The following is a 236319-nucleotide window of genomic DNA, read 5'->3' as shown; positions in this document are numbered from 1 at the left end:
ATTGATAATTAAAAGTCACCACGGCCAAAAATAAGTGAAGAGTTGTTGTAAGCATCACTTTGGCCAATTGGCAGCAGGTTTTTTTGACATTTACCAACAGAAAATTTCAATCAGTCCCTGCTGCTTGGAGTGCAACAGCAGGCTTTGAACTGCCATGGGGCATAATTTGGCAGTTGTGTCACTTCCATATAATTCTAAGCACCTGTTAATATTTTCGCTCCACTGACTTCATGTGAAGGTGGATACATTCTTCTGAGTGTTGAGTATTTGGCTGTCACTGTGGACTAGCACATTGCTTCCTGTGCATTGGCCTCATTAATGGAGCAACAGATCAAGCGGTATTTGGAGAAATGGCAGGGAACCAATAGTTATTAGCATTTGTCCTTTCCGTAAGATTTCACTGTGAAATGCTTTGATTGCTATTTTCTTCACACAGTTTAGTGAGCTCAGCACTCAGCAAAATAACCTCAAAATTCCGAGCAAATGAGAATGAATCCATTAGTCTGCATTTGCCATTTGTATGATACAGTATATGGTTTATGATTTTTTACTCTTAGATATACTGTATATTTTAGTGTATTTCAATTATTTTGATTTGTTTAAGGGCAGCACAAAGGTGCAGTGGCTAGCTCTGTACCCTCACAGCAAGAAGGTCCATCCAGTGCATGCTGGGATAGGCTCCAGCAGCTCCCACGACCCTGACCAGGAATAAGCAGGTATAGATAATGGATGGATGGATGGATGATGTGATGGATGGTGTCACGCGCCGGCTGGGGGAAGGGCATCGTGACTCACAGACTGCTTCGTGTGCTCCCATCTTGGCCCGAACTGTGAGAGCAGACACCTTAAGCGCCTGGGTGATTCAGTTGCATCATGGTGATGTGCCTCTGCCACGGCAGAGCAATCCCCTCCTGACGAATGCACCTATACCCGTGTATGATTATTGGCATTTAAGGCTGGCTACTAAGAGTCTTCAGATGCAACTGTGATGGTAAGTCTGTGCATTTGATTTTACATTACATGCCATCGGCTGCCTCCTGCATGAAGGTGAATAAAGAATGCTTATAACCACAGAAAGGTACTCAGTGAGAGTCCATTAAAGAACTTTTGTCACTCCATGGAATATCTGTAGCATGAACATGTTTATAGGCTAACCAGCACAACTTAAAACTTTTTAATGAGTCAGTTACACCTAAGGTGTAGATGCTTTCCCAGTGTGTTTCAGTCCTCATGCATACATGGGTGTACTGTGGACCTTTTGGCCAGCAGGAGCATAGTAAGGCAAATCACAACCTGCAGCTAAAAGAGAAAATGTTCAGCAGCTACGAGGCCCGGTTGTATGATTCATCTGAAGACATTTAAAAACCAGGCATAAGCTGCAAATCAGAAAAGAGAGAATTGTTCCAGTCAAGTACCTTAATACCTTAATCTCTCTGTTTGACATGCTTGAAGAATGAATCAAATTAACATACAGGCTCACAAGTCATGCATGTCCATTTCTGACATGTAAGGTGACATAAAGGTATGTAATGCATTAATTAAACCAAATAAAAGGTAACATGAGGAGATTTGTACATTCTATAAGAATGTTTATTACTTGGGTAGTTGTTTTTTAGATTTTGTATTATGCTCAATGAACCATCGTTTCAAAATTCAGACAGCTTACACCAGGCAACAAAGTTCAAACATATTTTTGTGTTTTAACTAAAAACTACCAGCTTCCAACCATAAGGACGATACAGAATATAGCTGGTGGTCATTGCTTCAGGGGAGTGCACTTCTTGTGCCAGGTTTTGAATGCTACAAGGTCATGGGTATTTATGTGGAGCACTTACTGATAAAGTTTTTAACCCCTTCCTAAAACTGTTGCCTTGTTAGCCAAGTACAAGGTGAACCTTCACAGACATGTGAGCGCTGAAATCATGTGCAGGGATGGTGTCACGTCAGAGCGCTGCGCGTCATTGGCTGAGACTGCGAGGGCTAGCTGTCGCAAAGCTGGTGGAGCAGCCTGCCAACTGAAATTACAATCTCCCTCGTGCTTTTTAAAAGAAGCTTATTCTTTTCATTGTTACAAAAGTCTTGTTCAAAAGAAGCATACCCAGGGGTGTTATTTTTCATACATGAAATATGCTTTTTTTCAGTCAAAGCTTTTGTGTTGAATTGTAACTCCTGTCAACCTTTTGAAATCAATTCTGACATTGCTTTTAAAGGTTCAAATGAAGCGAAAAATGAAAACACTCTGTATCCTGGGCCATGTGGGGGGTTATTTATTTAGTTACAATCATCCATGTTAGCATTATAACTGAATACAAAAAGGACTGTTGCATCCCCTTCCCTCCAACAGAAGCTTGTATTGATTGAAAGCGATAGGATCACCGATATTTTTATTCCCTTTCAGCCTGACAAAGGCTATAACTGAAACTTTTGCAATCTTTCTCATTGTATTTGTTATCATATTTTCCTCTGCACCTCACATTTCTCCCTTTGTTATTTTATCATGTTATTTTTAAGGGTCTATACAGCTGCACTCTAAATAAAGCCACAGATGTGTACGGCTGCAGCGCTCCTTCATCAACATGTGGCAGGCACAGGATTAGCCTGAGAAAAGTAATGGGGATACCAAATTGAGGGGAAGGGGGAAATTGTGAGGGAGTGGGGGTTTTGGGAGACCAACCGCGACTGAACAGGGGGTTCTTTAAGCTATTCATTACATTACAGGCATTTAGCAGACGCTCTTATCCAGAGCGACTTACACAACTTTTTTACATAGCACTTTACATTGTATCCATTTATACAGCTGGATATATACTGAAGCAATGCAGGTTAAGTACCTTGCTCAAGGGTACAACGCCAGTGTCCTTACCCGGGAATCGAACCTGCGACCTTTCGGTTACAAGCGCAGTTCCTTACCCACTGTGCCACACTCCGTCCTATATTCACCAGAGGTAAAATAGCCACAAAGTCTCAAGAGACAAGGACAGCGGAAAAAATAAGGGAAAGGAAAACAATACTCCTTAGGGAGAGTATCCCAAAGAAAAGCTCTACACAACCCACGTACTGGGTAAAAAAAAAAAAAACTAAACCTTAAGGAGTATGAAAATAAAACAAAACTGCCGGAGCAGAAAACGGGGCAACTCAAAGAAAACAGACCTCGAACCGAGGCTGAAAAAGTAACACCCTAAAGAAAGAATTCTGAGCTTAGATTGTGGCGCTAACTTGTTGCCAACAATCTAATAAGCTAAAGACTGTTGTGCTAATTTTATAGCCATAACAATCCAATATCGCAACTCTACCTTTTACCTTTTACCTTTTACCTTTTACCTTTTACCTTTTACCTTTTACCTTTTACCTTTTACCTTTTACCTTTTACCTTTTACCTCGCTTGACAGAATACCGGCTCTCGTGCAACATAAGCAACACTGAAGCAAAGCTTATCAGCTTGCTTGGGGTTTAAATAGAACGCCAACAGGTGCAAATTGTAAAAAGAAAATTTGCACGTGTATAATTCAATCAACTCAATGGCCGTAATAACTGAAGAAAAGGCGCATAAAAAAACCAATGGCCGTAATAACTGAAGAAAAGGCGCAGAAGGAAAAGAAATGGTGGCATCAGCCAAAACCATGACAGAAATGAGTAAAATTAGTTTAAAACACTGGAAATGTCAAAATATATATGCAGCATCTTATTAAATGAGCAAGGCTTAAATGTGACCACGTCTGATCTTATGAAACCCGTGAAGCGTAGCAAAGTGGAGTTAGACAGTTAAGTCCCTGAAATTATATAGTATTTAGCTAGTTCATCAGATTGCTCCTGAAAAACATCTCTCTGGCTTAGATTGTCTCACAGAAGTGAACCACACCTGCTGACACTTCAAATCACCTTTGGAGTGGAAGAGGATTTATTATTACATGCAAGTGGAGAAGTGCCTTAGTCACCGTGATTGTGCTGGGTGGTACAACAGAGAAACTTGTTAAGAAGGCAGTGGCGCAAAAGTAAGGCATGGTGTTAGAGCAATAAAATCTCTTAATATTTGCACATTTCACAGTACCATGTGTTACATTTACCTCATGTGCTAGCCCTGTTTTTTTTAGGCTTTGCTGGAATTTGTTTTGTTGAAATAAAACCTCCGGTGCTTTGGCCACGTTAGGTTCTGTCTTTTGAAAAATATCTACTTGACCCTGGAGAAGAAGCTTGTGATACTAGCGAAAGGGCACTGCTCCCCCAATGCCTCAGAGTAGAGCGACAGCTTGTTCTTGGGATACTTGAACACAGACTTAGCTCAGGCCCACAGTGAACACAGACACAGCTCAGGCCCAAAGTGAACACAGACACAGCTCAGGCCCACAGTGAACACAGACACAGCTCAGGCCCACAGTGAACACAGACACAGCTCAGGCCCACAGTGAACACAGACACAGCTCAGGCCCACAGTGAACCCAGACACAGCTCAGGCCCACAGTGAACACAGACACAGCTCAGGCCCAAAGTGAACACAGACACAGCTCAGGCCCACAGTGAACACAGACACAGCTCAGGCCCACAGTGAACACTGAACAGCTCAGGCCCACAGTGAACACAGACACAGCTCAGGCCCACAGTGAACACTGACACAGCTCAGGCCCAAAGTGAACACAGACACAGCTCAGGCCCAAAGTGAACACAGACACAGCTCAGGCCCAAAGTGAACACTGACACAGCTCAGGCCCACAGTGAACCCAGACACAGCTCAGGCCCAAAGTGAACACAGACACAGCTCAGGCCCACAGTGAACACAGACACAGCTCAGGCCCACAGTGAACACTGACACAGCTCAGGCCCACAGTGAACCCAGACACAGTTCAGGCCCACAGTGAACACAGACACAGCTCAGGCCCAAAGTGAACACTGACACAGCTCAGGCCCACAGTGTACACAGACACAGCTCAGGCCCACAGTGAACACAGACACAGCTCAGGCCCACAGTGAACACAGACACAGCTCAGGCCCACAGTGAACACAGACACAGCCCAGGCCCAAAGTGAACACTGACATAGCTCAGGCCCACAGTGAACCCAGACACAGCTCAGGCCCAAAGTGAACACAGACACAGCTCAGGCCCACAGTGAACACTGACACAGCTCAGGCCCACAGTGAACACAGACACAGCTCAGGCCCACAGTGAACCCAGACACAGCTCAGGCCCACAGTGAACCCAGACACAGCTCAGGCCCACAGTGAACACAGACACAGCTCAGGCCCACAGTGAACACAGACACAGCTCAGGCCCACAGTGAACACAGACACAGCTCAGGCCCACAGTGAACACAGACACAGCTCAGGCCCACAGTGAACACAGACACAGCTCAGGCCCACAGTGAACACAGACACAGCTCAGGCCCAAAGTGAACACTGACACAGCTCAGGCCCACAGTGAACCCAGACACAGCTCAGGCCCAAAGTGAACACAGACACAGCTCAGGCCCACAGTGAACACAGACACAGCTCAGGCCCACAGTGAACACTGACACAGCTCAGGCCCACAGTGAACACTGACACAGCTCAGGCCCACAGTGAACACAGACACAGCTCAGGCCCAAAGTGAACACTGACACAGCTCAGGCCCACAGTGTACACAGACACAGCTCAGGCCCACAGTGAACACTGAAACAGCTCAGGCCCACAGTGAACACAGACACAGCTCAGGCCCACAGTGAACACTGACACAGCTCAGGCCCACAGTGAACACTGACACAGCGAACACTGACACAGCTCAGGCCCACAGTGAACACTGACACAGCACAGGCCCACAGTGAACACAGACACAGCTCAGGTCCACAGTGAACACTGACACAGCTCAGGCCCACAGTGAACACTGACACAGCTCAGGCCCACAGTGAACACAGACACAGCTCAGGCCCACAGTGAACACTGATACAGCTCAGGCCCACAGTGAACACAGACACCGCTCAGGCCCAAAGTGAACACAGATACAGCTCAACCTGAAAGTGAACCCAGACAGAGCTGAGGTCCAAAGTAAAAACAAACACAGCTCAGGCACTCTGCCCCAAAATAAATTGAAAATGGCAAATATTGATCTATGTCTATTTACAATGTTGCTGGAATGAAGTTTGGAGATGGTAAAAAAAACTATGACAAATACAGCTGCTTCTGCAATGGTGTTTTTCACCACGCCTTTATAGAAATATTTATTTATTATTTTAATTGAAAAATATTTTATTCTAGCTGGCTTGTTATTCTAAGGATCAAGCAATCCATCAGTTAGACGACGTATACCCCACAGTAGCTGCAGTTCAAATTCGGTGCATGTGCATCGATAACCCGTAAATCTAGTCTTGGTACTTATATTGGAAAGTTATTTTTGACTGTTGTTTGTGCAGTTCTAACTCACCGTGTAAATTGTTACTGAATGATAAGGATATTGCTGTCTGATTTTAGTAAGGTCATTTCATTTCATATAGCAGTTGACTGTCTGAAACATCTGAGAGACAATAGTAGTTATTGTTGTGCCATTATATTTTCAAAAAGTTAGATTAGTGGATTTGTTTCTCACGGCCAGTTTTGGTTAGGACATTTACAAATAATTATTACCACTAAAGCATCAATAGGCTCTCTTTGTAACGCCAGAACAATTAGTTCTGTTTGCGATGGAACATTATCACACCAATGTGACCTTCTTCAGTTGGATTAAAGTGAATTCCTCTAGGTTATATTCCAAATAACAAACAGAGGTTTGTTCATTGATGTGTGCAATGAGATCAGAGGGTGAGGGTGGGGAGAGACTTGTATGCATGCAGTCAAGCTTTCTCAAAGTATTAAGGCTGTTTATGACACAAAAATGTAAAATTAAAATATGGTTTTAAATTAAGCCAGTTTTTAAAAACACTTAACCCTAACCCTAACCCTAACTGCTCACACATGACAAGCATCAAACGCTGCATTCAATACCAAGCGACAACCCATGGGAAGGACCGAGTGCCGCTAGCTGTTGAAACTTGACGTCATCCATCCAGCAAAACCATTGGTTCAAAAACTACAAGAAGTGGTGATATAAGAAGGTTGTTAGCAATATAAGGCTAAATTGTGAAATACTCGCTTTGTGAAACCGAAAATCCCAGGTTTATCCCAAAATGTTCTTCCATATTTACATCTGCCTGCTTCATACAAATCGGAAATGTGATTGAACGCATTATGAAATGGCAGCTTAAAGCAAGGTCAAAGTTCAAATGATTTGAACTTTCAGGATCGCTACATGGCATTATTTTGAGCTGTGCGCTATGCCAGGCTTAGCATTGCTGCCAAGTCTGGCATCAGTGCTCCCTCCATAGGAATTTAATGGTTTGACGCCATGTTGAGTGTTTTTATACTGCTCATGTGAAGGTGGCTTTACAGAGCTGGAGGCATTCCATCTTCCTGCACCATTGTCAAGCAGATTTCCCTTTTAAAAACTCCTTTATCGCTTGTTTACTGAATCTAATCTTTGCAATTATCAGTTGGTTTCAAATGTTAAAATGGAAAACAAATCCATAAAGTTGTTAACACCTGTAGTCCAATATCTGAGAGAACTCAATGAAACCTCTCTAGCCAGTTCCAGAAAAACATTCCACCCAAAGCTCACTGTCTCCCATACTCTGTTCTCAGTGTTTCGGCTGCTTCCCAACAGTTGATAAGATAAGATATACTTTTATTGAACCCCGTGGGGTAATGTGTTGCTGGCTCAGGGTGGCTTGAGCATAAGGCTCTTTTGTATCTAAGGCTATTGCTGCACCCAATTCCTATTAATATAGTCCCATGTTTCTCTCTGCCAGTAGCATTTATACAACATCACAAAACTAATTACCCCTGTTTCCTCCTTCTAGGATTTTCAGTTTTCTTTTCATCTTTCAACATCACAAAAAAAATCATAAAATCTAAAATTGCTCACAGATTAACAGAGCCCCAAAAACATTGTGAAGACCAATCAGACAAGCCTAAACCAAAAGTGCCAATCACATCCCTTTAGCTCCACCCAAATATGGCCAACACCACAGCCCTGGCTCCCAACAAGACGGACTGTGAGGAGGTGCGTATCCCCAACGAGGTCTTCTTCACCATCGGCATGGTGAGTCTCGGCGAGAACCTTCTGGTAGTGGTGGCTGTGATCCGGAATAGGAATCTGCACTCCCCCATGTACTGTTTCATCTGCAGCCTGGCCCTCTTCAACACCATCTCTAGCCTCTCCAAGACCTGGGAAAACATCATGCTAGTATTCTCCGATGCTGGCCAGCTGAACTCCAAGGGCTTCTCAGAGCGCCAGGTGGACGATGTGATGGACACCCTGCTCTGCATGTCCTTCATGGGCTCCATTTTCAGTTTCCTGGCCATCGCCGTGGACCGCTACATCACCATATTCCACGCCCTGCGCTACCACAACATCATGACCATGAGGCGCGCGGGAATCATGCTGGCCACCATCTGGGGGCTCTGCGGCGGCAGCAGCACGATGATGATCATGTACTGCCGGGCCGCCGCCATCAAGACCTGCTTCATTGTGCTCTTCCTGGCCTGCCTGGTCCTGATCCTCTTCCTCTATGTCCACATGTTCCTTCTGGCGCGGCAACATGCCGGGAAGATCGCCTCACTGCCTGGCAACTCGCCGCGGCAACGGAACAACATGAGGGGCGCCCTGACACTCACCATCCTCTTCGGGGTCTTCATCGCCTGCTGGTCTCCATTTTTTCTCCACCTGCTGATCATCACAGTGTGTCCCCAAAACCCTTACTGTGAGTGCTACCGGTCCCTCTTCCAGGTACACCTCGTCTTAATGATGAGTCACGGGGTCATCGATCCGGCTATTTACGCGTTCCGGAGCGCTGAGCTCCGGAGCACCTTTAAAAAGATGTTCTGCTGCTCTGACTCACGGATGTGCAGTTGTTTTGTCTAAACACAGGCTTTTCAAAACCTCTTCAATTCGATTTCACACTGACCACTCACAATGACCATGACAGAACAAGAAAGTGGGACAGTTTGGCATCCATTTTGTTTTTCTCAGAGCTGAAACACACCATTGCACCAGCGCTGATTGAAAGGCTTTTTTCACTTGGATAAAAGACCCAGATTTTCAATCACATGCTTGGTCACGTGGGACATGAACAACTAATCTCTGCAAACACCAGAAAGTCTCCAATTATTCAACATTCTCAACAAGAGGACTTCAGAACACAGGAGTTTCAGTTGTTTTTCATTTGTATCTATGTATATATTTCAACAAGAATAAAAAACAGGTAATCCTCTGGGTACTCACATGCCCACGTAAATGGCATGTCTTTTTGTAAGAATCGGTCCAGTCTTAAAATAAAGTACATTATCTCCAAAACTACATACAGTACAGACGTGGTGCAAAGATTGAAATGATGAGCACATGTGTACAAACACCCTGTTCCTATGAGAGTCTCACCCTGTAAACACACAGGACATATTTATTCTGAAAAACCATTCAAAATGATTTTGTGTTTTCTTTATTTTGTGGTGATTGCATGTACTTCTGATACTGGACAAAACCAGATTTCTTTTTCCAGTCGTACCGCAGGATATCTATAACTCTTTTTGACTGAGCCCTGTATTTCAGTCACAAGGTGTCCTTTCGGTGTCCTTTTTCTGTGTACAAAATCTATTCATAAAGGTTGCTTATCACACACACTAACAATGAAACCACTTGGTTTTCTCTTGCTGTGCCCTCTGGCCTATTTGTGCTCAACTATCGGGGGAAGGGGAGGGACAGTGACAGGAATTTTTACATACAGGTGGCCATTCTTGAAGCACAATATTTAATAATGTACTACTAAATGACTAATAATAATAATAATAATAATAATTATTATTATTATTATTATTATTATTATTATTATAATGGCGTATCTTTCACCAACTACAACTTGTCTTTTGCCATCACAAACAGGTACACACACCCACACACACGCACACACACACACGCACACACGCACACACGTATGTGAGCAGGCAGTGCTCCACAATAACTCAGTTGGTTGGGTTGACCTCTCACATTAGACCTGTCTAGTGTGGTAAAAACCTGCCAGAAGTTTCATCTCACTGGCATAGCTCACAGGGTCATAGAGGTACGTAAGCCTCCTTACCACAACATGGTGATAGCCCCAAATCACAAACTATTTTCAATAATAGTTATCACAATTGTAGTGATTTATCTTTATCACTGCACACATATTGTTGTAAAGTCTAAACTTTACAACGGCATATGGGTTATAGTGCTGCACTTTGCATCAAAGCAGTAATTTAAGACAATGCTATTGTTAGATGGTAGCATCTAATTTTATGACCCTTGGGCTTTAAGGGTTTGACTCACTTTTGAATTGCACTCAAACAAGGCTTGTTTTAAATAGTCGCATACTTCCAGTGGCCCACATTCAGTACTCTAATTAATTAATGAAAGAAAACATATAATTAATCATTTAATTGTATTATGTATTGTCTTGAAGAGGCAAAACAGCAATTATCTTCTGTGTCATTAGATATCACTAGATGGCAAAACTAGATGGACAAGACAATATGGCAAAAATAAGGGTAAGGAAACAAGAGAAACTTCAAAGGAAAGATTTCAGCACAACTGGTAAAAAAATATCATATGACACTTGTTTGCTTCTCTAAAATAACTTTTCAAGAAGGTACACCAGACCTGGTAAAACTATAAAGCATCTTTGATTTGACATCATTCAATTTCAATACATTTTCACAGACAAAGTAGGCTTTGTGTGTAGACACATATGTGACAGGTGCTGGTGTTTTGGTCCGCAAGTAGGGCAACGTCATTTTTCAGTTTTTTACAGATTACGAAAATGCAGATTATAAGCTTTCAAATGATGTGTCATACATTGAAATCTGAAAATAGTTGAAGAAGATATGCTTATTTGAATGTTGGTACTCCTAAAATCAAGTAGCAGAGAAAATCCCCTTGAAAGATCTTGAACTTTTCACACTTCTCACAGGGAGATAATGGGTGAGAACAATAGCTAGTTAACTCCACCCCAACCACTCCCCCACTAGAGTACCTGTAAATCCTTGCCCATTTAGGGGTTACCCTATTTAAAGCTTTATACCTCCAGATGTGAATACCACAGAGACTAGAAAAATGTCTTAAATGAAGCAATACATTTGTACCATTTATAATATTAGATTACTTTATATTCATAATTTTGTAAGAAATAAAGTGCCACAAATGCAATGGTCAAGGCAAAAAATCTAAAATGAATTTGCTCCTTTTTTAGTTCACAATGAAATATTGGGAGATTGCGGGTTAAAGTATACATGTCTGGGTCAAAAACTTCTTGACCACAAGTTCATAAAATCTAAGGGTGGATATGTAGAACTATTAAAGATCTATGAAGCAAAAACTAAGCAGTGTACCCAGCATCTCCAAATCTACCCACAATGTCTAAATTATTAACACTGGTCTAAAATAGCTAAGGGTCCAGAAACAAATCCAAAATCTCTCCAAAAAGGAATATAATGCTTTTTGTCCATTGTAAAGCATATGAGCCCCTTATGAAGGTTTAAGATGAAACATAGATATAATTTAAACATAATGCAAACATATAGTCACACAATGCTGCACAGTACCTAAATGTGTAATAATTAACTCTTGTATGTAGCCTATTTCTATACTCTATACACTCCTATGTTTTCTTGTATTTTTCAGCCGTCCACCACGTTTTGGCAATGTTTCAACACTCTCCTCATCACTGTTGTATGCGTCACAAAAACCATTACACTACTAACTAACGCTTACATTACAGTGTGAAATATCCACATTACATAATACCATTAACCTATTTAAAGACACTCAATTTCTAAAATAACGTAATAACCGAAATATTTTGAGCAGTAATACTTACATAGCAATGATGAAATCTTATCTATGTTCAGTAGATGGAGACAGAGACAGTAAATCAATGATAGTTATATCCGCTTCTGTTTTGCTCCAGAAAACGATGTCAGATAGGTCTATCAGCAAACATATGGCTTAGCTATGCCCAGAAGTCCTCAATAATAATGGTATTTTCCAAGGAATTACGAAAAATCGTTAGGTGCAACGTCTTTTAATGCTACCATATAGAGCGAATGCCATGGTAAGAAAATGTTCGGTTACGCTAACCTATAAAACGCTATTCCAAAAGCAAAATTAGACATGTTATACATCGTTAGAAAGCTTATACTCTCACCTACTGATTGAGCGTCCGCCATTTTAGCAACCTCACACAGTAAACAAACATAGGCTACTACCACACGGCTTTATTTATGGGCGGTGGCTTGACCGAAACAAAGTGACAATAGCCAACGAAATCAAACATGCTAATTAAACTGCACCCCCATCACGCCTCCAAACCCCGGCTGTAAGAATCACTAAAACAAGCCGACTTTGTTTTATTTGAAAATTGATACACAGCTAAATAGCCTGTTAGATAAAGAGTCAACTTTGAAGACAAAAGTAATAACAGTATGTAGTGTTATTATATTGATCATTATATTTACAATATTATTTACACTATATGATCAAATGCATGTGGACACCCCTTGGTCTGGGGCTATTTTTCATGGTTAGGGTTAGGTGTAGTGTCTAGCATAAAGACTTCTCAGAAAAGTGGAGGTAGTTATAGCAGCAAAGGGTGTACCAACACCATATTAATTCCCATAATTTTAGATTAGATGTTGGATGTCAGGTGTCCACATACTTTTGGCCACATAGTGCATCCTATTGTATAAATATAAAATAAATTATGAGACTTGTTGAAAAATTCTGACCAAAACTTAATTTAAAGTATAAATTTAAAGTTGCATAAATTTAAAGTCATCAGTAATACTGTCTGCACAATGCACTGCACTTCATAGTCAGTTTAATATACATTACATGGCCAAAAGTATGTGGAAACTGACATCCAACATCAAAATTATGGTAATTAATATGGTGCAAGTCGGTGCACCCTTTGCTGCTATAAAAACCTCAGCTCTTCTGGGAAGGCTTTATATTAGATGTTGAAGCATTTCTGCAGGGATTTGATTCCATTCAGCCAGAAGGGCATTAGTGAGGTCAGGCACTGATTGGGCAATTAGGCCTGGCCCGCATTTTTGTCTTACATGCTGTAGTTTTTTTTAAAAAGTTTTTTTATTTCATTAGGGGTTCATTGCATAAAGTAGTTGATAATGAAGGTGAGGAACTATTTTTTTTTTTTAATTATGAAAGCATTTCTTCTATTTATAATTGACTTCAGTGTCCATCTGGTAGGGGTGGTGGTGGAGTTCATGGAGTTCATACTATGCAGTTCAGAGTAAGGATGAGTATGAATTATGTTTTGATTTATAAAAACATTTTGCCTATGTTTAAAAGTTGATTTTCCTTTTCCTTTACCAGAGTTTATAAAATTATTTTATGACTATATAACATATAGGTCATTGTTTGTTAAATATTGCTTTAAAAAGCAAATAACCCGTTGTTAAAACTGGATTATTATTGATGTCACTGTAAAACCATGACTTCAATGCTTAAATATCTGAACAATAGCAGTGGCAGTGATTATAATGATACAAATCTGGGATTTTTGGCATTTAATACTGCCTCCGTGTTAAACTCCCCTCTTTTCCAGTTTACACTCTGCCCACTTCTGTTTTTTGTCCAAATACAAAATACAAATACAAATAATTTTGTTGGTTGAACAAATACAGATACAAATACAAATAGTGGCATATCTCTCCACCTCTACTGGCCTAGTCAAGTTCTTTCACACAAATGTTGACTAAACCATTTCTATATGGACCTCACTGTATGCCCGAGGCATTGTCATGCTGAAACAGGAAAGGGCCTTCCCCAAACTGACCACCAGGGCCTTGCTACAAAGTTGGAAGCACATAATGATATAGAATGTCATTGCATTATGATTTTCCTTACTGGAACTAAGGGGCCTATCCCAAATCATGAAAAACAGCCCCTGACAAAGGGGTGACCAGATACTTTTGGTCATTTAGTTTATTTTCCCCATGCTTCTATTCAGTTAATAGCATTTACAATTTCCCTGTAAATAATGTGATGAGTAAAACAATTAACCCATCCAGTGCTCTGCAGTTATTTTTTGAAAAGTATAGAGAGTTGACTAATGGAGCGAAGGTCTAAGAATTGTATGCGCTATTAGGGTTGCCAGATGCTTGATTTTGGAACGGAATGTCTGGTTTTCAACGTATTATTACAAGTCTGGTTTGTGGTCCCGACTGGATAATATAAATATCCAGTATGAAAACTGATTGTAATTTGACCACAAGTTTGTAATTAATTCAATCGTCCATCTACATTTTTTCCTCCTTCTCCTTATCCCCCCCAGTCTGCCACTGGTTCCCAAGTTCCAATGCCCTAACCCCACCCAGGTCTGCAATATCAGTTCAGATAGCTAAACCCCGACCCAGACAATCTCCAAACGTTCATAGTAACCCTATGCATTATACAAATTGTCTTACTACAAATTATTGTCTTATTAAATAGCAACTGTATTCATATACTAATATATGACCTACATGGTGTTCTCCAGCCTGTCACCTCAAGATTAAAGAATGAAAGATTTAAAAATGCAGTCACATCACAGAAAATCTTTTCTGTATCTGATTTTTAAATGCTTGTGTGATGGCCATCATTTTAATAAGTCAGAAGCAGACCTCATTTATTTTAAAATAAACATACAGTGAGCTCCATAATGTCTGGGACAAAGACATATTTTTTCTTGATTTGGCTCTGTACACAAGTTTAGATTTGGCATCAAACTATTTACATGTGGTTAAAGTGCAGATTTTCATTTAAAAAAAAATACATTTTGGTTTCACCATGTAGAAATTACAGCACTCTTGTTTACAAAGCCCCTCCATTTCAGGGCACCATAATGTTTGGGACAAATGGCTTCCCAGGTGTTTCTGATTAGTCAAGTGTGTTAAATTGCTTCCTTAGTGCAGGTATAAGAGAGCTTTCAGTATCTAGTCTTGATTATTGGCTTTTGACTGTCCTTGGAGTCTGTTATTGGCAAATATGAGCATGAGGACCAGAATTGTGTTAAAGTCAAGGAATCCATCACGAGGCTGAGAAATAAAATAAAAAAGAGTCAGAGACATAGGCTAAACCGTAGGCCAATATCAACCGTTAGGAACATCATTAAGAAGAAAGAAAGTACTGGTGAGCTCCGTAATCACAAAGACCCTGGTGGGCCAAGGATGACCTCTACAGTTCATGACTGAAGAATTCTCACCATAATGAAGAAAAAACCCCCAAGCACCTGTTTCAACCACTAGTTAGGTGCAAAAACAGGATGGCCAGGTTCAGAGCAAAGGTAAGAGCAAAATGTGGAGGCCAAAGGAAACTGCCTGAGATCCAAAAATAATAAACTACTGTAAATTAAGGAATGCAAAATAAACACAAAAAATGTAATTACACTTCTGTTATTGAGACTTTGCTTTCCCTCTCGCTGTCACATAAATGACTCCCCGGTCTCAGACAACTGCAGTGAAAAAAGCACACTTAAATCCAGGGATGGGATCAGGAATTGCACCCCTAGGTACATGCCTACTTAACCAGTAGGGGTGTCCCTCAGATTGCCCTAATTCCCCCCAATCCACCCCCCCAATAAAATAGCACCAAACCAATATACGTACTGCAAATTCTCAACAAACAGGCCTACAGTGCCAAGTGTACACAAGGCAAAGTGTGACTTTGCATGATACATCCAAGTTTATTCATCACAATTTGCTCTTTATTTCCACACACACTGCTCTTTCAAAGGAACGTTTTTATTGCTCACACTTTTTAAACAGTCTCAGTGTACTCCATTTTTCTTCAGCTAGATCTGTAAATAAAGAGATTCATTGTAAGATTCAAAAACTGTAATGTGAAAAGGAAGTGCACCCTCTTTCAATTCTATGGTTTTACACGTTTTCGGACATAACTAACCCTCATCTATTCCTCACCAAGACCAGTATATTTTTATAACAGTATATAAAGCTTAACCACATAAGACAAATAACATAAAATATTTTACTTTGTAAGTATTTAGTCGTACAAAAATAAGCCAACCCTTTAGCAGCAATCATTTTGAGCAATTCTGGCCAACTCCTCATTCATGCACAGTTCTCTTGCTAAAGGTCGCATAACGTCTCAAAGGGATTGAGGTCAGAATTTAGACTTGGCTATTCCAAAACTCTTATTGGTTTATTTTTCAGCCATTCAGCAGTTTTGTTGGTGTGTTTAGGATCATTGTCCTGTTACATGACCCACTTTCAGCCAAGCTTTAGCTGGTAGCCTCACATTTTCGTCTAGAATATTCTGGTATAGAGAGAAATTTACTATCGACTCACTGATTGTGAGGCGTCCAGGTCCTGTGGCTGCAAAACAAATCCTCACCCCTCCACCGCCATGCAGGCTGGCGTGAGGTTCTTGTGGTGATTTGTGGTGCATGTTTTCCTCCAAACATGGCGTTGTGCACTACGGCCAAACAACTCCACATCTGTCTAGAGGACTGTGTTTCAGAGGTCTTGTGGTTCATTCACGTGAAATTTTGTTAACCCATGCTGTGCAGCAATGCCTTTTTTGTTTGTTTTTTTTTTTTGAAGAGAAGGGGTTTTCTCTGAGCTACCCTTCAATGAAATCCATACTCATTTCATAATGATGGAGTCAGGGATTTCTTTACCATGTTGACAGATGCCTGGAAGTCCTTCGATTTAGCATTAGGGTTCCTTGCAGTCATCATACAGTCTGACCTTCGGGTGAATTTGCTTGGGACACCCATCCTGGGTAGATTAGCAACTGTTTTGAATGTTCTCCATTTGTGCATGATCTTTCTCACTGTGAAATGGACTTGATATTGTTTGGAAATGGATTCCCATTGTGCTTTTTTCACATCACTGTATGAATTCAATTAATATAGCCTGATAAATATGATTAAAGCCCAGAATCATTGGAGCTACTGTGGCATTGTGCCTTGAAATTCAATTATGAATTTAAGAGGTAAGTAGTTCACAATTAGTTTAGTTAGAAAGTGGAAATTTGAGCAATATAGTCATTGTTGATGAATATAATCATATAGAACATAAATATCATTTATCAAGAGGGAAAGCAGGAATCAGAAATACAATCTAATACAACACAGCTTTTATTGTCCAGAAAAGGCTGGGAAATTGTCTTCAGCCTCACCTCAGACACAATAAAACATGCAATAACAACATAACCCTCCGGTACAATACACAGAGACAAGAACATAGCACATGCTTACTTCAAACAGTTCACCTAGCCTGTTGAGGAGGTTTGATAGGACAAAAGGCCTCGTATACAGGTTTCTTTTTGCCATGGGAATTCTAAACAGGCATCCACTTGCTTCTGTTGTGGACCAGCTGTGTAAGAGGTCCCAGCCAATTTAATTTAGCTTTTTATGTTACAAACCACACTGTAGTGTTAACCATCGGGGCTGCTTTCAACGAGGCTGATATAAACCCTGTCTAAATCACCCTGGCTCAAACCAAACCCATTCAACTTCCTAATTAATGAACAATGTCTATCTGTATAGTTTGTCATCAGTGTGTGTACCTACATACGCACTACAATCTTAATAGGTTGGAACCTGATCTATATATTATGGTCATTCACCACCTGATGTTTATAAAATCAAACCAGCAAGGGCAATCATCAGCATATTTACATACTTTCCCTGTACTTCCCTGCTCAAAAGTGAAGTCACAGCTGCGAATGCATAGGGCTGGAAATTATATTTTAAGTTCTAAAATTATGCTCAGAAAATTAGGTCTACAGCATTTATGGAGAAATATCTAATGAATCATCATTTTGCATTTTCATTGAATTAATATCTGCTCTAATATTTCTCCAATGTCTGGACAAGAATGACAATCGTGCAAATGGGGCTTTGAAGCACTAACTATTGAATACACTAGTAACCACAAAAAACTATGATGGAAGCACATCCAATCTACACCCTCATTTCACCACTAGCTCCAGACGTATGCGAGGGTTGCAGCGTCAAGACAGATGTGCGTTGTATCATTCAAACCTTTATTTGAATCTACAGTGTACCTGGTCAGGTGAATCTTTCTATGTAAGCAAATAGGCTACATATCTCGCAGTCATTGTTTTTCATTGTTAATTTATAACACCTAGCTGTTACAGTAAGTAAAAATCATACAGTAGTGACACAGAGCTGTTGACAAGTAGCTAAATGAGAGCTTACATACAAACAAACAAACAGTGTGATTCAAAGAGCAGGGATCTCATAGAGATATTCCACCATAGGGTGAGCACCTAATTAAGGTGTCAAAACACAGCCATGAGGGGCTCCTGTACTTAAAACTCCCTCATCAGGAAACACTCCCTTGATACAGACTATATAAATGTTCTTAATCCACTATACTAGGCCCCCATTCACATTCAAGTCCAGCAGCCCCGTGCAGAAGTATGTGAATTTGCATTGTGCTAAATTCTGACCTAAAATCCATTTTAAAAGTTCCCACATAAGATGGGAGTTGTAAGTGGCTGGCAAAACTGTTGACCGTGATAATAGTTGTGTCCTCGGTTCCTCTGTGTGCTTTGTAAACAGTTGGTAAAGTGTCCAGTTTGTTTGCTATTGACGAGTTAAGAGGTCCTCACTGTTCTCTCCTCGCACTTTGCCAGTGTGGAAGTAAGAGCAACAGGGCAAAAGTCATTCAGTGGTTAAGACCATGGCATTGTTGCTACTAGAATCAGGGCATAAAAAACTGAAAAGTTGAGTCAAAACACCTTTCAGTGCATACTTTCCGAACACTACCATGTTAGCTAACAGGCTAACAGGTCAAGATGCTTTATGGTGCTTAATGCATAAGAGGCAGTGACCCGCCTATCCTTCTAATTGTTGTACTGTGCAGCTCCTGAAGACAAATAGTTTTGCTTTCATTTCTAAAACCAACAGAATCCAACCAAAGCACGCCTGAAAATAAAGGTGTATTTATATATATATGTATTTGGATAAAATCATATTTATATATTTTACCAAATCAGCACAACAAACACTATAATTAATTATAGTGGTCAATTTAAAACATTTTCTTACAATATTCCATTACACAAATGTAAATAGAGCTACAATAGATCTTAATATTACAATGGTTTCTTTATCACTTTCTCACAGCCTCTTGTAGAACTCAGCCCCATCCCACCTCAAAAAATAGGACAGAATTATCCTCTGATAAACACATATCACACGATTATTTGAACCTCAGGAAGCAATAACTTTGAAAAATGCAAAGAATTTAGAAGAAAAAATAAGCGCTATAAATGGATGTAAATTGAGACTGCATTTATTTGTTTTAACATTGACCTTCCTGAAACCAATGCACCATACAGAGTTCACTCAGACACCACAAAATACTTCCTTGTTTTCATAGAGGTACATTTTTCTAATGGCAAACAAAGTTTTGTTTCTCATTTGCAGATTAATCTCTGTAAGAAAAATGCAGAAAATGAACAGGAGTAAAAATCATTAATTTCATTTTCATTATATATGTTTTGTGGTGTCCGAACAGCAAAAGATCAATTTCATTCATGTGAATGAAGACCATCGTATGCCAAGAAAAGTTATGAATCAATAAAAAACTAAATGTTTGGTGGATGGATTGTATTATTTGACACTTTATTGGATCATATTCACGTCTCAGTCTGATCTATGTGCTGTACTGTAAAAAAAAGTATTCTTGTTTCTTTTGCTTAAATACTGTCAATAAAGCAAATCTGTTTTCTAGTGCTGCAGTGTTTTTTGGCTGGGGAATTATATGAACTTATTCTTTGCTCTCGAGCATGGATACTCAAATCTGGACTTCAAATCCAAATCCAGCTCTGGTTTTCTTTTCCCCCAGGTAATTGACTGAACCATTAGTGCTAATGACTGACCAGACTGTATTCACACCTGACTCCCGAGTAAAGGGAGGGTGGAAACCCACCAGTTCTTGAACCTTGTGGGCCATGATTCGAGAAACAGGGATCTAGGGTATTCATTGCACTCAGCTACATTCATTTGGTACAATTTTTTTTACCTTACATTAATTATCTATATTACCTCTCACGGTCCTGGCACTGATAGTAATTGAAAGGATAGTTAGGGTTAGGGTTTTTTTAATGTTATTTTTTTCATCTGTAAGCATATGTTTTTGATTGGCCAGGACATTTTTTTTGTGTAGAGTAAACAGTGTGGAGTATTTCAGATATTTATAGAATTTTATGACAACCTGCCAACCTTACAATCCCTAATATAGGGGCATTTGGGTTTTTTGTCTAAAGCCAGAAAATAACCTTCAACTAATTCAAAAGCAGCTTTTATAGAGACTATATTACCAAAGACTGTGCATATGAATAGATTCATTTTATGGTGTTTATTCACCATTGTTTTTTGTGCTCCTCTGGCCAAGCAGTAGCCAATCGCACTGGCTGAGCTCAGTGGGCACATGACCAAAATGAGCTAATCAAAAGTATCTAAAAAATCCTTCATTTCTCATGAAAACTGGGCAAATCTAAAAATACAAAAAAATCAAAAAGTGACATATCCATTTAATGGGCACAATAAAAGGCTTGCGTGGTGTATGTCAGGCAGAAGCACTGGTATTCTTTTCAGAGAGAATTCTTACTGCACATCACTGCCATTTTGACAGCAGAAAGCTTTCACATAAATTTGACTTTCTGTCACACTTCATGTTGCTTGAGCGCTTTAAGTGTCAAGCAGAAACCTCAGATGAAACAAAATTGTTCAGAAACTGTTCATCATCTAAGGCGTGACTTGACTATCTGTTTCTATATCAAAGAGAAAGGCCCTGACTATCAAAAAGTATATTCACATAAAGCAAGTGCAAGTGGGCTGGGAGATGCCACTCTGTGAGTTAGGTGTCACTCATGAGACCCATAGAAATTGGGGCAAAAAGGATGTCAAAGTATTTTGGTTTTGTTGGAAATTTGCAAGTAAACTCCCGTGGTCCTAAGACTTGCTAATACTAGAGTATAGCCCCCATATCTATGGGCACGACTGGGTCAATCACAGGTGTTGGCACAATAATCCTCCATGATGGACACTTGTACAAAATGTACGGGACTTCGTATTGGACATGAAAGTTTTAACATTCTGAATTAGGGGTTTCAGGGTTTTATGTTTTTGAATAAATTATTGTAAATTTATCATGGACACTGGCGTCCATGTACAGATACATTGCTGACCCCAGTTCAAATATGTATTTGAAATGCTCTTTAGATACCTATAAAACATGAAAACACACAAGCAGATCCAAGAATTTTCAAGAAAACACGTTGCCATTCAAAAATTAAAACCGTATGAAAAAATGCATGAATTAATTTTGTTCTGAATACTCTTTTTTATATAGTCAGTAATCCACAGAAATTGTTCTGATGTGTAAAAGGTTGAAACTCTTCAAATAAATATTTGACCAAGGTCAGGTCCTAATACTTGCTGGAGAGTCCACAGACGTTGCGCAGGCTGTAGCAGCAGATGATCTCCTTGAAGGTCTTCCTCATCTCCTGGCTTCGGAAGGCGTAGATGAGCGGGTCGATGACCGAGTTGCACATGATGAGGATGAGGTACATGTTGAAGTGGGACATGAAGCAGACGCAGTAGAGGTTGCGCGGGCAGGTGATCATGAGGATGAGGTGGAGGAAGAAGGGCGCCCAGCAGACCACGAAGATCCCCAGGAGGATGGTGAGGGTGATGGCGCCCTTCATGCTGGTGCGCTGGTGGATGGAGTTGTAGCCGGGCAGGGCGGCGATGCGCTTGACGTGGGAGCGCGCCAGCATGAACATGTGGCTGTAGAGCGAGGCCATGAGCACCAGCATGGCGAAGAACATGGACACCAGGCAGATGACCACCGGCGTGGTGTCCGAGTAGATGATGAAGACGATGCCGCAGCCCGTGCAGAAGGTCCAGATGCCGCCGATGATGAGGCCCGCCCGCCGCACCGTCATGATGTTGTGGTAGCGCAGGGCGTAGAAGATGGTGACGTAGCGGTCCACGGCGATGGCGAGCAGGCTGCACATGGAGGCCACCACCGAGATGCAGATCATGGAGTCGAAGACGTTGTCCATCTGCCGGATGAAGTGCTCTTCCACCACCAGCTGCCGGTTGTTGAGCAGGTAGATGATGATGGTCTCCCAGGCGTTGGAGACGCTCACCAGCATGTCGGCCACCGCCAGGCTGCAGACGAAAAAGTACATGGGCGAGTGCAGGTTCTTGTTCTTGATGATGGCGGAGATGACCAGGATGTTCTCCAGGAGGCTGATGATGCCCAGGATGAGGAAGACCTCGGTGGCGATATGGAGCTGCTCACAGGCCGTGGGCTTGGTCTTGCCCGTGACCTCGGTCAGGTTGCGGAGCGAGAAAGTGGTGTTGCCAAATGCAGCCTCCAGCAGCGGCGGCCCCTCGGACGTGTTCATTTTGGCGGATGGTCGCGGTGGAACTCTTCCTCCTTGGGCTCACCTCAGGGTTTTTATGTGCGGTACATCGTCACACTGTGTGAAAAGAAAAACACTGAGTTTTTATTCTTATTTATTAGTGAGCACTTTGTGAGAATTAGTGAGAAACTTTGTGCCAACATATATTTTCAAACCTGAACAAAATCGACTGTGATGTATTTAATCCACACTAATACAAGATTACCAGGTATTACACAAAATCTCATGATGTTACACCCCATGGCATTAATTTAATGAGCATTCTTATCTAAGCAAAGTAAACTGTGCACAACAGGATTAAAAAGGTAAGAAACAGAAAAGGATAGATAGGTACAACAAATACATTAAAACACCTTGTGTCATTAATGCACTCATCATAAAATTTTGGTGAACAACCCCAAGAAGATCAGCTATTAGCCATTCTTTTTGTATAATATGACCATAAAAATACTATAAATTATTTAAATTTTTTAATGGGGTAACAAAGAAGACCGCAAGACAGCTACTGTATGCAATTAGTGTGTTAAAGTAGTTTTCTGTATATTAAAATTCTTCATTTAAAACAACACAAATTTTGGGGCAACAGCATTTCAATCGGGTGACCAGTTTGAGCAATTGGAATGTGCTGTTACCCTGAACAAGCTAAAAAAAACTGCGATTTATGATATTGGAAGCCATTTTCTTTCCTACAGGCATAACAAACAAGCACTGTTCATCAAAACATGACTAACTGAATAAAGACCCCTTTCTTTCATTCTGGAGTGGGAGGCTTCTAGTTCCCTTCAAGTTCTGCGAATCAGAGAAGCTTCTAATGACCTAAAGGATCCACAGGAAGGGTGGCTTTTGCATTCCTGGAGCTCACACAGAACAGCTTGTCCGCAATCTTCCCAGGCGTGCTCATGTCACACCCTACTGCGTCTCATTTCACTGGCTATCAGTTCTACCCACCATACTTCCAATCAGTGAGACCACACCATGGTTCCCCTCCCATTCCCACTCAATAGTACTCCCTTCTTTTGCATTAATTCTGTTTAAGGTATTTTTATGCTTCTGTGTTTCTCTTCTTTGAGTTTGTTATGCATGCAGTCTGTATGCATTTAGAATTTGTTCTTGGTTAGCATAGTTAACTATTATCACTGGTCTTGGAATGTTGTTAGCCAGGTCTGCTGCTATTGATCACATTAATAAGGTGAATGCACTTATGTTTCTCACCGGATAAGAGAATCTATTGAATTAATGTAATGTAATTTTCAAAGCTTGTTTCAGCACTGTGTGTTAGCCACCAAAGGTGCCAAGCAACCAGTTGAATTTCATGTGACATTAAACTCTGCTTTAAATGCCACTGGCGTAGCCCACAGATGGAAAAAGAAAACTTATTTAGGGAACCTTCAGTTTGAGTTTATTGGAGCAAAGAAATGCTGGACACAAGGACAAGGTAACTGCCTTCTTGCACTGTTGATGACTTTAAAAGGTAGTTTGGCACTTTTCACATAATTATTTTTGATTTAGCCATAATTCTGTTGACCTTAACCAACATTTAATGAGAGCAGGCAGGGAACATGTAACATACTCCAGAGAGCATGACAAGGCAGGATGCACCCTGTCACAGCTCAGACAGGCACCAGAACTTAAGGGAAATCTCGTTTGTTAGCCCAGTACTTTTGCTTCACCTACATTATAATATGAAAGTTATTGTAACCTCAGTCAATTCCTTGTTTTACTGATATCACGTCTCTTTTCAGAATACGAAATAAATCTAAATTAAATAGTATTAAAGATATGCCACACAATGACCTCATTACATTACAGGCATTTAGCAGACGCTCTTATCCAGAGCGACGTACAACAAGTGCAAGTCATTAAATCAAATCAAATCAAATCAAATTTTATTTGTATAGCGTATTTTACAGCAGTTATCACAATACGCTTTACAGACAACCCTGGCCTAAACCCCCACAGGAGCAAGCCTAAGGCAACAGTGGCAAGCAAAAACTCCCTGTGGCAGATGAAACCTGGGAAGGAACCAGGCTCAAGGGGGAAATCCATCCTCCTCTGGTCGGCTCAGGGTGCCGACTGGTGACCAACATGTCAGTCAGTTTTATAAGGTTTGTGATGTGGCTCGGATGATGGGTGGGGCTGGGTGGCGGTGATGGGGAACAGCAGGTGGCTCAGATGATGGGTGGGGCTGGGTGGCGGTGATGGGGAACAGCAGGTGGCTCAGATAATGGGTGGGGCTGGTGGCGGATGGGGAACAGCAGGTGGCTCAGATGATGGGTGGGGCTGGGTGGGTGATGGGAACAGCAGTGGCCAGATGAGGGGCGGTGCGTGAGGACGCAGGTGGCTCAGATGATGGGTGGGGCTGGGTGGCGGTGATGGGGAACAGCAGGTGGCTCAGATGATGGGTGGGGCTGGGTGGCGGTGATGGGGAACAGCAGGTGGCTCAGATGATGGGTGGGGCTGGGTGGGAGGTGATGGGGAACAGCAGGTGGCTCAGTATGGGGGCTGGTGGTGATGGTGGGCTGGGTGCGGTGATGGGAAGCAGTGTCAGATGACGTGGGCTGGGTGGGAGTGAGGAACAGCAGGTGGCTCAGATGATGGGTGGGGCTGGGTGGGGAGGTGATGGGGAACAGCAGGTGGCGACAGATGAGGCGACAAATGAGGACATTGGCTTAACGTCTTCTCCAAAAGACAGGAGCCCTCACTATTGCCTCAAATTTAAAGACTCCAAATTGCCCATCTTACTGCTTGGCATGGTGGAGAAGTCTGTGCACAAAAACATCCTACATCCTTTCTATATTCATTCTACACCCTTTCTATGGTTTGTGTCATCATAGGAGAAACCCAAATTTCCCATAACCTCCACAATCAGACAACAACAAATGACCTAACCTCTACAGAGACACACCGTTCTGACCAAAACTAATGTGCAGAAATGCTATTGGATTATATACCTCTGCAGCAGAGTGCTGAGAGAGGCTAAAGATGAGATAGTGAATGACAGGTAGGAAATCGCATCCGGCGTTCTCCTTCCTCATTTCACACTGATAGCTTATCTCTGGGCTCATATCGTCTATCAGTCATTTCCAGTCACAATACAGCATTTAAATGCTTTGCGAGTTTTCTCCTGATCCCCGAGACCACTCATCTGCCATGTAGCACACGCTTTTTTGTCGCAGGAGAAATTAAAGTTCGAACCTCTATGGCGTAAGGACAGACAGTTCAGCACAGCCCTGTGATTTAGTTCAATTTTGGTGCAATTTGTGAATCACTCTTTCACCCCATTGCCCTTTACGCCTCCTTAGCGCACGGAACGGCGTGTGCTATTAGATGCAATAGAACCACCACCTGCTGCCGTCAATTAACTGTATTTATTATACGGAAAGGAACTTAAAAGGACGTGCTGTCGGTAGCAACTAGCTTGAGAATATTTCATTTATGATAACTTTTCTGGTTAGCTGGGCAGATGTCAATTGCAACCTTGTCTGTTTCATTGTGAACAATCACAAAGCCAATCAAATGTATTCTAGTGTCAAAATGTTAAGCAAAACAAACTGCAGGATATACATCATAATGAGAAAGAATACTGCAGGTGTCAAGTTACATTCTGGCACTGAGGTCAGAAAATGGTACAAAATGTCATGAAAATATTTGCCTTCTCATTTGCAGCAGCGTATTGTTCATGAAATCTGTGCCTGTTTTTGATCACTCTTATATCCATGACAGCCTATGACATCATATCCACCTGTGAAAATCAGACACCTGAACAGGAAGTCATAGGACAATGTGTGGAAAAGTGTGGGAAAACAAATGAGTGTTCATTTAAAATCATAATGAAGAATGAAGTCTTGCAGAATTATTATTTATTTGGATATAATTTCTTATTTTTAAGATGAAGACATGGAGTATGCGTCCTCTGTATCAGTCCTCAAAGCCTTTCTGGTGCATGCAGAGCCAAGCATCTAGACTTGTGACATCATGATTGGTCTTTGGCGCAAATTGCCTTGTCGGGGTTGTAGTACGGTTCATCTACTTGACAGTGGGGATAACAATATGTCCAATTCACCAGACTTCTCAAACAGGCAGTGCTCTCCCCATTGTTTGACAGCGTTTCAAGATCTTGCTTACTTCTTAACGATATTCTGTTTGAATCCAAGCTTTAAATTGCGGGCTGCTGTATCCTGCATCAGGTTCCAAGGGCGTATGCAAATACATGTGTCATCTGGAGCCCACAAAGTCAGCAGTCACTTTTCATGCTGCCATCCGCTAGCTGAGCTGTGGCTAACTGCACCGAAGAAATATATAGCTGCAGGTGCAACAGGTAAATCACAGGAGCATGGTGGACCAGAATGGTCCCTACTGAGTGATGACCTTGAGGAATACCACTCTGACAGAAACTACCCTTCATGTGCAATGCTCATAGCCAAAATATGTGGTTCTCCCCAACACTATCAGCCACTGTTGGCATTGGCATGTCCCAGGTTCAGAGCTGCAGGGGGCACAGAACTACGCTGAGCATAAGTGCATTAACTGGATATGCCACTTGGGAGCCCCTGCTATCTAACTAATGCTATTTAACTAAAGCTTTATTTAGTGTTCATTACATTTCCTGCTACACTAGCAGTGAGTGCATGACACATTCTTCCAAATGGGCTTTTTCTTACCTGGACTGCAACATTTTTCAGAGAGATTAATTAACTTTTAAGAAAGTACAATGTAATTGTCACCGTGAAAGTCATGACAGACACAGATATGCACGAAGGCAAATGCCAGGACATTGCCAAGAAAGAGTATCATTCGACTGTAAAAAAAGAAATGGACTTTGATTACAGAAATTGACTATTTCCTTACTCGATGTGGCCAGAGAATAGAAGGTTGCCTGGAGCATGACTCATCAGTCCAACAAAATGCCATGGATGACGCTCTCATTAACCCTTTGATCTGTGTCTCCGGATCTGTGAATGACTTGGACTCACAGCATTGTCCTTTGTTGTTGTCGTGAATTTCACAGATTGAACCAGCTCAGAACATTCTAGAATGCTGATCTATTTGAGTCCGAAGCTTAACTCGAGGCATATGGTTGTGATTAGTCAATCCTTATACTACATTTAGTGGGTATTTTAACCTTATCTTGGTTGAATAATAAGAATGGCAGTATATTGTAGCGGTGGATGGCTAGTCAGCTAGCCGTCACAGCTTGTTTATAGTTAATGCGTGATAATGTGTGTGTGTGTACGCACGTGTTTATGTACAGTTAGTCCAGGATTGGACTGTTGGTATATTTCAGGAGGATTTGTATACCCAGATTTGCACATGGGCTGAATTTTGGTCATTTAAGGAGTGTGAGGTCAGTGCTCGCATCCAGTTCCTGAAGTCATGGTACTCAGTTCTCTAATCCCATCTTTGTGTTTGAAGCAGCTGTTTCGCTGTTTAACGCGTTGCTTGTTAAAACAAGAGCACAATGGCTTAAAGAGATTATACTCTTGGTCTGTCCTTCGCTGAAATCGTTACAACATTATAAGAGCAATGCAGTTCATTTGTGTGTTCAGTGTCCTGCTATGCTGATAATGATGCACTTCATTTACCATCTACAACGATAAGTGAGGTAAATATTGGGTCGGTCGCTGGAGGTATCAGGAATGCACAATTCTGGTGAACTGATTTCTGCACGTCTTTTCAGTAGAGTATATGAGCATTGCGTCCAACTATAAAAAATAAAAAAACAGGTAATATTAACAAAGAATGACATTTTAAATATTTGTTATATTTTTTTTATTTATGCTCATACTCTGAGAGTGAATGACAGCAAGCATTTCATTATACTTGCTACATATGACAATAAAGATCTTGAATCTTAAATATTGACACACACGCACACACAAACACACACACACATTGCATGTTTTGTTTACATTTGCGGTTTACATTCTAAGAACCATATCTACCTCTAAAACTTGTTGTACACACACACACACACACACACACACCAAGTCTATGAAACAAGTTCAGAAAAATAATAATCACTCACTTTAAAGAAATGATATGATATAGTTTTGACTCAGTAGTATACTGACTGAGAAGGGGCCGCATTATTAGTGATTACTGCAAAGGTCATGGCCTGATCACACTCTCCGAGGTGAACATATTTCCCTTCCTGTTTTGAAAGTGTTTGTTCACTGAAGTGAGGACAAAATCTAATTATAAGGAAGAGAGTGGGACTGCATTTTCCTGAACAACCCTAGTGCACTGTCCTTTAGTATCTACTTCATGCATTTTAGATTAAACTAAAGGAGCTAGCGTATTGTCACATGCACTCAGTCGGTCATGGGTTACACTATTCATACTTTTTAATCCATTAGCTTTCATTAGCTTTACTCCAGTTAGCTGTAATAACTCAGGATATACATGTTCACTGACTGTCAGCCATCAATACATTCTGAATACCAGTAGAAAATGCAGGTATACTATATCCACATGAACATAACAGCCACGAGACTCTTCAGAGTCATAATTATATGCATGTAGATATTTATGAAGTACTCATCTAGCAATCTTAGGGAACAAATACACAAACACATGCATGCACACAAACACACTCATATACACACAAAACCTAAATGCATATACACATCCCCTCATGTTTTTCACACATGCACACACACACACAACCACACACACGACAGGCACGTGTACACACACATACATACTGTAGGCCTATCATGCGCTTCGATGCAACATTAGCTGCCATGATGCATCTCTGTACTACTCTACACAAGAATAAATATGTACTTATGATGCACGGACTAAAGCCTGAGAATTACCATGAAAATCATTTTAGTGGATTGCATGGTCCTGTGTATTGTAAGTTGGAACTTTGTACTTTTACTTTTATATATTGGATTTGTGATGTTTGAAATGTGTGGTATCTATGTAATGTTATAGCCCACATTAAGATGTATAAAGTCATAAATGAGTATGAACTTAATTATTGGATCATTGGATGATTACACACAGGTGTGTTGTGTCAGGCTTCTGCCTAGTGTGAAATAATGGTCTGTTGAACTGATGCCATTACTACGCCCTGATAAAGTCATACTGTCCAAACATGCAGACAACTTCCAAATAAAAAAATGGTTTTTAATCGCATTGAGAGAAGTGTGCTGTTCTTTTTTCATTTTGATCTAGAAGAGGTACTTATTCTGTGGTATGTTTATGGCTTTACTCTTGCTGTGGATGGAGTGTGTATTTTGGTTAGAATAGTTAAGTTGCATTAGATCTTTAGTGATGGTGCACCTCTACCCACTGATCTGGGAATAATGTGAGCCATTATTTGCACTTCACTCATCTTCGTCGTCTTGCTCATAAAAATCATATGCATTTGTTTCTCTGCATTGTAACTTTCTCTGGATACGAGCGTCTAGCCTACTAAATAAAATGTAATGAGATTCTGCTGAAGTGCTGCAGTGCAAATCTAAAGTAAACATTCGGTATTTGGTATAACGCGTTTAAAAAATGTGTAGCATGAAACTTGGCTGACTGCCTAACAAATTTCTTTCCATGGAAAGAAAGGTAATCAAATAACACTTCCTGTAATTGTTTGAGAACGGATGCGCTTTATTCATATCTAAATGTTCAAGCAAATTTCCCACAAAAAAACCTATTATTAGAAAGTTTGCATAATTTTGTCAGGTCTATTGACTACATCAGTCCAAAAGTTAACCCTTTGCGCCCGCATCACAGATCGTGAATTTGGTTCTTCAAACATCGCCTCTTTTCTTTTCAGAACTTTTTGAGTGGACAGCGCCCAACTTCGGCTGGTCACGGTAAACTCTGCTGCGCAGCAAAAGCATTTGGCCAAAGGCTGTTGTGCTAGTCATATGGCAAGCGACGCAGAAGCAAATCCGGTTTTTAGACTTGGTGCCCTGCCTCGCCGCGATAATCCCACTGTTTGACCCTGAATAATCAGCAACACTTCTTTTTATTTCACGACAGTAAACTCCGTGGTCGTGGAAGGGATATCCATGCTGTAGTACTGATTTACTAAAGTATAACACATTTTATATATACATATATAACATGAATTTGGTTATAATTCACGGAGATTAAAAAAACTACAGGACCGTATGATAATAATAAAGAGTGAATTCATTAAATGTAGGCTATTCATCAAAAAGAAGAAAAACCCAGGGTGTTTGAAAAATTGGGCATAATAGCAATGCGGGTCAAGCGAATTAAACCATTTATCAAATAGCCTATATAGACAAAAGTGATTTGTGAACAATGTAGCCACTATATACTTTCCGTTGGCTTCTGTGGGATATTTTTCACTACATTAGGCTAAAACTATTTCATGGACATTCCATAAAAACTGACATACCTCTTGGTCCTCTTTTCTTCCAGTGTGGACGGTTAGTTTAAAAAATCCAGTTACGAATAAGTTTGGATGCAGTCTGTAGGAAATCCCGCGTCTCCCAGGGATTTTTCTAAATAAATGATTTGACACTCTCACTTGCGAAGCCGTGATGTCCGGAGCGGGCGGCAAGCTTCACTCGGCATTTATAGCATTTGAGGAGGATAACTCCACCTCTCTCAATACTCCCGAACCAGCTTCGCATGTAAGGGTGTAGTTTCTCCTCTGCCAGTTTGACGTATTTTATTTTAATCGCCATCAAAAATGGTAATTGCTGCTTCAGAATGCGCAGTGCACGAAAGGGTTTTTGTTTTGAAAATGTAGGAAACGTATATTTAAAAGTGGAATTTTCAGTCAATCTTCAATTGCAATTAGGGCGATAGGGTAGTGTAATGGTTAAGGAACTGGCGTTGTGACTGAAAGGCTGTACATTTGATTCCTAGGTAGGATACTGCTATTGTGCCCTTGAGCAAGGTACTTTACCTGCACTCTGTCAGTATATATCCAGCTATATAAACAGCTACTGTTATTATTACTATTATTATTATTATTATTATTGATTTTATTTATTTATTTATTTGAGGAAGAGTGTCTGCTAAATGCCCATAATGGAATTTAACCTATAATTGTTCTTTCCAATTAAAGTAGCTTACTAAAAATAAATTGTATGAAGGCTATAGAATGCCATGGGGGAAGACTGGGTAGGACCCCCATGTTATCTCTCTTCTTGATCAATAAAGTTATTGTTAACAGATTTATTGAATGTCTCTGCTCTTTTGAATTTCATCTGGCTCACCATATTTATTCCACTGAAACCTTTTTAAGGGAAGGTGATCAAATTTTTGTCACTGGAAAATAGTAATCAGTGTATCTGTATCAATGTGTTGGTGAATAGTTATTCTTTAAAATGTGTATTGTGGATTTTTAGAGAGAGTAATTAATTTAATTTTTGCTGTTCATTGTGGTGTCACTAACCGCTAGCATTTGCTTTGATCGCTAGCTAATCAGGATTAGCCAGCTACTAGGTTGCTTGTTTTAGCTAGGCATCAATTGTAAAGCACTTTGGATAAAAGCGCTATATAAATGCAGTCCATTTACCATCCATTTAGCTAGCCATCCTGATGAAAAAAAGAATACTGCAAGAAAACTGTTGCATGTAAATACATATTTAAAAGAATTTAAACGACTGAGCCAATTTCAATGCGGAATTGTTTTCTCTGCATAGGACCATGCAACTGAATATAGTAGAAAATTGTATTGCAAATTCAATATTAATGTTTTGAACAATTGTATCATTTTTATGTCAATCTTACTGTGATGTAAAATTCTGCATTTGAACATCATTGGGGATTAGGATCAGACACATATTTCACCAATAGAACAGAGCCAACATACAGTATGCAATCCAGTTAAGCATGTCTTGAATTCAGATTCAATAACTTGCTTGTTGAAAATTACATTGAAATCCTGAGAATTGTTCAAGTTCCTCCAACGGGTTTTGGAGGCATTTGCTTGAACTTGAGCTGATAGGACGCTTCTGTACACCTCAGAATTCATTCTTCTGCTTCTGTCAGCAGTTACATCATCACTGAAGACAAGTGAGCCAGTACCTTTGACAGCCATGCATGCCCAAACCATAACACCCTCACCATCATGTTTCACAGATTGGGGGGGGGGGGAGATTTTGCATTTTGGGAAGTTTCTTTGGGCCATCACACTTTGCCCTGATCTCTTATAAAAGACAATCTTGGTCTCATCTGTCCACAAGACCTTTTTCAGAACTCTGCAGGCTGTTTTATGTACTTCTTAGCAAATTGTGACCTTTATATGTGGCTAACTAGTGATTTGTATCTTGCAGTGAGGCCCCAGTAGTTCTGTGGCTAACTAGTGATTTGTATCTAGCAGTGAGGCCCCAGTAGTTCTGTGGCAGACTAGTGATTTGTATCTAGCAGTGAGGCCCCAGTAGTTCTGTGGCAGACTAGTGATTTGTATCTAGCAGTGAGGCCCCAGTAGTTCTGTGGCTAACTAGTGATTTGTATCTTGCAGTGAGGCCCCAGTAGTTCTGTTTGTTGTGAAGTCTTCTGTGACATTAGTCATTCACACATCCATGCCTGCCTCCTGAAGAGTGTTTCTGATCCATTGAATAGGGGTTTGGGATTTTTCTTCCATTATGGTAAGAATTCTTTTGTCATCAACTGTAGAGGTCTTCCTTAGCCTATCAGGGCTTTTGTGATTACTAGTGTGCTCTTTCTTCTTAATAATGTTCCAAACAGTTTATTTTGGTAAGCCTAAGATTTGGCCTATGTCTCTGACTGTTTTTCTATTATTTCCTTGACTCAGATTGAAACTGAACTGGAAGTGACATAGCTTCTTAAAACCTGAATTGAAATGGCAATAATGGGTATACAATGAAGCGGGTTTATTTTCTCTTCTCTCTCTCAAACATGAGCAAGTGTTGCCTCCTTTGCCTCCTCTAACCAGTGGGTACTTCTTATAATCAAGCTCTTACCAAATTTCTTAACATCAGAACAAATCAACCATGCATATTTATGTTATATGTTATAATAAATAACACAACTGGAATGTCCAACCATCACATGAACAAACTCACTCATCCCATTCCGGGTAACCTATAAACAATACATCTCTCCTACAAGTAATAAAAATCCCAAATGTGCAATATGAATAAACTTAAGGAAAGTTATTCAGCAGGTGCGGGCCATGTATAAGTAATGCTGGGAAAGATATCTACCACAAAATCCAATGCAGAATAGGAAGAGGGAAGATAATTGCTCTGTCTGGGGTGAAAAACAATAAATAACACACACTGGCTGAACAATTCAGTCTTTCGGTATTTAATTCACTTGTAGTTATCACAAAACCATCATCTCTGCAAGTAGGTGGGTCTATACTTGTAAATCAATATGCTATTATGGTTGCTTCACTGAAAGTCTGCATTGCCTTTCTCATCTGATTAGTGGAAGGTTTCTTAAGTGACATTACATTCTTCCGCATAGGGTGTTCCTGAGTGGTAGTGCATTTCTATTCTTAGTTTGGACATGCACTTAATCCTTTATATGGTTCAGATGTTCACATCTTATGATTCAGTTATGCATCATTAATGATTTGTTTTTCAAATCCAGGGCAAACTTCATATCTTTTTCTATGACTTTTCTTTTGGAACCAACCGTCATGCTTTTTCTTCCCTGCACTACAATATATAAGCAAATATAAGAAAAATAAAAAGCAAAAGGATGCGTGACATCCTCACCAGGGTGAAGTGACTCACAGTATCCCCGAGTGCGCGTGAGCCCCTCTGTTCTGTGACTTAGAAGCACATGTTGCTGGACCTCACAGAAGCCATGATATATTAGTCACACTACCATCCAGACAGAACAGAACACCACAGCTCCCTTTCTCTCTCTCTCTCTCTCTCTCTCTCCTTGTAAAGAAAGGCCTTTTTTAATTTCATGGAAGAAATACGAAAATACACACTATAGTCTTAACCAAAAAGCATTAAGATTTCAGATTTTTCAAGGAAGATGGATGAAAAATCATCTTTTTTCAGCAGCAATGTTGAAAAAAAGGAATGAAAATATGTTTCGAGACATTCATAAAGAAAAAATATTTTTAAACAGCAAAATATTTCCTATGTCCAAAAAATCCTAAATTTGCACTTTATCAAGTCTGATAGATGAGAAATTATCTCTAGTGAACCACCATGGTTTAAAAAATAGTTTAATTCCATGTACTTTTTCATGCCAGGAAGTCTTCAGGCAGGAAACTGCTGGCTGCTCCAAGGACCAGGTTGAGAGCTCAGGGCGACCGTGTCTTTGTGGTCAGGGCCCAACGGCTCTGGAACAACCTGCCTGAGGAGCTCAAGCTTACTTAATCAGTATCTTCTTTTAAATCGCTTCTTAAAATGTACTTTTATTGAAAGGCTTTCCAGTAAATTATACTTTGTCTAAACTACTCAATTTCCCTTTGTCTAAGATTACATTTTGTCTAAAGATCAGAAACCATTCAGTGTAGCAAATATGCAATAATAGAGGAAATCAGGAAGGGGGCAAATACTCTTTCATAGCACTGTACCTTGTATTCCTCCTTTACTAGAGTATTTACTTCATTTTAGCAGTTACCTGTAGCTGCATAGTCTAAGTGAACTTGATTGATATATCAAATAGATATGGGTCACAGTTCACAGGAGGAATTTGGTCCCAGGAACAGAGACCAACAAGGAGACAGAGATAGATAAGCCTTTACAGAGACTTTAAATCAGCAGTACAAAACAACAAGGTAACACACAGAAGCAAGGTACTGCAAGTATAATCTAGATATGAGAGACTAGCAGCTAGGAACAACATGCAGAAAACACAAAGACCAAGCACTGATCAGAGGGAAAACCAGGAACTTAAATACACAGTGGAACAGGTGAAGACAATCACAGGAAACACGCAGACAAGTGCGGAATGTGAGAAACCAATAAGCCAATTAACAATACAATGCAGACACGAGATATTAAACACAGGGTGAGAACAAGGAAATTAGTTTACTGACAATTACTTTTCTGGGAAAATCATTTGTTTTCTGGCAAAGATTTCATTATAAAAAAGTTCCAGGTTATCAGAAAAAGCAGAATTTTTTTTCACTATGATGTGTGCTGTATGACAAATGACTAATCATGCATTCACTATTTTACACTATTATTTGATTCACTCCTTTGATTCCTTTTGTTTTCAGTGCCAGATATCATATTTCAAACAGAATTTGAAAAAACTTCTGTGAGATTTTTTGATATGACATGCATGTGTGACTTTATAAGGCTTGAATGCGGTCCCATTTTGGCATAATCAGCGCACTTGACTGCTATGTGGTATACAAGTTGTATACAGGTGAGTTGATTTGGACGTGGCCATTATACATCTGTGACCTGAAAACATTTACATTGTAGACTTCGAATGAGAAGTAGAAGGAGTAGAAGGAGTCCAAAACAGATCCGCTTTCATATTTCCTAGTGGTTTTCTCAATGTGACTATCACATTTTTGTTTACCAAACATACTGCTGAGGGGAGGGTCAGCGGAGTTCGATTTTTATTTAATCTCACCGCAGAATGTGATCCCAGTCCCATTTAGTTAGAGTGAGACAAATCTGCGGTACTATGTTGTGTCCTCTTCCGTGTGCAATCCTCCTGGTAACTTTTTATAAACTGTCACAACAATGCTAATTAGAACATCTGAGCCACATCATAAACCCTATATAACAACTGACATGTTGGTCACCAGCCGGCACCCTGAGCCGACCAGAGGAGGATGGGTTTCCCCCATGACCCTGGTTCCTTCCGAGGTTTCTTCCCATCTGCCACAGGGAGTTTCTCCTTGCCACTGTTGCCTTAGGCTTGCTCCTGTGGAGGTTTAAGCCAGGGTTGTCTGTAAAGTGTATTGTGACAACTGTTGTAAAATACGCTATAAAAATAAAATTTGATTGATTGATTGTTTCCTGTGATATTTTATCACCAAACAGGAAATTGTTAGAGTTGAATTGACACTAGACAACATACATATGGTCCTATTCAGGACCAGAGCAGGACCATATGTACTCTACAAGAGTTGATTTAACACTAGACATTTTACTCTGCATCCTTCAATTTATGCAACATTGAGATATTAAATTTAGGCTTCTCTAATAATGCCAGTGATTTGTAGCTAATGCATTTCTCTTGTGTGCAACCCCTTTTGCCTGAAGGTAACACTCGTTTTTAAAGATTCTCTTCACTTCCAAGTTCAAAGATCTAAGATAAAAAAAAGCACTCTTGGATGGTGGCAATGAAAAAATTAAAAATCAAAAGAGGGTGAAAGGAGCATACAATACACATTGTGTCATTTTTGTTTAACTTTTTCTGTTTAATTTTTAAATAGAAATTAATAATGACATATTTTTTAATGAATATTTGTACCCAGCAGGCGGCTGAACATATCCAGTTCCCACCATAATTTTAGAATGTCCGGTGACAATGTAGACACCCTCAGCTCTCCTCTGAAACACCTGCCTGTTCCTTCTCACACCGCAGCCCACATCCCAAGCTTGCACAGATCAGAGTTGGTGGAAGCCGTATGCTGTTTTGGTGCGCAGTCCGCGGGTGGCCAGTCCACCAGTAGGGGTTGCAGGAGAGCGATGAATTTTGGACCCCTAATTGACCAAACCCTTTTGTACATTGGGCATCACAATCGCCAGTTATACATTGCGCAGCTACCAGCCACAGTCGGCATTCATAAAATTTTAATTAGCTACTTACCTTGAAAATGTACATGCAAATGTTGATGGCTGATAAGTTATTTATTTATTTCCTCACATGTCTTGTTGGCATTCTGCTATCTTCAAATCCATGATACATCCTACATGCTGATACCAGCTCTGGAGATCACAGCTTGAAAGTGTTAAGGCTTTGATCTTTGGCAGTGATTATGGTCTGTGTGCCTGTAGCCAGATACTGTTTCTCATTGCAGACTGGATCTCTGATCTCTGTAATAGCCTATTTTCTTCATCTGATAAATTTGCTATTCTGTATCAAGAGGCACAGATTGTCTTGTATAATATATCAGTTCTGAGCCATTTCTTGCAGTGCATAATTAAGCAAAAGCTGCTACGCTATTTTTATTCCATTGAAAACAACCACAAAGATACATCAGGCTGCATACATACTATACATACTAATGAAACACCAAAAATTGAGGATACTACTATTTGCAGCTGTCAGATTCAACATGCTGTATGGTAGGGGAATTTAACAATGGATGTGATGCAGATGGCAACCAGGCCAATCACTTGCAAACTGAATAAACTGTGGCTCAAAATGACAGCTTTAAAAAAAACTGCATTCATCTGTCATACATATGCAGTATTCCCCTGCTACATTTAGATGCCTAGAGGCTAGATGCCTGAACACTGCAGTTAAATTACTCTGAGCCCATATCAGCAGAGGATCTCTGAGATAGTGGCTCACATGAAATTGTCCACAAGCCCTGCAGATATTATTCCAACTTGGCTCCTTAAGGAGGTTCTGGGAACTGCATGCTTTGACAATAACAGTTTTAACCATTGACAGTTCTCTACACAACCAGTTCCTTCGTAGTTTAAATAGTGAAATAGTTCAGGGTCTTCTGAAGAAAGTTAATTTGGATGCCTGTGTCTTACAGTAAATAATTACTGGGCAATCTTAAAGTCACCATTCCCCTTAAACATTTGGGAGAAGGTGGAATCTAAGCAGTTATTCTCCTGAGATTCGACAGAAAATAAGTTTAATTACTTTCATTTTTTGACACAATACAAGTGTCTTGGATGACAAAAACATGTTATTTTATTTGTCCGATCATGAAATGTCCAGGCTTGAAATGTTAATAATTTTATGTCAAATAAAAACCTTTTTTACACATTCAACTTAGGCTTTCATTTGTTGCACAGCACAGAAGCTGCACTACTTAAAGTGACCGCAGACCTTCTTATGAATGTAGATGCTGCCTTAGATGCTGGGCAGGGGTGTCTGGCACTACTGTCAATTGGTTTTCGTTCTTATGAGTAAACCGTTTTTGGTGGCTATAGGTAATTTTATGGCTTACTCTGATCAAATTCATTTTGGGGTCCCTCAAGGGTCAATACAGGGACCTATTCTGCTCTCTGTCAATATACTTCTGCCTGGCTATATTATTCTGAACCATAATATCTCTTTTCTTATTTATGCTGATGATCACAGCTTTACCAAATCATTACTTCCAGTGATAGAAGTAGGTTATGTGTTGACTGTCTCAACGATATTAATGGTCAAAATTTCTTTCAGCTCAATAGAGATAAAGCCAAAAGTGTCACAGTTCCTCCACACCAAAGATCTGTTGGTCCCTCATCCTAGTCTTGCCCATGTTTTCTCTGGTTAGCTGCCTTTCATTGTTATGGAGTCCTAGCCTGTCTCTCTGGTTCTTCTGTTGTGGTTTCCCTGTACGATTTGTTTTCTTACAGTGTTAGTGTTTAGTATTTTGTGTTCCCTCCTGTTTATTTTGATTCTTCTTATTTAAAGTGACCTGTTCCTTTATCCCCCGTCTCATGTGATTCTCTGCACTTAGGTCCACCTTGCTCCATGGACTCACAAAAAGGTCCAAAACGGGTATCTCAGGATATTCTCCTTAATATCAGCTCCCATATTCCTAACATGAAACATGCTGCCAGAAAGAAGCTTCCAGGTGTATTTCTGATCTGAGCCTTAGTTTTGAGATGCACATAAAGAAATTGGTCCAGTCCTGCTATTTTCAATTTTGTTTGTTAACATTTCTAAAATTAGACTTATTTTGGTCCTCAACTGTAGAGGTCTTCCCTGGTCTACTAGGCCCTTCTCAGCTTCATAATGGCTTTCATTGGCACAACTCTGGTCCTCATGCCGATAAATGCCAATAACAGACTCCAAAGGAAATCAAAAGCCTTGAATCAAGACTAGGAACTGAAAGCTCTCTTGTACTTGCAGGGAAGCAACTGAACACACCTGACTAATCAAAAACACCCGTATATATAAGTACTGTTATTTCTACATGGTGAAACCAAAATTTATATTAAAAAATACCCTTTAATAAAAGCTGAGTATCTGCGCTTAAACTACATATGAATTGCTTGATTACAAATCTAAAACTAGAACATACATTTTAGTAAACAGATCCTGTGGTTGCTTCAGTGGTTTAGCTGTTGCCCAATGAAGTTAGAGAGCTCTAGCATTTTAAAACCTTACCAGTCTAACCTTATGACCATTATTGTAATGGTTCATTTAGTTGGCAAGCTTTAGCATGGGTAAGTAGGATAAATTAGGCAAATTATTATTAGTAGCAGTAGTATTATTGTATTATTGATGTGCTGTTAATACATCATTCGTGAGGTATTTCTCATCATACTCTTCTGTAATAAGTACTCCTATACGTCATCTAAGTGTAGCCTAGACTGTACATTCCCAAACATTAGATGGATATATATATATATAGACATATACACTACATGGCCAAAAGTATGTAGACACCTGACATCCAACATCTCATCCAAAATTATGGGCATTAATATAGAGTTGGTCCACCCTTTGCTGCTATAACAACCTCCACTTTTCTGGAAAGGCTTTATACTACATGTTGGAGCATTGATGCCTGGATTTGCTTTGATTCAGCCTGAAGAACATTAGTGACGTTGAGCACTGATTGGACGATTAGGCCTGGCTCACATTTGGCTTTCCAATTGATCCCAAAGCTGCTGGATGGGGTTGAGGTCAGGGTCTCTGTGCAGGCCAGTCAAGTTGTTCCACACTGCTCTTGACAAAACCATCTCTATATGAACCTTGCAGTGTGCCTAGGGGCTCTGTCATGCTGAAGTAGGAAAGGGCTTTCACCAAAATGTTGGCAAAGCAAATAATTGTCTAGAATGTGATTGTATGCTCTAGCATTAAGATTTCCCATCATTGGAACTAAGGGGCTTAGACCAAACCACGAACAACAGCCCTAGACAAAGGGGTGTCCAGATACTTTTGGTCATTTATTGTATGTCTTATATGAATTAGTATATCCTGTTTCTAAAAGCTTAGTGTATATACGTATATGGTGGGATTCGATGGTGCTGTACTGTGGGTTTGTGCTGTACACTTTCTTAGTTCTGGTTCTTATGGAACGACATTCCCTTATATATTTTTCTCTGTACAACATTTTGAACCAGACAGATGTGTCACTCTTGAGAACATGCAATCATAGACTGAACTGTACAAAGTCCTGACAAAATATCTTAGTACAGCTTTCCTTTCTCAAATTGGTTCTTGAATTTAATCTTAGCCAGTTAAATTTAATAATTTTGATCATAACCAAACATAACTGGGCTAAACTCAGATTATAATGGCTCTTGACTGTGAAAGTATTTTTTCAACTGAATAAGCTTCTCTGAAGGCACTGAGTCATTAAAGAGAAATCCAACATTTTTTACTTTCCTTTGAATAAAGTTTTTTGGATTTGCATACTTTTTTCATCTGAGAAAATATAAAACTTCAGATCAACATTCATATGATCTGCCAACATCTGAAACAAGGCTCAATAATTTATCACTGCAATACTTGTGTGAGGGAGTGGGGGTTTTGGGAGACCAACCGCGACTGAACAGGGGGTTCTTTAAGCTATTCACCAGAGGTAAAATAGCCACAAAGGACAGCGGAAAAATAAGGGAAAGGAAAACAATACTCCTTAGGGAGAGTATCCCAAAGAAAAGCTCTACACAACCCACGTACTGGGTAAAAAAAAAACTAAAGCTTAAGGAGTATGAAAATAAAACAAAACTGCCGGAGAAGAAAACGGGGCAACTCAAAGAAAACAGACCTCGAACCGAGGCTGAAAAAGTAACACCCTAAAGAAAGAATACTGAGCTTAGATTGTGGCACTAACTTGTTGCCAACAACTAAAAAAGCTAAAGACTGTTGTGCTAATTTTATAGCCACAACAATCCAATATCGCAACTCAAACCTTTACCTTTACCTTTACCTTTACCTTTACCTTTACCTTTACCTTTACCTTTACCTCGCTTGTCAGAATACCGGCTCTCGTGCAACATAAATGACACTGAAGCAAAGCTTATCAGCTTGCTTGGGGTTTAAATAGAACGCCAACAGGTGCAAATTGTAAAAAGAAATTTGCACGTGTATAATTCAATCAACTCAATGGCCGTAATAACTGAAGAAAAGGCGCATGAAAAAACCAATGGCCGTAATAACTAAAGAAAAGGCGCAGAAGGAAAAGAAATGGTGGCATCAGCCAAAACCATGACAACTTGGTCTTTCAATTAAAATGCATACATGATGGAGTATGTTACCCAAAAAATGCATTTGCACTGGATATTGTGTACCATGTGTATTTCCAACAGTTTTCTGAAACATTCAAAAAATTTGCTGACATTAGAACTGTTCCCAGAGGATGATTACCACATAGGCATGCTAAGCATGTTAGGGACTGAGCAGCCAGTAGGAATGTCTAACACATAGTTCCCGGGATTGATACCACCAGCAGAGTCTCTGTATTAAGGTCTCAGTGAATAGAAGCAAGTGAAATGCAGATCATGTAGTATTGCATTCACTATTTCTCTGCATTCCTAATGGTGGTCATTCCCATACCACATAAAATAGTTAATTATAAAAAAAAGTCATAGGCATGCATGTCTTCAAGTACCGAACCACAGAGTGCAACACATAAGGATGACATACAGGGTTTGCAGAATTGTTTGTGACGTTGCAGCAGCTTGGAATCAATGCTAGTCTCAAGGAAAATAGATAAGGACCCAACAATCTTTGTGTTTGAATTGGTTCTAGGCTTCACTTAATCCAGGTTTGTCTGGCCTTGGGCATTGACAGGAACACTATTCTAAAGATATGGATTAAGTGCCTGGATCGGTTTGAGGCTTGAATGATTAAATGGTCTGAAGACTGTTTAAAAGATCAGCATGGCATGATGGCAGTACCCATCGCCTTAACCATGAGGTCTATAATTAGAATCCATACAAATACCAAATACCAATAAAACAAGTCCTGTTTACATTAGTTCTCCCCTTTCTACCTTTATTGCTTACTTTGCTTGAAGATTTTATATTTGGATTAAATCTCCAAATTGCTGTGGATTCTCATAATGTAAGAAATTGTCATCATAGCTGATGGAAGGCAGATATGCGACTGTTTCCAAGTATTAACTGGATAATCCATCAGTTAAACAGGAGACACACTTTCGCTCAGTCTTTACACTGAGGGCTACACAATTTCATAGCCTTGCCTCGAGTGACTCTTTAAGGGTGACTTAACTGTACTCTAATGAAAGGGCTCAGCAGGGCACAGTTGTTTTCTAAAGGATTAAACTGGTTTATTTTTGTGATCCGCGTGAACTCCACCAGCTGAGACAGACATATTTTAATTTTTCCTGGCCTGATATGAAAGAGCCCAAATCAGGATGAAGTTACTACAAAACTGTAAATATGTCCCTCATTGACTCATACAGAATTTGCCTTTTCAGACCTAAAATTAAATCCATACTTATTATATTTATTTACATGCATTTATTTTTCTAGATCCATAATATTTCCATGAATCCATAAACTCAGCTCAATAAATACATCAATTCACTCACAAATGCATCACTCACATGTTACCTTTTGCAATAACCTAAAAAATCTTGGCTGCAGGAATGCAAGGAATTGCAAATAGCACTAGGGATGAATAGGTGAGCATATTTTGACCATAAATACCCAAGTTCATTATTTCTTGTAAATTGCACGGGATCTTTACCAATCGGTTTGGCAGCTAATCTGAAGGACATTTCCATTGTTTGAGTGCAGAACGTGTTCCCACCCACCAGTTTACAAACACTTCCAGCGGAAATCTGCTTTTCCCAAAATACAAGTACTAAATAAGCCCAACCCCTCTCAACTTCATCTGCTTGCCACCAGAAGGCTCCAGAGGGGTATGGCCGCTGCCGTTGGGTTCATGAAGAGAAGTTAAGTCCATTTTCCGGAAGCCTTATCCAATTAAAATCGTGATTCACTTTTTAAAGTCACCCTGCATTGCATGCAATGCCAGAAAATTGCACTGCCTGCTTCTGAATTCTGGAGCCTCTCTCTTGTAGCAAACCTTAGGGCTAAAGCGTAATGTCTGTGGGAACATTCATGGAACTGACTCAATAACATCATTTAGCATTGCTATGCCAGGTCACAAAAGGAGGTCTCGTGGACGGCCCTAGGGGCTGTACAGCACAATCTGAGGCTCTGTCAGGGGAGTGTTATACAAGTACTTCCACTGACAGAAAAGTTTTTTTTATTATTTTTTTAAATCAAAACGGTTTCTCATGAAATTTTGCAGCTTGCAATTGCAGGGTAACTTCAGGGCCACCAACAGCTGCCTTCCCCTTGCGAGTGAGGCATTCTTGTTGCTTGTGCCGAGAAGGAAAAATTAATACATTTTGGAGCAGAGAGAAAAGAGGGGCAGGATCAAAAGGGCTATTCGTGATGCACAATGCAAATTAATTACGAAGGTTAATAAAACCAAGTTGAAAAAGAAGTCTTCCCAGTCGATGAAAAGTTTGAGGAAAAAGAATAAACTTTATAAGATGGATAAAAGAGAGAGTATGGAGAGTAATACTGCTGTAATATGCGTATTGAAAGGCAAATCGCCCAAGATTCACAAAGTAATCCTAAATCCTTCAATACTGTAGAAGGATAAGTAAAATTAAGGAGGAGTCAGTGAGAATAAAGAAAGAGCATTGCTTCATAAGAATGAGTATATTGCTGATGCCTTAAATAGTTGCTTTGTTGAGAGTCTTACCAGTGAGAAAGTTACTAAAAGGCAGGAAGGCATATTCAGTACTCAGAATGCCTTAGCAGATATTGAGATAGGGGATAAAGAAGTACTATAAAAATCACATAAACTAAAGTCAATGTAGGTAGTGGGCTCTGATGGTTTATACCCAAGGGTACTCAAAGAGTTAGGTGATATCATCTTCAAAACACTGACAGATATTTTTAGACAGTCTATAGAAACTGGAGAAATACCAGATGATTTTAAAGGCAATATAATACCAATAATATAAGAAAGGGGACCACTCTGATCCAGGAACTACAGGCCTGTCCGTTTAACTTGCATCACATGCACAATACTGGAATCTAGAGACAAGAGAGACAACAGACTAGAGACAAGTTATAATTATTTCTTGAAAATAAGAGCATCCTAAGGGATAGCCAGCATTGATTAAGCAAGGGAAGGTCATGCCTGACATCTTCTGGCATTCTTTTAAGAAGCTACCAAGTGTTTTGATTGTAGCGGGGCTACATACATTTACACAGTAGGAATTATAGGAGGTATTTCAAAGTGGGTTCGGAACTGGCTACAGGGCAGAACACAAAGAGTAGTAGTAGGAGGGATCTTATCTGAGGGAAGTGGAGTTCCACAGGGTTCAGTGCTGGGACCACTGCTCTTCCTCATTTATATTAATCACCTCGACAGGGACAGCACATTAGTTAAATCTGCATATGATTGAAATTGGGAGGTTCACCTAACAGTTAGGAATATACTGAGGTAATCAAGGAAGATTTAAACAGAATCCAAAAGTGGGCGGAAACCAGGCAAATAAAAATAAATACAGCTAAATATAAAGTTCTGCATGTGGGAAATTAAAACATAAGACAGGACAACGTTATTGGAGGAACAAAATTGGAAAGTGCTCATTTTGAAAAAGAGAAGTAGTTAATCAAAGCCTTTCAGGTAGCACTAAAAAATCCCAACAGGATCCTGGGAAATATCGCCAAAAGTATTGAGCATAAATCCAAGGAAGTTATACTTATCTTATACAATACATTTGCCAGACCACACTTAGTGTATTGTGCACCGTTCTGGACACCATACTACAAGAAAAATTTAGAGGCTTTGGAAAAGGTTCAAACAAGGGAAACCAAATTGGTTCCTGGTGTGAAATATAAAAGTTATGACAAAAGACTTAAGATGCTTAATCTCTTCAAACTTGGTAAAAGCAAGGGTAGGGGTGCTTTGATTGAAGCATGTTCTTATTATTGTGTTGTGTTATGTTATGTTTTATGATTGCACTCATCTGCTTGATTCCATTTCAGCTATTGGACTGATTTTGAAATACAGATTACTGTCAACAGATACTGTGCTTGTGATAATCCTGTCCTTGAAAAATGCTATGTGCAAGCCAATATCTCCAAGATGCAAACATCTTGCATCCCTGTTTTTTGGAGTGTTTCACACAAAGAAATCACAATTTCACAAATGTATCTCGCAAAGCTCAGGAATCGGCCACTCAGAAATCGTTGCCATTCCCCTGCCTCCCAATGTTTTCGTGGGAATGCGTGTGCTCATGAACTGCCATTTTGTTCATAGAGAATAGGTCCTGATTCGTAAACAATTTTTTTTCCTTTAACCAAAACTACGAAAATTGTCAATAACTACAATCATCCATAAGCAAACACATTTCAAATGAAAAATGAATTACTTATCAGTAATGTAATGAGGTTGATAATAATAATTAAAATAAAGTTTTTTACTAATAAAAAAAGTTGCGGGTGCTGATTCCAGGTTGCCTCAATAATGAATATGGAATAGTACAGCATTTACATACAAGGACATACTTTCAGTTTTTATTTCTCTATCAACCTGAAGTTCATGGAGCTGTGCAATTAAAAATGACACATAAATACAAGGGAAGAAAAAGTGTGCAGGGATCAGTTATTTTTATTCTTATTTTTTCAGTATTCCTTCTTCTGGTGGACTATCACCTTGTTTACCTAATTTGTGCACCACCTTACATCATCCCATCTTTTCTTCACATTATCTACTATTTGTTTTGTTTTGCTTATGTCATTACAAATTGCTCTGTCTCCATGGTTGTATTCCTGTGCTGTAATAACATAATGACAGAAACAGGCCATTCAGCCCAACAATGCTCGCCATTTTCCTGACTAAATTAGTGCTCTGATTACCTACAGACTAGATAGTATCTAACACCATATCAGGCCTAGTCTTGAAAATCCCCAGAGTTTCTGCCTCTACTACGTGACCTGACAGGCTATTCCACACGTTGACTACTCTGCGTGAAAAATTTCTTCCTAATGTCTATACCGAATTTATCTTTTGCTAATTTCTATTTATGTCCCCTCATTCTACTAACAGAACTCAACCTGAAGAATCTCTTGTAGTTCACTTTGTTGATCCCCTTTATGAATTTAAAAGCTTCAATCATGGCTATGCTGTACCTCATTGATCATTACCTATATTTCCTGATTTGTAACTTTAAGTTTTCTTTTTCTCATGGTTCCCTGCTACTTGTACAGTAAGGGTGTCTGTAATTTCTTTGCATAATTTTGACCAGTCTTAGTAAGTCATCTGTTAATGTGGTAGTCTGGGTGTCCACAGTAGAGTGCAAAATGGTGAATGGTTTTTTGCAGCAACAATTTGCCTCATAAATCTGGCCTCAAAGAGTGTGAGAGGTTTGCTTTTGCATTCCTTTACTCACACTGGACTCATCAGAGAGCCAGTCAGTATTTTCCACACTATTGGCCAGGAAAGCGAGTCCAATTGGAGTACAATCAGTGATGTGTAGGTATCTTGCATGTTTTTGGGAGGCCATGGCGCAGCAGCAACGAGAAGAAGCCAGTTGTTTTCTGCCACTGTGGACTCCTGGTTGATTAGTGGCATGACCCATGCTCAGGTTAATCTGTCACACTATGGCTTTAGGATACAGCCAGCTGTATTAATGAGTCCCTTTACCACATGAACCTCTTGGGGGTTAGAAGAAGTTGGAAAAACCTTCCCAATCAGACCAAACATATATGATACAGAAACTCATGTAGAGTTCATCAGTCGATAAGGGGAATAAATTGGCAGACCAAAAAAAAAAAAAAATTGGGAAATTAGGACATTTTCTACACTGGAACAAAGTAGGTTCTGCTGAAGTAAAAAGGATAATGCAGTAGGCTACTTCAGGACTCACTTTGAAGTCTAGAAGCTTAAAATAATCTTAATATCAATGAAAATCTACAAAAGAACATATGTGCACATATATCATATGACAGAAGCAAAAACCATAAAATACAAAAGCCTTTTCAAGTTGGCATAAATAATTATTTAATATATATATTTATTTATATATAGAAAAAGCAATTAACGGTTTTCATGCTCTAATGGAAATACAAACAAAACAAGGTACTCTGATAAAAATATCATTAAAGAAAAATAAATATAAAAGTAAATATAAAAGTACAAAAGTAAAAGTTTATGATAGCATTCATGGTTTTAGAGATTTTATAAATATCCTCATTTTATTAATTTTATGTTTCATTGGAACATAAAAGTACTTTGATTTATTAACATAAGAGTTCTGTTAGTGTCAGATATAACATTACCCAGTTATCCAAACAATAAATCCATCCTCTCATCCCCAAGCTGGACTAAGTAGGCATAGTGAGAACTTTATTGACCCAATTTTGATTCATTTCAGATGTTCCACTGAGCAAAGATGAATGCTGGTCCTAAAATGGGTAGGTGTGCTGTACCAGAATCCACAATGTAAAATAATTAATGACTACATCTCTGAAGGTTTTAAGTTATCAAGAGGTGTCTGACATGGTGTGTTACTGTTTATAACTGTAATAGAGGTATTAGCAGTAAACACAAGAAAAAAATATAGAAATAAAAGGTTAAGACATCTATGGTCTTCAGACAAAGATTTCTCTCATTGCAGATAACGGCACCTTCTAACACCTTCTAGCACTCCTCAGCTAGACGCTTTGGATGCTCTCAGTGCAGATCCATACAGTTTTTCTATTCCATCTGGTCTGAAACCAAATTGTGAAAAAATGCAGGAAAAAAAGGGGTGGAATTTGTTTCCATCTAATTTCTGTTTAATATTTTTGGATGGGCAAATACATGAGAAAATGTATTATGTTACAAAAATGGTGAAAGAAAAAAAGTTGTTTTGCAGGTGACACAGGATTATTAACCCCACAAAAAGTGAGCAACCCATATTACATATGAATGCAAACACAGACGGTATTTCAGATAAATGAGTCTCAAATACTGCTGATCCCTGTTAAACAGAGATAAAACTTTTTCAACTGGCAAATCACTCAGATCCAAAATCCATTTGGACTTCAATTTCCAAGACAACCCTTATGAAAAAGTAGTATTTATATATATAAACTTAAGCATATCACATTTATTTTAGGTATATTTTAATTTCTTGATAAAACTAAATTGACCCATTTTAATTATACTTAAAGTATTAACTACTCCTCAACTTTGTTTTCTAAATAGGCAGGCTTTTTAAAACCCATTTCCTTCTCAAAAGTTAAATGAAAGTACACTTTAAATACACTACCTGGGATTTAGTTAATTAAAAAGTGTGTTTAAAGCATACTTTTATAAACTTCTTTTTTGTAAGGGAAGTCTTTTAAGGGAAGTGTTTTTAAAGGGTGAAATCAGCTCTGTTGATTTTACCCTTCACCCCCTCAAACTTAATTACGAGGATTTAAAAGTGCAATATTTAAATACCGAGTATCATGCCATTCACAAGTTAGCAATGAAAGGGATCAAGGCTATTGACAGACCAATCAGACCAGAGCTGCAAATCTTTAGTACCATCAAGCAACAGCATGTTCTCAGTGCAGTGTTAATTCACTTAACCTGAAGTCTGATTGTCGTACATGAACCCTGAAGGTGTTCATCACAATACGCGCTATCCATTTAGTATCTTCTTTGGTGCATTAACAATTGGGGTTTAGGTAATGTTTCAGGAAAAAGAAAAGGACAAAGTCCTACAGAAACTTTGGTACGTTGATCTCATGATACTTCTCTTAGACAGAGTTGAAATAAAATAAAGGTAATATTATTGGAACAAACGGTTTCTATTCGAAAAATGTCCTTCAGGAATGCAAATTAAATTTCGTATTGCTTTGAAGTCATGAAGCCGGAATACATGATCTGAATGGATTTTGTTTTAAATGACCCTGCCAGAGGAAAAGTCTTATTGAGCTGCATCCCAAATATTTTAAGGTAATGTTTGTGCAGCCACACTTTGCGGTGCTAATGGAGCTATCAAAATAATAGAAAATGTTCAAAAAACAACATTCGCTCCAGTCTAGTTTTGCTAATTGCACACTTGAAAGACATTAACTCAAATTGAACAAAGCATGGACGCTGAGCGGCAGATTGTATGTGTCATCAGGTCTAGCTTTTAATATTAACATATAATGGCGCAAATATATAATTTTCACGCATGTACTCACTAACAGCTGGGATGAGAATTTGAATTGCATTTCCAACAGGGATAGTTTCATCAGAAATAAAAACAGCGGCAACAGAGGCTGCCATGCGTCATTTTGTCATGCTCATAACATCTTTTCATATCTAATTTTCACTCCTTATAGGGTCTTTTCAAATTAGGGCCCAAAGACATTCCTGGTTTCTTTTTTTAAACCTGCAATTCCCTAGCTCCCTCCTCCCAGTGCCACAGCCTCATCTCAGGTATCTTGTCAAACATTCATGCATTTATAACAATAACAGATAGCTCAAGTATCCTGTCTGAGAATCTCATAAATGTAGCCATTAGCTCCCCCACATACCCCTCCATTCTCAGATTTTTTTCAAGAATCACACACACACACACACACACACACAAACAGTGGCGTAGGTTTAGTTTGAACATTGGGGGGGACACATTAAGTGGGGGGTGTGGGGGTCCTCTCCCAGGAAATTTTCAGCGTCAAACACTTCATTTCCTGCATTCTGGTTAATTTTTATGCACCAATTTTGTGCCTTTTCTGTATCAATTTATGGTGGAAATGCTTCTTTCATGTTTTTATTGGGGCGGACAAATACACGTGTTCTGAATATTGAGGGGGACGTATCCCCTGCATCCCCCCAGAAATCTACGCCTATGCACACACACAAACACACACACACACACACACACACAAAACACTTTTGGACAAAATTGTGTTGTTTGTATGAGGCAAACTGAGCAATCACTGGAATGATTTTTTTCTAATGTTATTTGCAGAAAAACCTGCACAACCGCCTATTGTTTTTTTCCTCACTTGATTCCAGCACACTGAGAGTTGAATAGGGATATGGGGGGATTTGTGAGGGTTTCTACAAGAATGATCAACCAGAAAACCATTCTAGCCATAGGGATGATGAAGTAAACCATGCAACTCCTATTCTGCTGAGTACAGTCCAGTTAAGACCCTAAAAATGTTTATCTCAGTGCTTATGAGGTCTCTATGGTCAGATTTGTGATAGTGTATTGTGATGGTCTTCATTATGATGAATATGAAGGACTTATTCTAGTACAGAATCATTAATGAATTCTTTTTTTTTTTTTTTAAGAAAAATGTCTTCAGTCCATTTCAATCCACAAAATGTGTTCACTTCTTAACAATTTTCCTATATTTTAACATGACATATCTTAAATTATCTTCTTTGCCCATATCTATTTTCAGTTCTCACAAATCAAACTTGTAGAGTCATTTCCACATGACCATAAAGTTTAACTGAGGATAAATACCATTGATTATCCTGAGAAAGTGACTCGTGGGCACCTGCCAGAGAATTTAAAATTCTGACAGGCTTTTTTTCTGTGATAAGTGTTGTTCCACAACAGACCCAGCAATAAATAACCCTGAAGGAGATGTGTGTTGCTAGTTCAGGATACATTTCAGCCCAGGCAACCTGTTTGGGATTCAAAGGTGAAATACGCTCACACGGTACATCTCTCCCACTGGTAACTCAGCATTGCCAGACCATTCCCTACCATTGGATGAAGAGTCTGGCTGGATAGGAAGGTCACAGGGTCTGCCCTCCGGCAACTGCTTGATCCCCCATTGAAGGAACTCAGCAAAGACCACACCTTCAGTGTCTCTCGAGCGTCAATTCAGTAGTAAAAACAACGTTTTGAATGACTTCTGATTGAATTTGTCAACACTGATTGGTTTTCAGAAGCAGTGCTATTTGTAACTTTGGAGCCAATAACATGCAGTGGAAAACCCAGGTGCAACAGCAATCTCAATACGGTCAGAGATAAAATAAATCACAAACCAATGATGATTTCAGAGAATAGTGAGGGAGTGTAACCATTAAAAAGGCTTTTACTGAGCTGAGACATGTGGCAATACAGCACGCGCATGGTGAATGTACAGTGCAGTGGAGTGCAGAAGAATTTGGACAGTGACAGCATTTTTGTCGTTTTGGCACTGTAATCCAATACACTGGATTCAAAATAAAACAGTGAATATGCTGTTGAAATGCAGACAGTTATTTAATTTGAGGGTATTTACAGTTAGATCAGGTGATCCGTGTTGGAATTACAGCCCTTATACATAGTTCCCCCATTTCAGGGGAGCAAAAGTGATTGGACAATTGGCTGCTCAGCTGGCTCTTGGCCAGCTGTGTGTCTTCACATAATTAGTTCAGACACAAGAAAGCTAATGAAAGGTCTAGAGTTCCTTCTGTGGAATTCTTTGCATTTGGAGTCAGTTGCTGTTGTCTCTCAACATGAGGACTGATGCCAGTAACGCTGGCCATCAAGAGGCTGAAAAATAATTTTAAAAATCGATCCGAGACAAAGGCAAAAAGACTACTGTAAAGAGAAGACTACTCCAGTATAACCTCAGAGGGTTCAGTGCAAGATGCAAACCACTGGCAAGCCTCAAGAACAGGATGGCCTGGTTAGTTTGTTAAATAAGTACATTTTTAAACTGTAGAGTTAAGGAACAAAGTATTATTGACAGATGAGACCAGTATTAACCTGAAAGTGATGCAAATAGGAAAATGCAGAGAAAGAAAAAAAAAGCAACTCCCTCAACTGTGAGACATGATGGAGGTAGTGTTATGGCCCTGGCATGTATGGCAGACTTTGGAACTGGGTCACTGATGTTGTGACTGCTGACAGCAGTAGCAGGATGAATTTAGAAGTGTACAGAAACATCTACTCAGATCCGATAAAATACTTCATAACTCACTGGCCGACTTCACCTTGCAGCAGGACAATGACCCCAAAAATACTGCTAAAACAGCCAAGGAATTTTTATGAACCAAACATGGAATGTTCTTGACTGGTCAAGTCAATCACCCATCCAGAATCCAATTGAATATGCTTTTCGATTGCTGAAGACAATGAATGCAAAAATCCCCCAAAATTAACAAGAACTGAAGATGGTTGCAATACAGGCCTGGCAGAACATCACCAGGTAAGATACCCACCATTTGGTGTTGTCTCTGGGTCACAGACTTCAGGCAGTCTTTGATTGCAAATGATTTGCAACCAAATACTAAATATGACAACTTTATTTCAGATTATGTTAATCAAATTACTTTTGCTCACCCAAAATGGGGGGACTATGTACAAAAATGGCTGCAATTCCTACAACTGATCACCCCATATGGATGCATACCCACAAATCAAAGCTGACAGTCTGCACTTTAACATCATTGTTTCATTTCAAAACCAATGTTCTGTAGTACAGAGCCAAAACAACAATATTTGTGTCACTGTCCTTATTCTACAATACTTATTCACTGGACTGGACATATTATTTTGCAGGGACAAAACGACTTCTCATTTCAATGCAAACATGTGAGGCGGCCAATAAACACACAGGATCTGGAGCACATGAATAACATGATAGATGTTTTTTTCTGCTTTAAAGCCACCAAATATGTTGTAAGTACACACTGGACCAATGGGCAATATTCTATCACATGTTGTCTGTGGTGTGAGCATAATGGTTATATTATAACCATTATGCTATTATATTAAAAACAGCCGAGAATGCTGAAAATGTTTCAAAATGCCCCCCAAGTGGTTTGACTAGTGTATTCCGCAAGAGTGGGTTTTAAGTCCTCCAAAAGAAAATATACAGTAGGCCTAATGTTAGGAATTCTGAGAGGTTTGATTCAATGTTCGTCATAAACCGGACAGACCCATTCCAATATAATGAATTGCCATAATCTCCGATCATATGAAAGCCATAAAAAAAGAATTGAGCGCCTTTCAAGTGTGTTCGTGCTTGCAGTGCGGCTAATCAAAGCCACTGGCTTGGCTGTGAATTATTAGTCATGCAAACTCCCACTGAGCGGCTCTTCTTTCTGCAGGTAGACTATAATCCACGACGAGTTGTGCGTTAAAGGCTTTTAAGTTAACGCACAGTGCGGAGGCGAAGAACCGCTCGACACGATGCAGAGACCGGTATAATGCATTTCAACAAGGGTTTGTTTGACATTTTGGTCAAACCTGCTTGTTGAACAGGGTTTCATTTTCTTTTTTCAAACCATAAATTGGAACTAGCAGACTGACCGTTCTGCCAATCATTTTAATTGAACACTTTTCCAGTTTCAAATTCTGCTCCTTTTTTGTAGCAATTTTTGTATACCAAAATATGTTTTAGCTATTATCTTCTCGGTCTGTTTAATATAATATTTGCTGAAATAAGAGCCTTTGATAAATGCGTTTTCTACAGGTTGATCATTTACATAACCCTATGCCTGATTCAAGAAATAATGCCACCACTTAGTCTACATTTGGTCTTACATTTCTGGGCATTTAGGACAGGATGACAATGTGTGTAATCCTCTGGAGCCAAATTTAGCCTGGCAAAATCTACGCTGGCAAGACTAATTCGAGACAGACGTCCATTATTGTTCTTACATTTTGGAACTCTTTGTTGGCAGGTCTGGAGATCTTTTTTTTTTTTCCTTCAGGCAGTCTACACAAGTCATTCTTAGTTTAAGTTTCTTCTGGACGTATTAAAGTATAGTAGGCGTACTCTGTGTACGTCTGATGATGTGTTCTACCATTGTACTGAGAGTGTCTGCATAAATAGATTTCTTATGTATGCCATATGTGCTCCCTATGTACAATTTGGCACACAAGTGGTGGGTGTTCCATCGGTTTAATTCATTGTTCACTGTCTAGGTTGATGAAAGGATATGACCTCTCTCAAAGTTTCTGCCGCATGTGTATGATGCATTCCCATGTATCTTTAAGCACAGCAATTGTATGAGGCAATTTGTCATGTAAATTATAGTAGCACCTTCTGGCCAACTGCAGACATCAGAATTTCCTCTCAGTGATGGAGATATATAAGGCCATGCTGTACAATCAGAATAAGTCCAACATCATGTCAGATGGAGGGTGTATATACAATGGCCTTATTGAAAAGAACACATGGCATTGTGTCATATTCTGGTGTATGTACCAGACTTCATCCAAAACAAAACTCACATTTCATTCTGACTCCATTTTGCTATTTATTGTGATTCAACTGATACTTAGTCCTTAGTTATAATTATTAAATGTTTTTTTTGCTTTGTTCCATTTATTTTCAGCCAGTAGCCATACCGCCCTGTCATGCATTTTTGTCAATCTGTTGGAGCTGAGAAAGATTTGGCTTGATGAGTACTTCCATGAGAAATCTGGGGAAACTACATTCCTGATGGAAAAAAAAATGTTAGCGTAGAGCACTGAGCAGAATTTTCATTCTTGATTTTATAATTTCTTAATCGCTTAATTAAAGGTGTTATTTCACAGGAAGTAACAGACAAGAGGGAGAGCTCATGAACCTGCAGGGCTCAGGGCCAGGACTAGAATTTGTGTCATTTTTATGTTTTTAATTGCTTCCAGGCTCCTGGGCTGACAGGGACCAGATTATCACTGTCATCCACAGGGCTTTGCTGGGTGCAGATTTTAAAAACTATCACACTGAAGTATTGCACAAATTGAATTTCCCAACACTGTAATCAGTTCCACTGCCTAAAGGCATTTAGAAACAGACAATATCTGTTTTGTGAGATAAAAGCCTTCGTTGCCTGACACTGTAGCCTACTATCACATGAGAATGTATCAGATGTGTTAAAAAGAAATAAAATGATTTTAAAATACAAAAACAGGCCTACATTTAAAATAGAATCGTATTGTTGTTCGGTTTTATGTTATTTGGGAGACAGGGAATTTATATCTCCCTCAGTTGGTTACCTCAATTTTTATCCATCTAACGCCGCCCATCAAAATAACCTCTGTAATGCGTTCACGTTAATATCCATTAATTTATGAATGGCTTGCCACAGTGGACTTGATGGAACCCTACCGCCATTTAAAAAAAATATTCAATCTGAAGGCGCCATCTGCTGGCACACACACACGCACACACTTAAAAAAAATTTTTTTTAAGCAAACGCGGTATGATGGATTTGGTGAAAAGAGCCTGAAAACATACAAAATTCACAGCAGCCACTACGCCACATTGTCAAAGCAGGCTGCACACTCTCTCTGAAAATGCACACACATAATCGTGAAAATGTATCTATTTTCAAAGGCTTCATAAAAACCATCCATAGACTAATTCAAAATCTATCGAACCTACATCAATACATTCAGAGGCATATGCGCTGTACATTTACAAGGTCAGATTTACACTGTGCAGTCTACATTCAAATATCATATGTATGTAAAAGGTGACTGTGAAATCTCATCTGAGGTTCCCACTCTGCACCAGACGAAGAAATTACAACACGAAGCTATTTTTTTTCCTCAGAGGCATAGTCATGTACTACGCAGCTCCGTGTACAATGATCTTATTACAGTACATTTCATTGTACTTCCTGTTCCCTCCGTTTTCCCGAACATATTAAAAAGAACTACTTCTACGTAAGCACTGGGAAGTGGAGTTGTAAGGTGAGTACTTTGCGTTAACTTTTAAACAGCGTGCTACAATGTGCACTACATTTCCCAGACTACCATCGACGTCCAAATGCCATGTGGTGTGAATTCATTTTAGCCATACAGTTATCTGAATGACAGAAGGGACACGCATGGTGACCCTACAAGTGGAGTTGACATGTTTTATCATCGTAGAAGACCCAACTTTTTACAATTGAATGTATGCTTTTTGGTGTGTTTTGGATATGCTAATGCGATATGGACGACAAATGTGCTACTCAAAATCAGATTAGCTGGATAGATAGCTAAATGGCTAGCTAGGTAATTTGGCAAGTGTTCAGGATCGGGCCTGAACTGTTTCTAAAACTGGAAACAATGTTGTTGTGGAAAGTGTACCTAGCTAGTCTATATATGCTCTGTTTGTCCGAAGTCGCCAGCTAGCTAGCTGTTAGCCACCTCCTTGGCGTTAGCTGGAACTAGTGACCTCGCTAGCTAACTTGTATTCTTTATGGTTTGATTTGACATGAAGAATGGTTGCTTTGTCGTATCATTTGGAGACATAGAGATATTTGTCTCTGGAGGTTAACGTTTGCAAATATATTGTCATTGTAGACTAATACACATTGATTCTGCTGGTCTGTATCGAAAGTTAGCTAGCAAGCTATATAACGTTATTAAAATTAACCTCCATCTCATGTGAATTCAAACCTTTTTTCAGCTTGTACGTCTATGGATTTGAGAAGTTCTTTCAGGTGAGGTAACTTCCTTCGCTTTTTTATTAGTGACGAATCGGTTTTATATTAATGTCGGTGCATTTCTCAAAATACATAAGCGAACCCATCTCGCGCCTTTAGGTGTGCTTAGGACTTTGGAGTTTCTGGCACTACTACACCGTTGAAGGGAGTAGCGCTATATTCAGCATTGTATGTTTAGTTTATTTCTGCCTAGCTTACAGTCATGGCATTCGTCTTCGCACATTTTAAATGCTTTCCATTTTCTTTATTAAATATTAAGATGTGGTTTATGCATTAAAATTTCTCCGGTGAAGGAACCATCTTCTACGATTAAATCGACTGAAGTAGCCTAACTTCTGAAGCCTACCTGATGTCCTTAATGCTGGCGTTGATACCACATACAGGGACTGCTGGTCAAAGTGACAGGGGGAGATGCTTCGTCTCCTGTCCCAGAGAGCCATGTGGCAGATGGGCACCCTGCGCCGTGTGCTCCGGGGGCCTGGTGCACACTGGCTGCCCTTGGGGGTCCGGTGCACTGGGGGGTCAGCTCCCCACCTTCGCTGCGTGAGTACCTCAGTGGCAGTGAGGACTGCCAAACCCGGCAAGTCGAAGGCTGAGGAGGAGCCTCAACCCGCCCCGCTTCAGAACCAGGCCGAAACAGGCTCACAGTACGCAGCGGAATCAGCACAGGCCCATGCAGAACCCCCGGAGGAACCTGCAGAGATCGATCCCCTCCAGGACAAGTCCATTGGCCTTTACCAGAGGTTCAAGAGGACCTTCAAACAGTACGGCAAAGTGATGATCCCAGTGCATCTCCTGACTTCTTCCATATGGTTTGGGGCATTCTACTACAGTGCCATGAAGTGAGTAATATCCTTGCTTTCTCACAGGCTTGCACCTCTTCACACAAAGTTTTGATTTGTACTGAAGATGTGGATGAGAGCATCCTGCAAAATTGCTGCCAGCGCTTGGGTCTATGCTGAAAATGGACCTTTTCACAATTTTTGAATCATTTATTTGTTTGCTAAGTGCCTCGTAATTTAAGAACTTCAGTTGTTTAACTATATTAACTTTGTGTGGATCATTCAAATTTATTCTTGCCTTTGGAGATCTGCAGCATGTGTAGGTTTTTGTTGTTAATTAGCTGTTTACTGATCAAGTAAGGCAGCTGATTACAGTTAACACATCTCACCTGTTTTCTTTGGTATGACTTGGTTACTGAAATGAAGGGGTAGGCAACAAGGGCCTACTCTGCAGCTCTCCAATGGGCAAGAGTGAATACCACTGCTGTAGACACCCATGTCTTTATTGTTGAGTCATTTTAATATGATTTAAGTAATGACCATGTTTGTGTGGTTTTATTACTACTTTCACTGAACCATTTGGTCCACTCTGTGTGGATAGAGAAGTAGCCAATTGGTTTCTTCGCCCTAGAATTTCTGTAAAACTGGTGAGTCAAGGTAATAGTTTCTGCATGGAAACGACTAAACTGTCTAGGCCAGTGGTGTTCGATCTCATCTGAAAAGGGACAGTGTAGGTGCAGTTTTTTGTTTTAGCCCAGCACTAACAACTAATTAACTAATCGTGGTCTTCAATCAAGACCTTGATAAGTAGAATTAGGTGTGTTGGTGCTGGGCTAAAACAAAAACCAGCCCCCAAAACCGGCCTTTTTTTGACAACCCCTGGTGTATGCTACTCGGACAGGTTCTCTGAATATGTACAGCTTTGGTTTGGTTTCAATTGTTCTTCTCAATTGAATTTAGGCATTGAATGATGTCAGTTATGAATGATTTAAAAGAGCAGTTCATCCAAAAATGAAGGTATCTCTGCATCTCAGCATCTGGATAGTTTAGCTGAAATACAGCAAGTTTTCTAGATATTCGCTGCAGCTCACCCTGAAAAACGCACATTGCAGGTCCATCTCCGTGTGACCTCAAAGCTCCAAAAATTTCCTAATGCATCTCATTTAGTAGATGTGCTCCTAAATTGCCATTTCTTCCTCGAGCAACATAGTTTTCCCGGATTTCCCATGGAAGTATTGATCAAGCCTAGTCCTTCTTAGCTTCAGCAGATTGACAAAAATACATGACTGTGGTATGGCTGCTGGCTGAAAATGAAAGGAACCAAACAACAACAACAAATATTTAATTGTTAGAACTAAGGAAAAGTATCAGTTAAATCACAGATTTCCAAATGCAATCCCCATGGTTACTCATGATCATCCACAGTGCTTAATTTCTGAATTGTTTCATCAAGAACTACTTCTACCAAAGTAGCTAACTCTGTAGGCTATATCCAAGCAAATTTTCATGCTGGCGGTGGTGATGTACTGTAATGTGGTGGAATGCAACCATTTGTTGTAGGTTTAATGTAGCAACTTGTTAGCGGCTTACTTGTAGCACATAACAGCTTCGAAATTACGGATGATATATTAATGAGTGTAATTTATGTTGTGGAAATTACACCCATTAATAGCTCAACTGTGAATTTTAAAGCTGTTATATGCTTTAATGAAGTGGATAACAAGTTGCAATAGTGAAACTACAAAAAATCACATTCCACCACTCAAGTTTCATACTAGTTCACCTGCACAAGACTTTGCCCAAATATACAGTAGGCTACACAGTTGGTGTACGTCGGTAGAAGAAGTATTTCGATGAAACTGCAGAAATTAAGCTGTCAATATTTTAATGCCACTGGTCAGTTGTTCCTGCGAGGTGCTCCAATTGTACGTGCCAATCTGTGTGTGTATTTTGTTTAACAGTGTTTCATATTTCTTTTTTCCTTGCAAGGGGTGTGAATGTGGTTCCATTTCTGGAGTTTATCGGTTTGCCCGAAACAGTTGTTGGCTTGCTGAGGGACTCTCAAAGTGGCTATGCGCTGACTGCCTATGCCATGTATAAGGTAAGTGTAATGGCTAAAATGTATCTAATGTTTCTTACAGGACCTATGATATCTCCCACACTCTGGTTTCTTTTAAGTATAACACCTATCTTATTACTACATTAAAACATGCTGACATCATTTGGCAGACCTTCCTCAGACACAGACAGATGAAGGTCTGCCAACCAAAACTTTAGCTTTTTCGATACGGTAATAAGAGTGATTTGCAGTAACTTCATAACTCGGCCGACCAATGGTGTGACTTCATCACTCAGTCACGGACCTTCGTGTTAGTAGGGCTGGCCCCGCTGTTGTGGTCCAGCCAAAAAGAGTTTGGGAGTACGGTAGTTGTCAAGCTATTGTAACTTGTAATGGCCATTTAAATTAGACTCCAGCATCTAACAAAAATCATTTTAAACAGACTGAGGGGGGGATAGGGAGTTAAATGGAAATTACACTATTGTGTTTATAAATAAAAATGATATTGTGCTAATATTACTGATTTAAATAAGTCATTGTTACTTAATGTATTCCATATTAACATAGTGACTGATGTGTGATTTTATGTGTGTGCATGTGTTTGTGAAGATTGCCACCCCAGCCAGGTACACCGTGACACTGGGTGGAACATCGCTCACGGTGAAATACCTCCGTAAGCATGGTTACGTCTCTACTCCGCCCCCGGTCAAGGAGTACCTCCAGGACAAAATGGAGGAGACCAGAGAACGTCTGTCAGAAAAAATGGAAGTAACGAAAGAGAGGTTCTCTGAGAAGATGGAGGAGACCAGAGAGCTCTTCTCGGGCAGAATGGAGGAGACCAAAGGGCGCATTTCAGGGAGGATGGAGGAAACCAAGGACAAGTTTTCAGAGAAACTGCAGGAAACCAAAGACAAAGTGTCTTTCCGAAAAAAAGCAGAGTAAAATTCAGTTGTAGTCGGAAGGGCAGACGCTCCATATCTGTTAATCAGCATTCTCAGTTTCATTGTGTAATATGCATGTGGTTCCTGTTTTAATCCCAGCAAATTTCCTCTTTATATGCTGACAGCCCCGACGATAACCGTGCACAAGTAATTATAAGATGACTGCAGGGGAATGAGCTTACATAGTTCTTAATGCACAAAACGCAGTCCAGGAGGTGGTGTAATAATGTCGAATTTCAGTGTCCTCTCTACCATTTGCACGTCATGGTCCTATTACTTCACCATTGAGAGATTTTGCTGACAGTTTTACGGTGGAAAAAGCTGAAAGGTGACTGGTACACTGTATGAATGCCTGTTTTTTCATGTGCATTTACCCTCAGCTGTAATTGACAACTTAGAAAGAAGCAATTGTCATCTAAAACATTTATCTGTAGATCATAAAAGCTAGTTGACTACCAACTTTAAACTTTATCTCTGCTTAGACCACTGAAGCCTATTGTAAAGTCTGGGTTGACACATTTGTCCACTGTTTAAAACAGATTGGCCTTTCCCCAGATTTTTTCTGGAGTGTTCGTTAGAGTGAATTGTTATTGAAAGTGGATATATTTTATGTAATTTCAGAGCTATGGAATACCCAATTCATTATATAATATAAACAAAGTATTCAATTATGGCTGTGTCTAAATTCAAATAAGTAATTGCACCATACTCCATCTGTCTTAACTGTTTTGTAAAACTCCAAACAATCTTTGAAGGGGAATTCCACACAAAAATTCAAAATAAAAAAGGACGTTATCCTTTAGTTTAAGGATAGATGGCCCAATTTCTTGTGACAAATCCAGCTATGAAGTGCAGAAATTAAGAACATGGTTTTAGCTGTGTGAATCACATGGGGGCGCTCAGTTTGGGAGGAATTTTGCTTTAAATAAATTTAACAGAAACCCTAAATTTAGGGTGCTGATCAAGAGCCTGTGGCAAGTCATTGCGTTGAATCGAAGAAATAAATGTCTCGTTCATTCAGGATTATCTGTTGCTAGTGAGATAGTGATTCTGACCGAAGATGAGCATTACACACCTCACATTGTCTTTAGTGTTCACTGGCAGACAAGATGTCTAAATGTCCCTCCTTCACGGAGTGCAAATAAAAGCATATCTACTCATAAATGTACTGATTTTGGAACAGCGTGCTGTAAGACCTGCAAAATGAAATGTAGCCTAATGCACAGTTTGATGTCAATTAACTGAATTTGAATATTTCATAAAATCCTAAATATTGAGCATTTTATGGTGCACTTGGGCAAGAAGGTATGGATACGCGGGCCCGTAAGGGTTCAATTAACTTCTCGGTTGACACAATGCTGTTATTAATGCCTATTAAAACACGGGTTTCAGTCATTGAGTGTTTCTCACGGTGTCAGCCCTGTCAGACCGAGTGGCCTGTAGCCACAGTCTACCAGTGGCAGTAATTTAAGGAATGTTTAAATACACAGGGTTCCTCAGGAAAATAGGATCATCATTTTTGCCAAAACCCTGAGGAGACTGGGAGGGTTGGTGCACTTTAACCTGCCAGAGTCCCTTGCGGGGTTGGGTGTAGTACGGACATCCCGTGGGAAGAGCTGTGGCTTTTCTGTGTTGCACATCTCATTTGGGAGCACAGCACTAGGAGCTGCGTCTCAGATTTTGTAATCCATCCCGTTTCTTTACAGCAGCTGCGGTGTCGAAAGTGTAAAAACTTTTCATACTACTACAAGTGTTACTGGGATTCTACCCAAGGAATAAAAAGTACAAGAAATGCAGTTTTGTTCTGGTTTTATTCAGCGCAAGCACTGATGGAGTGCCAGAGGAAGTGTTAGCAGTGCTGAGACAAAATGGAGGCCACAGCAGTCCAGGCTGTCATTGTATCGGTCTTCTTCCTCCAGTCTGGAATCTCCTGAATCTGCAATTGTCAGAGCTGTGCCAACCACACCCATGCAAGCAGCACTGCAGCTTAAGTGCATGCCAGTGACTATTATGGTCTGTAGGTTGCACACATACCAGAGGGCTTGGGCTGAACAGGGGAGAGGCAGCCTGCCATTGACAATAGCTGGCAGCTTAGTTTTGAGGAAGTAATACAGTGGTAACACCCTAGCTAATTTAAACCCATCTTGCTCCTGGTAGGACAAGGCAAGGTGTTTCCCACCCCTTGGCCCTCCACCGGTGCCTGTGGTCATAGCAGGCTACTGACAGCCAGATTCAAACCTGCCACTACGAAGTCCAGGCTGTGCTTGCAGTCTGTACCACTTTAAAGCTCCATTGTGTATTTTTTTGCATGTTTAGCTACAGTTCCAGCAATAAAACATAGTCATTTTATTTAGCAGTCCACTTTTCTTTGCTCCAGAAATATATTACCCAGTCGTAGGTCCGTGGTTGTAGGCTCATCGCATTTCTGCAGTGCCTTTCTTCAATTTGGCAGAACGCACACTAGCGTGTACAAAATTACTTGTAGATCAGATACACTAAAATACCAAAATTGTATCTAAAGAATTTCCAATGAATGCATATTATACCCTGCCATTTCTGTCCAGTCTCTTACTGTTCCAGCATTTCCAGTCTTGAGAAAGGGAATCCAGCTGCAGAGTACTCTCTTGCTTTGATGAGGTTCAATTCAGTACTGATTCAACTTGGATCTCGTTCGGCATAGCAGTCCAAAAGAAATGACTCACTCGAGCTGGGAAAAGGCTCAGATGGTAGACCCAGGAACATAAGCTGGGTCCTGCAGCTCAAACCCAGCCTCGTCACAGGCCGACCCACCAGGACTCTGCGGGAGTGGGAGCACACTGACGGGGCACCACCAGGTGCTGGCCGTGCTTTCTCAGGTGGCTACTGCGCTTCTGCCAACTTCACACCAGGTGACCACAAGCTACCGGACGCATCCAATGACAGATACCCCTACCCTCTGATCAGCTCCGGACCTTCAGTTGTACTGTGTGGCCTCTACTCTAAAAAATAGTCCCCAGCTTCTAGGTTGGTACATCAGACTTCGATTGTGGAAGGAAAAATGGCTGAACGAAAGAACGCTTTACGCAGATCACTACATGATGACTTCAAAACAAAAAAAGGCACATCACCACTTATTTCTTTTTAAAGTTTTAATAATTCTGCTGCAGTTTGACCACAGCATAAGTACAAGCATAAAATCTTTGACTACAACAGCACTTAGAGCAACATTTTTTGATTTTTTTTTTTTTTTCTGTAAAAGTATTGCAATAACAGACCTTAGGCCTAAAACCTATTACATCACAATTGCTTAAATAAAAAAGAGGCAAAATACACAAGTTTTAATTTTTTTATGTATATATACATACATGTATACACATACATATGGGCGTACATACCACATGTACAAGTATATATGCATGTATACATGTGTATGCATGTTTGTATGAATTTATTTTGTAAATAAAGCAAAACAAATGTTAAAGTCCATGATGGAAGTAGTCCTGTGATAACTGTCAAGACCAAAGATATAGAACTGGTGTGACATTTTAAGAACGGACATTTAAAAACAGCTACCGTCAGCAGTTGTGTACAAACTTCTGATAATAACTGGAGAGAGGAACGCACTGAAGATATCAGTCTTAGCCCAAGTTAGTTCTTCAAGCAAGTGCAGGTAAAAACAAAGAGTACAGCTTGTGGCTTGAACAAGAATTACAATAGATCTCTCAAAACTACACAATTGCCACTTGCTTAATGCTTTGAAAACAAAAAAGAATGGCATTGCTATGTACATTACCTAGAGATTAGAATGAACATGCGCAACGGTTATTGTACAGTGGAGTCCTTAGTATATAAATAAATGACTGCAATTAAAAAGCTTTTTTCCTATATACCACGTACACTGAATATGTATAAAATATAAAGAAAGAACATATGACGATTTGCTTAACTGCATTATCCTCCCACTTAATTGTTTTGGTTGGTTGGTTGGTTGATGCCTTTTTCACTGCAGTGGAAAGCTTCGCTCTTCACCCTCTTCTACTCTAAAACTTCTTGGGTGTGCTTCTCAATAAAAAAAGAAAAGAAAAAGAAATGGCGCTTGTTCAATGATTAACGATGACTGAAGAACAAAGTGGAATCTCCCTCAATTCATTGATTTTTCTGACGTGGTCACACGTATGGTTTTAATCCATTCATAAAAATGTGGATAAGATAAGGGTTGTTCCAGCTTCCTTTGCAGAAATGAACTCTGAAATGCACGCCACTTATTCTGTGATATAAAGGCCCATCCCAACCCAAGCCTAGGGTTTTACTAAAATAGTTTGGACAACGAAACCCCTGGAAAGCAGACTGATCATACGGTTGCATGTGCGCAAACTGCAAGTTCCACTCTGGTGCCTTTTGAGTGGTTCAGGGCCAAGCATGCTGTCAGTACAGGAGAATGTATCGCCAGTGCCCGTGACCAACGGCTAGCGACGAACCATGCACCCATTGGCTGCGATCAGCTGGACTGCAAGCCTGACCACACTTCATGCAACATGGCCGCCACGGAGTCCACGTCTGAACACAAACACTCCAGTTAACATCCACGACCTTAAGGACCATATGTTCAGGGTTAATGCCCACGGATGTTGGGAGCACGTTGTCCATGCCATTTTGGCATTAACAGTGTGTTCATGGGATTCATCAGAGTCTGAGTGGTAAGGTCCTCAGAAAATGTATACCAGTCCTCTCAGGATGTTAAACTTTTTAAAAAGGTTACCTTCAAAGAGTGCAGCAAGGTGTTTGAACTGGTCTATAAGTTATGATTTACCAGCAGATGGGGGTAGATATAATAATAATAATAATAATAAGAATAATAATAACAACATTGCTCTGGTTAAATGTGTGTAATACTGGTCCAACCAAATAAGAGTCACTTTAACATATAGCAAGCGTTATGGTGCAGATAATCATTTCCTGGAGAAAAAAAAGCAACTAATTATTTTAACTTCCTAAATTCAGAACATTTGTTTCAGCCTAACCGTAACAGATTATTATTTATAGGAAAATAATATAAGTAGTAATTTGTATTCCTTTTATTGTACTCATATTTAAGCGATACTTTGCAAACCTCCTTTTTCCATGTTTACAAAAAAGACAAAGCACATTTGTAGGCATTCACAAATTTGATGCCGCTGTGTTAAAATTTTTTTCTCTTTTTTTATATCATCTATACATTATATTACATTATTAACAATGTCTTTTTTGTGGTTTCTACCCATTGGGTAGGATATGTGCATAATATATTCAAGTTATATACAGCACCTTACAAATAAACATAAAGAGACAGACTACTGAAAAAAGCACCGTTGGAAGTGAGGCACAAGGAAGGTGGGAGCTTTTTGAGTGCAAGTGGGTTCCTATGTCTGCTCATACATGAACATGAGGCACCTTAATTGCTCACATAATAGTAACATGCAAACCTCCTCGTAGAAAACAAAAACCACTTTTTTTTCCTCCTTGTTAGGTAGCTAGCTACGACAGCAGACGGAACAAACAAGCAAAAAAAACGAAATAAAAATAAAAACGAAATAAAAAACAAAACAAAACAAAAAAACACGAGGAAAAAAAAAGCAAAGGGTAAAGCCGCTTCTTACAGTAAAATAATTGTCTATCACACGACAGGTTATATAAGGGGTAAGCAGACGGGGGAGGAACGACGGACGAACGACGGCGACAGCAGCAGCAGTGGCGGTAGCAGCAGCAATAGCAGCAGCGATATATAAACGACAAACAAAACTGCTCTCTGGAAGAGCCAATCAGAATGCGAGAGAGGGAGTACGTCGGTATCAAAGCAACGGAAGGCTTTTATCTCCACGTATGGGATCCAGGTTATTAAAAAAGAAAAAGTCAAAATAAAATAAAAAAACCAAGACCAAAAAAAAAAAGGTTTTCTTCATTGTTTCTAATCACTTGTGAATAAAGTCTAGCATGGGGAAACCTGCTATGTTTCCTATTGTTCCCCACTTGAGCACGTGTGAATGCTCTTTACAGCAATAAAACTGAGATCCCTTCCAAAAAACCCTATTTAGATCCAGGGAATATCACTGTGTAAATCGTTTATCATCATGCACCAGTGCCGCAATACGCTTGGACCTTGCAAGGCAGACTTGACCAATGGTGCTGGATAAGTGCACTAACACTCCTGACCTTTTCCTAGTGACACCTTCCGCAGATAAATACGAGTCATTTCCTGTTCGGTTTTTAAGGGAGTTTCCTTCAAATTAGCCTCATACAATCATTTGTAACCAGATGACACTGCAAGCATTAACTAAAAGCAACACATACAGGCATTGCGAGGTGAAAGGTCTATAGCACAGAGCGAGTGGTTGTTTAATGCCTGGGGAGCCGGGGGGGGAACATCACATTTTCCAGATGTACTGAATCCATGTTGCGGTTGTGTGGACAGGTGAATCTGGAGTAGTGGGCAAAACACGTCATTCAACTCAGGAAGGCAATGCAGGAGACTCTACGTCGCTCTCCTGTGAAACAAGAACCAGGAAATTAAACCTCTCTAATGAAGCAGCATCTACAAAAGTTCATGTATCTGTCCTGGGGTGCGGGGGTGGGGGCACCCCCGGGCCCATGACGCATGCAGGGTGAAGGCATCGGCTGTGCCAGGAAACAGCCAATCAGGGATACAGTTTTACTTTTTGAAGGGACCCAAAAGCTCTGCATTGTAAAACACGCCTTGCTGTACTGGGACAGGTAGTAAACATAGTAAAAACCCTGGGGGGGGGGTGGCTTAATACTGCTGAGTGACAGAGAAAGAGCGGAGGAGAAGGCAACGGCGCGCAAGGGGAAAGGCTAGGTTCAAAGGTCACCGAAGGACTCTCACACAGCCCTTGAGTTCACCACAGTTCAAGGAAACCTGATAACACTGACACCGACAGGAGATCTTCACACACGACTTCGGGGGTGGGGGGGGGGGGGGGGGGGAACGTGTGTGTCAAGAAAGGATTTCAGCTTGTTTTTTTGTTGAGTTTTTTTTTCCTGTTTTTCTTCCTCGTCTTCTTCCCGTCCCGTAGTTCAGAAGCGAGAAGACGTTGGCCGAGTGCGCCGTGCGCGTGGGCGTTACCGGAGGGAGAGAGAAGCCAGGCGCGGAGAACGTGGAAGTGACTGAAGAGGAAAAAAAAAGAAAAAATAACGTCTGCCTCGTGAGAGCCGCAGGACGGAGGGCGGAGAGGGAATCTGATTCGAAGACGCCGAGCGGCGTCGGCCTGGCAACTACTTACGTGCCTCGCGTGTTTTTTTTAAGATGTGGGCAAAAGGTTGGGGAGGCAATTTCATGAAACGGAACAGGAAGTCAAACTATTCTACTCCACTCAAACCTCTGGAAAATAAAAAAATATATTAAAAAAAACACCAATTTATCATCGGATACAATTTGTTGGTTTTGGGGTGACCAATGTTCTAGTATCAAGTTTAAATTATTATTTTTAAACTATCATATTTTAACGACTGTAGGAATTTTGCTGTCACTCTAGGTATCAAAATGTCCATGACTAGAAGGCAATCTGACAAGAGGTTTTACATGTAAAAAAAAAACTAGTAAAAAATAAAAACTGCGAATTTGCATGGACAACCCTCTTGGACTTACTGATTGGCAAATGGGACCATGGAAATGTAAAATGACAGCTCACTCTGAACAGAAAGCTGATTGGACAGTGCCCCCTCCCCCCCCTCCACACACGCATACATATATAGGTCATGTTTAAATTACTATTTTGAATGCCTCTCATCCAGCACACCAACGACAGACTTTTACAATGGTCTCTTTAAGAGAATGTGAACAGAACAAAGACTTTCCTTTAAGTGTCCCTGTAGTGGTTGTTTGAATCGTAAGAATTTAGGCTGGATCTGAGTTTATCCTGCGTTTCCAATGGAAAAGGACATTCCCCTATTGCTCCCACTGAAAAATACCTTTGGAGCCTATGATGAATCCACAGTTGAAAGGACAACACACACAAATAAAAATTACACAGAGCATTTCCCTCTTCTCTTCAAAACAATAAGATAGTGCAACTTTAGATAACTTTTCTTTTGAATGTTAAAGGAGTCAAACCTCCACATGAACTTCTACATGAATCTTGGCACTCAGATTTGGATTTCAATTGGTTTTTAAAATCTTGGTTGTGCACAGATTCCGGTCTTGAAAACAAAAACAAAAAGTCCTCTAACCCATGCTGTCTTTGGGGGAGGTGGGGGGCAGAGGGCGGGAATTTTTTTTTTTTAGAATCTGTGCTAATAATCCTTTATCTCATATGAAGGAAAGAATACAAAAAAAAAAAAAGATAACTACGAAGCCAAAAACACCACGCAGTGCGTACACGCCCCCCCATCCCCCCCCCCTTCACTCGAGTTCCGTCAATATGAATTCAAAAAGAAAGACAGACTGTTTTTTTTAAGCTTTTCCCTCTTTTCTCGTGTTCTTATCGTCGTTGTAGCGAAGGCTGATACTCAGTTGTGCATGGGAGTGTCAACGAAAGAGGCCACGCCCCCTCGCGTGGAGGGAGGATCTGGGGGGCGGAGTCAGCGAGCACAGCCCCTCCCCCTCCCCCCCAATCACACCAGTTCATCCCGGTGGCCCTCCTTGGCAGGAGCCGTTGTGCTTTCGGGGTCGCCCTGGGGGTGGATCGTTCTGCTTCCTGCCCTCTGTGCGGAAGGATTATTGCTGTGCTGGTGAAGAAAGAAGGCGGAGCCCGGGTAGTGGCCCATGACCTCGCTGTAGGCGGGCGGCGGGCCCTCCATGCGCCCGTGGCTGCTGGAGTTGGCGGCGCTGATGCCCGAGTTGCTGCTGGGGGGGCGGGGCCCCCCGCCGCTGTGCATGTCGATCAGGTCGCTGTCGAAGATGGTCCGGTTGGGCGGGGCCCGCACCGACTCGCGGTTCAGCTCCATCTGCTGCTCGGGGTCCCGCAGCTGCAGGGTGCAGGGGCCCTGGTAAGGGGGCGGCTCCTCCCCGTCCGACAGGGAGATGGTGGGGGGCAGGTCGATCTCGTGCTGCATGTAGGGGTAGGTGGGCTGGAAGCGACTGAATCGATCCCTTTGCATAAACGAGGGGGCGGTGAACCTCTCCCTGGACTGCGGGGCGTACATTATCTGCACAGGGACAAACAGCAGAGCAAAAGTCAACACTAAAGACACCTTTGATTCAACATCCACATCTCAATGACCAATTTGTGCAGCAGTTGTCCCTTCATACAAGTAACCTGTGACCTGTGTTGTATTTTCATTATTTTATTTTTTAACATATGAAACAGCCCTGACTTAAATGACCAGGCATCAACTAAGCAAGATATTCATACGCCATTTTCCCAACATATTTTTTACTTTCTCCTTTTCTACAAAATTATGCATTTATTGATTTTTTTTCCCCAAAGAAAAATGCTAATCGCACTTTTTTTTGGCTATAAATGTTCAATATGAAACGAGAAAGAGCTATTGCTTACTTTTACTTTTTTGCAAAATCCCTGAGTACATTTGAGAGAGGAGCCAATGCAACATGTTTACAATGTTGTCGGGGGCATGTTATTCACGACATGGTGGGTGTCCCAACTTTTTATTTTAGGTGTGCATGAGATTCGCAAACTTATGACCATCTTTAAAATCAAACAGTACAAAAATTACACATCCTCCTTCAAAGAAATTCTGCAAAACTGAGTTCACAGAGAAATCACAGAAGCAAATCCCACATACTTTATGCAGTAATTAACTACTTCAAAGCAATGCAACCTTTCCATTGTATGTTCACAATAAACATATATTCACATAGCACAATGGAAAAAGTGTGACACCTCAAGAGTATAATATACAGATTCATAGCACAATGACAATAAAAAATCTAAAATAACAATCTCTTCGCTGGTACCACTGTAGTGCAATAGCCAAAAACAACTGCACCTGCAATTTCACAGCACTTAAGTTTCTTTGACACGGCTGGTCTCGTGAATCACTTCATAACAAGCGAGTTCTTCAACATCAATTATGTTAAACCGGTCCTCAAGAGTAACTGCAAACCTAACGAAAAATGGCAAATCACTCCACTTCCACCAAAGCATAACCGTTACAGGCAGTCCGCGCTCAGGTACTTCAAATATCCTACCGAAATATCGTCTTGTTTTTTTTTTCTAATACGAAATCAAATAAGCTACATGGTAACAATCAATTTAACAGCGTGGAAGCTGTCAAACTCCATTCCGGGTAAACCTGGGCTCCGCTCTCCCAGGCAGGGCCTTTAATCACGGCGAACGCGCAAAGGCGCCGCAAACGGCTGCGCTGCTCCGCGCGCTGTGTCAAAGCTTCCTGCCGCACTGCTCCGGCTGCTCATTTCCACATCCGAATGGCTCAAATTGGTTAAATCGTCAAATGGCCAGACCCTGTCTAGACGCTGTCAGGGAAAGTATTAGTGATTAACGACGCGCCGACAGGCCAGGCTGCTCATGCATAAACCCCCTCCCTATCAGCGCAGCCGAGCCCTCGAGGGCCAGCGCACCCCACGGCAACGCACCTCCTGTGTGTGTTAAGGGCCCCGAGGTGCGGTGGGGTGTGTGTGTGTGTGTTTGCGTGTGTGAGTGTGTGTGTGTGTAAGTGTTTGTGTGTGTGTGTTTGTATGCGTGTGTGTGTGTGTTTGAGTGTGTGTGTGCGTATGTGTGTGTGTGAGTGTGTGTTTGTGTAAGTGTTTGTGTGTGTGTGTTTGAGTGTGTGTGTGTGTGTGTTTGAGTGTGTGCGTGTGTGTGTTTGAGTGTGTGTGTGTGTGTGTTTAGGTGTGTGTGTGTAAGTGTTTGTGTATGTGTGTTTGTGGGGGGGTTATTTGTTTTGGGGGGAGTGCCTGGCTCCCTGCTTACCTCTGAGGTTCCCTGGCGAGAAACATCTGATGGCCAAAGACACCCATCCTGGGAAAGGAAAGAGAGACATGGATAGAAAAAGGGAGAGAGGATGTCAGAGAAAGGAAGCAAAGAAAGAGAAAACAGGTAGGAGTAGGAGTAAAGGAGACAAAGAAAGGGAGAGGGGGTATGGAACGGAGAGAAAGAGAGAGTGGGGGAGACGGGCAGTGTGTGGTAGGAAATGAATTAAGTGATGATGGAGTGAGAAAAGAAGAGAGAGAAAGAGGGGTGAGTGCAGTCCTGCTGAACAAACACTTTAATGAACACTAAAAACCCTTTAAGTCCCCCTGCAGTCTAACCTGTCTGAATACCAGCGGGGAGGAGGGGGTGGCGGGGGGTGGGGCAACCCAAGAGGAACCAGACACTAGCCACCGAAGGAAACCCCCCGAAATAATCTCTATCAAGGCCTGTGTTCATCACACAACACCAGCTGCCCGGACAAATGACATAACCTGCGCAATGAGGCGGTCTGAGCGTCACGCATCGCACGTCGGAGCGGTGCTCGCACGCACGAGCAAACGCGCCGAACGGCCACGCGGAAAGCCCGGGGCTCCGAGCCGCCCTCCGCTAACCGCGTCTCTCCAGACCTGCGCTTCAGACGGCTAACCGCTAATTAGCGCGAGGGCCGCGCGGGAGGGAGCCCGGCCCACGTAAAAAAAACCCGCCAGCTTTCAGAGCGATGCAGAAGCGAACGGGGGGACGGCTGGGAAACGCCGATCGATAGATACGCCGGGCACAGGGGCTTCTGGGTAAGAGGGCGTTCGCAGACTTTTTCAGTCCCGCGTAATGCCACGGATAAATCGGCATTAAAATATTGGCAGCTGGAGCCACGGGCGCCACCACCGCTCGCCCCCAGGAAGGAAGCAACACGGAACTGGAAGCTCGCTACATGGCAACCGAGATTATGAAAAAGGGGGGAAAACGCGCCGGGGAAGGAGGAATAAACACGCATAATTTCCAGCACTTAATTAAGCCCCGATCCCCACCAGAGATGACATTAGCTTCGATTTTACACTTTTTACAAGTAATGAGGCTGAAGAGACCTGTAATCTCTCCCTAATTCTCCAGGCGCGAGACTGCCTGCGCCAACATTGATTGTTCATGAATAAAAATGAACGCCTTTTACACGTTTCTCTCCATTTCTGAGAGCGGTGAATTCCCCCCCCTCCCCCCTCCCCCCCGCCTGAGCGCTCGTGGGATGGGTGGAAACGGGGCTCCGTCTAGACAGAGGTGATATAAACATGCGCGTCTGCACTGGGGGTGTCTGGAGAGAGGCGCAGCGCTCACTGGGGCTGGGTGTGGACACACACACACCATACACACACACAGGCATTTACCCACACACACACCACACACACACAGGCACTTACACACACACACACACACAAACACAGATACTTACCCACACACTGGCACACAGACAGTAACACACCTGGGCAGTATGTATACAGTGCTTTCACACACAGATAAGTCACATACCACCATGTACACATAAACACACACACACACATACGTGTGTATATACACACTCACAAACACACACACACACACACGCACACACACACAGTCGCTCTTTCTCTCGCACAATGAGAGAGACTCTGGCACGCATGATGCTGCGCTCTCTTCCTGTAAGGGGCTTCGTACGAGTACGGCCCGGACGCGATCACGTCAGGCTCACCCCAGAGCGCTTTAAAGCACGGCCCCGGACCCCGGAACCCCGCCCCACACGGCCGGCGGGCGTCGGACTCACCGGCTGCAGCGCCTCCTCCTGTCTCCGACCCTGACTCTGCCGGTTGATGAAGGACCAGGTGGAGAGCTTGTAGTGGTTCAGCAGGCAGATGATCACGACTACCATCACGGTCATCACCACAATTATAATGATAATCTGAACAAACTCCAGTTCAGCTGCAAGGCAAAAAGGAGGAGAAGCACAAATCAGTCACGCACGGCGAATTAGCACAGGCTAACGAGCGTCTCCTTTCCAAACAGGTTTTCGCTTTAGAATCGGCTCGTCGCATTTTGACCACAGGGGGGCAGCAGATTCTTCACTAAAAGGCAGACCTGTCTCCAAGTCTCATCTTCCCAAACCTGCAGATGAACGCTTTCTAAAAATATGTAAGAACTGCAGAGAAAGACCGGGAGTGACTGAAGCGGTTAGCCGCACAGTGACTCTGCAAGTCACGCACGAAGGAGAGGGGGATAACTCCTCAGCAGACAACACTGGCACCCCATTCACTACAGCCAGACAGCAACACTGCGGCTTTGTCTCTACGACGCTCTGTTATAAATCTCACCCCCAAAACCACAGCAGTTACACTGTGGATTGAAGAAGGGGCTCATACAATATTAATATTAATATTACTTTCCTCCTCAAAGCTGGTGTGTGTGTGTGTGTGTGTGTGTGTGGTTGGGGGGGGGGTCTGAGAATGTATCAATAGAACTTATTTGTTCTCCCCCCCTCCTCCCTTCCATTCCGTCATTTCTCACTTTGATAAAAAGGCTTTTGTTTAAAAAGTGCTCGGCGTTGCCATGGGGACGGATGACGAGGACCGGTCCTGGCCCTGGCCCTGGCCCTGGCCTAACCGCCGGGGCTGTGTCCCGCGGGGCCGAGCGGTCGCGTCGCGGTCAAAGGGAGAACTTGTTCCCTCGCCCGCCTGACCGCCCGCCCCCCCCAGGACGGCTTGGCACGTTACCGGAGCGATAACAATGGGCGCGGCGTTACGTTTCGCGCCGCGCGGCACAGAGACGCCTTGTTAGGCCGCCGACGGCAGACGCGGGCACGAAGAGTCCTCGCCGCCTCGTCCCCCCCCCCCCGTCCCCCCCACTCCAGTCTTCAGCACGTACGACACTGTCCGTGCGAACACTAAGTGCCTTCTCCTTCCATTTGTGCTTTTCCTAAAACTGCGAAACACTTTAAAGAGCTGGACAGTGAAGTCCCCCCCCCCCAAACTCAGGACAACAGGGTGCGTCACACAGATGAACCCACGTCGTTCGCTAAAATATTACTAGGGCATATTTTATATTTACAGGGCATTATAATTACAGCACACAAGCATATTCGGGAACTTAATGTACACTAATGGCATTTAAAGAGTTAAAGGCGAACCAAGGGAAAGTGTTCAGTTGGCCGTACATTGCGAACGGCCCTGAGAAGGCGCAAGTTCACGGTGTGGACGCTGCGGCCGACATACGGACAGCGCAAGGCGTGTGTTTAAACCGGGCGGGCGCTTTTTATTTTCGGGGCTGGCGGTGTGGGGGGGGGGGGGTTCGAGTGTTCTCTGTATCAGAGATTACCGCCGCGCCCCTCCTCCGGTCGCGCCCCGTCCCTCTGCGGCAAGAGGCTCAGATCTTAAATCTGCGGCCCGGGCCCTTAACCGCATTAGGAGAGCGGAGAGAGCCGAGCGACGGGCGGGGCTGGGGAGTGCACGTCTGGGGGGGGGGGGGGAGCGGAAAACATTTTTCCCCCCCCATGCGAAAAGCGCTCGGCTCTTTCCGAGCCCGGCGCCACTCTCCTCTGAGGAGAGGAAGTGAGAGAGAGAGAGCGAGCGAGAGAGAGAGAGAGAGAACAGTGGGCCCTGCCCAGCTGACTCTAAGAACAGAGTGTACCCGCGCGGAGAGGCGGGCGCAGTTGGTGTTCAGGCAGCGCGGCTCTGCCCGCGCCTGCTCTGGGCACTGAGCGAAGCCGACTGCAGACGCGGGCGGCGAACAGGAAGTGAGCGGCAACCTTTTCGCTCGAGACGAGGGGGAAACGCTCCTGTGCCCACTGTCGTATTCTGACGTTGCCAGCTGGATTTAGAGTCTGCCGTAGTTACTCATTCCTTAAAGCTGACTTTCAGGGAAAGAGAGAGGGGGGAAACAGAGAAACACGGTCGAAGAGCCCATTCTCTCGCTTAAAATCATCTTACAGAGAAGGAGAGAGAGAGAGAGAACAAGCAAGAGGGAATAGAAGGAAGGAGAGAGACAATTCTTGCTTAATTTTTCAAAACGAGTAACAGACTGGGGATGAAGGACAGAGAAAATAGCGAAGAATCCAGCACCCATTTCTAACTGTCTTTCAGAACGAGAGTGTGAGACGAAAACAGACGAGGGCAGAGAGAGACAGAAAAAAGACAACTGTCTCTGCCTAAAACTGTCTTTCTGTGTGTGTGTGAGTGTGTGCGTGTGCACGCGTGTGTATGTGTGTGTGTCTGTGTGTTATAGAGGGAGAAAGACAGAGAAGAGAGGGACTATCAGAAAGACAAGGGGGTGAGATGGGTGGGAGATACAGGGATCTCTCAGAAGAGAGGAAGACCCTCTGCTCTCCTCGGTTCCTTATCACACCGCAAGCACATGACAAATGATGATATCATAAACGGGCAAACGGCAATGCTCACAAGTGCCTATTATTATGCAAATTCAATGACACGCTGTACGAGGCGGCGCGAGTAACGGGAAGGGGAACGGCTCGGCGTAGGCCCGCTTACGCCCCGTCGGCCTCCATCGTCCCCAAACATTTCCTCTCTCTCCTCAACAGTTGAGTCAATTCAATGCCTGCTAAAATGACACGCTATGGGTAATACTACACCTGGCAACGATGCCCACTACCATTAGCCTCACTGCACGGTCAAATGCGGCTGGTTCACAAGGCCATTTTCTTTATGTTCTTGAACAAATGCTTCTCGAATGATTTTTCACTTAATGTACACCTACTAAAATCATTGGGGTTATCGAAGACCAAAACAGAGATTAAAAACGACAAAATAAAAGCCCCGTGCTAAACTTTATGAACAAGGCCAATGGTAAAATGCAGTCCCTGAGAGACAGTTTGGCAAATCGGCGCTAAACCTTTACGAGCAGCTGTGTCAACCAACCTCTCGAGAACCAAACTACGGCACGGATAAAACAACCGATTTAATAAGCCATTTCAAACAAACGGCTCCAGCTAGCCAGAAAAGGCGTTCATAAAGGAATCACAAAAACGATTCTTTTTTTTAACCAAATAAGGAAGGGAGGCACCCTCTCGCGCTGATGGCGGTTGAGGGGAGAAGTTGTAAGCCGGAGAAGTGAAGCCCTCCTGGATGCTGCCGTCTCTAGTGTGTGTACCAGGACAGTATCGCTACAACCACAAGCTTCCATCTGTCAACGTGACAGATGACAGGTCCAGTGAGCCACTCCCGGTGTCCCCTGTGCAGTGTGCTGCGATACGTAGCGCTGTTGTTTTTTTGTCCGTTTCCCGAATCGCACAGCAAACCCGGCCTACAAAGCACGCATCTGATCCAGTCTGATTCGCACGCTCGACAGCCTTCTGCTGGAGGCCGGACCGCGCACAATGTTCTTTAAAATCGATTACATAACTACACGAACCGCAACGCAATGTGCGGCAGAGCTCGACTCCCGCGCTAACAAGATAAACCCCTAAATCACGACTGCCCTAATTCCAGGGGGGTCAACCACACACCTACACGCTTAACCTACAAGGCAGCACACGAGGCAGCTCGGGTAGTCTGTGCTGGATATCGGGAGGCACGACAAATCTGTCATTCCCGTCAGGGGTCCGGGGGGGAAAAAGACATCGCAGTGTTTCAACTCCAGCTTTCAACAAACCGAAATGGGTGCTACTAGGATTTTTATGTCTAATTTTACGAACACTGCCCAGCAGTCACTAAGGAGAGAACTAAGGAGAAGGCCATTTCCCAGCAGAAGTACTTGTATATATGACCCACCATAAGTGCAAGAGTATTGGATCTCTCCCTCAAGTGTGGGTCTTGCTCAGACCTTCCCCCTACAGACTAAGTGCTTTGATCCTTGTGTCCCCTGGTCCTCCTGGACAGGAAATTAAAAAGCACAAACTAGACGAAAAATAAAAGTCGAGGACCGCAATAACAAACCAAGCGACCAGCCAAATGTGAGCGGCCCAGCGCCACACAGATCAGACGTGTCAATCGGCTTAGCGCTCTGACAGGCCGGTCACGCCAGGATAGGACTGCCGTGACCCAGTCAGACAGACACATTCTGCACAAACAGTAAGAGGGGGAAACCCCCCCCCCCCCCCAAACAAAAATAAACACACACAAACCTTCTTCTCTATTAGACACGGGGGAGTCAGACGCAACCTAGAGAAAAGGACGTGCACATAAAAGCTCTGCACTCAAAAAAACGGTGCTGGGGGGGTTTGGGTGGGGGGGGGTTCAATTCAACTGTAGTTTGACGTGCGCGCAAGTGGCTAGTGGAGGGCTATTTTTGTAAAGCCATTTCCTGTTTCCTGCGGTTCTTGCCAACAAACCGACCGCATCGGCGCCGTGGAAGGGGTGAGCGGCGGCGTAGCCAAGCGGCCGCGCGCGGCACCTTTCTCCGGCGGGGCGTGGCATCACCCCGGTCTCCGGGCGACATGCACGGCACAGCAGAGTTCTGGACAGCCGCACAGAATCTCTGTCCCAGATATCAGCGGACCCCGCCCCCTCCTCCCGTCCTCCTCCCAGACCGGCCTGCTGAGCTCACGCCGGCCCCGCCAGGCAGCGCTGCCGCCGTCGCCATGGCAACGGACGGCTCGGCGGCTCTGCCGGCGAGGGCCCGGAACGGCGGGCCTCCTAAACAGCGACCTGGCAGTGAGGCCACTGACACAGAGAGAGAGAGAGAGGGAGAGAGAGAGAGAGAGACAGACAGAGAGAGGGAGGGAGAGAGAGAGAGACAGACAGAGAGAGGGAGAGAGAGATAGAAAGGGAAAGAGAGTGAGAGACAGACAGAGAGAGGGAGAGAGAGAGAAACAGACAGACAGAGAGAGGAAGGGAGAGAGACAGACAGACAGAGAGTGAGAGAGAGATAGAAAGGGAAAGAGAGAGAGACAGACAGAGAGAGGGAGAGAGAGAAACAGACAGACAGAGAGTGAGAGAGAGATAGAAAGGGAAAGAGAGAGAGAGAGAGACAGACAGAGAGAGTGAGAGAGATAGAAAGGGAAAGAGAGAGAGAGAGACAGACAGAAAGAGGGAGGGAGAGAGACAGACAGACAGAGAGAATGAGAGAGAGATAGAAAGGGAAAGAGAGAGAGAGACAGACAGAGGGAGGGAGAGAGAGAAACAGACAGACAGAGAGTGAGAGAGAGATAGAAAGGGAAAGAGAGAGAGAGAGAGAGAGAGAGAGAGAAAGGGGGAGAGAGAGGGATGGGCCAAGAAAACAACAGAAGTACGACCTCACACACACACAGCCCACAGTCTGGATTATTTTTCCACGCAAGAGAACAGGAAAGATACCACACAGAAACAGGAAACAGGAAACAGGACATTAGTATGACTACGACCCAATGAATTACTGTCAAGGATATCATCTCAAAAGTGTCACAAAATGCTACAAAATAAAGGCAGAGTACACTAGAGTAGAATTACTGCAGTTTCCCAGCGTTCCAAATAAAGATTAGAAATGTGTGTCATATACACAGAATGGTCCGGCTAATCATTTCTCCAGAAAAAGATTTAGAAAAAGAATCATGTCCAGAAAAGGTTCATGCACATATTCCAACCAATACCCATGGCTATCCTAATATTGGGCCATCACATCAATATAGTTGAAAAAATCTGCAGATTTACATATTTAATTTGTCTTTTAATTGTCTTCAAATTATTGCATTTAATTTGTAATAATTTATATCGTACTGTATTATAGACAGCTAGGGCTACCCAAGGCATGATAACATTTTTTGGTAGTAGTCCTAACAAATGTAGGTTTAATTTGTTTAGTTATCAACAATGAGAGGCTTTCCACTGGAATGCCTGAAATTAATGGCAACTTTAAAGAACCAAAAGTATAATTCTCTCATTCTAAACTCACTGCACGCACTTGGCTGGTGTCCTGACTTCAACCCAACCAAACATATCTGGAAAGGATCTTTTGAACTTGCTGTATCAGTGAAAGGGTTGGGATGTTTGTACCCATTAAATAATTAGCAAGACAATAAGGTCGTAAAACATTTGTGGGAAGTCAAGAACTTGCTGCTGGATTCCATAACCCTTTCAATAATAAAAAAAATACTATAACTTGAACTTTCAGCCATAATATAAATGCAAATCATCCTCTATTTCAGGTGCTGTATACCGCACGCCACTACTGGACCACTAGAGTAAAATATTGTGGGCTACAGCACACAGTAAGTAAGCATGAATACAGGTTTGCCAAGCGCAGAGAAAATACTTCCTGAAGCCAGGAAGGGGCTTCCAGACCATCAAGAAGCAACAACAGTTAAATTTACAACGGGCATAAACAACAGAGGCCGCTGAAGTGTAATTAGGAGCCAACTGATCTAATACAAGGACACAGGAGAGTAGCGGGGCCACATCTGTCACCTTAAGTGTCTTGTTGAAGAAGTTAGCACTGTCCTCAAAAAAAAAAAAAAAAAAAAAACACTGGTCCAAGACTCAGGCCCTCATTCGTGTTCAGAGTGGGGAGAGTGGGGACTTCACACACACACACACACACACACACACACACATATATACACACACACACACACACACACACACACATCGATGGGCAGCATGCACCCACACAGCCTTGAAAGCGACGGGATTTTCCGATGGTTATGGTCGCAGCGGCGCGAGCAAAGTACCCTAATCATATTAACAGCCTGGGTTGAGACTGCAGCACTGGCTTATTTTAGAACAAAGCCACTATGGAGATCTGTGTGAGAGACTCGCTTCCCCCCCCGCTATCTGTACCGTTTCACCAAGCCAACGAACAAAGGCACAGGCACAACCTGACAAGCTACGTGGGCAGGAGACTGGGAGCCAAGCAGGTTTCACAGAGAGAATGTGCCAGACGGGGGGAGCTGTGGCTGAGGAGAACAATAAGCTGCCTGATTTTGAAATACTCCTGACAGCCCGGAGTGAGTCACGGAAGTAACAGAGGAGCACCCGTGCTCTCATCCCCACTGTCTGCACACCCCCCTACACACGCACACGCACCTCGCACATACACCCACCAACCCCTCACACACACACACACACACCTCGCACGTACAGCCACCAATCCCTCAGACACACGCTCGAACACACACACACACACACCTCCCACATACACCTACCAACCCCTTACACTCACACCTCCCACATACGCCCACCAACCACGCACACACACCACAAAGCCTCACAGACACCCCCGCACACTCAAATCCTCACTGACACACGCAGGCCAGAAGGCAAATGCCATCATAAAACATGTATTTCCACATTTTGCCTAGCTTCACACAGTACACACCCGGAACAGCATGTACCATACACCACGCAGACTTGAGAGGGGACAAAGTCCAGCTTCCTCATAGCTGAATGATCCCAGATTTTCCCATGCAACTAGACTGTCTCAGTTGCACTAAATGTGAAAGCAATGAAACTGAAGCTCAAATAATTTTCAATTCCAGAAAAATGTTTTATAGACAGTACTGCGCTGCTATTCACTAATCGGATTACGTACTAATTGCAAATTTTCTGCCATTAAAAACTTGGCGCACTATAAATGCCACATGGGGAATTTACATTATCATTCATGCAAACGATTCTGATGCAACAGTAACTTACTTTTCACTCTAACAGACTTTATTATTATGAAATAAACTTTACCTCCGTTTACTAGAGATTTTTAACACAAATACCAAAAGAGAACATAGTTATCATTTATTATAAAATGAAGAATTTCTCTGATTTCTGAAAAAGATACCACGAAAGAACCCATTCACATATTCTCCTAAAATAAATGCAATAGTAAAACTGCTATCCACAATATAATTCATATTTATTTATCCCCTTTGTATCAACGTATAATGTGCAGTCCAGTTAATGATAGAGATTCAAATATGAATGCTAAGTTTTTAACGTTTCAAAAACTGCCCCCTGAAACTATTCTTTGAAACAGAGAAGTCAGTAAACTCACAGATTTAGTTAACAGATTAGTGTGTTCATCACAACAGCCAAAAGTTGCTGGATGGTGCATGTGAGTATTTGTGAGTAGGTATTCTATCAAAACACTTAATTGGATTTGTGAAAGTAATAATAATAATAATAATAATAATAATAATAACTTCATGTAGCACTTAATGACAGCTAGAGAGTAAAATGCGTGACTAACAGACTAAAAGACTAAAAGAGCAATCAAAAACAAAGACAATTCCCCAATACAAGTCAAAGTAAAACTCTCAGATAAAATCTTGGCAATAAAATGCAATAAAACAAGTCACAAATAAAAGATCAGGTAAGAGCAGACCAAAGTAAGTGTGCTTTTAAAAGTGATTTAAAAGATACTAAATTTGCCAGCCTTGGGCAGGTCATTCCACAATCTAGGGAGCCCTGATGGAGAAAGCACCATCACCCTGTTTTCAAGACTAGTCAATTTTAGACTAGTAATTTAATGCCCACGAACATTTTGGAACCATTCTTGTAAAAGTATACCAAAGCTTGTCAGATATTCCTCCCCAGCTCGTTTTGGCCAGATTATACCGATCCAGGTGACCGTACCTGGCCTACTTTGGGCCACATTCAGGTGGAGGTGGCGTAACCTGAACTGAGCGTGCTGGCCCAGGGCCAGCTGAACTGCAGCTGGAGTCACTACGGTCATCTGGCACTTGAGACAGGAGACAGGAGAAATCCAACGAAACAAAGAAAACAAAAACAAAGCGAAAAAAGCTAGACAAAACACCGTCTGGGAAACAAACGCTCCCTTTCATGACCCAGACAAGAAACACCCCATGCAGTCTTCGCTCTGAAGTGCAAGCAAAGTAAAAAATTTAAAAACAAACAACAACAAAAAATAAACCTGCACTTCTCAGGCTAGAAGACATTAAATGCAGAAGAGGAGGGTGGGAGTGGGGAAGAGGAGGGGGGGGTGGATGGGGGAGGGGTGAAAGGACCTGTGTTTAATCATATTTGTAGTGGGACAGGGCAATCCCTTTGTGCTGTGTTTCTCACCTCACCATAGCCCTCCCTGCTGACCTGTTTCTAATCTCAGATAAAGCGCCCGTATTAGAGACCTCTCGATACAGGCTCCAGACATGTCTAGACGCTCTGTGTCATAACACAGACTTTCCTTGAATTATTTAGCCTCCTGGTAAGACTGTGCTGAGGCTCAGACTGCCTGATCCCAGACACCACCTGCTGAAGTCGCAGCTACCTTTCCTCGGAGAAGGGCCTGCCTCCTGCCGCTGCACACAATGCAGCAACACCTCCTGCTGTAGGCCATGGCTGGGGGCTCATTTCGTTTATATATATATATATTTTAAAACGCACTATTTATTGTGTTTTAACAGCTGAGCACTGCATTGAAGCCAGTGGTACCATTGTGCAGCCAGGTAGCACAATTCCCCAACAAAATTAAGAAAATCATTCTTAAAATTAATAATTCATAAATATACATACATACACAACACAAAATAAAAAAAACTGGCTGCATGTTTCAGTATAGATATAAGCTAATATTTCTGAACAAAATGTAAAAACTATTAAGTGCGCACCTTCAATTATTGCGTAACTTTGTTTCATGTCAACCTGTTCTGTTGATGCTTATTCATTTCAGTCATGATTTTTGCTGCCATCCCATGCAGTTGAAATACCCAGGTTTTCCGTATCACGCTGCGGAGGATCCTGGAAGGATGCGGCGCCGCCGATGAGTTCCGGCACGCGCGCCAGCCTGGCGAACAGGCCGTGAGTCAGTGCCAGGACCTCCACTTCTATCGCTGCTTATCATGCAAGCAACCAAGGGTCTCGCATGATTCAACACCTTCTCACCGCAGTTGAGGCCGATGAATCCTTTTTTTTTTTCCCCCATGCCACGGCCCTACGCTGTCGCTACAATAATCAGATCGTTCAGAAGCGCAGGACAAGATCGGCGTCGCAGTCTCCGGTGCCTTTCAAGGGCTGTCGTGAAAATTCAGTCGACGTTTCCATCAAGCCGAGGGTTAATCTTTGTCTACGGCAGATGCTTTTTTTTTTTTTTTTCCCCGAGCGTCATTCTTACAGGTAGCCTTTCTGGAATCAAAGGCGCGGAGCAAAGTGCGCATGGCAAAAGAACGCGGCGCTCCGCCAGGCGGGCACCCTGCTGCGCCGCCGCCGAACGAGCCGGCAAATCTAGGTCTGGGGGGGAAAAAAAAAAAATGAAAAAAAAAACAAGACAGACACGGCAGACGGATTTTTACAAAGCTCTGTAAAGCAACCGTCTGATCTCAAGGCAAAGGCAGAGAGAACAAACGCAGGTTTACCACACAGATTCATTCTTCTAAACACGAAACGGCGCTACCCAAAGAGAAACCTGTTTACGGCTTTCATTAAACGCTCATAATAGGTGAGCTCAAGTATGGAGACAGGCGTCATGCAGAGGAAGTAAATCTTTTATTACATTGTGATTAACACAAGGCTGTTTTTTTTTCTCCATATGCTAACAGCAAATCACACTTTTGTTTTCAGCATGGGTCGACTGCAACTGACTTCCATTTCTGGCAGGTCCTCATTTGTCAAATAAGCTTCCATTGTGATGAACTTGAACTGTGACTCAAGAACTGCTTCGACGGACTTCATGCACAGGTTTATCACACCCCAAGCTCCACAGAGAAAAACCGCATGCTTAACTTTCAGAATAAGCCAGTCAGATTCCTGTGAGCTTTTAGCGTTGAATGCAACAGTGATAAAGGGAAGTCTCAAGGCAGGATTAGAAATAAAAATCACCTTGGTAATGTTCAAATAAAAGCTAGACCCTCCTAAACCCTCCTCAGTGGCCAGACTGCTGAACCTACATTTCTACTGAGCGAAGGAAGGAAGGAAGGAAGGGGTTCTTTTTTAAGACAGTTTAAGATGAAGAAAAAAATTAAATGTGACATTTTCAAACCACAACAGTTAAACCAACATCATGGGGGGGGGGCAGCAGCTGTGGAGGAAAAGGCAGATGTGGGGGGAGAAGGGTGTGGAAGTCACAGCACGCACTTTTCTTTCCCTGATATAAAATCATGAGCCAAGCCACTCTCCGTCCGCCAGCTCCGCTCCCCACTTCAATAAATAAACGGAGTCAGTAGTTGCGGTGGGGGTGCGGGGGGGGAGCTGTGATGAGAGGCTGTGCTTTTCCTGTCTCCACCCTTTACTGTGGAACGCTGCAATCTGGGAGCCAGCTGCACTCCCAGAGGCTCATGGGACTGTTGCAGAAGCGAGACAGGCCGCATCTTGCCTCCTGCGGTTCACAGACGGTAAAGAGGATAATTCTCACAATGACTGGACACAAACAGATATGCTTTCAACAGGACGAGGCTCAAAAGAAAGGCATATGAGGTCATCGGAGGCAGAATTGAGGTGAAAGCAGTGAGTTTGCTGGAACATTACTGCTGTGCTTTCTTTTTTTATTCCCCCACACTACCCCACCCTGATTTGGAATGCCTAATTGCAGCCAACGCCTATCCTGTCACCACAATGTCCTTAGTAAATTTGCAAGAGCAGTGTCCGCCAAAAAGAGCAGCCAGTCACTACTTCTTTTCACCAGATGACCTATGTGTTCACTGTGCAAAGTCAGTGCAGAGGAGAAACCCTACTGACCAGAACCCTCCCTCCCTCAGTGGACGATGACAAATAATATGTCGCCCCATGGGGCTGCTAGGCCACAGTCAAAGTAGGGCATGTCCCTGAATCAAGGGTCCAAGGGCTCTGAAGACACCACCATATAGACCCTTCTGTACTGTTCTAGACAGAAGAACCAAGAGAAACTGGTTAAAAGTGGGCTTAATAAAATGTTTTTTAAAAAGACACCAGGATGTTACGCTGCAATAACTGCCAGTCGTCACCTGCGGCAAGGACAGCCATTATCCAGAAAAACAATACCATAGGCGAAACATCACACGCTTCGTGGATTGAAGAAATACTTTAGTGTGCCAGAAAATACGCAGAGGAGCTGAATTCACAAGCTCAACCCTCGAACAGCTGGGAGAGGCGGAGGTTGACAGTCGAGCGCTAACCGGAGCCGCAACACAGATCCGTATCAATTATTCACAGAGGGTCTATGAACAGTTTATCAAAACTTGATCGGCAACATCGTGTGGTTGCTGGTGCAGATGCAGAAACACCGCCACGTGCGAGCGTCTGGGATTCTCGCTCTCATCAAGCCGTGGATCCGTTCCAAAAAAAAACCGATCATCCAGACGGCAAAAGCCGCCTCGCACACCTGTAGCAGGGCTCTTTGAGTCCCGACACCCTCCAAACGGTGACACGGTGCAGACGCCGGCTTCTTGAATCCGCCACTTAAGTGTTTTGAGTGAATGCCAATGTTCCCCTCCCAGTGCTGAAACTCTCCACAAGCCACCTTTTGAACCAATTCATTACATCTGCGTTAATGCACTCGCGGAGGTAAACGCCCACAGCAGACACAGCGACTTCCACAGCGGCAGAAAAGCATGCTTAGTCACTTGGTAACATTGATTTAATATGGTGACCGCAAGGGGTCAAGTGCTATACTAGTTTGACGCTGCGCTATGATATTAAATAACAAAACTGCCGCGTTTTAAGAAATGGCAGCAAATCTGTACACTGTGATGTGAACATGATATACAAACCATTTTGACGTTGCTGGCTCTTGAAACGTAGCTACGGTAGTTTGATTTGCCCATTGATCGAGTGCACTTGACAATTCACCTCAGCAAGAGGACGCATCACATTTTCCTTCAAAAGGCTCATTTGAATGTTCTGAATCCGATAACAGAGCACTTCCACGTCCTTGCACCAAGTGGTAAACGGTTTGAGGATGTTACCATCTGTGACTAATTATATGCTCCCTCCAGTAAACAGGCCAGTTCAACTGTGCGGTTCGCCTTGTTTTTAAAAACAGGAGATTGTGTTGGGGTAGATAATGAGATACCAATTTATAGGCAGGAAATACACTATGACAAACTTGCCACCTCCATTTGCATCATCCTTCAAGTTACAGCATGCCAGTATAGCACAAGTTTGTGATGCACCTCAATCAATTTGCAGATAAGAAGCGTTGTTACGCAACAGCGTAGCTGAATTTTTTCAAGAGTTCATGCCAACAACGAACATTTTACATACTGACTTTTGTGAATTGTAGCTCAAAGATGATGGCTTGCCTGCACACTTAATGCAGATTTAGGTTAGTTTATTTCAATGAGTTTTACAAATTAGTCCAAGCAAGGCCATTTATGTGGATGCTTAATGAAGGATCCATTTGAAGGCCAAACTCTTTCCTATTGTAATCCTTCTGAGTACAGGCAACATTATATGATAGACAGCTACACACCTGATATTGTATGCCATCCATGCAGTTCTAAATATTTACAATGTGTGAAAAATGGTTTTAAAAAGGGAAAACTGTTCAATGTCTGGCTTTGTTAATTAAGAAAAACGAATCGACAAAGTAAATAATGAACTGTGATATATAATTATAACTGAGATAGAATAAGCACGTGTGCTGTAGAAGATATCAAGATACACTGACAACCAAAACTTTTGGGCATGCCTAACTGACACAATTAGCGAACATAAGAAAATCTTAAGTTCAGACACAACAGTCACAGCATGGACAAAGTCACCTAATTAAAAGGCATTATGCAGTAAACATTATACCAACAACAGACAGTTAAGGCAGTGGTTTTGTCACACGGGTCACAGATCCTTGGAATCGAAATAATAGCCTCTTTAAAATTACAAACAAAAGCAGAAAATGTGAACAGGAAAAAAAGCCCTCATGTTCTCCTTAAGAAGGGATTATTGAGCCCTAATACAGAAGATCACACTAAACAGCTTGGCCAATAGGATTTCTTGCAAATGTTAGAGTCTACCCTGGCATAAGTGTTGCTAGACTGGCACAGAGAAGCAGCAAACTAACAGTATAGCGAGAAGTTCTTGCTAAATTTTAAAAAGCACCATTTCTTGAAGTGCTAGGGTAAGGTTTCGCAACAGCCTGTAATGTTCCTATAGATTACACTGGAAAAGTACATAGCATGAAACATCGTTTTAAGAAAAGAACATTTTAACAACAATTTTTCAAACTGAGTAAAGTACTTCAGTGACGCTACTGACAAACCGGAAATAAAATTTTATAAAATGGTATGAAGTTTATTTCCCCTCGATTGAAATGGTTAATCAAAACCGGCATTTCGGCAACAGGCTTGTCAATTCATAAGAATGTATACCCAACAAATGTGCACAAGCATCCGCACATTTTTTCCTCGCTACGTGCGGTGGCAGCATAGGATACTGGTTAGGGAACTGGGCCAGAAACTCCAAGGTTATTGGTTTGGGCGCAGCTGTTGTACCTTTAAGCAAGGTTCTTCAACTGAGCCGCTTCAGTAAAATATCCAGCTTTATACATTAATCGTATGTATGGATATACAGACGAGTGACAAATTAAAGGGAAAAAACTAAATAAAATGTCTTAAAGGTGTTGGACCGCCACAAGCTGCCAGAACAGTCTCAATGCGCCTTGGCATAGATTCTCAGGAACTCAACTGGAGGGATGGAACACCATTCTTTCAAAAGATATTCCCTCATTTGGTGTTTTCCTCATCCTGGAAGAGACAACGCCCATCAAGACAGAAATGTTTCATCATGAGATAAAGGTATAGGAAAAACTTTGCATTGCCTTGCAGTGACCCTTCCCTCTAAGGGGATAAGTGCACTCAAACCATGCCAGGAAAATGCCCCCCACAGCATAACAGTGTCACCAGACCCCCTCACTGTAAGGGTCAAGCATTCAGGCCTGTAACATTCTCTTGGTTTATGGCACACATGCACTCGCCCACTTGTTGAGAATATGGTGAAGGATGACTCATCTGACCATATCACTTTTTTCCACATCTCTGTAGACCAGTGCCTATAGCTTTTGCACCACTGAACTCTAAAATGTGCATTCGTCTTTGTAATGAGGGGTTTAAAGCACTGCAACCCTACGATTCTCAGTGACCTGAGGAATAGTTTCTCTTCTGTTTTTCCTTACAAATTGCACTAATGCCCGAGCTTCACGGTCATCGAATATGTGCTTTCAACCACAACTTCAGACTCTATTTACTGATGTCTTTCCCATAGATCTAAATGCAGATGTCACTTCAGACACTGTTTCTATTGAAACATTAGCCAGTTGAGCAGTCTTTGTGACTGAAGCACCCGCCATCCATGCCCCAATGAACCCTTTTTCAAAGTCACTTAGATCCTTTCCTTTTACCGTCTTGATTCCAAATCAAGGTCAACTGAACCTGCTCAGCATTTTTTATAGCTACATGCCACAGAGCATGACAGGATGTTAATTGCTTAAATGTATCATGTAGTACACAGGTTTGGAAGCATCTGCCTTTGTTATGTTTCTCCACTCATTTATTCAGGTTTTTCCTTTAGTTTGTCACTCGTCTGTATGCATACATGTATGTATGTGTGTGTGCGTGTATGTAAGTATGTATGTGCGTATGTGTATGTATGTGGTGTGACATATAAAGAATTTTAGCTGTATAGATTGTTCAGGAGAGCGAGACAAAACATGAGGTTTAACACTTGCGTTCTTTGTTCAGGCAGTAAAATGAAAGATCTTGTCATCAAAAAGGAAGAGCGAGGCTGGCCCAAGTCAGATGACTCTCTTTTCTTTCTTTCAGAAGAAAAGTAAAAGGTTTTTAGAAAATATTTCTGTATTTCCAATGCCACATTTTTGCAACATGATTCAGAAATGATATTTGGACTTAATGTGATTCAACTAGTGATTTTAGCAGATGCAGGCCTATTAATTTTCCCTTTTGTTAAGTGTTAGTGTAGATAGCCTTGACAAGAGAGGGCAGCCATATTCTGCAAACCTTAGAACTTTAATTCAATATAAAAGAGAACAAAGAAATCAGAATGTGTCAGAGGCTACCAAATTACCCCCCCCTCCCATTGCCCAAAATGTTCTCCAGGGGATCAAGCCCCCAAATACCTGAGCTAGCTACTTTTTCCATTTAACTGGCTACTCTATGACAAAACTGAGAACTCTGCAATGAGCGAGAAGATGCTTTGTGCTAGTCTCACTTGTGAGGCTCATAACCACATGATATGATGAGCTTCACCAGTTTGACACACTGATGAGAGACAAGTCTGCTATTTCGGTGAATTACTTCCAACGAATCATTATACTGGGCAGGTGGGGCTCCAACTGAAGGTGACAACTCAGCCCAACTCCACAAATTATCAATCGCAAAATGCTAGCTAGAACTGGGTAGAACTTCTGAGATCGCAGTTAGCTCAAGCTCACACATCAAATCACCCTTTTCCAGATTCTACATCTTCCCTTTCCACTATGATCAAGTCCCACAGGACTCTCAGCCGCAGTCAGAACTTGCACTGTGCAGATTTGATCCAGGCTATTGGATCTCCACTGCACTACAGACATTACATTAATTCTCACACGTATCTCAACCAATACACAACCCTGAAGCCCTCTGATATGATTTTATCAACCGGCAGACGATTTGACCCCAACCCCCAGTCCTTTGGATCAGGACTGTGCCTAAATGCATCCTGTATGACCCTCCTCATAGTGTCTGACATATTCACAGGTGCCAGTGAATTGTTCACATCTTTCCACGCTTTACCAATGTCCTGATAAATTTCACATTTTTGCCATCCTTTTGGATTTTACTCACCAACATGCTTTTTCAGAAGAAACAAAACTAACCTCAGAACACTCAAGTTACTCAACCACCCCCACCACCACCACCACCACCAATAGAATACCAGACACTTCAGACATCAGCATTCAGCGTCCTTAATGCTTGGTTACTCCTTGTATAACTGACTGCTGTTTCAACAACAAACATCCTGCTAACACAGCAAGTACACGTTTGTGGAAAAACAACAGCGCTGACGCCCAGAAGGTCACTTTCCCTAAATTTCCATAAAGAGGAGGCGGCGAACGGGACAAGAGACTCCAGACTGCAGCTCTGCTCCCTCAGACAATAGGTTGGGCCTCTCACACTCATTAGGGTCAGCTGGAGAAATGGGGGAACCACGGAGGACTGTCAGACGACCAGATCCTCCCGTCTGGATTGCTAATGAGGGCAAAAGTCTCTGCCCAAAATGCCGACTGCTATCAGCGCCTGTAACCGTGTTAAAATAATTATACCTATACTATGGTTTTATATTTTCTTCTAGTAGAGAACACAATCTTTAAAGATCCATGGAGTCTCTGATCTCCCTAGTTCGCCCTTGGTAATCCCTCCCAATTTCCTGTAATCACCAGATACCCTGAACAAGCCCATGATGGAAATAGGTAGTGGGAATGAAGTCAGCCCTGGAGTCTAAGAGGGGGTATTATAGAGACCATTTGGGAGAAGAGTGGGTAGGTGGAAAAATGGGAACAAATGGAAACCCATACAAAAGAATATCCTGACAGCAATCTGCAACAAACTTTCCTTGCCTTGCGGTCACTAGATTTTCTTGCACAAAGCAATATGGTTACAAAACACATGCAGACATGTATGCATCCTTCATAAATACTCACATAATTATAGGGACACTTATTATCGCTTCAATATTCCCTTACGAGTTTGCTTTTTTGCATTTTTCATAATTCTGTGTTAAAATCTGCTGGCATCCAAATAATTACAGACATTAGTCAAACCTACTCAAATTTCATTCCAAGCGCACACAAGGCAACAGTAGTGGACCAGGGGGCACCATTCATGATGGGACCAGACTGTGAGAGCCATTCATTAGGGAATCCCAACATGCCAAACGGCGTGAGTAAATAGAGCGCAGACAGAGACAACCCCCACCCCTCTACAGACGTCTGAGTGATGGGCCATCCCCGACGTACTGGGACTACTAAATCTGGTCCGCCAGTCCCACAGGCGGTGTGAGGGATGGTGGGGAGGGGGATGTGTGGGGGTGGGGTGGATATAGACACAAAGAGGATCTATGCCCAATGTCAAGGCTGGCTGACTCTTGCTCCCCCGGGCCCTCCGGTGCGTGTCTCAGCTGGGAGTGTCAAGGGTTCGAGGACGTCAACAACTGGAATTGACCTCTCCCCGGCCGCAGTTAGACTCCCAACGAGGGTGTCTGGCCTCAGCACCATCGCCCTCCTATGAACACTCAACTGCAACCGGCTCTGAGGTCTTTGCACGGGAAAAGACAGCTCAGCCCTGAGATAAGGCTCCACCCACACGGATATTCCCTTTGAAACTAATTAGAGAAAAATAAGAAAACAAAATAAAAAAGCACTTTTATTTTTGAAACCTTTGCCTCATTTTTAATGTTTTGTTTCTGACTGAATAAACTGCATAAAAGCACAACAGCGGGAGCAATGAACAGTGCACTGTTCACTGCTGGGAGCCCCAACCCTCTGATTTTGGGGGGATGGGAAAAACTATTTTATCACAAACAATGGATTTACACTTTTATTTTACAGCAATTTTTTCCCCTACTATTTCCTTCATCCCCAGCTGAGCTTCTCAAGTCGCTGCTGTGCCACCCACACCCACACGAGGCCGAAGCGCCTACACTCCTCCTGTGTAAGTACATCGCACAGACGAGCACAGCTACTGCAGAGCCTGGCCCTAACTGCAGATGACTAACCTCTCGCTGATGACAGCTGGTCACCACTGTGCATTAGGAAGGTTGCTGAGAGGAGGCTAATGTGGTGGCTCCCTAAAAAACCTTAGATAACAAAATCCACGCAAAATTCACCTGTATCTCCCTCTCACTGCCGGCCAGCAGTACAGCCCAGATCCCAAACTAAAAGACTAGGGTATAGGGTCCAATCGGCTTCTGAGAGTAGAGCCTTTATAGAGTGAGCCACTAAGGAACCTATATTTTTGCCTGAGAAATTAGCTCAGGCTTGAATCAGTCCTTCCACACATACAGATTTGGCGCTTCAGGCATACCAAAGTGTAACCACAGGAAGTTGAGAACCTAAGACTGGGTAAAGCAAACTTTAATTTCAGGTAGTACTGGAAATGGCGATAGGAATACATGAGAGGCAATGTGACCCTTTGAGTTCAATGGAATACTGCCGTTATTCCACGCCAATTTAATGTGACTCAATTGTACTGAAAAATATTTTTGCATTTTAAAATATAATGGCATGACAAAATACATTATGGGTTGTCTTCAGGCAAACTTTGGGGTACAAGATACATGGATTAAGCACCTCAATGAGGGAGTTATCAGTAAAAATAAAAAATAAAAATAAAAACGTCTTTTCCTTCAGAGTTTTAAGGCAGCTGCAAATGCTATAGGTGAGTATACACTTAACAAATGCCTGCTTTATTAAAAAAAATATTTAAAGAAAAATAAATAAATCTCTCCGGAGTTAACCTAATTGGTAACCTTAACCCTGTAACTGAGCTACAGAAATCTCAAATTATTGTTCATTAGCAACACAAGCAACACTTTCAAGTATCTTCCACCTGTTCTGTGAAGCCTTGTAGGTTGTCTTCGATGATCATAGACAATAGGTCATTACTAAAGAAACAATAACACTCGACTACAGCAAAGGCACATTTTAAGTCTCTAAGTTCTTCCACTGATTATGAAAAATATTTGTTCTTGAAACATTTATAAAATCAAAACCCATTCAGGTAGGCTACTTTACTCTAGCAGCTGAACACTAATCTATATGTTCAGCTAAAACCAAACTCCAAATGAGGAAAAAGGGATAGATATCCACTCATATCTGATCATGATATTGTGAACATGTGCTATTTTGGTTAAAAGACCGCTTCAGTTAATCCACCCACATCTGCCAAACTTAATATTCAGTATCTGGTTACTACCTTGTTTTGCCTGAATTGACCCTGGGCCCCACAGGAAATTAATGGGGATACACACACCTACCCATAATACAGTCTGCCTGTGGTAAGCGTATAGTTCAAAAGACCATTAGCAATGACATCACATGACACCATTTACTGCTTCGACCACACATGAATAAATTGGGCAAATGTTTTGATGACAGAATTAAAGCTTTTTCACAAGTCTTAATATTCGGCATGTTCCTCCAACCCAATCATGGAACGCTGGCCATTTAAAAGATTCAGTGGTCCTTTTTTATAAATGTCCAATTTACTTACTAATTTCCCCTGCTTGCACGCTAATGCAAGGTTTAAAAGCACTGCGATTATTCAAATCACGAGTTACAAAAGGGGGCAATTCTGCTACTAATGAATATTGATAGGGCATAAATGGTTCTACACATGGCCAGGTGGGTGGTTCTTGTTTCGTTTAATGGTTGCAACCTCGATTCACCCGGAGACCAGGCCTATACAGGCCTAAATTTCCCCTCTGAAAGAGGCATGCTGGCCTGTTGTGCAATTTACTACTAATTCTGAGGCTACAATAAGCAAAACCATAGACTTTACCCAAGTGATTCTACAGCAACGTGAAATACAGAATTGTGACAGTAAGGCTTCAGAGAGTTGCACACATGATGCCAGGACTCCCTTTACAGAAGATGGAGGAAAACAAGTCTAATGAATGTTAATGTAAGGATGCAAACATCACATTCCAGAACCCCAACGCTCCACAGCATAACAAAATGACACAATTAAGATGACTACAAGCAACAATAAAAAGTGCAAGAGTAAACTTCAGCCAGTTTAACAGCTGTTGGCTGCACAGTTCTGTATCACTCACGAGTCAATTTACAAATGATGTCTTCACGAGGCTTAGTTTAAAATGAATAAATAAAAAAGCACTGTATTTCACCTAACAGATTAACAATGCTTTACTGAAAGTTACATCAATTTTATGCCACACACTTCTGAATAAATTATAAATGAAGCAACTTTCTGTGCCTAATACTTTTCATAAAAATTGTTTGCCTTTATAACGAGACTCAATTTCCACCAAACTACTCTAAAATAAATAAAAAAACAATTTTACACAACCCAATGTTTTGTAAAGCTCAGCGACAATTGGTTAAGTAGTCCCGTGACCAGAAACAACCACTTACGGAATTAAAAATAAAAATCTAAAACTGAAATAATGCACTGGGAAACACTAAAGTAAAATTTCTTCTTTATTCTTTTTAATTATTAATCCCGGGTTCAGAAAAGAATAATACATGTGTAGAAAAAATGATATATTTATAAAATAAGATGCAGGGCAAGTTTCCTGCTTTAATTAGTTGTTTATGGCAACCTGTTAACGTTACATTTCACGTACACTGCTGTATACTACTCTCTTCATCTCAATCGACTACCCACAATGTTTCTTGCAGCAGAAAAACGAGAAAAAAATCAACACCATTACGCGGGCAGATTCCAAAAGCAAGCGGCCCCGCGCCTACCGGTCTCTCAGTGAGCTAGAACAAAAGTCTATTTTTGTAATTCCAACTCCGATTAGCAAACATTTTGGCCATTTATCATAACTGCTAGTTTCATATGGCCCAAGACCCTGTCAGCCTTTTTACCTCCCACTAGCATATTCTTACAGGCCCTTTGTCCTTCATGTTATGCAGACAGTCCGGCAATCATGTCCAGTCTCAAAGCATGACAGAGTCTGGGAAATGGGGGGGGGGATGTCTGACTTTCTATCGAATATATTCAGAATTCAAAACAACATCAATAATAACGCCGGCAATCACGATAAAAGATGCGAGGCTCAAGAAAGCTATTTTCTTTGCCTTAGAAAAACCGCATGTGAACTCGGCATTATTTAAACGCAGTAGATCGAGGGCAGGAGTTTGACGAATAATTTCCTGGTTCTTTGCCCTACATTGACTATCCAGAATCAGCTACTTTCTGTTAGGGTCATGCGAATCACATTTCATAGACATGGATGATCATATCTGACACCATAGCTAAGCAGAACCACATGCTATGCTTTATTTATAAAAACAAATAGTTAATGGTATAATCTTAAATAACAGTGATTATTTAAGGGACACAAAGAAATCCAAACAATCACTTTACATTAACTGGCATTCTACCTCACATTTATTAGGCTATCACAACTATTCGAGCAGACCAAAACGCAAAATAACAACATCATCCATTAGCACAGGGCTATACGCAAAGTTTTACACTTAAAAATACAATCGACAGCACTGCAGAAAACAAAATATTATGCAGTCTAAATGCACGGCCTTCAAACCAGACCGGTTTTCCAGTATCCCTATTCAGAAAAATGCACGGCTGTATTTAGATGACGCTGGGGGTTCACCGAACACACACTGCTAGCCATCTGCCGCTGACACAATGTAGCGGCTCCCGGTAAAACCATTTCTTTTGTAAAATCGTTCGCGCTATAAAACATTTAAACATTTTACATGTCCTACACATGCATTAGAAGCTACTGTTTCGACCATAACTACTTACATATCTCCATCCCCTGGGGCTGGGATCCGGTGCAGTTGCAAGAGCAAATGACATTGGAGTTGGAGTTGATGGGGCTGTCCAGAACCGTTAGGTTTTGCATGAGGATCGAAAGAACAGTGATACCGAGAGGAGCCACTGTCAGCGGCCCTGAGGACGGGAGGACAACTTTCTAGCAGCCCGCTGTCAGTCTGCCTCTCCGACCCCGCATTATTTCACGCCATTCTCGCCGCAATCGACTTGACTACCTCGCTATGGCAATTTAGCGTCCAACATATTGTCGTCTAGTCTTTCTCCAACCCTTCCTCTCGACTTCATTCAAAAGAATGGTTCGCTGTTACGTGATCATGTGGGCAGGCTTAGCTACACCCCACCCCCTCCCCCCAAAAAGGCAGCAGTTCAGGCCAGACATGGGGGTGTTCGGAGCAGACTCGGAGGAGAGACTGGTGGTGACAATGGCGATGAAATAGGGGGTGTTTTTTGCCGGTGGGGGTGGGGGCGGGTAGAATTACACACACTCATTAGTGCCAGCCACGACCAATCAAGGCAGCCATTGAAGAAGCTAACCTTGAGGTGACCCCGTAGTCTAGCAGCTCTTCAGCACATGTGTCGGACCCCTCCTGCCCAAGCCGTCTACAGTCTATAAATAACCTAGGCAGTTAAAAAAAAATGCACAGGGGCAGGCAAGATAGTTGCCAGGACATCTGCCTCGAAATCCAAAATTCCCTCTTAACACGGAGCAGTATCTGCAATATAACTGATAGTCGTGGCTTTGTCGTGGATTTTTATATTTATCATGCGCTTAAATTAAAATTCAGAGAATTAAAGGATACGAAACAGTAGAGCTTTTTAATCTCGCAGTTTTGTGCACAATATGCACGCACTAATGCATACAGAGCACATGCCATTATATGAGGAATGAACAGCGTAATCGAGCAACCCCCCCCCCCCCCCCAAATAACTGTGCCAGACAATTTAAATCAGTCGCTTCTTCACAAGGGACCCCGGGACCTCTGGGCCAACAATTTAGCACACATGGGAGCAGAACGACGTGACTCCCAGAGCAGACAGTAGACTGATAACACTAGGCGCTGAATACCAAACGCCACCTACCCTCCCCCAGTCTGGATGACTGTCTGCTTTCATAAATAGAGATGCATTCATTAAGAAAGAATTCTTTATCTCCGCATCATAAGCACGAAAAATAAGCGGACAGATGCCAGTGCAAAGCAAAATGTTACTTTATATAGTTAATAGCAACTAACAGAAAAACGCCACTCACTTTATATGTCTTATATCTTAATTACTGTTAACGTTACTCATCTGAAATACATATTATGTAAATTTACCAAAAAGTATATCCCTCCTATAATTTAATGTTTTTATTGCCCGTTTGTCCGTTGCTACACAGTATTTAAGAGCTTAGCTGCAGATGACAAATATTGTGCAAAGCTTCCTGTTTTTGGTTGATTTTAGTAGCTCCACCTGGCGTTCATACTATGGTGGTACACGTACCAGACAAGCCAGCAATTAATCAGTGATGAATGAAGGTATTTATGAAGTTTAAAAACAACAATGGAGCAAACTGATTTTTTGCACCACTGTCCAAGAATCTGCACTAAAGAGCAGCACATAAAAGATACATTACATTCTCGCCTGAGAATGTAATTAACGACTAATACTCAAACACCACTTCAGCATTATCTGTTGAGATAATGGAATTAGTTAATTTCTATCTCTCAATACAAGCTTTCATCAATCAACTGTCACATTAAATTAAGTCACAAAATTTACGACATTTTTGAAGTTGTTTCATTCCCCCCCTTCTTTTACACACACACATATACACCACCTTAATACAGTGGGGAAATATAGCCATGGCTGTCAAGTAACTTTCAGTCAGGTGACCCAGCAACTGCAACAAAGTCTCCACTGAAATAATCAAAACAACATGGCAGGCAGCACAGTGCAAGGGACAAAAATGACACACGGACTTATTTATTGAGACAGATACCACTGGAACAAGACAAGAGCGTATAGTCACAAATTCAGACAAACTGAGGGACAAAGTATTTACCCCTGTATTCTATATAGTGACACTACAGCGTATACTAATAGTCTAAAATAAGAGTACATTGTAGTGTCAGCTAGCGAGTGCTTAGTTAGCATTTACTGTAGCATTAAAAAAACAGAGAAAGGTGCATGTGCAGTGCAGAGATGGCGGCCCATATTTACAGCTAGCAGGCATTTCTCCTCATTCTGAGCTCTGGTGACGAGGCAAATAAATGTCTCGGACCCGCCTTGTGAAACTGCAGTGTTCCCGCAGGCCCGGATATCTGAGCAGGGAGCTTCCTCCTCTTACTGCAAGTCCTAGAGTAATCCTCTCTCTTCCCGCAGGTGCCAGCTGCAGCTCACCCGTCTCCTAACCACCCGCCCCCTCCGCGCTCGCTTCTGCCCCCATAACAGGGAGCAGACACCGCAGAGCGGCACACCTCACGGAGGGGCTGGGACAGAGAGACTGGCGGAAGGACGGGGGGGGAGGGGAGGGGGGTAGCGGCGAGCCACCGCCGCAGCACAGTGTACATAATCACCAGGTATTGGGTTTTTCGCTCCTGCAGGCTTGTTGAGCGTCGTAATGGGCCGTCTGCCCGGGAGGATGAGGTAATGTCTAGGTTTAATGCCAATCTCCTGAACTGGCAAGACATTGTGGGTAAACAGGCTCGGGGGGGAAGAGGAGAAGGGCAGCTCAAGCGCCTGTATAAAACTAATATTAATAACAAAGACAACGGTGTCGCTTCACGACGGTAATGACAGCGACAGCGCAAAACAAGGCGAGCGACAATGAAGCTGTCGATGCTAACCACTGTCACCGGCGCGAGGACGCGGGTATTATTAGCGCCGGGCTAAAAATAAGCAACACAAATTTCATGCGTTTGCCAGCACGTTCCAGCTGATACGTGTGAAAATTACAATCTCGCTCCAGACATGAAGGGAAAAGAGGTTCAGAAGAGACACTGCTCGTGGAGGAAAAGCTTCAGTCGGCGTCTCGTGCAGGCTGTGACACTAGTTCAAGGTTTCTTCGACACAGGGCACAACCGCAGCGGGGTAATTCAGGTGCAAAACTGGGTCAAAACAGTGTCTCAAAACAAAAACTTATCTGCGGCCAGGTGACAAGTGGAGCAGATGCCCTCAGGCCATGTTATCCACCACCAGCACCATTGGCTCACCGCAGCAAGCCAGCATATTTCAGTAAGCCAGCACCTCCTACAGTCAAATCCTGCTGGTAGTCAACAGTAGCCCTATGCACAGGCATTTTACTGTGTCACTCTTTTCAGCAACAGGTGTTCCCTGCACAGTTGATAAGAAAACTGTAACCTGCCTGAAGTCACGGTGTACATTACATTCATCTGAACAGCAAAATTGCAACAAAAAAAAAAACTAACAACAGAATCACAATTAATGCAAGTGTTCATAAAATTAATGTCAGTTAAGCCCACCCACCCTCCATGTGGAATGTCCTGCAAAACCAGTAGTCCTTGCGCATCACCGAATGACAGTGCTAGTACCATCTACAGTCAGAATTACCACAGAGCGATGCACACCTGGCAGAGTTGCCAGGTAAGGAGACCTTCAGTCAGCAGGGGTTTTCCAGGAACATGATTAGGGTAAGGGGTTAAGGCTATGGTAAGAGGGACTCCTGTGGTCCACCAGACAACTGCAGTCTTCCGGTACCGGCTACACACAAAGTGTGCTCCTGATATACCACTGAAACACGCTGAGTAACTCAGCAGATGGGACTGCAGGGTGAAAACTGAAGCAGTGGCTGGCAGAACATGTCTGGGAGGACGTGCATGCTAATCTGCACATCTCCTGACAGGCCTGCTACAGCTCTGCAGGGATTTCAAATTGGCAGGAAAAAATAAAAAACCGAGGACAGAATCTGGCTAAAATTCGAACAGCTAGCATGTAAACAATGAGCACCACGTTCTGAGTCTCTGAGGGGAAAGGTTCTGCACATGCACTCCTCCTAGTAACTAGATATCGAACTAGAGCAATATGTAAACATTATGAAATAAAAGACTTAGCCAAAAACAAATCCCTTATTTACAGATAGCTATATGCCAATGTTTCCCATTGCAATGATCACTGTCATGATGTTGATTATTATTTCGGTCTCGTTTTGTGTCCATTGTAGAAGGCAAAATGGCCATGGCGGTGTGGTTGTCTACCTTCATATCGGTAACCAAATCCGTATGCGGGTTGTTTCAAGTATAAACCATGTAAAGACAGGTATCCGATATGGGTAACTTTTAAAAGGAGATACTAGGCAGTCAAACAATCGGAACTGGGCATCAAGACCTGCGGTGTGAACACAGCCTAAGAAGCAGCAAAGGCACAGTATTCAAAACATATCTGCAGATAACTTTCCATTAAGTTAAGTTCCATTAAGTTCCAACTAACCAATTAATTCCTGCTTTGTTCTTAGTCTAAAAATTCACCAAGCAAACACCTTTTCTGATTTGTAATCGACTGGTTATTTCAATGGACTTACTGTCTGAAGCTGCAATGATGACATGATAAATGGACTGCATTTATATGGCGCTTTTATCCATGATATAATCCTGAATCAGGTTTTATTAACTGCACATACTTCAGTGGTTCTAAACGCACATGGCTATGAAACAGATAAACTCTCGGTACTTGGCAGTCCCCTTGAACGCAATCAGATTTGCTTTCAACTTAGCGCTGCAGAGTTAAATTAAAAAATAGTTGGGCATATTATGAAATATGCAAAAAAGACTCTCAGAACCAAGTATGCCAGCTTCACTTCCTTTATTAAATTACTGTAAGCTGCTTACTTTGCTTAAGATGCTGGTACGCACTGTACCTGTCAGAGTGAAAACCCAAGATGGTGCTTTTTGCCATGTTTTTCTGTCATTATTGAATTCAGTGGTGAAGGGCTTCAGCTGGCTCAGGGCTAACAAGATGGAAAACATCACCTTGACGTGTTTAACAGGATAGGCCGTCAACTTCTTTCAAGATGGGACAATACAACACAAAATTTTAGATTTTGTACTTAATTTGTATCTATCAAAACTTTCTCGTCCCAGGGTTTTACTTTCACCCCGCAATTTGGAATGCCCACTTGTCACTGCACGCCCAGCCCTTCTATTGCTTGGACATCCTCTGTGAAATGGGAGGGTGAAAACAGGAATACATATTGCAAGGTAGTTCATGAAATGCAAGGGGAGGGGCATGAGTTGGTGGGGGAACTGCAATTAAACTATTTTTTTAAATGATTTCTCCCCCTTCTTCCCCCCCAATTTGAAATGCCCAATCTTATAACCCTATTCACCAGCCACGCTCATTTCTGCAACACCTCCTCCGTGGGTGACACTATGGCCAACTGTGCGTGCAGGACCACAGGCCCAGGCACAGTCCGAGTTCCGCGGAGCCTATCCGCACACTGAAACAGCGGCTTGACAGGATGAGCTTCTCAGCAGCCTAAACTACTCATTTTGACCTTCTGTGAATTGTACAGGGCCCTTCCTCCCTCCTGAGGTTAAGAGCAGGTAGGTAAGAGTGGTGAAGCCTAACGCACAGTGAATTTCATGCGGGAAGCGATGCCCTGTCCCGAGGCCCAGGAGGAAGTCCCGCCGTGCTCCGCGGCAGCGGGGGGAAAACAGCAGCCAGCCGCATGCCCGCAGCCTGACGCGCGGTCCGCAGCCAGCCGCATGCCCGCAGTCTGACGTGCGGCCCGCAGACAGGGACGTGGACGTTCCCCTGCCACATTAATTACCGGAGCAGCGGGGTTCGACGCAGCGGCCAGGCCCGGCCATTTGCTGCGCTGGCTGCATGGTATTTAATAAACCTGTCACACGCACCACCAAGGAGCAGAAACGAAGCAACCCCCCATTCGGCTTAAAAAACAGACACCCCTCTGCAGAGGTTGCACACAGTCAGTCTGGCTCTGCAGAGGTTGCACACAGACACAGGCTCTCTCTGCAGAGGTTGCACACAGTCTGTCTCTGCAGAGGTTCCACACAGACACAGTCTGTCTCTGCAGAGGTTCCACACAGACACAGTCTGTCTCTGCAGAGGTTGCACACAGACACAGTCTCTCTCTGCAGAGGTTGTACACATACACAGTCTCTCCCTGCAGAGGTTGCACACAGACACAGTCTCTCTCTGCAAAGGTTGCACACAGACACAGTCTATCTTTGCAGAGGTTCCACACAGACACAGTCTCTCTCTGCAGAGGTTCCACACAAACACAGTCTGTCTCTGCAGAGGTTGCACACAGACACAGTCTCTCTCTGCAGAGGTTGCACACAGACACAGTCTATCTTTGCAGAGGTTCCACACAGACACAGTCTGTCTCTGCAGGGGTTGCACACAGACACAGTCTCTCTCTGCAGAGGTTGTACACAGACACAGTCTCTCCCTGCAGAGGTTGCACACAGACACAGTCTCTCTCTGCAGAGGTTGTACACAGACACAGTCTCTCCCTGCAGAGGTTGCACACAGACACAGTCTCTCCCTGCAGAGGTTGCACACAGACACAGTCTCTCTCTGCAGAGGTTGCACACAGACACAGTCTCTCTTTGCAGAGGTTTCACACAAACACAGTCTCTCTCTGCAGAGGTTACATACAAACACAGTCTCTCCAAAGGTTCCACACAGACACAGACTCTGCAGAGATTCCACATGAACACAGTCTCTCTCTGCAGAGATTCCACACAAACACAGTCTCTCTGCAGAGATTCCACACAGACACAGTCTCTCTCTGCAGAGGTTACACACAGACACAGTCTCTCTCTGCAGAGGTTGCACACAGACACAGCCTGTCTCTGCAGAGACCCTGAAAGTCTCAAAAGCAGAACAAAAGCAGGCGAGCACATCCCCAGGCTAGGGGCTTTGAACAGTGCCAGAGACCCCAAAAACTGCAGTTTACAGGACTGTAACAGACAGTCTGGGAGTTTGGCTCTTTCATACAGAGCAACTGCCAACCAGTGAAGGCTTTTTCACTGCAACGCGATGGCCGCTTGTAAAATGGTCGTTTGTTCAGAGGATCTGCCAAGCAGACTCAACAACCGAATTATAAAGGGTGACGGTGACCTTTACTTGGTTTTTCTGGCAATTTTTACATTTTTTTTTTGCTTTGAATGCAGGCAACATTAATTTCATGATCTTTTCACTTAAATAACTGGTAACACTGCGAGCTAGTTACTTTTATGAAAGGAAAAGGCATCGGTGACATTAACTGTACAGGGGGTTATTTATGACTTATTTTGTTTTAATACAACTGAGGGGATTAAGGGTTCGGGCTTGCAGTACGGCTTGTTCGAAAAATGAAAAGCACGCTTTTACTGTGGCGGCGATCCCGGGGGAGCGTGCGGTCGTGAGAACCGGTAGTTCTCTTTTTATTTGGAAGTTTGTGGCTGCAGCAGCAGCAGACATCCCCTTTGAAACGCCACAGCGACGTCTCCTTCAGCACCTTTCCTTTCCGCCACCTTTAGCCAGTCCGCCATGCAAATCGCGCCGCTTCCCCCCTTTTGTGCCGTGACGGATTAGCCGCATCTGAGATTTACCTCCGTAATCCCCGCAGCCCCCGCCCCCACGGGGAGGGGAGGGAGGGAAGTCAATAGCCACAGTCTGTAACTCAGGCTAATGAATACCGCCCCCACAGGAGCATCCTATCATGTAAGCAGTTCATCACGGCAGAGGAGGAGGCGCACCGCCGCACTGGAAACAGGGTTATTCCCCCCTGAAGAGCTTAGAGGCTGTCAATAGCAGAATTCCTGAGTCACCCTTCCTTTCCCTGGAGCCGAGACCAACTGTGATTCCTCATGATAGCACATTACAGTGGTTCTGCCTGCCTCTTCTCCTTCCCATGCCCGAACCGCATTTCATACAGACTGCAGCACAGACCTCAGACTGCGGCACAGACCTAAACCAGACTGCAGCACAGACCTGAACCAGACTGCAACACAGACCTCAGACAGCAGCGCACAGCTGAACCAGACTGCAGCACAGACCTGAACCAGACTGCAGCACAGACCTCAACCAGAGTGCAGCACACCTGAACCAGACTGCAACACAGACCTCAGACAGCAGCCCAGACCTGAACCAGACTGTTGCACAGACCTGAGCCAGACAGCAGCACAAACCTCAGACAGATTGTAGCACAGAAATCAGACAGACTGCAGTACAGACCTGAACCAGACTGCAACACAGACCTCAGACAGCAGCGCACAGCTGAACCAGACTGCAGCACAGACCTCAGACAACAGCACAGACCTCAACCAGAGTGCAGCACACCTGAACCAGACTGCAACACAGACCTCAGACAGCAGCCCAGACCTGAACCAGACTGCAGCACAGACCTGAACCAGACTGTTGCACAGACCTGAGCCAGACAGCAGCACAAACCTCAGACAGATTGTAGCACAGAAATCAGACAGACCGCAGTACAGACCTGAACCAGACTGCAGCACAGACCTCAGACAGACTGCAGCACAGACCTGAACCAGACTGTTGCACAGACCTGAGCCAGACTGTTGAACAGACCTGAACCAGACTGCAGCACAGACCTGAGCCAGACTGCAGCACAGACCCGAACCAGACTGCAGCACAGACCTCAACCAGACTGCAGCACATCTGATCCAGACTGCAGCACAGACTTCTGACAGACTGCAGCACAGACTTCAACCAGACTGCAGCACAGACTTCAGACAGAATTCAGCACAGACCTGAGCCAGACTGCAGCACAGACCCAAACCAGACCGTAGCACAGACCTGAGCCAGACTGCAGCACAGACCCAAACCAGACCGTAGCACAGACCTGAGCCAGACTGCAGCACAGACCCGTACCTGACTACATTGCAGAGCCACACTGCCACTGTCACTGCAGACCAGCATTTTTGTCATGCCGCTGCCTTGAAACACACAGAGGGGAGCAGCTGCCTCCTTTTCTGCACTGATAACTACAACTCCTAATTTTGCCAAAAGGAGGGGCCTGCGTAACCGCCTTGACCTGCAAATGCGGCAAAAATATTCAGTCTGAATCTGGGTTCAGCCAGAAAGGCAGAGCGGGTATGAATCTTTAAACCTCCCAGTACAAACTGATGCATTTTTAAAAGAAGCAGGGAGGTGAAAATGACATTCAGAAAATGCCTGTATAAAACCCTCTCTTCCACCGTCTACTAGTAACACTCTAATTCCACACAGCTCTCATTTAAAATCCTCTCCAGAGAAGAGCTTAGTTTAAGAAACTGAACACTGTCTGAGTGGGAGTCACAATGACCTACTTTTTTTCTTTTTTTTTTTCCTCCCTCAACCCGCCTCCCCAACCCCAACCCCCCCCCCCCCCCCCCCCCCCACCCCCTGCAAACTTAGCTACCGGCAGAAATGTGGTGCACCATGCAGTGAAGCCACCAAACAGAATCCTTCCTGTCCCACTTATGTGTTTGGGAGGGGTGTTGGCGGTGGTTATGGGGACGATGGGGGATTGTGGGTTGGGGGGGGGGGGTAAAAGTGCTGGAGGAAAGGCAGGTCCATCAGTGTCTTCGCTCCGGCGAATCGATGCTACTCCACGGCTGTCTAGACAGCCCTCACCGAAAGAATCACCTGGTGTGGCGTCTCAGATAAATGTCAAGGACTGCCAATACAACTGACACCTATACTGCAGCGCTCAGCGTTGCTCTTATTTTTCTCTGACAACCCACAATCCAATTAGGATAACTGATTTTTTTAAAAAGAAGAATTGTATATCTTTTTTGCAGCTGGTCACTACCGTTTGTACGGTAATGCTGTTATACTCAATACACTGCGTCCTATTCTTCACCCATGCCCTAGGTCCTGCAGCTCTTGAGAAATGCACCATGCATCAGGAGGAGGAACCAGAGAAATAGCAGCAAGGAAACCTGACAAATCCTCTTACAATGAAGACGAGGGGAAGCTTCTGCAAGGTCTCCAAGCATCCTCCTGCATTTGGAAGCTGAACTATGCATGGCATGCAGCCGATGGAATTACCCAAGGTTCAGTCGACATGCTTTGTTGGTGTCAAACTGAATGCATGCCCAAAACACCCAAATGATCAAGAGCAAGGTCCTCTCTCTCTCTCTATATATATATATATATACACTCACCGGCCACTTCATTAGGTGACAGGAGTGGCACCCGGTGTGGTCTTCTGCTGCTGTAGCCAATCTGCTTCAAGGTTTGAAGTGGTGTGCATTCAGAGATGTTCTTCAGCATACCTCGGTTGTAACGAGTGGTTATTTGAGTTACTGTTGCCTTTCTATCAGCTCAAACCAGTCTGGCCATTCTCCTCTGACCTCTGCCATCAACAAGGCATTTTCACCCAGGGAAATGCCGCTCACTGGATATTTTCTCTTTTTCGGACCATTCTCTGTAAACCCTAGAGATGGTTGTGCGTGAAAATCCCAGTAGATCAGCAGTTTCTGAAATACTCAAACCAGCCTGTCTGGCACCAACAACCATGCCACGTTCAAAGTCACTTAAATCACCTTTCTTCCCCATTCTGATGCTTGGTTTGAACTTCAGCAGATCGTCTTGACCATGTGTACATGCCTAAATGCATTGAGTTGCTGCCACGTGATTGGCTGATTAGATATTTGCATTAACGGATGCTGTTTGCAGTTGAACAGGTGTACCTAATGAAGTGGCCAGTGAGTGTATATATATATATATATATATATATATATGTCTATCTCAATCTCCAGCTCTCTATAGATCTCTCTCTCTCTATGCTTCAGTTGTTCATAAATACTTTTCTGTAGCACATTTGGTTATTACTCTCTCATTGGCAGAACTTCAGAGGCAGCAATAGCTCAGCTGAGACCAAAGTAAATAAACTGATCTAATAGAGCTCTCAGAGAACTGTTGAAAACCTTCCCATGGTGCACTCGATCATGACCTTCAGACTGCAGTGGGCTGTTGTGACATGACGGGTGGACGTGGATACAGCGTTGGCGAATGGTCTTGAGTCTTGTAAACTAACTGGAAGTTCTCAAACTGATCTCGGATCTGTCTGAAAACCTCTTGCCCTTTGACGTCAGTGCAGAGCTCTATTTCGGCATTTTTATGCCATTAATCTGCACTTGTATAACTATTCCTGCTACGTGCACATTTATACACTCACGCAACAGCCTTTACTGCAGTAACACTCTCACGACAGTTACTGCCATCTTACAAGTACAAGTCGTTACGGACATAAAAGTAAAACGCTAAAAAAACTCTCTTGCCAATCAAGGTTTTGAAGTCAGTTGTTACAAAAGCGACTTTTCACCCTGGAGGACAGAACCGACACAGACGCGCAGGCAGCATAAAGCAATGCAATAATTATCACCTTCCAGAATACGGACCTCACTCTGACATTCTTTCTTCTTCGGTTTAAGAACAGGCCATTTGACACCGTGTGTGTCTCTCTCTGTATCTGCGGGTGGCATAAAGACGCTCGTAAAAGCCATTCTTTCCGTCTCGGAACAAGAGGGAGAGTCACAGCGGTTAGAGGCAACGCAGGACAACCGCTGTCCTCGCAGGGCGGAAACGGACGGCCGAGTAACGGAGCGTCGCTTTGCGGCCAACTCCCCGCTCTCACACTCTCCGCTGCGAACGGCAAGTTATTCCAACTAATGCGGCGGCCGGTGGCCACGTCTCGCTTTGAAGGTGAATCCATTCCCCCCCCCCCCCAATTAGATTAGAATTAGCTATGTTTTAGCAGGGGGGGCTAATGGCTTTGAGCGAACGTGCGGCGAATCGGCAGGCGTTCCTGCACACCGTCCCTCCTGGACTGCCGACGTGCGGAGTAATACAGGAACGCAACGCTCCTTTTAACACTTTCCACGGCACAGCGAGGTCGCGCCGCTTTCCTAAAGCTGATAAAGGTGAATATAGCTGGGTTGTAAAGCATGCACACCTGTATTACACCACACATCGACAGTCCAGGAAGGACGCATGCACGCCAGGGTTATCCTGGCTCCAAACGGGGCTTAGGTAGCGACAGCGACTGCGGTCGGTCTGGCTTTACTGCCACTGTCAACTCGACTCGTCGTCTCCCTATATTTAGCTACATTTCGAATGTAAAGTTCTGGTCTTCAAGAGGCCACCACAATACATTGAGAAGTAGGCAAAAAAAGAAAAAAAACATAAAATGAAATGTGAAAAAAAAAAAAATTTAAATATTTATTGAAGGGTTGCATACTGTAAGTGCCAGAATCATGAAAAAAATAAAGTCTATACTGAAATATTTACACATTGTAAGCGGGGTCATTGTACAGGAATAGTGGTATTTGGAATTGCAATGTGTCTTGAAATGCATTTCATTTTTGTCACTCAAAGCTGAGGAATTTTATTTCTTAGTTCAATCTGCACAAACAGGCAAAGAAATCCAGCACAGGTTGTGTGTTACTACTTCTGTGTTAGTTTGAAGAAATATTGTGTCAAAGTTACAACTGATGCATAAAACAGTTTGTGTCACAAAGGGAGACTTTTTAACATAGACTGTTTGGAAACACAAAATGCGCTGTCCTTAATTAGACATAGAGGTGTGTTAAAAATGACACGTGTTTGACCACCATGAGAGTGTTAGTTAATGATAACACAGTAGAATCCACTTGCATAACAAATTATCACAATTTGGGTATTTGCATAGAATGTTCAAATCTCAAACCATTTCCCATTCATTCCATTGTAAAGGGATTGCATATACTGTATGCATAAACCATAAGCACATATCGTATATTTTCATGGAAATATGTCCAATTAAATTGCATAATGATATATAAATGTACGTTAAAAACTGCCAGATTTGGCATAAATAAACCACCAATCGCCTTATAAACACGCAAGGTAGGCGGTTTCTGTTGAAAATCGTGTTGACGGCAGACGCCTGAGGAACACACACAGTGCACTGTAAACTTGAAAGCAGACAAAACCAAAAAACACTGGTGCCATTCTCAACCGAATTGCACCAATAAATGCATGTTTGGATACAATCTGGATTGCGAGCACGCCAACTGTCCCTGGGAGTACCTTTGGGCGATACGTAATTGGCGATAGTGTGTCCTCAGTCAGGGTAGCGAAACCAGACACATAGCTCAACGGTGACTGCTCTGGTGGACAGAGTGCCTTTGTACAGTTCAGCTGGTGAACAGCACAGCGCGAGAAATGGTGACTGCTGTTGTGCCTATCGGAAGACACGTGCATCAGAGGTTGCTAACCCCATAACGTAAAGAGGATGCCGCGGTGGTGGGCTGGGCCTACAATTACGATCGACTGAGCATTCCAAACTGGGAGAAAACCTGGAAAAAAAACTATTATTTTAAGTCTGTACCGGAGATATTAAATAAAACAATTTTGCGACTGAACCGTAAAATTGAATGACAACGCCCAACTCTGCCATCAGAAGCACCGAGTCATTCGCTCCCACCTCTCGTGGGTTGACTGGGGTGGCGCATGACAGATGTAACAAATGGGGTGGCAAACGGGGGGGGGGGGGGGTCGCCGGGATTACTGCCTGGCACGAAACGCGGCGTCGGCGACGCTCCTGCCAGCATCGCGGAGCGGGCGCCTATTTATAGGCCCGAGAGAGCGGCGGTCCCGTCTGCGTGACAGGCAGACGCTTTTAGAATCCCGAGTGTTTACTCCCCGTCCCCGTGCGACGCGTGTGCGTTCGTCATGACGACGTGACGGGAGGCGACGCGGATCGGAGGCGCTTCGCGGCGGCCCCCGTCTCCTGCCGCGCGGCGCGGCGCGAGGAAGCGCCAGACGGTTATAATTATCGCCCGTCCTCCGCGCGAGGAGCGTGGCAGACCCGCGGCGACTGATGACAGAGCGGGTTTGAGGGGGGGGGGGGGGCGCGCGATTCGCCGCGCCGCCTCCTCGGCGCGCCGACCGCTAACGACCGCTAACGACCGCTACGCTAAAAAACGTTGGCGTCCTTCGGCATCCGCCCTCCGGGAAACAATCACCCCCTGCCGCCCCACCCACCCTCAGCCCACAATCACGGCACCCCCCCACACCATTAGGGTCCCCATCACGACCCCGTTCTCTCTCACCGTTAACGACTGTAGGCCGCCTGTCATTAGCAAGCTCCCGGTTTCCTTTATGGAGAGACAGCCGCAGGGTTCGGGAAGCCGCGCGACGCCGTGTATCACAGGCCTCCCTTCATGGGCCACGCGCGGCACATTAAAGATCAGAGCGCTGACGGCGCTCCTGGCCGGCGTAATCTGCAGCGGTGCCCCAGGGCCCGGACCCAGACCCTGACAGCGCCAGTGCCTAACGCCACCACTGCTCCTTGCACGTCTACATTTCGTTATTATCTTATTTTACGATCTATAACTACGGTAGGTTTCACAATGAACTGCCGAATGAAGATTTACTCACTTACTGACTGCTGTGTTTGAAACCGTGGGAACAAAGTCTTGAGGAGTGAGACATAGACGGTGATTGCATCACAACAGGAAGGAGGGTTGCGAGTCACCTCGTTGCTCAATAGCACCACCTCTGGCCCTGGCTGATGCGCGCAATCATCTTTGTGGTAGTTCGGCATTATGAAGTTCTCTGGCACAGAAACAGTGAAGCAACACTCGTGGATTTCAGAGCATGCCCACTGGTTAGACATGCGCGCTTGCATGCGCTCTCATGGAAGTAGACAGTCAACGCTCTTCGCCTACTGTTAAAATTTTCAAAAATGGGTGAGAAAGAAAAAAAATAAAGGGGGAATGAAAAGTAAAAAATTTAAATAACCGAATGAAAGAAAAGAAAACTGTGACAGTTCCGCTCCTCTGAATGCATTTTGAAGGAATTAACTCAGACTCGCTGAATCCACGGCTGCACCGCGGTCCCCCACTTAATTTTCAAGTGTGGAGGCACAAAGCCGAGACTGTTGCGGCCAGAAGAGGGGGCGGTCCCGTGACAGAAGATCTAAGCCGACCCCGAAGGCTGGCAGCGCGGGGGTGGCGATTAAGCACTCTCAACCAGATGGTTGCATGATCAAACCCCGGTCGGCCGCCGCCGCTGCGCCTTTGAGCAGAGCACTCAAACTGCTTCGGCAAATATTCAGCCGCGTAGATGATTAAAATGTAAAACATTAGCTAAGTAAGTGGAGCGCCGGGTAAGGGCATCTGCCAAACAAACACGAGAGGGACCCGAAAAAAAACCTATTAAGAATCCGCCTTCAATATTACCTTTGTTCAAGCTCGCGCCATTCATTTTTAATCCAGAACATTAAAGTGGGGGGATGAAAGACAAAGGGCCAAACTTCAAAGGGACCGCCGTCCCTTGCTCAACACATTTAACTAACAGCGGGCGGGAGGCCTGCGCGTCAGGCCGCTGGCCTGCGGATTTTTCTTCCTCCGAGTGTCGGTACAGGTTTGAACAAACCCCGATTGTGTTTTCAGCGAATGCGGTCTTACACAACTCCATTCATTAGGGGGCCAAGCACCAAGGGTGCGTAGGCCCCCGTATTGTTTTTGCAAGGATTATTGGGGGGCCAAGCACCAAGTGTGTGTAGATCCCTTATTGTTGTTGCTAGGATTATGATTATTCTTATTTTTCTTCTGACTTTTGCTACATTTTCACACCTCTCCTATGTTCAAAAACTCACAAAATTTGGCAAGCATGTCTGGTCTGGCTGCCAATGCATTATGCACGACACGTACGCAATGACATTCTAGGTGGCGCTACAGCACCACCTTCAAAATTGCAACATTAATATACCCACCACGCTTCACTTGAATGCACCAAATTTCTTCCACATTTGTACCTCCTCATCCTGAACAAATTTGCTCATAGAACCCATATAGTCCACCATGTCTAATTTTCTGGCATTTTGCATTTTTTGTACTTCTACTACGTGTGTCCAATTCTCACTAAATTTGGCATCTGTGATCTTCAGTATGTCCTTGTGTTAAGTTTTGAAGGAAATTTACATCCAAAGATGGCCACAGCACTATAACTGGAATTTAAAAAATGGCTGACCAAGGCAAAATTATGTAGCCTATATGGCCCAAATTTAGGTTGACTGCAGCGATATTTCTGGGGAGGATAGATAACCGCATTGTGGACAGGCATGCCAGGTAACAGTGTGCAATATGGCCTAATTTGCATAGGCTCCATAAGGTCAAATTTTACAAGAACCCTCATTTTAGGTCCCAGGGTCCTAAAATGATTCAGTATTTAGCTCATATAAAATTACAAATAAATTTAAACAGTTCTTAAAAGATATTAATTCATGGCTTCCCTGAACAAATCATTCTCACGCTTACTTTTCAGCCAATAAATGAATGGCATGCATGCCTCAGATGCCCAATTACAATCAGTTACAAGTCACTCGCTTCACTCGCTTTAGTTCATCAGTTACCAATGGCTGAAATAAGCACCTCGAGCATGGAAGCTTCACTAAAGCATGGCGAGTACACAATCGCCAAAAAAAAACAAAATGGAAGTCCGACATTTGGAAATTTTCTATCGTCGATGGTGCTGAAAAAGAATTTTCATTTGTTAGCTGCGATAAAAGTACAAAAGTGCTAACAGAGTGGCCATAAATTAGCCATAGCCTATGGCGAGTCAGACGTCACATAGGCTATGCACTATTATGAAGGCTCAAGCTAAACTGTGTTTCAAACAACTACACCCGTTGCCGCTGCCCAATACTATTTAAAAACAAGACCAGGTTGAAACCTAGTATATGGCTGGACCTAGCACACGTGATCCGGCCGACCAATGGTGTAACTTCATCACTCAGTCACTCAGACAGTCACAGACATTCGCGTTTGTAGGGCTGGGCCCGCTGTTGTGGTCCAGCCAAAAAAAAACTGAGTCAGCCTCTTCAAAAAAAAAAAAAATAAATAAATAAATAAATAAATTCAAGTTGAAGAGCAGGCTAGTATGAATACGTTTAAATCATAGACAGCTGATAGCAGTAAAGATTTGCTGCTCATTTTTCTTCAGACATCCTCGGTTAACTTTGACAATTTAAAAACGTGTAGAGCTCCTGCTTTTGTTTGTAGCCTACATCAGACAGCCGGTCTTGTTTAGCCGACACCAGATTCAACATAATGCATGATGTCGAATAATGGTATTTTCAATTTGAAAATATGTCGTATTAGGCTACTGTGGTATGTAGAATAGAACCATGTTATCGGAATGGCAGCAAATTGATTTTGCGGGATGCGGGCGGGGATCTTTCAGGCTGCAGGCGCAGGCGGGAGTAAAATTTAATGTTGCGGTTGCGGACATGAGAAACAGTCCTGCGCAAAACTCTACTTCAAACAGACAGCCTGCCCTTTACCTCTGTCACTCATGCAGCTCTCCTATCCCAAATTCACACTCTGAGGGTAGCTGAAAGCAGAACATAAAAAAGCCCCCACCTCACGCATGCACAACTGCAGTGTGCAGTTACTGAGCCTTGACATAAAGCTATGTTATGTTTGACAAGTACGATGGCCACGAAAATAGTTTCTTCCTTATTTACCGAATAACTGGGCTTTTGAAGGAATTAATGAATCACTGCATTTATATAGCACTTTGTGCTTTACATTGATGAGTGGGAACTCCCCTCACCCACCACTTTTGGATGTACAAATGTCCCTGACCCCTGGACTATATCAGACGAACAATATTGACATTTCTGTATTCATTTCATTTCATGAAACACCTCATCGTAAAGAGGACCATCTTTTCAAAAGACACTAAATGATTTCCCAGCAGCTACCTGTAAGATGGTTAGCTTGGAAACAATTTAATTTCCACGGTAAACAGGCATCATATGCTGTAACTGCACAAATTACCGCAAAAACTGTAAGATGACATGCTTTCACTTTCTACGCACGGTCAACTTTCATATACACACAAGAGACATGCATAAGGGCAATCTGATAAAAAATCCTTTCCATCAGAACAGCTTTGTTGGGCAGCAGTTCATATTATGGCCCAGATTATGAATGCGTCAAAGCTTTATTGAATAAATTATTCATAGCATCACTATCACAACTTCACTTCTGTATCTTAAACCAGGGATGGGAATTACTCTCAATAGTCGCCATCATGTAAGATGAAGTAAATGCAGGCTAGTTACAGTACATGCACAAAGACAGAAATCAAGTGCATGCAGCACTAGTGACTGTCACTGCGTGCGTACTAAGTGGTGCGCGTAGCGCAACCAACTTTGGTTGAACCCAGGGAAGTCATAAACCCTGTCTGTATTTTTACTTAAGGAGTAGGGTGCTTTACTCGCATTTCACATTACACGAGCACTTGTGGGTGAGACAGGACAGGCAGAAAGGCAAGGACGGGCAGCAGCAGGCATTGCGCACACACTGTGGGAAGTTATTCAGTAAAAAAAGAAAAGAAAACAGACAGAAAGGATGAGGGAGAGGCGGTCTAAGTACCGCACACAAGGTGCCTCGAAGCACAAAAAAGGAAAAGCAGGGGAAAAAAAAGGCCGTCAGGCGTCTATCCCCTTCGGCAAAAAAGCCGAGATTTCGGCAGCATGCGCGCGCGGGAGCCCTCACCCCGGTCCCCTTAAGGCGGCCTGCGCCGCGGCGTGATGGGTAAACGTGTCCGCGACAGGAAGCCGATGCGCGGTGACAAGCCGCCGCGCGCACGGTGACGTGTCGCTCGGGACGCGCAGCTGGGACGCCGCGCGTGGGAGAGACGGAGTAAACTAGCCCGACGGCGTTCCACTCAGAGGGAGAGGAAGGACGAACGATGAAGTTTCGTTAAACTGATAACGTCCCCGACGACTCCGGGCAGAGGTGCGCGGCTTCCTGGTGCTAATTTGTGGATCTTCCTGCCTGCGTCCTGTAGTTCTGTTTGTTTCACCACGCAGGGATTATACCTCACAAACAAGGTGAATTTCAATCAATAAAAAACCATGAAGGTGCAATTCTCTAATCAACAAAAGCTTTATAATCCCTTGTACGCTATTTCTGAATTCATTTTCCAGCGTACGTATGAAAATAAGCATAAAAGCAAACATGGACAGAAAAACACTTCTACAGAATGTTCCTGCGAGTGCATTTTCCCATAATTTTTACCGTCGCGCGGCTGAACGAAGCCTTTGAGCTAGCCGCACGACTCGCATGACGTCAGCCTGGAGAACAGGGTCATTAAAACATTAAAAGCCGCTAAGCCGTCGCCTGCACTCGGCAAACTTGTTTAAGAGGGAGAAAAAGGGGCGCTGATGAAAATTCATTATGCAAATTCCGGGCTTGAACAAATTAGCATCGGCGCACGGCGGCGCGATCAAAGGGCGCCCGCCGTTTCCACGGTCACCTCCCGGCCCCCCGACCTCCGACCTCGGGGGAGAGCCTTCGGGAGCCACAGGTGAGCGCGGAGGTGCTTTTCCGCCGCCGCCGCCGGCCGCCCGGGACATCACAGAGCGCGATTGTCGAAGGGGGGGGGGGGGGGGGGGGGACGGAAATGAAAGAGCGAGGGAGCCCGGCGCAAAATGGAGATGCGCTGCACAAAAACGGGCTCCAGCTGCCGTCAGCTTTAATTGCCGCGCTCCGGTTTTTTATTTTTTCTCTCCCTCCTTCGCCAGGACGGGACGCCGGGCTCTGACCCGAGCTCTGATGGAAAGCTATTAAACGCGCTTCAAAGAGCCGGCCGGGCCTCAGAACCGCGGCTCGAGAGGGGGAGCGGAGAGACGGAGAGAGAGAGAGAGAGAGAGAGAGAGAGAGCAAAAAAAGAGAGTAAGGAAAAAAAAAACTCATCATGTTTATTCAGTCTCTCTCAGATTGTCTACTTAAAATAATCCCTTAAACACATGGAAATGAGAGGGCCCTGGAAGTGGTATGGAGCCGGACAGCGGGGCAGTCGGATCTGCATATCAATGGTGGACCCTGTTCTCCAGCAGGGGCAGCACCGCTCTCATCACCGGGCCCCCCCCCCCCTGAGCCCTCGTTCCCTGTCCCGGGACGGGTAAAACCGCAGCCTCCGGAGGGGGGGGGGGTCGCGTCACCTAAAGACGCCGCGGGATCGCGGCCAGCAGAGCCAGGCGACTTAACCCGCCGCGGCCGCCATTCAGCCGGCCCATCCGGCGAGCTCATTTTCTGCTTAATCGACCTCGGAGTCACGCTGGAAAACATTCCTACCAGCTGCAGCCGGGGCCCACATCTGATCTCCCGGATTCGAGGCTAATTACCTCTTGGTGACCAAACACCAGTTCCAGTCCAAAGCAAACTGGTTAATCCGTCCTTAGAAAGTTACCGGGGTTTGCGCTGTGATGAGATTAAGTAATGGGAAGATGGACTCCCAGAGGAAAAAAAAATATACACATTTACATTTAAACCCATCCAGTTATCCATTAAGGAGAGTGGGGCAAGTCTGAAAAAAAGGCCTTTACACACTGGAAGAGATTCCATAAAACTGAAAAATAGAAGTCTTTTTATTTTTTTAAGGCATCAGTCGTAAACAAGACGAGAGATTTTCGAAACTACCTCCGATTATGAAAATCAGTCATTATAATATTCAAAAAGTTAAATAACATCATTTTTGCAGGACAATAAAAAAAAGCAACAAGTTGGCAAATGCAGTTCACACTAAGGCCTTCTCATCAAATGAATGCTATTTCCTGACTCATAACAAGTTGTTTACACTGCAATAAAAATATTCTGACTGACTACAACTTCAACAGCGAAACAACACATTGTACGTCAACGAAAACACTGTGCACCGAGTTTGACATTGCCCTAATGTCTAAAAACTCTCAAAAGAGGGCTATACATTTTTTTTTTCCCCGTCTGAAAAATGTTTCAGGTGATCAAAATAGCCTTAAACCGAAATCAGTTACTGTTTCAAACCTCATAAGAGCAGGTGGACCGAAGCTGTTTGCAGCTGTAGCTACAGCTGCGAATGAACCGGAGGATTGCAGTCAATTACTTTCCATATCAATAGAACAGAGAGGGCAAGGCAGAAATGTGGGGGGTGGAGAGGGGGGGGGGGTGGGGGTGGGGGTGGGTGGAGGGAGGGGTGCTTTCAGATTCAGGGGCCGGGGGGGGGGAACAAAGTGAAAGCCTCTCTCTCTCGGGCCGTCTGTTTAGTTAGCCGCCCGGGAGGGACAGCGAATGGCTGGCCTCCGATGACACCGGGGGGCTTTGCGGCCGCATTGTGGCCGTTCACCTGCTCTCCACTCGTCTCCTTATTTGCCTGGGTGATGTCGGGTCAGCGTACAGCGTGTCCCTGCTGTCCCCGCGCACGGGAGAGGCGGGCGCACGCTCTCCCGCCGGAGCAGAGGCAGAAAGCCTCAACCCCGCTCACACTGAACACGGCGAAACTCATTCACTGCCTGCGAGGGCTGGCGAGGGCGACCTTAACACGGCCTGCTCGACGCAGCTACGCAAAACCCAACACGCCCTATTACACACAACGATTAAAAACTCAACGCGCCGACAGACATAACGATGAAAAACCCAACCCGTTATGCTCGACAGTGCAAGAAAAACTCTTACAAGAAGCCCCACCTGCTGGATACGGCAATGCGAAACAACCCGAAATGCTAGAAATGAAGCCAGAAAGCAGCGTGTGCGATCCGCCAGGGCTATCGTACCCACCTACAAAAACTCTCAGCCCCCTCAGCGGGGCCCTCCACACTGAAAGCACCGGTGAAGGAGATTTTGGAACACATCATAGGGGATTACAGAAACTAAAGATTAACAACTGGTTTTGAGGGTCATCCTTAAATGAAGTGGGGAATTAAAAGGTTTTTCACATGTGTGTCTGTGAAATCACATCAGACTTGAACTTAAAATATTTCCACGTTTATGTAAAATAATCAGTCCGCGTCAGGTTTAGGGGGGAAAGAAAAAAATAAGTTTCTAAACACCGAGGAAGTTGTCAATTTCTGTCCACCCCGACACGCTGCCCCCCCCCCCCTTTGAAAAGACGACCCCTCCTCTGAAGTGCGCTACAGCGCGTCTATGTCTATGTCTATGTCCACTGTATTGATTACCGTTTGACCTGGGGGGGGTGGTCGGGGGGGGGACGTGGCCGGGGACCCGAGGTCCCCGCTACTTAAGTCGGCCGCTTCATTGTTTGTCCTGGGAGACGGCCGCTCCGCTCCGCCATGCAGCGTCTAGACAGTATTCATGATCCATCTGTCTGGCTCAGGCGCAGCCGGGAAGATGGCAAACTCGATTAGGATTGAAATATTTCTCCGCCTCTTGCCTCTCCCTCCACCTCCCCGCACGCCTCTCTGCCTCTCTCTCTCTCTCTCTCTCTCTCTCCCTCGCACGCCCGCTCTCTCTCTCCCTCTCTCTGCCTCGCACGCCCGCTCGCTCTCTCTCTCTCTCTCCCTCTCCCCCTCTCTCTCCCTCGCACGCTCTCTCTCTCTCCCTCTCTCTCTCCCTCTCCCTCTCCCTCCCGCTCTCTCTCTCTCTCCGCGCGCGGGTGAATCAGTATTCTGGCGGGGCGAGCGGTAATCATCGCGCAGGTTTTCCGCCTCGTAATGGCAGCGGCAGACACTTTCATTAACATTCGCTCGAGACGGCTGAATATTTCGAGTGGCGGCGCCGGACGTGCTCCCATTGGACGCGCGCGGCGGTTCCGCGGGAGAGCGGGAGGGCAGAGACCGCGAGCGATCCGAAACCGCCGATGAGGTCAAGGGCAGGGGGGGCTGATGGCGGGGAGGCTGGGGGTGGTTTTGGGAAGGGGGGGCTAACACTGAGGTGTTGCTGTAAAGTTTCTTCTTTTTTTTTCCTCCCCAGAGTTCTAAAACGAAAACCTAAAAACCTGAAACAAAAGGCAGCGAACATCAAAGCTCTCTGGCGGTTGGCCACCCTGCCTGATTGCAGCCCTTCACCAGCCCCGCTGATTGTATTACGGCCGGAAAAACACTTCCTTCTCTCCCTCTCCCCCCTCTCCCCCTCTCCGTACCCTCATTTACATTTCAGAGCACTACTTCATTGCCATTTGAAAACGCCTGGTTCAAGGGCCATGGACAAGCTCACAGTACACTCTCCTGTACACACTGTGCCATGGACAAGCTCACAGTACACACTCCAGTACACACTGTGCCATGGACACACTGACAGTACACACTCCTGTACACACTGTGCCATGGACAAGCTCACAGTACACTCTCCTGTACACATTGTACCATTGGACAAGCTCACAGTACACACTCCTGTATGCACTGTGCCATGGACAAGATCACCGTACACACTCCTGTACACACTGTACCATTGGACAAGCTCACAGTACACACTCCTGTACACACTGTGCCATAGACAAGCTCACAGTACACCATCCTGTACACATTGTACCATGGACAAACTCACAGTACACTCTCCTGTACACACTGTACCATAGACAGGCTCACAGTACACACTCCTGTATGCACTGCACCATGGACAAGATCACCGTACACACTCCTGTACACACTGTACCATTGGACAAGCTCACAGTGCACACTCCTGTACACACTGTGCCATAGACAACCTCACAGTACACACTCCTGTATGCACTGTGCCATGGACAAGCTCACAGTACACATTCCTGTACACACTTGTAACTGGCCTTGTGACCAAGAGTCTGTGAGTTTGATCAGTACAGGAAGTGTATCCAACCAATATGCAGCTGTTTAAACAGACAATGAGTACAAATACAATTGCCTATTATGAGGACATCCGTTTTTTTTCTTTTACAAAGCAGCTAGTTCTATTTGAATTTTGAACTTATACAGTCCAATGTTCTGTATGCCATTCAGAATTTTTTTATCATTAATAGCAATGTAGTAATTATGTACTGTGAAGCTATTTCTTTATTGCAGTGGTTCCCAAACTTTTTCAGGCCCAAGGCATCCCTGTAAATAATTTCCACTTCCGCAGCACCCCAAAACGCAAAAAAACTTATACACAGGTTTTTAAGTGATAAAAACTGCTCAGACTATGAATTGGTTATGAATCTTGTAAATCTGCATTACAGGCAGCAATAGACAAACATGTCAGAATATGTTTGTTTCATTCAACAAATCACATTTTTAGAAATGACATATTTACATAATTCTCACTAGTAAGCGGAACTATCACTTGAAATAACTAGTGATTGACCACTTGCACTAATTCAGTGACGGCCGCTCCCACTGAGGATCAGTGTTCAAGCCTAGCCAGATCCTTGTATGTATCAAAGTTTGCGTAGAACCTGCAATAAATATATGAGTACACGTCTTTGTACGCAGGTTTTTTTCTGAGATTTACCAAACACAACATACACCTATTTCTCATGATAAATCATCGCATCCAGATGAAATTAGCATAAGCTTTTTCTCATATTCAGCATTTACAATTGCCAGTTCATATCTTGTCCATAAGACGGAATTTCGGAAATAATGGCATATCGGAGAGTGAAGAAAACAAATGAAATTTCGCCAATTGTGCAACTGAAACTTTGATTTAAGGAGTTCGTAAGAGAAAAGAAATCCTCTTTTTCAGCCTGAGCAGTTGGGTGTGAAATAAAAATAAATATCTGGAGGAGCAGAAAGTCAGTGGCATTGAATGCTGTGAATTCAGAGGTCTTCAGAAGTCTACGATCACTACGGAACCTGATATTTGCAGGTGGCAATTTAGTATTTGATCACACATGAAGGTAATCAGAGGAGCTGGCATAATTATCTGTCCATCAAGTTAGCTGACATAGTTATCTGTCTATATTTTGGGGAAACTGAGCTGAAGTAATTTCATAACTACACCATGCAGTGAGGAAAAAGTGAATTAAACATGGTCAATTAAAACAGACGGATGATAATTTCATGGTACTTTACTGGAGTCAAACATTAGGCCATCACACAGTAAGAAAAGCAAAATAATTGTATTTCTAATTATTTTCCCTTAGCATTTTTTCATCCCCAGTACAACTCACCAAACAGGCAACAGAATCAGGGGCGACATAGCTCAGGAGGTAAGACCGATTGTCTGGCAGTCGGAGGGTTGCCGGTTCAAACCCCGCCCTTGGCGTGTCGAAGTGTCCTTGAGCACCTAGACACCTAACCCCTAACTGCTCTGGCGAATGAGAGGCATCAACTGTAAAGCGCTTTGGATAAAAGCGCTATATAAATGCAGTCCATTACGATTTAGCTCAGTCTCCCTGAAACACAGTGAACACCAACATAGTGCGTGAAAAGAACACACCTTCTCACACCAAGCTTTCTCCCATAAGTAGGTTTCCGATCTCTGTATATAAAGCTACTCAGCATCATTCTCATGCGTATGCACCCTTCAAATATGTGGCCCCTGATCTTACACTTTGCTTTTGCTTATTTTCTTTCATTTATACAATAACCCATCAAGCTACTTGGCATAAATTCCATGAGTTACAGAGCAGAATTATTCCATTTAAACTAGTCCAGAATTATCCAGAAAACAACTGGCGGGCAGGCACTTAATCGAGTTAACTTTCTTATTTTCCGTGGTGAAATTTACAACAGCACCACACGTCGCTAGTCTGGCTACAACATAAAAATGGAGAATGTGACCAAATGTAGGTCTCCTATATTTACGTCCCAACGGGAGGTCAGTTTGCACAGACAGATGTTGAACTCATGGAGGAGTGAGTTCAGACAAGTTCTAATATATGCAGTATGAGCTAAAAAATGCTCCATTCTGAATTTGAATCTTAGCTTTATTATAACCTCTTAATTTTTAAAATAGGTTCACTTAAATTTTGAGGCACCCCAGGAGGGATCTCACGGCACTCACTCCGCGTATCAGAGCGATGCTCAGTTGTGGTGCGTCGAAAGGAACTGACTCGCCTCCATATAAAGATGGAGTCCTTCCTCTGGTTCAGCTCTCGGTTAGTTGCCAATCTTGGCATTCGCTGAAGCTGCAGCTAACTCCTCCTATTTAACAGTTTTCACCATTGGGCTCTGTGGCAGCCGACGGCCAATGACAGCATTGATCCGCCGGGGCAGGGCTCGCTGTCTGAGCCTCTCCCGTCAGTGTAACCGTTGTTTTTGCTTAGGGGCGACATGGCTCAGGAGGTAAGAGTGATTGTCTGGCAGTCGGAGGGTTGCCGGTTCAAACCCCGGCCTGGGTGTGTCGAAGTGTCCTTGAGCAAGACACCTAACCCCTAACTGCTCTGGAAAATGAGAGGCATCAATTGTAAAGCGCTTTGGATAAAAGCAATGAGGAACGAATCGGTCCGCAACGAGTCCCACAGTCTCTGCAGCTCTACCGCTCTCCCTTCCCCTAACGCCTTTGTATTAGAATGTCAAACACTTGTCTGAAAGCATAGCAATCGGCACACAGCTTGGTCCAGCTCCTTGATAGCGTGATATAATGTAGCCGAAATAAAATGCGAACAAAAGAGTATGTTTACAGTATGCATTTCCCAACAAATTTTGTAACAACAAAGCCACACATTCATTAGAAATCGCCCCACACTGCTAAATGTTTTTTATTTATTTTTTTTGAACAGCCTATGCATTATATATTGTTATAATGAACTCTTTGCTGATTGTAAATGATTTCAGGGTTGTGTCAGGAATGGTCACCTGTCCAGCACAGACAGCAGGGGGGTGGTGCACGGGAGCATGATTGGGTGAGGTGGGTGAAATCCTACCAATGATTTTGTCATTAAGACCAGCAAGTCAGAATCAGGTTCAGATTCAAATTTGTTGTTCAAAGACAATGCAACTCAGCAAAAAGTGGGCCCTCACACCCTAGCATGAGTGTGTGTGAGAGAGAGAGAGAGGCAGAGATGGCATAAGAGATGCAGATAGAGATATAGAGATACAGAGATGAGAGAGAGAGAGAGAGAGAGATAAAGTTAAAGATGGTGTTAAAGTTAAAGATAGCGATAGAGTCAGAGATGGAGATAGAGATACAGATAGAGATACAGAGATGGAGAGAGAGAGAGGTGGAATGAGCAAGAAGAGCCTACATGTACTGGAAAGGGCAAGAGGGCGGAGGTGGGGGTGGAAAGGACGAAACCCCCGCAGGGTACTCACAGTTGAAAATGGCGGGCGGAGGGTGTTGTGTCACCACCGGGCAGTTCTCCTCATCACTGTTGTCCCCACAGTTATTCAGCTGATTGCAGATTAATGAGCCAAAACGCAAGCAATTGCCATTGGTGCAGTGGAATTTGCACTCTGGAAAAGAAGAGAAAGAGAGAGAGAGAGAGAGAGAGAGAGAGAGAGAGAGAGAGAGAGAGAGAAATGGCTTTCACAAGTGTTTTATACCACCCACAGATATACAGATAGGCACAGTGTCAAATGGTCTATTCTTGAACCACTTTCGTCATCAATATGTAATTTTCCATTTAAAAAATGGGGGGAAATGCTATTAACAAGTCTAATGGCAATGCAGCACAGCAATAAAACTTTTTTTGGGCTTTAAAAATATCTGGAGTGGCTCTCTTTGGGCGAATGTACACAGCATTTACTGGATAAATTATACAAATATAACAAGATCAGGCGCAGATGCTGTTTCAGATAACAGCTCTAAGTGCTCTTTAAGAGAAACTCCTTTCACGCGAACAGGTTGGGTCCACTCTGGTCTGTCAGCACGAGACAGCGAAGCTGAGAGACAAATATATCACATTAAATATAGCAGCAGAATCCCCGTCAGGTCAGACCGCGCCTGCGATCGCACACGCCCAGACCTCGGTGACGAGCCGAGCAACTGGGCCAGAGGGCTCCAGCCGAGCGCCGTCGCCGGGGGGAACGGGCCGCAGTGGCCACGGTCGCCTCTCGCGGCCGCCAGGTTGCCAGATCAAAGCGCCGTCACCACGCGGTCGGTCGCAGGCCCGGCGCTAAGCCCTAACCGTCGGGTCTGGGTGACGGAACACCTGCTTCCCCCTGCACCTGGGGGGATAGACTTGAGAACATTTTGTTGTCCGCCTCGGTTGCCTAGGCGACAACCGGCCGCCACTGCAAGAGCTGGAAAAGAGGGCAATTTGTACCCGACCAGAGGAGAGGGGAAAAAAAAGTTTCAAAACCCTGCGGCTGTGGAACGGGCTTCGGGTAGGATCTGGGGCATGGTGGTAAGAGGGGCCACGTGGAAGGCTGCGGGTTCGAAACCGGACCTGCTTCATTTTGGCAGCAGACAGTAATGGTGGAAGCTTTACTTTAACAGTGTCACTTCACCTGTGATGATTTTTTATTTGTTCCCTGCTCTACCTGTCATGCCTGGGCAATACAAATGCAAAATTTCGTCACGGCAAGACAGCACATTGAATTGAACTGAAATGAACTAAAATGTGTCCCTCTGCTTCCTGTGCTCCGGCCAGGGTAAACATCAGCAACATCAGAGAAACGGCAACAGGAGGCAGGAAGCAGGAAGCAGCCCAGGACCCAGGCTTCTAACCACGGGGCTATAGGATCAAATGAAGCACTACCAGCAAGGCTGCTAACAGCCTCATAAATGGGCAATATACAATAAGTATGCTGTGCAAGTTACCCTGAAAAGCTGCACCCAATAAAACAGAAAATGAGTAAGTATCACGGATCGATAGATGAATCAGCCTGCATAGACGTCTGAACTGGAGCAGAGTGCACAAAGAGTCACCTGCCTCTCGAATCGCTTCGCAGAAACCACATTCACAGCGAGGAGGTAACAGTCTGCACAGAAAGGACGGGTGTTCGTCGTGAACCGGATATCACACGTTACACAAAGCAGCCCACGCGCAGCGGAAAACCACAGCGAACCGCAGGCCTCCGCGTGCAGTAATGCCCCAGCCGAGGAGGAAACGCGGCCACTTCCGCAAGGCCCTGGGATAGAGGGCACACTAACGGACGTAAAGCGCACGACTACCGGTCGAGCGGGTGAAATGCCGCTGATCACAAGTTAACTTTAATAAACGTAACTGGAGCTGTACGCTTGTACTCTCCGCTTCTTCGGCATTGTTCCCCACTGCCGAGCACCTGCGGTAAATCACGGGTGCGTGAAACGGCATTTTGTTATGGACGTAAAAAAAAAAAAAATACTTATTTGCCCGACTGCCTTTGCTGTTCAGCCGGACTTTACGCCAAGGTCGGCGAAGGAAGGGTTGAGAAGACAGGAGGGAGTTCAGCACGGCGGCTCTGCCCCTCCCCCCTCGCGCTCAGACCTGCCCGACGTCTACCCAGCAGACCTACCTAATGACACAGCAGACTTTCCCCCTCCCTCCCTCCCTCCCTCCTCCCTCCTCCCTCCCCCCTCCCGACGGCGGTAGCTTCTGCTTCGCTCGTCTAGACAGTGCTGAGAGGAGGGGCGGTGGGGGAAGAGGAAAGAGGAAAAAACAACGAACAGGGATCCGATTCAAGGAACAAGCCAGCGTGACCATTCTCTGCAAATCGCCGCTCGCTCCCCCCCTCCCCCCCCCGGCAGCAGCGGCGGCTGTGGGCTTTCCACAGAGCCACAGGCCGCAGAGCGGCGGAGAGGCGGCCCTCTCCGGAGCGCCGCAGACCGCTCCCTCAGTCGGCAGGAAGGGAGGCGCAGACGCGGCCGCGGGCGGAGAGACCTGCGGCGCGCACCGACTTCCTGCGGCGCGCGCCAACTTCCTGTGAGGCGTTCACAGCAAACGCCCGCGCAAGTAACCTTGGAGCGGCGGTGCCGCAGAAACGGGGCGTTTCGGGGAAGGGGGGGGGCTCGAGCAGGCGAGAGGGCCGGACCGGTGGGGGTGCGGAGAGGGAAACATGATTTCTTTTTTTCCAGGAAACCGTCACATGAATTCAAGGGGAAGTGGGCGGTGTTTGGGAAGCCTTGCCATTGTGGAGCTATTCCAGCTTAGCATGGGTGTTGACTGTGCATGTTTTGCAAAACAGCCACAACAAATGACTGAAAGCCTGTGTCATCGGATGCTGCTGCTTTTGAGTTTATTCATGCTCTGGTGAGGCGGGGGGGCCCGATAGGTGCTATCGGGACATCGGGAGGCGAGGAGGGACAGCTGCCGACTGCATGCTTACAACCAATTAAATTAAGGCTTTGATTTTCAGCGCCGTTACAAACGTGTAATTGAATGTCGCCGGAGCGCCAGCCTCCCCACCCCAACCCCCCTCGGGCAAACTGGAAAACTGAAAGGCATTATGGGAGATGTGGCGGAACCTTACACCGGGGTCACTTGGCCTGGGTCCCCAAGGACTGCTCCGTCTGCGCGGCTCTCTCTCCCAGACAGGCAATTAACCACCTGATTCAGGCTAGACTACAGCACTGCTCGGGCTAGACTACGCCGTAGCTCAGGCTAGACTACAGCACTGCTCGGGCTAGACTACAGCACTGCTCGGGCTAGACTACCACCTGATTCAGGCTAGACTACAGCACTGCTCGGGCTAGACTACCACCTGATTCAGGCTAGACTACAGCACTGCTCGGGCTAGACTACCACCTGATTCAGGCTAGACTACAGCACTGCTCGGGCTAGACTACCACCTGATTCAGGCTAGACTACAGCACTGCTCGGGCTAGACTACCACCTGATTCAGGCTAGACTACAGCACTGCTCGGGCTAGACTACAGCACTGCTCGGGCTAGACTACAGCACTGCTCGGGCTAGACTACCACCTGATTCAGGCTAGGCTACGCCGTGGCTCGGGCTAGACTACACCGTGGCTCGGGCTAGACTACGCACACTACAGCACTGCTTCAGGCTAGACTACAGCACTGCTCGGGCTAGACTACACCTGATTCAGGCTAGACTACAGCACTGCTCGGGCTAGACTACCACCTGATTCAGGCTAGACTACAGCACTGCTCGGGCTAGACTACCACCTGATTCAGGCTAGACTACAGCACTGCTCGGGCTAGACTACCACCTGATTCAGGCTAGACTACAGCACTGCTCGGGCTAGGCTACACCGCAGCTCGGGCTAGACTACAGCACTGCTCGGGCTAGACTACCGCCTGATTCAGGCTAGACTACAGCACTGCTCGGGCTAGACTCCCTCCCCTCCTGTTCCAAGTCTGCAGCTTAATGGGCCCTTCAGAATGGGGAAGCTCCTCCTGTCCCTGTCCCTGTCCCTGTCCCTGTCCCTGTCTCTGTCCCTGTCTCTGTCTCTGTCTCTGTCTCTGTCTCTGTCTCTGTCTCTGTCTCTGTCTCTGTCTCTGTCTCTGTCTCTGTCTCTGTCTCTGTCTCTGTCTCTGTCTCTGTCCCTGTCCCTGTCCCTGTCCCTGTCCCTGTCCCTGTCCCTGTCCCTGTCTCTGTCCCTGTCCCTGTCCCTGTCTCTGTCTCTGTCTCTGTCTCTGTCCCTGTCCCTGTCCCTGTCCCTGTCCCTGTCTGTCAGACAGGGAGATCTGCAGTGCCACATCACAGGGCAGTAAATCTGCTGCAGATGCATTTGTGAAGGCTGAAGGATCGGGGCATCTTCCCTGGCTCCGGGCCTCCTATGGCTTAACCGGGATAATTAAGCATGTCTGAGTTGTGCTGAGGTGGCAGATTCGACACACTGAGAGGGGAAAGGGCAGACAGAGAGAGAGAGAGAGAGGGAGAGAGAGAGAGAAGGAGAGAGAAGGAGACCCTTCAGGCCATGTCTCCACTAGGGAGTTGTGGTGACAAAGCCACACTCTACTGCAGGCTGGTCAGGCAGGGATGACTGTGGGCCAGGTCCTTCTACAGCAGCGGATGTATACATATGAGCGTGTACATGTGTGCACGCGAGTGTGTCCACACACATGCGCATGCATGTCTGTACATGTGAGCTTGCATATATGTGACATCACTTCCTATGTAGCACATTGGGGGGGGGGAACAAGTCTGCCTCAGACTCAAAAGTGGAATAATTATTTATTTTTTAATTGCGCTGGAGGAACGAATAAAGAATTGACTTTGGTGAGAAGTGGGCTGCTGCTCCAGAGCTCTTACAAGGCTTACGAGACGAGAGGTCCGCAGTCCAAGCAGGGATCAGGGGAGCGCCAGAGTGGTCTGGAGAGCGCCGCCCTGGTGGCGGAGAGGAGGGACGGACTGAGCGCGCCCGGTCGCGCGGGCGCCCTGCTCTGCGGGCGGCGCCGCGCGCGGCTGCTCTTTCTTTTGGCAGGGCTCCCGGGTGAGACTTGTAATGCAAGCCGCGGTTTCCACCGACCCAACCGCCGGCCTGCAGCCCCGTCGAGACGGGCTTTACTACGGCACAAACAAACCCCCGCACTCAGGTTTCACCCCCCCCCCCCCCCCAGCACCCCCCCGCAGCGAGAGCCCCTCAGATTAATTACTCACACCGCCGTCCCCATTAAGCGGAGGCTGCTAATTCCGCCTGTCGTTCGCAGCGAAAAGGGGCGTCAGCTTAATCCCCTAAACTCAGACAATCCCCTCCGGAGCAAGTAGCCCCAGCTTATTTCCATAAACCTGATGAAAAATCAACATCTGGTCAACAAAACAAAAAAAAAAACGTAATAAATGAAAGAGTTGTATAAACAGTTGTATAAAGGGCCTTCCCGAACTAATGCATTTGTGCATACGAGTACAAACTGCATGAATCTGAAGCACTTTATACTATATTTGCGCTGAAAACAAGTTCATTTCCCCTGTTTGTCTCACAAGAGGAGTCTTAAGACAAGATAAGATTCCACAGCAATTTAACTGGTCTTACTTACTCAGCCAACGGTGATAATCAAGCGTTCAGAAATGACTATTTATTTAGGTCACGGTGAACTTGCAGTTCTATATTTGGGCGGCCGGCTCTCGTACACTTACTGAACATTAAGCAGGCGAAAACAGTAGGAAAGCCAAGCCGAAATCAAAAGTAAAATGTCACCCTCTATCACACACATCACACTGTCAGACACAGGAAAATGCCATTTTTGCATCAGCACACACACACACACACGCACACAAAGAACAGGAATTTTGAAAGACGTTGAAGACATATATGGTCATTCATTCATTCGATATTCAACAGCACAAGCATGCATGGATGGTAAAACTCTGTTCCAGTTGTAAGACGTATTTCTCTCTGTACTGCGGAAGAACGGTCACAATATTGTGATGTTCTGTGTATTCTTAGAAACTTCTAGATCCAGGGATGGGTCATTTTTGCCTGATACTTTTATGGACACTTCAGATGCAAGCAGCACCCAGGTGTTTTGATACTACTACTACTGCTACTGCTAATAATAATAATCATATTATTACTGTTACTGTTGCTATAATTATTACTATTATTATCAGAGCCAACTGTGCATTCATTTGAAATCACTCACAATTGACTTCACCAGGATATTACCTGCAGTTATATGTGTTGGTACTTGTATGCATGTTGGCACCTGGCCCAGCCATTGGCTGCTTACACCTATACTTTGAGGCTCATAAAAGTGAGCACTTCCTGTGATCACCTGTGATTACTGATGGCGATGGGGAGAATATGAGAAAGTGATGGGGGGGGGGCAGAGAGGTGAGGAAAGAAGGGCAGAGACTGAGATGGAGTGAGAGAGAGAGACAGTGGGAGAGAATTAGAGAGCAGAAGCGAGGGAGGGAAAGAGATGGAGAGAGAGAGAGAGGGCAGAGATGCAATAACAACACGCAGGCCTCTAGTTTAGTATGCAGTCCTTTCCCTCCCTCCTGTTTCACTGCATTCCATTCCAGGCAGGGGATCAGAGAGCAAGGGGAGAGAACTGTAGTGAGGGAGAGAGGGAGAGAGAGAGAGAGGGAGGGGGGGGGAGGCAGAGAGAAAGGGAGGAGAGGAGAGACTGAGAGGTAGAGAAAGACGGGGTGATGAAGAGGGACGTGAAAGGAGCAGAGACCACACCTGAGACAAAATAAAACAAGTGAGAAGGAGTGCAGTGCGTGTGTGTGCGTGTGTCTACTTGTACATTTGTGTATGTGTGTGTGTGTCTATGTATGTACTTGTGCATTTGTGCATGTGTGTGTGTGTGTGTGTGTGTGTGTGAGAGAGAGAGAGAGTGGTATCTGTGCATGTGCGCATGCGTGTGTGGTTGGGGGGGAACGGAAGGAGCAGGAGAAAGAGAAGGAAACAGATCATGGCGACAGAGGCGGGGGGGGAGCAGGGGGGTGGGGGACAGGAAGCAGAGAACGAGAGCCGAGAGGCGGAGAGAGAGAGAGACGCCAAGAGAGAGGAAGATGGGAAACTGCCAGCGGCGCGAGAGCTTGGCTGAGGTCGCCTCTTCCGTCCCCCCCGAGTGAGAGCCACGGCTCCGTCCAAACCTGTCCTCCCCCTCCCCCTCCCCGCCCTCCCCACCCTCACCCCCCCCCCTCCCCACCCCGACCAGGAGAGCAGCCTGCCCTCCATCCCATCAGCCCGCAGAGCCGGCCAACTGCTCACCTGTCAGAAACAGCCGAAACCGGGACGGCCATCGCCCTCGGCGTAAATAACCGGCTCGCCCCCCCCAAAAAGGTCAGGAAAAAGTCAGAAAACCTCGAGCTCAAGCAAGGAGCTTATTCATTACCCCGGCTCCTTAATGGCAGCGGTCACAGAAGTTCTTCGAGTTTTCCCCGCCGCTCCGTTCCCCGGCGCGGTTTCAGCCAATCGGCAGTAAATCTGCTGGGCGCGGGGCGAGGTTAACGGGGCCGCTGGCCCGAACCCTGACGGACGAATCGATGCGGGCGGCGGGCGGGACATAACTCCTGCTCCCGACGGGCCGGGCGGCGGCGGCGGCGGCGGCGATGGCGGGGCCTCTGGGGTCGGGGAGGTCTCCGAAGGTGAGTGCGGCTCACCCGCCGTGAACTCTCCCGGGCGGTAAACAGAACCACACTTTAACCTCGCCCCGCATCGATCGGTCGCTCGGGGGTTTGTTTACCCCGCCGCGGCCGGCTTTCCCCGGCCCCTGGGCCCCCCCCCGGGCCCCGTCAGCGACCCCGACCGCGCCGCTCTCCCTCTCCGTCTCACTCGACGTCCTCCAGCGCAACACAAAAGTCTGCTGCGCTGCATTCTGGGTAACATTACATTACAGGCATTTAGCAGACGCTCTTATCCAGAGCGACTTACACAACTTTTTACATAGCATTTTACATTGTATCCATTTATACAGCTGGATATATACTGAAGCAATTCTGGTTAAGTACCTTGCTCAAGGGTACAACGGCAGTGTTCTACCTGGGAATACGAACCTGCGACCTTTCGGTTACAAGTCCAGTTCCTTACCCACTGTGCTACACTCCATGGGTAAAAGAAGAATCGTTCTGAAGCACCAATCGTCCTGCGTTCACCCGGGGGGAGAATTAAGCACAAGACATGCGGAAACGGGTGATTCCAAAGCAGGCTGCTCGGATGGTAAGACATCCAGAGGCAGACAGCGTGACGCAGACAGGCTGATCCTGCTTTTCACCCGGTTCATCGAAATTAAAACTGGTATGAACGAACAGTCACGCCGCTCTTTAGAAAGTTCAGTCAGGCGACATTTTGAGACGGTCGCACGCAGATTTGTTCACGCAATCCCATAGGCGCGCTATGGAAACGATCGTGTAATTAACGTGATATTACCGTTGGTCACGGAACACAACAGGTCACGGTCGAAAGAAGCAAGGCAACCCCTCAACCCCCCCCCCCTCCCCCCCCCAACCCTCAGCCAATCCTCCCATCATGCACTTTGCATCTTGACTGCCCTCGAACATTCCTGTCCCTGGAAAAGAGCATGGATTTGGTCAAACTGCATTCCCATCCTGGGAAAACGGTATGGATTTGTATTTCCTCAGGTTACCAAGCCTTTTCATCTCAGTCTCCCGATTTTATTTGGCATTCAAACCCAACACCACATGCAAAACAACACTTTTGGCTCAGACTTAAAACATGAGGCAAGCTTTAGGGCAGGGCTGCACTACCCTGCTCCTGGAGATCTACCAACCGGTAGGTTTTCACTCCAACCCTAACAAAGCTCAGCTCATTCAACAACCAGAGACCTCATTGAGCTGCTAATTGGTAAAATTATGGTTAAACTGAAAACCAACAAGACAGTAGATCTCCAGGAACAGTGTTGGACAGCCCTGCTTTAGGCTCTAGTTGACATTTAAAGTCTCTTTAAGGATGTTGTATTAAACTAATTTAGAAATATAGGCAAGTACCTATGTATTTGTGTATTTATTTTTTTATTTAGGGGGGGGACACTGACCGCCAAGGAAGAATGAGCCTCCCGCTGGCCCAGCAGGAGGTAATGAGAATACAAGATGTCACAAAAGCAATGAGGTCATATCCTCCACATAACACACACACACACACACACACACACACCACCCCTGCGCCGGGTCCCCGCTTACCTGTGAAAGCATTGGTGGCTGGAAAGCCAGCTTCCTGCATACTGTTCCCCCCGGCACTGCCTGAGATCCCAACGTTAACCAGTCCGAGAGGGTGTGGGCAGCTGAGAGCCAGGCGGCCGTCTCCTTTCCATCCTACGCTCCTCCAGAGTCCATGTCACCGTCCCCGCGGTCCCCTCCCAAAAGCCACAGGCTGCTCTCCCACTGAGCCGCTGGGGGGGGGGACACAGTCCGGGACGGGGGGGGGGGGGGGGGTGCTAGGCGGATCGGGACGGGCGGGGGCCGGGGTGGGAGGAGGGAGGGCGAGTCGAGGGAGAGGGGAAGGGGGAGGGGGGCGGGGGGTTGGGCCGGACGTCAAAGCGGCTTGCGCTCGGAAGGTCTGGGCGAGCGGGCTCCGGTTATCCGCCCAGCCAGAGGCATCCGGCCATGGCCGAACTGGAGAGTCCCGGCGGCTGAGGGTCCCCCGCTGCGGGCGTCCGTCCGTCCGTCCGCTCGCTCGCTCGCTCGCTCGCTCAGGAACGCGCTTCCTCCTCCTGCGCGGCCCCCGCGGACATGCTCACCCAAGCCCTCCCCTCGCCGTGCGGTCTCTCCTCCGAACTCCCCGGGCTCTGCGGCGTCTCGATCGAGGGGGCGGCAAGTCCGTCTCAGGCGTGGGCGGCTGGGAGGGAAAAGGAAGGAGGGAGAGAATGAACGACTGAACTAAACATCTTTTAAAAGAAGAAGCGGAATCGCGGGCAAAGGGACGCCGTCTCTCGAGATCCCCCTGGGCCCTTCAGGAGGTATTCACAAGGTATTCACAGGCGAGAGCCTGACGGGCGGAGGGTGGGAGGGACACCCCAGTCCCTCGCCCTGACGGACTGCATTAAAGGGAACTTTCAATAGCCAAACGCTGCAAACCAACCCCCTTTTTTTGTGCGAAGATGCAAAAACATGACAGGGAAGCGCTTTGAAGTCTAAAGACACAGGGAGCTGGAGGTGGCCGGTATCAAAAAATTCATTTACATTTCAAAAGCAGCGTTTGTCTGGGAATTTTTTAAAAAAGTGCCCGTTCAGCCAAGGAGCCGACGGTACGGCGCTAGTTAAAAATGCTATCGCACAAAAAAAAGGGAAAAAAAAAGAAGACAGAACAACACAGAAGGAATTCTTTGGCAAGAATGCAGACAAAGCAAACAGTCCGCATCTCCGCCCCGAGATTCTAATGACGTGACAGATTTTATTTGCTATTCTTTCCTGGCCCTTATACACCGGGGGGGGGGGGGGAAGAGAAAAACACGCAAGCTTTCAGAGAGCCCTCGAACTGAATATGCAGCGGCTTCGACCCAGGCAGAATTACAACGGATCACGCGTCTGCGATGCGTGGAGCATAAACGTCTCTTAATCGCCGGTAATTCCGTGTCAGAAGGGCATTACTCCGCTCGAGCAGGTTACTCCGGCAAAAAATAATAATACAAAAATGTAATCAAAATGGCAGTAAACCGAGGTGCAGTTTGGTAATGCTAACAGGAATGAAACAAAAAACGAAAGTGGCGACAAGGGGCACTTCTAAGCCCGTGCAAACAGCAGCTCTGCCGTAAACGCAGGAACGGAATATTTCAATCACGGTTCAAGCACGCATAACAAGGAAAAACAGGGCGGGAAGATTGACCAGACCGGTGGAGTTATCAGTTTGAGATCGGGCCCCGATCGTTTTAGTAGTCTGCCTGGATACGAAAGGACCGCTTGACCAGCAGAACGGTAATAACTACACGCCATTTAAAATGAAGGACTCGAAGCGCCATCGGTTACAGACTGGAGCTGTAAAATTCAGGGCCTTCCCAACGACAGAACGGAGACGAGACACAAACAGCTGTAGTAAAACCCCAAAGCGTTTCGGCGCCAAATCGTATCGGGCATCGACCGTCTTTTCGCCGCTCACTGCAGAAACTGGGCAGAAGATCTTTCAGTGTGATTAAGGACTTCTCCCCCACCCTCTGTGTGCTCCCTACCTTGGCCTATTCCTTGCAGTCGCGTCAAACTCTTCGAACATTATAAAAGCTGACAGTCAACACCCATCCCTGTGGTTAGCAAGCGCTAGCATTTTCCAGCGCGGTTTCCAAGATCTGGTTGGCTCTGTGGTCCGGGTTCGAGACTGAAAACTGGAGTATGGCTCATTTGACAGCCTGGCTATATTTATCCAAACTACACACTAGTTCGATGATAATTTTAACTTGGCTGTGGTTCCCGATATGAAAAGTGTGGGCACACGTTCTGTGAAATCTCTGAAGGCTGAGACTTCCCTAAAGGCAAAGCAGGAGGTCACAGGTTCTCGCCTAGTTGTGAATCAACATCAAAACTTCAAAAGATCAAGATCACGACTGCTCAAAATTATAAATATGTGGTTATTAATTCAACATGCCGTACACGTACCAAAAGGAAGAAGCCACTCCAAGATGCATGTGTGAATTGTAGGGGTGCGCAGAGAGATTCTTCTGCACTCGTACAGATTTCCCTCAAGTTTGCTCTTCCATGTCCGAACCAGATACCGGGGCTGTAGCAAGTTTACTGCACAGGGAAAATGTTTTTCTCTGACAGTCGTACCTGCAGTTCATTTTAGCAACAGCGTGCAGAAACGGCAACTGTTCTCTTGATGAACGCGGGACATACTGGTTCCGTTCTTTCATGTGTAATTCATTTATATATCCCAGTTTTCTCCTTTCTTCCAACTGGGAACCATCAATTGCATTTGTAAGAATGTCTGCAAAGTCCCCCATGAGCTCTCGTCCAATCGAGAAAGACCAGAATACCATGGACACTCCATGATTCGTTCTGCACACCAGTAGCCAAGTTGCGCAGGCGCTGGATGAATGGAGTGCATTCTATGTGCAGCTCACACAGGCAGACTGCAGGCCCGCAATCGAATAATTGCTATTCCAGGATTAGAACCACCAACCAAGCCCCTCCCCTCCATTGTTGACACTACGCCCAATTACATTCTGCCCTACAGGGCTACCAGCCACAGTCAGGATTCAAATGGGGGTGAACCAGTAAGGCTCCTTTAAATGGAAATTTGTGCAGTCACTGATACCAGATTATTGGTTGAAAATGCTTCTTTTGACTCTTTTCACCAAAAAAAAAAAAAAGCATGACATTTCTCAAAAACGATGATTGAATCCCTGAGAAAAGCAGATGGAAGATGATGAAAGGAGATGCAGACTGGCTGGAGAACTTTGCCAGGCACTGCCTAGTCTGCTTGACTAGTGCAGTTCCCACCTCACGTCTGTAAAGTCTCTGAAGGGAACAGCCAGCTATATTGAAAAGACTTGCTGGGTCACGGCTGAGTCATACCTCTGTGGTGGTGCTATGCAGTACAACCTGGCCAAATTAATTGCTGGAACTTTGAAGCAACTACCAGGAATGATGCAAATAATGACTCCAAGAATGAAAATGATTCTGTCAAAATTCAAACACAGAGCTAGACAAGCGTATAAAGTGATTTCTCATTAAGACGACCAACTGCAGTAGGATCATGTTATTTAAAGGCGCAACTGGTTATCAAAAGAGTAACTGGTGGGATAGTGTGTGTGTGTGTGTATATGTATATATGTGTGTGTGTATATATATATAAATATATATACGTGTGTGTTTACTGTAATGATTTCGGTTGGGGTTCTTGGTCTTGCTGCCTTTCTGTTATGAATCATAGCCATGTCATTTGGGAAGAGTGTATCTAGAGAGTTCTTTGAGAAGCTTGCATCATTCGTTTCACTGCGGCACGGCCTGGTCGCCAGGGTGCATCCGTTTCCCAGCAATCCTGCCGCATTTCTCAATCACTGGACACTCTGTAGCGGTGCGACCGGGAAACAAGCGAGATTCTTTTCAAGTTCTCGGTATAGCACAAACAATCTGTACATAGAGCGCTACAAAAAATAGGGAATATTTTCATTTTTATTTTAAGACCGGGGGAGACCCCCCTCCCGGTCTTGGCAGAGAACCTTTTTAATTATCTGGAAAGTTTTTTTTTCTAGTGTTTAACATCAAATCCGTAGGAAATTAGTCATTTAACTCGCAATGAAACGCAAAGTAACTGACGAAGCACACAAAGGTGAAAAAGAGGAGGTATCCTTTGTAATATTCCTGATCTACTTTGTGTCACTTGAGTTGGCGGTGGCGTGAAAAACATGACAAGTGCGATCTGGCTATACGTCAGGTTTATTGTCCGAGCGTCATATCTGGTAGGGTGAACAGCTGAAAGCAGCAGATCTTCAAAAAATTGCTTGGTTTTCGTGCACTAAGTTTTATGGACTGACAATTATTCGTGGGATGCATGCAAGCATTGTTGTTTGTCATATTTCACGTTACAAAATAATTTAAAATCAGAATTGTCATATTTTCTCTATGCACACTTCAGACTGACAAAGGCACTCGGATGAACCCCAGCCTCGCTTTTGAGGGTACACAGGCTAGATTATTTTTAAACAAACAACAACAAAAAACCGCTCCGGCATTTTTTGTGAACTTGTAAAGAATACCCAACAGCTTTAAAATAATAACAATAATAAGGATTTATGTGCAAGCGTGAAGGTCTTATATCCTGTTGCTTAATAAATAATTCAATTTAAAGTACTTTACAATGGACCTCTTCACACAGGATATAAAATAAAATAATAATAGAAGAAAAAAAAAACCTTCCCGAGAACGGAAGGAAAAGCTCAGTGCAGCAGAGTCAGCTCTGCAGAAACAGCTAGAAGGACAAATATTACGGCAGTCACGCAGCACAATCCATCTCTTACGAACGCGACTGCCACATCAGAGAGAAATAGCCCAGCCTCCCTCCCTGGAGAGAGAGGGGCGGGCACGGAGGAGAAAATGAATTCTCAGACCAAATATCCCAGAGCAGCCAGGTGTTCACTACACGCCGTTTGGAACTCCTATCGGTTTTATATTCCTGTAGCGCGACTCGGATCCGATTCCCCCGGTCGCTCTTCAATGGCCTTTGTCGTTGTATTCTGAAATGACTACCCTACTTGTGCTCCATTCGTTTTGTTTTACCGTGTTGTCTGGGTATTAGTCCGATTGTGCGTAGTGCTTAGGAGAAACTTTTTTCTCGCATTTTAAATCTTCCGTTTCCACACAGCGACGCACATTTTTAGGTGCACATTTCCGAACGGGGTAACAGCTTGAGGACGATCAGTTCCTGGATGGGATTTCTTAATAATATAATTTAAAAACTCATCCAGTTTTTCTGCTACGCTGGTCAGGCAAATAATAGGCCTATACTCTGAATCCAGACAATTAAATTTGAACAGTTTTCATACATTTGTTTCATGCAAACAGATATTTCCCCTACATTACTGCTAATTAAATGTCTACTAATGTTTAGAGCATGCAAGTGTTGTCAAGTCTACAAATAGCAAAAAACACCGCAAAAAAATTACCAGTTTTCTCTGAAAGGTCATTGTTGAAGTCGGGCAGGGGGGCGCCATTTGCGTGCCAATGTAATGCAACGCCTTTAGTCGCAAGTCACCTTCCTCATTTCCCCGCGATGTTGAACTGCTATCTGACCAGAACGGTCCCTTTTGACTCAGCACCTTCAATTCTAGCAACATTTTGGTCGTCAGCCAGCGTTCAAAGACACGACGAGGATGTTAACTTTGGTCTGGGATGAGCAACCTGGTGGGCTTGACAAGAGCGCTTTTCGCATCATTGTGGAGAGGACAAGAAATGACTCAAATTTGATACTTCTGAATCTGTACACAAGTGAGAAAGGCAATTTCATAACCACTACCATCCTGATCAGAACTGTCATTACTCAAAAAGACTGAATATTAGGCTTGCTCTCGACAGCATGTCCTGATTTTAAAAAGGCACACATCTGCTCTTCTGTGGTGCAAAGGGAAATGAAAGCTGCATCACTTTCACAGGTAGCTATGAGTAATGGTAATATCAGGCCAACATATTAAGGGAAATCGATCTTACTCACATGCATAGTTATTAAATATAAACGTGTTTACAAATGTACTCAATACATGGTCAACACCAGCAATTATAGTACTCAGAATATACAATCCACATTTATTGCAACCAACTTATTTGACAAAATAAATCACAAGGTGCATTCCCACACTTATCGGTATGTTAAACCTAAACATCAATGCATGCTTGACAGCTGACTTGGTGAAAACAGGTGATTGACACATTTCAAATGTTTACATGGGCAATGTTGCTACATAAAATTTCCAGATAAAAAATTAAGATCTCCTTGCACGTATAATCCCCTGTAAATGTTTGAGTGGAAATATTCACATATTATTTTCTGAGGTCTGCTTTGTCACTACAGAAAACTGCACAAACATTATCTGGTTTCAAGTCCCTTTTAAAATGACTATATTTTTAAAACTAACATTAAATTCCCATTTTTAGCCCCTAAAACATTTTTATTTGTCCAGTTTTATAAATGTTACTAAATGAGTATGTAAAGTTGAAGCTTGCTTTGAGTGGTAGGAACAGGGGTAGCGGACAAAGCTTTGGTCCTAATCTCAGTCCACATTTATTCACATAATTTCACCAAATGATGGAGCACCCTTACCACTGGTTTTAAGTCTCTGTGAAGACCTCTCAAGTATTCTATTACAAGGCGTCTGAAGCCAAATAGGGAGGTTTTGTTTGAACCCTCGACTTGCGTTCCACCAGCGGTGCAACCAGGAATTATTATTTTTTTTTCCGGTGGATGAGGTGAACACTTGGCAACATCCCTGCGTCCCACAAGGAAGGCAATTAAATCCACCCAAGCAGGCGTGCACCGATCCGACCCAAAAAGAATCGTTTGCACACCTGTGTAGATCTATCCCACAAACCCCCGCATCCATCAGCAGAGCAGGCTCAAGCGCCGCGGTTTACGCAGTGTTTTCTGCAGACAGCGGGGGCGCGGCGGGGAGCGGCGGCGAAGGAGGGGGGGAATCATGAACCCGTATCCCAGGTGCTCATAGCGGAGCCCCCAACAGAGCTCCGTAAAACAGGGAACGTGGGGTTCGCTTAAAATAAACGCAACCCCCACAAACACATCAAAAAAAACCAGCCCGCGGAAGGCAGGGTCGCAAATGTTTCCGCAGTACCACCGGGCAAAAAAAAAAAAAAATCCCTTGTGCGCACACCTGATCCCAACAGCGCAGATTTTAATTAGCTACAGTACCTATAACAATGTGTTCCCAATGAGGAAAAACCCGGAGGCTGCGTCGGGCTGACAGTGATTAATGAGTGAACAACTTTGCCTTGCATAGCAAAGAGGAGGTCTGTCCTGGAAAAAACCAGGTGGCCCCCACTGAGTTCCCTCCCCGCACAGCGCCATTAAAACGGAACACTACTATAAAAAAGAAAAAAAAGAAAAAAAGGGTTAGCTAATGGGCAATGCTCTACGAGGTAATGATTTCAACAATTATTGGGCTTAATGCTGCTTTTGTGTTCATTAAAAAAAATAAGCGAGGAACATATGTAGTCACTGCTATGGCTCGACAGTAATACTCCATGACCTCTCCCAAACTGTAGCTAAAGTCAAGTTTCAGGACCACTGGGTCTCGGTAGGGTCAAACTATACAGGAACTGTCATCTGAACTCCGTCAACCAAGTCGGTCTGTTCAAGCCATGTTTTCCTCCTTTCCATAAATAAACAAAAAACAGCAGTTGCTCTTCCGTTAAAGATCACTCAGCCAATTATGACCCATTAATATTTATAGACCCCATCACCATTTATCACACCATTCACGTAAATTTCTGTGATAAAGGATTTATCATTTCGACCAGACCATTACAGTAGACAAAGTAGCTAAACAACAAACCACTGGTCCCAGATTTCTTGCAGCACAGCAAAATAAAGTCATTAGAGTCCAAAAAGTGGTCAATGAATCGTGCGGTTCTGATCCTGAGCCAATTAATTATTATTATGCATGAGTGTACAGGAAAACGCTACAGAACAGATCTAATACAGCAGGCTATAGCAAGACATTTCAAGAACATATTGGCTTCACCAAGTGACAGCATGTAGGCTATTACAGCCTACTCCATAATACTTTTTTCTGAATTATTTCTGCAGGTAAAAAGGAATGTAAAGATAAAATATGGAGTAACTACGCTAAATATCAATGTAGTAGGCCTAGATGATGAATGGGGAGGCATATCCATCATGAAAACAACAGTGTGAGAAATAACAGAGCCACAGACAGGTGAAACGGCTCCATTTTATTTAATTAGTCTGAACAGGTGGCTTGTGGACGCCTGACACAATGTTGGGAGGAGCTGTGATAACCCCAGGTACCCTCGCCAACCAAAATCCACCCACCCACTGGGAGGGTAACGAAGCCCAATGCGTCTGCCCCAGCAAATTTCCAGCTGTAGCCAACCAATTATGAATCATTACATTCTCGCACCTGCAATGTCAAACTTGGGTGGCAAACTTTTCACTGCCCGAGCCACCGAAGGAACCTGAAAGCATCACTTCAACTGAGCAGATATTAGCCTGTTAGGCGGTAAATAAAGAGCCTTGCCGTTTCCTACTATGAAAAGAAACTGCACCAAAAATATACTTTCAGCACGCCGTCTGACAGGAGGGGTGTGTTAAAGCACCGAAGGAGTACGTTCTACCTTAGAGAGGGGCCTGGCCTTTCAATGATGTGATAATATCTCTGGAACAGGAAACCATAGTTTGCCTCCCATAACCATCAAGTCATTGCTCCTGCATGTCACAATAAAAAGTAGCCCAGACTGGCACCGAGATAAAACATCAAGGCATGTCAGGGTAATGAACACGTTCATTTGCAGGACCGGATCTCCACTTGGACCGTCTGCCTCTTCCTGTAGTTCACTTCACCCAAATTATACCTTTACTCGGGAAAGAAAAACTGCTTGCAACTACTAATTTTACTCTGGCGAAAGAGGAAACCTGAGAACACCTTAAGTAAATCTATCATTTGAATGGTGAAATACGACCAAATGAGTCGTATCTGAATGCCGCTAGCCAACACAAAGAACACTTTGATATACTTGATGTACCCACACAGAGTAAAAACGGAACAGAGGTTGGATACGCATCAGTGCAATCCGACACCAGTAAGGTATAATTAACCAACCTGGGGGGGTGGAAGTGTATTTCACTCCTTTTGTGCCGCGATGAAACAACCTAAATCAAACGGCCTCTTTACAGCATTCACCACAACGTGTCTCTCCATGTGGTTTTCCTAGTGGAAGACGGGAGCCTTAGTTTCACCCTGAGAAATGGGTAACAGTTCAGTAATGGTCCCCATGGAGACCCGTCTCGACCAACGCCACAGCAGTGGTCACGCTCAACTTGGCCCAGTACAAGATGTCGCCCGAGGGCAGGAGCCCAGGCCGACCGCGCTTGAGATGGCTCCCACACTGAAGAGCAGCCCGAGCGCCTCGTCCACACCTGGGCCCTGAAGCCCGCATGGCGCTGCCAGCCCAGGCCTGCTGAAGAGGAAGCCTGCCCCTCACACACAGGCGGCATGGCTTCCACAGGGGTGCTCCCCGACTCGCTATGCAGACCAGCCCCCAGAGGACCATGACTAGGCGTTCAGTGCGTCTGAGGGAATCATGTTTCCTTTAATGGGAGCAGCCATTTATGAGAGAAAGGGAGAGCAAGAGAGAGACTGGCAGAGAGGGGGGTGAGAGAGCACGAGAGAAAAAGAGAGCGAGAGAAGAGAGGGCAAGAGAAAGTGAAAGATGTGCATTACCGATGTACAGACGGCATTGCTATTACAACAGCTCACAGCAGAAGATGTGGCTGGCAATACAGAACAGGTTGTGTGGTCACTGGAACCTGGCAGGAGAGGAGGCAGAGCTCACTCTCTCATTACCTGCTCCAAGAGCCGCTACCGAGAGACATATTTCTCTCCATTCTCTGGCCAGATTACCTACCAGGCCCAGATAAAATAAAAATGCCCCTGGGCAAAGAGACTAGCACAGCAGAGGCAGAATCCCAATATGCCTTTACCCATTTATGCCTCTGATATAACTGAACGCCATCATTTAAAAGGAAGAGTGAGCTAAACGACGATTTGTGTTTGTATTAACATTCATATAAACTGTGCTCCCCGTTAAATCTGAAACAGACGTGTCGTATGAAGGTTTAAAAGTTCTGTTCTTCAAGACGGGACCAGTGTGTTTGTGAATGCCGGAGACGGGGGAGACGGGACTTAATCATGTTTTTTATTAACATTTTTCAGGGCAGTGTTGTAAAAATTTGTGACTTGGTTCATCAGAAATGTCTACACTGTACTACAACTCATAACTCACATACATATCCAGGGCCAGCGCATATGCTTCCCACCTCCTTAACATTCATCAAATGCAAAAAAAGTTTTTCAAAATTGTCTATATGTCAAACCAATATTTCCCAATTTGCACTTTATGTACAAATACACATATATTGCTGATTCAAACCCTTTATCAGTTATTTCCAATTTAATTCAAGTTCACACATACAATACAAGATACTCAGCACATTTTCACCTTCCCAGTCATTGCACCACCCAAGGTCAGTTTTCTTTTAAATACAAAGGTGCAATAATCTGGAACAATTATTGCAACATTGCCTCCGAATCCTCCTCTCTCATCATTTACAAAAAGAACTTTTCTGATTAACCAAGTCACATACTAGCCATTTACACAGTCACTCATGTACTCATTCACATATACACACTCACTAACAAACACCATTGTTTTTACCTTGTTATTTATTTCAGTGTGTTGTCTTTTTAGTTGGTACATTTTTCTTGTTCTTGTTTTGTTGTACCTTTATTATTATTATTCTGTTCATCATTGATGAGGGTGGCCTCTGGCTTTCATCAATTCTGACCCTCATCTTGCACAGTCTATGTTCATATTTCTTTTACTGCTATTATTAGCCTATTCTTTCTCTTTGTGTAACGTCCTCAATTTTTAAAAAATAAAAATGTGCAAACAAACAAAACCGAACACAAGTTATTTTGTTATACAAATAAAGCATATTTGACCCGAGAGAGGATGGTACTTCAATTCACAGGAAATAGCTAGACAGAATAAACGTCGGGTGAAAAATTCCCAAAAAAACAAACCAATTTAATCTACAACAATTTTCCTTCTAAGCACTTCTCGAGAAGAGGAAGTGGACTGAAATCTTGGCAGTTTCCACCCGTCAGAACCCTCAGGGACGGCGGGCAGACACTCCAGAGCAACGACAGCCACGTCTCCTCCCCTCAGCACGTTTCCACTTAAACTCATCACCGCCGCGCGCAGACTCGCATCAGCATGTAAATGATCACCTCCCTCACCGCTCCTAACATCGCCACACACAATTCACATTTGTCCCCCCCGCCCTGGCAACGGTGTAGGTAGCGAAATAACGCCGATGAAGCGCAGTTTGAATTCATATTTACTCATATACGAGAGAGGCACAGAGAATGAGAAAGAGGAGGGGGGCAGACGGGGAGAAAGTGAGAGACGGGGGTGGGGGGGGGGGTCAGAGAAAAGCGATAGACGGAGAGAAAGAGAGGAGGGGGAGGAGAGAGACGGAGAGAGAGAGAGAGAGCGGCTTCCGTCAGTCCTCGCTGGCGTGAGGACGCGCACGCCTCCTCCTCGCCTCCCGCCTCCTCCTCGCCCTGCCCGTCCACGCCGCGGGATCGATCGGGGGCCGGGCCCAAGTGAGTCACTCCAGCGCCACGCTGCCCCCGCTGGCTCGGAGGCGATTTAACGAGCCGGCGGGGGGGGAGGCGCCCCCCTGCGGGATCGCATTTCCACTCAGACGGCACCAGGAGCGGGCGCAGCCGGCGGCAGACATCACGCGTGCGGGGCGGCGGTATGGGGTGGGGGTGCGGGGGGGGGGGTGCGGAGCGGGGGACGGGGAGAGGGAATTTATTGCAATCATTACACTCGATGAGACTCGCCGCGGCTGCTGTTCTCAAACGCGAGGTATCATTTTGGAAGTTAAATTTATTTTTTTTTGCAGTCTTTTTTTTCGGTTATGGTTTAGCAAAAGAAAATGAAAGCAGGGGGGCTGCGTTTATCCAGAGGCCGGCTGCAAGCCTCCCGTCTCGGGGCTGCCGCTCCTGATCGGCCCTCTGTTCTTCCGCTCGGTCCAGACGGGACGGCGCGGGACAGCGGGGGGCCTCGTCGCTGTCTGTCGTGCTAATCCCAAGAACGTTCTCAGCACAACCCAAGCTTTTCACTGGGGCCTCGATGGCAGGCTTCTTTAAAAGAAAACATGAAAAATAAAATGTCTTTCTTCTATTCGTCACTTTTGCCCTCGCCGTCGCTATCCGCGAGATACGGCGAAAAGCAACAAAACGTTTTCGAAGTCAGAAAAGGACAGGCTGTGCGTAGCGCCCAAGCAGGTAGCGGTTAGCACGTTGCCAGGGGATGGTGTCGAGGAGCAAGCCTTCCCTGCGACTCCATTGGTACCGCAAGCTTAACGTGTGAGGCCAGACTGGTACCCGACTCAAGAGAGCACCGACCTCACACCATCTCTTCTGCGGCCTTTCAGTCTACCCCCCCCCGGGGGAGGACATGCTATGTGCTCACAGCTCTCACAGGAAAACACCCTGTTCCTCGCAAACATATCACATGAAACATATTCCAAAGGCCGAAATGCCTGCGCAAATCTAATTGTTTAACTTGTTTCAACGTCCAATCTTACCGAAAGCTTCACAACAGAAAGGAAACGTTTATTTCACGGAAACACTGGCTACGTTCTTGCTGGTGGAGAGATACGATGGCGGCCCGTAGCGCTGGACATGCATCACTTCATATTGCTGGTAAGGACCCAACTTATCGTGGGTCAAGGGCAGAACGTTTTCGGTTCACAATGTTTCCAGCAGAAGAAAGGACTTGTTCGTTGTGACGTGACAGGGGGCGTTACGTTAGATAGCTACCCACGTAGGCACTGAAAACAGTTACACTCATGAACCTTATTTGGTGGTTTAAATGCACACAACCACGTATATTGCTTACAAAATGTGGGACCCAAAACGAAAATGAATTGAATTCTCTAATTTAAGTTGGGGGGGGGGGTGGAGGGGGAGTTTGAACGATATTCAAGCTTGGATTATTTTTTTGACTGGTGGGATTAGAGACGGGTAAACTGATCCTGGATCAGTTAATGGGGCGCCCGAAGCGCTCACGGAACAGGTGGGGCGTGCGGAGCGGGGCGCGCGGGGGGACCGCTCCAGCGTCTGTGAGTCTCGCAGGCTCCCTGGCACAGCGGGGGCCGCGGCTGCCAGACTGGAGAGAGAACAAAGGGAGGAGGCCAGAGCGGAGCCGAAAAGGAGGACACCGGGGAGGGCCGGGGGGGAAGAAAGAGGGGGCGGGCGGGCGCACCGCCGGGCCGCGTCCGCTCCTCCGCCCCGCCGTTCCGCCGCGTTTCACGCTCCCCGGCGCGGCGCCGCCCCCCCCCCTCGCCCCTCGTCCCCTCGGGCGCAGCGGTTTTTGGTGGAGCGCCAGCCAGCGCCAGGAGGCGACGCTCCCGCCTCTCAGGGCCCGACCGCCTTTTCCCCTCCTCCCACTTTTTCGTCCGGGAGCCGCACTTCAAACCGGGCCCTTCAGAGAGGGCCTGCTTCTGCGTTCCGCCCTGCGCCTCGTACCCCAGTCCGCTTCGCTCCCGCCGCTCTGCACGCGCTCAGAGCGACCGGAGCCGCGGGCGTGGGCGGCAGGGCCCTGGTGTGGCGGCCATGACCCAGCGCCGTGTTTAAGTCCCGCTCCCCACTGACCAGCCACGCTGACCCAGGGCTGTCAGCCATGACGTTCAGCTTGCTATAAAATTCACTCAGCAAGCCACAGACACAAATATTTCAAACAAACAGCATACTTTTGAAGGTCACTGTATATACATGCATACATATATACCGCATATTATATACTGTATATTTATATTCCACAGCCTTCCTGCTCTTAGTAGCACAGTATACGCACAATGCACACACACGTTTCGCATTAAATAGAATTACTTATTTAAATGTGTGTAATTATTTTATTCATATATTTTTGCTCAAAACTAATAATCAAACACTGTTATGCAAAGGATGTTGAATAGAAAAGTAAAACCTGCAATGAAAATATCCATAAATATTTCTGGAGCATTCAGTCCCCTAAATCTGGTTGAATGCACCTTCGGCAGCAATTACGTTTTTTTTTGATCAGTCTGCTTGCTCCGCACAATGGGAGTCATTTTGGCCCCTAGTCTCTGACGAAGCAGCTCCAGTCCTGACGGGTTTGTTCAGAGCTGTTAAAAGACTGCAATCTTCACATCTGCATTGTGCTCCCCACAAAAAAACATTTGCACGCTTCGCTTAAAACCATTCGTGTTCGGCTCTGGCTTTACGCTTTGAGTCAGGGTCGTGCAGAAAAATGACTTTCCAGTCTGGTTTTAGATTCTCAACTGAGCCAAGCAGGTTTTCCTCCACCGGTTTTTTTTTTTTACTCCGTCCATTTCCCCCACTTCGATCCCGATGGCTTTCCCAGTCCCCGCTGAGAAAGAGCTTTCTCCATAACACGACGCTACCGCTAACGCGCCGGTTGGGACGGCGTCGTCCGGGCGACGTGCCGCCTTGGGCTTACCTGTACGCTTTGAGCAGACTGCATTCGTTTACGGTTGCTCTTATCCAGAGTGACTTTTCAGAACGCAAGCGCATTCGACTGAATAATATGAGCAACAGTGCTACATCTGGCCAACAACACTCCAAGATCAGCAAATGTATATGCAGCATCGCTAAAGTTCGACAGCAAATTAACTACGCTAACCAAGAACCAAAACTATAAATCCTGAATACATACAGATAACAATCCCAAAGAAAAACCATAAAAACCATAACCTGAATTCATACAGGGAAGATAAAAATGACTAGGGGGGTAAAAGTACTAGTGGGGGGTAGGGAAAGGAGCCAAGCTGCAGTCAGAAGAAGCGGGCTTTCAGTTTGCAATCGGAAGACGGCCAACGATTCTGCCGCCCTAACCATGGTGGGAAGACGGTTCCAGCGCTTGGGGGCCAGTACACACAGGCCCCCCGTGACCGGGAGCACGTACAGTACAGCGGAAGGGGACAGCCAGTCTCTCCCCGAGGCCGCGGAACGGAGAGGACTGGCCGAGGCGTGAGGTATGAAGATTGATTGTAGGTGCGGTGGAGCTGTTCCACGAACTGCCCCGATGCATGTCTGCAGTATCGCTTACATGGCCTGCATTTTCAGTCCGAGCTCCAACTAGCACAACCTCCCCGGGGCCCGTGCTAGTACCCATTTTGTGTACCACGCTGATGACGTCTGTTTTCTAATGCCATTATTGTTTAAAGTGTAAGCCTTGGGAAACAGATGGCACTATATAAACGAGCTATATTATTATTTACCCCATAAAAGGAATAAGACTTTATCAGTAATGGGTTCTTCTCGCCACTCGTCCATGCACTCAAACATTATGGAGGGAGTGAGATACAGATACGGTTGACATATGAACACTGATTCATATGTACGATATTGTACAGACGTGTGTGTGTTGTGTAGCTAGCCTGGTCTCTCTCACAAGTCTTGCCTCTGCATAAGAGGACAAGTACAGAAACACAATTTATTTTGTGTGTTCATCCTTATGAGCTTCATTTATTTATTCATTAATTTTTAAAGCGTCAGTACCGTTAACACACCAATTAGAGGTTTAACAACTTGCACTGCTTGTAATATGTGCACGTTCATAAACTGAATGAACCCACCTCAGGCACGGAACTTGATGAATATTTCTCGATCACTCTAGCCACAGTTCATCACCGTGACATCCCTCCCCAGTCCTATCCAACAACCTGCCTACCAATGCCAGTTCAAGCCATAAGTTCAGAGATTGGAGAAGGGGGCCTGAACTGGGAGAGACAGAATCGTGTTTTTCATATTAGTAACGCATTCAATGAATGGCCCTTCAGAAAAGCCATCGATAAAATTAACTTACACAGCACCTTCATAAGCATTACATAAACGTTCAGAAATTCACAAGTGACACAAACCACACGCCTACGGGTGATCAGCATAACCGAATATGAATGTCTATACAGTGCTTATGACAGAGTTATACTGCTGTTGTGAAAGAACATTCATCGCAAGTGTTTCCATAATCTTTATTACCCATTATACTTTTCCTCCCAGTGGTATCTGCTGCACCAGGAACAGTGTAATCTCAACAGTCAGGTTCTTCTTTTCTTCTTTCTGACAGACATAAAGATACATCTATCTTTTTTTCTCAGAGACATTCAATTACTAATTTCAAAAGCGATGTGTCCTTGATGGGTTGTTTGAATCATTATGTTCTGGCTTAACACTGAATAACTGAATAACAGACACTAATGTAACCTTTCAAACTGACCCCAAGCTGATTAAAGCTGATTAAAGAAAATGAGCTAAATACAGTCGAAATTGAGAATTTTTCCATTTTCTTTTAACATTTTAAAAGGGTCTGCAAGGCTCTGTATGCTATCTGTACAATGTTGATGTTTTTGGTCATATTTTATTATGTTACTAGCGGTCTACTCATGCACTTGTTGTTCCTGTGGTATGCATTTAATATGTCTAACCATTATGGCCTCATGCGCTTTAAAAATAAATAAGTAATAGCCATTGTCCTTTATGCGCACTTGCTTGTTTTTAAATGAGAGTACAGGCCAAACTGTTTAAGCACTGTTCATAATGCCTATGTTTAAGGCCACTGAGTGCTTATTGCCAGATCTCTATTTGGCATCACTAAATATTTTCAGAAAAAGAATGGTGTGATGCGGGCGGGCGGGCGGGCGGGAGGGAGGGTGTTGGTGTGTGTGTATGTGTGTGTGTGTGTTGTGGTGGTGGTGGTGTGTGTGGGGGAAGGGGGAGTTGGCATAGATCGTTCAGTAGTGCAGAAGCCCAGCATAGCCCCTCCCAATTAAGCTTTAAGACATGGCGGGCTTCTGACAGGAAAACATATGGGCCGGGCGGAGCCCCGCATATGAGCAGACAATATTGAATTACGCGTGCGGCTCGCAGACAGACACACAAGGAGGACTGCGGGTCTATGAATAACACAACGTCTTGTGATCTGGCACACACGTCTTTAAAGAGCACCAAGGGTTGTTATCAGCACCTAGACATCGTCAGTTCAACTTTCAACCTCATTTTAAAAAATAAATTCATTTTAACTTTCATTTTATCATTTTCAATAATTCAACCCAAACATTTAGAGAGATTCCTAACAAAGATAAGTTTATAAGATAAGTGCTTAGAAGTCAGAGAAAGTTAGAAAATACACAAAGACTACTGTAGGTATGGACATTGTAAAAGCTACTGTAGGTATGGACATTGTAAAAGCTACTGTAGGTATGGACATTGTAAAAGCTACTGTAGGTATGGACATATGAATGCTTCTAACGAGTATTAATTAATCAGACACCCACCCCCTGGTCCCTTCAGAAACTGGAAGAACCCACCCATTCAGGCCACTGAAATACAAAGAGGAAGAAAATGGCACTAAGACCCAGAGAACAGCACACTCATGTTCCTGAACAACTTCTTTGTATACTTTGCATACAGCATTGACTGCAAAACAGACTACCAAAGTTCTCAAATCATTTGAAAGGTCAAAGCAAACTCGAAACAAGTTTCCCCGCAATGAGGAAACGAAAGTCGCTGGGTCGTCATCATGGCTAGTGCTACCATCCATGCAACTGCACAGGTAACTCTGCAGAGAAAAAAAATTGCAATGACGTTTTCCCTCCCATGCCTTCTTGGAAAATCGAAAGGAACCCTTCCTGGCAAAGGGTGCATTAGCATTTGTGGGAAAATTGCATCATGCATCAAAACTCACGACAGGAGTCTTTTGACACATCTGTTCCTGGGTCTGTCGGGCTTAAGAGCAGCTGACCGATTCCAGATCAGCCAGAGGGAAGGAGGAAAAGCAACAAAGCGGGCCGGCTAAGCCTCATTTCGTCCTCTTCCTTTCAAGTTGAGAAGAAAAGATCTCCACTCAACTGGTAGAAGAAAGTAAACAATTTACAAACCCAATTTATAAACAAAAGGAACCATGGGAAAAGGGGAGAGACAGACATTTTTGGTGGCTACAGCTTTCCCCCCCCCCCCCCCCCTCTGACAGGTGTTAATACACATCACTGGAAGGCTTTGACAGTTCTAATGACAAAGTTATGTTCATCGTTAGCTCTGCCAAAACCATCAACTGATCGTTATCCTTTCATTACAAATATTCAGAGAAAATCTGAGCGCATTAGTTATGAAAGAAAACGTGGCATTAATATCACAGGAGTCATAACAATAGCTTAATTGCGTCATGTACAGAGCTGAACAGAAGAAGTCGACAATAAGTCCTGGGAATGTAAGGCTTCAAAGTAAAAGTTTATGAATGAGACAAGAGACTCAATATTTTTTTTTTCCCCCCGTCGCCAGTTACAAAGGGACTGTCTATTGATTATCAGCCAGAAGAAGGGGGAAGTTCAAAGTGCCCTTTGAGACCTCCGGGTTTCAGGGTGTTTCGTTTAATAACCCGAAACGGTGAAACTACTGAGAGGGTGATCAGCCACCAAGGGTGTTTCACAATGGAGGCCCATAAACCGTACCTCCTGAATGCGCTTTTGCTCCTGCCCCGTCGTGCTACCTTCTCCACACAGCCACTTCAGTGAGGGAAGCTCGTGAGAAGCTTGTTGTGCAGGCTTGAGCAAGTTAAATTTAAGACTTTTAAATTCCACTTGGCATGCAATTCAATAAGTTTCACTGCCGAGATGACAGTAAAAAGACATGTTCAAATGCAGTTGAAATGCTGCCCTGACTGAAAATATAAAGGTAGATATTAATCTTAGTCAAAATGGAGCTGCACCCTATGTGGTTTCATTTACACGTCAGTAAAGAAAACAAATTGGAAGATAAAAGCATACACTGTGAATATTTAGGCATACTGGTAAAATAGGGAAGAAGAAATATATACAATCATGTTGGCTTATGATTAACACACTGGCAGGCAATATGTGAATTTAAAATGAAAGATTATGCAGCTGCTGGGTGGCTCATCCGGTTAAGGGTAGGGCATGCGTGGGACCCACGGTCTGGGATCGAATCCAGAACGCAAATCCCGAGCATGGCTACCTGTGAAACGCATAATTGGCGGTACCGTCGCCCAGGGTTAGGGAGGGTTTAGTCGGATGGGATCCGGCTCTCCTCACACCCCCATTTCAGCACCATAATGTTTGGGATATATTAATGTCATGTTAATGAAAGTAGTTCATGTTGATACTTTGGTGCATATCAAATGCCTTGAATCAAGACTACAGCATATATTGAGAGCTCTCTTACACCTGCACGAAGGAAGCAACTGGACACATCTGAATAATCAGAAACACCCGTGAAGCCATTTGTCACAAACATCGTTGCCAAGAAGTGGCGGAAGTGCTGTAATTTCAACATAGTGAAACCAAAATGTATTAAAAATACCCTTCAATAAAAGCTGAGAATCTGCACTTTAACCACATGTGAATTTTTATTACAAATCTGAAATTGTGGAGCACAAATCAAGAAAAAAAAGTCTTTGTCCCAAACATGATGGCGCTCACTGTAAATAGCTAATCAATATAATACGCAAAGTTGTTAGCTAGCAACTTTATGTGGTCTATCTAGTCAAGTTCTGAGTCCAACAATAGTTTAGTCTACAACAGCATTATGTGCATTGTAGGTTTCTGCATTAGGCAATTACTTGCTTGATCAGACTTGATCACACAGCATTACTCACTTGATCAGACAACACATAGTGAATGTAACTCCATGGGATTTCTTTTATGAAAATATTTATAAATTGTGCATTTCCCCAAAACTTCTGGACCAAAATTTTTTTTTTACCACTAACTCTTATACATAAGAAAAGTTCCCATCATACATTGAGGTTTACTATAACACCAATAAGCTTTTACTCGGCTGTCAAAGTACCCTGGTTTTATAGAGTTTTCCAACAGGCTGCAAAATCTTTTGCCCTCAGCATATGCTGTTTCCAGCCTCTTCTCTGACTACGTCATCTCATCCCACCCACCCCCTCCAGTTCCTCATCAACACACTATGTTATGAATGCACACATGACAAACACTCTCGCAGTAACGTGACCTCCACAGACAGGTCTGCTGCACTGCACACTGTGAAATGTCAGTGAAGGTGGATGCAGTCATCTCCTAGTCGGGCTGCCACCAAAAACATTTGAGACCTTTGAAAAAAAAAAGTGTATAAGATAAAAGAAAACTTTATAAGGCCTTTAATTTACAAAAGTGCATTTAGCGCAGTTTAAGACTTTAAAGATCAGTGACGTTGATTTAAAGGTTATCCTCGGATGAAGACAAAATACTGTCCCAATAAGAAATAATGCACTGTGTGTGTGTGTGTGTGTGTGTGTGTGTGTGTGTGTGTGTGCGCGCGTGCGTGTGTCTGTGTGAGAGAGAGAGTAAAACATTTCTTATTTTGTGCCGTTGTTATGGTCTGAAAACAACAGGGTTTGAGGTTTCCGGTTTTGACAAAAAAAAAAAAAAAAAAAAAAAACGTTCCTTTTTCAAAAGCCCAATTAGTTACCATGGGTAGTTCATATGCTTCAATATCAGTTTACAGAGAAATGACCTTTCATTAGCAACTCTTGAATCCTAAAAGCATTATCGTTCTTATAAGCTTTAAGTGATACAAGCGCAAATGATGCTAAAAAGAACAAAATACCCAAACAAGAACATTGTGTTCAGGAAGACATCCAGTGCTGAAGTGTGCTGGCTTGGCAACCAGAAGCTAGAACAAAGCCGCAAAGTACAGGCAGCTCATTTCACTGCATTGCGCACACAGAGAAAAGTCTCCACGAAATAACCACTGAAGCCATTTTAGTTAAACATCAAATGCTGTTCATAACACTGCAACCCAACTGGGCGGCTTTGTTTTATCTTTTAAGGAAAAATGCAAACAAAAAACGCGAGGTCTGATTCTAAATATAATCACGTTACTGGGCAGGATGCATTTTTCAACACACAGGGATTTTTTTGCAAAGAGTGCCGACGACAGCCAAAACTACGAGTGACCAATTTCTTAGAAACTTTACCCGGAGTACCTGGGGAAGCAACAGGCCTGTCATTTTCCCTGACTCGAGCGTGCGGACTGAAAGCGTCTCTCTGCAAGGGCGCTCACGCCAAGCGAAGCCATTCCGATTAGCGTCTGCAACAAGTAGCCTACGCTGCGGTTCTTTGTGAAGCCGGCAGGTGGACGCTTAAATCCTGCCTGTTTTATTGCTTCAGATTGAACGCCGTTTGTCAGCTAAAACCAGCCACAGTCATCCGTCTTGCTTGTCGGCCGCTAGCTACAAGCGGACATCAAGTGGATTCAAATACGGCCAATTCCAGTCTGCAGGGTTTCATGAGCGGTGAGGGCCTGCCAACAGTCTACATGACAATTAAAACTGGAATATTCCAGCAAAAAAATATTCCCGGGGGGGGGGGGGGGGGTATAAAAATGCCATAGAGGGCAAAAGAAAATGCAATGCAAAAGACGCAAGTGCCAAGAAAAAAAATGAAGAGAGGACAGAGATAAAAGATGCGTATTCTGAGCTGGGGTAACACAATGGGGGTTTATTTAACTAGTCTGCAACAAGCTATCACTACAAACAACAGAAGCATGATACATGGCAAAAACAAAAAAAAAAACAACAGCCAGGCGGCTTCGTCAAAACAGTTGGTGGCAGTGTGTTCTGGAGTTATGGCAAGTTCTTTATAACCAGACTTGGCCAGATTTGCACATATACAAAATGCTTTACTATTGATAGAAATTTAAACCAAACTCCTCTTAGCTCAAACTTGAAAAGAATGGCAGAAATTCACAAGATTACATCCTGAGCATTTCCATACATCTGTTCTCTTTCTTCCTGGTGGTGGACTGAGGAAGGAGCTGAGAAACTGAAATTTCAATTTAAGTCTCACTGTAAAGATATCGATTCCTTTTCCTTTCTTCACACCTTATGCACGTCTCTAGTCTGACACTTCAACGCACATAACGTGAATGTTGTAGGCGCTGGTACAACTGTTATTTTAATAGAGAATATTAGGTAAAAGAAAATGACAATGAGCAATGGTAGTGTGTTTGATCAAAATGACAGAGATGCAATCTTTCAAAATGACAGTAATCTCGATGATGAATTCAATCAATGCCATTTCTGAGGTTTTAAACTGCTGTGAGCAAAAGCCTCTTAAGCACTCCTTCAAGAAACCCATTTCAAAATGCCACCTTCTATTTTCTTGTGTCTCGAACTAGTTGTGTGTCCCTATCCAAATTATTGCTGAACAACACCTGGCTTTATATAAATGTTGATTAAAGCTAGAAGAAAATGTTAATGCGGCCTGCCAAGTACGCATACGACTGCTTGTAGGGCATCATTAGCGACGCGTTGTCAGCATCGCGCGGCTCCAAAAGAGTCCTGCAGTGGAAACACATCCTGTGACCTCAGGAGTCACATGATGCATCTACCCACATTTCCGGAGCTCTCCGCTAGTTCACTCAGAGGACATCAGTTTCGCTTCAAGTACGCTCGAGTTTCGGCAAGCGGAACGTACAGGTCTGAATCAAAGTCGATTTAATCAGTTCACAGTTTACACAACCGGCCGTTGGTAAGGGGAGAGGGTGCCTCCACAAAACTCATGACGTCAATCGACGATTTCCTCTCGAAGTATCGCAAAGTACTTTCGGCCACAGCGCCTTTATCTTGCGCCGTTCCTGTAACTTGTAGATACGAGAGCCTCGTTTCCGATGTTTAATGAGGAGACCAGAACACTGAGCCCCCCCAAGACCTGTGAAAACAGAGGCGGGAGCTGGAAGCTGGAGCAGCCAGTACAGCGCTCCTGCTTTTCCATTACGGACCTGCCACGAGAAGCAAAGACGGGTTCGGTGGGTCGGCCATTTCGCAGATAGAGGCTCGCTCGATTCAGTCTTCCGTGTAAAAATCCTTAGCTTTTAAAACCGGCAGGCACACGCGGGAGTGTAACACAAATAAATTCACAAAAAAAACTGCCTAGAACTTGGTTTGCCTAGTTCCAGCTCTACTGGGGGAAATCCACTTTCGTGAACAGGTAGGCCTATTTAGATAAAGATCATCTTAGGCATTGCTCTCATCAATGAGTAGGTCGAGCATGATACTTGGCCAGTTAGAGCACAGAATACGCCAGACAGTCCTGAACCAAATCCTGGCCATGCCAAAGCAGACTCTGGCCAATGTTGTGAAGCAACGTAAAACTGGCCACAGTAAAGGAGAAGAAAATCAGACTGGAATAAACACTCAAAAAACGATGATGATACTATTCTTGCCATAACACTGGTAGTTTTCTTTTATTTGTCACTGGAACAACAGAGTGTTAGAAAACGAGAAATTTCTAGTTGGCTCGTTCTAAGTGTGTACAGGGTAGAAAAGCCCTTATAAAGCTGATTTGCAAATACTCCAGACATGACACGCTCCAACGCTTTCCCCAAGCTGAAGTTTTCAGAAGTCAACCCCTCGTGCCCTCCAAAACAAACAGAAACTTGTGCAAATAAAATAGGATTAATTCGGGGCTGCCATTCAGCAAGCCAAACAGAGAGCGACGCGGACATCTCCCCGTCGGCTGATCTGATCGCGCAAGGAACACAGAGCGAGGAACAACAGGAAGCTCCCCCCCCCCTCCCCCATGTCCCCTCCCCTCCGCTCTCCTGCACCTAGGCTATATCCCATTGGCAGCGGGAGCCGGGCAGTTTATTTAAAGCCGCAGACACCGCACTGACCTACAGCCCAGCAATGACAAGCACGGACCGCCGAAAACAAAACCCCACGCCTCCGCAGCCCCCGCAGCCCCCCGGCCAATGTCACGGTCTCGTCACGGCTCGTTCCCGCTCTCCCCCGGCCGAACGTCCGCGGGTCCCCCCTGCAGAGGGGCCGCACACCTTCCCCCGGGGCGCGGAGCGAAACGCCCTCCAAGGTCACCCGCCGAGACGGGGAGACGGGGCCAGCCCGCGCCAGACAGACACGTCTCGTGACCGCTGGATCAGCCGCGCGGGGAAGAAGCCTCGCCGATCCTAACAAGCGCTTTTCTCTTCCCTTTTTTTCCTGTTGCCCCCGTTTCGCTGATGCGTCGCCTGGACGAAAATTTAACTGAAGACGCCAATCCTTTGAATGAACAAGCCAACCAATGAAATAAGATACGCATTTCCCCAGTTTTGTAAAAAACATTTTTAAAAATTTTTGAAAAGGGAGAGTAAATATCCAGAAATATAAGCGTCCCTTGCAGCTCTTGCATTAGTGTAAGGACTGCCCCAATGTGACCGAGTAATTCAGGTCCAACTATATGTTATTGACAATACTGCAATACTTGGGCTGAACATTATTACTGTTTTTCAAATAAAATTAAAAAAAAAACATTGCGTCATAATTTTTTCTAAATCACGATTGCAATTTTTTAAATTTCAGGATTTTAAGGTATTGACACAGCCTTCCTATTAGGGCATAACAGCAACAGCTGCACTGGCGTTACATTTCTTTTGGCATACAATCACAAACCCCTGATTGCTTCTATACCAACCATCACAAAGCCCGCATGTCATCAGAAACTTAAATACCAAAAATATCCTACATCGCAGACAAAAACTGTCTGGGCTAGCGGAAGAGACAAATATAAAAAAAACCCCAGGATGAGACCTATCCCTTTAAAATGATAACTAAGGTAAAATGAATATCGTGTTCCAGCTCTCTGTGCCCTTTAAAGCAACTCCTCTCCTCCACCCCCCCATGCACCCCCCCATCCCTTCGTGCTCCCAGCCCTAACCCCCCCCTCAGCTGTTTGCTCATTTCTGCACCCGTCTCCCGTGGCGATGGCAGAGTGTCAGCCCAGCAGCTGGAGCTCACCTTCCACCCAATCAATGGCCGGCCTCTCAGAATTCCATTCACAGCGTCTAGACGGGGAGACATTTAGTGCTCGTCTGCGGCAGCGCGCCGGGGGGTTCGGCTCAGAGGTCACGCCGCGCGCTCGCCGCCAAAAGCCAGGCGAGAAGCCCTCTGTTCAGCCCCACTGACTGCCGGGGTGGGGGTCGGGGGTGGTGTGCGGGGGGGGCAGGGGGTTTGGGCGGAGGGGCTGTCGGTCCTGAACTCCTCACCACAGATTAGGATTTCCTTAATGGTTTAATATTTATAGATTTTTTTTTTTTCCCGAATATTAGAGCGATTGACGGCGTTTCTGTATGAACCCGGAGCCGCGCGGTACAGGGGGGGGGGGGCGTCAGGGCATTGCGGTAGACGACGCGTCGCATTTCAACGACACCGGGGGCTCGCCCCTGAACTGCGCGAGCGCGCTCCGCGCCTCCCGCTAACCCGCCGTCTCGCCCTGTGACGAAGGCGGTCGCTTCAGCGCGGAGACCGAACCGTGGCGTTGCGTTACGTTAGCCTCCGGGCTACGTCGGCGCGTTACTGTACGCTGCGTTGCGCAGGGTCGCGTCGGACGATGTCAGGAGGCAGAGAGAGCGAGGGGACGGGGTGCGCTGAGAGGATTAGAGCAGAATGGTGCAGTGCCATGCTGTCCGTCTCCCCCCCTACCCCATCGCCCAGCAACAGCGGGCGTGGACTAACCGCGCTGACGAATAACAAGGTGCAGGAGGGGGGCAGGGATCAGCCGCGGCGAATTTCACACGCGGGAGGCGGAGCGTCTCGGAGCGGGCGACTTTGCGGGCTCCTCGCACCCACGCGGCACTGCAGAGGGCAGGAGGGGGCGAGGGGGATGGCGGGCAGGGGATGGGGGGGGGGCAAGAGCAGGGAGGGAGACCGGGGGCACCCGCATGGTCCGAGCTCAGAGACACTTCATTCCTCAGCTTATCACAAGACAGAAAGCTCTCAACACTTCAGCCGTGCACCTTAAAGGACGCCCGTGTCGAACGCATAAAGATTCAGTTCCCTTTTTCTTTTTGGCAGAAAGACAAACTTTCCTTCCGCAGCTGAAAGCCTGCGAGCATCTCTTCTGTGAAAGGGCTCATTTTACATATTCATAAAGGAAGAGGGTACGGCGAGCCACAAATGTCTGCGTAGTTTAGCTTCGGGCCGGGGTTCTGAACGCGGCGGCTGGGGTTCTGAGCGCGGCGGCCGGGGTTCTGAGCGCGGCGGCCGGGGGAGCGAGCGCGCCTTCGGTGAGGAGGAGCCGGGGCTCGGCGTTCCTCGAGTGCGGGAGCTTAGCGGACGCGGGGCTGATCAAGACCCGGCCGTCCGCACCGCCGCGCTCCGCCTCTCCGACAACGAAATGAAAACGCGCCTGTGTGTGTGTGTGCGCGTGTGTGTGCGTGTGTGCGCGCGTGTGTGTGTGCGTGTGCGCGTGTGCGTGTGTGTGGGATTGTGTGTGTGTGTGTGGGATTGTGTGCGTGTGTGTGTGTGGGATTGTGTGTGTGTGTATGTGTGTGTGTGTGTGTTCGCATTTCTTCACAGCTTTTACAAAATAGCGGTCAGGTCAACAGTTCTCATTTACCCAGAATGCACTGCCACAATATTCAGAAAGGCCTTCACTATGAACATGCTAGTGCGCTATTCTGTGGTTTCTATTGACAGACATTATGCATTATTTTCATTATTGAAACTGATAAAAAACTGGGGAACAGTGTGGATCCCTTACAACTACAAGACAAATTATTTGGTCTTGGGATGGGAATATAACGGCATATAATTTAAATGTTCTGAGAAGTAGCATAGAAAATTCAAGAAATAAATGACATGTTCATTTAAGACAGGGAGACGATTTGAAATAAATGTTCATCCAAACGAATAATGTATTAAAAACCAGTATGATGTGAATGTGGATGTAATAACACCATTAATTAATTTATCAACCAGTAAAGTAAATAAAAACAAGGAAATCACGATGAAAACAAACATCTTATTTTTGTTAGGGTGAACTTAAGACTTTTTTTAAAGTTTTATTAGGTCTAGCATTTCTTAATTCCCAAAAAAAAGAACGCGAATCACATTTGCCCGAGCAGTACCCTGGAGGCGGCCGTGTCCGAGTTTCTAGAAAAATCCGAGGGGGGCGATTTCATATGAATGGAGCCGTTGGAAAGCCGAGGGCTGAATGGATGCAGCATCTCCGATGCGAACGCTGGCTCGCCGTCTGACGCCTGCGACTGCGCTCGCTTCCGCGGCTGGCGGCCCACCCCGCGGCGCGCGGGGAGAGGGAGGGAGGGAGGGAGGGAGAGGGGCTCTCGCCCGCGTGCCACGAGGCAGGGGGCTGCATCTCGGGCCCTGCCAGGAGAGGGGATTAGAGCCAGCTCCAGGGCCCAGCGAGCCTCCATCTGTCCAGCCTTTGAGCCGTCGTCTGGAGGACGATCCCTGGGAGCGAGCTCCCGCCATATGTCGCGACCGGCCGGGAGGCGGCCGCCCGCCCGTCCGTCAGTCCTTCCGCTCGTCAGTCCTTCAGTCAGTCAGTCAGTCAGTCAGTCAGTCCGCAGGGGCTTGGCATGGGGCCGCTCCTCTACAGCAACCGCGCGGCTGACCTTTACCCTCCACACGCCCCGCCCCTCCAGCCCCCAGCCCCCAGCCCCACAAGAGTCTCTAATTTTGTTCCCCCTCCCGCATACGCGCCTGTGAGCGTTTACGCCAGCCGGTCGCCTCCTGACATTTTCCCTGTCGCTTTGCTTTAACCGCCAAGAACAGCTGACCTCTCGGCCCGGGATCTTCTGATTTTTCGGATGTCAGGCGCCCGCCCCTGTGATGCAGGAAGCGTTCCACATGCGTCTGCAGGACGTAGGCGAGCGGGCTCGCTTTCCCACTCCGACGGCCCTCGCGGCCCGCCCCCGTCACCCAGCGAGATTAGCATTGCAGACCAGCGCTGGCCCGTCCTGCAACAAATCCACAGCGCTGTTTCAGACGCAAAGCAACCTCCCCCCCACACCCTGCGGAGAACAGAGCAAACAGCACTTCATTTCCACCCATGCTCAAGGGCAGAATCAAACAATCAAATCCCAGAAAAGCAAACAGCAGCGGTTTATCGAGCCGTCTGAACTGTATTTTGAGTATGTGCAGACAACAGATCTGGCGTTTAATAGTACGGAGATCGCTGAACCCGCGTAACCCCGCTAAGCTCCTTTTAGCTTTATGGCAGATTTATCATATTTCCACCGCGGCGCACTGCGTTTACCGGGGGAGGGCTGTCACAATTGGCCGAGAGCCATCTCCACATAACCGCCGGCAGGCAGACGCAGGGCCAGCTCCGCGGGGCCCGACGACACCGCAGACGGGAGACGAGCGCTCGCCGCCTCAGCCGCAGCGAGCCAGCACAAAGGCGGTTTCAAACGGAAAGTTCCAGAGTCACCCCGCTCAGCAGCGTTACATCAGACGCGCTGGCAGGCGCTTTGCTTACGGTTCGAGATTGGAACCGTATCAAGAATAAAGATTAATGGCGGAGCTATTCATAGCGACCGCTAATCTAAACGAGGTTTTCCCATGTAAAATACGCCAGGTCACGAGTTTTTGTAACACGGCCCCCCAACTTATCAACAGTGGGTAAAAGGAAAAGGACATGAGAATATGACAGAGAGAGCAAAAGAGAGGGAAAGTTCTCTGCTTTAAATGAGATTTCCTCCAGTAAAAACAGTTTCAAAACCAAACAGACTTCCTTTAAACCTTTCCAGACACTCCTGAGGCTGGACCTCCGGTATCTCAAAAGTTCCAAATGATCCCAAAAGGCTCAAAGGTGCCCCAAATATCCTTGCTGGGACACAAATGAGAAGCTGTCACTAAGCGGGAATGATGTGTAACATCTCTGACCTCAGTGGACCGGCCTGATCCAAATCTGGTGTCTCAAGCATTTCCGCTATAACTCATGGATGTCATTTTTGCAGTTTGTTTATTTGTCTTGTCCGTATTACAGACAGGTCTACTTGGGCCTGGCTAGATCAGGGGTATAAATGGATAACAGATGTAACTACGAAGGGCAACATTGTCTATCTGAGTAAATGAGTATTGCCAGCAGATTCATAATTGTTGAGAGGGGGAGAAATCGCAAATCTTTTTTTTTTTTTTTCCCCCTTCTCCTTCTTTCAAAAATAACTGCCAGAGTAACGGGTCAAAGCCTGTATAGCCTACATGTTGCACTATTGGCCAATAGATTGCTAAGGCAATAACAGTAATAAACAAGCCTTTATCTCAAAGAGTACTGTCACGCAGGCTAGCAATTGCCTTTAACACTCATCAGGATCTGCGATGCCTTTTGGCACAAAATTGAACTTTTTTTCACGTCCCATCCCAAGTTACTACTCCACATCATATTGAAGGATGCATTCTAGCCAAACAATAGACAGGAAACAATAGTATTGCATAAAACAAAAGCAGGATAAAGCTGACTTCAATGGTTTAATGGTCTAACAACGGTTAGAAATCTCTTATCTGCAAGTGATCCAAAAATCAAGGTGAAATCTCCTTCAGTGCCAAGACTTTGAACAGGACAATCTTCACCAGGTTCTCTCACACCATGAAAAAATATTCACCTTCTGCAAAAGCGCGACCCCTTACTTCTACAAATCAAAACTGTTGCCCCTAGCATCAAATCCTTGTGGACACTGGTTCTCCTATGAAATAATTATTCTCATAGCTGCATTGGAATGGGGGACATAATCAGCCTCAAAAGTGTTCAAACCCTTTGTAGATTTTCAAACCAGGATTTGGGCCTGTATATAGACCTATAGACCATAAAATGCTATACAGAAACCCTTAGAAAGAATGATTTTGATTCCATGTATCAGCAATAGATTATCAGGTTCTCATCTCCTGATATTTTTACAAATGAACACATGATGTAGCCTACACGGGTATAAAAAAAATTATTATATGAGGCTTTTTGTATTGTTATACTATGGATTCAGCAAGCTTTCAGATTATGCGTCACTGTTAGTCATAACACTAGCAGAAGAATTTGAGCAGGTGTTCTTTTACCTTCTCTGCAGCAAGTTTGGAAAGCCAAAGCACAATGTGTACGTAGCAGTCCCAGATGTATTAGGCCATTAACACGGGCATGACGACATCAATATTTCAATAGGTTTTACACAAAATGGACAATGATCCATTATGTTCTTTTCCCAGACTGCAATTTGCTGTTTTTCCCCATTGTGGTGGCCATGAAAGAAATGTGACATGGGAGATTGTATTTTCAGTAAGCTGTACAGAAATGTTTTTATTTTTTGTTTGAATTATTACATCTTTCCAAAAATATGCATGTATTTTGCTTTCACCCAACAAAAAGGACGAAGGACAACATGTTCACTTTGATACAGGTAAAGTTCTTTAAGATGGGCTCTGTGTGGACCGCAGTATTGTTAGGAAAAGATGACAGTACCCATTTACAAAGCCCTTCAACTTCACACTTAGAACAGCTGTCAGTTGCATTTTGAAACCTTCCTCTGACAGTCGGTCTATTAAATTACGAAGCAAGGACAAAAGGCTCTAAGTGTCAGTCTTCATATAATAGTCCCAAAGAAGATGAAATTTCTCATACTTGCCAAGGATTTTCAAAAACAAATGTAAATATAGATATTTTGGCTTTTTGTCATGGACATTCAACCACACATCCATTAGTCCATGCTTAGTAATGTAAACAAAAGTGAACCAGACACCATGTGCCAGAATGCGTCATCCCGAAATAAATTTCACATGAAATATCTTTCCAGAAATTATTAAACAGGCAATTATCAGAATACTCTACAAATATTCCAGTTAAAACAAGCTAATGCACACTTTGAAAAGCGGTTTCAGCCAGAGACTGTTCAATTAACAGACAAGCTAGTTTGCCCAACACACCATTGCTGCTCAAGAACACTCCATAGAACACTCATGTAACCACATTTTCATATTACTGTAATAACCCACCAACTACACTGCTAAGACAATATCTAGACCGAGTACTCAAAGCAATGCACTGCGGACACGTAAACTTTAAAACAAGAAATGATGCGTGACTACTTCCTGACAGTCTTCCTGACACCGTCTTCACAGCGCAAACATGTTGACTGATTAGCAATGAAAATACCGGAAGGGCATCACAGCTTATGTTTTACAGAAAATAAAATTCCACTGGGAACAACCAGAGACTCATTAGAGAAAAGAAATCTTCCCAGCAGAAAGTCAATGTGAACAGTGCTGCCAGTCAAAAACATGACAAAGGTCACAGGATACAAAAGCATGAGTCAAACTGGCTCAGGGTCTAGGCAGCAATGGTTAAAATGTGATGACAGTTAAAATAGTCGGTCAATCAGTCAGCAGTTTCCTTCGCTAAAAATGGTAAGTTCAGCTGCAGATGTGACAAGACTACGGTATTCAGACCAGTGAATTCATAATCCAGCACAAAGGAATGAAAGCAGAATACATCTCCATTATTTAGAAACTCCTAATTCCAGTTCTGAACGGAAATTCTGAAACCAATAAAGGACAAATGATATAGGCTATTACTGTCCTATTCCTGTTATGACGATTCATTATAAAACCAGATAAAGTAAGAGACTAGAGGAGTTGAATATGTATGTATTTTTACCCTGAGATTCATGTGAACATTAAACCACAGTTTTTTAGCAGTGGGTCTACAATTCAGGAAGAAAGTAATGAAGAAAGTAATGCCAGTTTTCATTAAACAACAATCTAATTTATCGCAAAATAGTCTATGCAGAGATTCGATATGCCATTTTTAAAGAAGTAACAAAATAAAATACATACCACCAATCGCCATTTAAAGAGTTTAACATAGACTTTCATTGAGTAATTCTAAATACATATCCATCATCATATTCGTATATTCTTCTGAATGTGAATTTGTTTGACACTCCCTTATCCCATCTCATTTACCGAAACACGAGACAGGGAATTCCCTTCACAAGAAAATGAAATTCAAGCCACGAATTCTAAAAAAAAACAGACTTCAATGAGTTTAGATACAGTCCCACGCCGCAAGAAATCATTAATTTCTTCGTCTGACAGGTGTTCTCAGTCCGCGGCCCTCGCCCCAATTACAGTGCATTCAGCAGCCCCGCTTCTTCCCACTGCAGCAAACGCACCAAAAGCCACAGTGGCCCAAGGCCTCATGCAGATTCTCATTCATTTCTGATGGATGTGAAAGAATTTCCATTATAAAGTGCGCGGGGCCTACGCGGAGATTGAGTGCTTTGGCCTACCCCGAGTTGTTTTGGAAATTCTTCAGCGGGAATGAATGGCTTCCTTTGCCGGGGACCGCCGATGAGAAGCAGACAGTGCGACGCAGACAGTGCGGACCCTCTACAAGGCTGTCTCCCTGCACCGGGGCGACCCGCGTTCACGTCGGTAGGGGCGCTCGTATGAAGGTGCCGTGCGCCCAGGCGCCCGCCGCGTCACGAGCGCCCGCGATGAACCTGCCTCCGCATCCCACGCGTCGACGGCTGGCTCGCCCCGTGGGCCCGGCCCATCGCAGAGCACCCCGCGCCCCCGCCCCCGCCCCCGCGGAGCCTCCCGCTGGCGACGAGGCCTCTCGCCTGCCGAGGTGCGAGCGCGCTAATTGGCAGGTGGCGTGACGTGCACCGGTTGGCCGCTGTCCTCCCCCTCGGGGGAGGCGCGGTGCGTTAGCACCTTCACACACCTAGCGGCGATAACTCGCAGCCGGGGCAGACGAGGAGAGGCGCGCCGGCCGGAGGGACGACCCGCGAAAAGTCTTCCGTCGTAAACGTCCTCAAAAACAAGCCAGTCATTCCGACCCGGATTCATGCTTCCCGTAAAAAGAACTGCTTTGGCCCTCAGGGGAACAGAGCTACCACAGTGTCCAGCCCCGCGCAGCCTTCACAACGACATCACAGCTCCACCGCTAAACTTCCCTCCTCGGTCAAACGTGCAAGAGACGCACTCTGCAGGCCGCCATCTCCGCTGCTTAACACGTAACATGCATCTGTCCGATCCACCAGGCCCCCAAACGGTTGCGCTCTTCAAGAGGACACAGGTGAGTAATGACAACGGACTGTCAGGCTTTAGTCCAAATGGCAGATTGCACACAAGTCTGACAACAGGATGTCTCACCACCAAAATCACAGTGGGATAAAAATGCATCAAAAATATCCTCCCAAAAATAACTGTGTGGGAAATGGGAAATGACTTTCCACACCCCCCTCAGAGGAACAGGCTATTTTGGATTTTCTTTTCCACGGGGGGCTCAGTTGCCAGAATCAGAGGCGGGAGGAGGGGGGAAGCTTGCTCTGGAAGGGCATTAATTCCCCACGTTTTGTTATTCTAGAGTCGTTATAGCGACGGGAAGTGATCCTTCGGGACGCCGGGTGTCGAGGTGAGGTAGGGGAGGGCTGGGATGAGGTGAGGTAGTGGAGGGCTGGGATGAGGTGAGGTAGGGGAGGGCTGGGATGAGGTGAGGTAGGGGAGGGCTGGGATGACGTAACGGCTCGTGCCGGCAGCCAAGCAAAACGCAAGACTTCTGGTGAACCGCGTTCATCGGCCCAAGAGGGAACGCATCTGACCTTGCCCACCGACTGGACCAGGGACCGTCTCAAAACTACATGCACCGATGAGAAGAAACGAGGAGATCAATACCATTTACTTTGCGAGTCGTTGTAAATACGTGCAGAAGAAAAGCCACCGCTGAAAGTGGGCATGGCCATGACCCTTCATGAGGGAACAAAGTGGTCATGTGCAATTTCCCATTAAAAGAAAACTTTGAAAAATTCACCACAAGATTTGTCAAGTGCAAATATCCCGATAGCTAGATGGAAAGAATGCCTCAAACTATATACAGCTTCAGTCTGGTTACCATGACAAACCATGAAATCACCTGTAAAGACAGAACAGCCCCTGGATAACCTCAAACACGAATGCCTCGACAGTTATTAAAAATATCAAAAACCAAAATTAGACAACCCACTTCCTTGACTCTCTCTCTAAAATGCTTCACCCTAGAAACCTTGAGAACATGCATTTGACTTTCTTACTGCCCCCATCATCGATGCAGCACCATTAGAAGTGTAGCTGAGTGAACATGCTCCAGTACAGTTGGTGAGATTTCACATCATCACAATTTCAAAAATATTATTCTCACCTCCCGGCTGAGTCTCCGTGTGCAAGTGGCGCCATATGGCCACACTTGTTTTGTATTTATAAATTACAGAGGAAACTGAGAAGGATGATATAGCCTATTCAAAGTTGTCTCCACCCCCCACACCACCCTTCAGATATTAAGTACATGAAAAGCCAACATGGCGGAAACTCGCCAACTAGGTGCCTTTTCATTAAATGCACAATTCAACACTCTCCAAGCCCCTAATATAGGGCAGTGCCTGGGGTTTTTTGGAAACTGCGTTTAAAGACCATGCCATAATGGAGGCGACGGCTGGTCACAATGGCTTCTGGCTAGGCGCTCCGTCCAATGGTGAATGGATAGAGTGGCTAGCAGACTCAGAAGCTTGCAGTTCCACCCTCGGGTCTTAGATGCATTAAATATGAGCCATCAGGGAGGAGCATACTGGAAATGCTGTAATGCACTGATCCCCCGAATGTCACAGAAAGGACTTCAATTATGAATGTATGAGGCCAAGCCAAATAAGCCTAGGGGAGGCCACCTGTCTTTATTTCTGCAGTTCACAGTCAATGGAGACTGTAATATGCACCTTAACACAGGTATTCTGGCATAAGAATGTATAAGAGATGATGCATGAGCTTTTACTTCTGTGTTCTGGCACTTCGTTTTAATAAACAATTGAACTCGATGTCATTTTCACTGCTGCCTTGCTCAATACACTTGGAAAGGTTATTTTAATATGATTACAGTTCGTTTTCCAAAAGTTTAGACAGTTTAAAACTATTCTTGCTGTACAATAGAGCTAAAATAAACATAAAACTGCAGCGTTGTGCTAGGGTGTGGCCCACAGAGCGGTTGCTCATGTCCCGTCAGAGGTTTGTAATTTGCAAAAATATCCCTTAAACAGCAGTCATGCGCACTGAAACGTGCAATCTATGCCCTCCAGACGCTCCATCCCAGAAGCAATGTCTTTTACAAACACTTATTGCGCGCTATTTGGCCATGCTATTTCGTACACTGGTAGATGTGTGAGTTAGTCAGCAAATGTTCTGATTCAAGTTCAACCCATGAGTTAAACACATGCTAACAGTCTCTCCAGTCATCACTTTCGACCTGAAACTTGTCTGAAGGTCAGAACTAGTTCTCTAAAGTTCAGCAGTTAACTTCACTGACTTGACCATCGTATCCAAAGGTTCAACGCCCAGAATTTGTGCACACGGTCGAGAAATTGTACATTTCAAAAGTCTGGTACCATTTAGCGTGCTGTGAAGCTCGCAGTCATCCCGAAGAAATTCATTATTTATAGAATAATGTTATCCATAAATGCATCACATCCTATACCTACCAATACAATTTCCATTTAGATGTAATTTACGCGCATAGCCCAAAAATGTCACGATTTAATGTCCCTAAATTATATGCCGTTATGAGGCCTATTTTGCAAATCCACAATTACATCGGGCAGTTATAGTCTCGATTTGTTCTCTGCACCCGTTAATACCCAGCTGCTACAATGTCAGACAAAATGAGAAGTGTACAACCAATAGAGCTACAGGCATAGTGCGCAACTAAAAATCTCATCCACAGAATAAAATGCTATTTGCTGAACGTGATCATTTAGCGTTCTAATCGAATAACATCAAGCAAGCGGACTGCCCGCAGAATAAACGCCTGAGGATCTTAAAGATGGAGAGAAGATTGACATTCATTAGGTCTAATTCATTACCATCACTGGTTAATCACTGGTTAATGACACTGTAAATACAAACGTCACTTTAACACTGTAGGTATGTCCACAGTGGCATCATGAGATAGCCAGTTAATCGATATAGTACACTCGACGGTCTAATAGCTATGGACCCATGTCGTCCCCGGTAGACCCACACAGCTATAACGTTACCCATCTCCTTACAAACTTTGCATGCGTGAATATCCAACTACGAACTTTGTGGGACGCGCATAAAAAACATGCAGACAGCAGTAAAGATGTCTCTAGTCTGTACCAAATTTAAATTCCGTCGGCATCCGATATTTTGGAATATCATGGGATTGATTCTAATAGCTACTGCTGTAAGACGACATGCCGCAAAACACCAAAATGTCTATCGAACTTGCTACCTCATCATCTAAGGCTAGCTAAATATTATAGAACTAGTTGTCGTCTGCTGAGCTCCTGACTAACGTTTCGGTGGCTGTATTTATTTCCTTAGCGTTGGCCTGCTGAATAAAAATGGACGCACTGCACATCTACCAAGCCAACATAGCCAGCGAGCTCGAAATTAAAATGACACAATTGAATCCACGTAGCCTATTTGCGAGCATACAATGACAGTTTCACTTTATTTTTACAAATGCATTCTTCGGTCAGGCAGCCTAATCAAAATGCATTTCTAAACAGTTACCACCTGCTCATCAAATATTTGCCAAATTATATACGGTCCCTTTAAGAGCCGTGGATCTTAAACTTGCGCTTGTTTTCATACTGGCTGCGTCGTCTACAACAACTCTCTGCAAGTTTCGCAGAGCCTGCCTGGTCCTCTTAGTGCACGCTATAATCTTTCATGCAAAACGGCAACTAGTCGCCGTTAACCTCTGTACGGCATCTACTTCATGCACCAGATGCAACTACATCTATTTGAGGGATTATTACCGCCTTACCTATCAGATTCTGCTCTCCGCTCTCCCGTTGAGTGCGTCTAACTGAGCCGGACACTGAACCTCCCACCCTACGGCTACCAAGTGCGACTGGTCCGAAGCTCACTGCCAAAGACTTGCAGCGCAAACACTCAAGATTACAGCGAATCGGCACTAGTGTTCCGTTCCAGTTTTCCATCCCGTATAACTTCCAAAAAGCTGTAGCGACATCTACAGCGTAGGAGTACTACATGGTACTACTCGAAGAATTCTGCACTATCACTATTAAGCATTTGTTTAAATTAGACGCAGTAGGCTATCTCAAATAACCAAAAAAGGAGTTTTATTTTGTCACTTTGGTGACTCAGTTAAAACGATATATAGCAGGCTACTAATCTTAAAATAATAATTTGTAGTTTTTTTTTTTTAACAGTCAGGGTACAATAAATATTAAGCTCAAAATGTAATCGGATACTATGTAGTTCAGTGTTTTGGCGTTTTTAAGTATTAATTTCAAATCTTACTTAAATCGTTTTCCTTCTGTGCCTCTTGGAAATTGGTATAGTGGCATTGTTGAGCAATATTGGTGTCAACTGTGAGTATAAATAATTCCTATAATTATCATTTATAGCTTACATGCTTGTTTAAGCACAATATCTAAAAGAAATGCCAGCCCAAAATTAGGATTTGCCATTGTAAAAATGCTTGCTTAACTGATTTATAAACAAGTGATTTACCTCGAGGACAAACCAGTGTTCACCGTGGCCAGTTCGAATGATCTTTTGTGCTTTTTTTTATCTGAACAGGAGCGAGTTGCCACTAATGCAGCAAATACTTGCAGATGTGAAGAGCACACTTTTAAGGCCATGTAGCAGGAGAAAGGATCCCAACATGTACACCACAATTAACTACTGTATATATATATATATATATTTTTTAATCATACCTTGAAATTTAACTCGATCTGGATAAGTTATCTGATCTTCGATCTTGATACTTTAATCTGACAGCTGGTGAACCTGTGTGGAAAACATGCATTTTTTTAACTGAAAAAAAAAGATTTTTTTTCAGTTAAAACATTATATGCAACATACACAGCATAATCAGTCAGAATGTAAGATTAAGAGCAAAACATTTTTTTCTACTGTAATCAATGGAATTGGCATAGCTTTGATGTAAAGCAGGTGTTTCCTCAAACTGTCCTCCCTGAAACATGATACTTTCATTTTAGAATTCAAGAGGTAAGCAAATACACCCTCTAGTGGTGCCCTCTAAGATTGCAAAGCTTCAAGCTAATTGTATGGTGATTCTGAACTTTTCAGGCTTTCAGTACAAGAAGTGGAGCAAATTTTCTGTAAGCACGTTTTCCACCAACAGGGGGAAAATGTGCATAGAAAACATATGGTTTATTACAAGTTTCAGTTTTACATGTTTTAATTATCTACCAACTAATTTATGTAACAGTTTAAAGTACTCTAAATAAATCTTCTGGTTTAGATACAATGAGCCAAGATGGGAATGGATGGTCAGTTGTCATCAGCAAAATAAAGTAGATACCCAGACATTTCATATTTTTCCCAGTATCAGATTTTGCATCCGATTCAAGTCACAAGTCATTCAGTAATTCTTGCTGGAGTGCCTGGACACCATTGTGGTGGGTGCTTGTATATGTTATATAAGAACTCCAATTGTTCTGCAGTATATGAGGCACAATGGGATGTCAACAGGGGCCATATAATCAGGCCAAGTGCATAAAAGACAATGCATTAAAGTACATGATTTAAGATGCATTGACTGAAAAGCAGATTTCACTTTAGACAGGCATCAGAGGGACCATCCCTGGGATTGTTTTTAAAACAAAAATGATTAGAAGTAATCTGGAAAGCAACATCTATTGGACAGCATTAATACCACAAACAATCATTCGAGAAGAATTTTATTTAGCACAAGAGGAGAAAATGGAAATCGTCATATGACAATTTTAGGCTAATTCAACATTGATTGAAGAAATGCATGCAAGTGTTCATCTTAATTCAATTGTGGTAAAAACAGGCACATTGGATTTAACATTTTAAAATCACTTTCAATGCCTTAATGCTGGTTTCAATCAACTGCAGGTGACCAGCTAATTTCTTGAATTTGTGAGTAGGAAGGGGCGCTGTCCCCGTTTACAAAGGGGGGGGCTGGGGCCTGTCTGTCACTGCGTCGGGTGCAGCGCGGCTGCAGGTTACCCAGGGCGACGCCAGACGCAGTCTGCCTGGCGTCGTTTCGGCTGGCAGATTCGGGCTCAGGACACTGGCAGGACGCACCGGGGCCCGTCGGGCTCAGACGCGGCCGCGGGCTTATCGGCTGGGTAATTAGGCCACCATATGCTCCCTGGGTACCGCTTCTGCGACCAGGAGACCAAAGTCCCCTCCAGTCGCATCTGTTGGTGAAAAAGCGCATGCGCACTGTGGCTAGCTTTCTCCTTTCTGGTTATAATATCCCATCTCTGACTGAGTTTGGGGAGGGGGGGGGGGAATTGAGGTAGTCTCCTATAGATTTTCTGTGCAACAAAACCCCCTTTGAAAATCAGGTGCATTTTTTTGATTTACTGTAGAAAAGAACAAAAGCCAGGGATAATCTTTGGACCATTCATGGCACAGGGTTGATTTCCCCATAACTCCGGCTTTTTAAAAATGTTTCTTTTCTCACTAAACTCCGCACTACCATTTATCTGGTAAATGACTGAAGCTCATTTGTACATGCTACTACAACATACCATAATGTTTACAGCACATCAGTTGCATGTGTGATTACTAATGCTGTGAGTATGTTGGAATGGCTACAAAAAACTACATTTTGAACCAATTTCCACAGGGAGGGAAAATAAATGTAAACACCCCATTTAAGGACAGTCAAATTCCATGACATTATCAACCAACTATAAAATACAACTGAACAAGCAATAACTCTGCATTGTACTCAACTACTGACACATAACCTGGAGACAGGACACAAAAAAAAAAAAAAAGTATGCAAATGTATTTCACACGGATCTTTATTTTATCAAGTGGTTCGTTTAAAAATAAATACATTTTGACACTAAGAAATAGAATTTACAAGGCATGTGCAATTTTTAAAAATATATACTGAACGGCATAGCAAAATTTTCTAGCAAAAAAAAAAAAAAAACTCAGTTCATCTGGGAACACTGACACTTACATGGCCTTATTACAAAAGTTCTGATCCAATCTAAAAATAAATTACATTTTTCATGAAAGGAAGTGTTTACAAAATTTACACTCAAATGGTCGCTCCATTCTTAAGGATCCAACAAATGAGGGGTAGGGGGGGTGGGGTGGAGGTGGTGGAGGGACTTAAACTAAATATTTAAATCACTGTTTTCTGAATACATTCATAAACAGTGGACTGAGAATCCTGGGTATTTTCCCTGAAACTGCTCGGTTGAGCCAGGCGGGCTCGCCTTAGCCAAGCGCGGTGAGAGAGGGGTTCCGGAGCGTTCCGTCCGAGGGAGAGGGCCCCGCGGAGCTGAAGGTTAACCTGTCCCAGTCGGTCTGGGTCAAACAGTCCTGCAGACCCCGTTTTCCAGGCCCGTCTTCTGGGAGACCGGGCCGCCTTTAACACGCAACCGTTTAACATCCTAATGATTTCGGAGGCTCCGTCTCCTGACTGGATTAAGGGCTTCTGGGCAGATGGACCGCTGGTCAGGTGCCAGGAGCAGACACATGGCACCCAGAAGCCCGCCAGCTTGGTGGCACCACAGCTTGGGCAATCAGTGTTGGCATGGAGATCTTACCCAGCAGAAGAGAACTGTACGCGTGGGCTGGTAAGACGGCCTTGGAAGGGGGGAAACGGGGTTCTAATCGAAAACGGCGCCCAGGCCAGCGGTTTGTACCGGGCCAATCGAAACGCGTGAAACCGAAAGGCATTTTAGCGAAGCTTCCCGACTGCTTTTAAAGGCTTCACTCGCGCGCCTCCTCAACGCCGTCCGAAAAGGACACAGAGGGGACATTTAACCCAAGGAACGCGAAGGATGTTTTTTCCCCAGATGTTGCTGTGCGAAACCGCGGCGGGCCTCGCGAACGCCTCTCGCCCCGAGTCGCCGGGCATTCAGACACGGCGGCAGAGAGCGGCCGACGGAAGAGAAACCTGCGAGAGCGGATGAAAGCAGGGACCTTGCCCCGAGACCCCGCTGCCTTCCGGATTTGAGGAGTCGCTCCGAATGAACCGACTCAAAGGCAGCCTTACAGCAGACGCCGCAGAACCACCCCGTCCTTTAAAAGGAGGTCACGCTTCCTCCGCCCTGCTGACAAGACCGCCTTGTTCTTGTCTTCCCTATCTTCACCGCATGCGTGAATGCCCTTTGACAATGTCTGAGCAATTTTTTAAAATCAGAAACCAATTTTATCAAGCAATTTATGGGTTTTCTTAGGGGCGAGGAGGAAAAATATAAATATATATATACAAATGCAATTCTGACAAATGAGAAAAGACACTTTACAGCTGCATTCCCGCACCGCACCGCCGTGGCTTGGTTCAAGGTTATGCAAATGCGAAGCAGTGCAAATCAAGTGGCGACGCCCATTAGCATTTTCAAATGTCAAACGGGCGTCCGACGACAGCGCGGAGCCTGACTGGAGCACTCGAGTGCGGTACAAATGCACAGTGTAAACGTGCCGTTTTCTTTTTGTTTTTAAACAAACGGAGCTGCCTTCGAACATCACTGGATTCCAGAGAGAAACCGTGAAGTAAGAAAAAAGAGAAATGGATGATCGCACATTTCCGTGGAGGGGGGGCTCCATACGTGAGGGCGGCCCTTCCGCACGCGTGTTAAGGGTCTCAGGGCAGGGCTTCACCAGTCAGCCGAATGCTCAGGCTGGCGCTGGTGTCGGCCTGTATGAGCAGCGAGCTGCTGAACTTCCCCGCTGCTCCGGGTTTGAACTGGACCGGTATGTTGATGTAGTGTTGTGACCTGCAGGGAAGGACAGGAAGAACCTATACACGACAAACAGGCTGTAACGCTCTCACCAACACACCAGCTTGCTCACACACACACACGTGCATGCATACACATGCGCCCTCCCCACGCACGCTCACAACACACACCACACAACCACTGCAGCACACATGCGCTCGCTCACACACCACACACACGCGCGCGCCGTACATAATACACATGCGCTCGCTCCACGCTCACACACACACACACACACACTACAACATACACCTGCCACACACACACACACACACACACACACACACGCTTGCCTCACACACACACACAACACACATCCCTCACACCTCTCACACACACACACACACTACATACACACACATGGCTCGCCCACACACACACACGCGCTGCTCTCACACACCGACAATACACATCCTCTCCCACAAACAACACACCACCAACACACACACACACTGAAGTGCTGATATCCCGGTGCGGGCTGATGATAAATGGCGGTTAGCTCATTTGAGCTGCCCTCCATTAACAAATAGAAAAACACTGTATGCGGAACTCGAGCGGTGCCGTATGTGTATGTGCACATGCTGCGGGCCCCACGTGGGGCACTGGTCAGATGGTCAGCCTGCGTTCCTCCCGTCCTCTTTGCTTCCTAAGTACACGAGGTTCCAACCGGTGACTGGAGTTCACAGCGCTATATTAGAGCTTATGCATATTCATTAAGAGGCTTTGCCGAGACAGAACGACCATTGTCACGGTATTATTCTTGGTCACCCCTTCATAAATATTCATAAGCCGCATCAAACTGGAACGCTTCAAGCTTCAACAGTAGGGAGACAGAACTTGTAACGTAAAGAACACAGAGCTGAACATCTGGTAAGGTCAGGGGTGGGTGAGGAGGGCCGGACCAGATTCGCGACTTCATGCCAACTTCTGCTCTTAATTATCCAATTACCCCAGTCGCTCATTTATTCACATTTGACTGAAGTTTCTTGATAAGTTTGTGAATAACAGCTGAAGGCTGCTCTTGGGCTGCTAACCTCAACACTGCACTGTGGTCTAATCTACAGTTAAAGCAGCATTGGTGTATAACACTAAACAGCTAACTGGCCTGGGGTAAGTGGGGTAAACAAAAACATGAATACACTTCGGCCCTCCTCCAGTGGAGCAGTCCAATCCCGGGTTGGTCTATATAACTTATATTACACTCCCGACTGAAGTTTCACATAATTATTCCAGCATGTATAATACAGTAAACGCTGAAGAAATGCATCGGCTAAGAAAATATGCTATTTGTTATGAGTCCAATACAGATTATACATGTTAACTTCCACATTGGGAGCCTTTCTGTAAGTTCTCATAAAAGTACAGTGGAAGTTCTCACACGAGTCCAGTGAAGCAGGAGACGGTTCAGTTATGCATACTTGCCTTCTAGTAAGAATGCGCAGCATCATGGACGTATTATTTATCACGGTTCTGATCTATACTTTTTCCCCGGATGCATACTTCTGTGCTCGACTGGAATTGAGCATGCGTTTACAGAAACTTGTGCAAACTCCATTCCCAGAGATCATTGTGTTACAGGAAGTACTGGTTTACAGATGTAATCGTTGAACTTTTCAACTGTAAGTTAGTAAAAAGTGTGTTATTTTCCATTATTCCTAATAAAATTTTTCATGATTTGACTCATAATTTATGTGAGTTACAAAAACTGCAAAAAAGCACTTGTTGGCAAAAATCCAGCTAACTTGCTCATCATCTGAAATTGAATACTTAATTATAACCAATTACCTAATTCACTTGGCAGCAGGAAGGACCTGATTAATAAGCACTTATTTACACTGATGCCATAAACAGATCGAGTATGCTAGCTCAGTTCATCCTGGCAGGCCAAAGGTATTCTGACACCAGTGATGACGTGCATTCCAAATGTAGCAAAAGTGAGGTGTACTTGTGCACTACTATGAAGCACATTCTATCTAGTACCCTTGGAACCGTGCACTATCGAGTATGGAACTATGCATAATGCTAGTATACACAAAGGAACACAGTCTTTTCAGTTTGAGCGGGTTGCCATTTAACATGAGGATGCAGGAAGGCCACACCATGCAGGGAAGGCTCGCACTCAGCACACCAGCTCCCAGACCGCACGCCTCGCAGCTAGCACCTGGAGCTCTGGGTCACATGACCCCGCACCAGCCCCTCCCCCAAGGAAGAGGCCCAGTCCAGAAGCCCCCTCGCAGTAGCCAGGACAGGAGGGAACATTAAAACACCTCGGTAAAAAGGCCCTTTCGCTACGCTAACAGACGTTAACCGCTCTATGGCACGGCTCTGTAACCGCTCTTCAACCGCTCTATGGCACGGCTCTGTGACCGCTCTTCAACCGCTCTTTAACCGCTCACCTTAAAGGGAACCAGCCCTGGCGACCGATGGGACCACTCACCTTAAAGAATATTTGGAATGCTTGATGAAGAAGGGCTCCCTGGGGCTTACGAATTTCAGCTGCAAGTCAATTAGAGAAGCTCAACATCAAATCCATGCAAACATTCTGGGCAGTTCCATTAGTCACACAGTGGAGGGACGCGCCGCACATGCTGGGGCAATTAAAGTTGTGAAACCCGCAGGAAGCACAGAGACCCCCCTTCTGAAGCCATCTCAAACGCATCACTCCTCTTTGAGAAGCACTTGGCATTTTGTTCTGTTTTTTTTTTGGTCAGATTTCGTTATTTTTCATCTTTTCGCAAACGTTTTTGTTTTCTCGCCGTGCGAGAGGAGGAGGAGTGGAAAGCGCTGCTGCTGCTTCAGAAGGGGGTCTCGGGAGGAAGAGCGCGGCGTCTGTGCGCTCCGAGCTCTCGGCCCTCGGAGCGCGGGGTCGCCGAAGAGCAAAGCCGCCGGTCCTGCCAAACGCGCTAGAAAAGAAAAGCTTCAGGGGGAAAAAGAAAAAAAGAAGTTTTCCCGAAACAAGGAATAGCTGCCATTTCCTCCTTTCCAGACGGTATCCGTCTAGTCTTGGACGAAAGCGTGATTGCAGAGGACTGCAGACAGCGTCTGGCGCTCTGACTGGAACGCGGCAGCGGCGGTACAGTTAGTGTGTATGTTAAGAAAGGAGCCTGTGACCCCAGCCGCTGTAAAGGGGGACAGAATGCAGACAAATTGGCCTGAGAAGCTAAGTGGTTTCGTGGTGCGGCGCTTTAGAGAGCTCCAACTCCCTGCTGCAGTACAAATATTAAAGGGCACGCATGATTATCCTCTGCAAGCAGCTTTGTCACCGTTTGAACAGGGAAGGGGAGAGAAAAAGAGAAAGAGGAAAAGAAAATCGTCCAAGGAATGTTCCTCTCGACCAATCGGATGGTGGGTTTGGCGACTGGCCTTACTTACCTCGTGGGTGTCAAACGAGTTGTTGCGCACGTTGACCTTCAGGGTGCTGGACTCGCCTGCACGGACCTGAGGAAAGGTGTAGAGGTCCTGGGGCGCGTACACCCCTCTCCGCGGCGCCTCCTCCTGGCTGGAAACCAAAGGTGGACAACAACATCTGTATCTGTGCAACTGAGCAACTGATCTGCATCTGTATTCAGACAGAAAGCCTGAAGCAGGCATGACTAACAGAAAAGAGGAAGTAATATAAATTAAAGATGGCAGTTTTCTATCCCAATATACGACAACGTTGCAACTGCTGTGCTTCCAAAGCGCCAAACTCATGATTTAACTTACTCATCATTGATCATGAAATGATTAACCTGTGAATGTGAAAAAACAGATCCTTTTTCACATTAGTATTTCATAAATAACGCAAACCTATAGGTTCTAAACCAGTGGTCTCCAACCCTGGTACTGGAGAGCTACAGGGTCTGCTGGTTTTTGTTTTCACCTTAAAATCTGCACCCAAGACACCAGGTGAGTTGAGTTAACTGTAATCAACTGCTCTAACTGATTCATGAAGTGCAGTGTCACTATGAAAACCAGGAGACCCTGTAGCTCTCCAGGACCAGGGTTCTAAATGGCTGGCCAATATGTACATACATTACAGTACATCTCATCTACATTTATTATAAATGTCTGTCTGAGCAACACTAGTGCAAGATATAGCTGCACCAGACACTGCAGTTGTGGGAGCAGCCAGCTGTCAAATCTCTACAAACCTAAACAATTTTTCTGAGCCCACTGCCAACCGTCAAGAAACAAACAATATTGGGCTGCAGCTAGCAAGCTATAAGGACAATATCATTAGTCTCTCGTCACTCGTTCCTTCCCATAAGTTCTGTTGCTCTGCAAATCCATTGGAAAAGGGGTTTGTATGGAATTTTGTACAGAAGTACATATCACTGAAATTAAATACATTTTAATTTGAATCATTTAATGGAATGGTGACTTGTATCACTCAAGCCTTATTGTTTAAAAAGCTATAAATCATTTTATAATAATAAGAACAAGGTGCAGCAGGATCTCAAGAACCTTTTTTTAAATCCCTCAGCTTTCAGAAAGACTATGAACTGTAACACCAAGCATGATAATAACCTGTCTACAGTGCACAAATGCTGGCAAAAAGTGCTGCCCTTCCGAATTCTCAAGAACAAAAACAACAAAAAGGCAAACTGTAGGCTTAGTTCATGTAGAACAATGTTTTCTTTGTGAGTTGATAACACGGTTAACAGCATTTAGTCTCTCACGGGTGAACTGCAGGTTCAGGGCAAGCTAGGTATGGCTCTTCACAAGCCACTAGACATAGCATCAATGGCCTTGAAAGGAGAGCAGTAGTCGGCTGACACAATGACGGCTTCCGACAGCCTCGCTCTTAAACCTAAACTGCTTCTAGCACTGTTAAAGGTCCTGGAAACTGACATCTGTGAATGCTTTGCTCGTGTTTTAATACCTTTTTTTTTGCATTCACTAACGGTTGAGATACTTTAAAATGATTCTCGTGTTGGAATTGGCTTGCTTTCCCCCTTGGCTGAACGCCAGGTTTTCAGTGGGCGGAGTTAACAGACTGTTAGTTACACAACAAAAACCTTAAGTCCAGTGAAATCTCTCCTGCATGTAATATGTAAGTGACTCTTTTGCCACTTTTGTGCAGGTAAAACAAGCTAAGTCGAAAAGGCCTAAGCATTACCCTGTCTCTGCATGCAGAGAAAGCAATACAACACTTTAGTCACAAAAATGAAGAGACCTACAAATTTATTTTATTTTTTTTAATGGAGCCATTGGCACTGCAATATTACAGTAACTTATACAGTTAGTATATGCATGCCCATTTTCACCTGGAACTTGTTGCAGAACGCGGTGGACCAGTTAGTAGGCCTACTGCTTAGCTAGCAACAACTAAATAGCTTTCAAGTTTTAATTATTCGGGTGTAATGTCCGGAGTTGAGACTGCTACAGTCTATTCGCTCAGTGTTACACATTGAATGATCTTCAGGCTTATGTCGCTTTCTTTCGTTTTGTCTGGAAGTGTAAGGGTTGTAACAGCCCTAACCTAGCTAGCACGAGGAGTGGTTCACATATGACGTGTCTTACGGATACGAATGCTAATGAACGCAGGATGCAGGTCCACCCTGTCCTTGTCTGCTGAACAGGTCACAATAGGCTAATAGTGTTTATTACAATTTATGGTTATAACTGAGTTAAAAACTTGGGAAAATACTAAAACAACAATCAATTGTCACTTCTGGGGAATGCAACCACAATTTGAATCCAGTTGCCTGGACCTTTAATAAAGTAAAGTAATCTGACAGTGTGTTAAAAAATATTCACTGAATCACTACACAAGAGATTACCATAGTTTCCTTCTCATTATGACGATCCTCTGTAACTAGTGCATCTTAGATGGACCCAACAAACAGTGAGAAGCAATTCTGTTCATCAATGAAGCTGTGTGCAACTTGTTTCCTCTCATCACTCAAATTTTTATACAAGACGCAAGTAAAATCAGAATCGGTTCTTTTCTGTAGGACAGTGGGGTTTCCACAATTTTGACTGACCAAAGAACCAAGAAACAGGAGAAAATCTTAAGATCACTGTCAACTTTGAGAAGAAAGATTACTGTACTACCCATTATTTGGACTTTATCGAATAGGGTATTGGCGTTCGAATATAAACCAAGATTCTATGCCTTGTCCGTGTCACCTTGCCTTTTCTCAGCAAATTTCACCCAGCGCATCAATACCTGCCCTAAACAAGGAATGCAAACCTGAGGCATACCTCTACTAAGCAGGGCTTCAGTATCATATAAACTGGTCTTCTACACCACCCCCAAACTGAGCTTCTACACCACCCCCAAACTGCCCTCCTACACCACCCCAAACTACCCTCCTACACCACCCCAAACTACCCTTCTACACCGCCCCCAAACTGCCCTTCTACACCACCCCAAACTACCCTTCTACACCACCCCCAAACTGCCTCTACCACCCCAAATGGCTTTACACCCAATGCCTCTACCCACCAAACTGGCTTCTACACCACCCAACACTACACCACCAAACTTACCAAGCTTCTACACCACCCCCAAACTGGCCTTCTACACCACCCCCAAACGCCTCTAACACCCCTAACGCCTTCTACACCACCCCAACTACCCTTCTACACACCCCAACCCTTCTACACCCCCCCAAACTGGCCTTCTACACCACCCCCAAACTGGCCTTCTACACCACCCCCAAACTACCCTTCTACACCGCCCCCAAACTGGCCTTCTACACCACCCCAAACTGGCCTTCTACACCACCCCCAAACTGGCCTTCTACACCACCCCCAAAGTACCCTCCTACACCACCCCCAAACTGGCCTTCCACACCACACACAGCTGGCCTTCTACACCACCCCCAAACTGGCCTTCTACACCACCCCAAACTGGCCTTCTACACCACACACAGCTGGCACAGGCAGTCCTGCAGGCAGCCTAGGTGAGATCTCACAGGCGGCTCTTACCTGGTTTTGACCGCAGGAGCCTCCGGTCTCTTCCTGGCCTTCACGGTGGCTTCAGTACGCACCAAGGAGCAGTCCCTCTCCTGGGGAGGCGCTGGTGCACCAGCCTTCACTCCCTAGAAACAGCAAAGACCACTCAGGCTCTGGGCCAGCAGGAAGAGCTCAGCCACATTGGGCCGGAGAGCCCCCTGCAGCACATCACAGCTACTCTCTGCTTCCAAAACCAAGGTCACCTTTGTGAAGGACGGGCCATGTCGTGACACCAAGGCCCAAAAGTTTATCACCAATTTTAAAATGAGATGCACAGGGTGCGCTACGTGAAACGCGGTCCATTCCAAAATACCAAAAGCTATCATAAAATTCTCATTTTTCATACACCGTACTCCATGACAGAAGTGAGAGCGCAGGGATTCATGCTCCCAGAGCCCACATCGTGTACCAAGCGAGACGGGGCGCTTACCGTCCCGCAGAGCTGGAATCGAATGCGGCTCTTGTGCTGGGGCTCGGCCAAAGGGTGACACTCCAGGTCCCAGAACTGGGCGTAGTCCCCTCTGTCCCGGGGCAGGAAGGTGATGGGTATCTGGGGGAATTGAGGGCAAAATTAAATATGAAAATATATAAAATATAAAAACTATCACATGGGTATTTTACATCATTTGCTTAATAAATCAGTTCTTGCACACAAAAAAAAATCATTTTTAAAAAGGCCCTTAAACCAACGAGCCAACTTAAGGTGAAATTTTAAGCTAATGCTCTATGCTACAGAATTAAAACTGAGGGACTGAGAAATGAATACAAAGAAGTTCTCTTCTCTCCATTCACATTTGTTCAGAGGCCCTTATCCAGCACAACAAACACAGATAAGGTTAAGGTCATACAATAAGGTTAGATGAAGACCAGGATACAAAAAGCAACACTGTACCAACCAACACATTAAACGCCACAGTGAATTAACAGCAGAAACTACCGCTATAGATTTACTGTGACATATGAAGTGAGCGATGCTCAGACAAGGTCCCTGGAATAACTGCGTGTACATCCTTCAAGTGGCGCCTGCCTGCCAAACACCACATCTGACCTGCATCTTCTCCTGAACCCCCAGCGTCCCCGACACCCGGGAGCACCTGAACGCCGTGTAAGTGGCGCGGTACACGTCCCCGCTGCTGTCCACGCCCTGAGGAGGAGGAGGAGGAGGAAGAGCACCTGTGACGCACGTCTCACATTCCTGGACATTATAATAATCTTGAAACTTTTACTACGCCACTCCGGCAAACGCAGTGCGTCGCACCGTTGACTTAGTCACTGTGATGTAAGCGTTGGGTTATGCTGTGACCCCATGAACGCTGCAGCGTAACGGACGGGAGGTCGGACGCTCTCACCTTGACGTACGGCGGGGCGAAGGAGGAGAGGTACCACCTCACTTCCTCTCCCTTGTTCTCCACCTCCAGGACGGACTCTGCGAGAAGGAGAGCGAGACGACGGGCGTGAGAGGGCGCTTCTGAAACTTCTCTCCTTCGGCAGAGGAAGGCCGAGCCCTCGACCGTGTGAAAGGTGCAGCGTCAGTGGTTTCAGCATTTAGACTAGGACCATCTACACCATTTCACAGCACATAATCAGCAAAAACAGTAACAGTATTCTGGAAGACGGAATACAACCAAAGGCAGGAGAGTCGATGCACAGAGCAGATAAAAGAATTCCATTATAGAATGCTGAGAGCTAGCATAGACATACAGAAATATGAAACCGGTCCCTACTGCAGTGCAAAAAAAATACACCAAAAAAAACAGTTAGGATACAGTATCTGAGGCTGTGTTGACCAAGTAAGCCACAACCTCAGATACTCCATTTTTATTTGGTCACACCTCTGCACTTAAAGTTGCAATCAGTTGTAGACTGCCGTACAGTGCGGTAATGTTTAGTAATTAAATGTTTAGTAGTCTCGAATGCGCGCCCTTTCGATGAGGGCAAAGATATTTTCCACAGTGGACCATAAAGTCTAATCGAATCTAGATCCAGGGAATAAACGGTGAATGATCATCTTCAGCTTAATTGGGGAAAAAGACAAAATGGCCTTTAATGCGCCGATTAAGGAAATCATTTACATAAATGTGCTAAAATGAAGCAATTGTGTTTCCATTTTCAACAACAGATTATTTTAAAGGGCTGAAGAACAGGTGGGAAAACCTGCCGCACTCGGCCAACTGGAGAACAAGCATCGGTTCACCGTGGCTCATGTTCTAAAGGAATACTTCAGCATTTTTTCAACTGGATCTTAAGTCAATGTGGTCATTTAGTTACCATGATCCAAACAAGCATTCACACATACAAACTGTACATTACTGACGGAGAAAATTGCGTTTTTCTTCCACCATAGCCGAAACGAAACTAAAATTCACAACACTACCCAGAATGCACGACTCGTTTGATTGACAGCCGCTTCCGTGACGTGACGCGAGACGGACGTTCGGACCTTCAGTTCCAGTTCCGACTCGCTTCAGATGAAGTAATTAGCTAGCATGATGGTGCCTAAATACTCACTGTAAGTCAACCAACAAAACGTAACGAACCCTTACTGCAACCCAAACCTCAAAGTTAGTCAAAAGCTTCTTCCTCTTCTCACTGGCACAAGAAATGTAAAAGTAAACAAGTTTGGGGAGACTGGCAACAGTGGGAGCGATTCTGTTCCCGAAATTTCCTTGTAGGACAGTCTGTTCTCTCCCTCGTAATTAAAAATGCAGAAGCCAACACGAACGATACAAGCACAGCCAAGCAGTAAAGTCTGTGGAACTCGGCGTGGTTTGAGGACCCTCGCTACAAGCCATGGCTTTAAAAAACAAACTCAGTCCAAGGGTGGCAGCTCATTTTGCCGTCTTCATTAGATAATGAAACTCGATAACGAAATATCCCAATCACAAAGCAACGCTTAAACAACGCTGTTTTTAGCAGCTTGTTTATCATAGCTAACGTTAAACTGAAATAATATTTTATTATGCCTTCTCGCATCCTTTTTCATTATTTTCTGGTCTCTTATTTTCTTGGATGTGTCTGATATTTTGAAGCACCTGCACTGAAGCCAAATGTCAATAGTAAATGGCTTTATAAATGTCAATAGAATTCTGACCAGGGGATGCAATTTTAATCAAAGAATGTAAGGTTAGTTAGCAAATAGTTCAGCTGATGCAGGGTAAACAATAGAACGGAGGATCCTGGCGATAGGCCACAACCCTTTAAAGCGGGAGTTACAAAACCAGGAAAACTGGCCTGCAGTGTTTTTTTTCTTCTGTAAGCACAAGCAACCTCATATTACGTCACTGGTACCCCAATCCAAAGGCATGCTAGACGTCTGCTCTCAAGGGACGAACAAAACTATTATATTTTGAGGATGTTTCTTGGCATTAAATCCTCCAAACCATCTCAGAGATAAAGTTGCAAAATGCCAAAGCATCCCTTTAGCTGAAGACAAACATAATGCACTGGTCCTGTCCACCAACCTGAGGTCTCCCCGGACGCTGTGGCGGGGAACACCAGAGTGCGGTTCTTGATCTCCACCTGAGCGGAAGCTTCGCCGGGGGTCCTGCACCCGGGGGCGGGCGGAGTCTCGGCCTGCGGGGGCAGGCTGGAGAGGGGTTTGGCCAAGGAGGCGGTGGCAGAGACGTCCAGAGCCAGGTCCTGACGGATCTGCACTTTGATGAACTGCAGTTGGAGAGGGAGAGGCAAAAAGGAGCTTGCTGCTGTGTGGTCATCAACACTACCAATATCACCACCAAATTACCAATAAACTGATCAGACAACCGGGGATCAGTCATCGGTTTAGGGGGACCAAAAACAATAAATAAAAAATCTTTCATGAAAGAAAAATTGAAACAAAACAAAATCACTTTCAAGTGTTCTGGAGAAAAATGCAATTTTAAGAGTATATAAACCGGTTCATGTCTTATATTTTCTACCAGTTATTTTTTTCTCCTTGCAAACCCCAGACTGCAATCCAATCCGTTAAATGTCAGACCCTAAGGCACTGTAACTGGAAGATTTACCTGGGGGAAATTGCTTTAGAAACAAGTTACACGTCCCTTCAGTACAGTACACTCACACTAATGTCACTGGTGCCACTGCCATCAGTTGCTACCCTGCAAAGCCTTCTAATTTTAAAAATATCAATAATATAAAAGTAATTGTTGACAAACACTTTATGTACACAAATATAATTATAAACATACCTTATTCTGTATATAGTAGCCCTTTGCAAAAGAAAATGCCCTTGGGTTATCAAGTCCAGCATTGCTTCAGGCTATATGGAAATGTAGTTCCTTACTGTACGCTGACACAAAGGCCAATTAAATCATATAAAATCCCAAGAATTTACTGAATGACTAGCACGAGTCGACAGAGATGTGCCGGCTTTAGGCCTGCGGTCTCCACAGAAAGCACCTTCCAGCAAGGCACACCGCTAGTAATGAGAAGATCTGAATGTGGGGCTTGTTTACTGTTGTTATGACAACACTTTCACAGTTTGCTGTACTTTCCTCATTTAGACACCAAGGTGACATCATTACGAGAACGTTATTAACCATTTTTATATTTAGTTCCAGCCGTTATTCCGCTAATTTATGTAGCCCGAACACTGGAACAGAAATGTTATTACGCCGCTTTCGTTCAGACTGAAACTACACGAACAACCACCTCCACCACAAAAAAGTCATTGTTGTTGCCACCATTTATATCATCACGATCATAGCCATGATAACATTCATAATCCAAACCATCGCTAAGTACAGGAATGTTATTAAGGCCCAAAATCTAAATATACAGTACTAATACAATGCAACAACGCTCAAATATTGAGTACAATAAATAATGCACTTAATAAAAATTAATGTACACATATTTTCTACGTATTTGTGCCGCAGTAGTTGTATGTAGAAGTTAACTGCCAGCTGAACTACAGTTCCCATAGGGCCCGGCACGGCTGGGGCAGAGCGAGGGCGGGCTGGGCACTGTACCTTCTGCTGCCCGTCGCACTGCACATAGATCTGCCCGCTCCAGGGCAGCAGAGACAGCTTGGTGGCCAGCGACGGGTTGGGGCTGATCAGAATCTGCAGGTCGCTCCTGAGGAAGAGGGAGAGGAAAAATAAGGTTCTCTTAGGCCTGTGTGCATTGGGCTGATATGCCACTATGGGATGGTCGCATTGTGCCCTGATGTTCAAGTCCTTCAATAAAAATTCAGCTAGGATACACATGTAAATGGAGGGGGGGGAGTTTCATACTCTGGTTCAATGACTCCGTGCTGGGGGGTGATGGTCAGGCAGTGGGCGGGCCAGGAGAGTTCAAAGTTCAGCGCTCTGGACGAGTGGTTCTGGACCTGCACGTGCCTGGTGTCCGTAGTGCTGCCTGTGACAGAGGTGAATGCATCACACAGAGAAAGAGACTGATCAATCCAGGGCACAGCACAGCTACAGCCAGACGCACAGCCACAACCAGACAGACAGCCACAGCACAGCCAGAGGCACTGACTGGGGGCAGTCTGGTCTTCCCCATAAAGATGGCAGGCCCTGGATAAGTATTAAAGCTAGCCTGTGAGTATGGGCCACCCGCTCCCCCTTCCCCTACACCTCTCAGAAAGAAAGCACAATGTGCACATTTCAAAGCAGCTTGTACAAAAGCACTTTCCACAGGCTGAACATATGGACAGATTCATTTTATAGCGTTTATTCACAATTCTAAACATAAGCATCAGTTTTTATCGTGTGCCAGTGCTTCTTTCCGTGAGCACAGTAGTCTCACCTTGTGTACACCATAGTTCCAACCAAAAATAAAATTAAAAACTATATATATTTTTTAAATGTTCGAGAAAACCAGGGGCTTCACACGTGACACAATACTCACATCAGGCAACAACAAAACAAATGTGCATAATTTTTTTATTCTTCAGTCATTTCAATGTACTTTAAAACGTATTTTTCTAAGCCTAAATTTCCCACTATGCAAGCACAACTTCCACCTCTCCATCATCAAACCCAAACTCATTTAGCAGAATTAAGGCTTTTAAATCACATTCACAGATGACAAGATTCACTGTGAGAAAAGGAAACCCATTCAACGCTGCAGTGTCTCACAGCAGTGCTTCTTTCCTTGAGCACAGCAGCCTCACCTTGTGTGCACTATAGTTCCAACCAAAAATAAGATTAGAAATGTTTTTAAAATGAATAATCGGGTAATATACATGGACGGCTTCTGGAGGCTTCGCACACAACAGCTGAACACAGAAAACTGCGTGTAACTTCCATCGGTACTTCCACACCCAAACTCATTGTGCAAAATTAAGAGCTTTAAATCTCATTCACAGGGCTGAGACCACGAGGTTCACTGTGAGAAAAGGAACCGCGTTTAACCGTGTGGGATAAGTGCACAGAGACGGCGATCGCTCACTCAGGGTAGGGGCCGTCAGAACCAGCTGCTCGGGCCGGACGCTCCAGGAGTCCCCCTGCGGCCCCGCGGGGTCCGACTGGCCCTTCAGCGCAGGGGCCGCCACGTTCAGGGCCAGGGGCGGCCCCTGGGGGCCCCTCACCGGGAGCACGTCCAGAGAAACGTTGCTGACGTGGCGGTCGGAGTTCCCAAACCCGCTGCAAGAGGTACGACACGTGTCACTCATTACTCCTGCTACAGGTCATTACTCCCCATTACCAGTTTATAAAAGCTGGGAAAACGGTGAAATGGACTGAGAATGTGGGCCATTTCACCCACACCACAGAGGCACAGGTTAAGTCTCCCAATGAAGTTATATGTCACAGTAGGTGCAAGTGAAGGAGGAACAAATGTAGTGGTCAACACAGCAAACGGGTTTAAGGATATGGTTTGAGATGTAGCATAGTTAGCGCTAATAAATGTAGCATAGTTAGCACTAATACATGTAGCATAGTTAGCACTAATACATGTAGCATAGTTAGCGCAAATAAATGTAGCATAGTTAGCACTAATACATGTAGCATAGTTAGCGCAAATAAATGTAGCATAGTTAGCACTAATAAATGTAGCATAGTTAGCGCAAATAAATGTAGCATAGTTAGCACTAATACATGTAGCATAGTTAGCGCTAATAAATGTAGCATAGTTAGCACTAATACATGTAGCATAGTTAGCGCAAATAAATGTAGCATAGTTAGCACTAATAAATGTAGCACAGTTAGCGCTAATAAAGCCACGGGTTCATCGTTAGATGTGCTGAGATGGTGTCTCGGGCGCAGAGGCTGAGCTGTGACATCGGTGGGGATCTGCTCTAGGAAGCTAACGAGCGCAGGCTGGGCGGCAGTCTCTGTAAAAAGGGGCGGGGCCGCGGCTACCTGTCCGACTCGGACCCGCGGCGCGCCGACGGGCGCAGGGTCTCCATGCCGTCGCTCTCGCCGGAGTCGGACCCCTCGGCGCTGCCCAGCACGGACAGCACCACCTTGCTCATGCCGCCGTAGAACAGGTGCGCCTCGTTGGGCCTCAGCGGCAGGTCGTACGCTGGGGGAGGGGGGATAAAAAAACAAAAAAAAACATTTTAATCATGGCCTGGGCAGAGGTCATCGCACTTCTCAAAGGTCAAAGGGCAGTTGGGGGTGTCTGGAGCCAATCCGCTCCAGACACCCCAAACCCCCCTTCAGACGGCTCCGTCTCCAAAGCCACACGCTGAGGACAGAGCTGAATTCAGCGGGAAGGCATTTCTAGACAAGAACGGCGGATTAAGGCTATTTAAAGACAAGTGCACGGCGGCTCAGGTATAATTGCAGTCTGGGACAGAAATCACAGCCTGCCAGGAGAACAAGGCCGTCTACGCTCGCTGAATTTCATAGCGGGGATATTATTATAGGAAGGGCAGGAAACGCCTGACGCAAGCGAGAAGGAGTAGGAGAGAGACTGGGGGGATGGGGAGTGCAGTATAACCGTTAGTAAACCGGGCGTGCAAGTCAGGAGTTGCGGGTTCGTATCCCAGACGGGGCAGAGCCGCTGTGCCCTTGAGCGAGGCGGCGAGTCGTTTCGGTAAACGGCCCAGCTGCGTAAACGGGGCTGCCTGCGAAAGCTGCTGTGGGCGAGCGTCTGCCAAACGGGCGAAGTGGAAGCCGTAATGGATCTGTGCAAGCGCGGGGAAAACCTGTCAGCCCCGCTGTAACGGCACAGGAAAGGGCCGTAAAGCTCCCCCAGAACGGTCACTCTGAGACGTCCGGCGCGGGAGCGAGCTGGGGGCGGAGCGCGCTGGGGACACGGCCGTACTACTGAAGGCTGCTGGGAAGTGGGAGGGGAGGGGAAGGTCACACGGCCTCTCACCTTCCGTCACCTGCTCCTCGCCCAGGAAGCTCCGGTGGAAGTTGACGTTCTTCAGCAGGCTGTTATCGGACAGCACTTTCCGCCCCGCGTCCGGGTTGCTGTGCACAAACCTGGAGGAGGGGGGGGCAGACATGTGACTCCGGTGTGCCGGCTGTGGGCGACTTCATCACGCAAACCCCACATGCTACATTTCAATCAGTACTGCCGAGACGGGGAAGGGTTTGAAGAAGATGCAAATGCTCAATGTGCCCTATGCAGTTTGTAATTACAGTGACTCCAATAAACATTACAAACTCTCCACACTTGGTGGTCAAATTCTTCAAGGGCAAAACACTCTTTTGCCGTTGGTTGCATCACACAGGTTCACAGCAAATGACTCATCTCTGGATCAGATTGGATAAATGCCGTCCGATATACAGCGATATCTGATCCAGCATTTTAGGCCAATATCGGACCGATACCGATAACTAGTATCGGATCAGGTCATCCCTAAAAATCCTACCCCAGGAGTCGTGAGCTGTGAGCGGGATAAGTGAAGGCACAGCCGGCTCAGAGCAGCTTCCCGCCTGTCACCCTGACCCACCTTTTGTACTGCTGGCGCGACACCTCATCCCCACAGAAGAAGCAGACGGTGGCCAGGGGGGCGGCGCCAGACTGACACAACTCCTGCTCCCTGGGGGTGGCCTTCACCGTCACAGTGATGACCTGCAGGTGAGGAGAATACGGTCACGCCCTGCTCCACTCACTTATCCCCCCCACACTTCCACTGGTTATGAGCATGACTGACTGACTGACGGACAGATGCCTGCCTGTCTGCCTGACTAACTGACTGACTGCCGGCAGGCCTGCCTGACCGTCTGCCTGACTGACTAACTGCCTGACTGACTAACTGCCTGCCTGACTGACTGACCGACACCTGCCTGATCGACACCTGCCTGACCAGCTGACTGCCTGCCTGCCTGACCAGCTGACTGACTGCCTGAACGACTGACTGACTGCCTGCCTGCCTGAACGACCGACTGCCTGCCTGCCTGACCAGCTGACTGACTGCCTGCCTGAACGACTGACTGCCTGCCTGCCTGAACGACTGACTGCCTGCCTGCCTGACCAGCTGACTGACTGTCTGCCTGAACGACTGACTGCCTGCCTGCCTGAACGACTGACTGACTGCCTGCCTGAACGATTGACTGACTGCCTGCCTGAACGACTGACTGCCTGCCTGCCTGACCAGCTGACTGACTGTCTGCCTGAACGACTGACTGACTGCCTGCCTGAACGACTGACTGCCTGCCTGCCTGAACGACTGACTGCCTGCCTGCCTGAACGACTGACTGACTGCCTGCCTGAACGACTGACTGACTGCCTGCCTGCCTGAACGACTGACTGCCTGCCTGCCTGAACGACTGACTGACTGCCTGCCTGAACGACTGACTGACTGCCTGCCTGCCTGAACGACTGACTGCCTGCCTGCCTGAACGACTGACTGCCTGCCTCCTTGACTCACTGCCTGACCGTCTAACTGACTGACCATCTGACTGCCTGCCAGTCTGTCTGTCTACCTGACTAACTGCCTGACCGACTGACGCCAGCCTGCCTGCGGGCCCACCTCCTGGGTCCTCTCCTTGAGGACGAACTGTGCGGGCGCCAGGCTGATGAGGGCGGGGTCGGCGAGCGTGCGGGCCTGCACGTCGGAGAAGGCGGCGGCCCTGACGAAGGCCGCACGCGAGCCCGTGTTGCGCATGGACAGGCACGCCTTGCTGACCCGCCCCGCCGCCACGCCGCCCAGCGTCACCACGTAGCTGTCCGACAGCTTCTTCACCTCCTCCAGGATGATGTTGCTCGTGCCCCCGTAGCCCGACAAGGGGATCTGAGAGGGAGGGAGGGAGGGAGGGAGGGATGGATGGGGTCAGGGAGAGAGAGAGAGAGAGAGAGAGAGAGGGAGGCAGAGTGGGCAAAGGAGAGCGTGAGGGAGAGAACAGACTGTCCTAAATGGAAATAATGCCAACTCACCCCTCTCTGGAATCACAAACATCACCAATAAAACACTCACTGTGGCCGAAAGCATCCAACAGTCCCATCAGCACGCAGAGCACAGCCGGCTGCCGCTGTCTGAGCCAAGTCTGTCTGCTCCGTCAGCAGTGTACAGGACACACACACACCACACACACCACACACACACACACACACACACACACACACACACACACATCACCATCAGACCCAGACTCACAGTGAACTTCACCCCCGGCTGGGAGGGCCGCACGGCGGACTGCTTGATCTCCAGTTTGGCCAGCATGCAGGCCACGCGGGTCGGGGCGAAGAGGAGGTGCACGGCCACGTCCTCCTTGGGCCTGATCGACAGCTCCCTGTGCCTCGTGAGCCGCTCCTCTGGACCGAACGTGCTCTGCAGCTATCGGAGAAAAAAAAGACACGACAGGAGATGAGCTGGGAAAGCGCGCCTCCTCAAAAAACGGACTTATTTTTCCCCCATTGCAGATACTGCCCTGTACCACCGATAGGAGGAGACACAAAGTACACCCAGAGAGCGAGGGCCAATCGGGGCGAAAGACGCGGCCCGCGCTCGAGACCCCGCCCACGTCACTCTAGACCCCGCCCACGTAGCTCCAGACCCCGCCCACGTAGCTCCAGAACCCGCCCACGTCGCTCCAGACCCCCCCCACGTCGCTCCAGACCCCGCCCACGTCGCTCCAGACCCCGCCCACGTCGCTCGGGGTGGGCCGGGCTCACCTGGAAGCAGTCCTGGTCCTGCCCCCGGATCAGCAGGCGGAGCTGCTGGGTGGAGCTGGGCGAGTTGTTCCTCAGGACCAGCTTCTGCTGCCTGAGAAGCACAGGAACAGCGTTCGGTCAGCCGCAGCACAGCCAGGCCTGAACAGCCGCGGGACGGCGCAGACGAGAGAGAGAGGGGCTCTGCGTGCCAGGAGAGGCCGGCTGTCGCGAGCAGGTGGGGAACACGAGGACAGCTGCGGAGCTAGCCGCTAGCGCCTGCTAATGGCGCTTAAGTACTGCTGAACGCTACAGAGACAGTTGGTTTAGGATATTATTATTTTTTTGAAAGGAATAAAACAATAGATTAACAATTTGTCTCTGGCCCCCCCCCACCCTTGCACATTAGCACAACTATTTTTTCAAGGGTGCGCCAAAGTCATCTTACAAATAAAGGAACAGAAAAACCCGCTAGGGTTAGGGTTAGCCAAAGCCGGACGGTGCGGTTTTCCACAGAGGAGAGTAGGCGGAGCTTCAGCGCGTCACTCACACGGCCCGGCCCAGGGTGACTCCGCCCCACGCCATGAACTGCTTGTTGGAGAGGATGGGGGGCACCTCGCCGGGGGGCGGCGCGTCCGCGTGGGCCGCCCTGCCTGGCAACGGGCGCCGCGGCGACTCGTCGGGGGCGACCTCTCCTTTCAGCACGACCTCGTACTGAGGCCCGGACGGCAGCACCAGGATGGTCAGCATGCTGGGGTACGAGACACACCACATAAATAACCGATGACAAGAGAAACGGCCCGCCCAAGAACACAAGACCAGGAAGCTAGCCTAGCTGCATTCACAAACTATCTCACCAGAGGAAAGACCGCCCACAGTATGCCTGTCATGCCAACGAGGATTATTATGGGATGCAGAGGCCACAGACAAATTTCCTGAATAACAGTATGTGAAAAGGGAATCCAAATTTACACCAAATAGTACAACATAGTCTGGTCTCAATTATTTTTCCTTGAGCCGCCACTTAAGTCCAGATCGCGATACCATTTTGGAGAAAAGGTCCATTGTGTTTGCCAGCCCTTAGAACAGTGAACACTGCTCAGTGAACATACCACTCGCTGAACACTGCTCAGTGAACATATCACTCAGTGAACATATCACTCGCTGAACACTGCTCAGTGAACTTATCACTCACTGAACACTGCTCAGTGAACATACCACTCTCTGAACACTGCTCAGTGAACATACCACTCTCTGAACACTGCTCAGTGAACATGTCACTCTCTGAACACTGCTCAGTGAACATACCACTCGCTGAACACTGCTCAGTGAACATATCACTCGCTGAACACTGCTCAGTGAACTTATCACTCACTGAACACTGCTCAGTGAACATACCACTCTCTGAACACTGCTCAGTGAACATGTCACTCTCTGAACACTGCTCAGTGAACATGTCACTCTCTGAACACTGCTCAGTGAACATATCACTCTCTGAACACTGCTCAGTGAACATATCACTCTCTGAACACTGCTCAGTGAACATATCACTCTCTGAACACTGCTCAGTGAACATATCACTCGCTGAACACTGCTCAGTGAACATATCACTCTCTGAACACTGCTCAGTGAACATATCACTCTCTGAACACTGCTCAGTGAACATATCACTCTCTGAACACTGCTCAGTGAACACTCCAGACAGGACGCTATGGTCAGAGCACCCTGCCTGGAGTGTAAAGAAGGAGGTTGGGGGCAGGGTAAAGGGTCGGGCCTCACCTCTCTCTGCATTTTCGGGCTCCCGTGGCGGTGAAGCTGACCGTGACCCCCCGCTCCTCGCCGGCCCGCAGGAGGAGCTCCTCCGGCGTCACGGAGAAGCAGTCGTCGGCACCGCTGCTCTGCGCGGTCAAAGGACACTGATCAACATCTGGCAAGTTCACGCTGCGGTCGACACGCAACTCAGAGATGGCTCAAGGCCAACGGTCCATACGAGACGTCTCATCACTAGTAACCCGACCGTTAAAAGGGCCTGCATGGTCAAACTACGGTCATCACCATCAATATCCATTATAAATATGGTTGAAGGCCTGCATGGTCAAACTGTGACCCCTCCATGGATAGCCTACCCTGAGCTTCAGCTGCACATCGATGTTGCCCGCATTCTTCAGAGGGAGCGTCTGACTGGTGGATTTCCCCAACACCGTGACCAGCTGAACCACCTGACAAATGGCGGAATTATGGAAAATAAAGAGAAATAAAATCAGTGCACTACCCATGAATACACATGGGCATACAAAGAGGACTGCTGATTGCCAATACAAAACAGTGAGATTCCAGGGGACCCAGTTTTTCCATTAAATTCCCAAATGATTTATGCTAAAATAATTTCTGATGAACTATTCTTTGAGCAAAACTTTGTTCTGTAGGCATGGAGCTCCTCTGGGGCGGTTCCCACCTGCATGTCTTTGGGGGCGTGAACCCGTGCCGTACCGGACCTGGCCCGCAGCTGCACGCTCCGGATCACCTGACTGGGCCCGGGGCTGTCCACCTCGATGTCCACCCGCGCGCTGTACTCGTCCGCCGGCCCCAGCGCTCCTGGGTCACGTGACACAGATCGACCAATTAGCGAAGGTCCGATTTCGCTCCCTAACCTATCGGGCGGACGCCTGCTGGACGGCGCTGTACCTGAGGCGGAGGCGTACTTCTGCGGCGCGTGGAAGTGGACCCACAGCATGAAGCTTTCTGGGTTCTGCACGAGAGAGACGAGGACAGAACACTCTGATTAATGTGCGTGTGGCTTCACGTGGGCCAGTCAAATCTCTTTCTCAGTTTCATTCCCTGCATTGCTGATAGAGCATAACAATTTCAAGCTAACAATTTGTTTTTATTTGTTTATAATGAAACCCCATTTTCATTTCAATTCCAAAAGTGAAACTGCTGCTTAAACTTGGTCGTGATCGAATGCGGCGTGATCATTCATCGATACCAAACTGGAAGGAAAATAAACACACGCTCCCTGTAAATAAATGCAGCGCTTGTGGCCGAGACGTGTCTTTAAGCCTGTGTGAATAAACCGGCTTTGGACAGTGTTGAAACAGGCACGCGCAGAACGGCAGCTCGGGGGCCTGATTTTCAGACTCACGTCCCCGTAGTTGGCGTGCATCACGTGGTTCATGACAGACGGGGCAGCCAGCGGGGCGACGCTGCCGGTCTGCAGCATCGCTTCCGTTGGCACGGCAACCGGGCTTTTGGAGAAGGTGAAGCAGCGCCAGGCCGTGGCATTCTGGGAGGGGGGAGGAGGGAGGGAAAAAAAATACAATGGTCAGTATATTCGACATAAATTCATCAGAACAAGCCAAGGTTGAGGAAGAGACCATTCAGAATCATGACAGAGGTCCAGTGTCATGACAGACTTGCCACCTGACAGGCTTAGATGCATTTAAAGTCAGGGATCTGAAACTCAAATCCTGGAGGGCTGCTCTGTCTGCTGGTCTTTGATGTGTTTATGCACTTAAGTGCTTAAATTAAGTCATTAGGCATTCACAAAGCTTGTGGGATTCATGAAAGATGTGCAGACCACTGATTTTGCGCATATCGTAGATGCATCAGATGAAGAGTGCAAATTGTTTGTAAATTGGATGCACTTGCCTGCTCCTATGATTAGCATAAGAAAACTCCCTAGCAAACAACAGCCATGGCACAGTTTGTTTAAGCTATTTAGCTATTTAATGGGAAAGTAAAAACGGGCTATAAAAATGATAGATCTAGGCTAAATTTTATTGAAATTATGAGGGTAGAAAATTCAAACAAATTTCTCTTATGGAGATACGTTCAAACTCAAATTTTGTAAAAGTGTGCTTGCGCACAGTTTACAATCAAACGTCCACGCATGTTTCTTGAAAGAGGTCCATTGATTGGCAACAGACACTCCATTATGCACACAAAGTGTGCACCTTGTTTCCAAGGCCTGATGTTAGACCAGAATAGTGTTCATTGTTCTCGGCTAGAAATAGCTATACAAAATAAGTAATTGTACCTTACTGAACCCGTGTTCAGCAGTTGTCTACGATCATGAAATGCACTTTTTTTTGTACGTCGCTTTGGATAAAAGCGTCTGCCAAATGAATGTAATGTAATGTAATGTAATGCCTAAATTAGTTTCTGATTGAAAGGAAATCACAGAAAGCGGCAGACTGCAGCCCCCTCGGCGCTGGAGTTTGAGACCCGGTCTGAGAACAGCGCTCGCTGCGCAGACGGGCTCGCGGCGCATAGCGCATAGCGGGCGGGGGCTCACCGCGCTGATCACCAGGCGGACGGGCACCGTGGCGCGGGTCCTGTTGACGAGCTTCAGCGGGAGGGCCCTGGCGGAGCCGCCCGCGAGGTCCCCGAAATCCAGACACCCCGCCGCGCCGGCGTCCACCTGCGGAGAGAGGTCCGTTTATGAGCGCGAGAACGCGAATGGCGTCGACCGAACGCAAAGCCTCGAGAAGAACGACAGGAGGGTCGCCAGGCAACACGGAAGCGTCCGCGAACGAGCGCGGCCCGGGACCTCCGTCACACACCCACCTCCAGGGAGGGGTTCTCCGCCATGGCGACCAGCACCACGCGCTTGGCGAAGACCTGGGCGCGGGCGGCGGCCTCCGCCTCGGCGGCGGTGGGCCAGGAGGACACGCTGAGGGTGCACTGGTACACCCCGGCCCGCGGCGGGACCAGCAGCACCTTCTGCTCCTCCGTGCTTTTGGGCCCGATGATGGTCTTGTTCTTCACCATCAGCCACTGGTACGGGAGCGAGTCCACCTGCAACAGAGGAGAGGGTCTGCTTCAGAACAGGAGACCATAGAGGGCACCGAAAACAGCCAATGAGTAAGCCTTTATCGCTCAATTCCACCACAAATGAGCTCCTAGCAAATATCTATGGTGGTGTGGTGTGTGTGTGTGATAAAAATCTGAAAATATTCGAGGAGCACGAGAGTCCTCCATTTCAGCGCGGGGCGGGGCCTCTCACCTTCTCCCCGTCGATGGCCAGCCCGCTGACGGCGATGCCGACCTGCAGCCAGCGCTCGGTGGGGTTGAAGATGCTCAGCGAGGTCTGGGAGGCGATGCCCACGCAGCAGCTGCCGGGGAACCGGAGCTCGTCCGGCACCACCACTTGAGCTGCGGAGTGGAAGCACGGGGGACGGTGGCGGTTAGACAGAGCCATTACAGTGTCTCCACATAATCAGACAGGGAGTCTCACAAACTGCATTCATTAGGCCAGGGTTGTCCGTAAAGCGTATTGTGACAACTGCTGTAAAATATGCTATACAAATGAAATTTGATTGATTGATCTCATCGTTGTTTCTCACACTTAAATGTTTCAATACGCCGGAGTTCCAGCAGAGGTGACAAAATGGCGGCTGAGCGCGTAGGCTGCTCTTACCGCTGAGGTCGGCGAGGCCTGCGGTGCTCCACACGCCCAGCGCGCCCAGGGGGCCGTAGGGCTTGCCGGGGCCCAGCAGGCCCGGCTCCAGGGGGGGCAGGTGGGCCCTGTGCAGCTGGGAGGCGCCGACGTAGCCGTGCTGGAGCGCCAGTCCCGAGGGGGGGTTGGCGTGGGGAAGGGCGGGGCACACGCCGTGTGCGTAGCCCGGGGCGACGGCGTAGGGGTGCAGGGGGACGTCGCCGCCCAGGTACTGCTGCGCCAGCGGGCCGCTGTAGAGGGGCCGGCCGGCCAGGAGGGAGGGGACGGCGGGCGGGGGCTCCAGCAGGGGCCCCCCCTGGGGCTTGAAGCCGGGGACGTAGCGCAGGTCCTCAGCGGGGTAGGAGGGGGGCAGCCCGAACCCGGCCACCTGCCGAGGCTCCCGTTTGTCGGGGGGGGCGCCCGCCCACAGCGAGGGGGGGCCCGGCTCGCTGGAGGGGCCCGGCTGCAGGAGGTTGAGGTTGCTGGAGTAGCCGGAATCCCCCGGGGCGGGGCGGCGCGGGACGGGCTCGGGCCGGCGCTGGGGGGGGCCGTCCCGGGGGTCCGGGTCCGAGGCGTAGCGGGACCCCGGGCTCCGGGCCTCCGGCCGCCCGTCCGGGCTCTGGCCGCGGGAGGGGCGCGGGTCCAGGCCCAGGGGCTGACCCAGCGGGGCGTTGGGTCGGCTCTGAGGCAGCTCCTGCTCAGTCAGCGGCGTGGGACTGGAGCGCACGATGGTGGTGCTCAGGGCTATGCTGCTGTTGCCCTGGAAGACGAGAAACAGAGACACCGTCAGCACCACTATTTTATTCCTACTGTTTTAGCCAGCTGCCTTAGCGACAGGGTTTGGCTCAAAATGATGCTCTCCTCAGCAGCGTAGGTGCTACATTCTGCAGAACACCGCGTTCTCCACGGCAACGGGCACACTCAATTCCGGTACACGCTGTACTCTCCTCAGCAGACGGCGCACTACACATCCTGAAACATTTTCTCAGGGCTACTTCAGTTCTCCAAAAAACCTTTTCATGTCAGTGAGTGATGCTGTAATGGATTTACCTCAAACCCTCACGCTGTTGCCCGACATGCTTTGGCAAACATATCGACTCAGTTCTGATTATCGCTGCACTGGCTGCTGCGTGTGCGTCCACAGAAAAAGGAGGGTTTTAGTGCGATGTCAAAAGAAAGCAGAGTGCCTTCAAGCGGCCCGAAAATCAAAGTGCTTTTACAGCCGAGCGTTTTGATGGTCGAAGCGCCCGCGGGAAACCCGGTCCCGCCCGGTGAGGGGTACGCTAAATTCTGGAACACGTTAAAAAACACAGCTGGGATGCCTCCCTCAGCTGGGCGAGGCGAGAAGAGGGGAGAGTTTCGGCCGAAGGGCATAAGAGCTGGACCTGGGTCCGGAAGCGGGGTGGGCGGGTTTGGCGGTGTTGGCGGGGGGCTCACCGCGGCGCTCACCTTGCCCCGGTCGGGCGAGGGCAGGACGGTGCTGTCGTTCAGGGAGATGTAGGTGAGCCGGCTCAGGCTGGGGCTGGAGCAGTGCGACTGAGGGGAGAGGGTCTCGCACCCGCGCCTGTCCGCCGGCCCGCCGGGGGAGCCCGGGGACGACACCGTCCTGCGCAGCGCAGCACGGGCACCGGGGGGAGAGGGGGGGAGCAAGGGGAGGGGTTAGCGCAGTTCAACTGTCTGACAAAGTCAGGACTAAATTCAAATGCCTCAATCTAATTTTCTATGATAGGATTTTTAAAAATACAGTAGTGAAACTATACTTCGGTTGACACGCCATTGCTGACCTCTAATTAACATATGGGAAGTTAGGGCAGTTTCAGTCATGAAATAGGCCTTACATCCAAATAAAATACCCACGTGCTGACGTGACATTAATACACAAAGGTTGAGTGATTGAAGGAGAAAGGGCTTAGGGTACAGTGACTAGGGGAGAGAGGGGTTTAGGGTACAGTGACTAGGGGAGAGAGGGGTTTAGGGTACAGTGACTAGGGGAGAGAGGGGTTTAGGGTACAGTGACTAGGGGAGAGAGGGGTTTAGGGTACAGTGACTAGGGGAGTGAGAGGCTTAGGGTACAGTGACAGGGAGGGTAGGGACGTGACTGGGGAGTGAGGGTTTAGGGTACAGTGACTAGGGGAGTGAGAGGTTAGGGTACAGTGACTAGGGGAGTGAGGGGTTTAGGGTACAGTGACTAGGGGAGTGAGGGGTTTAGGGTACAGTGACTAGGGGAGTGAGGGGTTAGGGTACAGTGACTAGGGGAGTGAGGGGTTTAGGGTACAGTGACGGGGGAGGGGTTTAGTGCACAGTGACTAGGGGAGAGAGGAGTTTAGGGTACAGTGACTAGGGGAGAGAGGGGTTTAGGGTACAGTGACTAGGGGAGTGAGGGGTTTAGGGTACAGTGACTAGGGGAGTGAGGGGTTTAGGGTACAGTGACTAGGGGAGAGAGGGCTTTAGGGTACAGTGACTAGGGGAGTGAGGGGTTTAGGGTACAGTGACTAGGGGAGAGAGGGGTTTAGGGTACAGTGACTAGGGGAGTGAGGGGTTTAGGGTACAGTGACTAGGGGAGAGAGGGGTTTAGGGTACAGTGACTAGGGGAGAGAGGAGTTTAGGGTACAGTGACTAGGGGAGAGAGGGGTTTAGGGTACAGTGACTAGGGGAGTGAGGGTTTAGGGTACAGTGACTAGGGGAGAGAGGGGTTTAGGGTACAGTGACTAGGGGAGTGAGAGGCTTAGGGTACAGTGACTAGGGGAGTGAGGGGTTTAGGGTACAGTGACTAGGGGAGTGAGGGGTTTAGGGTACAGTGACTAGGGGAGTGAGGGGTTTAGGGTACAGTGACTAGGGGAGTGAGGGGTTTAGGGTACAGTGACTAGGGGAGAGGGGCTTAGGGTACAGTGACTAGGGGAGTGAGGGGTTTAGGGTACAGTGACTAGGGGAGAGAGGGGTTTAGGGTACAGTGACTAGGGGAGTGAGGGGCTTAGGGTACAGTGACTAGGGGAGTGAGGGGTTTAGGGTACAGTGACTAGGGGAGAGAGGGCTTAGGGTACAGTGACTAGGGGGTGAGGGGCTTAGGGTACAGTGACTGGGGGTGAGAGGTTTAGGGTACAGTGACGGGGGAGGGGTTTAGGGTACAGTGATTAGGGGAGTGAGGGGTTTAGGGTACAGTGACTAGGGGTGAGGGGGCTTAGGGTACAGTGACTAGGGGAGTGAGGGGTTTAGGGTACAGTGACGGGGGGAGGGGTTTAGTGCACAGTGACTAGGGGAGAGAGGGGTTTAGGGTACAGTGACTAGGGGAGTGAGGGGCTTAGGGTACAGTGACTAGGGGAGAGAGGGTTTAGGGTACAGTGACTAGGGGAGTGAGGGGTTTAGGGTACAGTGAGTAGGGGAGAGAGGGTTAGGTACAGTGAATAGGGAGAGAGGGGTTTACGGTACAGTGACTAGGGGAGTGAGGGGCTTAGGGTACAGTGACTAGGGAGTGAGGGGCTTAGGGTACAGTGACTAGGGTGTGAGGGGCTTAGGGTACAGTGACTAGGGGAGTGAGGGGTTTAGGGTACAGTGACTGGGGGGGGGGGGGCTTTGGGTACACGGAGGGCAAAGTGAGAACAGAGGGAGGAGGGCCTTACCCATCAGCACTGGGGAAGGAAGTCTGGCTTGGGGACGAATGCGTGAGAGGGGAAGTGGACGGTCTGAAGGCACAGTGGGATTCCTCTACTGCTGCACGGGGACGCTCTGAGGGAGAACTCGCCCCCTCCACTGAAAAACAAGAGCAACGATCAGTGCCAACATATTGTGCTTTACTGGACTCTCAGCAGTGATTGTATACTAGAATGTAACTGTCTGTCATATGTATATATTTATATATTTTTTATATTAAAAAAGTATCCAATAGCAAAGAAATGTCAATATCTTAAATGGCTGGGGTCGTTAGGGTTGGGTCGGTTTCCGGTTTTACCGCTCCGGTCCAGTGTACCAGCTTAAACCGGTTTGATTTTATGCGAACCGACTGAACCGGCATTTGTCATTATGAGACGTAGCCTACTGGCAAATTAAAAAGTAGCCTAAATCAGCAACCTGTGCCGACGGCGCTAAATCCAACTTGTATTGCATTAGTAATAAACAATATGACAACGTGATTAACATAATATTATGTTTGTTTATAAACGGAGCCACTAGTGTCTGAGTGCAAAAAAACAAAAGAAAAGATTGACAGGCCGAGCGCAATTTCGTGCCGAGGCCGGCAACAAGGAGATCCAATTTCATTATACAACGGCTTGGCTGAATACTCGATTCTGATTGGTCCAAGGGTGGGCATTATTTCTCAGTAAAGGGACACCTTGGCCTTTTAACAGTTCTAAAATCAATGTGCTACAAAATCCAGCATTCTAAAGCAGTTTAAACAGCAACTTTCGCTTTTGGATTGTTGTTACATCCCCTCCCGTTTTCAATGTTCAATTTCACAATTGATGGCAACGTTGAATCACATTTCTAGTTACTGTTAGCTTTACAAATCGGAATCGCCCCTTATTTGGACAGTAGAATAGGCGTTACGCATTTAACTCATGGCTACGGACGCATTTTCATCCGTATGTTTGTGAACAATTGAGTTTATAGTAACCGCTGTTTTGAATACAATTCAATAGTTAGCTAGCTAGCCGGGATAACAAGCATGCCGTGAGACCATTCTAATATTTTAATATTGGTTAGGTGACAAGTGACGGCGAACATATCATAAAGCTAGCTGGCATTCAAAACCCGTTTCAGAGGGTCTTAGAAAGACGTTATGTATACACTGCGCGACCACACTATTTAAAAAGCAAGACAGTGCTAGGGAGATTAATTTGATTTACTTATAGTTTCATGCAGTTTTATTAAATAATGTAATGACAAAAAAGACCACAATTGGTGCTAATTGTATGGTATAAAACGAGAAGGAACTATATTTTCTTGATAGCATGATTGTTTTCATAGAATTAACGACCAGAGGTTTTTGCTTATCAACCAAATAGAACTACAAACTACCAACTAGAGTTCTTGCATAACAACGGTCCAAATAGAACTACCAACCAAAGTTTCGCTTGACAACGGTAAAGCCGCTACACTCTCATTCATGGGCTCTCATTATGTTCCACTCGGGATCGGCTGAGTCACGTGCGACGCCTAGTGGTAAAGTTCGGTATTACCAGTCCGGTCTGGTATTTGGCTTAATATCAAACCGGTTTGAAAATGTTTCCATCGGCCCAACCCTAGGGGTTGTAAGAAGACCTAGATTTGGGGTCCTGAGCCAAAAAAGGTTGGGAACCCCTGCCCTAGGGTTCGCTTATGTTAGAGTGTGACATTTAGTACACCCCTTTTTGGTTTTATTTTTAAAAAAAGGGCTCTGACAATGCTGAAGACCATGGTCTACAGAAAAACACTAACTACATGAGCCCCACTGCTGAAATGAAATGAGCAGAAAGCATAATTTGTAGTCCTTGTATACTGAAAAGGAAATGAAACAGGCACACTGGAAGAGGCCTTCACCACACACTGATAAAAGCACACGGCACTCACCGGCTTTGCTTTGAGCTGAAGGCAGGTGGCCATATGGGGTAAAGCCCACATGCTTTTCCACAGCGCTGTGGCCAGGCGGCTCTCGATTGGCTGTGCTGGGCCCCGCCCCCTCACGCCCATCATTCCCTTGCCAGAAGGGATTAGGAGCGGGGCTTTTGGGGGGCGGTCCTGAGGGCAGGTCCCGCGGGCGAGGGTAGGTCCTGGGGACGGAGGCGGGTTCTTCCGGCACGACCGATCGGGGGGTGGGGACAGGGACAGGGGTCGGGCTGGGGGCCACGCCCCCGCTGGCCGGCGGTGCCTGGGAGCCGCCCCTGTTTGAGACCGCAGGGCCGGGGGCCCCCTGCTCTGGACGGCTCTGAGCCGGCACAGGTTTACTCGCTAGCGCAGAATTGGCGGAATGGGGGGCCTGCCCCGCCCCGACAGACCTCCTGCTGCCGTTGGCGGACGCGGCGGGACCGCAGCTGGCCTTGGGGCGCGGGATGGAGCTGCGTCTCGCCTCGGGCTTCCTGCCGGCCCCCCCACCGGGCCGCGCGTTCGAAGGCGGGGCCGCCGCCGAGCTCTTCCTCTCTTTCCGCCACGCTTCCGGGTCCTCCTTCCCAGCAGGGGGCGCCGCGGCGGCGGCGGCGTGGCTCGCGCGCAGGGTGGACGCGGCGGAGCTCCCGTCGGCCCAGCCCAGGATGTCGAAGCTGTGGCGGGAGGCGGAGCAGTCGCTGTCGCTGCCCGAGGTCTCGGCCCGGCGCAGGTACTTCTCCATGTCGAGGGCGCTGGGCTCCGCCCCCGCCGCCCCCGACGACGCGGCGCTCCTCTGCAGCGCCTCCAGCAGGGCGCTCCGGTCGGCGGTGGCGGCCGGGCGCCGGCCCTTGTCGCGGTTCTTCTTGGACAGCTCCATGATCATGGCGGCCAGCTGGGCGGGGTCGGAGCTGAGCGAGGCGTCGGCGATGGCGGTGGCAATGGTGCTGATGCTCAGCAGCAGGTCGTTGCTGCTGTTGGGGGAGTCGCCGCTCCCGGCGGGGGCGCTCTGGGGCTCGAGGGCGAGGGCCGGGGGGTGCTGAACGAAAGGACAAAAAGAGAAATGAATGGAAAACAAGACAGGCTTTCCAGCTTCTTTCCCAACCAAAATCTAATCAGACAAGAGCTCTCTTCTGAAGCATGTTTTTATGAAAGCGTATGAAAAGTTTAAAGCTGTACAGAAAGCCATTCGGTTGGACCGTTTGTTCAGAGGCAGGGACTTCTGTCTCCCGGAGACGGCCGAGCTCAAAAAGTTGTATAACATGAATCGACTAAACACTGTCATGGGTCTGTGGTGCGGTACACAAAACTGAGCACTGTTCAATCGAACCGCAATGCATTTTTTATCCTCGATAGACCGTTCGCCATTCAACAGAACTAACGTGCTCCGTCTCATGCATACGACACTTAACCAAACGGCAATACGCTTCTTCCCAAAACACACCACGTCCGAATTAGTGCAGAACGGAAAGTCCTCGGTACTGACCTTTGCTTCTTCCTTCTCGGGGGCAGCGGGCTTCTCGTCCTCTTTGTGCTCCGTCCTTTCAGACGACCTCTCCGCCGTCTTGTTCAGCTCCTCTGCGGGGACAGAGATGGACAGGGCATGAAATACACAAACACAAACTGACTGAGGCTCGCCATTGAGGACTAAGGACATCACCTGAAGGGCCGGGTACTAGCGAAAGGCTTACAGCGACGCCGACGGAACGAGAGCACGACGGAGCAGGAAAGCAGAGTTTGAAATTTCCAGATTCACTTTTTTTTTTCTTTTTTTTTTTTTAAAAGGCTGTGGTCCGTGTTTACGAACAACAAAGCAACACGCAACATGATAAAAAAAGAAAGAAATCTGTAAAAAGGAAGCGAGCGATGTGCTTAATTTATTTTTTGTTTATCCTCCCCACCCAGTGTAGTCACCCTTTAAAGCGAACGACAGACAGAAGAAACAACGGGAAGGTCCAGGCAGGGGAACAGGTAGGCTCACCTGGGTTCATGGTGTCGTCCGCGTCGCTGTTGAGGAGGGTGTCGCTGTGCACGGAGCTGCCCCTGGAGGAGAAGTCTGAGGGCCGGATGAGGGCAAAGGGTTCCCTCTTCTCAGGGGAGGTGATGACGTAGCCGAAAGAGGGCTGGAAAGGGGGGGGGGGGTTAAACATTATGATGTGATCCAATCACCCTCATTCACATGCACACACAGCCAGCAGCCCACCCCCTCTGCGTACTGACGAGCACTCATCCGGGAGACAGTCGGGTACTCAAGAAGACACAAAGGAGGGCAGGGCGCTACAGCATTCGGATATCAGGAACAAGGCCTTTGATCAAACGCCCGGAGCTTAATCTAATCTCGCTCTAGATTAAGCTCAGATCCCCGGTTAAAGTACTGAGCGCCAGCTTCAGGGCGGTTTCTCAAACCGACTTAGGGGGGGTGGCGGTTTAGCGGGAGACCAGCGTTCGCGCCGCAGCCCAAGCAGGGGTTAACTCCAGCCTCTAGCGTCGAGCGGCGGACGGAAAAAAATCCCAGTCAAAGCCCGGAAATGAACTTCCAAACCGCAAATTTCAAAACTCGTGTTTTTCGAGGGGGGCCGGCTTCAACTGAGCTCTCTCTCCACCGCTCCCGCTTCGGCTTCCGCGCGAACGCTCGTCTCCCGGGAAACCGCCGGCCCCCGTCGAGAAACGGCGAGCGTGAATTTGCGGCGCTGGAAAAGTTCATTTCTGGAGAAAGACCGGCTTAAAGCCCCCAGTGCGCGCGAGCTGCACTGCAGTGACAGCGGCTCCCTCCCCCCGTGGGGGTCTGGAGCGGAGGTTGGCGGTTGATGGCGGAGGGTGCTGACCCTTTTCACGCGGTCCTCCATGCTGTCCCCCAGGCAGCCCAGGGCCTCGGACCTCTGCAGGAAGAACTCCCCCAGGGACAGGCGCAGGTAGCTCTGGTTGCCCCGCTCGAAGTCGGAGGAGACCTGGGACGCCCTCATCAGGATGTGGTTGCTGCTGGGGAGTCTCCACGAGGTGTCCCCCAGACCCAGACCAGGGCTCTCGGCCGCCATCTGCTCCTCCTGAAGAAAGCAGGGGAGCCAGCGTTAGAACAGGAGACCCCACAGCACCCTCTGAACATTCAGCAGTGGATTCATTTATAAATAAATAAAAGGACGGTGGGTAAGGAACTGGGCTTGTAACCGAAAGGTCGCAGGTTCGATTCCCGGGTAGGGCATTGCCGTTGTACCCTTGAGCAAGGTACTTAACCAAAATTGCTTCAGTATATATCCACCTGTATAAATGGACACAATGTAAAATGCTATGTAAAAGTTGTGTAAGTCGCTCTGGATAAGAGCGTCTGCTAAAATGCCTGTAATGTAATTTAACTAACCTAATCTATGGCTAAATCAGAGCTTGAAATAATTTAAGTTTTTTGCAATATTCTAGGTGTTTCACACTAAACACCGAGAAAGGTTGTCTGTACTGAGGACAAAATAAAAAGCTTTGTTTCACGCAACAGACCTTCCCCTGGGGCTTTATCCTCCAAGAGAACAAACCTGCTAACGGATAGGAAATCTCAGCCAAGTTAAAGTGAGAGGATATCTTTCAAGCGACAGGAAATCTTCAGCTGAACTGACTTCTCTTGAAAACCGTTCGACGCTGCACGAGAAGGCAGCGCTGAACCGTGAGATGATATTTATATTTCGCCTTTTAGCAGAAACTCGTATTCAGAGTGGCTTACACAGATCGCGTCTCACAATTCAATTTACACAGCTGGATATTTTACTACAGCGAGTACCTTGTTCAAAAGAACACCCACAGCACCTCAGCTAGGAACAGCCCCCCCTCATCCTATACAAGTCCACTTCCTTCACCAATCATACATACAACCATTCATCGCGCGAATGGCATCAGCGATACTTAAATCGTGTCAAGTTCTCCACTGTTCAACACCAATGACTTTCGTAACAATGCCAGCCGACCTGTATGAACTGGTTCTCCTTCTCAAATTCCTCTTGATCTTCAATTATCTTTTCGATGGCATTACCTGTAAAAAGACAGACCACTAAGGAAATGGGGAAAAACACAAAGAAAAAGAGCTGAAACACCACCATTCACCGTGACTACAGGTACTAATATTCCAGTAGAAAGTGACTAAAATGATTACCATGGTGTATATTAGTTATATATATTGTATATTAGAGGCACAGGGGAACTGAGTCTATGGCTAAAATCACGAGCACAGTTTTCTCTCCATTGCTGGGCCCTGGCCCGATACTTACTGCCAGAAACAAACTCTTCCGACTGGAACTCGCTGGCCACCTCTTTGGGGAAATTCACCTCCGCCTCCTTTTCGAACGAGGAGTAGTAAGCCAGGTCGGTCACCCATTTGCCCTCCTCGTTCTGGTAGACCACACTATGAGCGACGTTGCCCCCTAACAATAACAAGAGAAGCTTTAATGTCATGAAGGAAAGTTAAATCCTCAGAAACACAGTTAAAATGTCCATCTCTTTAAAAAAAGTCACAGTGGCTTTTTAAAATTTGTAACTAAAATGTTCCGTGCAGAACTTTTGGATTTGCCTTTTAAGAGCCTTTCCGGCATGTTCTGAACCACACGCTTAACTCCACTTTGCTCCGCCACACCACACACTCCGGAGCGCAGGCCAACTCAAGGGTGTGAAAAAATAAAAAAATAAATAAATAAAACGGTTCCAAAAAGTTTGCGCATTGCAAATTAGGCAGGAGAAAGAACTGGCGGTTTCACCCACAGAAGCCGAGCTTTCATCACGGATCTTCTTGAGGCTGGCCGCTTTCGGCTTTCAGAGCCGGGAACACGAGAGCATCACAAAGCCAGCAGGCCCTTTGATACGCAGGGTTCCCCACAGTCCCGTTTAACTATTAAAACAACCGTCGGCCATTAAAAAGCGCTTCGCACGGAAAGCAGCGTTCTGAATAATACAGCAGCGGGTGTGCAATCCATCCTAATGCAGACTCACGGGACGCTAGCTTTGCTGAATCCAATAACGTTCCAAAAACAAACAAAAATTATTTTTTTAATTTATTATTTATGCCAAACAGCTGAGCAGCATTTTTATTGTAACATTTATATTTTCTGAATATCTATGAAAATAAAATCCCATTGCTAATTAGCCAAGCAAGCAGCGTGTGAATTTATCATGAGGAACCTGTGAAGACTGAGCTCATTTTGCCGGACTCGCTGTTGTGGGAGCTTGTTTTCATGCAAGCGGGCATAGCTCTGGCTTTGCTAGCGCTACAGTGAGAGTATAACCTGTTGGTCTAGTATTTTCTCATCTTCTTTCTCTACAGGCGGGACATTTTTTTTATAGTCAATCCAATTTTGGACACCACATACTGTACATGGTTTCATTTGGTAACAGTGATTTTTTACATTTTTTTAAATTTTATTTGGGCACAACGTGAGGATAAATATATCTAATTCCCAAATTAATTTGTAATAACTATTACAATTAGCTATTATGTAGCGGTGTACATGCACGTTCCCTACTGCAGACTGGGGAGAGCGAAGACATCCGCTGTACCCCCCCCCCCGAAACGTGTGGTTCACAACCGCTTCACCTCACACCTCAGCCCACGGCCAAGCTCGCACGGAGCCGAGTCAGAGGAAGACATTTCATCCACGGCTTTGCAGTCCACAGTAGCCCGGTCAGACAGCCGGGGAGAGACCGTCCCATACCCGAGGCCATGCAATCACCTGTTACGCGTCGCCCTATGGGCACTGGCGCGTTCCCGACTCAGCCCAGGAGCCCTCCCACATTGTACTACTAAAAGCGCAGCATACTGTAATACTTGGGGGCGACATAACTCAGCAGGTAAGAGCGGTTTGTCTGGCAGTCGGAGGGTTGCCGGTTCGATCCCCCACCCTGGGCGTGACGTAGTGTCCCTGTGCGAGACACCTAACCCATAATTGCTCCCAACGAGCTGATTGGTACCTTGCATGGCAGCCTTTCACCGTTGCCGTGTGAGTGTGTGTGTGAATGGGTGAATGAGAGGCATCAATTGTAAAGCACTTTGGATAAAAGCGCTATATAAACGCAGTCCATTTACCATTTAGTTGGTTTCAGAATCATACCAAGCATATGTGGTTTTTCCAGTTTAAAAATTAAACAAACTAATTAATCATACACTGACCAGGGATCATTTCAGCAGAGAGGCTTATTAAAGCCTACCGCTCTCTCCGCTCTCACCTTGCTGGAAGCCCAGCTTCGCGCTGCCCGGGGGGCGGTCCCAGATGTCGTCCCCCTCCTCCCCCTGCGCGGTCTGGGACAGGTACTTGGCCTCGAGGGAGGCGGCCCGGGGCTCCCCCTCGCCGCTGCTGTCCGAGGGCTCGGGGACGGTGGAGTAGCCGCAGGGCCCGCCCCGGAGGCCCAGGGCCCCCTCCTCTTCCTCCTGGCCAGCGCTCGCGCTGTGGGACGGGAACGCCTGGGAGAGGTGGAAGCTGCTCTGGAGGGTTCCCTGGAGGAGGGCGGAGCCCAGCGCGTCCGGCGGCCGCCACAGCCCGCCGCCGTTCCACAGGTAGAGGGAGTCCAGCGGCCCGTCCGCCGCCGCGGCCGACTCGGCGCTGTCCATGGCATCCTGGGAATTCAGCGAAGCGAGCGAAACCTTCAGCGTGAATAAAAACTACCTCCCCCATTCTGAGCAGGCCTCACTGCGCGCTGCTACAAGTCGTGTAAGTCGTTTTTTTTAATATGAAAAGTCAATCATTCAATAAATAAATCTTTAATTGTATAACTCATTTCCTCCAACTGAATGAGAATGCAATGCACTTCACATTGCAAAAAAAAAAAATGGAACCTTTTTTTTTTTTTTTTAATTTAACCTTGAAATGAAAATGTAAAGCAGGCTTTTGCATTTTCGGTTGAATTAAGTCACAGCTTTTGCGCTCGTCGAATGAAAACGAAATTGAATTGCCCATTTGCATTTGCATTTGTATTCTGGCGCAGACACGCTCCCATGCACCCCAGCGTGTGTGACGGCAGTGGAAAAGCGGTTCCTCTGCAGGAGCTGGAGAAAGCGTCGCATTAGCAGAGCTCACCAAGGCCTCCTGCCGGTCCAGAGTCATGCTCCAGTTCACAGGAGACAGCCTGGGCGGCCCCAAGCCGGGGGCAACGAAACCGCCCTCTCCTGTACCCACCGGGCCGACGCGGTCCCCCATCTGAAAGGCACAAATAAGAGGTCTCCCTCACACATTACAGCCTTTCTGGCTCCTGTGTTTAACCTAAAGCAACTGGGTTTTCCTTTGTCTGGATTCAGGGTTCCGAAAAAAAGGTATCGGGGTATCACTATTGCAAAATTTAAGATCAGTTTTCAAAGTCTCCACGGGAGGATGAACAGCTTTTACATGTTAAGGTTAATATTTTTGTTATTGTAATATTTTGACATTTTAACATGTTAGACGCTTAAGTGAACAGCGGCATTGGTGGCTCAGTGGTAGAGCTCCTGCCTGCCACGCCGGCGGCTTGGGTTCGTATCCCAGTCAATGCTCCCAAAAACCCCAAGCCAGGATGCGCAAGCCAGTGCATTCTCAGTGCCGGTCCCAAGCCAGGAAGGGCATCCGGTGTAAAACATACGCCAAATCAAATATGCGGATCATGAATCTGAACACTCTGCCATGACACTCTTTTAGCAGTGAGATTGTATGCGGAGTAAAACGGGAGCTGAGGTCACGCAACACACAGCATTCTGGATCCCTGCTGTGAGGACTGCGCGTAATTACAGCGTAATATATGCCTGAGTCTCCAGCAGACGCCAGCAGAATTCTAACCACTCGGGGGAAACCTTGAATTGCTCCAGCTTTAATTTCCATTCAAAATCAAGCACTTTCAAGGATTTCTCAAGGGCCTGTGGGAAGGGAACCCTTCGGTGCGCACTGGAAACGCCTGGTCGTCTTATGACGTCCGATGCTAGCCGCTAGCAATCGACGTGGCATCGGCAGCCGATCCGGTTCCGCGTGGACAGTCGGAGTACGAGCGTCCCCGGGGTGGAAGGGGCGGGGCCTCGTACCTCGCTGTGTCCCAGGACACTGGCCCTGCTGGGCGCAGGGAGAGAGGGCACCCCGTGCCCGTCCTGGTCCCCGCCCGCGCCGCTGCCCCGCGGACCGTCGTAGGCCTGGCCGCCGCCCGGGGGCAGGGGGATGGTGGACACGCCGCCGTCGTTTCCGTCCTCCTCGCTCCCGCTGCTCCCGTCCCCGCCCCCTCCGCCGTCACCTGGGTGACAGAGGAGAGGCGGGCTTGTATTAAAACCGAGCACAGAACTGGACTCTGTATGTCAGTAACACACAAAGGTAATATACAGACACAGATAGACCTATGCAAATTTTATGGTTTGCAAAGTTTTATTTCTTAACACTATATTGTACCAAAAGCATCTATCTTCATAATCAACATAAGCTTTTCTATGAGGGTGATAATTCCGTACACAACGAAGAAAAATTTGCACAAAACACCCAAAGTATGGTCACTACCTGTAAAATGGCATTATAAATGGCATGCACCAGCGTGCTCACATTCCTTACCTGTGATTGGTGGATTTATCACCTGGCCCTCAGCCGAGCGTCTGAACTCAATGCCGGAGTTGGCGGTGGCGTTCCGGGCGGCGGCGGGGAGCGGCTCGTCGTCCGAGCTGCCCCCCTCCAGGCCGGGCCGGAAGTTTGGGCGATGGCTCTCCCCGACCTGCGGGAGGCCACAAGCGCGAACGCAGTCAGACTCCAGCCCCGCCCAGCTCCACAGAAACCCCCCACCCCCCCTCGGCGCGAGCCCTCACCAGCTGTCTGGAGGTGCTGGGCAGCAGGAAGCGGGGCCTGGCGCTGCCCAGCCGGCGGGCTGCCTCCAGCTCGTCCTCCGTGTCCTCCTCGTCGCTGGCCGGGCACGAGTCCATGCCCGTGGCCGCCAGCCGCACGTCCGGCATCTGGAAGTCATCCTGCCCCCAGCAGGCCACCAGAAACCGACGGTGAGACAGAGGTCGTGAGAGACAGCTACAAAACCCCTGGGATTCAACAGTACCGGGAGGCAGGCACGCGTGTGTGAGTGCGTTGCCCTGTCTGTGAGTGTGTGTCCGAGTGTGTGTGCGCATGCGTGCGTGTTATTGTCCCTCCATCGCGTTGATCCCAGCCACAATGCATCTGCATTCCACATTCCAAACAAAGATCCAATAACGAACAATGGAATATTGGAACATGTTCCTCCAACACTGGTTATGCAGGGATGGAATTTCAACCTTCCCCCTCACCACCCATACCACACGCACACACACACACACACACACACAAGCACAAACATTTTCTTTCACAGTGAATTAAAGGGCTGAACAGTTCACAGCATCAATGTCTCCACCTGGTCAAAATCATCCAGGAAGTTGTATCTGTTTTTCTCAGGTTCCGCAGAGCCCGGGTGAGATGAATTTTCCGCAATTCCAGTCTGCCCCTAGAAATCAAGAAGCAAAAAAGAAACGGACATGTAAAAACCTGAAATGACATAAATTGAGAAAGAGGAGGTAATGATTATGTGCTTAATATTAATGAGGCAGATAGATCAACCCCCCCCTCCCCCCCCACACCCCCGTCGCATGGCGACCACGAGACGGACAGACTCACAGTGGGAGGGATCTCCTGCCCCTCGACCCGCCCCCTCTGCATGGCGGGCGGGACCAGCTTGTTGAAGTACAGCTCCAGCTCGTCGTCCTGCAGCTGGTCCACGTCGATGTCATCGTCTGAAGGCCGCAGGCGCGTGACAAATCACACGCCGCACAGCGGTGAATCATTGCAGGACAAAAAGCACATCAGACTCATATTACACATTTCAGAACAGAGCCGGGAGAGGGTCATACTGCTCACAGAAGCCTCAAAACCACGCAGACCAAAACCTCACTGAAAAGCATGAAGCTTAGCACAAACCTGAAAACTCCAGAGCCAAAATGCACCCAGCTCCACACCCAAAGGTTCAGAAAGAAATAATGCACCCTGGTCAAAAGCAAGCGAGTCACCTTTTTTTGTGATAAATTGTTGTCATTTATTATTATTTTTTAAATCACTCTGTGACGAGGCTAGAATTTTAGACACAGTGTAAATAACATTTACGTCTGGTTTATTACATTTGAAATAGAAGCCATTCGTGAGTTGACATGCATTCTGCCTCCGGCTTGCAAATGAACGGATCAATCACAACATGCAAACTATTTACAGTGCCTGCAGTCTGCAGCATAAAATCTATCAGCTAAAAAACAGTGTAACATGCTCCGCTCTGTTAGACCATGTCTCTCCTGAGAGAGAGAGCGATTGAGGGCTCTGGTGTAATGACACATCGTCGAGCTGGAGGCGGAGACTGGGCCCACCTGTGGCGTCGCTGTTCAGGCTGTACACGGACAGGAGCTTCTCATTGGCCACAAAACTGGAGACGCTGCCGCTGAGGCGGTCGCTGTCGCTGGCCGAGCCCTCCTCCTGCACCTCGGGGAGAGCGTGTTTACCCTGTGTGTGTGGGGGGGTCATAAAAACCCATTTAGCTTGAGGACTTGCATTAAATTTGATACGCAAGTACAGTTTTAAATCAGTCCGTCTATAAAAATTGACATGCCATAGTCTCAAGAGGACTGAATGATGTTTCAACATTTCATTGATTCACAAACTGATACCTTCATAGCCGTGACATCTTTAGCTCCCAGATGAGAAAACGTAATTAGTCCAGTTGACAGGTCTAGAATAAGAAGCAAAAGACACTGATCAAGTATGTATACATCATTCCCTTGATCACAGTCAATTTAAACAAATTAATTGACTGATTAATTAATGCGAGGGGGAACGTAATATTGTGTGTTGTGCAACAAGTAAAGAATTATCGTTGGTAATAAAGTGACACAAACAAGCATCTGTTCCAAGGACTGATTATGAAACACAACACCCTTCCATACGGTCTGTTTCTTTACTTCCCTGGATAACAAAAACAAACACAGGAAACATTCTGGGGAAAACGAAACACAGCAGTTTATCATGAACTCAGCAGGGAAACCTCAGCACTGCTGTCATACGCAAACTTAATAAAGAACGAAAAATGTGCTGATAGGTAGGCTAAAGACAAAAAACAAGTCCACCGACAGGGGCCTACTGGCTGACTGCAGTCCGCCAGGCTGACGGTGAGCCGGGCGCTGCGTACCGTCCCCGTGCTCAGAAGCACGCTGGGCAGGGGGGTCTGCGTGCAGGGGAGAGCCCTGTGGGGGCGCTTTGAGCCTGGCAGTGGACTCCCCCTCATCCAGGTGGATTTTAACCAGCATGTCTGACAAACGGTGAGCAGCAATGAAGTCGTCCGCACCATCCCTATGAGGAGTTTAGAAAAAAATTATATAATATATATAAAGGCATGTTTAAACACATGCACACACACAGTAATATTTGATCCATCGATTTAACCACTTATTGTTCCGTTATATGAATTACAATGGCTTCATAACTGCACATAATACAGGGTATGGAAAAACATTCACACAAAAAAAAATTTTTTAATAAAAATAAAAAACAGATCTGGGTCAAATATATATTTAAAATACTCTGGAGTCTTCACATTCCAGTAAAATTTGAAAGCACTCACATTTTCCAATAAAAAACATTGCTAATATGGATTCTAATACATGTTACTAACAAACGTACAATCAAAGAAGACTTATCTTCTGGATATTGCTGAAAATAAATACTTCCTATAATATGGTATTTCAAATAGTTACCTGACCCAGGTCTGACACATGCATGCATATGTTTCGCCATACATGCACACTAATTACAATTACTGTGTTTTCAGTCTTCTTAGTACCACTTCAAAGAATTACTTGATATGTGACTGCGCATGGACACTCACAGGTCATCTTTGAAACTCAGGGCGAACTGTCCCCTCTGTCCACTGGAGGACTGAGAGTTGACCAGCGAGAGCTGCCCATCCTCCAGATAAGATGCCTGGATATCAGATATCCTGCAAACATGAATGGATGGATGCACCGTTATTAATATCCAAATATTTTTCTATCACACCAGGAGTCTCAAACACAGATTCTTCAACGCCGCATTATGTCTCAATTTAGTGAAAAAAAATGGGTGTACTTATGGAGCAGCATTTTTTTTTTTTTAAACTTAATGAAAATTGTTTAAAAATGTAACCACTCTTAAGTGACAACCCACAAACTGTTACCTTATTTATATCACTCAAGATTCTACAAGATCTATCAGTCCATAAATTTTACTTTGATATGGCTCTAATTTGGGAGTTTATGAGAAAATCTCATAAATTCCCAAATTAGAGCCACCGGCCATAAACACAAAAACGGTAGCACGAAACCTAAGCATAAATATAGATGCTAATTTCAACTTTCAATCCCACATGAAGACCGTTATAAAAGTATATTTGTATCACCAGAACATCTGATGCCAATACAAGGAAATTAGTACACTGTAGCAATACATCATACCAGAAGGATAGACTACTGCAATGCACTAGTCTATCTAGCCTCCACTCTTCAAAATAACTCAGTGACAATTAGCACAAAATGCAGCAGCATGTATTCTGACAAAACAAAAATACAGCACATATTAAAACAGTTTTGACAAATTTACACTGGCTATGTGGTCATTATAGACCTGCTTTCAAGGTTATCTTACTTGTTTTCAAAGCATTAAATGACTTAGCACCCAAGTACATCATCATTCTCTTAATGAAATATCAGCACACCTCAGATCTGCAGTAGTTCCAATGATAAAGTACAAAGAGTGGAGAGGTTTCTTTCTATTCTCATGCCAAGCTATGGAACTCTCCAACTACTGTAATAAAGGAGCACGATAAGATTATTATAATCATAAATATTATTGTTCAGCTGCTTGCTGTCTTTAGCTTACATGAACTACCACAGCATGAGCCAGCTAAAAGCATAACCAGCTTTGGTTTAATTAGAGCCATACACTTGTATTTTTTTTTTCCTGTCATCAGCGTTTTCCTCCAGGGCCCTGTTTCACAATGCATGATTACAGAGTTAGCCAGATAACTGCTTCAGTAAAGTAGAGTAAAAGCCCAGAACCCTCCCAAATCTGGAACACGGACTGAAGTAAAAAGAGCTGTGCCAGGTTTTACTCAGTGCAGTTATCCAGCTAACCCAGTAATCTTGCTACATGAAATACAGCCCCCCACCCCACACTTCCACAGTAGTTTGTATTTGCTGTCCACCAAAAGGGAAATGAGGGCATCGGAGGCCTCGTTTCTGGGCCAGGACAGGAAGAGAACCCCCGTGAAGAGCTACGGGACGGGAGAGGCGCTCGCGGGCGGCGCGGCCCCACCTGTTGTCAGCTCCGGCTCTAATTTTAGCCACGGTGGAGGCGGCCACGGGCACCCCCAGCCTGGAGCCCAGTGTCACGTTCCCCAGAGTGCCGTTGCCGCTACCGAGCGAGGCCGACAGGAAGCTGGGGAAGGGCTCATCTTCAATGTTGTGGAAGCTCTCTGTCATTTTGGGCCCGCTGGCTCCAGTTCACCTGCTGGACATCATCATCCAATGGGGGAAATAAGGCGACTGTGCCCAATGATAACACTTAAAATCAGCCCTCATTCAACATACCATAAACATGCAGCTTGACTCAATACGAATAAAGAGTGATGAAAGTTACCCTCAAACTTAAAAAGTAAAAACTTCATCAAGTATGTGCTATATCCTATAGTTATGTACCCATAATATGCATAACATTTGTTTAACATGTGATGAGTACAATAAAGATTTTCCCATGCAAAGAATTTCATTAAAATTGCGAGCAGCATGTAGTCCCACGTACATCCAAACCGCATTTATATATTTTATTTTCTATTATCCTACCATGTCTTGTGTTTGTGTTTATTGTATATATTTATACACAAACCCAAGGCATAGATGGTAGAAAATAGAAGCTATCTACAAAATAGGCGAAGGCAGAGTTAATCTGTTAATTCATCGTAAACAATTTTGTTAAAAAAAAAAAAAAGAATAATCAGGCATACAAATGACCATTCTAATAAATAAGAGCAGAAACCCAGCACAGAAAACACAGAAAAAAGTTGTGGTGTTTCTATCAGTTCAGGTTATGTTGCGAGCTTGACAGCTGTGTGCAAAAGGCGAAATCGGTAGGTGTTAGTTACAACCTTCCTATTTAGCGTTAAAGTTATGAGTGTTTGCTGGAAACCATTGGTAAACGTTGGGTATGGTTAAATTGGCTAACGTCGGCTAGCTAGCTAGCTAGCTAACGCAACTTGATTGTATTTATTAACTAAGCTAGGGAGCTCGATTGGTCCAACAGGCAACGTAATGATGATAAACATAACCTGGCTAAATATAACGGAAAGTTTAACAACAGCAACAGCGTAATTAATACATAGTTTCCAAACTTTTCTGTGTTTTGGTCTTGCGCAACCTACACAAATAAAGTCAACAAAATACAAAGTATTCAGTGCTACAAGGCTTTAACAAAGCCATTCGATTTGAGCAGGGTTTTATCGTCGCAGGAAGAGTTAGCTCAGACAGTTAGCATTAGCTGACGAATTAGCCAACATCTCAACTTTCTCAAAATGCTACCAAACAGCAAACATTAGCTGGCCAAAAATATAACTTTGCAAGCTTGAAAGAGAACATGGATGGTTTAGCAACCACTGACACCTCCATAAAAGTTCATGTTCCGTTTTTATGGACGTACCTTGTTTTCCACTCCGTCCAGAAAGAAGTTCAATTATGACAAACTCCAGATTCGCTCTACTGTTTGCAACGCCACTACTAGTCAGCTAACTTAGCTAGCTTGGAAACTGCTAGCTAGCTAGCTATTTTAAGTGGAAAAAGACTACTGTTTGAAGTTGTTTTGAGTAATACATGCACGAGATATATTTATAGCTAAATAAATATATAAAGACTGTTTCTTTTAATATAGTTGAGAATAGTCCACTTTTCAACCGCCAAAACTTCAAACTATAGCGGCTTTCTCTCTTCCAGTTATCAGCTTTGCATACTGATCGAAACAAACCAGAGCATTGCCCACTCAAGGGTTCAGAACTATCCGGTAGGATAATTCACAGGAAGCCCGCCTCCAGTCGTCACTTTAAGTAGGCGGGAGAACACGCGAAAGCCGTAATTTCATTGGATTCAAAAATGTAAGAAGTCATAAAATATGTAGTCTAATTGGTCGTTTTTTCTGTCAATTTACAGTAGCTTGTGTATACGACCAAGCCATTTTTGAAATAGCCAATACTGTACCAACATCGTTAATACTGCTCCTGGCGTAAATGTGGTGATTACATGTATAATCAAGAAACACGAGTTAATGCAAGTTTAACGATATTTCAAGAGTGAACGCTGGCAAGTAGCCACGTGGTAACAAAAACATAATTTCCCTTTACACTGAAAGCTGCGCGCACACACCCTGCAGTCTTGCGTGCTGAAACTATGCACATGCTTATCATTCTGTAGGACACTTGTTACAGAATTAATAGCCGTTCAGAATCCTGACACTCAGCAATTCCATTTCGGTGAGAGCCCAAATGAGCATAGCCCATTTGTTTTATCTGGCTAAAGCTTAACAGCTGCTTTAAACCCCACCCCACAAGAGGTTCGGTTTACAAGTAATGTTTAGCTGAATAGCTGCGTATGTTTTATACTTTTATATATAAAAGTATGCTTTTGCTTATTGCATCGTTGCTTGTTTAGTGCATGTCAAAATGTATAAAGTACATTGTTATGTGGAAAGGGGAACCACGAGACAGAAATATTCTCTGGATTATTCAGGAAGAGTAACTTATACCATGTCAGTGAATCATTCTTTATATTTGTCCATGTGAGTCTGCAAAACATTGAGTTGAGTTGCACTGGGGGGGGACGGGGGACGGTAATAGTCATTCATTTGCCTCTGTATTTTGGTGTGTTAAGTACGAAACTTTAGCTCTGTCTTCAATAGGTTGTAATTCAACACATCATTATCACAAAATACTATTGACACGCGCCCTTTTTTAATAAGCTATTGGTCAGTGCTGGAAAACATTTCAGAATATCAGCATTTTAAACATGAGACATTTTATCACTGGAATCCAAAGTGCAGGCTACACTTTAGCATTTATCTCATATAGAAAAACTTTCAAAGAGCATAATCAAGTAACATGCTTATGGCCTCAAAAATAATATACAATTAACATTCAGACTAAATTCAAGGCTTCACTTACAGCTTAAAATAATACAATAACTGCAATGCAGTTAGGTGGTATAATTTCTTTACTTGATAATAAGAACAAAAACAGGAATAGTTTAGACAGATAAATTTGGTGCATTCAATTGTCCGTACCTTTTGCCATCTGATGGCGAAAACAACTCATTAATTTGAGGGAGCTACTCCAACTTAAAACATGCAAGAGAAGAGCTACCAAAGAGCAGCCTTCACAAAGTTATGGGGGATAAAACACTGTCAGTTGGTGTCCAGCTAAAGCAGTAGGAATCTTATCCCAGCTGTGCCAGTGACAACTGTGGTTGGTAGCCCTGTATAAAGCAATGCCTAGGCATGGTTTCAGTTTACATGGTACTGCCAACTTATCATGGACTAGCAACTATTCTGTCACATTGGACTCAAGTAGTTGGAATGCGCCAGCTGCACAGGAAGTGCAGGCCTCATTGCAGGGGCCATGCAGCTCTGCATGTTTCAGAGGTAGCAAAGACAACCTCAGCTTGATATTTAAAGGATTAATGGACTTGGGTACTCCAGAAAAAATGTAAATTTGGGGGGTGGATACTCAGAAACCAGGTTAAAACCTATTATATGACTGGACCTAACACATGTGATCCGGCCGACCAATGGTGTAACTTCATAACTCGGCCAACCAATGGTGTAACTTCAACACTCAGTCAGTCAGTCAGTGACTCAAAGACATTCACGTTTGTAGGGCTGGCCCCGCTGTTGCGGTCCAGCCAACAATTAGGGTGGTTTTCAGTAAAGGAACCAATTAAAATCATGGAAACTCTGAAGGGAAATGCAGGGCTGATACATGAGAAGCTTTGAATGAGCGAAGCCAGAATTAATGTCTACATTTATTAACGATGAACCTAATTATTCCCCTTCACTTTCTGCCAAGGGGGTCAAGGTGTGGCGTCTCCGCAGCTGGTGTGGCTGTGGGCTGGGGGCATCGTCGTCGCAGGCCTGCTCGATGAGCGACGGAGGAGGCAGGAGGTTGGCACACCTTGACCCAGCCCAGGGTGGGTCCAGAGGGGGAAAGAAATACCTGTAACGACGGAGACCGGAACACACAAAGACAAAAAGGAAGACGAGAAACAACAGAAAGAGAAAAGGTAGCGATTACGAGGATGAGTTAGGTGAAGGGAATGGGAAAGGCTCCACGCTTTCAGTGGGACAGGAGAAATGAAGGAAAAGAAACGGTGAAACGATGACCAAAAGCAATAACAAGACAAACACAGCACGTTTTGCATGGAAGCACTTGGGACAGCTTCAGATTTCAGAAAATCTGGCTAATATTTGTGACTAAGTAATTCCTTTTAGTATGCAAACAGAATGGTTAACATGCACATGTCACTGCATTTGCAGTCCCAAAAGGCACCGAGACAATTCATGGCAAAAAAAAAACATTCCCAAAAAAGCAGAATATTCTGTACGCCAGTAGTCCCCAAACTGTCAGTCAGTGGTGGGCTGGGAGATTGATTTAAAAAAGTAATTTGGGGTGTATTACATACTTCCATAAGAATTCACATCTAGTTAAATTCATGTTTTAGGCCACATTTTCAGTAAAGATGGGACATAGAAAATGTATTCACTCATTAAATGGGCTGTCAAATGTGGGAACAACTGCTGTACACCATGCTGCCAATCTCCCCATTTAAGGAATTAATACATCCAAACCACATTATTCCCCCATAAGCCCGAGCACTGAGCAATGGCCAATTGGGCTGAGATGCTGAAGTTCCCTGAAAATGGCAATCGTTGCTTCCATCTACAACAGAAGCAAGGGACTGGTCTTTAAGGATGAGTCTCATGGTTAAGGGGCATACACTACAGCAATAATGTAAAACTAGCTTTGGTCTCAGTGAGTCTTATGGTCATCACAATCATCTTTTTTTTTTTTTTTTAAATTCGGAAAGCTTCATATTTACTTATACATGATATACTGCCTCAAACATGGATAGTGGATGCACTCTAGTTTGCTCCAATTAGTCTAAAACATACCACATTTGGCTGCCTTCGTTAGTTACTTTAACTCAGTCAGATTTTGCGCTCTTTATGGGAGAAAAGCACAGAATGTTCAGACCCTGGTGAAGTTGGCCTCAAGAGGAATCAGACATATTAATTCCTTTCATAATCTTCTATGCTCAGGTCTGACACAGCTCCACTGTGAAAACTAACACAACACTCAATACACAAACTGCAGATTCAATGCATTTTAATCGGAGGGGGGAAAAAACTTTATTGTATAAATATAAATGAATTTGAAATCTACAAAACCTTTTTAAGAGACTCAAACCCACCAAATATTTGATGCCTCAGACTGTTATCCAAGACTCTTCCCCTCATGCTAAATAAATCATAGGGACAGCTCATCAAACAGTTGATGAAATCGAAGCATCTGATGTTACCCAATTCTTGGTCTGATTGCAGACACACAATTTACACGATGGGCAGACTAAGAATGCAGCACATGCTTTTTGTGCAACAGAAAAAAACAAACATGTACACACAACATACCAGACATTTGCATCTAGAAAAAAAGTTTCACTTCTTTAAATTGACAGTAATATGGAAAATTCAAAATTGAAAAAAATAATCCAGAGCCTGAAAGAGTTTTAGTATGAAATATAAACACCAATGAAATACAAACGCCACCATCTTCAGTTACAGAAACAACAAATCTTTTCAGCCACATCTGTGTCATCCATCATGTGATGGAACTTTTCCATAACGGTTTCCAGACCATGTGACCATGTCAAAAGCAAAACTTGGGAGACAAACAGAGACGGAACAGCCAGTGGGGGTTTCTGAGTTTAGTAGTATGCGGGCTGACGGTGTGCCTTTGGATAGGTCATTCGGCGTTGGGGAGGGGAAAAGGGAGTTCTCCTCCCAGTCCTGTGAGTGTGCCACAATCAGCAAAAACAGCAAATTACTCCAATTAGCTCTGCACCACAGAGGGCTTTCTGTCAAAGAGGACATTCACTCATTGGGTTGATCATATATTTTGAAAAGAAAAAAGGCTTTGTTGAGACCGGTGCACATTCTTAAATGTATGTAAAAAAAAAAATTTTTAAACTAAAAAAAATCTTGCCAAAGTAAAAAAGTACAAAGAATTATTAGTTTGACTCACCTCAAATCAAGGCTCTACGCAAAAACCCAGAAAAAAACGACACTCACTGAAAATAGGTAAAACAGCTTTTTGTTTTTGTCTGTGTTGGAGGAATGCCAGAAAGACAAAAACATTCCTGCATTTAAGGTTTTTTCACCGTCATGCATTTTAATAAATAAATGTTTGCACATCTCTCATTTGATATTCATGCAACCCATCAGCTTTTTGGGGGGAATGTATTTTCATTCACATCCGGAATTATGATGTGCAGATCCAACCCAAAACAAATACAAAGACACAACTTAATCGCAAAAATCTTAACTTGCAGTCACCAATGTACCATGACAACAGAATATCAATACAATTCCTTCCATATACTGTACATTACACATGCTTTGAGCATTCCAGACACTCATTATATTAAAAGGCTTTTTTTTTACTGTTTAAAGTTGATTGAATGATTGTCCATTTGAAAAGGTTACCGCAGTTCCATGCACAGTTGATGGGTAAAAGCGACAATATTTAGTGGCAGTTTGAAGGAATGTCTCCATTTAGCATTCAGAAATATTAATCATCAACAAAGCACATTAACCCTGCTTTTCAGAGCATTACACACACCATCCATAGTTCATGTTGGTCATAATAATGCTATGGCTCATTGTACAGCAATGATTATAACTACATTTAAAACACAAAGGATTTTAGTCCAAAAATCCTTTGGGAGAAGGAGAACTTTTCTTCATTTTAGATTTGCCAATTGTGTTATGTGTTCTCACATCAGCACTATGCTATATCTGGAAGTACTCAGATTCAAACTAGTGATGTGTAGATTGTGCAACTGAGCACGCACTCATTACAAAAGCCTTTACCAGCAGGAGATTCAGGAACTGTTCCAAAGTCATGGATGCTCAAATGCTACCAGGAAAACTAAGCTTTTAGCCTGGCTATTATGGATGGTATGGTGTACACATTCAACAGGGGTAAAACGACTATTGCAAAACAATAAGTCAGTCATAAGCCTCTTCCACAGTAATGAAGCTTCACCCATCTTATCCTGGATATGAGCAGGAATACGCATCATAGCTGGTCAACAGCATAACAGGCGCGAAGGAAGAGTTATTTTCAGCATGTTCATTTCTGATTGGTTAACATACTCATGAAGCGTCTGACAAAGTGAAAAAAGCACCAAACCTATCACCCTGGTAACCATAGCAGTGATTAAATTCAAGCCAATTTAAAGTATAGCCCTGCCTGGGGATAACAGGGCTGCTCCTGCCCATGGGACAAGCAGAAGGGCGATAGCTTGGTACATTAGACAGGCTCCACTTCTGTTAATTAGCATTAACACGTTCTGCATCAGCAGTTCTTTCACAGTGCAAAGAGTTTGGCGACCTTTAATCAGCAACTGCAAACACACTCTGTGCCTTAAAGTAGCTTGGCCCTCAGTGCTATAATCCAATGGAGATATCTATCCCTGGAGAAAAATATTCAACTTAAATCACTCAATGTGGTTTCGACAAGGGTCAAAAGGAAAAAGCAAAGGCATAACTGGCTTAAAAGTCACACTTGATATGAGGCTTTATAAATGTATTTTTAATAAGTGCGCACATTTTGTCATGTGTGGGCCAGCAGGATGCTGCTAAAGCCAATGCTAAGGATCTGGAACTATGCAACGGCACAGCTACACAAATGTTCCCGCAAATTTTTCATTTGGTAATTTTTTCAGTTATTCAGCCATTATACTTTTCTTCGGATTTCAATATTAACACATGGAGTATGGGAAAAGGGGAAATGTGGGTGTGGAATACACAGCGACATTTGTATTTTGGTGGATTTGTTGGGAAGATCCTGAATGCAAAGAATTCTGTAAAAAGCGAGGAGTGTGGACTGCAGTATGTCCTGTCCAGAATAAATTGGCTGAAGAATCTGTCTGCCAGTTGATTGCAGTGGGGACTGTTAAGATGGAATGGGTGTAAATTCGAATGCATGTGGCGCAAGCAAAAACTCTCTGATTAGGGCCACGCATAACCAAGGATTACATTAATATACATATCAGGAGTAGAGAGTGTGATATTGATTCTCAAAACAGTGCATATGTTTGGAAATATGAAACAAAACATTTTTAAAAATCGTAACAATATATACACCAGTCTTCCATGATTGCTTTCAAAAGGTTATTTTGCTAGAAGCATAAAGATCTTCACATTTTTCAAGTATTCAAAAGTTTTTCAACATAACTAAACACATTCATACATAAAAAGCATGGCATGGATTCTCTTTCCTACCGAACACAGTAGGTGCATTCAGTATTGATCAATTCAACATTTAAACGATTCTAAATACATTTAAACAATTTACTAGAACAGTGTCAATTTTACCTGAACTTCTAAATCTAACTCTTCTTTTAAACACAACTTATTTTCAAGATACTGCGCGACCCACTTGTAAGAATACTACCCCATTATTTTTCTTTTCTTGAGCGATATATTAGGAGAGGAGTGCATGGAAATAAATGGTGTGAAGAAAATGTAAACATATATTACAGACGTTTTATCAACGCAGCGATCAAACCCATCCTCATATTTAGCACATTTTAACTAAATATGGTAGTTGCACTACAGTACAGTGAACCAGCCTTACGTTCTTAGGAATGTGAATTTCTAGCACACAAAGCGCAATGCGATGCTGCATCAACCTCAGAGAAACATATCCGCCACACGATGGCACTGCCCTCTCTGCTGAAACATACTACTCCTCTTAGTTCCAGCTCAATTTCTCAGTGAAAGTTATGCTTCTGCAGTGGTTAAACGTCAGGCTAAAAATATAGCTGCTTACTGACTGAACCTTCGAAACTAGTGAACAGATTCATTTGCCATTTGTTCACAATCTCATAGCAAAGATACTCAGGTTTCAAACTAAATAGTCTTACATGATCGACTTAAATATTATACAAAAAATAAACCAAATATAACACAATATCAATAGTTTGTAAATACTGAAAAATGTATGAATATATGTATACATTTTGACTGGGCTGAAAATCATTCCCGGAAATGCTTTTATTATAGCATGAATAGAAAGTACTCTGCCCTATGGTTTTTCAATACTAGCTCTGGGTTATTTCCATATCCTATACTTAGAAGTGGGCTGCACTGGTCTTGCATCTCCCCAAGCGTGTTCTGTCATTTATTTCAGCTTTCAGGAGGGAAGGCTGGAGGTCTGTACTGTAGGGCAAGCAAGGTAACTATTTTTTACTGTACAGTACAATATTCCCCTTTATTCAGACCCTGGATCATGCTGGTCGGTTGCTAAGACAGTATCCCTTTCAGTTACTCTTTCATGGTTTCAATAGTGGTCTACTGTTTGTTAAACCAAAAAAACTTTACTTTCAATGTTGTTAAAAATTAGAATTTTTTTTAAATTCAGTACGGAATAAAATCATTCTATTTTAATAAAGCTACATCAGACCTAGATCTAGCTGCGGTGCATGTAACTGCATTTTAAAGGAATAGTTAGGGTCCCAGGTCCACTGAGCTACTCAACACAAATTATGTGATAAATTGGGGACATGTTGGGCTCAAAACCCTCCTGTCTGGAGTTGCTGGTGTAGAAATGGTGAGTGAGTGGTGAGTAGCTCAGCAGACCTGGGTGTAAAAAATGTGAGCTATCCTTTACCAGGGAATATACAGCTGACAGTGGTACTGTGCCGAACATAGCACAAATACCATTATTTTCACATGGAACTTACCAACTAAATGCAAAGAATACAGTTTAAATGCTTAAAAGCCATACATTTAAATGTTTGGTCATTTTTATGTGTTTTCAACATTCCTGTCTTCAGCATGCCTTACTGAAAAACATAATAAATGCTCCTGGTTCCATATAACCACTAACAAACAAAAATCCTCAGAACTAGCGACTCCTGCTAGACGCCAAGCTCTTTGCACGTGTGCGGTGTTGTGAGTAGGCCCCCAGAGATCAGCGCGTAGGCCCCCGGAGATCAGCGCGTAGGCCCCCGGAGATCAGCGCGTAGGTCCCCTGCGCAAAGCGGTGTGTCAGTCTTCAGCCCCGGCCTGAGGCGTGGGCTGGGCGGACGGGCCGGCCTCCGAGCGCCACACCTACCTTCCCGCCGGCGCTCCGTTCAGGGCGTTCTGAGAGCCCTGAGCCGCCGACCCCGCCGCGGCGTTCAGGACGCCGGGTTGCCCGGACGACCCGTTGACCGGGCTACCGTCCCCCTTGAGGATCCCCGTGCACTTCCAATTGTCCATGTAGTTTGCTGGCAAGGGAAAAAACAAACAGACGTGCATTGAGCTTTTTGAACACTGTCGACACAGCCTGTCGTTGGTGTGTAAACCAATTTCACGGTACGTTTACTGCAGATCTTCCCAGATAAAAACTGCGACCACGTGCTTTAGTGAGAACATTCCGGAATGAACATTTTCTTAATATCTGAGATGGGGTCTTAAAGGTTTCAGTATCTGGTGTATAAGATCTGAAGGGAAGTCACACAAAGAGCACTTCATTCGCCCAACATTCGCCCTATACATGTTGCCATTCTCAAAATGTTAACTGACAAAAGCACCACGTTATAAAAACTTTCGTTTACTAAAAACAATTACCCAAGCAAATATTTTTTAGAAAACTATGCTTGAACAAATCTGGTGGTTTTGGTCTCAAACCAGACATATGGTGTATATTTTTAAACCATTTCCATAAAAATGGATTTATAGCACCATATTTGGCCACTTTTTTCCAGATCCAAGGTAGCATCTGTCTGTGTGTGCGATGCACTTCCTGTTTTGTAGCTAGACTGCCTTTTCATTTGCAGATGTACCGGCCTGCAGGGATTTGGCTCAGCTATTCCACATTTATGAGCATCAGTAAAATATAATCCAGTAAAGTAGCTTTATTAATGCCAGTGTCCTGCACTGCACAGTAAACTCTGCATCACCAATCTCTCCTAAAATGCGACACCAGGTCATGCTAACTATGCAGGATAAGAGGGAAATATTCTTGACTGCCTCAAGCAATTAAACACTGCATGGGAACTGGAAGACAAATAGAATATTACTCAGGGAACCTTAACTAGAGTATTGGTCAAAAATAGTTTAAATATCAGAGGAACTAGTTGCCCCTCTTATACAAACATTTCCCCAATTGCTTTGTCTAATAAATCCGTCAACACAGGCATGAAGTGCTAGATCCATAAGAGATGTACTATATGTACCGCTTGTGGATATATGGACTTATAGCTATTACATTCTACTAAAAGCCCTATGTTTTGATTTCTAAGTAGAGTGGAGTTGTACACACACGCTGCTATTGAATCAAGGGTCATTTTTATATAGTTTGCAGCCATCCCATGTAAATCAACCACTGTATACAAACAATCAGAATATATATCTATATTTTATGGCCATTTCAGCTTTACTGGACAGGACAGTGTAGAGAGAGGAAGAATGGGGAGCGAGAGAGAGGGAGAGACATGAGACAAAGGTCTCGGGGTCAGACTCGAACCGCCGACATCGCAGCTCAGAATGGACAGTGTGCGCGGACAGGGCTACGCCGCGAGACACCCCCATACGAACATTCTGGGGGCTCCTGTATGACGAAAATGCGTTTGGTGGTGTGAGATCAGCGAACAGCCGGCGCGGTCGACCACGCCCGGGCCTCCTCACCTTTCCAGAGGCGCACGCAGCCGTCGTCCCCGGAGGACGCCAGCAGGGTGCTGGTGATGTTCCAGCTCACGCGCCACACCTGGGAGTTGTGGTTGTCGAACTGCGCCACGAGCTGCACCTCGAACTTGGTGGGTCCAGTGGAGCTGGTCTCCCTCCTGCCAGGACACAGTGACCAGGGCAAAAACCGTTATGATGGCAGAGCTAGCCCTCCTGATGCCCGACCAGGTTTAATTAGGAGGTTAGCCTGAGAAGCATCTGGCAACAAGGTGGGCAACAAGGGCCATATCTACTTTTGGCCTTAATTACTTAATGAGCCATAACATTTACGCATCTAACATTTTAGATACAATTTTTTTTCAAAGAGTATGAATGGCAACCACAGACTGTTCTCATGTCCCTATATGAAAAGTTTTGCTGTGATCTAATCTACGGCTGAACTAGTGTTGGTGTATATAGCCAATTAGCTCATTTAGCCAGGATAAATGGTGGAACTGGCATTGCCCACCCCTGTAGTAAAACCAGCTAAAGCTGCAATGCAGTTGGAGTGCCATTTCAATCTCTTCAATGGGACTGAATCAAAGTCATCCACTACAGATATGCTTAATTACACCAAGCCAATCAGCTACAACAAGCTCATCTTGGCATGGCAGGAGAAGAGGGATTAGGACGATCTCTGGGATCATGTCTATAGTGCAATTCTTTTGCACACGCTCAGAACTGTGCTGATCCGCTCACCGCAGAGGCAGCAGTTTGAAGATGCGGACGTCTTTGGTCGCTATGGCGAGCACGTGGAAGGACCGCCCCAGATTCGGCGCGAAGGCGATGTCGTGCACGGGATCCGTGACGGTCATCAGCGTCTCCGCCTTGGCGTACTTCCTGAGGGAGAAAGTCACCGCGTTTCAGAGGACCCGTCCACACGCGCCAGACAGACGCGCCGTACAGACGCCAAAGTGAGCAGACGGGGGCGCTAGTACCCACCTTGTGTTTTCGTTGTACTCGTAGATTTGAACCTTCCCGCCGTACGTTACGTTGCTGTCGTCGCTGCCCACTGCGATCATTGGGGGGTGGGCTCGGGAGCTAAGCAACACAACGCAAATTTTGAAAACATCTACTACTAAATTCCCTACAAGTCTAACATGCCCCTTAACATGCTGAATCTTCTGGAATGAACAATAATATCAGGGACGTTTTCTTTTATATCCTCCTCAAAGGAGAAGCTGCATTCTACTAAGCCCAAAGCTCTTGGTCCGAACATGCCCCTTATTGTTAGAGGTCAGCACGGATAGACAGCTTTATGTTTAAAATAACTTCCTGTTGCAAACTGTGCACTGCTAAGAATGTAACGTCTGGGTGCTAGACTCACACCCAAGAGAGGCCCCGCTATCTTTCAAGCCAATTATCCCACGGCTAACCTGGTCCGATTGTCCGACCGCACCCAATCAACTCGAACTGAGGAATCCAAAATCGAAAGAAACAGAAACAGTCTGAACGAAAACCCCCAATGGCCCTTCAGCTGCCCCTAACAAGCAACTGTCAAAGCGATGTTCAGTGAAGTCAATTCTCCAGTTATGAGTAGGGTCACGCTAACCATCATAACTCAAGCTAGCCCTGCACTGCAGGGGCGGGACCGCGCCTGGGCCCGAAAGCACTCAGTCTCATTGGGCGCGAGCGGGAGGGGTCGCTGGGAGAGGCGGGGTCAGAGGGAGGGGGGCGGTACCTGGAGGGGTTCCAGGAGATGCAGCTGCAGCTGAGCTTGCAGGAGATCTCGTGCTGCAGGGACCACTGGCTCAGGTTCATCACGTCGGGCGCCTCGTAGATCCGCACCACCCCGTCGGCCGAGCACGTGGTCAGCATCAGGCCCATGTGCTTCGGGGCGAACTTCACGTCCGTCACCGACGTCCGGCTGTCCACCAGCGTCGTCCTCTTGATCTGGCGAGGGTGGTCCAGGGAAAAAAAACACACAATCAAATTTAACAAAACAGTCAATTATAGTGCAGCGCAACTGTGTGGGGGTGACAAAAAAAAACCTGACCAGGATCTATATCAAATACCGTAAACCTTCATTCAACAGTAAAAGTCCTGCCGATTGGAAATTTTAGAAGAAGAATCTATTTTTCACAAATACTCAGGACAAAATTCTTCTTTCAATAGGATTATCTTCTAGTTCACAACTCTTTAATTCCCAAGGATCTGCAGGGATGTTTTTACTTTCCCCCCACGAGTGAAGAGTCGAGATTACATTACATTACATTACAGGCATTTAGCAGACGCTCTTATCCAGAGCGACTTACACAACTTTTTACATTTTACATTGTATCCATTTATACAGCTGGATATATACTGAAGCAATTCCAGTTAAGTACCTTTCTCAAGCGTACAACGGCAGTGTCCTTACCCGGGAATCGAACCTGCGACCTTTCGGTTACGAGCCCAGTTCCTTACCCACTGTGCTACACTCCGTCCGAGATCATACAAATGCACAAGACTGTCTGTCTTAACTCCAGCTTCTTTTAAAAACACTGAGCAATTTAAGAATGTGTCCTCCAGAATAAGTCATGCCTAAATTGTACGTAGAAGGCTCGAAGGCACAGCTGTTCAGCGCAGCTTTTGTAGATGCCAAACTTGACGAGCATTCTCTGACCTGATCCACCAAGGTCAGGATCATTTGGAAAAAGAGAGACCCGACATGTAAAGCCTTCAATCTGGATGTTTCCGTTCATAAATACAGTTAAAAAGCATCCCAGAGCCACACATGCATAACACCCTTCAACCTCTGGTTTATGAGCCATGATTCTCTCCTGGTTCTCAGAGCATACCAAAGGGTGTTATGTGGCTTATGTGGCCACTGATGCTGGACCTTAAACTGTTTAATGCAGATGTGCCTTCAGCTAGAATTTTGTAACAGTTGTCCCAATCACAAGAAACAGAATGGGTGCTGTCCACTATTGTGGCCCGGTTATCAACATTCCAGAGGACCTGTTTTTGACACCCCTCAAAACATATATTTGTTGTTCATCTTTAAAGAACTGCTACCCACACATTGACTAGTTAGTCGATTGATTGATTGCTTGATTGATTGACTGACTGACTGGTACGGCAGTAATGATGACATCAGAGGTTCTCACCCAGTGGCTCTGCCCACGCTGCTTGTTGTTGGACTCCCCCACGATCTCCTCCCACACGGCAGCAGTCCGGTCGAAGGAGCAGGAGGCCAGCACCTGCCCGAACTCCGGGTGAGCCCAGGTCACGCGCCAGACTGACCCACTGTGAGTCTGCAGAGAGAGTGCACTGCTCCATCAGTCACGTTGCCGAGCGCTCACTAACCGCTGCGTCCCACGTTCAGGGCCTTTCTGAACAGTCCAACACCGCCTGACTGCTTGACCACCTTACACCTTAGGCTGAATGCCCGGCAAGTTTTACAGTGAATTTTTTAAAATGCAAAACTCTCATTTTTTTGTTGCTAGCTACCAATCTGGAACAGATTAAAGCCAAGGGGACTACCAGGGTGCTTTTTTGGCCCTGAGTGAAGATGGTGAAGATTACTGTTGCATGACCTTCAGTTGTTTCCCCCTTGATTAAACAAGTAGGCGGGAGTTCCTGACTGCATAAAGCACTGATTAAAATTTTTACAGAAGAGTTGAGCTGGAATGTCTGCAATTTCTCCTAAATGACATTAGCTTTAGCAGCCAAGGCAACAAGAAATTTAAATAGACTAAAATTGCTTTTAGTTTTTAATACAGTGTACAGGAAAAAAAAATATGTGCGTGAAGCAAAAAGTAAGTCTGTAACAATGTGTACTGTACAAATGATAGAGATATATACACTTATTTCAGTGTGCCAGAATGTACCAGTTGAATAATTGTGTGACACTGTCCAATTAATGTTTAAGACAAAATGTTTTGGACAGCTTCCAAAGATGTCAGTGAATATGAAGGGACAGGGTATACGATGTAAGATAATCAAACACAAATATACTTCTGTCCACACGCTAGTCCACTCTCATGCTATTTACACCATAGGCTGCTACTGTACACATCCTTGTCCAACAGGCCCCATTGTCCCCTGGAGCCAATTTACATATTACCCTGACCAGATGTCTTTTGATCCTTCAACTCAGTTGCACCACTCACCATCAGATTTGAATATGGAAATCTCAAGGTGACTGGCCAGAAAGATGTCATTTTGGTTTGAGATGAGTTAAAGGTGCTGATGTGTGGGGGAATGTCTTTAAACCATCACCTTGAGATTACTGGTACTGGATAGACTGGCATAACAGATTGAAATCTAGCGCAACATAAATGGATAATAATACCAAATTGACTCCATGTTGTGGGTATTTTTGTTAATACAATATTTTCCTTACAACCCACTCACCAAAAAAAATATTGAGAATGAATGTGCCCTTTTGAAGATATCATTATATACAGAGGTGTATTTTCAAAACAAATTAAATGTTTTTTTTTCTCATGCATCAGAGTAGAAGTGTCTCAGGACCATTTTGCACCTGAACATATACTCACCTGGAAGTGACATGGTTAAGAATGCATTAAATGTAGGTGCGTTGGGATAACATACCTTCCAGCTAGCTGTACAATGCCACTCTCCACTCTCACTTTTATCCCAAACCTGAAGGACAAGCAAAGGCCAGCTGTAATAACTTTTCTTACCATAGCCACGACAAGCCACCGATTCAGTCACCACGGCAGAAGTACTCAAATCATTCCTGGCCCCCTTTCCTCTTTAGGGTGGTTGTGCTTCCAACCACAAATGCAATTGTTGCATTGTAACGAGCTGCTAATAGGAATTACACATGTTTAATGTCTGCACTTAATGTAACGTCTACTTTAGTCATACTTATTGCACATTTGTTCTGACAAAGGTCTAATGTTTTTTAATAAGCTTCCTTTTCCTCTCAGGTTGTATGGGGCAATTGATAGACCAACCTTCCCGACGGTACCTACTCGATTTTAAACATTCCGATTAGGTCATTTCAAAAACAAGAAAAATAGAATCAGAATAATTCCAGTATGGATAAAATACTTTCATAATGCATAACCATTTTTAGCTAACTCAATTTCAAAAACCAGTCTGTTGTGTTGCTTTCTTGAGCAGCCGTAACGTTAGCGAGATCACAGGCCTTGGTTCAGCAGCTTTACTTTGTTTACATTAATGACTACATCGTCAGCAAGCGACTAGTAATGCTTTCCCTTGGTTTACTGTGAAAAATCATATTACTCCAGACACACTTATGAATGTCACGTACCGCGCAATTGCGACATGAGACTTACTGTACTTACCTTTACACTTTGGTCGCTAGAACAAGTCGCCATTCTCCTGCCGTGAAAATCGTAGGAAACATCATGAATTAGATCTTTGTGATCCGCTGGTATGCTCCGGGCAACAAACATCTTTACTTGATATATTATAATTTTCTCCTATCCGTACGAGTATTTTAGAAGATGCGGCACACACAGGTTGGTCTTTTATTAGACATAAATGCTAGCTCTCTTTTGACGTGCAAGCGCCTGGATTCACGTCCACGTTTGTTCATTTGGCGCCTCCTAGATGTTGTCCAATATTGGGATATAATATGACCACCAGAGGGCATTCAAACATTGCAACAAGACTTGAAGATTATTTTTCCAGAATTCTTTGATCGCAACTGCTTGGACAAGATTGTTTTTTATTAATTTCCTAAAACAATGAGCGTGTGTGTTTTACCATAAGGCCATGCCCTCGTGAAATCTGCAATTTATCTGAAGCAGTGTTTAACGTATTAACAATTATTTGATGAATCACAGAATATATGAGAAGCCGATTTAAAAACCAGCTAATTGTAGGTCTCCACATGAACTCAACAGTGCCGTAAAGGAAGCTAATTTGCTGTATCGAAATTGTCTGATGAGTAAAAAAAAGATTTGGCTTCACTATTGTTTATACTCGTTTTGTTTCACCACAGTGTGGGTTCAGCTGTGGCGGCGGATCTGTGTGGAGTAGGAACCTGTCGGTGCGCATGTGTAGACGCGGATGTACCCGCTCGCCGATCAGCCAGCCACACAGATGCGCAGTTTGTTTCGTTCTGTTTCGGCGAATGGCTGTACGGGAGGATGTGTAGCTAGCTACTTTGTGATTCTAGCCGGAGCTACCAAATATAAATATTTTAAAACGCTGGGGACACCTACAAGTTAAAATGGACCAGGAGTTTAAGGATATGGATTCAGCAGGGCAATGGCAGAGCCTGTACATTGTAAGTCATGACTCTTTTTCATTTTATTTAATTTGAGTGATTTGAACGTCTCTTGCGTACTCTCTTTGGAAGTTCCAAGGCCTGTAGCCTCGTTCGGTAGCGCGCGACAAAGCAAGAGCTGAAAAGCGCCTGCGTTGTTCAGACGAAAGTCTAATCTGCGCATGCGGTATATAATACCAGGAATTGCGGGAGCGCGCGTTTGATGTTTAAATGGAATAATGTTGCTGCTAGTAGAGTTAATAATCTCGCCTGTTCTTTACGTTATACATTGAATGTTAGAAATGACGCACAGACACGTTGAATTCATAATTAACACAGATACATCGAACCACTTGTAATTGTAAAAGTTACAGCTTGCTAACTAGATATTTATTATCAAAAGCTGCCAAGTAAACTAAACTAGCATGTTTGACATGGTACTGGTAGGCTACATTCGATTCAACTAGGTAGCCAGCACTATTTAGAGGTAAATGCGGTCCATTATGCTCCCTGGCTAGCTAGCTAACGTCAGGTACTTTTATTGTGCAAATATAGTAGACCTGGATAACGTTAAGATTGTGTTTGGCGTACTGACCTAACAGTTGTGTAACGTTAACGTTCCTGAACTGCAGCCAGCAAACTCGTTCGCTAGCTTGCAAATTGAATTGCAGTGGGGTTTCCGGAAAACGTAACGTTACAGTAATAGCTACACAGCTAGGTTTCTGAGAAGCAGGGCTTTCCAAGAATATAGCGGATTCCTGACCTGAATTATCGCACAGACGTACCGAACAGGCACGGCAATCTTATCTGAGCTGATAGTTTTAGCCTCTTGGTCTTGTCAGAGATTGTATCTACTTGACATGCTGCTAAACACGTGAAATAGCGTGTATTCTTTGACATATGACACATAATGCGACCTATATGTGAATAAAAATAAGCCTACACAACAAGTTTGTCTCCATAAAAACATGTTTCTTAAGAACTAACATTTAAAATTTTTTTACTGTACCACAAGGCAGGAAGTGTACGAAATCTGTAGGCGTACAGAAAAAGCCAGCTAAATCATTCGTGGTTTAAACAGAACGACACTTAACACTGAACATTTGATCTGTGCTTGGTAGATTTTAGTCATTACATTTCGGGCTAACACATACTGTTTACAGTATCAGATGTTAGAAGCACTGCTCTTTTGGGCTTGAGCGTTTTATATTGCTCTTTAATTTTGTTCCAACAAACCTGTTTTTCTGAAAGCAACTTATGATATTTGCTCAAATTGTTTATATAGGGTCATAACTCATAAGAAATAATTCGAGGACCTGCCTTCTCATTCCATACTTAACTAATACAATGTTCCTGCCATCTAGAATATGTTCACTAGCCACGTGAGTCTAGCATTATCAGTTGTTGGGCCCTGCACGTACTGTACCTGGTCTGCATCTACCTGCTTATTTTGTAGTTACTACGCCGAGTAAGTTATATGTTACTGAGTGGAGACTGACATTCTTCACGCAACTGTATCAGACATTTCAATATGAAGTGAACAGTTCTGAGATGCGTGTGAACTCGATTTAATCGCCATACAACATCATACAACCTTACATAAGAAGATTAACTTTAGGAGGGAATTATTTTCCAAGAACCTTGTAGGTGAATATTAGTAATCTAGGCCAGGGACCTGACCACAGGATTCGCAGCAAAATTTGCTTTCAGAAAGTGTTTTTTATGCGGACAAAAACGCAGCTAAGAAATGGCATTTAGCCTATTTCGGGAGCTGAAATGAATCAAAATTTTACTCGTTTCAGTTTACCTGAAATGGCATACATTTAAATCAATTTACCAGAGACCTCAGCAGTAATTAAATGGCAGTGTGGCAGGTATCACGTTCAGAAAAGGTGCACATTTCATTGTCTGTTAATCTACAGAAAACATTTTTTGTTGAAACGGCAAATATAAATTTGTTTCATCTACAGAAACGTATCGTAATGCATAAGAACGCTCTGCAAATTCTGTTCTGTTTAAATAGTTGACTTTTTCCCCCAATTTTTGTTTCCATAAACAATATTTAAAAACGTATGCCATTGTCCTCTGTGGACACTCTCCTTTAAAGTTACATACAGTTTGCAAACTATTGTTTAAAAAATGTAAAATACATATTAATTGTTATTTTAATTTTTTTTAAGGAAATTCGCGACCAGTCTCATGAGTGTCCTTATAAAGTGGCAAAGTTTCCAGAGAATCGGAACAGAAACCGATACAGAGACGTCAGCCCATGTGAGTGACCAGGCTCTACACCATCTTTGTATTTTTTCCCCCGCATTAAATATTCTGCTTTACATGTACTTGCCTAAATATCTATGTATTAGACAAATGTTCTTTTTGCAAGGCACAGTATTATTATCAGTGTTAAGTCCTTTTCAGTAAAGAGAGCAAATGGAGGAAAAATGCATTGAAAATCAGTTTTTCTCTGTTTGCATTAGATGACCACAGTCGAGTTAAACTAGA

The 236319-nt window shown here is 45.2% G+C and overlaps 6 protein-coding genes and 1 non-coding gene across 9 annotated transcripts in view; 4 read left to right on the top strand and 3 right to left on the bottom strand.

The window, feature by feature from the left end:
* The first annotated feature begins 7726 nt into the window (after positions 1-7726).
* mc2r (melanocortin 2 receptor) lies at positions 7727-9783 on the top strand. Its single transcript, XM_064312701.1, has one exon. It carries the CDS (start codon positions 8012-8014, stop codon positions 8918-8920), a length of 909 nt encoding a protein of 302 aa, XP_064168771.1. The 5' UTR covers positions 7727-8011; the 3' UTR covers positions 8921-9783.
* Positions 9784-17167: 7384 nt separating this feature from the next.
* On the bottom strand, positions 17168-57414 carry LOC135239829 (melanocortin receptor 5-like). Its single transcript, XM_064308810.1, has 2 exons — positions 57279-57414; positions 17168-22573 (listed from the first exon to the last, which is right to left on the bottom strand). The coding sequence occupies exon 2, from the start codon at positions 22496-22498 to the stop codon at positions 21512-21514; it is 987 nt and encodes a 328-aa protein (XP_064164880.1). The 5' UTR covers positions 22499-22573; positions 57279-57414; the 3' UTR covers positions 17168-21511.
* fam210ab (family with sequence similarity 210 member Ab) lies at positions 57344-62510 on the top strand. Its single transcript, XM_064308839.1, has 3 exons — positions 57344-57774; positions 59704-59815; positions 60383-62510. Exons 1-3 carry the CDS (start codon positions 57344-57346, stop codon positions 60713-60715), a joined length of 876 nt encoding a protein of 291 aa, XP_064164909.1. The 3' UTR covers positions 60716-62510.
* Positions 62511-63824: 1314 nt separating this feature from the next.
* LOC135239835 (low-density lipoprotein receptor class A domain-containing protein 4-like) lies at positions 63825-168876 on the bottom strand. Of its 2 annotated transcripts, XM_064308821.1 has the most exons (6): positions 168725-168876; positions 132028-132682; positions 122861-123001; positions 73366-73520; positions 71577-71624; positions 63825-69831 (listed from the first exon to the last, which is right to left on the bottom strand). In XM_064308821.1, the coding sequence occupies exons 2-6, from the start codon at positions 132065-132067 to the stop codon at positions 69298-69300; spliced, it is 918 nt and encodes a 305-aa protein (XP_064164891.1). In that variant the 5' UTR covers positions 132068-132682; positions 168725-168876; the 3' UTR covers positions 63825-69297. The 2 variants fall into 2 exon arrangements, with proteins under 2 accessions (XP_064164891.1, XP_064164900.1); XM_064308830.1 differs by lacking the exons at positions 122861-123001; positions 132028-132682; positions 168725-168876 and adding an exon at positions 95890-96762.
* A 2846-nt stretch (positions 168877-171722) lies between these two features.
* On the bottom strand, positions 171723-233157 carry cep192 (centrosomal protein 192). Its single transcript, XM_064334551.1, has 56 exons — positions 232889-233157; positions 232167-232217; positions 230717-230863; positions 229309-229520; positions 228570-228668; positions 228327-228467; positions 227592-227746; positions 226036-226189; positions 219681-219849; positions 215916-216103; positions 214453-214563; positions 213757-213917; positions 213239-213300; positions 212942-213074; positions 212205-212320; positions 211945-212034; positions 211376-211531; positions 211128-211284; positions 210617-210819; positions 209649-209768; positions 208801-209188; positions 206856-207008; positions 206556-206620; positions 205434-205652; positions 204590-204731; positions 204095-204186; positions 202600-203647; positions 200673-200802; positions 198493-198661; positions 197038-197815; positions 196624-196772; positions 196185-196415; positions 195913-196038; positions 194761-194901; positions 194304-194367; positions 194074-194213; positions 193745-193837; positions 193398-193516; positions 192169-192369; positions 191643-191733; positions 191125-191304; positions 190501-190761; positions 189478-189599; positions 188895-189004; positions 187931-188093; positions 187020-187213; positions 185858-185981; positions 185594-185699; positions 184085-184286; positions 181973-182049; positions 181672-181767; positions 181054-181173; positions 180597-180709; positions 177051-177177; positions 176116-176174; positions 171723-173675 (listed from the first exon to the last, which is right to left on the bottom strand). Exons 1-56 carry the CDS (start codon positions 232997-232999, stop codon positions 173543-173545), a joined length of 9462 nt encoding a protein of 3153 aa, XP_064190621.1. The 5' UTR covers positions 233000-233157; the 3' UTR covers positions 171723-173542.
* Positions 210027-210097, top strand: trnag-gcc (transfer RNA glycine (anticodon GCC)). The gene has a single exon. It is a non-coding gene; the product is annotated as a tRNA-Gly (tRNA).
* Positions 233158-233625: 468 nt separating the features above from the next.
* Positions 233626-236319, top strand: part of LOC135239810 (tyrosine-protein phosphatase non-receptor type 2-like) — an 18297-nt gene continuing 15603 nt past the window's right edge. For both annotated transcript variants that reach the window (XM_064308787.1, XM_064308779.1), the window contains exons 1-3: positions 233626-233838; positions 235998-236088; positions 236295-236319. The exon at positions 236295-236319 is cut by the window's right edge and continues 76 nt beyond it. In XM_064308787.1, coding sequence (XP_064164857.1) covers positions 233782-233838; positions 235998-236088; positions 236295-236319 — 173 coding nt within the window. In that variant the 5' untranslated portion in view covers positions 233626-233781. The remainder of the gene's footprint in view (positions 233839-235997; positions 236089-236294) is intronic.

The sequence above is a fragment of the Anguilla rostrata genome, chromosome 1, assembly GCF_018555375.3.
Source record: "Anguilla rostrata isolate EN2019 chromosome 1, ASM1855537v3, whole genome shotgun sequence".
Classification (NCBI taxonomy): Eukaryota; Metazoa; Chordata; class Actinopteri; order Anguilliformes; family Anguillidae; genus Anguilla; species Anguilla rostrata.
This window is presented reverse-complemented; position numbering and strand designations above follow the sequence as displayed.

Excerpts from the sequence above, each read along its gene's own strand:
- mc2r (XM_064312701.1), top strand. The coding sequence starts at position 8,012 with ATGGCCAACACCACAGCCCTGGCTCCCAACAAGACGGACTGTGAGGAG.
- LOC135239829 (XM_064308810.1), bottom strand. The coding sequence starts at position 22,498 with ATGAACACGTCCGAGGGGCCGCCGCTGCTGGAGGCTGCATTTGGCAAC.
- fam210ab (XM_064308839.1), top strand. The coding sequence starts at position 57,344 with ATGCTTCGTCTCCTGTCCCAGAGAGCCATGTGGCAGATGGGCACCCTG. Across the intron at positions 57,775-59,703 it reads TTCTACTACAGTGCCATGAA|GGGTGTGAATGTGGTTCCAT; the intron begins GTGAGTAATATC and ends TTTCCTTGCAAG. Across the intron at positions 59,816-60,382 it reads CTGCCTATGCCATGTATAAG|ATTGCCACCCCAGCCAGGTA; the intron begins GTAAGTGTAATG and ends GTGTTTGTGAAG.
- LOC135239835 (XM_064308821.1), bottom strand. The coding sequence starts at position 132,067 with ATGCAGGAAGCTGGCTTTCCAGCCACCAATGCTTTCACAG. Across the intron at positions 71,625-73,365 it reads AGGAGGAGGCGCTGCAGCCG|GATGGGTGTCTTTGGCCATC; the intron begins GTGAGTCCGACG and ends TTCCTTTCCCAG. Across the intron at positions 69,832-71,576 it reads CTCGCCAGGGAACCTCAGAG|ATAATGTACGCCCCGCAGTC; the intron begins GTAAGCAGGGAG and ends GTCCCTGTGCAG.
- cep192 (XM_064334551.1), bottom strand. The coding sequence starts at position 232,999 with ATGTTTGTTGCCCGGAGCATACCAGCGGATCACAAAGATCTAATTCAT. Across the intron at positions 227,747-228,326 it reads TTCAAACTGCTGCCTCTGCG|GAGGGAGACCAGCTCCACTG; the intron begins GTGAGCGGATCA and ends GTGTCCTGGCAG. Across the intron at positions 194,902-195,912 it reads TCCGCCTGGTGATCAGCGCG|AATGCCACGGCCTGGCGCTG; the intron begins GTGAGCCCCCGC and ends CCCCCCTCCCAG.